The 285,965-nt window shown below is 41.2% G+C and overlaps 2 protein-coding genes, 2 long non-coding RNA genes and 1 pseudogene across 6 annotated transcripts; 2 read left to right on the top strand and 3 right to left on the bottom strand.

The window, feature by feature from the left end:
- Window positions 1–52,530: 52,530 nt before the first annotated feature.
- Window positions 52,531–101,582, bottom strand: LOC122202327. 2 transcript variants are annotated; one of them, XR_006194595.1, is made up of 5 exons: window positions 101,109–101,582; window positions 99,551–99,690; window positions 91,797–92,293; window positions 57,441–57,554; window positions 52,531–52,560 (listed from the first exon to the last, which is right to left on the bottom strand). It is a non-coding gene; the product is annotated as an uncharacterized LOC122202327 (long non-coding RNA). The 2 variants fall into 2 exon arrangements; XR_006194596.1 differs by lacking the exons at window positions 52,531–52,560; window positions 57,441–57,554; window positions 91,797–92,293 and adding an exon at window positions 85,601–86,140.
- PIK3AP1 (phosphoinositide-3-kinase adaptor protein 1) lies at window positions 91,449–209,318 on the top strand. Its single transcript, XM_042908657.1, has 17 exons — window positions 91,449–91,551; window positions 99,942–100,358; window positions 150,008–150,144; window positions 152,828–152,972; window positions 154,941–155,083; window positions 155,461–155,593; window positions 157,525–157,721; window positions 160,349–160,538; window positions 177,083–177,178; window positions 179,839–180,036; window positions 182,344–182,409; window positions 184,339–184,544; window positions 188,791–188,863; window positions 196,143–196,298; window positions 198,297–198,367; window positions 200,274–200,392; window positions 207,408–209,318. Exons 1-17 carry the CDS (start codon window positions 91,539–91,541, stop codon window positions 207,463–207,465), a joined length of 2,418 nt encoding a protein of 805 aa, XP_042764591.1. The 5' UTR covers window positions 91,449–91,538; the 3' UTR covers window positions 207,466–209,318.
- LOC122202326 lies at window positions 136,181–149,999 on the bottom strand. Of its 2 annotated transcripts, none has more exons than XR_006194593.1 (3): window positions 144,539–144,806; window positions 137,310–137,441; window positions 136,181–136,833 (listed from the first exon to the last, which is right to left on the bottom strand). It is a non-coding gene; the product is annotated as an uncharacterized LOC122202326 (long non-coding RNA). The 2 variants fall into 2 exon arrangements; XR_006194594.1 differs by lacking the exon at window positions 136,181–136,833 and adding an exon at window positions 149,412–149,999 and having other exon boundaries at window positions 137,249–137,441; window positions 144,539–144,687.
- A 4,937-nt stretch (window positions 209,319–214,255) lies between the features above and the next one.
- On the top strand, window positions 214,256–283,203 carry TM9SF3 (transmembrane 9 superfamily member 3). The gene is made up of 15 exons (XM_042909412.1): window positions 214,256–214,536; window positions 225,173–225,368; window positions 235,330–235,452; window positions 238,650–238,810; window positions 240,035–240,112; window positions 246,080–246,211; window positions 247,768–247,934; window positions 253,205–253,299; window positions 256,619–256,749; window positions 267,517–267,656; window positions 270,228–270,296; window positions 273,259–273,405; window positions 273,917–274,000; window positions 274,331–274,407; window positions 279,094–283,203. Exons 1-15 carry the CDS (start codon window positions 214,438–214,440, stop codon window positions 279,159–279,161), a joined length of 1,767 nt encoding a protein of 588 aa, XP_042765346.1. The 5' UTR covers window positions 214,256–214,437; the 3' UTR covers window positions 279,162–283,203.
- On the bottom strand, window positions 217,077–217,233 carry LOC122202844 (annotated as a pseudogene).
- Window positions 283,204–285,965: the final 2,762 nt, after the last annotated feature.

Below are 285,965 nucleotides of genomic sequence, written 5' to 3'. Positions count from 1 at the left end.
CGAAAAACGAGGAGGTTTCTACTAGCAAGGCTGATTGATCATAGGCGAAATTCTCAAAGTGGCGATATTCGGAACCCCTCGTGTGTGGAGAGAAGTTAAAGAAAATCGTACTAAAGTGAAAATAGTATTTCAAAATAAGGCTAAATTAACAACACGTAAAGCAGAGTGTTGGAAAATAGCATAATTCCATATTTCAAGAAAGGCTCGAGAAATATTTTCAGTAACCAAAGAGATTTTCAGGTGAAAACCTGGGATAATTAAGTCCCAGGACTTAGGACGCTACCTGTTCCGTTTAAACAATTCTGATCGTAATTACTTGGCTGTTATTTGGGAAAGAAAGAGAAAATGGAACGAAAGGAGAAAGCGGGGGCTGACTAGAAAAGCAAAATTTTTAAAAGGAAAATAGATTCCTCTTTACCAATAAGCCCAATACCCTAGGATTCTGGCCTCCTCCTCACCTTTGGGTTTAAGCTTAAAGATGGTGCATTCCTGCTTTTAGATATTTAAATTTAAACGTGAAGACTTAATTTTAATTACTGTAGTAGGTAAAACAAAGTCATTAAATACTTGCAAGAATCCCATTGGTGTATTGATTTGTGTCTTTTCAAAGCTGCGGTCCTGGTTCCTTGAACCAGGCACTTGTGGAATGTTGTGTCTATCCATAAAGAGATGGACTGGGGGCGCCTGGGTGGCTCAGTCGGTTAAGCAACCGACTTCAGCTCAAGTCACGATCTCACAGTCTGTAAGTTCAAACCCAGCGTCGGGTTCTGCGCTGACAGCTCGGGGCCTGGAGCCTGCTTCGGATTCTGTGTCTCCCTCTCTCTCTCCTGCTCATGCTCTCTCTGTCTCAAAAATAAATAAAAACATTTTAAAAAATTAAAAAAAAAAGAAGAGGTGGACTGCTTGGGACTCTTGGGCAGAACTGGTTTGAGATGTATGAGTAGAAAGGCATCACTGCTTCCCAAATCTAACACCAATGATTATTCCACAATTTTCAAAAGTCCACGTTATTTCATTGGCTAAAGAGTGCTGTCAAATGAGCAAACTATTAAGTCAGGAAATATTGAATTTCTGTGTACACAAAACTATCCTGAGTGGTGAGGGGAAAGGACAAATACGAGATCAAAGATTGCTGAGGACAGGCACCCTGCACATGTGATGGATGGCAGGACATCTTTTATCTTCAATCTGAATCTTCTTTTCCTCACCACTAGGTGGTAGGTTTGCGTCTTGCAGCTTTTCACCAAGTTTCTATGGTTTGGGGAGGAAGCATGCTTCATAAAGTTTCAAATAAATGAACAACAACATGTAATTCTAAAATGAGTTAGTGAATATATTTTCCAGTTACCCATATAATCTGTTTAAAATGATTGAGCCAAGGGTAATACTTCCTTAACATAATCTCTTAAGGGGTCTCAGACATGCAGATTAAGAGGATCCTAGAGACTTCAGAGATCAACTCTAATTTGAGGTACGGAATTACAAGCCCAGACAAATAAAGTGACTTGACCAAGGTTGCATAGCTGCTGGGTAGAAGGTGGACAAGAAAAGCCAGAAAGGGGGGGGGGGGGGCAGGAAGCCAGATTTCCCAATTCTTAATTCAATTCTATTTCTACTACTCCACTTTGAATTGCAATTGTTGCTTCACTTATTTAAGTTGGGAACCAACATATAGTTGACCTCTCACAAAGGCCTATTTGGAAAAAAGGATGAGGGGGCACTAATAATAACTATCATTTATTGAGTATGTTTAACATTGCAACTTTATTTCATTCCATCTGAATAACAATACCATGAAGTAGGTATTATTTTTACCTACTTTTCACATTTTCCAGATTATAGATTCAAGACTCAGAGGGGTTAAGTGCCTTTATCCAAGATCACAACGTTACCAAATGGCAGAACCAGAATTCTAGCTAATTTCTCTCTGCCTCCCAAACCCTCTCATCTTCCTGCAAGTAGAAGCAGGACTCTGCATGCAGCAGATTCATTTAATTCCATGTGAGAGGTGATGTTCCACTGCATAGTTGAGCAGTTTGACAAAAATCTGAGCTCCTGTCATGTGTCAGGCAGTGTCCTAGACACTTAGGACACAAATATATCTAACACATAATTTCTGACCTCTAACTCTTTTGGCTACCCTGGAATAGAATCTCAGCTGCAAGCTTTTTCCCATTCTGGGGAGGATCGAGCAATACAACACATTGGTTAAGAGAGTAGAATCTGAAGATACAGAGAGACTGATTAGAATCTTCATTCCAGCCCTTAGAACCTGTGTGGCCTTGACAACTTTTCTGGTCATCAGTTTCCTCATGTGACAGAGGATAATAGTCTACAAGATGGAGATTGCGTGAAGATGAAATGAAACAATCATGTACCATGGCTGACACGTTGTTAGCATGAAATGAGTATCAACTCTCATGATTAGGCTCCCATCTGTTTGTCCAGTCTACAGGACGACAGGAAACCAAGATGCTTGTTACAATATAAGAGCATGAAGGAGTAACAGCTATGACGTTGGCCTCTGAAAACAACATTCCCTGAGGCATATCCTCATTCCCGGAGTGAGTTTTGGCAAGGAGCACAGAGAGTGACTATCAGAGAGTAGGGGGTAGCCTCTGTGAACCCTTGGACTCATTGGTCAGAATTATATCAAGCTTGTGTCTGATTGGTTGTAGGTGGCTTTTAATAGGGAAGTGATGTCAGAGAAATGAGAGGATAAAATGGATTGGAGCCTTTTAAAGAAAGATGTCTCCTGGGGTGCCTGGATGGCACAGTCAGTTAAGCATCTGACTCTTGATTGCAGCTCAGGTCATGATCTCACGGATTGTGAGTTCAAGTCCCGCGACGGGCTCTGATGCTGTGAAAGCCTGGTTGGGATTCTCTCTCACTCTCTCTCTGCCCCTCCTCCACTTATGCTCTCTCTCTTTCTTTCTCTCTCAAAAAGTAAGCTAAAACTTGGGGCGCCTGGGTGGCTCAGTCGGTTGGACGTCTGACTTCGGCTCAGGTCATGATCTCGCGGTCCCTGAGTTCGAGCCCCGCGTCGGGCTCTGTGCTGACAGCTCAGAGCCTGGAGCCTGTTTCGGATTCTGTGTCTCCCTCTCTCTGACCCTCCCCCGTTCATGCTCTGTCTCTCTCTGTTTCAAAAATAAATAAACGTTAAAAAAAAAAATTAAAATAAAAGTAAGCTAAAACAAAAGAACCATAGCTTCTAATGAATTCCAATAAGTAACACTTTTGAAAGCACTCTTAATGGATTAGGTCTTTTATTCCTCACAACAACCCAATCAAGTATCCCCATTTTACAACAGAGCACAGAGAAGTTAAGCGATTTGCCCATGGTCACATAGGTTATAGTAGATTTGGATTCAAACCCAGGCAATCTGACTGCAGAGCTAGATGCCTAATCTTCACATTATTCTGCCTCCTGTACTATAGGGGATATGGGACCTAGTGTGAGGGACAAGGCCTGGTGGACAGAAGGGAAGCTCTGATCTTTGGTGGAACTACTCAGGGAGTGGCTCTTCTTGCTTAGTACAGATTTTCAAAGTTCCTTCCTTTTCAGTCTGCCTGTGTGCCCAGAAAACTTTTTGACTTTATGTTATATGTTTGTCTGTGACATTTTTTTCCTTATAAAGTTGTATTGAGATATGTTTCACATACTGTCAAATTTACCCACCAGTGGTTTTCGGTATATTTACAGAGCTGTGCAACCATCACCACAATCACTACTGTAACATTTTCATCAGCACCAAAGAAACTCCGTATGAGTTAGCAGTTACTCCCCATTCCCTGCTCTCCTCAACCCCTGGCAACAACTAGTCTACTTTTTGTGTCTGTGAATTTTCTTCTTCTGGACATTCAGGTCAATGGAATTGTACAGTTAGTGGTCTTTTGTGACTGGTTGCTTTCACTGCGCACGATGTTTTTCAAAGTTCATCCACGTTGTAGCATGTATCAATACTTCCTTTTTATTGCCAATTAATATTTCATCATATGGATGTACATTTTGTTTATCCATTCCAGTTGATGGATATTTTATTGCTTTCACTTTTTGACTATTATATGTAAAGCTGCTATGAATATTTGTGTACAAGTTTTTGTGTGAACATATGTTTTCACTTTTATTTTAAATATGAATACTCAGGGCGCCTGGGTGGCTCAGTCGGTTAAGCGGCCGACTTCGGCTCAGGTCATGATCTCAGGGTCGGTGAGTTCGAGCCCCGCGTCGGGCTCTGTGCCGACAGCTCAGAGCCTGGAGCCTGCTTCAGATTCTGTGTCTCCACTCTGTCTCACTCTGACCCTCCCCTGTTCGTGCTGTCTCTCCCTGTCCCAAAAATTAAATATGAATACTCATTTGTATCATATCTATTTTGAAATAGTTTCAAATTATAGAAAAGTTGCTAGAACTCCTATATTCCCTTCTCACAGATTCCCCAATTGTTAATATCTTACCACATTTGCTTCTGCTTTCTTTGTATCTATATACAGTATATGGTTTTGTTGTTGTTGAGTCTTTTTATGAACAATCTGATAGAAAACTACAAACTTGATTCCTTATTACCCCTAAATATCCAGTGTGTATGTCCACAGAACAAAAGACCCATCCACGTCAGGAAATCAACATTGATACAATACAGACCCCATGACATTTTCACTCTCTGTAACAACAGCGTCTTTTTTCCTTTTCTAGTCCAGAATCCTGTCCAGGAAGTTACATTGAATTTAACTGCATGTATTTTCTTTTCTTTTCTTTTTTAAATTTTCTTTTTTATTTTTTTAAATTTACATCCAAATTAGTTAGCATATAGTGCAACAATGATTTCAGGAGTAGATTCCTTAGTGCCCCTTACCCATTTAGCCCATCCCCCCTCCCACAACCCCTCCAGTAGCCCTCTGTTTGTTCTCCATATTTATGACTCTCTTCTGTTTTGTCCCCCTTCCTGTTTTTATATTATTTTGGTTTCCCTTCCCTTATGTTCATCTGTTTTGTCTCAAAGTCCTCATATGAGTGAAGTCATGTGATTTTTGTCTTTCTCTGACTAATTTCACTTAGCATAATACCCTCCAGTTCCATCCACGTAGCTACAAATGGCAAGATTTCATTCTTTTTGACTGCCGAGTAATACTCCATTGTATATATACACCACTTCTTTATCCATTCATCGTCGATGGACATTTGGGCTCTTTCCATACTTTGGCTATTGTTAATAGTGCTGCTATAAACATGGGGTGCATGTGTCCCTTCGAAACAGCACACCTGTATCCCTTGGATAAATGCCTAGGAGTGCAATTGCTGGGTCGTAGGGTAGTTCTATTTTTAGTTTTTTGAGGAACCTCCGTACTGTTTTCCAGAGTGGCTGCACCAGCTTGCATTCTCACAACTGCATGTATTTTCAGTGTCTTTGATTCCCGTACAATTCCTCAGTCTTTCCTTGTTTGTTTGTTTGTTTGTTTGTTTGTTTTTATGACCTTGACAGTCCTAAAAAGGACAGGTCTTTCATTCTGTAGGATGATCATGAACAGTGTTCCTCATGACTAGATTCAAATCAGACATACATTTGGACAAGAAAAAGCACAGAAATGAGGCTGGGTTCTCTATGTATCTCATCAAGGGCTGATGATGTCAACTCTTCACACCAATGTGATGAGAATTTTGCTCATCTGGTCAAGTGGTTTCCTCCACCAAAAAATCACCATTGTTTCCTTTGTACTTGATAAATATTTTGTAGGGACATAATCTGAGATTCTGCAAATATCCTGTCCCTTGCCCTACCCATCAGCCTTAAGGTCTATGAATCATTGCCTGAATTGATCATCACAATGATGATGATCAAGAAGTGATTTCTTTATTTCATCATTTCTTTTGTGTTTTCTAGTTTACATTCTAATACAAGAAAAAGTTTTCCCTCTTCCCCTTTCACTTATTTATTCATTACTTACTTTCTCAATATAGACTCATGGTCTCCTATTTCATTCAGTGGGTTGTAATGTATTGCTATAGTTATTTATTTTCATGCCCTACTTGTCCCAGATTTGCCAGTGGGAGTCACTTCAAGCTGACTTCTTTGTCCTGTTGGTATACCCCCATCATACTACAAACAATTTCCTTATTTTCAGGTACAACTCAATGTTCTAGGCTCATTTCAGCTCTGGAATCAGCCATTTCTCCACAGAGCCCTGGTTACTTTTGGTGGAGGATAGTATTTAGAAATCAAGATTTGGGCTCAATGTGTTCACTACTACTGGGATGTCATGGCTACTAGGTCTTATTAATTGTCGGCGCTAGGAAACACATATATATATATGTGTGTATATATATATATATATATATATATACATATGTTATGTGTATATATATATATATATATATATATATATATAATCATCTGTATGTACTCACATATGCAGTTATTTCCACTTCCGTATCTATATTTAAATATATTTAAACACCACGACTTTACACTGATGCATTTAATTCCAATCCAGTACCTCTGAATACTTGCAAGCCTTTCCCCCTTGACAGTGAGAAACCAAGCTCCCCATATTTTTTTTTAAATGTAACTTTTTTAAAAGTTTATTTATTTATTTTGAGAGAGAGAGAGAGACTGCACAAGCAGGTGAGGGGCAGAGAGAAGGAGAGACAGAATCCCAAGCAGGTTCCATGCCATCAGCGCAGAGCCCAATGCAGGGCTTGAACTCACAAACTGTGAGATCAGGACCTGAGCCAAAATCAAGAGTTGGGACGCTCAGTTGGTTGGCTGAGCCAACCAAGCACTTCTAGGCTCCCGTATTTTTTTTATATTGACTTCAGTCTATTTATTTGCTTGATCCCCTCTGTATTTGGCAATCTCCTGATCACGCTGGCTACCTCCTTGGCCTGCTACCTCTACAAACCCTTTCCAAGATTGTCATCTTCTTACTACCCAAATGCTGTCTACGTGGCACACCACTACCCAGTGGATGTCAATTCTCCCCACATTGAGTGGCATACATTCTGTGGCATTCTAACCAAAATTCCAAAAGGAATTAGAAAAACCTTTCCATGGGGTCACCTGGGTGGCTCAGTCGGTTAAGCGGCCGACTTCAGCTCAGGTCATGATCTCGCAGTTTGTGAGTTCGAGCCCCACGTCGGGCTCTGTGCTGACAGCTCGGAGCCTGAAGCCTGTTTCAGATTCTGTGTCTCCCTCTCTCTGACCCTCCCCCGTTCATGCTCTGTCTCTCTCTGTCTCAAAAATAAATAAACTTAAAAAAAAGAAAAGAAAAGAAAAAACTTTCCAAAATTTATAAAGAAAAACAAAGATCCATGAATAATTATGATGTCAGTTTTTTAAAAAAGAGCAAAGGAGAGTATGTTAGACAAGGAGATGAGCAACCTGATCCTCCTTTGAGAAAGAACTCCTGGCCTGCCTTGCAGGAGTGTGATCGCTACATAGTCTCCAGCTTCAGGGTTAGCCTCAGCTGCTGAGACTTATCTTGTCCAAGGTCCCATTTTACTGGGGCTGCCAGGATATGGTGATTAAGGGTTAGCAGGTTATAGCCTGGCCATTTCAGCCTGATGCTGGACACTGACAGTTAGCATATGTCAACTTCACTGGGTTGGCTGAGGCTTTGTCGACCTCCATCTTAGTTTGATTACTTTCTTTACCCAATTCTGCTCCCCCAACCCCACCCCGCCTTCCCTTTCATAGATGCTAATCCCTAATAAAACTTTTGCATCCCAAAGTCCATCTCCAATTCTGCTTCCAGAGAATCTGACATGTGACAAGGAGACATTCACTTTGAGATATTATAATATAAAGCCATAGTAATAAAATTACCATGGCACTAGCATAGGAAGAGGGAAAGCATGGAAAATAGTGTATTTGTGGCCACTAATGTTAAGAAGAGCCTTTTTTCCATAAGCCCGTAGAATCATATTCTATGTTGATCTTTATGCGGATCTATTTACCTGAACACATGGTATTTTGTTCATCTGGTTTTCAGGAAAGAAACAAACAAGCAAACAGTTCACTATTGTCTTTGTTAGGTGAGTGTAATAAAAAAAAAAAAAAAAAAAAAAAAAAAAGAATCACCAGAAAGGAGTTATTTATAACTAGATAGCAAATGAAGGTTGTTTCCATGGAAAATTTTTTTCAATTTTTAAGCCTGTAAAGGTATAAAATGCATCTGAGTTAAGCAAAATGAAAGTGTTTAAAACCAAAGGAAATCCTCAAAGAAAAGTTTAGGTTTAGTAATAAAAGGAAAGTTTGCTAAAATCACAGAAAGTCCTCACTGAGCTTCAGCAAAATGTGCAAAATCCATATCTGACACTTTTGCCATCTGACAAAAATGGCTCCTTCCTACTGAGCAATCATCTAATTTGTTTCATTTCATCTTTGAAAGACTGGTTATACAGAGCCCACTGTGTACCAGCTACCCAAGCAAATGGATGACTTGTTCTGGTCAATGAACTGATTGTAAGAAGAAGTGATCCACACGACTTCCAAGCCAGTTATTTTCATGGGTCTGAAAATGCAGGTGCAGAGTCATTAGAGAGTTAAATTATCTTCAAGTGTGGAACCAGAGCAGTTAGAGCCGGGTATGGAATCACATCTACTCACTCCTTATACAATGGTCTTTCTTCCTTCCTTCCTCCCTCCCTTCCTTTCTTTTGTGTTTATTTATTTTTGAGAAAGAGAGAGAGAGAGAGGGAGAACGAGTGGGGGAGGGGCAGAGAGAAAGGGAGACACAGAATCCAGAGCAGGCTCCAGGCCCTGAGCTGTCAGCACAGAGCCCGATGCAGGGCTCGAACTCATGAACCACGAGATCATAACCTGAGCCAAAGTCAGACACCTAACCAACTGAGCCACCCAGGCACCCCTACAATGGTTTTCCAATGCTGGCTTCCAAGAGTACTGGATGTGATATGATATGATATATCATGATATGATATATCACATCATATCATACTAGGTTATTATAAAAAGTAGTTTCATCATTGTAGGTGAATCTTAATTATCTTTGTCAGATAATACAGTGAATATTACTACAAAAAAAAGCCACAAAACAGGTGTCTTAAGTGCCTATCAGTGTAGGGGGAAAAAATCAGAGTTACTTATATGAATTTGTGAAATAATGGTAGTATTTATTGAGTGAGGTAATCCTGAGCTAAATCCTGAGCTAGGCACTTTACCTGCTTTTTTTTGTTTAATATTTAAAACAATTCTACAAAATAGGTACTATTTTAAAATCTCATTTTAGAAATGGGGAGAATAAAGCACACAGGGTGTAAATGTCTTACACAACAGGTAGATGGTAGATGGAAGAATCTGAACTCAAGAGATTCTAGTAATTTGGTTTTTATCTTTTTCACTGTAGTGTTTCACAGATCAAGGTAAATGCTAGTGTGGCTTCATATGTAACTATAAGATAGCCAAACCTCCTTTTTACTTAGTCTATATCAATTAAACACTGTGCTACTGACATTTAACAAATGCTTACCCACTAAGTCTTTGAAGTTCATTTAATTGGAATGGTTGTATCTTCAGAGAATAAAAGCTCCTGGACTGACTAATAACTAATCACTAATAACTAAATACAGTTATCCTTGAAAGATGATAAAAGCATTCAAATATATTTGATAATTCCACTAACCGATCCACACTCTTTAAAAAAAAATTCCCATTATGGGGCACCTGGGTGGCTCAGTCGGTAAGCATCCGACTTCAGCTCAGGTCATTATCTCATGGTTCGTGAGTTCAAGCCGCATCGGGCTCCGTGTTGACAGCTCAGAGCCTGGAGCCTGCAGCCTGCTTCAGATTCTGTGTCTCCCTCTCTCTCTGCTCCTCCCCCACTCACACTCTGTCTCTCTCTCTCAAAAATAAATAAACATTGAAAAAAAATTCCCATTAATATTTTTGATTTGTGATTTCTCCTTGAAATGCCTTTTCATAAGTTCAAATGCTGTCATTTGTCACCAAAGCCGTGTTAATACAGAATGTCTTATACAATTACATTTGCTTATGACTTACTATTTTGCCTACAGCACGGGTCTGTAATTTCTTCTCAAGCATTGTCTTATTGATCTATAAGAGTTCTTTCCAAATCAGTTGAAATGCAGAATTAACAAATTCCAAAGCATACACCGTGGAAGACTTGAAATACTGTAGATAAACTGATACACCATAAACAGGACAGTTCCTCTGTTCATGGAATCGGTGACATTTCACATTCAGAGAAGGAGAATAAGTACTCAAATGATGAATGACATTTTGATCTTTTTCACACATTCATTAAAAAAAAAAAAATCTCCACTAGTTGTTTGCAATTGACGTAACCTTAGTGTAAAAAATTCCCCCTTATAAGTCATTTTCAGATTTACTCTCTAACATCTCTCTGAAAGTTCTTATTCTTTCCATCAGAGTCTTCCCCAGATGCTCTCCTAGATGCAGCGTTGAGGATGCCAATAAACTCTAGGTGTTCCAAACAGACAGTGACGTTGCTGCACAAATTGCTCTTTCATATTGTGTGACGCTGTGGATTCTGGCAAACTCTATTGGTCAATTCTTTGATCTATCACCCTTCAAGAAACTTGAGACCCATAGTCATCATTATACTTTTGAAATCTGTGGGACTCTGCTTTGATAATGCTTTATGACCTTCAGCGAGTCACTGATTCTTCAGGCCCTCTTTCTCTACTTCTTTACTTTTTTTTATTTTTGAAAGACAGAGAGAGACAGAGCACAAGTAGGGGAGGGGCAGAGAGAAGGCGTTACACAGAATCCAAAGCAGGCTCCAGGCTCTGATCCGTCAGCACAGAGCCCCACGTGGGGCTTGAACTCACACACCGTGAAATCATGACCCGAGCCAAAGTCGGACAGTCAACCGACTGAGCCACCCAAGCACCCTCATTCTTTACTTCTTTAAAAGGAGAAGGTTGTACTAGGTACTCCCAACTTTCCTTCAAGCTTGAGCTGTCTTAGGTTGTTAGGATACATCAAAGTTAAGTGCTTGAAATTTTCAAACAATTTTACATCTGCAGATTTTAATAAAATACCACAGTACATAAAAAAAGATCGCAAGGGGCGCCTGGGTGGCTCGGTCGGTTAAGCGTCTGACTTCGGCTCAGGTCATGATCTCACGGTCCGTGAGTTCGAGCCCCACGTCGGGCTCTGTGCTGACCGCTCAGAGCCTGGAGCCTGTTTCAGATTCTGTGTTTCCCTCTCTTTCTGCCCCTCCCCTGTTCATGCTCTCTCTCTGTTTCAAAAATAAATAAACGTTTAAAAAAAAAAAATGCAAAAAAAAAAAAAAAAAGATCGCAAAATTGTGTAGTATGACATATTATGTAAAATAAGTAGATTCAACTTTGGATGAACCCACACATTTTAATTTGATGTTATTAACATTATAGTAATATAATAATAATTATAGTAATATAATTAATATTATAGTAACTGATATTTGTTCTTCATACATGTGTAACACATTCAGAGTTTAAGACATTAGGAGTTTTCTAGGAAGGAAGTAATATATGTAGGAAATTTATGCATACCTCTTGGTGAAAGTCATCTAACTCAGTAACACCAATAGTAATACCAAAACGGCAATGAACAGCAATAACACCTAGTGAAATAAGTTTCAAAACAATAAAATTATAAAATAAACTTCACATATCCAGATAGCAGGTGTTGTATCACCAAAACAGAGGAGGCTTTTACAGGATCCCCACAAGGTTCTCAAAATGGCAGACATTTGAGACCATATGAAAACTCCTAAGGTAGAGGACACAAAGAACAAAATTTTAATATAGATTATTAATAATAGTGAAAAAATAAAACCAAATTGTTTGGCAAACAGAATTGGTTATGTATATAATGAGGCCCCCTGTAATGGATAACCATATAGCTCTAGAAAGTATGCTCTAGAAGAATATTGTTTGACAGTATGGCGTAATATGTTGTTTACTGCATGTTTCTGGTTCTCTCTACTTCTGGACATGGTAGTGTTGCATTTCCTGGACCTCTTGTGGTTGGTTGGGGCCATGTGACTCATTCTGGTGAATGAACTAATTGTGAGCAGAAGTGATACATAGGACACTTTCAGGCCAGGTCATTTGAATATAGATGCAACACCCCGTTGGGCATTTTCCACCCCCTGGGATGGCAGCCAGAAACATTGGAGGTGGCAGCTACCCCATCAGCTTCGGTCCTTGAGTGAGTCTGATGAGCTGAGCCATTCTGCATTCTGCTAACTTTCAATGAACATATAAGTATGAACAAGTGTTGTTCTTAAAACACTGAAATTCTGGGATTGGTTATTACCTCAGCATAAGTGCATGGTGTGTTAAATTTTCACAAACTGAACACACCTGTTCACAAATTGAACATGTAGGTCAAGCTTGGGCCCAGTAACTGCACACCCTTTTCCACAAAGGGATTATCTTGACCTCTAACAGCATAGATTAGTTTTACTCGTTCTTATACGTTGAAAACTAATTATACAGTATGTCATTTGGTGGGTTTTTTGCTTCTTTTGATGAATATCGCACTTGTGAGATTCATATGTATTGCAACATGGGTTTGTGTCCATTCATTCTCATTGATAAGTACTGTTCATTGTGTGAATGCACTAAATGCTATCCATTTTACTGTTTGTGGGTGTTTGGGTAGTTTCCAACAATTGATTATTTACAAACAACCCTCCAGTGAATATTCTGGGACATTTTTTCAAGTTTATTTATTTTGAGAGAGAGAGAGAGAGAGAGAGAAAGAGAGAGAGAGGCAGGGATGAGCAGAGACACAGGGAGAAAGAGAGAATCCCAGGCAGGCTCTGCACTGTCAGTGCAGAACCCAATGTGCTGAACCATGAGATTGTGACCTGAGCCAAAGTCAGATGCTTAACCAACTGAGCTACCCGGTTGCCCCAGGGATCTATCTTTTGTTGAACATATTTCTGCATTTTTGTTGGGTTTATACTTAGGAGTAGAATTACTGGATCGTAGAGTGTGCTTATGTTCAGCTTTACTAGATAGTGCCAAACAGTTTTCCAAAAATACTTGCACCAATTCACATTTTCACCATCAGTGTAGGAATGTTCTGGGTGCTCCATTTGGCTCCCCCCCCCCCCATTTTAGCCATTCTGTAGATAACAGGCAACGTTGATCACTTTTTCACATACTTCTTGGCCATTTCAGTACTTTTTTGTAAGGTGACTGTTCAGCTTTGGCTTATTTTTCTAGTGGGTTGCCTTTGTGTTTCTTTACATATTTATTCCTTGTGAAATTGTGTTTTACACATAAGTACTTTATGTATTCTGGGTACGAGTCGTGGAGTACGTGTATTGTGAATATTTTCTTTCATTCTGTGCATTGCGTTTTCATTCTCATAATGGTATTATCTTGTTAAACATAAGTTCTCAATTTTAATATAGCCCCAATGTATCCATTTTTGTTCTTTTGGGTTTGTGCTTTTATGTCTTAGTTTTTAAAGTTTTGCCTACTCCAAGATGAAGGAGATGTTCTCTTCTCAGAATTCTATCGTACCTTTCACACTTAGATCTACAAGCCACTTGGAACTGATTTTTGTGTGTAGTATGGGATAGCAATCAAGATATGGTTTTTCCCATGTTGTTACCCAATTGCCTAAATATTACTTAGTGAAAGATTATCTGTTCCTCACTGACTGTAGTATCATGTTTGTCCTAAAACAGCTGGCCATACATATGTGGGTCTGTTTCTGACCTCTCAATTATGTTCCACTGTTCAATTTCTTTGTACACAATACATACTGTGTTGATTACTATACCTTTATAATAGGTCTAGACATCAGGTAGTGTGAGTCCTCTAGAATTATTATGCCTTGGCTATTCTTAGCCCTTTGAATACCATCTGAATTTTATTTTATTTTATTTTTTTAAATGCTTATTTATTTATTTTGGGAGAGAGAGTGTGTGAGCATGTGGGGGGGGAGGGGCAGAGACAGAGGGAGAGAGAGAATCTCAAGCAGACTCCACACTCAGCACAGAGCCTGATGCAGGGCGTGACCTGACGACTGTGAAACCAGACCTGGGTGGATATCAAGAGTCGGCCGCTCCACCAACTGAGCCACCCAGGCGCCCCACCATCTGAATTTTAGAATCAGACTGTTGATTTACACACACACACACACACACACACACACACACACACACACACACACCTGCTGGGGTTTGATTAGGATTGCTTAAATTTTCAAATTAATTTAAGGATATTGACTAAGTCTTAACAATATTGGGTCTTCCAATCCATGAACATAATCTATCCTTCCATTTATTTAGCTATTTAGAAATGGACTCTACAATATTCTGTAGTTTTCAATGTAGAGGTTTCACAGATCATTCATTAAACTTATTCCAAAGTAGTTGTTGATTTTTTAAACAATTTCATTTTGTATTTGTTTAACGCTGGTACGTAAATACAATTTTTTAATATAAGCTTTTTGTTTTGGAATAATTTTATACTTACAGAAAAGTTGCAAAGGTAATATCCTTCATCCAGCTTACCTTGATGTTAACATGACCACGGTGCATTTGTCAAAACTAGAAAATTAACATTATAACAATATGATTAGCTAAACTATAGACTTTATCTAGATTTTAGCAGTTTTCCCACTACTGTCCTTTTTCTATTCCAGAGTCCAATGAAGAATGCTACATTGCAGTGGTGCCCGGCTGGCTCAGTTGGTTAAGCATCCAGCTTCGGCTCAGGTCATGATCTCGTGGTTCGTGAGTTTGAGCCCCGCATCGGGCTCTGTGCTGACAGCTTGGAGCCTGGAGCCTGGAGCCTTCTCTGGAGTCTCTCTCCCTCTCTCTCTGCCCCTCCCCTGCTCACACTCTATCTTTCTCTCAAAAATAAATATTAAAAAAAAAATTTTTTTTTAAAAGAATGCTACCTTGCATTCAGTCATGTCTCTTCTAGGGTATGATGGTCTTTCCTTGTTTATCATGACCTTGAAACTTTTGAAGAGTACTGGTCAAATATTTTGTAGAATGCCCCTCAGTTTGGATTTGTCTGATGTGTTCTAGTGATTAGACTGAGGGTACGGGACTTGAGGAGGGAGACCATACAGATGAGGTACTCTTTTCATTGCATGAAGTCATAATATGACTAATCACAGGATGATGCTAGACTTGATGACTTCATTAAGATGACATCTGCCAAATTTATTTAATAATTTATCTGTTCATGGACACTTAGGTTATTTCCAGTTTGGGGCCGTATTAGTTTGCCTGGACTGCCATAACAAGATACCACAAACTGAGTGGCTCACACAACAGAATTTTTTCTCACAGCTCTGGAGGCATCCTACAAGTTTTCATATTTTGTGTTTTCATTTTGACTATGTTCAAAGCCTTTTCTAATTTACCTTTTGATTTCTCCTTTTTTTCTTAAATATTTATTTATTTTTGAGAGAGAGACAGACAGACGGAGACAGAGCATGAGCAGGGTAGGGGCAGAGATACAGAATCTGAAGCAGGCTCCATCCAGGCTTTGAGCTGTCAGCACAGAGCCAGAAACCGGGCTCAAACCCACGAACTGTAAGATCATGACCTGAGCCAAAGCCGGATGTTTAACTGACTGAGCCACTCAGGCACCCCTGATTCCTCCTTTGACCTGTAGGTTATTTAGAAGTGTGTTATTTTGTTTCCAAAAATTACAGTTTTTCTATAGATCTTTCTGTTACTAATTTCTAATTTAATTTCATAGTAGTCAGAGAATATATTGTATGATTTGAATTTTTGTAATTTATTGAGACTTGCTTTATGATCCAGAATATGGTCAGTCATGGTTAGGTTCAATGCACTCTTGAGAAGAATGCATATTCTGTTGCCATTGAGCAGAGTCAAACGGGTGGATAGTGTTGCTCAGTTCAGCTATTTTCTTGCTTATTTTCTGTCTCCTTAATTATTGAATCTACCTAATTATTGAATTCAGAGTGAGGTACCCTAAAGGATTATTGAAATCTCTGGTTACAGTTGTGGATTTGTCCATTTGTCTCATGGTCTTTACATGCCCAGAAATTGTTAACTATGCCAGCTATTGTATATAAAGGGCCAAATATATGCTCCAGGTGGTGTTATCATGCATCATAGAGAATTCACCCTTTCATTTGTTGGGCTGATAGAGGAGGGGGTTGATCATCTCTCTCTCTTTTTTTTTTTTTTTCCTTTTAGAGAGAGAGTGAGAGCCCGTGAGCCAGGGAGATGGGCAGAGGGACAGAGAGAGAATCTCAAGCAGGCTCCATGCTCAACATGGAGCCCGACTCAGGGCTCAATCCCATGACCTCTGGGACCATGACCTGAGCTGAAATCAAGAGTCAGACACTCAACTGACTAAGCCACCCAGGTGCCCCTAATCGTCTTATTTTGAACTGGGACTGAGTGTGGGGTAGGGGGGGCATGGTGGAAGTGGGTTACAGTTTTGCTTAGAGTTAGCCTATGTCTGATTTGTTATCTTTCCTAGAGGAAGACCTTCCAGGGCTTTTAATTGAGAAACAGAAATTTGTTTTCTGGGAGGTTTTCTGGAGGTTGGATTCTGCCCAAAAGAGGTTTTCGGCCTCCCACGGCCAGCCGCTTCAAAATTTGGCCCATACCGGGGCGCCTGGGTGGCGCAGTCGGTTAAGCGTCCGACTTCAGCCCGGTCACGATCTCGCGGTCCGTGAGTTCGAGCCCCGCGTCGGGCTCTGGGCTGATGGCTCGGAGCCTGGAGCCTGTTTCCGATTCTGTGTCTCCCTCTCTCTCTGCCCCTCCCCCGTTCATGCTCTGTCTCTCTCTGTCCCAAAAATAAAAAAAATTAAAAAAATAAAAAAAAAACGTTGAAAAATTTGGCCCATACCTTAAGGGGATATGGAGACTAGAAGCCTTCATCTGACCCCTGAAATATCCAATGTCTTTCCAGAACTCTACATACCAAAATCTCTGCTGATTTACCTGTTTGCTTCCCTGGGACCTTCAGCTCCAGGGTCAATCCTGGATTCGCAGCCTCCAGCTAGTCAGTAAGTGTCCCCTAGGGCAAATGTATCTATAAGTCCTCAGTGTCATTCGGTACTCCCTCTAAGGTCATCAACTCATCTATTTTGGTTCAGTCCCCTGCTACTGGTAGATACTGTGTTATTCTTTTCTTTTCTTTTTTTTCTTTTCTTCTTTTCTTTTCTTTTCTTTTCTTTTCTTTTCTTTTCTTTTCCTTTCTGTGTGTGTGTGTGTGTGTGTGTGTGTGTGCTGCTTTCTTTTCAGATTTAGATCTGAATCTTTACTCACATGTATATTTTTCCTTGCTTACTGTAATTTCACTGTTTTGGGAATATATATCTGAATCCACTTTCAAATGCATATTTTACCTTATTTACTATTAATAGCCCACACAGCCCACAAATAATTTTTCAAACGAAAGGAAACATCAAGAGTTGCATGCTCTACCAACTGAGGCAGCGTGTACCCATCTTTATCCTTTCGACCTCTCTCTCTCTCTCTCTCTCCCTCTGTCCCTCTCCCCTGCTCACGAGTGCTCTCTCTCTCTCTCTCTCTCTAAAATAAAATTTAGGGCCGCCTGAGTAGTTCAGTTGGTTAAGCTGTGGACTCTTGATTTCAGCTCAGGTCAATGATCTCATGATTTGTGAGGTTTAGCCCCACAAAGGGCTCCGTGCTGACAGCACACAGAGCCTGCTTCTGATTCTCTCTCTCCTCTCTCTGCCCCATCCCTGCTCATGTTTACTCTCTCTCAAAATTAAAAAAAAATTTTTTTATATTCTTTTGGAGAAGTTCTGCTGTGGAAGATTCTCTCAGATATAATCTCAAAACAGATTTATTCTGCTTTCAATCTTGAAAGATAATTTTGTTAGGTACATAATTTAGAGTGGACAAATGTTTTCTGATTCCAGGTTAATAGGTTCTTTTGGCACCTGGAAGAGATTTATTGATCAGTATGCTTTCTAACCTGAATTGTTGCTGTGGAATCTGCACAGTCAGGTGGTCATTCATTCCTAAATCATTTTATTCTCCTAAGTCACTTTCAAAATACATTTACCCCGTGTTTTGGAGTTTTCCTATAAAGGATCTAGGTGCAAAGTTCTTTTTTTTTTTAATAAGGCTTGCTATAAATCCTGTTTGGGTAGTTATGGATTTTTATCTTTTGTTGGAATTGAAAAATTATCATCTATTAACTTAGCAGTGATTTCTTCTCCTCTGTTCTCACTCATTTATCCCCCAGAAATCCATAAATTAGATTCATTATTCTTATGTTTGTCAATCTCACTTTCAAAATGTCCAGACCCCTGTTTTCTTGCATTACACTCTGGGTGATTTATTTAGATCCAACTTCCATTACATCCTTAACATCTTCGCCTAATCTGCTGTTTGACACATGGCTTCATGAAATTTTAAAATATCAATGATTATACATATATATGTTTATTTATTTTATTTTAAGAATTTTTAAAGTTTATTTATTTGATTTTGGGGTTGTGAGTTCGAGCCCCAAATTGGGCATAGAACTCACTTGAAAAAAAAAAAAAGAAGCAGCTTTCAGGACTCTGACTTCTGTCAGTATGGGAGGCTAGACACTATAAAGAATTCCATGACTCCAAAACAAGGAGATTCTGGAAGAGGTTAATTTTTTTAAATACATCATGGGATTGCAAGAAATCAAAAAAATCTTCAACTGGTCCATAATAAAAAGTAAGCTGAAACCAGGATGGGAGTATGAGTAGCAAGAAGTTTGGAGCTTGTGTTGCCCTAAGGGTAAATGTATACAGATCTGTGTATCAACTGATCAGAGACCAAACTTTGGGCTAGTTCCAAATAGACTTCTCGAACCTGAGATTCCTAAATAAGGAAAGACATTTGAAAAAAGCTAAAGTAGTCCCAAGATGACAGTTCTTGTTGGCTCCTCATAGAAGCATCAAAAACAAAAACAAAAACAAAAACAAAACCCTGTTTGGGCCTGTGGGATCCCCAAAGACAAATACATATAATCCTACACTTGGAGATTGACAAACATAAGAGAAAATAAGGCACTATGACTGATAATGAGAACAACAAAAGACAGATTTAGACCTCCATGGTTTTCAGATATTGGAACCATAAAATCAAAATAAAAAATAACTTTGTGTGAAATTTTAAAGTGGAATTCCATAAATGATTGGGACTATTAAAAGTGACTGGGAATTTTTGAAATAGAAATAGAGTGTACTTGAAATATACATAAATATAATTGTCGGGGTGCCTGGGTGGCTTAGTCGGTTGAGAGTCCGACTCCTGATTTTGACTTAGGTCATGATCCCCAGGTTGTGTGATCAAGCCCCCAGTTGGGCTCCACACTGAGCATGGAGGCTGCTTAGGTCACTGTAGGGAGAATCAAGGGCCAAATGTGCCCAGCCCAGCTGGAAGCACCTTGTTTATCTTCTGCTCTCTGTTACTGATTAACAGTAGGCACCCCTCTTGCCACACCCTCTTGCTCAAACACAATTACATTTTAAAATAACATGACTTTAGGAAGAACTGGACAAAGTGCAGGTAGTCAGTGGTCAGTAGGTGGGAATTGGTGGGGTATAAGCAACAATTATCGTTGGGAATCGGAAAACAATCTGAAAAATTGTACTCATTTAGTTTGACAAAGAATCAGATCCAACTTCCTCCTCTAGAGTGGAGGAAGATAAGGTGCCTTCAGAGCTAGATATGGGAATCTGTTTAGAATCCGAAACACAGGATCAAGACCTGATCACATGGAATCTGAACTTTCTGTGTTACAAACTTTCATGGAATCTCCTTTGGCCATGCCCAAGAGATGTCTGAGACTCAGAAGCAGAGGAGGATTGTGAGGAAGGCACTGGAGAGACAGGAAGGGGCTTCAGTTTTAGTTTAGACTTTAACACTAGCTCCCTGTGTACATTTCCTGATGTTCTGGGCCTTTCCCAAAGGATCTCCCCAGGGTGTTAACAACCGTTATGGAAAAAATGGTTCTGGTTAACCAATATTTCCCAGTCTATCATATGTGAACGACTGGTGTTAGATGGGATGACTTTAGGAAGTTCTTGGATGAAATTAACATTTTTTCCATTCTAATTAATTTTGGTAAATGGTCTTAATTTTCCATTTATGGTAGTGATATCAAATGCTCTTTAGAATGTATTTTTTAAGGGGCACCTGGGTGGCTCAGTTGGTTAAGCTTCCAAATTCAGCTCAGGTCATGATCTTGTGGTTTGTGAGTTTGAGCCCCGCGTCTGGCTCTGTGCTGACAGCTGGGAGCCTGGAGCTGCTTTGGATTCTATGTCTCCCCCTCTCTCTCTGCCCCTCCCCTGCTCACACTCTGTCTCTCTCTCTCAAAAATAAATAATAAACATTAAAAAAAAGAATGTATTTTTTAAAAGGTGAGTGGATTTAAAGAAAAAGAATAAGTCAATAATAGTACAGACTGTCTGAAAATATGGCAAAAGATATGAAGGTGATACACACGTGACTGAAATTTGGTAAAAATTCTGTTAAACCAAATCAAACTTGGTTATTGCAAGACTTCTCAGTAATTTTGTCATGTTGAATATTTTGCCTCTTCAAGAAGGGATTTGGCATCAAGCATTTCTTTAACTCATTTGACTATAGAATCTCTCTTTTCTTGAAAAAACAAAAAAAAACAGGGTGTCTTGTTAATCTAATCTGGAGATTTCATTTCAGGAAATCCTGATGAGAAATGTGGAGGTGGCTTTTAGATCAGACCTTTCTAGGATCTTGGCTCCTTCTCCCCTATGTTTGATGTTAAGTCTCAGCAGAAAGTTCAAGGATGGGGCTAGAAATGGGCATTAAGGGAGGTTTACAAAATGGTTAAAAGCACATTAGCCCCTAAATGCAATGTGGTATCCTGGATCCTGGAACTGAAAAAGGGCATTAGCTGGGGAAAAAACAAAAACAAAAAAACTATTGAAATCAAATCTGGCGTTTAGTTAATACTAGTTAAAACTAGTGACATGCAGTCTACAGTTTCGTCAATAAAAATATACTAAGGTTGTTTCTTAGTTTTGACAATGTACTAAGTAATATAAGATGTTAACAATAGGGGAAACTAGGAGTTGTGTCAGTAGGCTGTGAATAGAGTTATGGGGCCTAATAGGCCAAGCCGCTAAGCCCCGTAACATTTCCTACTCCTTTGCCTGGTCTTGTGCTGCTCTGCATGAAAGGACAAGGACTAGGCTGAGCTCAAGAGCAAGAGGAATCACATTCACTCACCAAATTCTAACTTAGGTACTTTCATGTGCTTTTGTTGGTACCAAGTTTGGCCCAGAAAGGAGGCCCTGGAACCGACAAAAGGAAGGGCATTTTCCACCCTTCTCTCCCACATTCTGTTCTGATTACTCAGCCCTCCCAGACACAGCCTATCCCCTACACCAATCTTCAACTTCAAATGAAATTTAGGGCCACAGTCCCGTTGGGGCCAGGGAAGGTAAAGTTTTCTAGACCAAGGACCTGAGCATGCTCACCTATCTTAGTGGACGGCTACAGTCAGATTTGGCCATAAAGTCATCAGTGGGGTTGGTGGACAAGGCAGGTAGATTGGAGGGAGGAATGTTCTCGCTGAGAGAGGGGGTGGTTCTGTAACTCTGCTAACCTTTCCAGAGCCTGTGTCTAGGTGATGAATGGGTGGAGAAGAGAGGGAAGTAACCACTTACTTCCATGTGCAGACAGACACTGACATTTATTACAGGCTTATCACAAAAGTCTACAAGTTGTTATATTCCATAACAAACAGTTATTGCTGGGAGAGAAGGAAAGTGAGACCTCAGGGGAACTGAAAGGGAGATAAGCATCAACAGAAACAACAAATACATTTTATGAAGGCCCTCTCTTAAGTGCTCTTCTTGGAGAATCCTGGTCCACCTAAAATGTTAACACAGAATTTTCAAGATAAAACCTCTTCTCATCAATACTAATTAACATAGATATATGTAATCACGTGATTGTTCTCAGGCTAGCGCCAGTGTGGTGGGAAGGAAGGAGAAGGACAATGGGAAAACCTGGTTTGGACAATGCACTTGACTGGCAAGTAAATATAAGTGTATTCAGAATAACATATAGGCAAGATTTCACTGTCTTCTCCAACTTCTTGGCTTCTTTATATATTAATTTGTTTCTACCTATTTAACCAAACCCTCTCATTAATTTCAATACTTTTAACCAATTATTTTTAGTTTCCTAGTACTATAACTGTATCATCTACAAATAATCATTTTTGTTTCTTCCTTGCTGAATTAGGAAGAATTTTCAAAATAGTAGATGATGACAATAACAGTCATCATCATCATTATGATCGTTATTTTAAAAAGAGTGCCTCTCATCTTTCCCCTTTAATTTTATTTGATTTTGATGAACTGTTCTTTGTCATATCATACCATTTTCCCACACAGTAATTCATTGTTCTCCTCTCTACCAATTTAACTCCTACTCATTCCACAAAGATCAAATGGAATCCTGTTACTCTTATGATGTCTGTATATACATTACTAGGTGTAAATAAACACCCAGCTAATCTTAATGTAGTTTTTTACAGTTCACAAAGAATCATATACAGATTCTTACTTAATGCTCTGGACAGACTATGGAGTAGGTATTGCCAGAACTTTTACATATAAGGAAAGTCAATCTTTGTGTGGCTGAGCAACCACAGTTAAGAACTTACAGTTAAATTGACTACAGTTTTGCATTTTAGGGAAAAGATATCTGTATCTCAAGGAATTGCAAGAGTTGAGACAGTCTAAAGTGTCACATCCAACTTGCAAAAGAAGGTATTGTAAAGCATCTTTTAGGCTCAGCAAAAGTCAATGGACTCAACCTAAAATCCTGTGGACTCATCAAATAAAGAAATTTTGGGTAAAATTAGTAGCAGAAAATACACTTCTTCTCAGGTAACTGCTGCTCACAGTGCCATCCATTCATTCTCGTTCTGAAATATAAAAATCAGAAAAAAGATCTCACCAGTCATTTGCAAGGTTAAACTTTGGTGGTCCTCCCGTCAGTTATTGATCTTGGGTTAGACCTCTTATCTATTGGGTGGGTGAATAATGGGGTAAGTGAGGGGTGGTAATATTCTCACCCTTGCCAACCCCACAGTACTATAGTTAATCCTGAAATAAGAAAGTATCAGAGGCAATACTTCCAAATGGTAATAGGCTGAAAAGTATTATTTTAACCTTCTAGTATACGGTTCACCTTCCGGTTAGATTATGAGCTCTTTGATGTTGCGTATCTGTCTTGTTGCCTTTCCCACCTGTTTAGTCAAGCACCTATCACATTGTGTAGAAGATTGTTTTAGTAAATGTTTATAAAGCATTTTGGTTTTGTTGTGGCAAAATATACATAACATAAAATTTACGATTTGAATTATTTTTAAGTGTACAGTTCAACAGCATTATGTACATTTACATTGTGGTGTATCTTTCACCGTTCTTCATCTCTACAAATTTTTCATCATCCCCAACCTGAAATTCTGCACACATTAAACAATAAATCCCTCTTCTCCCCTCCCCATAGCCCCTAACAACCACCATTCTACTTTGTGTCTCTAGGAATTTGACTATTCTAGGTATCCCGTATAAGCAAAATCATACAATATCTGTCCTTTTGTGTCTGGTTTATTTCACCTAGTGTAATGTCTTCATGGTTCATCCATGTTGTACATATATATTTTTAAAGTTGCACATGTTGTATATTTTTAAAATAACTACTCTTTTTATCCCATACCTCTCAATTTTGACCCAAAATAGACTGAAATGAAAGTCCCAAAGAGAAAGGCAGAAAGCTTCAGAGGTTTTAGAGAAGGAGAATGGAGAGATAAGTGTTCTCCAGATAAGAAAAGAATGGGCCAAAGGTGTGGACAAGAGTGAGCAATACGTGGGTGATGGAGAGAAAGGGAACAATCTAGAGGAAGCTGGGTCATCCCTGCTTCTCACCAAGAAAGCCCCCTATGTCCACTTCCAAAGCTTCAGTTAGATCAGGGGTTCATACTCTGGGGTCTATGAGACCCTAGAAGGTCCATGGATGGACTTTGGGGGTATGCTTTCTAAGGTCATATGTGTTATTTTGAGCATGTTTGTATTCGGGGAAACAAGGTTCATAACTTTAATTGAATACTCTTTTGGAGATCCATAATTCATAACAAACTGTTATTGCCGGGAATATATACATATATATGGGTTTTACTTTGGAATGATGGAAATGTTTTGGAACTAGATAGAGGTGATCATTGCACAGCATTCTGAATGTACCAAATGCCGTAAGATGGGTAATTTTACATTATGTGAATCACACCTCGATAAGCGACTTAAAAGAAGAAGTATGGATCAATGCTGATGACAGCCATCGCAACCTCTTTTCTGAGCATCAGTCTCTCACATAGAACTGCTTAAGGACAACTCCACTGAGATGGCCCACAGGAACACCAGACTCCAGAATTCATTTTTTCCCCTTCCAACACCTGCTCTTTCTCCTGTTTTCTCTGTTTGGGTAAAAAAATGCTACCGTGATGATTAGTGACCTGGGAGGAATCCTTGACATCACTTGTTCCCTCTTCTTGCCTCTCCTTTCACATCCAATCTCTGTATCCTATTGATACTGCCTTCTAAACATGTCTCAAGTCCATGCACTTCCCTCTACACTTACTGCCACAGCCCTAGTTTGGGCAACCGTCAGCCCTCCCTGAGCAGTTCAGTGCCTCCTAACCAATCTCCCAGCATCCATCTGTTCGCTTAGAAATTCTTCCAGCAGCAAGTAACAGAATACCTTACTCAAAATGGATTATAAAGTGAAACTGATTTCCCCCCATATTACAAAAAAATCTAGAGATAGACGCTTGTGGCTTTGCTTCAGTAATCTCTGCCAGGGCTGTCATCTCCATTAATCTTGGCTTTTTTTCTCAGGCTCATTTCGCGATATAAGGCATCACATCAGTGTTCAGAGGGCAGGAAGAAAGCAAACCGGCAGTGCCCTATCTTGTCATTAGTATAGCCAAAGTTTTCCCAGAATTCTTTGGGAGACTTTTCCTTAGGTCTCTTTACCCAAATTGGGGTTCCTGACTCTGATCACCACACCTAGCTACAAGGGTGGCTGAGAAATGGGACATAGGTTGACTCGGAGCAGGGGACTGCCCGTGTTTGTGTGGCCCTTGAACTAAGAACAGGTTTTATGTTTTTAAGGGCTGTTAGAAAACAAAAAACACAAATGAATACTCAACAAAGGCCATATGCCCCATAAAGCATAAAGTATTTATTATCTGAATCTTTACAGGAAAAGGTTGCTGACCCATAGATTAGAGCAAATGTAATTTCCTAAAATGTAAACCTTATTTTATCGTTTCTCAGTTTAAAAATCCGTCACTCTCTCTCTCTCACTCTCTGCCCCTCCCCCTGCTCATGCTTCCCCCCCCCCCCCGCCGAAATAAATAAATAAACTTAAAAAAAAAATCCTTCAGTGTATCCCAAGGATGAAGCAGATTTTAGGCTTACCCTTAATAAGCCCTATGAGGTTCTTCCTGATTCTGCTTACCTTTCCAATATTATTCCCACCTTATACTCTATGGTCTAGTCATACTAGACTATTTTCCTGTAGGTTCTTCTATTAGTTTCCTATTGTTCTTGTAACAAATTACCAAAATTTCATGGTTTAGAGCAACATAAATGTATTATCTTACAATTCTGGAGGTCTGAAGTTCAAAATAGGTTTTTCTAGACTAAAATCAAAGTGTTAGCAGGGCTATCTATGCTCCTTCTGGATGCTCTGTGGAAGAATTTCTAGGCAAGTTCCCTTGCCTTGTCCAGTTTCTAGAGGCTTCCTGCATTCCTTAGTCCATGGCCTCTTTCTCCATTTGCACGACCAGCACTGTAGCATTTTCAAATCTCTCTCTGATTTTGATCTACTACCTCCCTCTTTCAAGTAAAAGGCCAAATGTAATCGGGCCCCCCAGATAATCCAGGATAACCTCTTCATCTCAAGATCCTTAATTTAATTACATCTGCAAAACCCCTTTTGTCATGTAAGGTTACATATTTGAAGATTCCAGGGATTAGGATGTGAACATCTTTGGGGGCCATTATTCACAGTGTTTCACACTGCCCAGGTGGGGTCTTTACATTTGCTGTTCTCTCTCCCTGAGAGAGGTTTTCCTCTGACCGGCTAAGCCCAGATTATCCTTGAGCCCCAGCCTGGGTGACATTTCCTCTGGGAAGTTTTCCTGATCCTTTAGCACTCAGTACTTCTCTTTCTTGGCAATGACCACACTATTTCCAGCAGCTTGGTTATGCATCAGTCTCCCCACCACCACACCACAGAAGGGCAAAACCATGTTAGTCTTCCTTGGTGTTGCATCCTGGTCTTGGTGTCTGGCACATGATAGGTACTCAGCATGCATTTGTTAAGTGAATGAATAAATGAACCGTTGAACTTCTGAGAGAGAAAGAATTCTGGAATGCCAAGGCTCTAGGCATTTCTTTCAGGGCCAACAAGACAACAGATGACTAAAGGAATGACCTGGTCCTCTGGATTTCTCCTTGGCCCCTAGTAACAAAGTCAAGGAGCAAGATTAGAGCCAAAGCTGTAGAATTTCCCAACTAGTGTAGTACAACCAGACCTCAGTCCCCAAATGACCTGAGACGTTTGCGTCATCACCAATTTATAACTCAACCTCATTGACCCATACAGCCTTCCCCACACCTCCTTCTCCCACATACACCACTACTTATAAATGTTGCAGAGCTCATTATCCTCCCCTAGATCACTAGATTCACCCCAGAAGCCAGATTCACCCCAGAAGCCATAATTATTGCCTGTAAGGCCATTCAAGTGCCCCTGATATTTCCCTATTTGCTCTTTCTTGAAGGAGTCAGGGAGGGAGCCATCGAAACTAGCGCTTTGGCTCTGGACACCATTTGCCATGCTTTGTGTTCTTATTATTTCTTTTTTTTTTTTTTTTTTTAACCTTTATTCATTTTTGAGACAGAGAGAGACAGAGCATGAACGGGGGAGGGGCAGAGAGAGAGGGAGACACAGAATCGGAAGCAGGCTCCAGGCTCTGAGCTGTCAGCACAGAGCCCGACGTGGGGCTCGAACCCACGGACCGCGAGATCGTGACCTGAGCTGAAGTCGGACGCTTAACCGACTGAGCCACCCAGGCGCCCCGTGTTCTTATTATTTCAGTCTTGATCAAACGCCTGTTTGTGTAGATATCAACCACAGTAACAGAGATAGGCTTAGATAGACAAATATGATAGACTGATTTGGAGTCTGATAAACTAAAAGATTTCATATAGACTAACGGCTTTCAACCCTAGCTGCTCATTAGAATCAACTGGGATACTTTAAACAATGTCAGTATCTAGATCCCATACAAAACATCCAAATTAGAATCTCTGGAGGAGGGCTTATGCATTTGTTGTTGTTGTTGTTGTTGTTGTTTTTAAGCCTTCCAGGTAGGGTCACCCACTGTCTCAAATTCCTCAGGGTTACAGGGTTTCCCTGGAACTGAGACTTCCAGTGCTAAAAAGAGGACACCTCCAGGTGAGTCAAGCAGGTCACCTTAGCTGGCCAGGTGTGGCTAACGTGCATCTAGGGCTGAGAACCACTGATACTGTTTCCGTTGATCAAGAAAGTATGTTATGGTTGCTCTATGGTTTTCCCCAACTCATATTGTGATGGTAAGAGCAATGAACAAAGATCTTGACTTGCGTCCTGGCTCTGTCCCTTATCAAGTGACTTCTGACAAGTAACGCAATCTCTCTGAACCTTGATTCTTCATCTTCAAAATGGTAATGATAAGACCTACCTCACTGAACTAGCCTAGCCATGGTTCTGGATTGCAAACAATAGACACCACTTCTAGTTAATTTACCCAGAAAGGGAATTTATTAGAAGGAACTGGATAGTTCAGAGACTTACTGGGAAGGCTAGCACATACATACGGAAGGTCTGTTTGGGACACCACCAGGTGCTGCAGTCCTTGACTCTCAATGCCACCACAATTTCATGAATAATTTCTAATTGGCCCAGAGACTTTGCAGTAATTCTCTCAAGAGTCAATGTTCCAGGCTGACCAATTGGCTGTGCTAAGTCATACTTCACACTCTCAACTGTTGGGGTTAGGGAGAGGGCCATTTAACACACTTTTAAGAAAGGCCTGTGCAAGCACTTTAAAACCCTATGCATCGGGGGCTCTTCAGGGTGGCTGTACAGTCAGATTGCCTGAGGAGCTTTTAAAAGATCAGAATCTCAGGGGTTGGGAGAGGGAAATCTTCATTTTGGATATACTCTATCATCCTTAATGTCATCATGTCTGAAAACTATCGTCCCAGAGGAACATCTGGTCCTTCTCTATGTTGAAAAAGATTTGGGGAGGTCAGAGAAACCCTTTTCCTTCTATTGTTCCTGAGACAAGATAGAGAGTGGGGTCTTTTTGTTGTTTTTGTTTTGTTTTGTTTTGTTTTGTTTTTGAGAGAGAAAGAGAGAGGCAGGGAGAGGGAGAGAGAGAGAGAAAATCCCAAGCAAGCTCAGCATGGAGCCTGACTCGTGGCTCAGTCTCACTATCATGAGATCATGACCTGAGCTGAAATCAAGAGTTGGACCCTTAACCAACTGAATCACCCAGGCGCCTCAAGATAAGCGTGTTTTGAATCTTCACTATGTAATGCAAACAATAGCATAATATTGTAAATACAAAGAAAGAAATGATTTTACTGGGACCATTTGTCTGGTGATAGAGCAGTTAAAGTCTAGTCGTAGATGAAAATGATTGTCATGACTTAGGAAATACATGTTTGCCTATGATTCCCTGATTAACCCAATTTGGGTTAATTTGCCCAAGGCGTATTTTTGGGATCTGATAGAGCTTGCTCTGTCTTCAGGGAAGTTTGGCTACCTGATGTGACCCATGAGCCTCCTAAGGAAGGAAGCAATTCTCCCATACAGAATCAACTCTGCGCTCAGGTGCCTCCCAGAATTTCACTGTTGTAGGTGCAGCCAAGATGGACTGAAGGTAGGTCCAGGATGAGTTTTTAAGGTGGACTCTACTGACCAATATACCTGGGGTTCATTGTTCACATGTAATAGGAGATTGTAAGTATTCTAGTGGATATGATTATGTGAGATCAAATCAAAGAGGTAAAGCTTATAATGAGAAAATGAGGAAGTTGTCTAACCTTGACAATGGTTATTACAGTTGGGGGTTTCCAGAAAGCAGGGGTTAGTTAGGGGTGATTATTTTATGTCATTCTTAGGAAGATGACTTAAGTTTCTATTACAGTGTCAGACACACTTATAAGAAATAACCTAGGTTTCACCTGTGTTTATGAACAAGCTAGATTTAGTTTTGTTTACTTGGCTCAAGGAATTCTCAAGATTGGTCTCCAGTTTGTATTCAAGAGAACAAAAGGAGTTGGATGTTCTTTTAGAAGTATTGCTCTTAAACCATAGCATGGTAAACAGATGTATTGTCCTTCTCTACCTTAAAAAAACGTATTTCTACTGAAGTACTTAGGACTAGCCATCTCAAATCAGTATATTCTTTCCTCTGAGAACTATTGAGGAAACACTGGCAAATCATTTATGTTTAGAGTTTTCCCATGCTACTCCAGGCAGACCAAAATCTACCTTTACCAAATCTCACTCCTAGTGTAATTCATGTTAGAATTAATTTTTTTTTTTTCCAACGTTTTTTATTTATTTTTGGGACAGAGAGAGACAGAGCATGAACGGGGGAGGGGCAGAGAGAGAGGGAGACACAGAATCGGAAATAGGCTCCAGGGTCCGAGCCATCAGCCCAGAGCCTGACGCGGGGCTCGAACTCACGGACCGCGAGATCGTGACCTGGCTGAAGTCGGACGCTTAACCGACTGCGCCACCCAGGCGCCCCTAGAATTAATTTAAAAAAAACACTCACTTTTAATTATTTTCCTCTTAGACTTAGATTGTGATTTCCCTAAGGAATTTGAAAGCATGCTTTGTCTCCTCAAAAATATTTATCATCAAATCTGTTCAGAGGAAGATTGCTTTTAGGGAGTATTGCCACAAATAGCTAATCCCAAGTATTTCATATTGACTCCCTTAATTTTTAGATTTTATATAGATTTATTTAGATTTAGATATAAATTTTCATTACTGAATTTTAGGGGTACCATTATTTGGGTATTTTTGCCTTAGGTAAACTATGATTATAGTTTTAAAAACTTTTATTATAAAAGGATTATGTTTTTATTGTAGAAAACTTGGAAAAGAGAAAAGATTAAGGAAACAATTACTAACTCCACCATTAAGAAAAAAACCCATACTTAATATTTAGGCTATATTTCCTCTTTCTTTTTTTTTCTTCCTTAATTGAGACAATGCTATACATTCCATTTTATATTCTGACTACTTCAACTGTCAGGAAAAGCTGTAAAAGACTTTGAAATAGGAGGAAGAAAAAAAAGGAAAAAAACGAGCCCTTAGTGTTTGTTTACTACACATCTTCGCCAGAGGTAGCAATGCAAATTTCTCTGGCCCATAGATATGCAAATGATTTCTGTAGGTGGAGGGATAAGATTTCCAAATCCCTAAGTAGATAAAGTCAGTTTTGTATCTATTTGGAAATTCATTACAGTCTTCCTGGTTGACCTATTCTTGTAGGATTCTCTGAATTCTTTTTTTTTTTTTTTTTTTTTTACCATTTAATTTAATTATTTTTTAAAATTTACATCCAAGTTAGTTAGCATAAAGTGCAACAATGATTTCAGGAGTATATTTCTTAATGCCCCTTACCCATTTAGCCCATCCCCCCTCCCACAACTCTCTGAATTCTTGTTTGATAGGTTTTAATATCTTACTGGTTCCCTCATTAATTAATGATTTAAATTAGATCTTTGTGGGGTTTTTTAAGTTAAATCTTTGATGAATGTTATCTTTATATTTATGTGACAGTCATGATTTTATCTTTAAAAAAATTATCCTTAACACAACTAACATTGTATCATAAACATTTTTCCATTAACAATTTATTTATTTACTTAGAGAGTGTGCACAAGCGGGGGAGGGGCAGAGGGAGAGAGAAAGAGGAACCCAACTAGACTCCACCCCCAGCACGGAGTCCAGTGTGGCTCAAGACCTGAGCCAAAATCAAGAGTTGATGCTTAACCCACCGAACCCCCCTGGGCGCCCCTCCATTAACAATTATTCATGAATAGACATTTTAAGGCTATTGTGTGAATTTAAGACATTTTGTTCATCCGCTTCCTAATGTTCAAATGTTCTTTACTGTTCCCATGTGTTCAATATTTACATTGTTTACAATTTTTCCCTTAAAAAAGAAAAGGCTAGTGAACGTCTTTGTGCTCAATTCCTTGTCCACATTTAAAATTTTCTTCCTTAGGAGAGATTACTAGGAATAGAGCTCCTGAGCTGAGAGGTATCAATCCTTTCAAGTCTCTTGAAAGATTATTGCCAAATTGCTTTCTTAGAAGAGATGCCTTCTACCAGCAGTGGCAAGACCACTCCTTCAACTCTCACCAACATTCAACATTATCATTTAAATCCTTTGGGAATTGAATAGCAAATGGTATCTTGTTTTAGTTTAAAATAATTTTTAGGGACTCCTGGCCGGCTCAGTCAGTGGAATGTAGGACTTTTGATCTCGGGGTTGTAAGTTCAAGTCCCACTTGGAGGTAGAGGTTACTTAAAAATAAAATCTTAAAATAACAATAATTTTCAAATTTTATTTTTAATTGTGGTAACAAATTAAAGTATTAATTTAGGGGCGCCTGGGTGGCTCGGTCGGTTAAGCGTCCGACTTCGGCTCAGGTCATGATCTCGCGGTCCGTGAGTTCGAGCCTCGCGTCGGGCTCTGTGCTGACAGCTCAGAGCCTGGAGCCTGTTTCAGATTCTGTGTCTCTCTCTCTCTGACCCTCCCCCGTTCATGCTCTGTCTCTCTCTGTCTCAAAAATAAATAAATGTTAAAAAAAAATTTAAAAAAAAGTATTAATTTAGTAGTGTTAAGTATATTTACATTGTTTTGCAGCAAATCTCTAGAACCATTTCATCTTGCCAAAATGAAACTCTCTACCTATTGAACAACTCCCTATTTCCCCTCATCTAAGCCCCGGGTAACCACTCTTCTACTTTCTGTTTCTATAAATTTGACTACTGTAAATATCTCATGCAAGTGGAATCATTATTTGTCTTTTTGTGACTGGTTTATTTCACTTAGCATAATGTCCTCAAAGTTCATCCAAGGCTTGACAGGATTGCCTCCTTTTCAAGGCTGAACAATATTCTATCGTATGTGTGTGTCATAGTTTGTTCATCTATCAATGTATATTTGAGCTGCTTTTCCTCTTAGCTATTGTGAATAATGTTACTATCGAACATGGGTGTGCAAATAGATTTTTTGAGACCTACCTGCAATTGTTTTGGATATATATCCATAAATGGGATTGCTGGATGATATGGTAGTTGTGTTTTTAATTTTTTGAGGAACCGCTATACTATTTTCCATGGTGGCTGCATTATTTTTCAATCCCACCAATGTTTCACAATGGGGCCAATTTCTCCACATCCCTGCCAACACTTTTCTTTTTTTGACAGTAGCCATCTTAAAGAGTGTGAGGTGGTACCTTATTGTGCTTTTGATTAGCATTTCTCTAATGATTAGTGATGTTGAGCATCTTTTCACATGCTTGCTGACCGTGTGTATATCATCTTCACAGAAATGTCTGAGTCCTTTGCCTACTTTTAAATTGACTTATTTGTTTTTGTTGTCGAGTTGTAGGAATTCTATTTATATTCCAGATATTAACCCTTTATCAGATATATGATTTGCAAATATTTTCTCATCTGTAGCTTCCTTTTCAACTCTATTGATTATATTCTTTAATACACAGAAGTCTTAAGTTTGATGTAGTTCCACTCAGACAAACAATATCTTATTTTATCCCTATTTACTTCTCCTATGAGGTTGAATTATTTTAGTGTTCACACTGGTGTCACATCTTACCCAAATTTTAGATTCTGCAAGTTAACCGATAAGGGGAAAAGGCATTATTCTGTTCTATTCTGTACCATTCTATTTTTTCTTAAACACTGATTGCCCTGTAAATTGATCTCACAACCTACTAATGGATCATAACCCGTAGTTTGAAAACACTGTCTTAAATCATCCATAAAATATTAATCGTATCTTCTGTAGTTGATATGATCAGTTCCTCTTACTCTTTATTGGTGTTTCTCTGTGCATCATAATTAATTATACAGTTTGTTTCTTGCAAACAAAGCCATCCCGAGTTTGCATTGCCTGTGACACACATTCATGGTGATAATAATAAAGTTGAATCACCTTTCTCTCTTTCTTCTTGCGCATTTGCAATCAGATGTGCATAAACCAAACTTGACTGTGATTTGAATCTACTGAAGTAGCTACTTCTAATTCCACACATAGAAATCATACGTTGCCTCTTTTGACCATTTAATCTACTGGGGACATCTAAGTTTTTCTTATCTCTTTTGTATAAGCTTCACGTATTATACACCTTAACTACTGACAGACTGAGTATAAACACAGACAAGAGTCAGACCACATCTGACCCTAGAATTCTGTCCCACAACCTCTGCAGCAGTCAGTCCGGGCCACCAAACCACAACCTCGTTAGTAACCCGCCCACAGCAAGGACTTGGTCAAGGACAGTCACTTTCCCTATTTTTTTTTTTTGCTCCCTCTCCCCAATTTCTAACTTAGGGTCAACCAGACAAAGCCAAATATGCTCCCCAAACTAATCACATAAGATGCCCCATGTCTAGTTAGCTTACGTTCACATTCTTGTGCCAAAAATCTCCAATCACAGCACATCTGAAATTTTTTATCCGCCCCCCTCCCCCTCCCTCGCTGCCACTGTGCTTTCTCACTCCCCTGCAGGCTTTCAGTCTCTGACCAAAGCATGTGATGGTGGTGACTCCCTTGCTCAGGAAGCTCTGAGTTCTTATTTGAGTAGGTCTTTATTTCCACACTACATTTGTTGCAAATTCTTTTCACACTTAGTTCTCTTTGCATTTTTTATGATGTTATGATTTTGCTTAAGGTGCTTTTTAAAATATATGATTTATGTAATCAGATCTCTTCAGCTCTTTAGTAGTAAGACTTTCCACTGCTCTTTTGCTTGACAAATCCTTCCCGAAAGCTGATGGGATGAATCCACACAACAACTTCTGCTCCTCCCCCCAATCCCACCAAAAGACAATGAGGGGAAGATAAGGGCATAACCCACCCTGCCCCCAGGAGAAGGGCAAAGAGAATGCATGGTCCCTCTTCTCCAATCACCTAATTCTCTTTCACGCTCCCTCCTAAAATAGTGACAGCCAGGATTGTTTTCAAGGCAGAAGATTGGAAATGTCTTGCCTGAATAAGAATGACAACATTACCAGCTAATGTTTATTTAGTGTTTACTAAGTGCCAGATATTGTTTTATATACATTAACTCATCTAATCCTTACATTTACTCCTAGGTAGGCACTATTATCATGCCGATTTTACAGATAAAGAAAAAGAGGCCCAGAGAAGTTAGGAAGTAGCAAATGAGTGGTAGTTCCTGTATTTGAATTGAAGTAGTCTGGCCTCAATTCCCTTACCGTCTCTTTTTAGGAAAGACCTAAAAACACTGACATCAAGTTTTTCTGACAAAACAGCCCACCTGGATCACCCTACAGTGAAACCCCCCAGTTGAAAAGCCTCCTCATGTACAGGACTTCCAATCGATTTCTTTTTTTTTTAATTAAAAAAGTTTTGTTTAATGTTTATTTTATTTTTGAGAGAGAGACAGCGCAAGTGGAGGGACGAGCAAAGAGAGAGGGAGACATAGAATCCCATGCAGGCGTCAGGCTCCGAGCTGTCAGCACTGAGTCGCCGAGGGATTTGAACTCACAAGCTGTGGGATCGTGACTTGAGCTGAAGTTGGACACTTAACCTACTGAGCCACCCAGGTGACTCCCAATCAGTCTCTTAATGTTCCTCTCTTAGATATGAGCAGACAGGGAAGACACCAGACTTTTCTTTTTTCTTTTGCTTTTGCTTTTTTTGTTTTGATCAACTGTGATATATAATTTGAATACAATAAGATGAACTCATATTACGTACATAGTATGATGAATTTAGGCAAATGTATATACCAGTGTAACTACCACTACAATCAATATGTAAAACGTTTCCATTAGAAAGTTTCATTGTACCCCCTTTCAATTCCCACATGATTTCTCATCTTTACAGGGCCACTTTATTTTTAGAATTTCTAATTCCAGTGTAGTTAACATACAGTGTTGTATTCAACTCAGGTGTACAATATAGTGATTCAGCAATTGCGTATAGAGAACCACTTAAAAAAATTTTTTTTTCACTATAAGTTAGTTTTGCCTTTTGTAGAACTTCATATAGATGGAATTACCCAGTGTGCACTCTTCTGTGTTTGCTTTCGGCACACATCGTGTTTGGTTTCCATTTGCTGCATGTATCAGTTCGTCCCTTTTTGTTATGAAGAGTGGATGGGTATTTGGCATGTTTCCAGTTGTTTTCCAGACAAGAATAATAGTTAATATAAATAACCTTCAAATACCAGTGTAAAAGTTACTGTCCAGAATGGATGATTTGATTCATGACATTACGGAGTTTTTTTCCATAAAGCACCTAGCTCATTATGGCCCATTATTTTATTTGAGATGTTAGAGTAATTTAGATTCTTCTAATGCTAAATCCAGTATTACTCTTTTATAAATTGTCATAAAATATACATAACGGTAGAGCTGGCAGTGAGGACAGCAGCCTGCTTCCTCAGAGTGATGGCTCTGTTCTCTTGCAAGGGACTGGGCAAAGGAAGTATCCTGTGGTCCCTTAGGTTCTTGTAGAACTAGCGACTGGGGTGAGGGTGATCAGGGTCCTAGTATCCTTAGCTTGCCACCCTGAGGTAGCACCTCCATAATGTGAGAGGGGGCTCAGTATAAAAAGGGAGCTCTAAGTTCTGGTCCACACCTGCCTGCCTGGAGTTTCTCCTCTGCAGCCCAGGGCTGGGAAGGATAAGAAAGGCTGAGGGACCTGCCCTTCCTGGGGAAATACCGTAGCCTTTGTCTGGGAGCTGGGGGGGCGGGGAGAAGAGAGGAGCCTTACCCACCTGGAGTAGAGCTTCCCTGCACTGAGCTAGTGGGGTGGCTCAAGTGTGACAGACTCTAGCTGATCTTATCAAGATTGAGTAGGTGTACTTGGATAATTATTTATTTGCTGTCTGCCTTTAGGACAATTTTCAGAGAGTTTAAATACTTTTTTTCTTTTTAATTTTATTTATTTTAAGAAATCTCTACACCCAAGTGGGACTCGAACTCACAACCCCAAGGTCAAGAGTCACATGCTCTTCTGACTGACCCAGTCAGGAGCCCCACATGATACTTTATTTTTTTATTATTTTATTTTTTTATTTTTTGAAAGTAGGCTCCATGCCCGGTGTGGGGCTTGAACTCATGTCGTGAGTTGCACGCTCTACCGACTGAGCCAACCAGATGCCCCTCTTTTTTTTTTTTTCTTTTTAACTTTCACCAGTTATGATTGTTTTGCTGGAGGGTGGGTCCTCAGAGTTCCTCATTCCACCATTCTGTGTCTCTCCATTAAAGCTCTTTTGCACTTTTTTTTTTCATTTAACGATATCTCTCGGAAATCACTTCATATCAGTTCATCAGGATCTTCCTCATTCTTTTTTCTTTTTAAGTAATGTCTACACTGAACATGGGGCTCGAATTCACAAGCCTGATATCAAGAGTTGCATGCTCTTCCGACTAAGCCAGCCAGGCACCCCCCCCCCACCCCCCGCATTCTTTTTACAGTGGTGAATTATTTCAATTTGTGGATGCCTCCTAGTTAATTCAAACATTCTCTTGTGAATGGGGAGTTTAGGCTGTTCCAAAACCTTGCAGGTACAAACAATACTGCAATGAACCACTTTGTCCACATGTGGTTTCGTACCGGTGGAGGTGTATTTTCAGGGTAGACTCCTGGAGTGGCATTGCTGGGCCAAAAGGTTAACTGCATATGTACTTTTTCAGATGTTGCCAAATTCCCTTCTGAAAGGACTGTGCCAATTTTTATTTCTATTGGCAATGCATGACAGTAGCTGGTTCCCCACGGCCTTACCAACATAATGTACTGTCAGGTTTTTGTTTTGCTTTGCTTTGCTTTTTTTCAATTTTTGCCAATCTTGATAGGTGAGAAGTGGTTTACCCGTTTCAATTTACATTTCTCTAATTGTGAGTGAGATTGAACATCTTTCCGTACTTTAAAGACCATTTTTATACTTTTGTGTGAATTGTCTGTTCATATGTTTTCCCTCCATTTTTTTCTGTTGAGTTTATTCTTCAATTTCAGAGTTTAAAAATAAATTGGTGACTGGGGCGCCTGGGTGGCTCAGTCGGTTAAGATGTGACTCTTGATCTCCTGGCTCAGGTCTCGGTCAAATGGTTCCTGAGATGGAGCCCTGACTCAGTCTCCTCGCTGACAGTATGGAGCCTGATTGGGATTCTCTCCCTCTCTCTCTGCCCCTCCCCTACTCTAGCTCTCTTTCTCTCTCTCTCTCTCTCTCAAAATAAATAAATAAACATTACAAAAATAAAAATAAATTGGTGATATAGGGTGCCTGGGCGGCTCAGTTGGTTGAGTGTCTGACTTCAGCTCAAGCCAAGATCTCACAGTTTATGAGTTTGAGCCCCGCATTGGGCTCTGTGCTGACAGCTTGGAGCCTGGAGCCTGCTTCTCTGATTCTCTATCTCCCTCGCTCTCTGTCCCCCCGCTGCTCACGCGTGCTTTTCTTTCTCTCTCAAAAATAAGCAAATAAACATGGAGGAAAAAAAAAATAAAATAAATTGGGGATAATAACACTTTATCTGTCATATAGGTTGTAAGTATTTTCTCCTAATTTATCAGTTAACTTTTGACGTTGTGGGTTTTTTTTTTCCCCTTCAAAAATTTATTTTTATGTAGCCAAATTTATCAGTCTTTTCTTTTACTCTTCTTGGATCTTGAGTTTGAAAGCTTTTCCCTATTTTTCAAAAGTTTGTGTTACACCACTTCACTTTTAAAACAGCCCTACGTTAGTACCTGTTTTTGCTAAGCAGAGGAGCTCTGAAGAAGATTTTTGCTTCTATGAAGAAAGCTGAAAAGCAAAAACATCGTTCACTGTTCGTTTTGCAGCAAAGCCATCACAGAGGCAGTTTGCTCTGAGCAGTGAGAGCGCCGGCCAAGCTCCCTCCTTCCTCCCAGGGAACCCCGTCTCAGCTTCTGACATCAAGCCGCCATAGCTTTGTGTCTGTGAACATCTGTGCTTTATCTCCATCTGTTTTGTGCCCCCTTGGCAAGATGTGTCTTAAGGTACCAGAGAAGTCCAGGAGACGTTATTTTTTGGGTCCGGGATTTTTTTTCCGCAAAATGGTAATTTTTCTTTGATTTATGCTATTTTTGGCTTACGAAAGGTTTCATAGGAGCATTCTACTGTAAGAAATGGGGGAAACCTGTACTCAGATTAAAAAAGAATTTACCCGTATCTTTTCTAGTAACTTATGTGGTTTCTTTTCTTTTCTTTTTTTTTTTCCATTTAGATCTCTGATCAGTTTGGAGTTTATTCTTTTTTTTTTTTTTTAATTTTTTTTAACATTTATTTATTTTTGAGAGACAGAGCATGAGCAGGGGAGGGGGAGAGAGAGAGAGGGAGACACAGAATCCGAAGCAGGCTCCAGGCTCTGAGCTGTTTGTTAGCACAGAGCCCGATGCGGGGCTCGAACTCACAAACTGAGAGATCATGACCTGAGCTGAAGTCGGATGCTCAACCAACTGAGCCACCCAGGTGCCCCTGGAGTTTATTCTTGTGTATGAAATAAGGTATGGATATAATTTCATCTTCTTCCAAAAGGCTACTTGTTGGCCTTTTTTATTTATCCCAGTGATTTCAGATGCCACTTTTGTTGTATACAAATTTCCTTCTCTCTAGGGATTTCTATTCAATTCTGCTGTCTATTTATGTTTCAGGACCAAATGCTTTAATTACAGAGTCTTTATTGCATGTTTTAGTGTTTGCTAGAGTTACGTCCTCACTGTACTTCTTTTTCACTGTTTTTTGGCTATTCTTTCATTTTTGTTTTTCTGTATGAATTTTATTACCAACTATTGGTATTTTTATTGGGCTTATGTTAACTTTATAAGTTAAATTAACTTAAGGAGAATTGACACTTTTATAATTTGTTGTCCCATCTAAATAAACAAAATGTCTTGCTATTAGATCGTCTATTTAAAAAGTTTTTTAAAATGTTTATTCTATTTTGTGTGTGAGAGAGAGACAGAGAGAGAGAGAGGCAGAGGGAGAGAGAGAGAGAGAGAGAGAGAGAGAGATCCCAAGCAGGCTCCACGCTCAACCTTGCCGCAGGACTAGATCCCACAAATGTGAGATCATGACCTGAGCTGAAATCAAGAGTCTGACACTTAACCAACTGAGCCACCCAGGCACCCCAAAACTCTATCCTTTCTAAGAAAATGAGATGCCTCTTAAAATTGGCTGAGTTTATAAATTCTGGAGGAGAATTACGATCCAGTAGGCGTGAAAATCATCCTGTCCTAGACGCTGAAACACTATACTGGACAGGGGCTACTTTACCAGAACTAGCCCCGCAGTGCACAGTGCCACCTAGTGGTTACACTGCCATGGAAGGCTCTTCTTGCAAGCCCTGTGACGGCCAGGAAGGGACTGGACCACAAGAGGTTAAGAACCCCTCTGGAATAATCTATACCAAAGTCCAGTGGCAACTGCGACATATTTCCAAACTGTCTGTTTTCTGAGGTCTTGCTTCTCTTAGCTTAGGGTTTCCTTTTCTGTACAATAAGGGCAACCAGGTGAACTTGAGTTTCCGTTTCTGGACAATGGTTCTTTATAGGGATCAAAATCCCCTTCTAAAGTTTCTCCTGATACTTCCTCTTTCTCTGTTTGTAGCAAAGAAGAAAATAAAACAGGGGCACCTGGGTGGCTCAGTCGGTTAAGGGACACACCTCTGCTCAGGTCCTGATCTCATAGCTTGTGAGTTCAGGCCCTGCGTGGGGCTCTGTGCTAACAGCTCAGAGCCTGGAAGCTGCTTTGGATTCTGTGTCTCCCTCTCTTTCCCTGCCCCTTCCCTGCTTGTGCTCTCTCTCAAAAATGAATAAATAAAAACTTAAAAAAAAAAGAGTTGGATGCTTAGCCAACTGAGAAGAAGAAAATAAAACAAAGGCTTTATTATGAAATGAGAATTTTGTTCTTAGTTAATTCATGCTGCTGCAGACTGCTTAGGTGTAAGATGCATTTGGCAGAAGTGTAAGTTGCACACCGACTGCATAATGAGGTTCTAAAACAAGCGGCATGCTTAGGAAAAAGATGAGAATGTTATTTTTTTCCTGCTAATTTCCCCCCCTGAATTCCGAAAACTACATTATAGGATATTTGGAAAGGGGAAGGAGGAGCATTGCTTCTGTCACCCAGCACTGTGAGTGGACTTCCACATGCTACAGCTTCTGATCCTGTTGTTTCTCACCTTGTTCAGGTGTTATCTTCTGCAGCTGGTGATAAAATATCATTTGCTTAGAAATACAGTCAATGAAGCAAAAAAAGTGAGGTGTGAAAGTGCAATTGACTAATTGATTACTTAAAATGATTCCTTTGTCAGAGTGACCTAGAGTGCTCATTGCTCAACAGCATTAGTTATTAGCAATATTTTCCGTTCCTGGCAGTCTCATGGGGAATAACGATGATGTTGGTTAAGTGTGTGTTTTTTGCACTACCTTGAAGAATGAACATTTCATAAGTTAATTGGCTGTTTATAGTTCTCTATCGCTTTTTATTCCTATCTTGTGCCCATTTTTCTACTAGCTTTTTTTAAAAAAAGATTTTATTTTATTATTATTTTTTAAAGATTTTATTTTGGTGGGGGGGCGTCTGGGTGGTTCAGTCGGTTAAGTGTCCGACTTTGGCTCAAGTCATGATCTTGCAGTTCGTGAGTTTGAGCCCCACGTCAGGCTCTGTGCTGATGGCTGAGCCTGGAGCCTGCTTCCGATTCTGTGTCTCCCTCTCACTCTGTTCTCCCCACTCCCCCGCCCCCCGATTTGCTCACTGTCTCTCTCTCTCAAAAATAAACATTAAAAAAAAGTAAAAAAAAAAAAAAAAGATTTTATTTTTTTTTAAGTGATCTCTACATCCAAGGTGGGTCTTGAATTTACAACGCTGAGATCGAAAGTCACATGCTTCACCAACTGAGCCAGCCAGGCACCCCCCATTGTCTTTTTATATATTTCTTTCTTACTAATTTGAAGGAGTTGTTTATGTATTAGTGATATCACTTGGTCATATCTTGCAAGTTTCTCTCTCAGTCTATTCATTTTTTTTCTGGCTTTGTTTATGGTATTTTAAATGTTCGTGTGGTTGAATACATCAATTTTCTCTTCATGGCTTCTCAGGTTATTTTTAATGTTTACTTATTTTGAGAGAGAGAGACAGTGTGTGTATGTGAGCAGGGGAGGGGCAGAGAGAGAAAGGCAGAGGGAACCCGATGCAGGGCTTGATCCCATGAACCATGAGATCATGACCTGAGCCAAAATCAAGAGTCGGATGCCTAACCGACTGAGCCACCCAGGGGCCCCATATGGCTTCTCAGTTTCCTGTCTTTCTTAAAAGGGCCAAACTTATCCTGAGGTTAAACAAATGTTATCTTTTTTTCCCTATTTTAATAGTTCTATTTTTTGTATTTGTGTATTAATTACTGTGAAATTTATTGTTGCTTATAGTGTGAGGCGAGGTTCTAACTTTATTTTATTCTACGTGGAGAGGCACTCCATCTTCCACCTTTTTCAGAGAGTATATTAATTACCACAACCTTTTTGGCCAAGTGATCTGGCTATAGCTACTTAAATTTAAAATGCACATACCCTTTTAGAAAAAAAAATCAATGAAACCAGAGGTTTTTTTAAAAAGTAGGCAAGTTGACACACTCAGACTAATGAAGAGAGAAGATTCAAATAAAACAAGAAATGAAAGAAGAAATATTACAACAGATGTTACAGAAATAAAAAGAATCATAAGAGACTACTCCAAACAATTATAAACCAAATATACAACAAAGTGGGTAGCCTAGAAGCAATAGATAAATTCCTAGATATGTACAAGCCACCAAGACTGAATCATGAAGAAATAGAAAGTCTGAACAGATTGCTTCACTGGTAAATTCCACCAAACATCTAAAGAAGAATTAATGCCAATTCCAAACTCCTCTAAAAAATTGAAGAAGAGGGAACATTTCCAAACTCCTTCTATGAGGCTAGCATTACCCTGATACCCAAGCCAGACAAAAACATCGTAAGAAAATAAAACTATAAACCAATATCACTGATTAATGTAAATGTAAAAATCCCCAACAAAATACTAGCAAACTGGGGCACCTGGGTGGCTCAGTTGGTTAAACGTCCGACTTCAGGTCACGATCTCGCGGTCCGTGAGTTCAAGCCCCGCGTCGGGCTCCGGGCCGATGGCTCAGAGCCTGGAGCCTACTTCCGATTCTGTGTCTCCCTCTCTCTCTGCCCCTCCCCTGTTCATGCTCTGTCTCTCTCTGTCCAAAAATAAATAAAACGTTAAAAAAAAAATTAAAAACAAAAAACCAAAATACTACCAAACTGAATCCAACAGCACATTAAAAGGATCATACGTGGGGTATGTGGGTGAGACTGGTTGGTTAAGTGTCTGACTCTTTTTTTTTTTTTTTTTAATTTTTTTAACGTTTATTTACTTTTGAGACAGAGAGAGACAGAGCATGAATGGGGGAGGGTCAGAGAGAGGGAGACACAGAATCCAAAACAGGCTCCAGGCTCTGAGCTGTCAGCACAGAGCCCGACGCGGGGCTCGAACTCACGGACTGGGAGATCATGACCTGAGCCGAAGTCAGCCGCTTAACCGACTGAGCCACCCAGGCGCCCCTTAAGTGTCTGACTCTTGATTTCATCTCAGGTAATGATCTCATGGTTCAGAGATCGAGCCCCGCATCAGGCTCTGTGCTGACAGTTCGGACCCTGCTTGGGATTCTCTTTCTCCCTCTCTCTTTCCCCTCCCCTGCTTACACTTTCTCTCTCTCTCTCTCTCTCTCTCAAAATAACTAAACAAATAAAAGGATCATACACCATGACCAAGTGAAATTCATCCCTGAGATGTAAGGATGATTTAACACATGAAAATCAATTGATGTGATGCATCACATCAATAAGATAAGGGATAAGAAGCATATGATCCTCTCAATAGTTGCAGAAAAAAGCATTTAACAAAATTCCACATCCTTTCATGATAAGAACTCTCGACAAATTAGGAATGGAAGGAAAGTGCTTTAACATAATGAAGGCCGTATATGAAAACTCCACATACTCCATCATACTCAACTGTGAAAAACTGAAAGCTTTTCTTCTAAGATCAAGGGCAAGGCAAAGATGCCCGTTTTGGCCACCTCTTTTTAACATAATACTGTAAGTTGTAACAGAGCAATTAGGCAAGGAAAGGGAAATAAAGGCACCCAATCACAAAAGACCACAAAGAGTTGACTCAATCTTGAGAAAGAAGAACAAAGCTGGAGGCATCACACTTTCTGATGCAAAATACATTACAAAACTACAGTAATCAAAACATTATACTACTGGCACAAAGACAGTCATACAGACCAATGGACTAGGATAGAAAGCCCAGAAATAAATCAGTGCATATACAGTCAATTGATCTTTGACAGGGATGGCTAGAATACACAATGGGGAAAGGACAGTGTCTTCAGCAAGTGGTTTTGGAAATACTGGATGTCCACATGCAAAAGAATGAAATTAAACCTTTATGCCATATTCAAAATTAAGACCTGGAGCAGCAAAAATCCTGGAAAGAAACATAGGGTAAAAACCTCATGGAACTGGTCCTGGCAATGACTTCATGGATGTGGCACCAAAAGCACAGGCACCAAAAGCAAAACTAGACACATGGGACTACATCATACTAAAAAGCTTCTGCACAGCAAAGGAAATAACAGACAATCTACACAATGGGAGTAGATATTTGCAAGCCATACACCTGATAAGAGAATAAGCTCCAAAAAATAAGGAACTACTACAACTCAATATCAAAAAAACCCCTAATAACTCAATTAAAAAAATGGGCTAAGGATGTACATAGACATTTCTCCAAAGAAGGCATACAGGTGACTAATGGATATGTGAAAAAATGCTCACTGTCACTAATCATCACAAAACAGGGGCGCCTGGGTTGCTCAGTCGGTTAAGCATTCAACATTGGCTCAGGTCACGATCTCACATTTTGTGGGTTTGAGCCCCACATCGGGCTCTGTGCTGACAGCCCGGAGCCTGGAGCCTGCTTTGGATTCTGTGTCTTCTTCTCTCTGCCCCTTTCCCACTCATACTCTGTCTGTCTCTCTGAAAAGTAAACTTAAAAAAGAATTTAAAAAATAAAAACAAAACAGCAAACATACAAAGAAACAAACAAACCCCCAAAGATGACAAGTGTTAGTAAAGATGTGGAGAGATTAGAACCCTTTTATACCATTGTTCAAAATGCAGGAGTGCCTGGGTGGCTCAGTCGGGTAAGTGCCTGACTCTGAGTTTTGGCTCAGGTCATGATGTCACAGTTCATGAGATCCAGCCTCACATCAGGGTCTGGGCTGACAGCATAGAGTCTGCTTGGGATTCTCTCTCTTTCCCTCCTCCTTCCATCTCTCTCTCTCTCAAAATAAATAAACACTAAAAAAATAAAAGAACAAAAAAACAAAATGCAAAATGGTGCAGTTGCTATGGAAATAGTACGGAGATTCCTTAAAGAATTAAACTAGAACTACCATAGGATCCGCTAATCTCACTTCTAGGTATTTATCCAAAAGAATTAAAATCAGGATCTTGAAGAGCTCAGGTTCACTGCAGCATTATTCACAATAGCCAAGACTAGAAACAGTCTAAATGTCCATCAGTGGGCGAATGAAGAAAAATGTGGTGTATGCATACAATGGAATATTATTCATCTCTTCTTAAGATTCCTGCCATATGAGGCAACATTGATGAATCTTTAGGGCAATGAGGCAAATGAAATAAGCCAGTCACAGAAAGACAAATACTACTCGATTTCACTTATATGAGGTATCTAAAATAGTCAAACTCATAGAACCAAAAAACAGAATGGTCGCTCTCAGGGTCTTGGCAGAAGGATAGTAGGTAACAGGCGTAAAGTTTCAGTTAAGCAGTATGAGTAAGTTCCGGAGATCTACTGTACATCATTGTACCTATATTCAACAGCACCATATTACACACTTAAAAATATGTTAAGAGGGTAGATCTCACGTTAAGTGTTCTTACTGCAATAAAATTAAAAATAAATAGATAAAACGCACATACCCTATAAGCCAACAATCTTTTCGAAATGTATTTTATAGAAATAAAAGCACTATATATAACAATCTATATGTAAGGATGTATATTGTATCATTTCTTTTATAGTGGCTAAAAAATATGGAGTCACCATTAATGTATAGGGGAAATGTTAGAATAAATTATGGCAAATCCATGCTATGAAATATTCTGAAGTGGGGCGCATGGGTGACTCAGTCGGTTAAGCGTCTGACTCTTGATTTCAGCTCAGGTTGTGATCTCACGGTTTGTGAGTTTGAGCTCCACATCGGGCTCTGTGCTGTCTCTCTTTCTCCCTCTCAAAATAAAGAAATAAACTTAAAAAATATTCTGAAGTTATTTTACTTTATTTCTTTTTCTTGTTTTCCTGATGTTTATTTATTTTGAGAAAGAGAGTGCAGGTGTGCACAAGAGTGGGAGAGGGGCAGAGAGAGAATCCTAAGCATGTTCCACATTCAGCATGGAGCCCGACGTGGGGCTTAATAGACTGAGCCACACAGGCGCCCCTATTTCTTTTTCATTTTTTTAATGTGGGCCCTATGTCCAATCACAACCCCGAGATCAAGAGTTGCATGCTCTACTGACTGAGCCAGCCAGATGCCCCTGAAGTTATTTTAAAGAATGCTGTAGATCTCTATATGTATTGACTTAGAAACACATAAAGTACATGAAATATTGTTATATGCAAAAGGCAAGTCATATCATTTTTAAAAACACTTTTTATATGTGTAGATAGAAAAAAACCCATAAAAGAATATGCATCATAAGGTTATCATTGGTTTCCTTGAGGAGAGAGAATTGGAAGAGGGTCAGAATGTAGGGGGTGAAGATTATGAATTTTTATTCTATAGACATATTTTTGTTTGAAATATGACAAATCAAGTAAAAAAAATCACATTGCTAACTGGTTAATTATCCACAGAGTAGAGAACTTGTTAAGCCTATGGGGAGTAGGGGGATCAATGTTCATGTTTTTCCATGAAGAAGGCCAAAGGGAGGCAGGATAGATATCTCCATGCACTGAAAGGCTGATAGGTTTGAGTAGGAACAGATGTATACGCGGTCAGAGTAGAACTAGAAAAAGCGGACAGGAATTTCAGGAGGCTGATTTTAGCACAACATAATAAAAATTTCTAATCACTAGAAGTGTCCAAAAATTGAAGCATCTGTCACATGGGGTTTGAGTTTTTCACTGCTAGCGATCTTCAAGCTAAGGCTAGGTGACATTTTGTCATGTGTGCTGTAGAAGAAATTTCTAAATTTGACTGGAGGTTGGGCCAGATGATTTTGAACATCCTTCTAGTGCTAGAATTCTATGATTTTATCACCTGGAAAAGCTTTATTAAGTGACTCAGTTGACTGAGTGTTCTGACTTTGGCTCGGTCATGATCTCACGGTTTGTGAGTTCGAGCCCCACATTGGGCTTGCTGGTGTCAATGAGGAGCCTGATTCAGATCCTGTCCCCCTCTCTCTACCCCTCCCCTTCTCTCTCTCTCTCAAAAATAAATAAAACATTTAAAATAATGATGATAATAATGTTGGAAGTGCCTGATAACTCAGAAACAACTCTCACAGGTATATAAAATGCTAAATACAGAAGGTGATTCATTACATGGTAGATGTAATATTTTGAAAAAGTGAGGAAAAGACTGATTAATTGGTAAATAGTGATAGGACAACAGGAAACTAAGGATAACATAAAATTGGATTCCTTCTTCACTCTTTACCAATATATTCCATACAAGTCAAAGTTTTAATTGTTAAAAGAAAAAGAGTCCAGTCAGAAAATGATGGGTATGCTTTGTTTTGATTATTTAGGAGGTGGAAGCCATTTGAAGCAAAACATAAAATCCAGAAGGTACAAATGAAATAATTGATAAATTTTACCCATTAAAAGAAGTTTCAATTGAACTAGATGTTACTATTGAAGTCAAAAGATACACAGCCAATGAGAAAATATTTGCAGGTAAAGAGTTAATTTCCTTAATATGGAAAGATTTCTTAAACATCAATAATTGAAAGATGAATATCCCAATTGCAGAATGGGCAATACCCATGAACAGGTAAATCACGTACATAAATATTGACTGTGCATGTGTTAGTGCATGTGTTAAAAATTTTGATAAGGTCCAGTATTGTCAAAGATATAAAGAAGTATGCAATTCACACACTGTAGGTAGAGGTGTGTAAATCAGTTCAATATTTGGAGGATTATTTGATATTATTACAACTTTTAAATCCACATACTCTTTCATCCAACATTTTCAATCCAAGGAATCAAACATATAGCTTTATATGTTTGGGAAGGTATCTACATGTGTAAAGATACATGGTAGTAATGTCAGTTTCTATTTATTGAATCCTTTGTACCAGGTACTGTACTAAGTGCCTGACTTTGATTATATTACTTAAATCCCTCAACACCCCTAGAGGTAGGTAGGTACTACCTCCATTTAACATCTCCATTTTATAGAAGAGAAAACCAAGGCACAAATAACTGGCCTAACGTTACACAACTTCAGAGTGATACAGCCAGGATTTGAACCCAAGGAGTCTGTCTTCGGAACTTTTGCTCATAGGGGCGCCTGGGTGGCTCAGTTGGTTAAGCGTCTGACTTCAGTTCAGGTCATGACCTCACAATTCATGGGTTTGAGCCTGGCATTGGGCTCTGTGCTGACAGTGTGGAGCCTGCTTGGGATTTTCTCTCTTTCCCTCCCCTTCTTGTGCTTTCTCTCTCTCTCAAAAATAAATAAATGAACTTAAAAAAGAAAAGCACTTTAGTGGGGGCGCTTGGGTGACTCAGTTGGTTAAGCACCCAACTTCGGCTCAGTTCGTGTATTGGAGGACCACGGTTCGTGGATTTGAGCCCCGCATAGGGCTCTGGGCTGAGAGCCTGGAGCCTGGAGCGTGCTTCGGATTATGTGTTTCCCTCTCTATCTCTGTCCCTTCCCTGCTAATGTTCTCTCTCTCTCTCTCTCTCTCTCAAGAATAAATGAACATTAAAAAAAAAAAGAAGAACTTGGGGAGCCTGAGTGGCTCAGTTGGTTAAGCGTCTGACTTTGGCTCAGGTCATGATCTCACGATTGGTGGGTTCAAGTCCTGCGTTGGGTTCTGTGCTGACAGCTCAGAGCCTGGAGCCTTCTTTGGATTCTGTGTCCTTCTCTCTCTGCCCCTCTCTCACTCGTGCTCTGCCTCTTTCTCTCTCTCTCTCAAAAATACATACACATTATAAAAAAAAAAGAACTCTTGCTCATAATAACTCATTATTCAATTACAAATGATTAAAGTCAAAGCTGAAATGATATATTTGTAAATGTATATTTATGTAGGTAAATATACACATTGCATATATAGCTGCATATATACATGCTGACAAATGAGTATATGTGTGCATATTCATGTACACTAGTGACATATTTACATAAGATGTGTAGTACAGTGTTGTTGGTAATGGAAAATTCCTGAATAAAAATGAGCATTCACAAATAGAAGACTGGTAGAATAAATGACGGTGTCTCCATATAATGGCATTCTATGCAAGTGTTAATTGAGATCACCCGATATGCCATGGTAAAGAAGGTATTCAAGACACTAAGTTTTAAGGAGCAAAGTGCAAAAGTGCGTGTTTTCTATGAAGTCATTTTGGGGTGTGTGTGTGTGGGGGGGTACATTTGTATGATTGTGTAAGTTCCGGGAGGATACAAAAGGCAGTGAAGATCCTTGAGAAACAGGAAGCAAACGAGGTGAGCCCAAGTGTCCCTGTATATAGCTTTGAGTTTCCAGACTGTGACTCAGGGAAGGGAACACAAGTGGAGCCCAGCAAACAGTCTCTGAGTTGAGGAGATAAAATGGAGAGTCTGGGGCGAATAAAGCTACTAGAGGGCACTGAACAGAGTGGTGGGGAGGAAAGAGCTATAAACAGAGGGGACTCTGGGCATATGCAGACTCTGGGCATATATTTGACTATTTGGCTGGGTACTGATCAGGACAGACTGGTGAGGACTCTAATTCCCTACCTGAGGCAGGAAAAGAACCACCTGAAATGATTAGAGGTAAGAGTGCCTGCCACTCACACAGGCCAAGAATACTGTCTGTTCCAGCAGCCAGACTGGAAAACTTCAAGATTCAGAGAGCCTGGGGTAGAGTACATAGAAGAGTCTTGCCTCCTGGTGGAATACTTAGCTCTAGATTGAGCACTGTTCTAGAATACCTAACAAATCTTAGCAAAATCTGGAAGGACTGAAGTATTTCCAAGTAACTCAGGTAAGCCTCAGAACAAATCTAAAGAAGATTTATCGTAATCCCAAAACACTCAGCACCCAACAAGGTAAAGTACACATATGTGGCATCCAAAAATGTTGCCAGGCATGCAGAAAGCCTGAAACATACAACCTATAATGAGGAGACACATCAATCAATTGAAACTAACTCAAACTGACACAGATGTTAGGACATTAAGGCTATCATAACTGTATTCTATATGATCACAAAATTAAGTATATATGTGGAATATATATGTATATATTCCAGACACTGGACTCTTATCAGTTATATGACTTGCAAATATCCCATCCTGTGGGTAGTCTTTTTACTTTCATGATGGTGTCCTTTGAGCCACAAATGTTTTTAACTTTGGTGACGCTCAGTGTAGTTTCTTTGCTTATGCTTTTGGTATCATAGTTAAGAAATCACTGCATAATCCAAAGTCACGAAACTTTACATTCCTATATTCTTCAAAGAGTTCTGTAACTTTATATCTTTGATCTACCTTGAGTTAAGTTTTGTGTATTGCATGAAGTAGGGGTCCAGCTGCATTCTTTCATCGGTGGATGTTCAGTTGTCTTGGTGCCATTTGTTGAAAAGACTATTCTTTCCTCAGTGCATGGTCCTGGCATCTTTGTTGAAAATCAGTTGTCCATAGATGTGAAAGTTCTTTTTCTGACCTCCCAATTTTATTCCCTTGATTTATATGTCTATCCTTATGCCTGTGCCACACTAGCTTGATTATTGTAGCTTTGTAGTAAAATTTGAAATCAGGAGGTACGAGTCCTCCAAAAATTTTTTTTTTTCAAGATTGAAAATAAAGGGTGGGGGGGGCTCTTGAAATTTCATATGGATTTTAGGATCAGCTTTTCAGTTTTTGAAAAGAAGCCAGTTGAGACTTGGATAGAGATTGCATTGGATCTACAAATCAATTTGGAGATTATTGCCATCTTTACAATATTTAATTTCTGACCTATGAGCATGAGATGCCTTTCCGTTTATTCAGGTCTTTAATTTCTTTCAGCAATGTTTTGTGTTTGCAGAGTAAAGTTTTATATTCTTTTGTTCATTTTTTTAAAAAGCTTTATTTATTATTTATTTATTTTGAGAGAGAGAGGGAGAGAGCATGAGCTGGGGAGGGGCAGAGAGAGAGGGAGGGAGAGAATCTTAAGCAGGCTCCACACCCAGCATGGAGCCCAACGTGGGGCTCGTCGTGAGGCTTGATCTCATGACCCTGGGATCGTGACCTGAGCTGGAATCAAGAGTCAGACGCTTAACTGACTGAGTCACCCAGGCACCCCAAAAGTTTTATTTATTTACATAATCTCTATACCCAACATGGGGCTCAAACTCAAACTCATGACCTCATGATCAAGAGTCCCATGTGCTTCCAACTGACTAGCCAGGTGCCTCTCCTCTCTGTTAATTTTTTTTCTCAAGTACCTATTTCTTTTTCTACAGTTTGCTTTCCATTCAACTTTTCAAATTTACATAGCCATGAATATTTTTACGGTTTTTCAATTTTTTGCCTTATTTAAGACAATTTCTACGTGTGCTCCAAAGTTACACAAGTATTTCCTGAATTTTCTTCTACCAGATTAAAAAAAAAACTTTTCATCTTGGTTATATTAGGAATCATTTCTGTACAGAGCATGAAGTAAGGAGTCTAGTTTGTTTTCTTTCAGATGAAGAGTCAATTATTCTAGCCATAGTAATCATACTTTCTCTATTGAATTAAAATACCAACTTTGTCATTAAGTTTGGGATTTACACTTAGATTTGTTTTTTATGTTGCTATGCTGTTCATTCATTGCTTTGGGGGGGACATACTAAGGGGAACTAGATTAAATCATTCAGGAATCTGTATGGAAAAAACAAAGCCTGAGAAATCAGAGAAAGGCCAAGAAATTCATGAAAAAAATTGTGCCTAGAGATACACTGGGTGCTAAAAATTTCTATAAAGCTGTTCTAATCAAAAGGAATAGATTAATAAATAGGTACAAATTGAATTTGAAAACTTTCTTCGATCATGTTCCATCCCTCTAATATAATAGCAATTTGACTTTTTATCTGTATAACACAAAAGTCAGCATCCTGGAAATCCCAAATTTATCAGTTTCCCAGGCACATTTTTTGTTTGTATTCTCTGTCTCTTCCTAGCTGCCTCCTGCACTTCTGCCTTATGGTTGTTCTTACAACCTTGTCATGGGCCATTTTTTCTCTAGACGTCTCCAGCCTCCCCCACTCTTGCCCACCTTTCTCTCTCTGACCTCACTGTTCATCTCCACCCGCTTCTGCCCATTGCTCTCTTTCCTCCTTCACTTGCCCTACAAAAGTAAAACTCTGGCTTTCTTTATTGGAAGAGCAATGCTGCATTATTTACCTCACCCTAACCCGAGCCAGCTCTAAGCTCTCGATTGCTACAACCAAGAGGATCTAGAAAAATGTATGACCACGAGGATTTAGAAAGTGTGTGGCGAAAGCAAAGATAGCTCACTTTCTGAGGATTTCTGCCTCCAGCTTTTAAAGCCACAACTTTCCTTCCTTCCTGTGCGTAGTTCTCAGAGTTATGGTGACAGTTTATGGACAAACCAATCTGTGTTCTACTTCCACCTGATGTTAGTCCATCGAATGTACACACGTATCGGGGCGCTTGGGTGGCTCAGTCGGTTAAGCGTCCGACTTCAGCTCAGGTCACGGTTTCGCGGTCCGTGAGTTGGAGCCCCGCGTCGGGCTCTGGGCTGATGGCTCGGAGCCTGGAGCCTGCTTCCGATTCTGTGTCTCCCTCTCTCTCTGCCCCTCCCTCGTTCAGGCTCTGTCTCTCTCTGTCTCAAAAATAAATAAACGTTAAAAAAATTAAAAAAAAAATGTACACACGTATCAATTTGGTGTTTCTTAAGTCGTTTTCTCTTCATGAAGCTTTTCTTTAAAAACTGTATAATTCCATCCTGGAGGCATGACACAATGGACAATAATTTCTCTAGTGTTCAACAGGGAAGACATTTCCACATTTTTGTTGGCAGAAAATTTCTCATAAAATACTTTTAAATAAATAAATCTCTCTCTCTGTCAAATTACTTTTTGTAAGTAAACCCCTGGGAATATGCAGAATGGGGGAAGACTAGTTTGCATTTTTATTAGCCTTGATATAACCCTGTTTTGTTTTGTTTTTCCTGGCTGGGGAAAAGTTGTTATAAAATGTTTTAAGATAAATAAAGTTCTTTTTCTTTCAAATTATTTTCCTAAAAGTAAACTCCCCAAAATGTGTAGAATATGGGAAAAAGAGGAGTTTACTCTCTTTATTTTTGTTGCCCTTCATATATATTATCATATTTTATAAGATATGATTCTAGTAACATTATCTGATTTTAAGAATCATTATAAAGGTACAGTAACAAAGATGTTGTGACATTGGCTTAAAGACAGACAAATCAATGAATAGAACAGAATAGAGAGTCCAGACTTTCACATATATGGACAATAGATTTTTGGTGCAAAAACAATTCATTGGAGAAAAGATAGTCTTTTTAACAAATGTTGCTAGGACAACTTTGAATATCTTCATGAAAAAAAACAACAACTTCAAATCATATTTCACATCTTACACATAAATTAACTTCAAATGTATCATAGATCAAAATGTAAAACTTACAGCTATTAAACTTTTAGAAGAAAACAGGAGAAATATTTGTGACTTTGAGGTTAGGTAAAGATTTCTTAGATATGAGACTGGAAGTACAGCTATAAAAGAACAACTTGATAAATGTGGACTTCATCAAAGTGTAAAATCTCTGCTCATAGTAAGAGATAGTTAAGAGAACGAAAACATAAAAGATTAGGAGGGAGTCCTTTTTAAATTTAATTTCATTTTTTACTTTTTTTTAAAGTAAGCTCTATGCCCAGCATGGGGCTTGAACTCACAACCCTGACATCAAGAGTTGCATGCTCTACTGACTAAGCCAGTGAGGCGCCCTGAGGAGGAAATACTTTTAAAACCAATATTCAATAAAGGACTTGCACCCAGAATATATAAAGAGCTCTCAAAACATGAGCCCAGCAATAAACCCACAATTATATGGTCAATTAACCTTTGATAAAAGAGGCAAGAATATGCAATGGGAAAAAGACAATCTCATCAACAAAATGGTATTGGAAAATTGGGCAGCTACATGCAAAAGAATGAAACTGGACCACTTTCTTATATCTATCATACATAAAAATAAACTCAAAATGGGTTAAGGACCTAAATGTACAACCTGAAATTATAAAAATCCTAGAAGAGAACACAGGCAGTAATTTTTTTAACATTAGCTATAGCAACATTTTTCTAGATATGTCTCCTGAGACAAGGGAAATAAAAACAAACTATTGGGACTACATCAAAATAGAAAGATTTTGCATAGCAAACAACCAACAAAACTAAAATACAAGCTACTGAATGGGAGAGGATATATGCAAATTGCATATGCAATAAAAGGTCAGTATCCAAAATATCTAAAGAACTTACACAACTCAACACCAAAAAACCCCAAATAATTCAATTAAAAGTGGAATTTGAGAAACAAAACAAATGAACAAAGAAAAAAAGAGGCAAGTCAAAAACAGACTACTAACTATAGAGAACAAATTGATGGCTACCAGCGGGGGGATGGGGAGGGGACGGGTGAAATAGATAAAAGGGATTAAGAGTACGCTTAACCATGATGAGCACTGAGTAATGTACAGAATTGTTGAATCACTATATTGTACTCCTGAAACTAATAGAACACTGCATATTATCCATATGGGAATTAAAATGTAAAAAGGAACCCTCAAAACTTAATAAGAAAACAAACAACTAATTTTTTAAAAAGAGTCAAAGACACTTCACCAAAGAAGACATACAAATGACAAACTCATGGGAAGATGATCAACATCATTAGCCATTAGAGGAATGCAAATTATAATCACAAGGTACTATCATATTCCCACTAGAATGGCCAAAATGTTAAAAAGCTCATCAAGTGTTGATGAGGATGTTGAGCAACAGGAACTCCTTCTCACTATTAATAGTTGCTAGGTATTTACCCAGGCGAATGAGAGCATATGCCTGTACAAAAACTTACACATGATTGTTTTATACAGATTTATTTGAAATAGCCAACATATGGAAACAACCCAAATGTCTGTCAGTAGGTAAACTGATAAAGAAACTGTGGCCCATATATGCAATGGAATACTACTCAGCAATAAAGGTAAATGAACTATTAATACATGCTATAATATGAATAAAGCTTGAAATAATTATGCCGAGTGAAAGAATCCAGGCAAAAAGGAGTACGTCCTGTGCGATTTATATAAAATTATAGGAAATGCAAACTAATGCACAGTGACAGGAAGCAGACTGGTGGCTGCCTTGGACTGGGGTGGGTTTGTGCTTGGAGGGATAGAGTACAAAGGGGCAAAAAGAAACTCTAAGGATGATGAATGTGTTCATTATCTTGATTGTGATGATGGTTTTGCAGGCATAGCTATATGGCAAATCTATTCAAACTGCATCCTTTAAATAAAGTTATTTCTTTGGGGCGCCTGGGTGGCTGAGTCAGTTGAGCGTCTGACTTCGGCTCAGGTCATGATCTCGCTGTTCGTGAGTTGGAGCCCCGCGTCAGGCTCTGTGCTGACAGCTTGGAGCCTGGATCCTGCTTCGATTCTGTGTTTCCCTTTCTCTCTGCCCCTCCTCTGCTCGTGCTCTCTCTCTCTTTCTCTCAGAAATAAATAAACATTAAAAAAATTTTAGAGCCTGAATTTGAGCACTAGCACTGCTCTGTGTTAGCTGTATTGTTGAGCCAGTCATTTATCTTTTGTGTGACTCAGTTCCCTCACTGGTATAAAGAGGTAGTGAGGTCCACGTCCTAGGATTGGTTGAGGATCAAAAATAATGTGTACGAATGTACTTTACACCCTGTTGATGGCAAGTTACTTGTAAAGGTTTTGTAAGTTTCATGACCAAATGACCCAGTTCACACTTTATTTAGGCCTTAAGAGATGTGATCAGAGTGAAGATAATTCCTTTTTCATTTTCTCATGGCGGGGAGGAAGTTGCAGAGAAGTCAGGGTGCCGATGCTAGATTGAGGTGAGATTTCAGCCCCTGGGCTGCCCGTCACACTCCTAAATGTGTGGTTCCAGTAACCTGGTTTCACATAATTAAACATGACATGTACATCCTCTCCACTTCTGTTGGACTCTACCCCCACCCGCAGCACCCTTGACAACTACTAGCCCCAAAGAAAATCTCTGTAGATAACCTTGGTTTGTTTTCCAGGCCAGAGCTAGATATTGGGCCCCCTTTGCCCTTGGATAAAACAGAATTTATCTCTATTTTATAGTTAGTCTAATAGTATCTCCACATCTCTCTAATACAGTCAGCGTGTGGTTCCCCCACAGTCTTAGCATCAACTGGGAACTTGTTAGAAATGCAGACTTTCATATCCAATCCTAGCCCTACAAATTAAAAACTCTGAGGATAGGGCCCCCAAAGTTTGTGGTTTAATGATCTCTCCCAGTGATTCTGATGCAGAATAAAGTTTGAGGACCACTGTCGTCATAGATACGGTTAAATCTCACCCATTGACTGTCAGTTTACTAGTTAATGGTAAATTAAATAGCTTTTAACTGCTGGCCTTTTCTGGAAACATTTTCTGAAATATTTCCCAACTGGCAACAAGATCGAATTGCATTTAAATTCTACCTGTAGAGTGGGTTATGAGTTATTGGACACACGTGGCACCAAATTCACCATTGCGATTTGGGAAGTCACTTGGACTTGGACTTCAGTATCGTGGAATGTCATTTGAATGATCAATTTTTTTTTATTTTATTTACTTTTTTTTTTTTTTTTTTTGAGAGAAACAGAGAGAGAGACAGGGTGAGCAGGGGAGGGACAGAGAGACAGGGGAAGACACAGAATCCCAAGCAGCCTCCAGTCTCCAAGCTGTCAGTACAGAGCCCAATGTGGGGCTCAAACTCACAAACCCTGAGATCATGACCTGAGCTGAAGTTGGACGCTTAACCGACTGAGCCACCCAGGCGCCCCAAATTTTTTTTTTAATCTATGAGAGAGAGAGAGAGAGAGAGAGAGAGACCATGAGCGGGGGAGGGACAGAAGGAGAGGCAGAGAGAGAATCTTAAGCAGGCTCCATGCACAGCATAGAGCCAGATGCAGGGCTCCATCCCACGACCCTGGGGTCATGACCTGAGCTGAAATCAAGAGTTGGACGCTCAACTGACTGAGCCACCCAGGCGCCCTGAACAATCAATTTTTAAAAATAGTCTCCTTTTCTTAAGAACCTGAAGAATTAAAAAAAAGCCTTTAGAGTTGCCTTTTTTAAACTGAGAAAGGAATTACATATTAGGGGACTGGTTTGTTCTAATTTTGTACAATAAACTTGGAGTACAGAGTGATCATTGTATCCAGGCAAATAAAACCACCTCCGTGTGAATTAAAGCTAAGTACAAATTTTCAAGTTCAATGTTGTCCTTTTAACTTGTTTTATATTATTTAGGGCACCATTTGTTCATTTGCCAAACTGCATAAACCAGACTCCTTTGGGCAAGGGAGCGGGAGGGAGAGGAAGGCTGATAAAGAGCCTACAGGACTTCGATGCCACTGTGAGAGGCTGCATGTCTTGCAAGGTCCTGCACGGTATTGTGTTGGGCCCACCTCACCTGTTCCTGGGTGGTCAGGGTGGAGGCTGCAGCAATGCTAACACTGGTCACCACTCGAAGTGGGCTGACGGTTCCCAAGGGTTCCGGATGTCAGTCTGATTCCACTCAGGGTTTCTGTGAGAGACAAGCTGCTTTTAGGGAGGTTGCAAAACTTGAGGCCAATTTACCTTGTGTGTGTCAAGTGCATTTTTCTTTTTTTTTTATTTTTTTATTTTTTAAATTTTTTTTTCAACGTTTTTTATTTATTTTTGGGACAGAGAGAGACAGAGCATGAACGGGGGAGGGGCAGAGAGAGAGGGAGACACAGAATCAGAAACAGGCTCCGAGCCATCAGCCCAGAGCCCGACGCGGGGCTCGAACTCACGGACCGCGAGATCGTGACCTGGCTGAAGTTGGACGCTTAACCGACTGCGCCACCCAGGCGCCCCGTTTTTCTGATCCAAACAAGCCGCATTGCTTTCAGCCAACTGTAACCCCCTCAGAGGGTAACCACCAGGGTGGATATTTTCACTTTGAAACTACAGTTCCCACCATGCACAACATGGTACCCCCTAGCATGAATGTTTGACCAGCATCGCCAAGGCAGGTGAAATATGTCTAAGTTTACCAAGAGAACAGTACTGGCTGGACTCCCACTGGAACATACAAGGATGTTGTTTGGGGATTAAACAAACTATTTGCTGACCTTTTGAATTGTGATGATTCATTGAATATTAAAGCTACAGAATGCATTTGCAGAACAAAGAGAACTCCCAGAATAATGGTGAGACTTCATTAAGCCTTATGGCAGATGACAGAAAGAAGATTGTAGAACCATGGATTGTGTGTTATGAATTTCTCTCTAAGGTGAAATAAATTATGACAGCTTTACAATTTAAATATTTTATTTTTTTAATGTTTATTTATTTTGAGAGAGAGAGAGAGAGAGTGCGAGTGAGGGAGGGGCAGAGAGAGAGGGAGACACAGAATCCTAAGCAGGCTCCAGGCTCTGAGCTGTCAGCACAGACCCCGACGTGGGGCTCGAACTCAGGAACCATGAGATCATGACCTCAGCCGAAGTCAGACCCTCAAGCGACTAAGCCACCTAGGCACCCCTGACAGCTTTACAATTTAAAAAACATGTCTTGTATTTACTATTCTGTGAAATCCCAAAGTCTAAGAGTTAATAACCTAGATTTTAGGATACAAAGAATGCAGAGAACAAGAAGACAAAACCAGGCTCACGTGTACACACGCACATGGACATGTACGCACACACCCAGTGTCAGAGTGTAAGAAGGGAGCGCCCCAGTGGAAAGTACGGGTCTTAGGAATGGTCTCCCTCCCTTCTGAGCTCATCTTGAATGTGACAAGGAGGGAAGGGCTGGGATCCATAAACCCACTTTTGGCTGCAGTTTTTCTGAATCCTGGGGTACAGCTGAGAACTGGAGCTGTCAGAGTCTGTCCCTGTTCAGGATTCAGACCAGGCCTCCATACATATGTGCTGCTTCTTTTTCTTTTTTTCTAAGTTTATTTATTTATTTTGAGAGAGAGAGAGAGAGAGAGAGAGAACACACATGCGAGGTAGGGGCAGAGAGAGAGAATCCCAAACAGTTCCATGCTGTCAGAGCAGAGCCTAACACAAGGCTTGAACTCACCAGCTATTAGATGGTGACCTGAGCCGAGATCAAGAGTCGGATGCTTAATCGACCGAGCCACCCAGGTGCCCATGGAAGAGATACTTCTGTTCAACCTAGACACTGGGGCATATGCTGAAGACTTGGCTCCTTCTATCCAAATTACACAGAAGATTCTGGTTTTTTGGGTTTTTTTTTTAAGTTTATTAATCTTGAGAGAGACAGAGAGGAGAGTGGGGAGGGGCAAAGAGAGAGGGAGAGAGAGAGAATCCCAAACAGGGCTCGAACTCATGAAACTGCAAGATCATGAACTGACCCAAAACCAAGAGCCAGAAACTTAATCGACCGAGCCACCCAGGCACCACCTCCCTTTTAAAAAAAATGTTTATTTATTTTTGAGTAGGGGGGACGGGCAGAGACAGAGGGAGACAGAGGATCTGATGCGGGGCTTGAACTCACAAACTGTGAGGTCATGACCTGAGCCAAAATCGGATGCTTAACCAACTGAGCCACCCAGGTACCCCTCCAAACAGAAGATTCTAGATGAAGGCTTTAGAGCTTCAGGTAGCCATCATAAGGAGGTCCAGAGGATCCTGGGGAAGAGATGATGAAGGCCTTTGGAAGGATTGGGCAATGACTGTTGACCAACAGTAAGTAAAGGTGTTTTGACTCTAATGCAGCCCATGCTATCTTAGTTCTCCCAGAAAGAAAAGCCTAAGACTAGGACATGTGTGTAGGGCTTAACTGTGGAGGTGATCCCAGAAAGCAAGAATGAGGGCCTAGGCAGCCTGGCCAGGAAAGGAGAAAGCCGAGCCAGTTGCATTGGTCTGTGCTGTGGAAAACTGGGCTTTGATGCCAACAGGAACTTGTGAGGAACCGTACAGAATGTGCCTCAAAGTGACCATCTGAGGGATGAAAGGGAGAAGCATTTATAGGTCTTCATTCACTGGCTCCCATCCAGCAGTGACACAGCGTTGCCCAAGGGGTTGTAACACCCTGGCGCCTCTGTGTTGCACGGTGAGCCAGTGTCGAGCACGCTCTTGCAGGCAGTCCACACCACCACATCAGAGAAACCCTGCAGGGGTCAGGGGTGAGGCACGGCCACAGAAGGCAGGCTGAAGCCTGTGTGCAGTTGTGTCCCCAAACAATGCCCGGATCAAAGGTATGAACAAGAGGGGCGCCTGGGTGGCTCAGTCGGTTAAGCATCCGACTTCAGCTCAGGTCACGATCTCGCGGTCCTGGAGCTCGAGCCCCGCGTCGGGCTCTGGGCTGATGGCCCAGAGCCTGGAGCCTGCTTCCGATTCTGTGTCTCCCTCTCTCTCTGCCCCTCCCCCGTTCATGCTCTGTCTCTCTCTGTCTCAAAAATAAGTAAACGTTAAAAAAACAAAACAAAACAAAACAACAAAGGTATGAACAAGAGGGTGTGAGGCTGTACATACTAGGGCCCAACACCTACACATTCCTGAAAAACCTTATGTTTTGCAAAATCAAGCAGTACAAATAATAGGCCTGTGGGGAAAATAGTGTTAGAAGCAGGTCACTCCCGATCTATGCAAATCTGTAACCGTAGCACTAATGCAAATAGTAGTTTGTACGTAAGGAGCTAACTGGGACTGCCCGGACATCTCAGTGTGGCTGGAGGCTGTCACAGTGGTATTTCAAAGGTACAGTATGATAGAGTGGGAAAATGCTGGCAGGGTTTTACTTAGAGCTGGCTGGGCAGGTGCAGAAACAGTGCAGAGGGCAGTGGGCTTTGAGTGCTGTTCAGTGGTCCAGGAGGCAGTGCAGCCTGGCCAGGAGCTGGGGAGAAAGGCTCTGGGTGTGAGAGCTCATTTTTAATTTTCCTAAAATATAACTGAAAGGGCTCATGCAGCCAGTGTAACAGCTGAACTGAGGGCTTCTTGCTTTCCTGATGATGGCTATAATTTTCTTCCTGCAACGAGTGATTCCCTTATAGAAATGCGCGTTCTAGATGAACGAATGTGTTTCAGTGTCTCGCTATAGGGCCATTATGGGGCATCCTGGCTAAATATTGGTCCATGTGACTGTACCTGTGGGGTTCGGTGCATTCTATGCATTATGTCATTTAATCCTCATCAGACCCTGTGTGCTCCGTGCCACTGTCAGTGATGTTAGGCCCTCAGAGGTGGGAAGAGGGCTTAGGAGGCCGTGAGATCTGTTCAGTCACCCAGAGCTGCAGAGCAAGATTAAGAATGGTGGAATTTCAATTCTTACAATCCTAACTATCTTCTACTACCTTCTAACATACATCAGTAAACAGGAATAAGGAAGCAATTGGACTGCTGGAACACAGTAAAACTTACAAATATCTACATACAAAATCTATAAAGAAAGAAGAGATTGGAGGAAGTAGTTATAGCAGATGTCATCAAGGATCAACATCTACCCTCTCTGAAGTGTGTGAGTAGAAGCATCAGGAAGTCAATCATCTCTCGGGGCACCTGGGTGGTTCAGTCAGTTGAGCGACCGACTCTTGATTTCCACTCAGGTCATGATCCCAGGGTACTGGGGACATTGAGATGACCTCAGAGGATAGAAGCACCTCACCAGTTTTGGACCACCCACCTTGGGACCGTTACGCAAAATAGAAGTAAACTTCAGCTTGTCTAAGCCATACACATGTCTATAACAGAATCTGAATGCTAACTCAGATCAATTTAATTTTTTTAACAGAAATAGTAAAATGTTTGCATATATGTATATAAGGAGCTTTAGGGAAAGATGTGGACAGATACATACCAAACCATTACCTTGGTTACATGGCGGGGGGGTGGGGGCTGGAATGGAATCAAGATAATGCACTTTGTCTCCATTGAAGGACATAATATTCATTCAACTTTGTTCTAGGTAGGATTGATTGATTGATGATTGATTGATTTAAAATGCACCTGCGTGCACCTACACGTGCGAACAAGCTGGGGAGGGGCAGGGGGGAGAAGGAGAGCAAGAATTTTAAGCAGGCTCCATGCCCAGCCTGGAGCCCAGTGCATGACCATGAGATCAGGACATGAGCTGAAATCAAGAGTCAGTTGCTTAACCAACTGAGCCACCCAGGGTTCCCTAGGCAGGCTTTTTATAGTGCAAAGAGCCTCACTCAAGTTAAGTTAAACGAAGGGGAGTTTAGTGTAAACATACAAAGAGGTCATGGGGTGCCTGGGTGGCTCAGTCCTCAGTCGGTTGAGCATCTGAGTTCAGCTCAGGTCATGACCTCTCAGTTGGTGGGTTGGAGCCCCGCGTCAGGCTCTGCGCTGACAGCTCAGAGCCTAGAGCCTGCTTCAGATTCTGTGTCTCTCTCTCTGCCCCTCCCCAGCTTGTGCTCTGTCTGACTCTCCCTCTTTCTCAAAAATAAATAAAAACATTTTAAAAAATTAAAAAAACAAGAAACAAAGAGGTCACATAGAACCTCAAATCAGGAAACCAAGTATAGCTGGGCTCACAGAAAACAGAAAGTAGTCGGGAACCACAGTTGGTCTTTAGTTCTTTCTGTGACCTCTGTCCTTCCCCCATTTGCACATCTGCTGTGTGCCCATGGTCCAGAAATAACGGCACCTTGGTAATGCCAAGATCAGTGGTTCTCCCAGTGTGGTCCTTGGGCCAGCAGCAACAGAATCAACCGGGAGCTTGTCAGAAATGCAAATTCTTGGGCCTTACCCCAGACTACTGAATCAGAAACTCTGTTGGGCCCAGCAACTTGTATTTTACCAAGCTCTTGAGGTGATCTTCATGAAGATTAAAGGCGGAGAACCACTGCTCTAGATGACGTTCCAGCTCTGACACCTACTCAGTTGGCAATAGGTATTGCTTAATTTAAGAGAGCAAGAGAGCAAGGCTCCGTTCATCTTTTTTGTTTGCCAGGCCAGTCACTGGTCAGCTAGTGGATAGGGTCAGTGGTCTATCCTTATTCCAATTAGTTTTTGCAAGGGGGCAGGCTCACAATTTAACTGTTCCCCTGTTGCTGTGCATTTAGAAGACACAATATATATATTTTTGCCATTATCAATGTTACTGTAATGCATATCTTCATGTACCCCCACAGGCACACATTCACAGAATCAAGAAAAATGCACAATTTAATGACCTTATATCATTTTCCACTTCTTTTTTTTTTTTAACGTTTATTTATTTTTGAGACAGAGAGAGACAGAGCATGAACGGGGGAGGGTCAGAGAGAGGTAGACACAGAATCTGAAACAGGCTCCAGGCTGAGTGGTCAGCACAGAGCCCGACTCGGGGCTCGAACTCACTGACCGTGAGATCATGACCTGAGCCGAAGTCGGCCGCTTAACCGACTGAGCCACCCAGGCGCCCCTCATTTTCCACTTCTGTTAGTGGTATAAGACTGTACCAGTGAACTAGCATTAAATATTGTAATTAAATTATTTTTGCTTTTGGGCTAACTTAACAGCATCACTTTAAAAGCACAACAATGTAGCTCAGTTGGTGAAGCCTGTGACTCTTGATCTTGGGGTTGTAGGTTCAAGCTCTACGTTGGGTATAGAGATCACTTAAAAATAAAATCTTAAAAATAAAATAAAATAAAAACAATGAGTACCTTGTTTTATAAACGGAGGGGGAATTTGTGGCAAGAGTCAAACAAGAGGCTTAAGGGTATGTTTCAGAGAGGTCCTGCCCCTGTTGTTAAGTGGCAAATTTGTGGGGAGCACAAAGTTGAAAGAAGGAGAAAGAATTCCTGGATCAATCCTGTGTAGCTGCAGTGGCAGGGGTCTTAGGAAGAACACAAGGCAGAAGGGTGAGGAGTCAGGGAAAGCTCTAAGTGGTGGGAGATATGACCCCCATCAGAGCCACCGAATAAGCCTGCTAAACCATGTCTGAAGGAATCATGAGACATCTGGTAGCTTATAGGTTAAAAAGTTCATACGAATTATTATTATTATTATTATTGTTATAATTAATATTATTACTATTGGATTGGAAGCAGTGTGTTTTTACCCATGTTCGGTAACCTTCTTTTTCCGGAGAACATATGGGGCATGAGGTGGGGAAAAAGGAGAAAAAAATGGGAGGTAATTTTTTTTAAGTTTATTTATTTATTTTGAGAGAAAGAGAGGGAGAGAGAACATGCGCGTGAGTGGGGAAGGGTTGGGAGGAGGGGAAGAGAGAGAATCCCAAACAGGCTCCATGCTAAGCGTGGAGCCCAATGCGGGGCTTGATCTCACAACCGTGAGATCATGACCTGAGCCAATATCAAGAGTATCAAGTCAGATGCTTAACTGACTGAGCCACCCAGTTATCCCATAGGAGTTAATTTTAACTTTGGGTAGATCATGAGGTTATTATATCATATCATTATATTATATTGATTATTATGTTATATTATATTATATTATATTATATTATATTATATTATATTATATTATAGAGCACTAATTTACCTCTATGTAAATGAGAGAAGGGGAAACTAGGTCTATTTGCTGAAGGGTCCAGAATCCAAGGCAACCATGCAGGTTGATAATATTAATGCCAGCATTCAGAATGCTGTTGCTTTAATTTGCATTTCTTTCATTACTAGCAATTATGAATCTTGTTACATGTTTGTTTACTATTAGTTCCCTCAGTGCAATTGTCTTCATTTCCTTTGCCTTTACCAACCAGGTTCTTTTTTCTTTTCTAGAATGAGGCCTTTCTTTCTCTTTCTTTCTTTTCTTTCTTTCTTTCTTTCATGTTTATTTATTTATTTTGAGCGAGAGTAAGAGACTGCATGAGTGGGGGAAGGGCAGAGAGAGAGAGGGAGAGAATTCCAAGCAGGCTTCATACTAAACGCAGAGTCTGAAGCAGTGCTTGATCTCACAACTGTAAGATCATGACCTGAGCCAAAATCAAGAGTCGGATGCTTAACCGAGTAAGCCACTCAGGAAGCCTTCTAGAAAGAGACCTTTTTATTAATCCTGTCATATTTATTATAAATATTTTTAATCTGACAATTTTTTATCACTTAGCATAGTGTTTTCAAAGATCATTTATGTTGGGGCACATATCAGTGTTTTATTTTTAAAATTATTATTATTTTCATTTTAGAGAGAGAGAGCATGAACAGGAGAGGGGGCAGAGGGAGAGATATATAATAATTTCTATAATCTTAAGATCAGAATTTCCATGCTGAGCATGGAGTCTGATGCCGAGCTCGATCCCATGACGCTGGGATCATGACCGAAGTCAAGAATCAGACACTCAACCAACTGAGCCAACCAAGGCACCCCCATTATTATCATTATGTTAGGTCAGCTTCACTCCCTGTGTAGAGCCCAGCGCTGAGCTTGAACTCACTACCTTAAGATCAAGACTCGAGCTGAGATCAAGAATTGGACGCTTAACCAACTGAGCCACCCAGGCACCCCAGTATTTCATTTTTTTATTGCCAAATAATCCACCATATGTATATGGATATAAGCACATTTTATTTATTCGTTCATCAGTTGATGGACATTTGAGTTGTTTCCACCTTTTGGCTATTATGAATAATGCTGCTATGAACATTTGTGTATGGTTTTTATGTGGATGTATGTTTTCATTTACCTTGGGTATATATTTATGAGTAGAGTAGCTGGATCATATGGTGAAAATTTTTTTAATGTTTATTTATTTTTGAGAGAGAGAGAGAGGCAGAGAGAGAGGGAGACACAGAATCTGAAGCAGGTTCCATGTTCTGAGCTGTCAGCACACAGCCCGACTCGGGACTCAAATGCATGAACTGTGAGATCATGACCTGAGCTGGAATCGGACGCTTAACCAACTGAGCCATGCAGGCGCCCCCATCTTGTGAAATTTTTAAAGTACAGAATCGTATAAAGTAAAAGTCATTTATTATTTTAAATATTTTTTAAATGTTTATTTTTTGAGAGACAAAGAGACAGAGTATGAGTGGGAGAGGGGCAGAGAGAGAGAGGGAAACACAGAATCTGAAGCAGGCTCCAGGCTCCGAGCTGTCAGCACAGAGCCTGACGCAGGGCTCGAACTCACCAACCTTGAGATCATGACCTGAGCCGAAGTTGGACATTTAACCGACCGAGCCACCAGGCGCCCCTAAAGTAAAAGTCGTTTATAATGCTCTCCAACATCACCCATCCCCAAGTGAGCCAGTACCTTAATATTTTGGAGCATATTTTTCTTTTTCCTAAGCATGTCCATTCATACCCCTTTTTCTTCTTTTCCGCTTTCTGTCACTGTAGATTAAATTGACTTTCTTAGAGTTTTATATAAATGGAATCATACAGTATGTGTTTTGTGTCTGACTTTTTTTCATTCAGCATGTTTTTTTGAGTTTCATTCATATTTCATGTATATCCATAGTGTATATCAATTCCTTTTTATTGCAGATAAGTATTCTATTGCAAGAATATGTCACGTGCTGCCTGGGTGGCTTAGTTGGTTTAGTGTCAGACTCTTGGTTTCGGCTCAGATTGTGATCTCGCCATTCATGGGTTTGAGTCCTACAAGTGCACAGCCTACTTAGGGTTCCCTATCTCCCTCTCTCTTTCAGATAAAATAAACTTAAAAAATTTTTTTAAAAAGAATATATCACAATTTTTTATCTGATGGGCATTTGGGTTGTCTCCAGCTTTAGCTATTATGAATAAAGCTGCTATGAACATTCCTGTACAAGTCGTTGTGTGAATATGGGTTTTCATTTATTTAGGAGTGGAATGGTTAGCTCTTGGGGTGTTTGTTTAACTTTATAAGAAAGTGCTGAACTGTTTTTCAAAATGATTGTACCATTTTACATTCCCACTGGTAATATATATATAAATTTTTTCTTTCTTTCTTTCTTGCCCTTTCTTTCTTTCTCTTTCTTTCTTTCTCTTTCTTTCTTTTTATTTCTTTCTTTCTTTCTTTCTCTCTCTCTCTCTCTTTCTTTCTTTAAGTTTATTTATTTTTGAGAGGTGGGGGTAGTGGCAGAAGAGAGAGAGAAAGAGAGAGAGAGAGAGAGAGAGAGAGAGAGAGTATCCCAAGCAGGCTCTGTGCTATCAGCACAGAGCCTGATGCAGGGCTCTGTCTCACCACCGTGAGACCATGACCTGAGCTGAAATCAAGAGTCAGACACTTAATTGACTTGAGTCATCTAGGTGCCCCTAGACATATATTTTTCAAGTAAGCTCTAGGCCAAATGTGGGGTTTGAACTCACGACCCTCAGATTAAGAGATGCATGCTCTATGACTGAGCCAGCCAGGTGCAAACCCGGTAATATTGATTAAAGCCAAACTCTTGCAAAACAAACAAACAAGAAAACCAAACCAAAACCAAAACCAAACTCTTGCTTTCAGGCAAGTGTCCATCCCCAGGATGGAGCCTGGTCTACCCCTTCCCAGTCTTTGCTTCCCTATGGATGAGTGATTGCCTAAGTTTCAGGGAGGCAGTGGGAGGGAAGGGCAGGGAAATTGTGGGGCCACCACAGAGTATGCCCAGCTACACAGCAGCCCCCCTTGGGGGCATTGCCTGGGCGAGACAATGGCACCTGTCTTCTCAGACTAGGGGGCAGTGGCTCCAAATTCTTACCCTGGGGGTTGATTCAGCACATGCTAAACAAAGGAAAACACTGAAAGGTCACTGAAAAAGGAAGTAGGTGGGAAGGGCTGTTGTCACTGTGTGAATGACCCTCTGTGCTTGTCTTTTACAGGGTGGGTATCCTCGGCCACTTTCCGTTTTCATTATTTGTCAGAGAAATGTGCGCTGAAACTTAATTGCTTCCCCCCCGCCCACTCCCCCCCACTCTTCGCCATACATCCCAGCCAAAGAGGAACCAGAAGCTCTGCTGTCAGAAGGGGAAGAAAAAGTGATGGTGACTGTCCTTGGACAGTAAAAACTTCCATAAAGTGAGTTTAAAGTGGACACAGCCCCATGCGTCCAGACTCACGGGGTCTACAGGGTTTGGGTCTTCCAGCTGTTAGGCAAGAGGGCCGGGAGGTCAGGTACCATGTTTCGTCAGGGTTCTCAAGTCATCCTGACGTTACTGAGGTGGACGCCGGGTGCTGCTGGCACCCCCTTCAGAAGGACTTGTTGTCCAGCTGCAAGGAGCACTCTTGGTAGACGGCCCTGTGCTGTCATCTTTTTCAGAGATGGCCGTCTTGCCTGAGAGCGTGCCCTGCCCAGGCTGGTTCTCCCACAGTGGTGGGAGTGTCACTCTGGAGCTCTGTGGGGTTGGCAGAGGCTGTCCAAGACCTTGACTTCTCCCTCTGTCCACTCCTGCTCCTTCTCTCCCTTACACAGATGTTAGTCCCACCAGCACCACCTCGTAAGCATTCTGTACACTAAAGTCCATCTCAGAGTTGGCTTCCTGGAGAACTCACCTGGGACGATTTAGTAACAAGGAAGCTGTGAACTAGTATGAGCTTACTGTGTAACAAATGGATATAGACTTCCAAATGCATGGAATATTTGTGGAACCTTACAGAAGAGACTGTTGGGGCGCCTGGGTGGCTCAGTCAGTTAAGCCTCTGACTCTTGATTTCGGCTCAAGTCATGATCTCACAGTTCGTGGGTTTGAGACCCACGTAGGGCTCTGTGCTAGCAGCACAGAGTCTGTTTGGGATTCTCTCTCTCTCCCTCTCTCTATGCCCCTCCCTGGCTCATGTTCTCTCTCTCTCTCAAAATAAATAAAGTTTAAAAAAGTTATTTAAAAAATCTTAAACAAAAAAGAAGAGACTGTTAACAGTAGCTAGGGACTAGGACTGGGTTCTTTCAGGAGTAGGGAAGTGTTACTTTCTACTCTTTTCCTTTTATAATAAAAAAGCTCTTATTTTAAAGAAACATGGGATTGCATTACACATACTTGTGATAGCTACCATTCGGGGAACACCTTGTACTGTGTCCTTTAGCACGTAGTCTCTATGGCTCACAAAAATGCAGAGGTGGATGTCGTTATCATCCCATTTTACGGGTAAGGGAGCTGAGCTTTAGAGGTGACAGATGATTGGTCCAGAAGCAACTGTCACCAAGCAGTGAAGCCGGCATAGACTCCGACTCCAACTCCAACGTTCAGGCTATCTCTGAGCTCAGAGCATGTGTCTTTCTGTCACTTCAAATGATGCCCTCTGTTCTGAATGGGGAGTATGGTGGGAAGGAAAGAGTAATGAACTGGCAGTAAAGGACCAAGCTTCTAGGTTTTTTTGCTATTATTAGTGAACTCTGAGTTATTTTCTGTTTATATGTTGCACTTATCTATAAAAATCCAAAACTCATTTTGGTATAGAGGCAAAATCCAAAGGCTGTTGGTTTTGACAGAGCTGGGTCCTGCTAGTTACTGTGTGATTTTTAACAAGTTACTTAACCTCTCTGAGCCTCAATTTTCTATTCTTTAAAGTAGGGAAAATGGACTATAAGACTCAGGGTTGTCATGAAAAAGACATACTATAATAGTACTTACTATATTCTAGGTCCTCAAGAAATCATTCCTTCCTCCTTGCAGTTTAACCTTTGGTCCTTGGGATAAAGTAAACTGTTCCTAGTTTTAGCCTAAGTTAAAACACTCAGTTTGCTAAAGAAGATATATTTAATGTATGTGAAAGGACTGACTTGGGATTCTTTTGTGGATCAGCAGAAGAAAGGAACCAAATTTTTCATGATCATTGTTTTACCTCTGCAAACTCCACATGACTGAAAGATCTCCAACGGGTATGGACTCTCCTGCGTGGGGATTGGGAAAGTAAGAGATCCCCCTTGGAAAGTATGAAGGGAAAAAAAAAAAATCAATCCCTAGGCTTGGGAAGACCTGTGCTGTGTCCAATGGCGACTTCCCATTGAGTCCAATGGCGACTTCCCAAAAGTTATGTCTGCATGTTGATCCCTAGAGTCTGTGAATGTGACCTAATTTGGAAAAAGGGTCTTTGCAGATGTCATGTCAAGATAAGATCACCCTGGATCATCTGGGTGGACCCTAAACTCAATGACGAGTGTCCTCATAAGAGACACAGAAGAGAGACACAAGGAGAAGAGAAGTCCAAGATGAAGACTGCAATTTTGGCCACACAGCCAACAAGTAACACCGGCAGCTGCCAGATGCCGGAAGAGGCAGGGAAGATTCTCCCCTAGGTCTTCAGAGGGAGCATGGCTCTGTCCACACCTTGGTTTTGGACTCTCGGCTCCCTGAACTGTGGAAGAATACATTTCTGTTGTTTTAAGCCCCCAAGTTTATGATGATTTGTCACAGCAGCCACAGGAAATTAATATAAGCACCACAAGACAATTTTAGGGGCAACCATGGGAATAGCATCAAAATTAAATGATATTAAAAAAGGACCCATTTGACCAAATATTTAGCATCAGGCTAGGAATATGGACCTAAGAGATGTCACCACGGAGATGACATGTAGTCTTCTGAAACAATGTCACACAGAGAGGGAAGTAGGTCAGTTAAGGGCAGGAAGCAAAAGAGGCCACGTTGATGAAGTGAGAGATATCTGCCATTTCAGATCCTGCCCCAATAATGGCAAAGTGGATTTTTCAAATACTGGGGAATTGGACAGAGACATACAGAGGCTGAGAACCTTTATGCTAGAATAACGAAAAATAAAAAATGTAAAAAGGAGATGGTCAAGAGGCAGGAAGGGCTTCCTTTTAAGGAGCCAGTAAGTAAGTACTGGGATATGCTGGCTTCTCAGAGTCAAAGGTTTGAGGGGGACACTGGACAGTCCTCTACTGAACGATCTCATGGAGAAATGCATCAAAAGGAAGGGTGTGAACACAACAGGGGACCGGCTAAAACCAGTCACACGATAGGACATAACGTAATCACTAGAGATAAGGCTGTAGATTAATATTCACTGAAATGAAAGATGTTCGAGACCTATCATTAAGTGCAGAAAGCAAGTGATAAAACAGTAAGTATAACAAAGTCCCTTTCCTCATGTGTAAAGGGAGCTGAGGATAACAGTAGCCTCAGTAGTCTGAGGATAACAGAACACCCTCAATGTGTCTGAACTCACAATCAAACCCACTAAAATTTCTTCAGTGACACATGAATATTCACACTAAGTGGGATAAAGGCTGTAAATAGCATCGTATCACTTTGGGTCAGGTTGTGCAGCCCAATAAATTTGCTGGAAACTTGAAAACAAAAACTAAAGCAAAACAGCCTTGTGTTTCCGGAGATTTTCACCTCCTGAAATTCTCAATGAGGGCCTGAGGGCCCGTGTTCTGTACAGGCATCAGCAAAGAAGCCTGCAGGGGCCCCTGGGTGGCTCGGTCGGTTGAGCGTCTGACTTCAGCACAGGTCATGGTCTCATTGTTTGTGAGTTCGAGCCCCTCATGGACTCGCTGCTGTCAGCCTGTCAGCCCAGAGCCTGTTTTGGACCCTCCGTCTCCCTCTGTCTGCCCTCTCCCGCCTACAGTCTCTCTCTCAAAAATAAATAAAATATAATTTAAAAAAAAAAAACAAAACAAACGAAGACTGCAAGCATTATTGCATTGCTACAATGTTGTTGCGGATGGATGAGGTTGCAGCCTGTTTTTTATCTTTGCCTTTTGACTTGTTATATTTTAATTTTTCTGCAGTGAATATTCATTACTTTTTTTTTTTTTTTGACCTGTAGCTTCTTGAATTTTAATCTATCTGGATAAATTTAACACGGGGACTACTGCATCGCTCCATGGACCTCTAAAGGTTCTTAGCACCAAGTTCATAATTTTCATCTCTGCCCTTAAGAAAATATTTCTCTGGGAAGAGAGGAACCATTAAAGAGATGGAGTGGGGGTTTTCATGTCTTTTTCTTGTGTCTTTAAGCCAGTCCCAACAGTCAATATCCAGGAAGATGGAGCCCCTAGAACCTTACCTGGGATTTACCTACCTTTCCTCATCTGTATGTATTAGTTTTATGTTAAAAGGTAAGGAACAACAGCAACAAACCAGAAAACAAATAGTGGGAATGTGGGGAAAAGCGAGGGAGGTCTATGTGGATAGCGCCAATGGAAGGAAGGAAAAAGAACAGGTGTGAAGCAGACTTTTCTGACCTCGGGGACTGCCTGGTGAGGAAGGGAGTGGGGTGGGGGGTGGGGGTGGGAAGGTCACGGGAAGAAAGAAGCAGCTAGAGGGACAGCCGGTAAGAAACAGAGAAAAGCGAACTGTTTCAAGAACCAGGAAGAAGTTGTTGAGCAAAGCTGTGGTCAAGTGAAGCCAGAGAGTCGGCTACTGGAGGCTGACTTTGCAGCCGAGTGAGGTGCAGGCCCTAAAGGAGAAGTGTGCCAGAAGGGTCTGCGGACATTCCGCTGAGTCCCACAGGCAGCAAAACCAGGGGCCCTTTTCTGCTCAGCTCCCTGGGTGCTTGAAAAATTTGAGGAGGGAAATTACAATTTGAGGAGGAATTTTCAATGTATGTACAAATAGTTTTTTAGTGGCTAAGAATTTCTGAGAATGTTGAAAAACCAGGTATTAAAAAGATATATGTACAAATTATTTTTAAAAATCTATGTTATTTCTAGATATTATATAACACTGTAGTATTGGATTGGCTGATAGTTGAGGGACTTCCGCCATTTGGCCAGACTTGGAAAGGGAAGTGGCCGTAAGCCAATGGAAATTAGAGAAGGGAGGTGGGAGGAACTTGCTGAAACACTAAATAGAATGGAGCTTTTGATTGGGCAAGTCATAGTACGACTTCAGAGACACTGAAAGGTAGAACATGTCAGATGAGGAGGATCTCATGTACCCACAAAACTAACAGCTCCAAGCTGTGTGGCCTGAGCCCTGCTCTCAGGACCCAAGCCTAACTGCTAGTGGAGGGAAGCAGACAGCGAGAGTCCCAGAGGAGGAAGGCCCTCCCTCCAGGGCAACATTCCCCTCACAACTCATAAAGGGCTCCCCCACATGCACCCATGCAAAGTCAGCAGACTACCTAGGAGAGGAAGTTTGATTTCTTACCCAGTTACCATGGTTAGTATGGCCTCCATGGGAATGTGGGCCCACCCACATGGCCAGCCCCTTTGAAGCCTCGGACTGCCTGAGAGGCAAGACTGAGTAAAGAAGGTCAGAGCAGCCCCTCAAAAAGGGGTGCTTAAGCATGTGTGTGACATGTGACAGGGCAGTGGTTCTTAAACTGGGCCGTGTGGAACCCTGGGCCAAGGTGGTCTATAGCTAAAGCAGAAGTCTTTTCTGCATTTGCAGATAGAATGAGCTCCCTTTTAAAAAATATTGTTTCTTATAATAACATTAATACTTTTTTCTTTAATCAGAAGAATTAAAAGAAGAGAAGTCATCTATAATCTTACTTCCACATATTTAGGTATATTTCCTTTCAGGCTCTTTTTTTGTGAATATATTGATCAATCATATATTTACATATGTATATTTTTGGTGAGCTCTGTGCCCAATGTGGAGCTTAAACTCATGACCCCGAGATCAAGAGTCTCATCTTTTGCTGACCAAGCTAGCCAAGTGCCCCTGCTACAAATATATTTTAGATATATTTACAAATAATAATAGTTAACTATCATTATTGTTTAATATTTCTTGAATGCTTACCAAGGCAAAGCATTGCTCTTAACCCTTTGTGGATATTGAAGCATGCAATTTTCATAATAACCCTATAAGGTAGAAGCATTATTATCTTTATTTAACCATAAAAGAACCTGAGGAAGAGAGAAGTAAAGAAATTTGTTCAAAGTCACACATTAGTAGGTAGGGAACTGGAATTCAAACCTAGATCTGACTGCGGAGTCTACATTTTTAGACAATATATACACTGCATTATATATATATATATGGTTTTGTGTTAAGGTCTTTCATTAAATATTATGTTGTATTTCCCACAACATTAAAAATAATTTACTTGACATGAAGTTTTTGTTTAGAATCAAGTAGAAGAAATTATCTGATTTAGTTTAAACTTAACAGTTTATTTGGTATATCTGTATATTAATTATATATTACATAATATATCAATATTTCAAAGTGTTCAAAAAAGAAACCTTATTGCCCAAGAGCTCCACCCCATGAGTTAAAGCAAACAAACATATCTTAACAAATATAAAAGAACAGAAGTCATATAAAGTATGATGTCAGATTACAGTGGGATTAAACTAGAACCAATAATTTGGAATTTTGGAAAATCCCAAAATATCTGGAGATTAAACACACACTTTTAAATAATACATGGGTCAAAAAGAAGTCTCTAGAGAAATTTTAAAATATATTTTAAATAAAAATATAACATCAATGAAACAGTGCTTAGAGAGAAATATATATAGCATTATACGCATATTAGAAAAGAAAGATCTAGAGGGTGGCTCAGTGGTTAAGTGTCCAACTCTTGGTTCTGGCTCAAGTCATGATCTCATGGTTTGTGGGTTTGAGCCCCGCATGGGATTCTCTGTCTCCCTCTCTCTCTGCCCCTCCCCTGCTTTCTCTCTCTCTCTCTCTCTCTCTCTCAAAATAAATAAATAAACATTAAAAAAAAAAGAAAGATGTAGAATCAGTAATATAAGCTTTCCACTTTAGGAAACTAGACAAAGAAGAGGGATATAAGCCTAAATCAAGCAGAAGGAAATAAATAATAATTGGAGCAGAAATAAATGAAACTGAAAATAGGAAAACAATAAATAAAAGTCAATGAGAACAAAAACTGTTTTTTTGAAAAAAAGAAATAAATAAAAAATAACAAACCTCTTGTCAGGCTAACAGAGAAAAAAAAAGAAAGAAGATACCAATAACTAATATCAGAAATGAAATAAGAGTCATCTCTACTGAACATGAAAAGGATAATAAAACAGTATTATGAACAAACTCTATGCCCACAAAATTGATAGCCTAGATGAAATGAACTAATTTCTTGAAAGATGCAAACTACTAAAACTCACAAAAGGAGAAACAGATAACCTGAATAGGCCTCTATCTTTTAAAGAAATTGAATCAATAATCAGTAACATTCCAAAACAGAAAGCACCAGGATCAGATGGGCTTACTGGTGATTTCTAACAAACATTTCTAGAAGAAATGATACCAATTCTCTAGAATCTCTTCCAGAAAATAGAAACGGAGGAAACACTTCTTGACTCATTCTGTGAGGCCAGCATTACTCTAATACCAGGACCAGATAAATACATTACAAGAAGGGAAAACCCAGGACCGATTTCACTCATGAATATCTATGCAAAAATCCTCAACAAATGTTAGCAAATAATATGCCACAATATATAAAAAGAATTATACACCACAACCAAACGGGATTTATTCCAGATATTACAAGGCTATTTCAATATTCAAAAATCAATTAATGTAATCCATCTCATCAACAGGCTAAAGAAGAAAAACCATATGATCGTATCAATTGGTGCAGAAAAAGCATCTGACAAAATCCAATACCAATTCATTCTAAAAATTTTCAGCAAACCAAGACTAGAACGGAACTTCCTCAGCTTGATAAAGAACACCCACAAAAACTTACAGCTAGAATTCTTTTTTGAGAGAGAGAGAGAGAGGATGCAAATGAGCAAGGAGCAGAGAGAGAGTGGGAGAGGGAGAGAGAGAGGGAGAGAGAGAGAGAGACATGCGGGGCTTACCTGAGGTGGGGCTCATGTTTTTACCTGAAGCAGGGCTCAAGGTCACCCAAAGCGGGGCTTGAGCTCACCTGATGTGGGACTCAAACTCGGGAACTGTGAGATCATGACCTGAGCCAAAGTCTGATGGTTAACTAACTGAGCCACCCAGGTGCCCTAGAATCATTCTTAATGGTGGGAAAACAGATGCTTTCCCTCTATGATTGGGAACAAGGCAAGGATGTCTACTCTCACCACTGCTATTCAAAATTGTACTGGAGGGGTGCCTGGCTGGCTCAGTAGAGCACGAGTCAGCAGAGCATGAGACTCTTAAACTCGAGGGTTGTGAGTTTGAGCCCCATGGTCGGTGTAGAGATTACTTAAAATAAAATCTTAAAACAAAAACAAAATTGTACTGGAAGTCCTAGCTAATACAAAAAGACAAGAAAATGAAATAAAAGGATTACAGTTTGGCAAGGAAGAGATAAAACTGTTTTTGCTCACAGATGACAAGATTGTCTATATAGAAAACCACAAGGAACTGACCAAACAAACAAACAAACCTTCCCAGGACTAGCAAGCTATGATGGCATGATTGCAAAATAACAAGTTTAATATCCAAAAGTCTATGGCTTTCCCAAACAGCAGCAATGAACAAATGAATTTGAAATAAAAAAAAAAAAATACCATTTACATTAGGACTAGAAAAAAAAGGGAAATACTTACATATTTCTAGCAAAATATAAACAGAATCTATATGAAGAAAACTACAAAACTCTAATGAAATCAAAGATCTAAATAATTGGAGAAATATTACATGTTCATGGATAGAAAGACTCAATATTGTTAAATATCAATTCTTGCCAACTTGATCTAAAGATTTGATTTAATCTCAATCTAAATCCCAGGAGGTTATTTTGTATATTGTCAACAAAGTGATCCTAAAGTTTATATAGAAAGGCAAGAGACCCTAAACAGTCATCTTGATGCTGAAGAAGAACAAAGTTGGAGGTCTGACATGACAACTTTAAGACTTACTATAAAACTACAGTAATCAAGACAGTATAGTATTGACAAAATATAAAATAAAAAAAAAATAAAGAGATCAGTGAAACAGAATAGAGCCCAGACATAAACCCACACAAATATAGTTACTGATCTTTTTGACAAAAGAGAAAAGGCAAGTCAATGGAGAAAGGATAGTCTTTTCAACAAATGGTGCTGGAAAACTGGACATCTATATACCAATAAATAAATAAATAAATAAATAAATAAATAAATAAAAAGAAAGACAGGAAAAAAAAGAATTTAGACAGAGATCTTATACCTTTTACAGAAATTAATTCAAAAGGAATCATAGACCTAACTGTAAAACATAAAAATATAAAATTTATAGACAATAATATAGAAGAAAATCTAGGTCACCATGGGTTTGGCTCTTACTTTTAGATACAACACCAAAAACACAATCCATGAAAGAAAAAATTGATCAGTGGGCTTTATTAAAATAAGAAATTTAATTTCCGTGAAAGACAACGTTCAGAGAATAAAAAGACAAGCCATAGAATGGGAGAAAATATTTGCAAAACACATTTCTGATAAAGACCTTGAATACAAAATAAACAAAGAACTCTTAAAGCCCAACAATAAGAGAACAAACAACCCAGTTAAAAAGTGGGCAAAATGTCTTAACAGACACCTCACCAAAGAACATATACAGATGGCAAATAAATATATGAAAATATATTCAACATCATGTATCATTAGGGAACTGCAAATTAAAACAACAATGAAATACTGCTTCAAAACTATGAGAATGTCTAAAATCTAAAACACTGATAACACCAAATGCTGGGGAGGATACAGAACAATAGGCACTCTCATTCACTGCTGATAGGAATGCAAAATGGTACAGCCACTTGGAGGCAGTTTCTTACAAAACTTTCCTAGTCTGAAAAGGCTGCATACTACATGACATTTGGGAAAAACCAAACGATTGAGATTGTAAAAAGAATAGCGGCTGCCAGGAGTTCGGGGTGTTGGGGGCAGTATGAATAAGTGAAGCATAGTGGATTTTCAGTGTGGTGAAATGATTCTATATGATGTTGTGATGGTGGACACATGATAGTATGTATTTGTCAAAACCCATAGAAATGTGCAATACAGAGAACCTTAATGTAAACTATGGACTTTAGTCAATAGTAATATATCACCATTGGTCAACTAATTATAACAAATGCACCATGCTAATGCAAGATGTTAATGATAGAGGAAACTGTATATAGGAAGGGGGTATATGCAAACTCTCTGTACTGTTCGATTTTTCTAGAAATCTAAAACTGTTCTAAAAATAAAGTCTATTAATTAAAAAACATAAATGCCTGAGAGTAACAAAAACAAATTAAAAAAATGGGGAGGAGGAAGGGCTTATCTTACTAGATGTAGCTGAGACAAACCAGGTTCACACACAATATCCAGCAACTAAAAGACTTCATTTCTCTGCTTCCCTTACAATTTTAGTATATGTGCTACCGAAGCAAGCACTGTCTCTTCCCCTTACAGATAAAGATGTAAATAAACTTTTTAGTTGTGACTTCCAGAAAAGCCCCTAAAAGTGTCAGACAGCTGGCATGTGCCCTTCTGACCCCTCCCCACTCTGTTTGCTTCCTGCCTGGATAAAGGGATATATGGCTGGAACTTCAGCAACCATCTTGGAGCACAAGGAGGTTCTGACTGAGGTTGAAAGCCACTGCGAAGAATGGCTAGGCAGAATAATGAAGGTGCTTGGGTTTTTAGTGATTTTTTTAAAAAGTGGATTTATTGGGGCGCCTGGGTGGCGCAGTCGGTTAAGCGTCCGACTTCAGCCAGGTCACGATCTCGCGGTCCGTGAGTTCGAGCCCCGCGTCAGGCTCTGGGCTGATGGCTCGGAGCCTGGAGCCTGTTTCCGATTCTGTGTCTCCCTCTCTCTCTGCCCCTCCCCCGTTCATGCTCTGTCTCTCTCTGTCCCAAAAATAAATAAAAAATGTTGAAAAAAAAATTTTTTTTAAAAAAAAAAAGTGGATTTATTTATTTTGAAAGAGAGAGGCAGAGAGAGAATCCCCAGCAGGGCCCGAACCCACGAACCATGAGACCACGGCCTGAGGTGAAACCAAGACTCTGAAGCTTAACTGACTGAGCCACTCAGGTGCCCTAAAGAAGCCCGGGTTCATGGTGCTACTATGCTAACCCTGGCTGCTTTATACCAGACTTCTTCTACAGGATAGAAATAAATCTATTTCTTATTTAAGTTTCTGTTGTTTGTTTTCCATGTTTAGCTGTCCAATAGCTAAACACAATTTCTACCTTGTATACCAGATAATAAAACTTACTGTAATTCTATTATGATAAAACCATATGTATAGCATAGGTATAAACAATACAAATAGAATAATAATAATAATAAAGAGTCCAGAAACAAATTCAAACAAGGACTTAATATAAATAAAGATGACATTTAATTTAGAGGGAGAAAGATGGTTTACTTAATATATGGTGTTGGCAGAACTGACTATCCATCTGGAAGAAAATATGATGATACTTCTACTCCACATCATATGCAAAAATAAACTCCAGATGGACTCTAAGTCTAAATGTGAAAAATAAAAAAATATTAGATACAAATGTAAGGAATTATTTATAAAATCATAAAGTAAAGAAGACTTTCTGATGTGAAAGATAAAACTTAGAAACCCTAAGGATCAGCACCTAAAATAATAGTCACATCATCTCTTAAAAATGAACACATTTTTTTTGTATAGCAAAAGAAACTATAAACAAAGTCAAAAGACTAAATACTTAAAATATACATGATAAAGGATGAATGTTGCTAATGTACCTTAGCTCCTACAAACCAAAAAAAAAAAAAAAAAAAAAAAAGACAAGCCAATTAAAATTTGACAAAGCATATCAATAGGTACTTCCAGAAAAAAAGATATAAATCATGAATGATATGAAAGATTCTTAACCTCACTGGTATTCAAGAAAATGCAAATTAGCACAATAAAAGTATAGCATTTTGATCCATCAGATTAGCAAAAATAAAAAATATTGGTAAGACTAGCCATATGAGCATGGAATGTGAATTTCTACAGCATCTCTGTAAAGTATTATAATAATATGTATTAAAAATGCACCTATTCCTCAATCCAGAAATACTACTTTTTGTAATGTATTCTACAGAAAGAATAATACCAGTATATAAAGAAATATATTCAAGAAAATTTACTATAGCATGACTATAGATGCCCCTAATCTGAAGAAAAAGAGCTTAATGTGACCGTCCATCATCAGAGGACAGTTGACATATTAGGTGCTATAGAGTATTATGCAACTTAAAACACATGAGTTAGATACATACATGCATTGACCGAGACACATGTCTGGACCAATGGGCTTTTTTAGTTCTTAAATGTCCACTTGAGGACTCTAGTGTTTTATCTGTTATATAAGAAGTAACCCATGGAAAATTGAGCTCAATGGCACCATATTTCTGATTTATTCCTGTGCGGTTTTAGCATTCCTTACAGAGTGGTACCTCAGGCAACTGTCCAACTGATCTTTTTATTGGGCTTGAGACGCTACAATGGAGGACTAGCTTCTGTGGGACCAACCTTCCTACAGGTAGCAGATAAACTCTGGCCAAAACAAACAGAAACAACAAGCAGCTAAAGGCATGAGAGAGCAACAAAAAACAGATAGACATTGGATGGAGAGTCAACGTGTAGAAGGGAACAGCTCTGGGTTTCTCAGTTTTAGACCTTTTTGCTAGAGGGCAGGCCCCAGTTTTGCCCTGTGAGGCAGCTAAATTCAGGTAGATCATGTACAGTCCAGCTGTCTTGAAGAATCAAAGGATACAGCAGCTGGAAAGTGAGGAGGGTTATCTCAAAAAGGAGAGAGCAAGAGTCCAAACTCTGCCCAAACCTCTGCTAATTCCTGAACTGTACTTGTGCAGGGCAGACTCCCAGCAGCCCAGCTAAGGCAAACAGAACTGGACAGAGAATTTTGCCACTGCCCATCACAAGGGCGTTTGAGTCCAACCAAAATAATTGCCTGCTTTAGAAAAACATTTTTCAGGTTCAGTTGGTAAAGCGACCCACTCTTGATTTCTGCTCAGGTTGTGATCCCAAGGTCGTGAGATCAAGTCCCGCATTGGGCTCCACACTGAATGTGGAGACTGCTTGGGATTCTTTCTCTCTCCCTCGCTCTCTGCCCCTCCCCCACTCATTCATGCTCTCTTTCTCTCTCTCTCAAAATAAGTAAATAAACTTTAAAAAAAAAAAGAAAAACATTTTTCAGAGACAAAGTAGAATCCATAGTCTCTATAAGTATTATTTACAGTGACTAGGGTACAATCCAATATTATGAGGCATATGAAAGAATGGGAAAATGGGATCCATATCAAGAGAAAAGGCATTCGGTCAAAACTTACCCCAAAGATATACTACATGTTGGGATTAGCAGATAAGACTTTTAAAACAGCTATTATAACTATACTCAAGGATGTAAAGTATATACTCAAAGTGAACAACAAAATAAGAACTATCAGCAAAGAAATAGAAATGTTGATAAAGAACCAAATGGAAATTCTAGAACTGAAAAATTCCCTGATAGGGCTTGAAAGCATTTTGGAGATGACAGCAGAAAGGTCAGCGAACTTGACTATAGATCAATAGGAATGATCTGATTTGAAGAATAGAAACAAAAAGACCAAAAAAAAAAAAAAAAAAAAACCAAACAAAAACAAAACAAAACAAAAAAACGAACAGAGATTCAAGGATCTGAGGGATAATACCAAAAGGTCTAACACATGTGTTAAGAGCATCCTGAAGAGAGGTGAAAGACCATGGTGCAGAAAAATATTTAAAGAAATAATGGCCAGAATTTCCTCAAATCTGGTGAAATACATAAGATTACAGACTTGGGAAGCTTAGTTGACTTCAAGCAGAATAAATACAAAGAAGACTACATCTGAACTTATACTGTTGAAACTAAAGATAAAGAGAAAATATTGCAAGTAGTCAGGAAAAAAAATGATATATACAAGAGTAATAATTTGAATGCCCACTGACCATCAGAAAAAAATGGAGGCCAGAGTCAATAGAAAAATATCATTAAAGTTCTGTAAGAAAAAAAAGTCAACTTAGGTTTCTATATCCAGTAAAAACATTCTTTAAGAATGAAAGTTAAGTAAGGACGCCTGGGTGGCTCGGTTGGTTAAGCCTCGGACTTTGTCTCAGATCATGATCACTCAGTTCACGAGTTTGAGCCCTGCAATAGGCTCTGTGCTGACAGCTCAGAGCCTGGAGCCTGCTTTGGATTCTGTGTCTCCCTCTTTCTCTACCCCTCTCCTGCCTGCTTGTGCTCTGTGTCTCTTTCTGTCTCAAAATAAATACATAAACATTGAAAAAATATTTAAAAAAATAAAAAAAGAATGAAAGTTAAATAAATATATATTTTTTTATTTAAAAAAAAATTTTTTTTAACATTTATTTATTTTTGAGACAGAGAGAGACAGAGCATGAACGGGGGAGGGGCAGAGAGAGAGGGAGACACAGAATCGGAAGCAGGCTCCAGGCTCTGAGCCATCAGCCCAGAGCCTGACATGGGGCTCGAACTCACAGACCGCGAGATTGTGACCTGAGCCGAAGTCGGCCGCTCGACTGACTGAGCCACCCAGGCGCCCCTAAATAAATATATTTTAATTAAACAACAACTTAGAACATTTATCGCCAGCCAACATGCACTACAAGAGATACAAGAAGAAGTTCATCAAGATGGAAGGAATTGACATTAGATTAGAATTCAATCTTCAGGACAGACAAAAGAGCATCAGAAATGGAGAATATATGTAAATATAAAAGACTATTTTCCCTCTTAATTTCTTTAAAGCAATATTTATTAAGATAATGTTTGATGCAAAAATTATTAACATTGTCTTGTGAATGTTCGTATCAAGAATTTGTAGACGTTATACATACAACAACTATAGCATAAAGTAAGGGGTTGAGGGGACAGTAAATGGTTCCAAATGATGGCAAATTTCTCACATTTTAGGAGAAGCAGTAAAATATTAACTCGAAGTAAACTGTAAAAAATTAAGAATGTATATTTTAATCCCTAGAATGATAACAAAAAGTTAACTCAAAAAGGTTGAGCTAAATAGCAAATAAACAAATATGGAATTCTTAAATATATCCAATTAATGAAGGTAGTCAGGAAAGGAGGTATAGAAAACTAAAATACAGAAGGGACAAATAACAAATAAATAGTAAAATTTTAGACCTAAATCTATCCATATTAATTATTACATTGAGTGTAAATAGATTAAATACTCCAATTGAAAGTCATAGATTGCCAGAATCGATAAAAGCAAAAAACAAAAAAAGAACAACAACAACAACAAAAAACAAAAACAAAAAACTTAACTATGTGCTGTTTACTTTGGAGATAAAAGTGAAGTATTAAGATGCAGGTAGGTTGAAAGTAAATGGATGGAAAATTATGCTATGTAAACAGTAAGCATACGAATGGTAAGATGGGTATATTAGCATTAGATAAAGTAAATGTTAAGCAAGGAGAATTACCATAAATAGATACAAGTATTTACAGAGTATTTACTAGAGATAAAAAAGCTTAATTCATCAGAAAGATATAATAGTCTAAGTGTGTATGTGCCTAATAGTGCCTAATAATGGAAGTTCAGAAACATGAAAGAAAAATGGACAGAATTAAAGGAAGAATTAGAAAATTTCCCAACCACACTCAGATATTTGAACACGCATCTCTCAGCAATTGATAAAACTAGACAAAAATTAGTAAAGAGGTAGAAGATCAGAAAAACACTATCTGTCATCGTGAGCTAATTGACAATCTATCCAACAACTGCAGAATACATATTCTTTTCAAATCATATTGTATGTTCACCAAGATAGACTATAGATTCATAAAATGAATCTCAATAAATTAGAAAAGTTGAAGTCAGATAGAGTCTGTTTTCTGACCATAATGGAATTAAATTAGAAATCGGTAACAGTAAGGCATGTATTTGTTAAAAACCCAAATACTTGGAGATTGACTCACTTTTAAATAACCCATGGCTCAAACAAGAAATCGCAGGGGACATTAGAAAATATTTTGAACTAAATTATAATGAAAATACAAGATATCAAAACTGGGAAGATGCAATTAAAGCATTGAATTAGGGGAAACTCATAGCTTTAAATTTTTATATTAGAAAAGATAGAAGGATATTGAAACACTAGGAATGTCACATACTTAAAAAACATCTTTCCCAAAATGTACTGGCATAATTTTATGGAATAGGAATTCCAAAAAATTGTACTAAATATAATTTCCTCCTGTAAAAATAAATAAATTAATTAAATAAATTAAAAAAAAAAAAAAAAGAAAAGATGAGAGAATAAAGTCAATCACCAAACTTTCAACCTTAGGGAGCTAGATAAGAGCAAAGCGAACCTAAAGTAAGTAGAAAGAAGAAAATAATGTTGAGCAGAAAGCAACAAAGTCAAAAACAAACCATAGAAAAATTAACCAAAAGCTGGTTCTTTGGAAAAACCAATGAAATTTAACAAACATCTATCTAGAGTCAGAGAGAGTAAGAGAAAGAGAAGACACAAATTTCAAGTATCAGGAATAAAAGAGAGGCTATCATTACAAATCCTCCAGGCTTTAAAAGGATTATAGGGAATATAGTAAATTACTTCATATCAGTAAAATTTTAAAACTTAGATTAAGTGGACGAATCACCTGAAAAGAATCACCTGAAAAGCACAACTTACCTATACTGGTAGAGATAAAGTATAAAATCTAAATAACCCTATACTATTGAGGAAATTGATATTGGATAGTTTTAATGGTTAATTCCATCAGACACTTATCAGAAAGAAATAATACCAATCTTTCTTTATTAGAAAATAAAAAAGTGAATACTCCCAAACATGTTTTATGAGGCCATATTAACCCTGACACCAAAAACTAACAAAACATACTACAAAAAAAGAAAAAAAACTACAGACTAATATCCATCTTTAACGCAGATGCAAAATTCCTTAACAAAATGTTAGTAAGTTGGCAACATATAAAAAGGATGATACATCATGATCAAATGGGGCTTATCCTAGGCATCCAAGATTGGTTTAACCTTTTAGGAGTTTATGATAGATTTATGGGAAAGAACTACCAAGTTAAAGCATCAGATCAAGGAAAGACTCTACATTTGCTTTTTTTTTTTTTTTTTTACTGGTAGTGGAAAATGTAAGTGGTCAGATATAGCTTAAAAAAATAATAACAAAACAAAATAAAACAAAACAAAAAACCCAAAATCCCTCCAGACTAGGAATTAAGACTGGAATTCTAGTCCTGGTATTGCCTCCAATTCAATGTATAATGTTAGAAAGGTCACTTTGCCTCTCTTGGCCTTAGTTGACACACGTGTCCAATAATGACCTCTCAGGGTCTTTCCCAACTGTTACACTCTAAGAGTCTATGAGGCCAAGTCCTAAAATTTTTGTCACAGCTGCCTAGACTTTTCTGCTTCAGCACCTCAGAAGGCAGAAGTAGAAAATGTGCAAGACATGCTTTCATGCACAGATGAAGGCACCATCTGCACGTGGCTTGAAGTACTGAGGGTTCAAGGGTGACTCCTCCCCACCTTGAAAGCACCATGTGTCCTCAAGAGGTACTTCAGAAAATATTTTTTTAATGTTTATTTGTTTTTGAGAGAGAGAGAGACAGAGACAGAGAGACGGGGGGGGGGGGGGGAGAGAGAGAGAGAGAGAGAGAGAGAGAGAGAGAGAGAGAGAGAGAGAGAATGAGTGGGGGAGGGTCAGAGACAGAGGGAGACACAGAATCTGAAATAGGCTCCAGGCTCTGAGCTGTCAGCACAGAGCCTGACTTGGGGCTTGAACTCATGAACCGTGAGACCACGACCCGAGCCTAAGTCAGACACTTAACTGACCAAGCCACCCAGGCGTCCCAGAAGGTATTTTTAATGAACTCTCTGAAAGCATCCACTGTGTCATGGTGCTATAGACCTTGGAATTTGAACTCTGACTGAACTGGGTTTGAACTCCAGTTCTGCTACCTGCTGAATGATTCTGGAAAAATTACCCAACATCTCTGAATCTCAGCTTCTTCATCTGCAAAGTGGGGATAACACCTGTTACGTAGAGTTATTGTGAGGATTAATTGCGAGAGCATTAGGAAGTTGGTGGATTATGGTCAGTGCTCAACAAATACTAACTTCCGTGCACGTATCAGTAAAGAATTCGGTTTGGTTACATACGGCAGGACATGTAAATAATCATGTCTCAAATAAGACAGAGATGTATGTGTTTCTCTTTCATGTAAAAGAGTTCAGGGGGGTGAAACCTGGGGCTTGTTTGGGTGTTCCACGGTCAGTAGAGAACCAGATTGCTCATCTTTCTGCCCCACTGTCCTTAGCACGTGGCTTCTGTTCACACAGTCACCTCGGAATCTAAGAGGACCGTTGGGTCTCGTCATCCCGTTCACTTTCTTGGCAGGAACTAAAAGAGGAGAAAGGCAAAAGGGAAAACTAAAAAGAGAGGGTGAAAGACTTAAACATTCTATAAAGAACCTCTTTGGACAATGACTTCCGTTTACAACTTACTGGATTCCTCCTGGTTACAAAAGAGGCTGGGGAATGGAACCTTGCTGCCCCAAATGAAATTAGGATACTGTTACTAAGAAACAAGGGGAGAATGGGTGGACAACCAGCGATCTTTATGACACTGCTTTTTCTTGTCACTAAGATTAATTTTGGGTTGGGGTCATGGAACCAGCACAGAATAGCTGGCATAGCTTTTGGATCGTAACCTATGGCAAAAGAGGTAGCTTTTTTGTAACAAGTGGATTTGAATTAAAAATCTAGTTTTGGGGGACCTGGGTGGCTCAGTCGGTTAAGCGTCCGACTTCAGCTCAGGTCATGATCTCGCGGTCCGTGAGTTCAAGCACCGCGTCGGGCTCTGTGCTGACAGCTCAGAGCCTGGAGCCTGTTTCAGATTCTGTGTCTCCCTCTCTCTCTGACCCTCCCCCATTCATGCTCTGTCTCTCTCTGTCTCAACAATAAATAAACATTAAAAAAAAAATTGAAAAAAAAAAAGACGGGAAAAAAAATCTCGTTTTGATGCTTATTAACCAAGTGACCACGGGTCAGGTGAATTACCTTATTGGAACCTCAGTTTCTTCCCCTGTAAAGTGGGATGATACTAATATGGTTACCTCACTGGCTTGAGGTAAAGATTCATGAAAGCTGAGTAAGTGACAGCACTTGGAGTAGAGTTAGCCACCCAGCAGATTCCCAAGAATATTTTGTTTCTAAGAACTTGAGATTCAAGGGCCTTTGCTCAAAGTGGCCCGGTGAGGGGCCCCTGGGCTATGGCATAGGGAGTGGCCATTTTGGTGACTAGGGAAGGAGACCTCTCTCTTGAAGAGGGTAGGCTTCTAGGTTTTGTCTGCAAAGCTACCTATTCCTAAAAAGCTACCAATGTCCTCAGGCAGTCTTTACTGGGTCCACTGGGCTGGGCTGAAACTGTCTTGAGCAGGTAGAAATGACAGCAGTCTTTATAAATCCAGGGTGTTGGCAAGGCTAAACCAGGCACCTGGTACCCTGGAACTCTTTCTCCCTGTCCCCACCTGTGATGGCCTACCAGCCCGTCCCATGTAATTCAGTCTTCACATACTCCACCCTACATGTACGAATGTGCACAGTCTCTCTGAACTCTTGAACAAAGCAAGGAATGAGCCCCTCAGATGAGGGTTGTGGGACCTTGGGCAGGTCGCTTTAGCTGTGTGATCAGTGTCTTTATCTGTAAAATGGGCAGGTTGGCCTTGATGATTTAAACATAAGCAATGCTTGTTGAACACCTGCTGTGTGCTGGAGCCTGTGTTAGGAGCTGGAAATGCAGTGGAGTCAGAGACACGGCCTGCTCCCAAAGGGCTGAAGGTCTGATGAGACACAGACAGGGAAGGGGACAGGGAAGTAGGGGATGCCAGGGGAACTCCAACGAGGGGCCTTTCCTGATGCTTGCGGTTCATGAGCACAAGGTACTCCTGGCAGAGCAGGGGGAACTGGCAGGTAACAGAGCTCTTGCCCTGCCCACCTGCAACTGGAGGTGATGCCAACACAGGCCAGTGACTTGTGTGGCTCTTAGATCACAGCAGGGCCTGCTTCAAGCGTTTACCACATAATCTAGTAGATAGAAGCATGGACTCTGGAGCCAGGCTGTTTGGGTTCAGAACTCAGCTCTGTAATGTACTAGCTGTGTGTCGTGGGCAAAGATATTTAACCTTCTATTCTATAAAATGGGTATACTATTAGCATCTTCCTCATAGGATAGTTAAGAGAATTAAGGGGAATTAAAAGTATCTGCTGCAGGGGCGCCTGGGTGACTCAGTTGGTTAACTGTCCGACTTCGGCTCAGGTCATGATCTCACGGTTCGTGGGTTCGAGCCCCGCGTTGGGCTCTGTGCTGACAGCTCAGAGCCTGCCTCGGATTCTGTGTCTCCCTCTCTCTGCCCCTCCCCTGCTTGTGCTCTCTCTCTCTCTCTCAAAGAATAAATAAACATTAAAAAAAAAGCACCTGCTGCAGTATACTCCTCCATCTCTACCTTCTGTCCTAGTAAGTGGGTCTTGACGACCAAAGCAAAAGGCTCTGGTCCTTAGGCCTGAGAGATTATGAAATAACATCTTGAAGATGTAAGAATCAGGGATTTCTTCCCCACTCCTCATCCTTCTGTTCTTTAGATAACATATATTCATCTCTCTGGCCTCTCCTATTTACCAAGCCAACAAGAGGGTGGGGTGGCAGTCATGTGCGGGTTCTCCATTCTGGCTAGAAGCTATCTGTGAGCCATCCCGTGCTGGAGACGCTGACTGCACAGGTTGCCCCGAGAGCCAACACACAGGGACAGAGCAAGGCCTTCCAGAGGGGCAACTGCCCTCCCCTCCACATTCTATAAAAACTGTCAAATGGAGATGTAAAAACAGATACCACTTCCTCCAACTCAACCCCACCTTCTCTACAGAGAAACCGGGTAGAATTGCCAGTATCAGGGACTAGCGCCTTGAGGGAATGTTGGCCTCTAAGTCCCCTTCCCAGCCAAATTCCAGAGGCCTGTGTTGGGTAGCAGTGGGAGTGTTCAGAGTTTGGACTACTGACCCAGCACTGGAGACCTTACCCACAACTGATGGATGCCCTCTAAGAGTCATAAGAACCAAAGAAGTATTCCTTCAGTTCAAAGGTCAGCAGAAAAGGGCTTTCACTCCCTAACATCTGGGCCTGGAAGGAGGACCATACCTTTGGATAGTAGGGCTGTCAGAGGAAATGACCTCAGATGGACAAATATACCCTCAGTAGGAATGAGTCCAAAGAGAAATATAGACTAGCTGGGTCCCCAGGCTCTTGAAGAGTGAAGGAATGTTCAGAACAGGTACACAGGGTTCAGGTGAGGTTCTCCAGAGAGAACCATAGAGCCCTACCTAGCATTTTCTGAGCTGGAATGCGCTCACTGTGCACATGAGGAACCAGGGGACTTTGGAGATCTTTACATTAGACCTCATTCTCCCAGACTCCTCACAGCGATCCACATTGTTGACAACCTTCTCCTTAAATCCTCTTCCTTGGCCTCTTGCTTATTCTGGCCTGCCTTTTATCCCACCTCTAGTTACTCTGGTCTCCTGTGGTCCCAGAGCATGGCTCTCACCCCAAGTTCTGCCCTTGAGGCCAGGCTCTTGGTCTTTATCCTCTCTCCCCCATCCACTCATGCACCTTCAGCTCCATGGGTATTTGACATCCTGGCTAGTCCCAGGCACTCATCTCTCCTGCAATGACAGAGCCCCTAGGACATCCCATGGGCACATCAATCTCAACATTTCCAAACTTCAGCTCACCGTTTTCCTTACTCTGATGGCTTTTATTATTATATACAGCCTATTTTTGACATCTTATATTTCCCCTCCCCCAAGTTCAGTGATTTTCAGTGCCTGAAAATTCCCTTCTATCCTTGGGCCTCAAATTTAAGGCTTTCCTGGCCATATTCAGTAATTCGCTCATCAAATACTTTCTGAGCATATTAATATTCTCTGTGCCAGAGTTGGCTCCAAGTGCTAGAGGTTCCATGGTGAAAAAGACAGACTTGGATTCTGCCTCTGAGGGGCTTATAGTTCAATGGTGGAGACACAAACTAACATAAGTAGTTGCAGAAAAATAGCTATATAATTTCTACAAAAGAACAGTACAGGGCTGTGACAGTGCATGATGGGAGGTGGGGGAAAGGGGAGGAGGTGCAGCTAACCTGATCTGGAGGCCAGAAAGTCCTGAACATGGGGAACAGGTGTGAGGCTTAGCAGGTTTGGAGCTCATTTCCTCTTTCAGAATTTCAGGCCTGTGGTAGGCTGAGTAATTAGTATTAAGAATTTCTTAATTAATATTAAGAAAATATTAAGGTATTTTAAGTGTCTCTTAAAAAAGCGAGATTTTCCTGGATTATCTGGGTGGGATCAATGTCCTTAAAGTGGAAAAGGGAGGAGGTCAGAGAGTCAGAGAGAGATGTGATCTTCTAAGCTGGGTCAAAGAGAGGTTATGTTTCTGGTTCTGAGGATAGAGGAAGGGAGCCATGAGCCAAGGAATGTGGGTAGACTCTGGAAGTCGAAAAAGGCAAAGAAATGGATCTCTTCTAGAGCCTCTAGAAAGGAACCCAGCCCTGCTGATAACCTTGATTTTAGCCCAGTGGGACTTCTGTTGGACTTCTGAAATCCAGAGCAGGAAGATAATAAATTTGTGTTATTTTAAGCCACTAAGTTTGTGGTAATTTGTTATGGCAGCAGTAAAAAATTATAATTATAGGCCTCAGCCCTATTTCCACTCCTAAATCCATTTCATTTATTTCCATCTATACTTGAGTCCTATCTTTCCTTCATCTCCGCTCTCTGGATCTGTCTTCTAGACTCTGCATTTTTGAGGACTCCAAGGGCACAGAACTCCAAGTGTTCAGATCAATTATAGAAGCAGGCAAAGGGAGGAGAGCAAAGAGCAGCAAGTGAGTGCAGGGGTGAATGGAGAGCTCTAGCTCGGGATTCAGGCCTGCTGGAACCTTGGGGAGCACTGACTCCCTGTGGGCATCCACTCAAGGCCTTTGGCTTGTTTCTTCAGCTCAAACATTAAGACAGCCATAGGTGCCATCTCAAAGCCATGAAAGGCAGTAACTGTATCATGCATTTACCATAGGAGATAATCATGAATGCTTATGTGCCATCAGGAGACCAGGTCCAAGGAATTACAAAAAAGTCACTGAAGGGTAATCAAGGGCAACGCCAAGCACCCAGGGCCAGGTGCCAGGGAAGGTGCTTCTTCCCCTTCCTGCGCCCTCCCCTTTCCTGCCCTGGTAGCAGCTCAGGGAGAAAGCCCCAGGGGATGGGGAGATGGCTTGGCCAGCTGTGCTGATACACCCCCGCTCAGGGTCACTGAGGCAGGTCAACCTTCCCCTCTTCCCCCCCCCCGCTTCCCCCAACACTCTCTTCAGCTTAGGCAGCCCTTTGGTGGCCGGCGGGCTGGTTTCGCCGCGAGTGGGGCGCACGTGGCGCGACGCCCCCTACCTCCTGGGGACACAGCAGCGAGGGCCGCGCGGGTAGCCGGCCCGCGGCCCGGCCAGTGTGGGGTGGGGGTTCTCACTTCCCCTCCCCAACGGCCGCGGGTGCAGGTGCCGCGCGGGCAGTGCCCCGCAGGCGGGGCGTGCCCTGTGGACACGCCCCCGCGACCGGCCCTCCCAGCCCGTGCGGAGGAAGCTCCAGAGCGGCGGCTGGTGCTGCGCCGAGCCGGCGCCCCTGCCGCCCCGCGCCCCGGGACGCCGCCCGGCCCGGCCCCGCGCACGCAGCGAGCGGGGCAGGTGAGCTGCGCCCGCGCCATGGCAGCCTCAGGTGCGTAGGCAGGCCCGGGCCCTTCTCCCGAGCCTCCCCGCTGGCTGGCCGTCTCGCCCCCCGACAGCTGTCCGAGCGCCACCCGGCTCCCGGCTCTGCTACGTCGGTGCGGGACTGTGTGCTTCCTGCTCTTTCCCGCGTGCTTTCTGCTCTTTCCCGCTTCCCCGGCGCAAACCTCGCGTCCTGGCTTTCCCACATCCCCCTTCCCGGCCTGTCGCGCGATTCTCTTCAGTCCCCATCTGCACCTCTCCTGTCTCCCGTCTTCTAGGTCTCCGTTTCTCCCGCCGTCACTGGCTCTAGTTGCTTCTGAGGGTCGTTTCCCCGGCTCTTGCAGTTGTGTGAGCCGGCGTCCAGTAGAAACCAGCCGCGTTGTCTGCGCCTGGGAAATACTTCTCTGAGGGCCGCACCGGACCAATAGGGGGCGCTCAGGCTGTCCCTGGTGGGCGCTGTGTGATTGAAGGTGGCTTGGGCCACTTGCCCTTCCTAGGCTTTTGTTTTTCATCTGGAATTTTGATAGGAATCTAGAAACAACATTCTTTTGGCTTTACTTTTCTTGTGTCTTTGCAGAACTTTGGGGAATGGGGAAGAGTGGAGGCCACTGGGTAATCTACCCATCGAAAGGTGGCAGGAGTCATTTTCCATTAGTTTTGGGTTCTTCTGTCATTCATGGGTGTATACACTTGTCAATGCTAGCCTCTGATATCCAGGACCAACCACATAGTGGTGATAAGAATAAAGATGACTAAAAAAAAAAAAAAAAAGAAAAAAAAGAAAAAAAGAATAAAGATGACTAAGGAGCACTTACTATGCACTGTAATGGTTATTGTGCCCCTAAGTGTGTTCTCAGTGGTGACCAGGACAGCCGAGTCTCTGCTCTCAGGGAGTGTACAGTCTTGCACAGGAAATCAGTAAGTTAACAGGGAATTACTAAATGAGAAGACTAGAGTTACCGTGTTGGCAAATAGGTTTACTTGTATTTTCTTAGACGACTTTGTCATGTTTTAGTAGAGATAACATGCATAAACAGGATGTAAACGCCCCTTGAAAACTAAAATCTAGTCAGCAGGAGAAGACACTGTTCTTGAAGGATGTGGGCAGATGCTTGAATGAAGAGCCAGCTCTCCCCATATCCCCTGAGGTTCAGCCTTCTAATTAATGGTGTTTTGGAAGCAGGAGAGAAGGCCAATGGTAGCAGTTTTATTAGATTGGGAATATAAGCTCATTCTTTAAAGGGAATGGGAAAGCAGTTAGCTTTTAGCCTTCTGGCTCTCAACTGGGGCTCTGGAGGTTAGAAGAAGCTGTATTGTGGTAATAGTGAGGTCATAGTCCACAGTTACATAGGAAAGCTGAAGCAGTTATCTAGAGGAAATTCATTCATTCAGCTCATATTTGTTGCATGCCTATGGTTTCTAGGCACTTTCTAGGTGTCAGGTGTATATTCAGTAATCAAAATTGGCATAAGTCATTTTCCCATGGAGCTTATGGAATGCTGGGGAAAGGCTTGCAATGTGCTTAATAAGGAAAGCACATGATATGATTAAGAGCAGTGGGAAAACAGTAGAGGGGGTACTCTACCCTCTACTGTTGGGTTTATAATTTTAAACGAGGTAGCCAGGTTAGGCCTTATGGAGAAAGGGACATTTGAGCAAAGATCTGAAAGGAGGGGTCATGTGGGGGAAGAGTGCTCCATTCAGAGGAACAATAGATGGGGGTATATGGTGTATTTAAGGAACAGAGAGCAAGTGGTGGAATAGGTGGGTGATTGGGGAGAAGTAGGAGATGAGGTCGCTGAAACTCCCACCTCCTGCCGTGGCTGAGAACAGGCCCTAGGCTGTTAAGTCCAAGAAGCAGCAAAGTGAGAGAACCTTTGGACAGAGGAGACAGAGCAAATCTTCTTCCAGTGTCCTGTGTGTATGATTCCAGTTGGGCATGGCCAAAGGGGCTAGAAGATGGGGACTGTAACCCAGTGGCCAAACCTGGGGCTATTTATGGGCTCTGTAATGGCTTCTGCAGACATCTGTGATGGTTAGGGCTTCAGACTCTCTTGCTGTCAGCACACTCTGTGGTGAGACCCACTTTAGGTTCTGTAAGTAGGAGTTGGGCCTCTGGGGTGGGTCCCTGGGGCTCTCTGAGGTCTGGAGGTACAAGGGTCCATGGTGGTAGTGAGACCGACTACCTCTTGCCAAACTACTGTAGGGTCTGGAGTCATCTAGGGCACTCTTCCATATGGTCTTCTGCTTCTTGTCCTCTTCCTCCCTCTCCCACTCCTCTTCCCCTCCTCCTCCTCCTTTTTATTTTAAACAGTTTTATTCAGATATAATTCACATACCATACAATTTTCCCATTTAAAGTATACAGTTAAAAACAAAACAAACAGGGGCGCCTGGGTGGCGCAGTCGGTTAAGCGACTTCAGCCAGGTCACGATCTCGCGGTCCGTGAGTTCGAGCCCCGCGTCAGGCTCTGGGCTGATGGCTCGGAGCCTGGAGCCTGTTTCCGAGTCTGTGTCTCCCTCTCTCTCTGACCCTCCCCCGTTCATGCTCTGTCTCTCTCTGTCCCAAAAATAAATAAAAAATGTTGAAAAAAAAATTAAAAAAAAAAAAATAAAAACAAAACAAACAAAAAGTATACAGTTCAGTGGTTTTTTTAGTATCTATACAGATCTGTGCAAGCATCACCATGGTCAATTTTAGAACATTTTCATCACCTCAAAAAGAAACTCATTTTGAGAAATGAGTGAAGGAGGTACAAATTATGAAATAGAAATTTTAAAAAAGGGAGAAAGAAACTCTGTATGCTTTAGCTATCACCCTCCCACTCCCTCCTCCTGCCCAGCCCTATGTTTTATCTTCTGTCTCTATAGATTTCCATGCTCAGGACTTCTGTATGAATGGGATCATATAGTATGTCGTCTTTTGTGTTTTCTTTCATATAACGTAATGTTTTCAAGGTTCATCCAAGTTGTAGCATGTCTCAGCATGACATTCCTTTTGAAGGCTGAATTGTGTGGTCTTTTAAAATTTCCTTCCACTTGGTTGATGGGGGGGTGGGAGGGAAGGGAGGGTGGGTGATGGGTATTGAGGAGGGCACCTTTTGGGATGAGCACTGGGTGTTGTATGGAAACCAATTTGACAATAAATTTCATATATTGAAAAAAAAATAAAATTTCCTTCTACTAAAGGGTAAGCATTAGTATTTTATTTTATTTTATAATTTTTTTAATAAATTTTTTTTAATGTTTATTTTTGAGAGAGAGAGAGGGAGCAGGGGAAGGACAGAGAGAAAGGGAGACACAGAATCTGAAGTAGGCTCCAGGTTCTGAGTTGTCAGTACAGAGCTCAACGAGGGGCTGGAAATCTCGAACCGTGAGACCATGACCTGAGCCTAAGTCAGACGCTTAACCGACTGAGCCACCCAGGTGCCCCAGGATTTTGTTTTTTGAAAGACATCTTTGCTTGCTGAAATCAAGGAGAATCTTGGCTCCCTGTTTTTGAAAGAGCTTGAGAAGCAAGATAAAATAAAATGGAATGAACCTACCCTGGAATATCTCTATGCTCCTGATGGCATCTCTTGCATTTACACATGAGAGAGAGGAGACAGAGAGGCCATAAGTGACTTTCCAAAGTGACTCAAGTCTGTGGCTGAGTGAAGACCAGATTCCTTTCCTCCATGTGCCAGCCTCCAGATATTTGAAGAAAGCTTGCATACCTTTTCCTGTTCTTTTTCTCTGAGGTTTCTCTCATCTCCAGACTTTTCTACTACTTCTAGACTTAGAAGATAAGAGGGTTTGAAGGTACCTTTAATTTTTTGTGATCTTAATTCTCACCTGATTCTTGAGGTCCCTTAATATTCCTGTCAAGTCTCTGAACTTGAAACCTTTAGAGTCTGGAAGCTCCTCACATGAATCATTATCTAGATCCCTCCTTATCCTAGTCACCTTCCTAGTTCACATCCCTCTTCAGTATGGTGCTTATTAAGACAGATGAACAGGGAGCCAGAATCACCTATAGACTAAAATGGTCTGGACTGGTCATTTGAAAAGCTCCCTGGCACTTCCTCCCTGTTCTTTTCTCAGGTGGATTCTGAATCTTTCTAAGGAACCTCTCTTTCAGTCACTGTATTTCTTTTGCTTTTTAAAAAAATATCTTCTTAAAGTTTATTTATTTTGAGAGAGACAGCAACAGTGCAAGTGGGGGGAGGGGCAGAGAGACAGAGAGAGAGAGAGAGAGAGAGAGAGAGAGAGAGAGAGAATCCCAAGCAGGCTTTGCGCTGTCAGTGCAGAGCCCAACGTGACGTGCAAACCCACAAAACCACAAGATCATGACCTGAGCCAAAACCAGGAGTCGGACGCTTAACCGACTGAGCCACCCAGGCACCCCTGTTTAGGATTTATGGACTCCTGTTGGACCATGTATTTAATTTCTCATAATAAACAAACAAAACTGAAAGAATTGATTTGGCACATGTGAGGAAGTGATCTACTGTTACAGGAAGGGAATTATCCTTGAAGAAAAGGCTGTTCCCCATACAAGAGAGAGTTGCTGATGAAGCGTTTGGTCCTGTGTTGTTATCTAGCACATTGTGGAGGAACTTTAACTTCCACTTTGGAACTTTTTTAGAATTTCCCCAGCTTCAGTTTCTGTAGCAGAGCAAAATTTAAGAAGGCAATCCATTTCTTTGTCCTCATTTACGTTGAGGCAAAATTTGCTTAGACTTCGTATACCCGTCTCAAGTCACACCATAAGTGGGTGACCAAGTAGGCTGTGATATTAATGAGTCTGAAACACTAACCACTTCCTTTTCAAGTACTTTTGCTCAGAGGAGTGTGTGTGTGTGTGTGTGTGTGTGTGTGTGTGTGTGTGTGTGTGCGTGCGCGTGCGTGCGGGGTGGGGGTGGGGGGGTTGCCAAATGTAACACCAGAATCCCAGGGATGAGACATTTTCTGTATGTTTTCCTTATAGAAGAGCTTAACCCCTTAAGTACCTTTTAAATTTAATTTGTATTTAAAAATCTTTATTTTAGAAGTTTTGGATTTATTGAAAAACTGTGAAGATAGTAGAGTTCTCATGTACTCCACACCCAGTTTCCCTGATTATTAATATTTACACTTTCCTTAATGACTAGAGGTCTATTAATGCCCAGTAGATACTGCATTGTGCTGTTAACAGAGGAGCAGGTGACGGTGAGGCAGGATCCAGGGTGTAAAGTATACTCGCTCCCTCAGTGACCCCAGAACTTGTCATTGAAATTGTTGGTTTGCTTTGGATCGCTGTCTCCTCATAGAAGTGGCATACATTGCTCATGGGCACGGGGTCAAGGGATTATAAGAAGGGCTGCTTTCCTGCTAAGTCAGTCAGTGCTCCAAGAGCTGAGTTGCCATCGAAAGAGTACTTATTATGTTCTCAGAAGTTCTCTTCTCTCTTCCTTATTGCCTTACCATCTATTGGAAACATCACCAGTGGCTTCATCGCTAATGTATGAGACCACAGCCAGCCCTGTCTGAGATTTTATTCTCCTTCTAGTCCATTTGTAAAAATTGTTGACATGATATTTGCTAGTATATTTGTCTGCATGGGTGGGGGGTATTAGTGGCTACTGCTTTTTACTTTTGCACTTTTTTTTTAAATGTATTTTTTAATGTTTATTTTTGAGCAAGAAAGACAGACAGAGCATGAGCAGGGGAGGGGCAGAGAGAGAGAGGGAGACACAGAATCTGAAGCAGGCTCCAGGCTCTGAGCTGTCAGCACAGAGCCCAACGCAGGGCTCAAACTCACGAACTGTGAGATCCTTACCTGAGCTGAAGTCAGATGCTCAACCAACTGAGCCACCCAGGCACCCCTACATTTAGAAGAACATTTACCTCAGAGGAGAAATCAATCATGTAGAAAAGAGGGGCGGAAAGAAGGTAAAAGTATTATGATGCCTTAAATCTACTTTTCTCAGGGTGAGCTCCATAGTTCTGGCGCTTTGCCAATATTATCCCTTCCATAGTCCTGAAATTATTTCTCCATTGAGGTACAAAGAACTATGTTACCCAGGGAAAAAAAAAAGATCAATCAGCAAAGATTTCATTTTATGGAAGGCTGTCACCCTGCCTTCTATACATTAAAATTTTGTGTTTAATCTTCTTGAGCTGTGGGACCAGTGTAAGCATGCCCAAGATGGACGGTTTTATTCACAGTTGAGGAAATAGACGATGCTCAGAACCAAGTCTTCTGTAGAGCCATAAAGGTCCATGGTGTCGTCAGAATTGCTGACTGCACCCCCCCTTTTTTTTCCATGTTGCCTTCTGAACGGACTTCTTTTAAAATTTGCACACCTCCCCTTCAAAAGTACTCCTTGACTGATCAATGTGCTCCTATTGCGAGTCTGTTGGGTTTTATATTAGCAATGGATTAGGGCTCCAGAAAAGCAGAAGCTCCAAAAAGAAACTACAAACTTTTTTTGATTTGCTACTTTAAAAATTTTGGTAGCATCATCCTGGGGGAAATGAGAACAGTGTTGGGTTAGTATTAGATGTCATTGTTTTTACTCTGAATGTGGTGTTCATGGGACAGGAAAGGGGAGTCGTCCGGTGATATTTTCAGCGTTTACAGCCTCAGGTCTTGCCCCAGTCCCTCCTCTGGCCTTTCTGCCGGGAACCACTCAGTGAAATATGGCCCAGGGGTAGTTTAATTGTGACAATCCCCAACTTAGATGATTCCCAAGCTTCTTCAGACTTGAGCCTTCTCTGAGTGGGAGGAAGGATCCCTGTTGTATTGTTTTATATCATATTGTATTGAGGATGCTTAGAGATTCCTCTGTGCTCACCCCTTCCAACTCAGAGACCAGTTTGTTGAGTTAGTGGGCAATGAGGCTTCTCAACATTAGTAACAGCTATGTGAAGAGACAAGCTTCTTTGAACTTTGGGTAGTTGGAAGATATGCTTTAAGACTCATAAAATTCTTGACAGAATCCCTGATGGGAGGTAGCAGGTGGACAGATGAGAGGACTGGACAGGGGACCAGGGGACAACCTGAGGTTCAGTCCTGGCTTTGTGACTAATAGGCTTAGTTTGAATTGAAGCAAGTTCCTTCATCTTCTCAGATGAAATGTTTCTTTTATCTGTAAATGAGGAGTTGGGACCAAGCGATTCCCAGAAGCTTTTTTAATTTTTTTTATTTTTATTTATTTATTTATTTATTTATTTTTAATTTTTTTTTTTAACATTTATTTATTTTTGAGACAGAGAGAGACAGAGCATGAATGGGGGAGGGTCAGAGAGAGAGGGAGACACAGAATCTGAAACAGGCTCCAGGCTCTGAGCGGTCAGCACAGAGCCCGATGCGGGGCTTGAACTCACGGACCGGACCGTGAGATCATGACCTGAACTGAAGTCAGACGCTTAACGGACTGAGCCACCCAGGCGCCCCACCAGAAGCTTTTTTTAACTCCCTGCTTCTCTGAGGCTTTGGGCTCTGTTTCTGGCATTTATGCTTTATGAGAAGAAGAAGGAAGCCTATGTCACAGACAGTATGGTGAGGGACACTTTACGAATGGTTTTATGTTGATCACAGCATTCATTCATCCACGGTTGCTGTTTACATTAACGGTTTCTATTAATGTGAGGATGGTGGCACCAGGGACCCATTATTGGGGGTTTACCACATGCTAAGCACTATGCTTCACACTTTATATGAAATATCTAATTTAATTCTGACAAAACACTGACAAGTATTGCCATTGTATTTCCGTTTACTGATGAATAAACTGAGGTTTAGAATATTTAAGCAACCTGCCCAAGGCTGCACAGCTAATAATTCACAGGGCCAGGATACTAACTGTGGCCACCTGATTGTACACCTGTGCTTATAACCACTGCATTTAGGAAAGAGCCAGGTTCTTCTGCCAAACTGTCTGAATTCAAGTTCTGACTCTGCTGCTGTGGACCTTGGGTAAATTAGGTAACCTGCCACACCTCAGTTTTCTTATCTGTAAAATGGGGCTAATGATATTACCTACCTTACAAGGTTGCTGTGATGATTAAATGAGTTTGCTGGGCAGTGTGCTAGAAGAGCATCTGGAACCTAGTAAGCTCTGTACAAAGAGCTTGCTGTTGCTGTCGTCCTCCCCCTCCTCGTCACCATCTTATACTGCATCGGCTGTGGATGGAAGGGCACACATCAGAAGTGACGGCTTATGTAAAGATCTGAAAAGGCATGGTATATTTGGGCAGAGACGGGGCCGGAACGCAGGCTCTAAGTAGGGAAAGAGGCTTGACAGGTATGCCAGGGGCAGACTATGAAAGATTGTGGGTGCCAGGACCCCGGTCTGGGTGGTTTATGTCGCGAGTGATGGGAGCCCTAGAAGGAGCAGGTATGTCAACATGCTTCTGTGCCTCGTTCTTGCTCAGGGGCGGTTGGAAGTTGTGACATCCTCATCGTCTACAGCCCAGATGCCGAGGAATGGTGCCAGTACCTCCAGGACCTCTTTCTGTCCAGTCGGCAGGTCCGTAGCCAGAAGTCGCTGACTTACAGGCTGAGCCCCGAGGCCTCCTTCTCGGCCAAGGACCTGAACTTCTTCCTCAGCTCGCGCTGCATCGTGGTGCTGCTGTCCGCGGAGCTGGTGCAGTGCTTCTGCCGGCCGGCCCTGCTGCCCCTGCTGCAGAGAGCCCTCCATCCCCCACACCGTGTGGTGCGCCTGCTCTGTGGAGTGCAGGACAGCGAGGAGTTCCTGGACTACTTTCCAGACTGGGCGCACTGGCAGGAGCTCACCTGCGAGGACGAGCCCGAGACCTACGTGGCGGCCGTGAAGAAGGCCATTTCGGAAGGTAAGGGTGTCTTCTCAAGTAAAGATAAGCAAGCCCTAAAACAATGACCAGTCCAGGCCCCCCCACCACCAGACATTTCAGATGACACAGACTTCCTGCTTGTAAGCCACTTCCATTTTATTGTCACCGACCTTACGATTTTTGTTGAAAATGTGGTATTTCGGATAACATGTTTATAGAGAAATATCCTTCTCAGTTTCCCGCTAGCCTAGCTTCTGTCTTTTGCCCTGTTTCTCCTTTTAAGGTGGGACAATTCCGATCCTCTCTGCCGGGGCTAATGATTTCAGTGGCTCCAGGAAGTGTGACATACACTCCGATTAACAGTAACGGAAGACGTGCTCTGGGATGGAGGCCTGTCACAGCTCTTCTTCCTCTTTTGTTTTCTATTTTTGCCCCACTGTGGGCTATGAGTGGGCTTTGTGTTTATCTCTGTTCTCTTGCCACTTGAGATCTCTTATACCTGAGGCCAGCCAAGAAGCCTGGAAAATTATGGGCTGATTTAACTATGCTCAATTATCCCTGCTATGACTTGGGCATTAATTTGGCTCATCCACCCCATCTCATTCGATGAACTGAATCAAGAATTCACTAATACTCAGTGACCTTAAAAAGCTAATATAGTTTCCTAGATACTTTTTATCTAGGACTAAGCTGCTAGCTCTAAACCAATAAATAGGACTAGATCTTTCAGCATTGTGGGATCCTGGCTAATTTGTAATACGACTAGTGTTAATATGAAAGATGTCTCACCTGAAATGCCTGGGGCCTGGATAACTAATCCTTCTAGGGTTTGCTTTTCTTGACTTCAGAAGGACACAATGATAGAAAAAGCACATAATTCAATCTTGCATGATTGCAGGTCGTCCCTTTGAGGGATTTTTGATCTGCCTACACTTACCAAAGAACTGAAACACAAATGGTTGTTTCTGTGGATGTGCTTAGGTCAGTGCAGTGCTCCATTATGATCTCGTGGGAAGGCCAGTCATTCAGAGCTCCATGGATGTATTGGACTGCACTGGCATCTCATGCTGCGTGATCTAACAGATGGTTCTTTAAAATATTCCAGTGGTGGGGGCGCCCGGATGGCTCAGTCGGTTGGGCGTCTGGCTCTCGGTTTCAGCTCATGATCTCATGGGCTTCGTGGGCTTGGGTCCTGCATCTGCTAGTGTGGAGCCTGCTTGGGATTCTCTTTCTCCCTCTCTCTCTGCCCCTCCCCTACTTTCATTCCCTCTCTCTCTCTCTCTCTCTCCCCCTCAATAAAGAAACAACTTAAAAATAAATAAATAAATAAAAATTCCAGTGGTGTTATTTTAAAAACTACATGATAAAAAGGATTCTTTTAACATTGTTTGAATGCATCCAATGTGTAGTGCCTGAAATTGATTGCCTATAATCATTTACTTTTTACTAATGACTCTGGTTCAGTATGCTATGAACCTTTAGCTTTAAGTGTTTCAGGACAAATGACGTGTTTCACAGTGGTGTTTCTGTTCTGAGAACAACTAACCTGTCATCAGAAAGAGATTATTTTAATGGGAGATTAAAATAAGCTTCTTAGTGGCAACTCTGTGGTTCAGAATCAATGGATATGGAGGGACAAGTGGAATTCTGGGAAAGAGAAAGAAGTAGGATGGCTTATGGCTCCAGTATAACTTTCTGATCTGGTGTTAGACTTTGTGAACTTTGGGATTTGAGGTATCCTGTGTGTGCAGGATGGCTTGGGTTTGCTTTTCAGGTACGCTTAGCCTTTTGCTTGGCCCAGTAATGTGGTGCTCTGATTTTTATGCTGGGAAAACTTCTGTAACAGACTCAAGACTCAGAGTCTGGCAGTATGCCAAACAGGACAATGAAGAGGGGTAGGGACACCCTATTGCCTGGCTCTGCTGCTAACTGGATGCCCAGTGTTGGGCAAATCACTTACCCTCTTTGGGTTTCAGTTTTCTTCTCCATAAGCGGCAGAGAAGTGGCAGAATTAGACTTGATCTACTATACTTTCCAGGGTTAATAATCTAGGACTCCCCAAGGCCAGAGAGTCTCAAACATTTTTTTTTTAATGTTTATTTTTAAGAGAGAGAGAGGGAGATATACAGGCAGAGGTGAGTGGGAGAAGGGCAGAGGGAGAGAGAGGGAGACACAGTATCTGAAGCAGGCTCCTGCGCTGACAGCTCAGAGCCTGACATGGGGCTTGGACTCGCAAACTGGGAGATCACAACCTGAGCTGAAGTTGGATGCTTAACTGACTGAGTCACCCAGGCAAAAGTCTCAAACATTTTGAAGCATTCACTTTCTTATCCCATTTCATACCTGCTTTGACTCTCAGGAAGCTTTCAGTTAAAACAGTGTTGAAGAACAGTACTACCCCAAGCTAGGTTTCTTATATAATTATGTCCTTAGTTATATTCTCTATAACTTGTGATCATTTATGTTATTTTAAATGTTTCTTTATTTTTGAGACAGAGAACGCATGCATGTGCGAGTGGGTGAGGGGCAGAGAGAGAGGGAGAGAGAGAATCCCAGGCAGACTCTGTGCTGTCAGCATCAATACCAACATAGGGCTTGATCTCACAAACCGTGAGACCATGATCTGAGCTGAAATTGAGAGTTGGACACTTAACTGAATGAGCCACCCAGACACCCCAAAATAATTTATTTTAATACTTCTCTTGTACACGTGAGGTTTTCCTAAGGTGCCTCAAAATAAAAGCAAAAAATAAAATTTTCATACACCCCTCTACTACACATACTCTACTCTCATAGAAATAAATATATGAAATGTGTAAGAAAGAAAAATCCCGGTGGGAACTGTAATGGAAAATTGATAATGGGATTAAATTGATGGTAGGGACCATAATTATGGGGTTACTGATTATAGGGCTGTTGAAAGCTATAGGGAGAGAAATTTCAGGAAACCTTTCTAACAATTAGATTGTGCAAAGATGGAATGGATTGACTTTGGAGGTGGTGAGTTCCACATCACTGGAAGTATGTGAGTGGAGACTGCAGATGTGGCCTAAAGGGATTCAGCTTTGGAACCGTGGTTGGACCATGTGACCTTCACAGCCTCTTGGCCATAAAATTCCCTTACATGAAATTCCTCTTTTTCACCAGGAACACATTTCTGTTCTGAATCCAGTCTTCCTCCTCACCAGGTCTCCCCAAGGTTTCTAACTTCCTCCTGAAGAAATACTGGTCATGTTCCTACTATGAGCTCAGCAGAAAACAGCAGGAAGAAAAGACCTTAATTTATAATCCTTAAAATGTAATCCTTAAAAATGGTAAAGCTCCCAGCATGTGTGCCTTTTGAAAAAAACATGACTACTTGCTAAGATATCCGCTGAGACCATTTGAAATTTAGGCTAAAATTTAGACCATTTAGAATTTAAAGTAAGGCTTGAAGATCAAAAGCTTTAGAGAGTAGAATTGGTAATAAGGTAATTATTCTAGAAACTTAGATTAAATGGGGTTATAGGTAGTCACACTTCTTTTGCCAACACGTTATCTAAATAAGCAATTCTCAAACTTTAACATGTGTGGGAGGACCTGGGGATCTCATCAGTATGCACATCCTGACTCCGGAGGTCTGGGTGGGGCCCACCATTCTGCATTTCTAACAAGTGCCCAAGTGATGCTGTGCTGGTCTAGGGTCCACTGAGTATGTGAGCAAGGGTCCAAGCCCCGCTTCCTTTGCCAGGTCAGTGGTCATGTCCCTCCGTTGTGCACAGGCCATTTTCTCAAATCTTCACTTTTCTGTAAATAGAAGCACCATCACATGAGGACGACTCCTGGATACCTGTCAGTTTAAGTATAAAATTAGGTCAGTGTTCGGTGCTTAGGCCAATAGACTTCAGGGCAGAGCTCTGGAGTTCTCTTCCTCTGCCCGTACTCACAGATGTGATGTGTGAGCTCTGGCAACTTTTAATTTCAGTTTTCCAGATGTAAGTGGTCCTGACATTGGAGTGGGGGTACACTTCCATCACAATCCTTACCGCTTCTTCATTTAATAGGCCTGCTGATCATCATTACTATTCCACTAAAAAAGTGTTTTGGAGGTTTTATTTTATTTCCCACCCCTCTCTTCAAATTTGTCAGCCACCTTAAAATTGAGCAGATGTTTTAATTAGAGCCTTTGGTGTGTTGGAGCAGCCAGTTTGTTTCCCAAGATCTACATCTGTAAAATGATGGGGTTGGACCACATGATTTGGAAGGTTTGTTCCAGCCCCCAGTGCTGTAATATATCATTACAAGTTTTCCAGGAAGATGGCAAATGACTCAGAACACTTGAGCTGATTTTGTGTAGTTCCAAAATGTCTGCAGTGATACATACCCAGTGCATAGAACACTGGACTGTTGTTCTGGATTTTGTTTTTTGATTTATTGGGCGATTATTTTAAAATAAGGAAGTGAGAAAATGTAGGTACAGTACAGAAATTATTTCCTCTTTTAACTGGAGCTTTATTCTTTGCTGCAGACCTCACTGGAATATAAAAATAGATTGTTAGTCTGCGTGGGAAAGGGCTTGATAGGTGATACTGAGTTTTATTTCCACAATCCTCATCGTTGCATGCATGTGTGTATGTGTGTGCATGTAGAGGGAAGGGAAGCACTAAACCTAATTCTTCTAATATTATCCAGTGTTCCACCAGAGACCTTATCTGCTTCTTTATATGCATTGTTTTCTTTTCGCCTCTCCCCATCCGTCCTCATGTTGTTCGTACTTTAGAAGTTTTGATGGTACCCAAAATTATAATGTATTTTGCCTTTTGTTTCCACGGGGAAAATTTAGATGCCCACCTCTGGCCTTCCTTTGTTGATATGAATGTTCTAATCTGAATATTATACTGGAGTTTAAAAGAAAAACAATTGGGTATTTAACATTTTTTTTTTTTTAACGTTTATTTATTGTTAAGACAGAGAGAGACAGAGCATGAATGGGGAAGGGTCAGAGAGAGGGAGACACAGAATCCGAAACAGGCTCCAGGCTCTGAGCTGTCAGCACAGAGCCCGACGCGGGGCTCGAACTCACGGACCGCGAGATCATGACCCGAGCCGAAGTCGGCCGCTCAACCGACTGAGCCACCCAGGTGCCCCAACAATTGGGTATTTAAAAATGCTTTCAGCTCTTCAAGCAGATTCCAAAATCTCCTAAAATGAAAAAGGAACTTTTTTTTTCTGAAATGAAGTAACATATGTTCATCATAATGTTTAAAAAAATTTTTTTAATGCCTGTAGGTTATTGCCAATTTTCCCTTTTTATAAATAATGTTGCAGTATATCTTCCTGCAGCCTTGTGCCCAAATCTTCATGAGTCTCTATCGATGTCCCCAGTCTCCTCTCTGTCGAGTTCCCAGAGATGGGACGACATGCCTGCTCCGTGCGTCTCCCTGTGACCTGAATCCATGGCTCCTCTTATTACAGTTTTTTGTTGTTGTAGTTTAATTTTTTTCTTTCCCTTTATGCCTCATTAAGTCAGTTATTTTCATGTGCAGTTTCTCTTGCAGAGATACTCATGGAGAGCTGCCATGCACTGTTCCTTCCCCTTACTGAAAGAGCTAATAATAACACGAATGCTTCTGTGACTGTTATTAAGTGTAATACAGCGGGCACTTTATGTGCACCAACCCCCTGACCCAGAGTGGGTAGATGGTTTTATTGCCATTCCTCAGATAAGAAAACTGAGGTTCGGAGAGGTTAACTGACTTGCGTAAAGACCAAGAACAGCTCTCTTTGGAACTGAGGGCCTTCAGACTCTAGAACCTTCAGGCTCTCCACTTTGCCTTGCCTTCCCCCAAGTCTGCTCTCACCACCCTTCTTTTCCACGTGGAGACAAGAGGGATGAAGAAAGCTTGTGGAAGAATCAGGGACAGTGAAGCTTCCCCGAGTTCGCTAGACCACACGTTCACAAGTGAGGCTGGGTATTGGCATTGCCCCTCCGCTGTGTTTAAAGTGCACGTGTGTGGGCCCCCACCCCAGAGCTGCCCAACCAGAATCTCAGGGGGGTTAGAATGTGAATTTCAACAAGCCTTGCCGTTGGTTCTGCTGCACAGCCATGTTCTGGAGGCTCTGCTCCATGCCTGGTGCCCTGTTAGTGCTCTGGTTAGAGGAGAAGTCAGCGGCTCCGGCCCTGTGGGTTGTTTCGAGGCAAGTCACGGGGCACACGTCTCAGGAGCTCAGAGCTTGGCCAAGGCGAGACTCGCTTCCGCGTCACAGGGAGCAGCCCTTAGAGAAGGGAGGAGAGTCAGACCCTTGTAGCTAAGGGGAAGTCACCGCACCCTCCTTGCTTTCCTCAGTGCGGTGGCCTTACTGATGGTAAGTCATTTACTTCTGGGGCTTCTGTGGTTCCTTGCAGAGGCCGAGGGGAGAACTGACCTTTGGCCTCTTGAAATGGACTATTTTTGTTCTGCTGTTCTTCTGCCTCAAGGCTGTGGGTGGTTGGACTGCTCTTTCTCTGCTGTGGGTTAACCACTCTGCAGTTGGCTCCTGAACGCTCCTTAAATGCCTCCTGCAGAAGGATGCTTTCTTCAATACAGTCTTCCCTTTTTACAATAATCTTTGATTTGGGGAAGAAGATCCCCGGCTGGGATAGCTGAAGTCCATCCTGGTGTTCACTAACAAGCCACAGCCTGTCCCAGGGCCCTTTGGATTTCCCTTGCCAGGTACCCTGACTGCCTTGTAGAAAAAGGTAAGTTCATGCCCCTAGCTACGCCTGAAGCAATTAGTGAGGACTAATAGATTTTTGGGCCCATGGAACTTTCCCCCTGAGGCCTGTGAGGCACCCCCCCCCCCCGCCCCAGGGTTATGAATTTTCCCACAGAGCTGTGAGCCCCATGTGGCATAGGGCAATTGGCCACCCCGCTGCTTCGTCAGCCACCCAGAGATGGCTGTCTCCTCCCAGTTCATGAGCCTTTCTGTGGCCTCTTGAGGAATGTATCTGCAAGTCCCTTTGTCAGCCGTGGTTGGTTGGTGAGATGCAGTGAAGAGGGAGTGATATATGTTCAAGTTTCCATTCCTGGGAGAATCTTGTTTGCACTTGTCTTTGTCTCGATTTTCTGTCATGTGCCAGAATGGAAATGCTAGATACAGGAATTTCATCCATTAGTTTCTTAACCTGTTCTTTCCGTGTTTTTTGCATCTTGCTTCTCCTGGGACTGTTGGTAGTAGAGAATACTAGAACTTAGGAGGGACCTGACATCTTTTTTACCCATTTTGGTAGACACTATTTCATTTGGTCCATGCAATTTTCCTATAAGGAAGACGTTGTTATCATGTCCTTTTTAAAGATGAGCAAAACAAGGCCTCGGCAGGTTCAATGACTTGCCCAAGGTCACACAGCTGCTTGTCCATAAAACTAGGATGAGAGCAAGGGTTTCCTGCCATGTAGTCCAAGGCCTACTCATGTCCTTATCTACATACCATAAACAGCTTTTCACCTGGTACGTATTTATTGGGCATCTACTATTTCCAAAGTCCTGTGCTGGGATAAAGCAGGGAAGGATGGACCTAGTCACTGTTGTAATGGTGCCTATGTTTTAGAGCAGTGCTATCCAAGAAATGTGTCATGTGAGCCACACGTAACATTTAAGGTTTACTTGTAGCAGCAGAAAAGAAATAAATAAAAGGAAACAGGTGACTTAATTTAATAATATGGTTTACCTAAGCCAATGTATCTAACATATTGTCATTTCAACATATAATCAATATAAATATTATCAATGAGATATTTTATAGTTTTTTAAAGTACTAAGTCTTTGAAATCTGGTGCATATTTTACACTTAGAGAACACATTGCAAATGTTCAATAGCCACCTGTAGCTAGTGGCTACGATATTGGATGGTATAGATCAAGAAGGGTGCTTATGTTTTGGAGATTTAGGGCCCTATCAGTTAACATTTTAATATGTTGAATGTCGTATGTATCAACAACATGCCTATCCTGGTTTCAACATTCGTTCATATATTTGGTCAGTCATTCAGAAAGTACTGAATGGGCATTTATCTGCCAGGTGCTGGTCGGTATACAACACCTCTTTATCTTTTTATTTCCTTTCTTCCATTTCTACATTGTGTTAGCTATTTAGCTGTATTCCCAGGTTCCAGAAGTTCAGTGTCATTTAAGACAACATTAGGTTTGATTAACAACAGGATTTCTGTCCTTGAAATGACCAGTTTATCATCTGGACTAGTGAGAATGAGCTTGTGGCAGCCTCTGTGAAGACAATCAAATCAGGGTGCTTGTAGATATATCTATCTATCTATCTCTATATATGTATGTATATATATACATATATGTATATGTATGTATGTATGTATATATGTATATATATATGTATGTATATGTATATATATATGTATATATATATATGTATGTATATATATATATATATCTACAAGCAAAAGTTATATTTATACCCATATATGCATAGAGAGCTTTTTTTCCTAGAAGGATACATGAGAAATTTTTTTTTTAGTGTTTATTTATTTTTGAGAGAGACAGAGACAGAGTGTGAGCAGGGGAGGGGCAGAAAGAAAGGGAGACAGAATCTGAAGCAGGCTCAAGCTGTCAGCACAGAACCCGATTCCGGGGCTTGAACTCACAAACTGCAAAATCATGACCTGAGCCGAAGTTGGACGCTTAACCAACTGAGCCACCCAGGTGCCCCAAGAAAATTTTTTTTTAAATATATGAAATTTATTGTCAGATTGGTTTCCATACAACACCCAGTGCTCATCCCAAAAGATGCCCTCTTCAATACCCATCACCCACCCTCCCCTCCCTCCCACCCCCCATCAGCCCTCAGTTTGTTCTCATTTTTTAAGAGTCTCTTATGCTTTGGCTCTCTCCCACTCTAACCTCTCTCTCTCTCTCTTTTTTTTTCCTTCCTCTCCCCCATGGGTTCCTGTTAAGTTTCTCAGGATCCACATAAGAGTGAAAACATATGGTATCTGTCTAAGAAATTTTTGATAGTAGTTGCTTTTGGGTGGATGGAGGGTTTTTTGTCTCAGACATTTCTCCCATGTTTCCATTTTTCTACCATGTTCATGTTTTACTTTCAGTTAGGCATTTTAAAAGAGAAAAATGATGGAGTCATGGGGATTTTATGGATCTAGAGGAAGGAGTTGGACTTGTACCCAGCTAATCCAAACAGGTTGGACTTCAGGTTAAATTCCTTTATATAAACTCCTTGCCCGTTTTCTCAGCTTCATTGGGTTGATCTTCTGGATTAGGGGGAGTGTTATGGTATTGGTCTGTGTTATTTCTGTGATGTCTGCACCTTCACTCACCCTGTATGGGCTAATGCCTGCTACTTTCATTGAGTCATATTTTAACTTTTGTCAAATCAAATTTGGATTGATGTCTTAGGGTACTACAATTTTGATGACAAGAAGTGAGAGAATATGAGTGTATATTTCACAGACTCTGATACTGACTTCTTTTGCCACCTTGGGCAGGTCATTCTGCATCTGTTCTTGTCCTTTTTAAAAAGCTAGGAGGAGTACACGTTGGCATCTGAGACTTTTACGGCTGTGAAATTGTATGTGGTTTTACTGTGTGTGGTTTTACATGGCTTACATTGCGTTGCTGATAGTTTTCAAAACCCCATTACAAGATAGTGTTTTATTTCAGCTAACAAGTTCTCCTTCACAACAGAATTTTAAACAGAACCTTAAATGACATAATAATAGCTTTCTGTTCGTGGACAGTACCCCAAGTTCAGTCTTAGGAGAATATAACATGATGCCATTATATGCGTGGGAATGAAAGAATGTGTGTATCTAACATTTTACATGTACTGTTTATTATGGTCTATGTGCAAATTTATGAATGTGAGTCTATAGGAAGATAATGGGACAGGGGAAATGAGGGCAAATATGCATGACAAAATGGGTTTGTTAATTTCCCTATTATTACAGGGTGTTTTGACAGCTTTTCAATTTAGTTTCCACTGCCATTCACATGACTGAGAGTGTGTCTGAGACGGCCAATGAAATAGGATGATTTTTGCTGTAAATGACTCTTTACACTTTGGAGAAATTACTGAAACCACAGTAGGCTTGTCATATGGACTTTTGAGCAGAAGACTTCCTAATTTAGCAATTTTAGTAAAATTTAGACAAACAGTGGTTGAAGGTTTTCCAAGACACTGAACAGTAAAGCAAAATCAAAAACTGATAAAATTGCCTTTTCTGTGGGGAAAAAACCCTTGGAGGCTATTTCATTTTCACTGTGTTTATGTTTTTAAAGAAAATACTGGTCTCCACTAACGCTGTTTTATGTGTGGCAGGTGCCTAATAGATGGTGGGTGGATGGATGACTGGCTGTGTAGGTGCGTCCGCGGATTGTTGTCCATTTTCCTTACTCTTGGGCCCATTTCGAATGCCCCAGTTAGAGAGAAAGATACCCCTCTCGAGAGTATCCTTCCTAGCGGTCTGTGCTGCTGGGGTCATTTGGATTGTCAGCCATTTCCGTGGAGCAGATTTGTCTTGTGTCATGTAGTCAGGATGCATCTAAAGAGAAACTTTGAGTTGATTCAAAGCAAGACAGGATGATGGAGTATGTCTTTTTCACTGTGTCCATACTTAAAAACGTACCAGGTATGACATCCTGTCCCACGAAAGAATCAGTATGCTATTATAGAAACTAACAATGAGAATTGTTTGTTCCATGAGTGGGGGGTGTGGGGGGTCTTTTTGCAGCAGAGACTAAATTGGGTGTGTCCTGTTTAAAGGAGATCATTAAAGTGAAGACATCTGGAGAGTTCAAAAGCGACCTCTAGAATTGACTTAGTCATTTTGGAAATTCTTTGGTACTTTTTCTTCTGGGTTTATGCCTTCTGCATGTATGTATCTTCCCTATCACTCTTACAAGGCTAGACTCATATCAGGTTCTTATTGAGAAGAATGCTGGTTGAACATGCATATTTTGTCTGCCAAATTGCCAGGTTCACAAACAGACTGCTGGCTCGCTCTCTAACATCTGATAACACAGGAAACGGATGGGGGGCTGATGATGAAATGAAAGTGCTCTAATTTTAAATTTGGACTAAATAAGTTTCCTTTTACATGTACAGCTAATGTTTGAGGCTATAGTTGTAGCTAAGGCTTGCATTAAGACACCCATCAATGCTAGCATATAGAAGAATATTAACGTTAGCTATTGACTCATTTATTTCGAGCATGTAAAATGTAGGAAGACATTTCTGTTGCAGGATATGGCATTTAGCATTCCAGACAGAGTCCACCTGTTGTTATTTGTTCTGAAACAAATTCCCCCTTTCATTTTCTAGAACTTTCTGACTATCATTTCTCAAAGCCTTGGTTTGTAGCCAGCGGTCTCTGACTGTGATTGTGAAGTGTTGTTGTGTTAGAAGTTTTTCAGAAAAAATGTAATACCGAAATGATTGTATGCTACTTTGGCAGCCTAAATGTTTATTTTTGTTTTGTGTTCACCTTGAAATCAGAGTCCCAGAGGCTGTAGAAACCCTTCAACATTGTTCCTCCCTTGTCCCTTCCACGGTCCAGGTTGTTCATGTGGTTACAACTTGCCCATCCTCTGGAAACAATCTAGAATCTCTGATGGGACAACAGGGATTAGGAGCCATGGAGTCCACAGGATGGAGAGATAGAATATTAACATCAGAAAAGGGAACTTTGGGATTATCTGGCCCAACCCATTTAGTTTAAAATGAACAAAGGACCCAGAGGAATTAGAGGGCTTACCCAGTGTTACACAGTTAGTGAAGGAGATGAGAGCCAATTTATGTTTATATTCAATGAACATGTATTGAGTTTATGGAGTGCCTGTCCTGGGGGTGGCACTCTGCAAGGTCCTGAGGAGACTTGATGAAAAAGTAAACTTACTTCCTGCCCTTGCAAAATGTATGTGTCCTAGAAGGAGACAGCCATTAAGCAGCCAGTTGTCCTGTTAATTACTTAATGCCAGGCATGTCCAGTGTTATGAGGCCAAAGTCAGGGAGCTCCCTTTGAATAATAAAGGGGACTTGAGATATCCTGAGGGCCCCTTTGATAGTTCCTCACAGCATCTATTAGGAAAGAATGATGTATCTTGGAAAAGAGGAGAAAATGTGTGTCTTACACTGATGGCAAATGTTGTGCAAATGATTACCTAATGCTAACACAGAGCCCAAGTTAACCATGGCTTTTAGGCAAGTTAGTCATTTTCTCAGAGTAGTGATTAGAACTGTCTAAAATTTGAGAGTAGCTTTATTTAAGCACTCAATTTTAAAATGAGCATTTTGCTTCTTCCTTAAACTTGAGGACAAGCAGTGATGTTGGGTGTATATATTAATATGTTCCCACAATTTGAAAGTTTCACATTTTAGTTCATCTAAATGTGTGGTTAGAAGGATGGGCTAAAGATAAGTTGGAAATTAATAAGGATCAATATAAAATTCAGCACAGGGTCCAAGAAAATAATCAAACAGTTGTATGAAACAGTGAAGGAATAAATATTTTAAGAGTAGGGTTTGTGAGATCTAGTGGTTTTAGCTGGAGGTAAGCTAAACGTGGTCAACAGAGCAATGTCACCTTCAAAAAAGTTAATGCCACATGAAGGTTTATGAACAGAAATATTGGTGTCAGAGGAGAGGCTCCTCTTCTACCCTGCATCTAGTCGGCTTATCTGGAAAAGTGTTTACTGTTCTAATGGGAGGCATATAAGGATATCTGTCTATCCATCCATCCATCCCTCCATCCATCCATTCAATCATTTTGTTTACTGTTCCTTCAATAGAACATGAGCCCCAGCAGAGTGGGGATTTTGTTCACTGCTGTATACACAGTTCCTACAGCAATGCTTCACAGACAGTAGGCCCTCAGGAAACTGGAATGACTGAATGGAGTAAATGAGAGAACCGCAAATTCTGTCAGATGATAAATGTTTAAAGGAAATAAGCTTGTGGAGAAAAGAAGTTTCACTGGAACCGTGGAAACTGTCTTCCAAGTTTGGAAGGCCTGTCATGTGGATAAAGCAGAGGGGTGGGACTTCTCCCTGTTTCTGTGGTGGACAGAGCAGGGAACCATGACTGAAAGTTGCAGTGACGGCAATAACATGAGTTTAGTTCATAATTTAAAGACAGGTTGTCCTGGGGAAAGGTCAGGGAAAGTGGATATTCTTTTTTTTTTTTTTTTTTGGGAAAGTGGATATTCTTAAGCAGGGGTCAAAATTTCATAGTAAATACTAAAAAAATAAAATAAAATAAAAGTTAAAAAAATTGGGCTTTATTTGAAAAGCAAAACTAAACATTAAGAAGATAAGTTAATTGTGGTGTGCCTGGATGGCTCAGTCGGTTGAGCGTCTGACTTTGGCTCAGGTCATGATCTCACAGTTCGTGGTTTGAGCCCTGCATCTTGCTCTGTGCTGACAGCTTGGAGCCTGGAGCCTGCTTCAGACTCACTCTCTCTCTCTCTCTCTCTCTCTCTCTCTCTCTCTGTCTCTCTCTCTCTCTCTCTCCCTTTCCCCCACTGTGCTCTCCCTCTCTCTCAAAAATAATAAATAAACATTAAAAAAAAGAAAAAGAAAATAAGTTAATTTGGTTGCATAATACAGTTTTGATTATAATTTCAGCTGTATGCTAATTCTTAATCCATACAAAGACTGAATCAGCTGTTGCTGGGTTTTATGCAAGAGGGGTTGAGTACATTTTTGTGACAGTTTTATGCTAACAAAAGAAAACATTCCTTATTTCACATTTGACTTTTTTAAAACAGTTGTATTGAAATATAATTGACTTTTACAGTTTTCAAAGCCTCTTCTCAATCATTTGTATTCCTATAATTCAGTTTTGATTATCAGGCTGCATTCCTATGGACTTTTTCCTGTTCGGTTGGTAACCTTTCCAATGGATAGTGGCTTTACTTGTGATTCAGTTTTCCAACATTACTTTTATCAGCCTCATAAATTTCTGTATCTTTTCCAAAATCTAGAATAACCCTATATATCCAAATCACACTGCATGTATAGTTTGTTGTAGAGAAATCCTAAATCTGGAAGAGAACAAGCAATAAAGACATGACTTACTGGATAAAAATATATACTGTGATTAAGCAAGCAGAGATGTTTACATGGAGACCAATTTCGTAAATGATCATTTTGTTAGTAAATTCTTTTGTTTTCTTGAGAGAGAGAGAGAGAGAGAGAGAGAGAGAGCAAGCAGTGGAGAGGGGCAGAGGGAGAGAGAAAGAGAGAGAGAATCTTAAGCAGGCTCCATACTCAGCGCAGAGCCTTAGGTGAGGCTCAATCCCACAACCCTGGGATCATGACCTGAGCCAAAATGAAGAGTCAGATGCTTAACTGACTGAGCCACCCAGCCCCAGGAAATACTTTTATTTTATGAAAAATTTAATTTCCTATGTTACCAGAACTATGGAGACTTGAAATAGGAATACTCAGAAGATGATAAAGCTGTCAGAGTTGAAAGCCACTGACATGGATTCAGAGCTCTAAGCTTTGTTCCACCAAGCAGAGAACTGAGGGAATGAATATTCTGGCACATCTGTAACCCATTCCATTTGGTAGACTAGTTGGGAAGCTTTGCTATTGATGATGGAATCTTGAGTCACCACAGTCACAGACAGGCTGGGACAATGGCCCCAAGCTAACACGTAATATTTGACAAGACTAAGTGTTTATCTGCAATTAGGTCTCAAACTTCATCCCTTCCCCATTCCCTCCCCTCCACACACACACACACACACACACACACACACACCAAAACAAATGGAATTATTCAATTGTGGCATGGCAGAGAGAAAATCCTGGCTTCCTTGGTTTACATGAAAAAAGCTGGGGGTTTGAGGTGGCCACGTGCTCTGTGTGAATCAGCAAGTTGTCACGACTGCTTTAAGATGCAGTCTTGAACTACCCTTCTGAACAGTGGCCAGATGGGAAGAAGTGACAGCCATTCTTATACACAGACTCTAGTTACCCATCTGGAGTAGCTGTTGGCAGAAGGTTGGGGAAGTGGACAGTTAGGTTTGGGGGGGGGGGCACGGTATAGGGAGAACAGATAAGCCAGAACTATCTTCATTGAAGGCCTACTTAGAAAGCTGAGTATTGTTCTGGACCTGTTTGTTTATACAGAGAGGACCCCAACTTGGGCAAAAGAGGAGTTAACAAAGAGGAAGGGCAAGAGTGCAGTTGGTCCTCAAAGATAGCCTAGAACCAAGGACTCGAACTCCATATTACCTCTTCACCTCACCTTTCTGTCTCTCTGCATCTGGGTGTCATTTTCTGATGAGTCCTCTCCAGGAAGAAGTGCAGCCCCTAGGAGCTGTCCCCCCTCACTCCTTCCAACCCCAACTCCAGAGAGGAACTGATACTTGTTCTCAATGGTCCAAAATTTAAAAATCCCACATTAGGGACTAAGTAGTTGAATTTGGATCAGGTGCCTAACTCGAGGCCAATGATCTGTGGCCAGGGGATTGGAGGACTCTAAATGGCCCATGTTGATAGCCTGGGGTGTGGGGTTTCTAGGAGCTGGGCAGCTTCCATTCAAACCACTTGGTGAGAGGGAATGGATCAGGAATTCTCCCCAGGGGGGATTTCTGTCCTGTCCTTGTCCAGCAGTATGAAAGAGAACTGGCACACCAAGGCATCTGGAAACATACCTATGCCTGATGAGTAGGAGTAAACTGGGGATGCTTAGTCATAGAATTACAGAATTTGGGGCTGGAGTGAGACTGAGGCTCAGCACTGTCAGATGACTTGCACAGGGCCATCCAGCCAGTTAGAGACAAGAGCCCAGGCCTCCAGCACTGAACTCAGAGTTCCATCCACCATGCTTTATTATCTTCCCAAAGGAGAAAACACCAAGACATGAGGACTACCTTCAAACATCTGAAAGACTGTTATGTGGAAATAAGAAAGGTATTTGATGATTCTCCAGAGGCAGATTAGGATTCGTGGACAGCATTCACTGATAAGCAGAATTCTACTACATTTAAGGAAGAACATTAACTCCGGGACAGGCTTAACAAAGGAGGAGGCTGTCCCAGGAGGTGGTGGCCAGAGGCCCTGTCACTGGAACCCTTCAGGCTCAAGTTGCATAAACATCTGCTGAAGAAGGATGCTGAAGAAGGAATCCCTAAAGTCCCTTCCAACCCAGAGACACTTTAATAACAAACTTGGATCTGGACTACACTGCTTTTTACTGTTTTCCTTCAGTGTCCACCAGCTGTAGAATGTTTGCAATGCTAAATACTGTGCTAACCATTTTACAGTGGTTATCTCATTTAATCTAAACCTAGAAGAGAGATGCTATTACTGTCTCATTGTGCAAATGAGACACAGAAGCATCGTTTCCCAGAGGCATGTGGGAACTTCAGGTTTGCACCCAAACTTCTAGTCTTAACCCCTGTATTCAATGGCTTCTTAAAAACTATTTGTTTCCAGTTCCATTTTTACAATGCCTCTTTCAGGTAGTCTTTTTTTTTTTTAAGTTTATTTACTTATTTAGAGAGAGAGAGAGAGAGAGAGCGAGCGAGCATGAGTGGGGGAGGAGCAGAGAGAGAAGGAGAGAGAGAATCCCAAGCAGATAGTACACTGTCAGCTATCAGCACAGAGCCCTCTGTGGGGCTTGAACTCACACACCACAAGATCATGATCTGAGCTGAAATCAAGAGTCGAATGCTTAACCAACTGAGCCACCCAGACACCCCTCTTTCAGGTATTCTTAAAATGTGATGCTCAGAATATCTGCATCAGAACCATTATTTTTTGTTTGTTTATTTATTTCTTTTGAGAGAGAGAGCGCACACACCCAAGTGGGGAAAGAGCAGAGAGAGAGGGAGAGAGAATCCCAAGCAGACTCTACACTCATCATGGAGCTCATTGCAGAGCTTGATCACACAACCATGAGATCATGACCTGAGCCGAAATCAAGAGTTAGATACTTCACTGACTGAGCCACCCAGGTGCCCAGAGCCATATACTTTTGGTTTTGATGAAGAACCAAATATTTTGAACCTCATATCATTATAAATAGTCACGTTCCCCATATATTTGAACCTCATATTATTTGTAAATATTCATGTATATCAGCCCTCCCTGCTACCCAATGAACCAGAATGTCTGTGTGGGATAGACTGGGAATATGTATTTTTTTTTTATTTTATTTTTTAATTTTTTTTAACGTTTATTTATTTTTGAGACAGAGAGAGACAGAGCATGAACGGGGGAGGGGCAGAGAGAGAGGGACACACAGAATCGGAAGCAGGCTCCAAGCTCTGGGCCATCAGCCCAGAGCCTGACGCAGGGCTCGAACTCACGGACCGCGAGATCATGACCTGAGCTGAAGTCGGACGCCCAACCGACTGAACCACCCAGGCACCCCATGGGAATATGTATTTTTTAATACTGGTGGGTACTAAAGTTTGAGAACCACTGGTCTAGAGCTTTCAGGGGAAGGCTGGAGGGGAGATCAGATGCTGAAAATTCTCATATTTATCTAAACAGCTGAGATTTGCTTTGAAGGCTACGGGGAAACATTGAAGGGCGGAATGTTGGGGTTTGACATGACAGGAATTCATCTTCCATAAATTCAGTCCAGTGGCTGTGTGGGCAGGGCTGGAGGCTAGAGACTGGGCTGGAGGTGACTGCATCTTCCAGGGGAGAGGTGATTTGGGCCTGAGCAGAGCAGAGGCAGTGGGAATGAAGAGGAAGGGACATCCTGGAGGGGCAGAAAGCAGGCAGAAGCAGCAGGACTTGGTGCTTGATTGTGGAGCAGAGGGAGAGGAAGTAGCCTAGTGCATGAGTTCAGTACACAGGACTGAAAGATGTCTGCATATAGACTTTCGAAAGTAAGAAAGCACTTTCAGTAGGTGGTCAGTTGAAAACTTGATGGAGGAGATAGCACTGAAATAGATGGCTGGAGGGGTGCCTGGGTGGCTCAGTCTGTTGAGCTTCCAACTTGGAATGAATAAATAAATAAATAAATAAATAAATAAATAAATAAATAAATAGACAGACAGACAGACAGACAGACAGACAGTTGGATTTTAGGAGGAACTGGTGAGAACGGGAGGGAGCGACATCCCAGAGAGGGAGCTCTGCGGGCAAGGCAGAGGGGTAGGAAAGCACAGGATGTGTTTGAATTTGGGCTAAGAAGTGGTTGGGGAGGGACAGTGGGGGCAAATATTACAAAGATCAACTTGAGTCAGTGGGATAAGGACCTTCGACATCAGTATGAAGAGCCTTGCCCCTTTTGTCTTGAGGGCTTGTTCTTGGGGCGGCAATATGACCAAAATGACATTTGGAGAGATCGCTCAGCCCAGCTAAAGGACTGACCCTACTGTTTTGTTTGTTCTTACACTGGAGTACAGTTGACTCACAATGTTGCATTAGTTTCAGGTGTACGACACGGTGATTGGAGGAGTCTATATGTGATACCATGCTCACCGCAAGTGTAGCTACCATCTGTCACCATACGGCGCTGTTCCAGTGCCATTGATGTTATTCCCTATGCTCCACCTTTTATCCCCATGGCTTATTCTTTCCATAAGTGGAAGGCACTCCCCTTCACCCATTTTGTCCATTCCCCTATTCCCCTTCTCTCTGGCCACAATCAGTTTGCCGTCTTTATTTATAGGTCTGTATTTATTTATTTATTTATTTATTTATTTATATCCAAGTTAGTTAGCATATAGTGCAACAATGATTTCAGGAGTAGATTCCTTAATGCCCCTTACCTGTTTAGCCCATCCCCCCTCCCACAACCCCTCCAGCAACCCTCTGTCCTCTATATTTAAGAGTCTCTTATGTTTTGTCCCCCTCCCTGTTTTTATATTATTTTTGCTTCCCTTCCATTTTGTTCATCTGTTTTGTATCTTAAATTCCTCACATGAGTGAAGTCCTATGATATTTGTCTTTCTCTCACTGAGTAATTTTGCTTGGCATAATACCCTTCAATTTCATCCATGTAGTTGCAAATAGCAAGATTTCATTGTTTTTGATTGTCGAGTAATACTCCATTGTATATGTATACCACATCTTCTTTATCCATTCATCCATCGATGGACATTTGGGCTCTTTCCATACTTTGGCTATTGTTGATAGTGCTGCTATAAACATTGGGGTACGTGTGTTCCTTCAAAACAGCATACCTATATCCCTTGGATAAATATATAGGTCTGTTTTTGCTTTTTGTTTGCTTATTCCTTCATTAAGGGCCGACCCTAGTTTCTGAGGCAGTCTTTTCCCCAGTGTCTGTTGGATGTAGAGCTAAATGTTCATAGATCCTACTTAAAAAGGAAATGGAACCCCTATTACAACCTGATTTTCTGATGAAATATTAGTAAATTTCCATAGGCTCGCAAAAGTATTTTATTGAGATGGTGTCAAGCATTAATTTCCTCTGAAATTTAAAAAAATATTTATTTTTATTTTTGAGAGAGAGACAGAGACAGAGCATGAGGGGGAGAGGGGCAGAGAGGGAGGGAGACACAGAATCCGAAGCATGCTCCAGGCTCCGAGCTGTGAGCACAGAGCCTGATGTGGGGCCTGAACTCACACACTGTGAGATCATGACCTGAGCTGAAGTCAGACACCTAACCAACTGAGCCACCCAGGCGCCCCTAATTTCCTCTGACATCTTATCTTCACTTTTTGATTCTTACCACCAACCCCCCCTTTACTATTAGTAGTTATGTCCCCTAGACATGTCAGGTGGTGTGTTTATAACAGGCCTCATCTCTGGTGTGGGTGGGGAATGATGGCTGGCTAGAATGAGCAAAGACCCTGATGTGCAGTGTTGCCTATTGAATAAATAATGGAAATGCTAAGGGGTATTGGGGTGGAGTGGGGCCGTCCCTAGATTTGCAATAGCTCCCTGGAACACAGACATGGAAAGAGGTGGTCAGGGCATGAAACAGTCTTGGCCGGCAACCACTTGTGCTGGGGAGCGAATAGCTTGAAAGGTACGGGTGCTTTTATGGATACTGTGGAATCATTATATTTCTAGGAGGCTGGGAGAAGCCTTGTCTTTTTTGTCTCTATCCTTCACCCCACAGGCCAAGTCCCTCTTCCTTAGATTCTAGTATTCATGGCTTCTCCTTTCTCTGGACTCCTGTGGAACTCATTTGCAGGACATCCATAGATTACACTCATTTATCTAATTGCTTCCTGAATTTCCATTTGGTTCTCCAGCTAGTGTGTAAATTCTTTAGGAGAAGGGCCCATGACTATCATTCCATGGGATTCTGCATTGTGCCTATAACAGTGTGGGCACATGGAGATCTTAGTAAGTGCTATTTGCTTCTTCAGCTGTTTGGTTGAAGTCTTGGAGCACAGATAGTATAGTTACTTTTTAGCTGAAGGAGCTTTATGACAGTGACTAAATTGCTCTCTCTCAGTAGGGTCACAATTATTATTTGTCACAAATGTGCGTTGACTGCCTACATCCTGAATTGTTGAGGGAAAAAATGCTTTCAGAACACTCATGATCTAAATGAGGGCTTAAATGCAGTTTCACATTGACTTCGGGTGATCCTGCTGTCTTCCCATTAATACATATGCGCATTAAACTCTCAGTGAATTTGGTGAGGACTTGTGCTATATTAGGCACTGCAGAGGCATTACAGATTCTGTAGAAAACATAGGTCCTGGAGCACCTGACTGGCTCAGTTGGTTGAGCATCCAGCTCTTGATCTCGGCTCAGGTCTTGATCTCAGGGTCGTGAGTCCAAGCATCAGGCTCCATGCTGGGCGTGAAGCCTACTTTCACAAAAAACAAAATGAAACAAGAATATAGGTCCTGTCTGGAGAATCCTCCTGAGCTAAATTGGCCAGTGGGCACTCGTCTGTTAAGGGTCACTTTTGGCATCTGGGACTTACTACTCAACAGAGATGGGCACAGGGTTCAGCCTTGCCAGTCTCCCCATGACCCACCCTATGTTGTCAGAGCTAGCTCCCTAGTTCCTTACGGCTGCATCAGACCAGGACTTGAGTGCAGAAAAGGCAGTGAAGAGGGCTGTGGACATGTAGGAAATCTGTTTCAGCGTCAGGTGAGAGGGAGTTCTAGTCTCTCTGAGCTCTCGGGGGCTCCACGTTGTTGTCTTTAAGATGTGGTGGAAATGCCCACCTCCCAGGACTCTCAGGAAATGTAACTGAGAGGGTGAACAGAAACATATGGCCCCATCTGCCTCCCTCACTCCTGACCCGCGTCACTCAGGCTCCCATCTGCGGTGCTGTCAACATCTGTCTGCTGGGTCTGTTCCCTGCTTTCTGTTCTCATGGCTATGGCTTTGGTTTGAAGTCCTGATCATTTCTTGTCACAGAAACTACATCTTTTATTTTGTGGTAATCTTTTACTTTTTTAAGTTTTAGAAATCTCTTGAATGTATCAATCTCGGTCCACTTCCCCAAATCTTCATTCACTCCTGTGGAGGTAACTGCCATAAGCATTTTGGTGTGTATATTTTTATAAGTTTATAAAACACACAGAGACATTTTTCCACTCTAGATAGAATCATTGTGTACATATTTTTCTGCACCTTGATTTTTCAATCAATCCTTTTCTGTGAATTTACAACATATACACACGTGAGAATTTTTTCATAAAGTAGGTTACTGTGTACATTTTATTTTGCAGCTAGCCTTTTATCTTAGCTCATACACAACTGTCTCCTAATTGGGCTTCTTGTTTCCATCTCATACCTCTCCACCAAAATGCCAGAATGGTTTTCCTTAAACCCAGATGGGGGAATCTTTGACTATAAGGTGAAGTCCTAACTCCTTCACGTGACAATTCAAAGCTCTCTACTATCTAGCCCCAGTGGATTTGCAAATTGATTGGAGTATTTCTTAGATTTTTGTTGTCGTTAGTGGCAGAAGCTTTTTGTCCTCTGAACAAAACCTATGTATACCCCCTATATATTAAGTAGATAAACGTTGGGCTCCTGGGGTTGATGTGTACCTATGTGGGGGCCTCTAGATCCCAGCCTGCTCAGGCACCCTTCCCTGTCTCACAAGCCCTGTTCTCTATCCTACTTCATATTCTATCTCAAGGCATGTTGGTCTTTCTTGAGATCAGCCTGAAAAAGTTAGAGATGTATGCACACTTCTCAGTTTCTCTTTATTCATTATGAGCCTGCAATGCAATACTTAAAACAAAACTATTGGGAGCCTTTTGTTAACCTTCTTTCCTAGAAGAAATGAATTTCATAAGCTTATTAACTCTTTGTTGACATGTCTTGAATGAGCCCACTCAGATTCTAAGTTGCCCTTTTTCAGACATGGACATTTGGAGAGCCAGTTTTGAAGAGCTCAGTTTCGTTGCTTTTCTGTCCTTTTCGATGGTGAACATATTGGGCATTCTCCTATTGCTGACCTTTTTTCTTTGCTCTGGAGTTATTATTATGTTTAGATCTCCAGGACCCAAAGACTGTGAGGTTCTTGAGGATTGAAGCAAGCAGACCGAGTAGGTGATAGTTGTGTTCATGAGCTAAGATAGAAAACAAGCTGCAGAACAGAATGTATCCAGGTGGGTCGTCTCATGTATCTAGCTCAGTGCCTGGCCCACCAGGAATGCTCAATAGACTTTTCATCCTTAGAAAGTATATCAGGTAGGACAATTCCGTCTGCAATTGGGGCAAAGAAGAGATGCAGGTATTTCCATCGCCCATGATATGGGGTCCATCATTTGCCATCAGTCTAGCTTTGGAAGTGTTACCAGGGGACGTGTGCAGGTAAGGACAGTCAGCATCCTTTCTTGACGAACCAATACCTGGCAGCCTCTGCTTCTCCCAGTTGCAAGGACCTGAACGGAATGGGGGCGACTGGGGATATTCTCTCTCTGCTTAATTCACATCAGTTATAGGTTTGTGCATCTTGAGTTTGATGACCACTGGAATGACCCCTCAATGACCACACTGGGATCATTTTAGATTCGATGCTGGTCATCTAAGAAACTCTGAAAAAAATCAAGACATAAATAGCTCACAAGCTGAATTTGTGGCTTTTGTGGATATATTTATTTATACTTTTCAAAAGCAGTGAGTCTAAGATACTCAAAATGACATTCTTTGCTTCCTTTGACCACAGAAGCCACATGTCTACGTCATTACCAGGAGGTTGTGTTAGGGAGATTGTGATCTTCCTACTGATCTTTTAAAAAAGCAGAAACAAATGACAAGCCAAGAACTCTGTGTTGGTTGCCGTGCATATATTGATTAGATTCCTTAACTTTCACCAAAGGATTTTTACTTTGTTCTCAGCTTGTCTTGTTACTTGGCAACACGGCATATCTATCCCAGGGTGTCACCTCAAATGCTCTGATCTCTGATTTCTGTAATCATGTTTAGGTTTTTCTTTTTTCGTGTTCCTTGGCACATTTTTTTCTAATATGGACTGCACTTGACTGGCTCTTTGTCAGCCATTTGGAAGGTACCCATTCTTCTGTCTTAAATTATGCCAATTGTGCCTCAAAGTTTTTTTTAAAAAAGATTTCTGACACAGGTTCATTGGTCTTTGAATGCATTGGGATTTTAAAATTATTATTGTTTCTATGTATTTTCCCAGGTAACTCAATGGCATATATCTCCCCACTTGCCCTCCAGCACAGCCTAGGATCCCTGCTTCCCATAGTCTCATAGAGTGGGACATACTGTACCATGCAGACTACCTGATCCCAGATCAGACTTTGTTAAAGGATCAAGGTATTTTTTCTCACTGAGCTGGGATTGGACTCAGCATTGTCCTTACCCAGGGTTCTAGGCATCCACCCTCATTCCACTGGAGTTGACACTTGAGATGAAACCAGTATCCTGTTCCTGCTCTAGTACCTTTCCCACACCTTCTCTTCCTTAATATGTAGTATTTGTTGCTTCTAGGCATATAAAATATTTCAGCAACTATTTGAAAATTAACTCCCATTTTCCCTCTTGCTCAAGTTTCCTAACTAGCTATGTCATTGGTCTTTCATGAAAAAAGAATGACCGAGAACCTTCAAGAGTTGCCTTTCTTTCCCTTTCACATCTGATTTTTAATAGCATCTGGGGGAGCTTTCTTATCATTTGGGGTAGAATTCAGCCATATTTCCTGAATGACGAAGTTGTGTTATTTTTATTTTATTTTAGTTTAGTTTAGTTTAGTTTAGTTTAGTTTATTTATTTTGAGAGAGAGAGAGAGAGAGAGAGAGCAAGCAGGGGAAGGGCAGAGAGAGAGGGGGAGAGAGAGAATCTTAAGCAGGCTCCGCACTCAGCACAGAGCCCAATGTAGGGCTCGATCTCACGAACTGTGAGATCATAACCTGAGCTGAAATCAAGAGCCAGATGCTTAACCAACTGAGCCACCCTGTGCCCCAAGTTGCATCATTTTAGATTCAATAAAAGTCACAGAATTTTCAGAAATGTTAAAATTAATGTCCTCTGGTGAGTTCTACTAGATCTTAGTCATAAAATCAACTATTAACTGTTAGCCTTGTTTCTTGTGTCCAGACACTGGGGTCATTAAAATGAGTGGCACAGCCATGGATGGCATCACCTCCTATATACAGATACAAGCTTGAATGTTCCTTTTGAGAAAATGTGTTAAGATTTCCTTGACATTTTGGCTTAAACCATCTGCCATACTATGGAATTAGAAAAGTAAAGATCTTGAGGTCTTGGACAAAGTCTTACTCATCTTTATGAGCTGCAGCTCTCATATGGTGGCATCTAGTGCTCGATAAATATTTGATGAATGAGTCAATGAATGATTGGAGTGTCATACTTTGTGGTTTGGCTTTAAATAAACAAGATCACATTATTTGGTTTTTGGAAAATGACTTAATTTCATTGTCTCAATTGTCAGTACATCCGAGTTGCTCATTTTCTGGGACGGTAAGTAGAAAAGAATAAGATATATAGGAGTGGTGAGGTGAAGGCTCACTAATTTGTTAGTGGGGCTAGTGTCATAAGTCAGCTTTTTTTTTTTTTTTTTGTCTTAGTAAAATTTCAGAAAAGTCTCTTTTCTTATCTTTTTCTAAATCTGAAATATTATTTCTGACATCTGCAAATCTTCAGGGCCTCTTGTGGCATTGTCCTCTAGAATAAGAAAAATTAGGCCTCTTGGGTGGGGACATATCCTGTAATCTCTAGCTTAGTCTCTAGTACCTTTGCATTCTCCCACATGGCCTTGAACCCCATTTCTAATTGAGTGATTGTTCTTTAGTCAACATGTGAATCCTAAAAATTTCAGATTTGCCAATTGCACATTGTATAGTCAAACCAAACCTTGTTTTATTTAAACACAATACACATATCCCTGTGGAAATTAGCAGAATTTTCTGCCCAAGCTCATGGTTGTTATCTTGGGGCATCTCTCAAGGAATGTTTGCCACACGAGTGAAGCCTTGTTTCTATTTTAACAATTCTCAGCTTAGGGCCGAATCCTTGGGACTTCAATGTACAGCCATCAGCTGAGGTAGAAAGCATATGGTGCTTAGTGTCTAGAAACCATTTATGTCTGTTCTCGGAGCCTTGTTGCAGTCTGTTTAAAGGTAGTTTTTCAAAATAGATTTTTAATGTTTATTTTTCCGAATAGCTTGGATTTGCAACTGAAGAGAAAAGCTCTTAAAAAAAAGATTATATCAGAGGGGAAAAAGTTGCATCCAATGCTGTGTGATGGTTGCCATGGTGATGATTGAATGTAAATTTCAGTTTATGTAAAACCCTGCTAAGGTTTTGATTGGAGACCTGAGGTGAGGCTTGGTGTCAGTTGGTGAAGTGGCTAAAAAGCATCCATTAATGAGGGGGAGGAGGGAAAGACAGGATCACACAGCTCGTTCCCCACCCAGGTATCCAGTCACTGACTAATCTGTGAACTGTGAGCAAGGCGGTACAAATTGGAGCGTGGAACAAAAAATCGTGCCTCTCTTCTCCCTTGATGATTTCTCCGAGGGAGTCCTTAGAGAGGAGGCAGCTCTTGCAAAGTTGAGCTCCCCTGTGCTTGCTTCATTGATTTTAAGTAGGTATTTGTGGGAAAGGAGATTCAAGCACCAGATATAGGAGCTGGGCGGAATGACTTTTGCAGGCCTTCCAGCCTCAATTTCCAATGTTTGAGTACTTGTACGCAGCAATAAGAAGGGGAAAAAAGGCAACAACAACAATGAAAACCAAAGCAAAACAAAAAAACAGAAGAAAGGTTAATCACATCGTGTTACCCTAAAGCTTTCAGGCATTAGAATTGTAAATCCACCTGGAAGGCAGGCGTTTTTCCACTTAAGTGATTTAATCTAAGAAGGAACAGTTATGGATTGGTGAGTAACCAAGCTGATTACAAACTAGTTTGTTTCTCTCAATCTTATTCTTTAGTGCTACCTACTTAACTCTTTAGTATTTATGTGTAGTTGCTCTAATAGTAACCCCTTCCATATATTCATTTATGATTTATATTGTGTGTGTATAATTTTTAGAGAGGGTAAGATTGAGAAAGCATACCAGTTGCTTTCCATTCATCACATCAAGTCCCTGGGCAAAATGCCAAGTTATTGCTGCCCACCTGGCTAATTGCAGACCAAAATAATGAAGACAGACATATCAATCTATGCTGTGGGCATTCAGGGTCATTTTCAGTGTACTGATTGGAGTTAGTGCTGTGCGTGTCCTAAGTGAAACTGGGAGATAACTGAATTTGCCTTTTGATAACCTTCTGGCTCTTTTTCCTTCAACCTTCTCCATGATGACTCTGATCAGCAGTCCCTTGATACAGCGCCTTCATATCCAAAGTCACCCATTGTGACTGTGTAAACACCCTTGTAGAGTCTTCTTTTTGCTCAACTAGAAATGCTCCAGTTTCTAGAACAATCTTTCTCTTTGACATTCCTTTTCAAAATCCTTTCTCCTGAGCCTAAATGTCCATCAACTGATGAATGGATAAAGAAATTGTGGTTTATATACACAATGGAATACTACGTGGCAATGAGAAAGAATGAAATATGGCCTTTTGTAGCAACGTGGATGGAACTGGAGAGTGTGATGCTAAGTGAAATAAGCCATACAGAGAAAGACAGATACCATATGGTTTCACTCTTATGTGGATCCTGAGAAACTTAACAGAAACCCATGGGGGAGGGGAAGGAAAAAAAAAAAAAGAGGTTAGAGTGGGAGAGAGCCTAAGCATAAGAGACTGTTAAAAACTGAGAACAAACTGAGGGTTGATGGGGGGGTGGGAGGGAGGGGAGGGCGGGTGATGGGTATTGAGGAGGGCACCTTTTGGGATGAGCACTGGGTGTTGTATGGAAACCAATTTGACAATAAATTTCATATATTAATAGTGACATCAAAAAAAAAAAAAAAACAATCAAAATCCTTTCTCCAAAATGAGAAAGTAACTGAATTAATGGTTCTTTTTTTTTTTTTTTAATTTATTTTTCAGAGAGAGAGAGAGAGAGCAAGCTGGGGAGGAGCAGAGAGAGGGGGACAGAGGGTCTGAAGTGGGCTCTGTGCTGACAGCTGATGTGGGGCTTGAACTCACGAACTGTGAGTTCATGACCTGAGCTGAAGCCAGATGCTCAACTGCTCAACCAACTGAGCCACCCAGGCACTCTAATGGTTATTCTTTAATGGTCCTCTTTGGAGGAGGGGCTAGTAGATTGCCAGAGCCTCTGGTTTTAGATTTCCTGTCTAATTTTTCTCTGACCTGGAGGCATATACAGACATCAAATTTGTTAGGGGCTGAATTATTTCTCCCCTCAAATTCATTTATTGAAATCCTAACCCCTAGTAGTTCATAATACAATTGTATTTGGACATAGGGTCTTTTAGGAATAATTAAAGTAAGTGATGAGGTTTTTGGGGTGGCAGTAGGGTTTGTGGGGTCTGGAGCTGAAGGCCAAGAAAGAATTCTTGAAGACGTCTTTGGTTCAAAAAGGTAATTTTACTGAAGCATGGGGACAGGGCCCTTGGGCAGGAAGAACTGCCCTGGGACCAAGAGGAGAGACTAGCTTTATACTATGGAGTTGGGAGAAGGTAAAGTCCAGGGGAAGTTTCCAGTGAGATTTTCATATGCTAAAGAAGACTTCTAGGATAGTGGAGGCCTAGCTATTGTCAAGCGAAGGTTGTTTTCCCTTCAGCAAATCACTAGCCTTAAGACCCTAGGGAGTTCCTGGAGGAACTCTGCCAGCCTCAAGTATTTGTCAATGGGTTGCAGTTTATAAGGAAATTTAGTTCTGTCTACCATTTCCTTCTGCCTTTGTTCCACACCACATCACTATTGAGGGGTGATGGAGACTTCGGTCCAAGACTAAGATCTCTATCAGTTAACCATTTGTTTTTCCCCTTTCCTTTGTTCTTGGGCAGCCAGAACTGCGGGAGGAATATCACACATATCACACCTGGGGGTGAGGGAGGTGTTTGCAGCCTGCTTTATGCTCCCTCATCAGTAAAGGCATTAGGATGGGCTCTAATCCAATATGACTGGAAGAAGAGATTAGGACGGAGATAAGTACATGCATGTAGTAAAGACCGTGTGAGGACATGGGAGAAGGCAGCCATCTGCAAGCCAAGGAGAAAGGCCTCTGAAGAAACCAAACCTGCAGACATCTTGATCTTAAACTTCTAGCCTTGATCTTAAACTGTGAGAAAATATATTTCTGTTGTTTAAGCCCCTTCGTCTGTGGTGTTTGTTATGTCAGTCCTAGCAAACTGTAATGTAAGCTCTGACAGTTTTTCAAGTGCTTGCTTTAAGCTTTGATTGCAGAGGCATCCATTTCAAAGATGGCATCCATTTCAAAGATAGCTGTCTGGAATAAACACATTAATAAACACAGGACTAGATGAAGAGCCAGGCCACCTCCCCACATGGAGTCTCCTTTGTTTTAAAGATCTTGGTTGATTTCAATAACTGACCATTGTCTTTTCTCTTCCTGCTTTAAATTTCCATTCTTAGGTTTTAAATTCACCATTAAAGAGTAAGCCTGCAAAACCCCAAGGCCCCACCCTCAGCCCCAGTAAAAGCAGAACCCCAGGTCTGTGCTGTCTCTTTCTCTCTCTCCCCTTTCCCATGACCTCACTGTGTGGCCACAGGTGTGCTAAGTAATTTTCAGGTCTTGTAAGTAATAAAACTTCATTTTTTCAAAGTTTCCTGATGCTTATTGCTGAAGGGCATCTTGCAATCATAATAGAATCCGTAAGAGTCCATCTAATTGTAACATTGGTTTGGAAAGGGAGAGGTCGGTGGGACCCTCCCGGGGCCCAGGTGAGTGCCCCCAGGCATTTCTGGCTGACAGCATGGCTGTAGATAGTCTGAGACCAGCACAGAACACAAACTAATATAGATTTATAGACAGATAACATGTATAGATGTCTGGGTAGTCATTATACTGAGTGGCAGAAGCATTATTCAAAATTATCTTGGTCTAGTTCAGTAGGGATGATCTTAAGTTCTACACTTCGCTCCATAAAAAAAATTCAACTAGTGCAGCTTGGCAGAAATCCAGCGTGGCAATAACGTGTGAAAATTAACTGCTGGTTACAGTTGACCACTTGACTGATTAGGAAGCAACAGTATGATGTTGCCATTAAAAGCTACTACGATATTAAGCCACAGTCCTACAGCTCCCCAGTCTTGGTATATTGTAATTTCGCTATATTCCACCAAGAATGGTGTTTCACTCTGGGTGCCACCCTTTTAGGAGGAAACTGGCCAACTAGAATATGTCCAGCAAAGGACAAGCCTGGGGTTTAGAAACGTGGATTAGCCATTTTGTGGAAGGGGTTGTGACTGTGTTCTGAGTTGCCCCGTAAGGGAGAACTCTATTTGAGGTAGAAATTCTTGGCAGGAGGGATGAATATTACGGTGGAATTTCCAACATTCTTTCCACCCTGGATGATTAGTGAAGCCCATGAGTGGATGGCATTCTCTTGGTGATGGTTATTATGCATATGATATCAGTTGGAACAGTCAGAGTGAAGGGAAGAGTTTATATCCCATGCTTGGGGGAATATTTCTCTTTTCCTCTGGACCTTTTTGTGGCTGAAATGAACCTGCAGACACCACAGCCGTCATGCTACCAGCCTGAGAATGAAGCTCATGCTGAAGGATGATAGGATAGAGAAATAGGAAGAACCTGGGGCTTTGATGATGTGACATAACTCTTATGGCAGCCAACCTTCAAATCTGCCCAAACTGCTGGGCTTTCTACTGAGAGATAAATGTCCTTACCTGTTTAAGGCCTTTTGAGTTGGGATTTCCTTTACATGCAGCAGAACCTTCTTAACAGATTCTGCAGGGTTGTGCTGAAGATAAGGATGATCATTCATAGATGATCATAGATCATTTCATAGATCATTTGAAATGCCCACTGATGGAGTAGACAAGAAGTATTTGTCACTGTGAGTATTTAAATAGAGGATGACTATAATTAAAATAAAAATCCTTTAAACAGTAGGGTTTTGCCCTAAATGATTCTTTAGTGTCTTTCAAATGTGGATGATCTAAGATTCAAAAATAATTCTTGTAAGATGTGAGTGACCATGAAGCTGAACCTTTTCTCAGGACATTTGCATTATCCCCAGTGTGATAACTCAGATGAAGTTTTTATTAGTAGAATGTGGAGGTGGGGGAGGTTTTTGTGCATGAGAACCTTCCAGGTGCTCCTTGCCCACTTCATATGAGTGAGCATTCTTCTCTTCCCCTACAGGGGTCTGTGTCTGCCACCCCCACTTTTGGAAAATTGCTGAACCCTGACCAAAGGGGAAATAAACCATATTGTGACTGCTGGATTTGCAAAACACAACATACAAAGGGCCTCCAGTATGGAGAGGAAAAGTAAAAAACAGCAGGGTCTGGTGGCTTGCGAGCTGCCGGTGGGAAGGGCACAGAGGCTGAGGGGCATAGCCAAGTGGTGGACACAAGGGTGTTTGGATTACAGGGAAGCAGTTTCAATCTGTTGTAACCCCTTTTGACACCCACCTTCTGTAGTCCATATTATAAAAATAATAGTTTTATTATTTTGACATAAAAGTTGTAATAGAAGATTGACTGTGCCTTAAAAGCAACACACTTTCTCCATTTGAATTTATCCCCGTGGCAGGCCATTTGCAAACACTCCTGTCTCCCCTCTGAGGAGATGTGAATCATTTGGGTAGATTTTTCTTGATTCGTATCTCAGTGTTGATTAGGTTTCTAGTGGTTCCTATAATTAAATGTAAAATAAGAGTGAAAACTGTACTTTTGCACTCATGCCTGTGATTCTGAACCAGGAAGTGTGTTCTAATCCTACATACCTCGTACTGCACTTATCCAGACTGGGTTTGTGGGGGAGAAATATTCCCAGGGGGTCAGAGGGCCACAAGGCCGGTGGGATGTCACTCAGAGTGTCAGTTCTGGACAGGGCCCCTGAAATCAGATTGTGTTGTCCTCCTCTGTCTTAACATAGAGGACAACTGGGACTGTGAATGTGACTCATTGGGGCCAGATGGTTAATGGATCGTTGATCTGAGGCTGGAAGTGTGAGAATGCCCAGGTTTTACTTCAGGGTATCATTTTTTAAGCATTTCGATTTGCAAGGACACCAAACCTGATTGATTTTTCAGTTGATGAGAGTGATCGATGCAAAGGCAATCAAGGCAATGCAAGAGCCAAAGATGATGTGGAGAAGCTAATTACTAAGCTTGTAAGTATTTTTATGTGTAATGGGAGCAGAAGATGGTTCAGCCAGCATTTTTTTCCTGATGATGGGAATTCTCTGTCCTGGACATTGGGTATGCCTGGTGCCAGGTTGGCCCAGCACTTTCTTAGCTCTGGCTGAGGAACCAGAAGGGAGAAAGAAGCCACATTCAGAGCTGGGCTCAGTGTTCATGTTGGAGGCCATATGAGCAAGTGGCCAGCCTGTTTACTGCTGTGAGGCTTTCTTTACTTCCACTTCAGAGAGTGACCTTCCCTCCCCTCAGATGGGAAGGCCTAGTTCGTCTTGGTGGGGAAGGTTCAATGAGTTCCTTTATGTTGCACCCTTGACTTTCCAACCTCTGGCGGAAACAAGACAGCTGTGTTGGATTCTAGCTCCAACACAGAAACTTAACATTTCCTGAAAAAGTCTCTTTAAAACGGAAACTTATCATTCTGGAACATAACAGTTTGATCAGCTGTATCACACTGTTAATTATTAAACAAAAATCAATATCTTTTTAGCTTAACTTTGACTCTTTTCAGTTAGAAAAACTGAAGGTCATGCGGTCAAAGACAAACCCCCCCAGAAATCCTAATGTGTGGTTTTGGTGACCTTCTGGGAAATAGGAGTTGGTGAAAGACGTCTGAGGTGGTGGTGGCAGAAGTAAGAGGGTGGTTTCCTATTTGTCTGGGGGCTCCTTTCCTTGTTGGTTCTTAGTTGTTACTGCCACCAAGGCACAAGGGTCAGCAAGGTTGGGAGAGACCAAAGGACTGGGGCCACAACAGCTATATGTGCTTAGGTCATAGACAGCCCAACACGTGGACACTCTGTGACCCCAATCAGATGTAGGGGCCAGAAACCAGCAGTAGCCAGGCAATGACCACTACCAGAAAGCTGGCCAAGGTTTTAAGATAACAATTAAGATCACAGAGTCAAAGGCAAGCAAGGAGTCCCCCAAACAGGTGCTCAGAATGTATGTAGCAGTGCAGAGTCATGTTTCTCAGAGCCCGGGGTGATCCTGTTCTTGGGGAGAAGGTATGCTAGCCGTACTTTCCTTTAGGGGCAGACAGCTGGCAGGGGACAGGGGATGACACTGCAGACAAACCACAGCAAGTGGAAGAGAAGAGAGGGGTGTGTGGCTATAGATGGATTCTGGCACGCTACAACCCATCTTGGCTTCCCCTCCAGGAAATAGCCAAATGGGGAAGTCCCTGTGACCTTTCATTTGTAGACAAACTGGTTTGGTTGTTTAAATTGTGATTCCGCCTACCCATGGTTCTAGACTTATGTGCCTCGTCCTTTATAGTAGGCTCACAAGATTCAAATACAAGTATGCAACAGTGGGGGCTGTTTTCATGTCCTAATTGTAAATAGAAGTACTTCATTGTTAATAGTAATAATAGGGAAATGGCAGCTGCCTCTTCTTAAGCACTTGCTATGTGTCAGGCACCGTGTACGACAGTAACAATCCTGAGAGATAGGAATTCTAATTTCCATTTTGCAAATAAGGAAAATGAGGTCTTGAGAGGTCAAATGACTTGCCTAAGGTAACCAGCAGGTGAGAACTGGGATTCAGCCTGGATTGTCTGGACCCTGAATCCAATGCTCTTAAGAACTACCATATATGTGGCAGCCATGAGAACGCACCTGGCAGACCTCCAGCTGAGTGCAACTGAGCAAGCGCCCCAGGGCTACATCGTGAACCCATCACGACATTTGACCAAGGCTCTGCTCCCCCACTGGCTGCTCCCAGCCAATGACTGAGCATGGCAGTCTGGCTCTTGGGAGACATGGAACTCTTCCAGTGGCCACCTTCAGCTCAAGAACTCCTTGAGAGGCTTGCAGAACTTTCCTTAGACTGCTCAGTGGTCTAGGATGCTTCCACCCGTCCCTCCTCCATCTTTATTTGGGCTCAGACCATGTGACGGTTTTCCCAGCACCCCCCCCCCCCCCCGCCACGACTTTTCTGCCATGGGTGCTTTCCCTGCATGTTTAATTCCATTTTAGTGTTTGTTTCTCAGAAGACCTGGACTAACACAGTGTACCATGTCGAATTTTCAGGGCAGCTTGGTTCAGCCTGCTAGCATAAACTGGGGTGGGGGTGGGGGCAGACAATTTCCTGTTTTTCCAGATTCCACACTAAAAGCCCCATGGCACAAAGCCCTGTATTGGTCCTCCCTGCTGTATTTTCCCCCTGATAGTTACTTAGGTGATCAATCTTATGTTATTCATTGATTCATCCATTCATGTAAGAAGCATTTATTGATTTTCACTATATTCTAGGCTCTGGGGATCCAAAGATGAATGTCAGGGAATCTGCCCTCAAAGGAATCACAGTCTAGTAGAAGAACAATTTGGTCAACAGATAAACAACATTAACTGCTAATGACTCTCCAGTGCTTATTCTCTGTCACGCACTCTCTAGGCGTTTTATATGAATCAAATCATATACTTATAATTACTATGTGAAGTAGGTGGTATGATTTTGTCCATTTGCACATGCGACAGCTGAGGCACAGAGAGGTAAGTGGCAGATGGGAAGTGGCAGAGTTGGGGTCTGAACGCAAGCAGAGCCCTTGCACTCACTCCTCTGCTACACCTGCCCCTGACCTTACCACCTGTTCTGAGAGTGTGACCATGCCTGGGGAGCGCAGGCTTCCCCCCGTAATAAAAAATCTCCATCGGTCACCACAGTGAGAACAATCTCATGAGCAAGCTGGTGGGTGCAGGATGCCTGTTCTGTTGTGGAGATTCATGGCTTGCTGCCCGTGCCTGGGAGTAGCTGAGTCTCTGTTGTTTCCTGTCTCCTTGGCTACCTGGAGTATCCCTGGGCCACCTAACACTCACTTCCTGGGTCACATCTGATTGTCTGGCTCTGGACAGATGCAGAGGTAACACTCCTACTCATTTCTACATGGAGACTTGTTTTGTAGGAACTTTCATTCGGTAAATGAGTAGTAACAAAAGTAACAAATACTTACCTTTGTCTAGGACTTTCAGTTTTCTAAGGGCTTCTGTGTTTGTCAATCCCAATAAGCCTGTGCCCAGGCCAGGCAGGTATAAATATTTTCATTTTAAAGGAGAGGGAATTGAAGCTTAGAAAAGTCATGATTACCCAGTCAATGATAGCAATGAGCAGTGGGACTTGAATGTAGGCCCCTGCAGTTTTGCTGACTACACTCTTCCAGAACCCCACCAGCAGCTGCATTTATGTTACTAGAAAATAGTATATAATATCTATAGAGCCATGCCTTTTGTAGCACAGGTTTTAATTACTAAGGTGCGGGGCAAACAGCAGCCCCTGGGCTGAGTTTCTATTTTGGCCCATTTGTTGTTTTGTATTTTTTTTTTTTTAATTTTTTAAATTTTGTTTAGAGAGAGAGAGGGAGGGAGGGAGGGGCGGAAAAAGAGGGAGAGAGAGAGAAATCCCAAGCAGGCTGTGCACCTCTACTGCAGAGCCCGATGCAGGGCTTGAACTCATGAACCACGAGATCAACACCTGAGCCAAAACCAAGAGTCGGATGCTTAGCCGACTGAGCCACCCAGGCTCCCCGTGTAGTTTTTGTAAAGCTGATCGCTGAGAAGCATGCGTCCCCCTCAGCTTGACCCTACTGTGAGTTCAGATGCAGCGTTTCGGGGTGAGGAGGGAGAGAAAGTTACCCTTCCTAAAAACGGAAAGTGAAAATGACCAGTCCAGTTTCCCAGTTTTAGCTGGTTAGGACACTGTCAGCCACAGTGGGGGCAAGTAAACCTCACCTCAGCCTTTCCTGCAAGTGTGACAGTGGAATGGTAGAAAAAAGAAAAGGAGTTTTCTTCACAATTTCCTAAACTCATTTCTATTAGCAAAAGTTGCCTGGGGTTCCTGGCTGGCTCAGTTGGTTAAATGTCTGACTTCGGCTCAGGTCATGATCTCATGGTTCTTGAGTTCTAGCCCTGTGTCGGGCTCTGTGCTCACAGCTCAGGGCCTGGATTCTGTTTTGGATTCTGTGTTTCCCTCTCTCTCTCTGCCCCTTCCCCAGCTCACACTCTGTCTCAAAAAGAAATAAACATTAAAAAAAATTTTTTTTCCTTTGGTCTCCCAGTTCTTGGCCGGGTGAAAATAAACTGTATTTTTGTGGCCTGCGCCAGACAAAGCCCATTTGTCTGTCCTCACACCAGTAAATCTAGACATCAATGTCTGTTTAGATTAGAATTGATTTCTGAACCAGGAAACTCAGAAGAGGCTGTTTAAAGAGTAGTTATTAATGGCCTCATTACAAGCGTATGTCCTGCCATTTGAACGAAATTTACATAGAGAGAGGAAGCACATTTATAAGTATCGGAAAGAGGTGAAGAAAGAGGAAGCCTTCATGGGGGCTGTGGTACCTCCTGCTTTGTTAGCAACACTGGGGTTTCCTGAAGGATGAAACAGGGGCTTACAGGCCTCCAGCCCTGAGAGCCCTCCTGGTGGAGAGCCTTCTCCCCAGGGGTGGATTTTGGAATGCAGGTATGGTTGACGCTTCTTAAGGATTTTGATAAACTTGGCCCATGAAAGCTGTGCTTGGAGCATCCCCAGAGATGCTGGATCCAGGGTAGAGGTGGGTTTCTGCAACCCTTCCCAGATTTATCTCAGAGACTGGTTGAGGGACTTCTGTCTGTGGCCAGGGAGAAGCTCACCCCGGAGGAATTATTCCTCTCCTGGGGTCATCTTTCGTGAGATCAATTGTTCCTTCAGACTGAGAACTGGTTAGGAAACGGGAACCTTGAGTTCTAAATCTGGTTCTACCATTAAACCCACTGCTGATGACCTAGGGCGAGTCATTTCATGTCCTTGTGCCCTCCGTTTTCCATCTGCAAGGTGGAGACAGTCGTGTCTGGCACAGGTAGCTGAGGACACTGAAAGGAACAAATGAGAACAAATTGAAAACTTCTGAGGCACTGGGTGGTGCGAGAACTCCAAATAACCCTTGGCTTCTTGGATGAGGGCGGAGCAGTTTGGGTCTGGTACTCAGGGGGGTTTCCTGCAGGTTGAACTTGGGAGAGGGCTGGAGAGGCCCAGCAAGGCTGGGGGGCAGGAGAGGCTGTCAAGCTCACTTTGGTTGTCATGGCAGCCTCATCTGTGGGGCTATTTTTATTCAAGCTGAAGAGCAGGTAGGGTGTGTTGGGGAGGGGAAGGAAAGAGCCGTCATCTTTCGCTTTAAAGCAAAACAAAACTAACACTTTGACCAGTTCATTTAGAGTCACTGGGTGGGGGCTGGATAGAGATCTGAGAGTCCTGAGGTCTCCTCTTCTCCCGTCCAGCACCCTTATCCTGAACTTGAAGGGGGGCCAGGGGAATTAACCTGGTGAAGGAAGGAACAAGGACTCCTTACCTATGTGAGCTGGAGAAGACTGGCATTGATGTACAGTAGAGTCCTGATCAGAACCCTCTACCTTGCGCTGCATATCCACCGGCGTGTAATGAACCTGGGCCACCTCAGGAATCTGCGGCTGGCACAGAACATCTGGATGGCAAAGCGGGTTGAATGCGACAGGTGAGCTGGCCTGTGTTGGGAAAGTCAGCAACACCGACCACCTCAGGAAGTCAGCCTGGGTTTATGGGAGGAGTGGACTCATTCTTGCTCCTCCTTTCTATTGCTTTCTCCTTGTTTCCAGGGAGGCAGAGTGGCCACCATGAGTTTATTGAAAGTCTGAGTTGGGGATATGCCCGCGGGACTCCCTGCCTTCCCTTTTTAACATCACGAGGATGAGATGATGAAGGCGACATGGCCAACGATTGATATCACTTTAATGAACTCATTCTAACTCTAAATAATCTCTAAACAATCGTCACCTCCCCCCACCCGACTTTAATGCCAGTAAGATATGTGGTGGGTAAGGCATTCCTCCGACTCCTCCTACCGCCATTCAGACTGATGACTGTATGTGACTCTGTCGGGGGGTTGGTGACCTGTAGCTTGGGTATACTTGTTACTGGGTTGGGAGCTTTTTAAGAGAAAGGGGTTCATCGGAGAGGAAATTCAGTACCCACTAACCAAGGTGGGTGAACAAGTGGGGAGAAAGACCCATGGGTGATGACTAAAATGAATAAGCCCTCTTGATGTTTGCCAGGAAGCGGGGGGTTACAGAAACCCAGAACCTGAGTCCCGCCATTACAAGCCTCTCACCTCGCCCCAGAATCCACATGCTCTTGCAGGGAGCAAAGCCTCCTTTATTTGGATGCACACATTTGGAACCTGGGGACGAGGCTAGGCCTCAGGTCTCCCTCTGCGTTTTCTAAGGACATAATAACCATAACCCTAATTTTCTAAGCTCATAGCGTAGAAACAAAATACATGGTAGGAGAAATGTTTAGTCTACTTGAGAATCATTTTTGTAAGCATTTTGTGAACCATGCTTGTGGTATATTCTCAGACATCAGGTTAATTATAGCATCTCATTCGTTCGAGAAAGCGATAGAGCAGGATGTTGGCTTGGCAACAGTTTGTTAGCCTCCAGTTTGTGTTTTCTTATTTATTTGGAGGCACTGTTTGCTCCACACTGTTTGTGTGTTGGGTGGTCAGCCACTCCCCTTCTTGATTCCGACCAAGATTTACAAAAGAGCTGACATACTCTGCTTGTGTGTCTGGAATTATTTTGAAAAACAAGCAAAGTTCGTCCACTTTTAGAAAAATGAAACTATATTTTCAATCTATATTTTACAGAATGGCCTTTTCTCCTGAGTAGTGTTGCTGACAGGTCTTTGATACACAACCAAAGTCCCTGAAATGGCATTCAGGGCCCTCTCATTCCCTTTCCCCTCTTACCCCATATAGAAGGTACCCCCACAGTGCTTCCTGTAGCTCAAACGCATCATTTGCTGTGAAGCCTTTGTGTCCTTAATCGTGCCTTTACCTCTGCCAGGAAAGTCGCCCTGACCCCCCTACCCCCATGTCCGCATTCTCTGTGTCTTTCAACTCCATACCTGTCATTTCTTTGGGGATGTCCTTTCTGCTTTGATCCTCTAGTGGCCATAAACTGTGTCTTATTGATAAATTCCTGCTTTTCCCTCATGAGGTTTATGTATTTATGTATTTATGTATTTATGTATTTATGTATTTATTTATTTATTTATTTATTTATTTATTTATTTATTTATTTATTTTTAAGTTATTCCTGTTCTCATTTGTCTCTGGAGGTTGAGAGCAGCTGTCCTGTGTTTTTTGCCTGTGTGATCCCCCCACTGCCAGGGAAGACAGAAATGTTCTCACCCCTGCATTTCTTGGGGGTCCTAAGATATGCTTTGAATATTTATTATTCATTGATAGGCAATGACTATATGTGGAAGGAATAAAGGAAAGAATTATGAATTATTTTATTAATTTAAATGGAAAATGTACCTTCTTCACCAAAGGGTCATCTCAGCATCCAGCTACTATTTGAATCAATTAAAGAAAGTTAACCTGCCTTCTTCATCCCTCGGGAAGGTTTTCTCAACTTCTGAAACTTCTGTTCTATTTTTCCTGCACCAGCACATTTTAAACACTTAAAATGTAACTTACTTCATGTTGTTGTGGTTATGGTCTCACCACACAGGCTGCTGCTTGCTGGTAAGGGATTCCATAGTTCTGTCATGTTTTTCCCATGGAGCTTCCTCTTCCCAGTTCAGCTGTAAGCTGAAGGCCAAGACTGTGGAGGACACATTGTATAGTCCCCAATGGGACCCATGTCTGACATGTTCAGTAGGTGCTTGCTAGGTCATCTGGAAGCTCAGGCTTCGGAAAGCTTTATGTCAGGCTTTCAGGCATAGTCGTTTTATGGTTTCAACATTGTAGCTTAGGTAGGACGGGTGAAAATCATAATAGTTGAGAAATGTCATCCTGACATTAGAAAAGCCACTGGAAGTTTCTCCAGACTTCAGGCAACTCTCTATATTCCTACCTCACCTGTGTGATGGTTAAATTTGCATCCCTGACCCAGGATGCAAATGCAGAGAGAATATGGCCGCTTTCATTCCCGGACCCCGCTACCTGGGTTTCGTGGCTATTCATGTCTGCATCCTTCCAAGAAATCTTTGAGTTTCTTCACTCTTTTCTTTTAACAGCTGCACTGGAAATCTTGGACATAACTGACGATCCTCTCCTATTTCATTCTAGCCCAGGGACACACATTCCCCGGTGACCACAATTGGAGTCGCCCTAATGATCATTTCTGTTTCATGCCATTTGGGGCTATATTGGTAGAAAGCTTTTCATTCTCTGCTGAAATGTATCACCTTCATTTCTTTCTTTGTTCACTTTCTTTTTCCTTCTCATCCAAAACTTGGATTCAGTATGTTCATACTTCAGGTCTTCTTCCTCTCTTCCTCATTTTAAAAATTACTGATGAATTTAGCTTAACAAAACGGGAGCAGTACAGCATAATTCACCTTTCTTCAAACTTCAGTCACGTGAGAATTATCAACATGGCTTTTGATTTATCTTTTTCAACAGTTTTCTTGAGATATAATTCATATGCCATGCAGTTCACCCATTTAAAGGGTAAAATTCAGTGGGTTTTTTGGTTTGGGTATATTACATTATCAATTTTTTAAATGTGGCAAAATATGATATATATTTGCCATTTTAACCAATTTTAAATATACAATTCAGCGACGTTAATGACATTCACAATGTTCAACCGCTATCTATTTCCATTGTACTATTAACACTATTTTGTGGGTGTCTGGCCAATTCAATTGGTAGGGCATGTGACTCGATCTCAGGGTCATGAGTTCAAGCCACATACTGGGCATGGAGCCTACTTAAAAACAAAAAAAAAAATCCCAATATTGTCTTTGAGTCATTTCATGTTTTTTAAGTAAACTTATCTTATTTAAAAAGGGTGTTCTTAGTTTAGTTTTTATTTAGAGAGAGAAAGAAAGAAAGAGAACATGAGGAGGGGAGGGGCAGAGAGAGAGGGAGAGAATTTCAAGCAGGCTCTGCACTGTCAGCACAGAGCCTGTTGCAGAGCTCAAACCCATGAACCTCGAGACCATGACCCCAGCCAAAACCAAGAGCCAGACCCCTAACCGACTGAGCCTCCCAGGTGCCGCTATGTAAATTTATTTTAAAAGGAAATTTTGGGGCGCCTTGGTGGCTTAGTCAGTTAAGCACCTGACTTCAGCTCAGGTCATTATGTCATTATGTGAGTTCTAGTCCCACATTGGGTGAGCCAAGCTTCTTTCTCTTTCTCTCTTCCTCTCTCTCTGTGCCCTTTGTGGGATCCTCTCTCTCTCTCCCTCTCTTTCTCTGCCCTCGCTCACTTGTTCCCTCTCTCTATCGATTAAAAAAAAAAAAAATGAAACTTTGCCACTATAATTGAAAAACCAGAATCTTTTAATGTTGAAAAAGGTAACTTTAAAAATAAAGACAATAAAAATCAAACAATGGTATTAAGTTTTACTGGATACTTGAGCCTACAGAAGTCTGTGGGGTTAAGGCCTTGTTCTCACCATTGTACCAAGGGAGAAAAAGAAAAGCATGTGAAAGAGCTATTAAAGGCATCCTCTTATCATACCAGGTCTTCTTGATATAGTGGGATTGAAAGAATTGAAAGGGGATTGCTTTCTACCATGTGGTTCAGTGTCACTGAATATTTGCTGTTCACTTTGGAATCATCTCCTGTACACCAGGTTCTGTGGGTCACAGTGTGGAAAACACTGTAAAAGTGCACAAGAGCATGGATTTGGGGGTTAAATTTTCACACAGCAAGCACTTGAATGATTTGGACAACTTGCTTAAATTTCCGTGCCCTAGTTTTCACATCTGTGAAATGGGCAGAGTCATATCAATCTCTTAGTTGTGATAAAATGGAATCTTATATGTTAAGGGTCTTGCCTGGTTCCTGGCGTATAGTAAATGCTCAACAAATGTGTATTTTTTTTTAAGTTTATTCATTTTAAGAGGGAGATAGAGAAAGCACAAGTGGGGGAGGGACAGAGAGAAGGTGAGACAGAATCCCAAGCAGGCTTTGTTCACGCCATCCGCGCAGAGGCTGATGTGGGGCTCAAACTCATGAACAGTGAGATCATGACCTGAGCTGAGATCAAGAGTTGGACACTTAACTGGCTGAGCCACCCAGGTGCCCCCAAATGCGATTATTTTTAAGAATGATCCTTGTTTATAGTTTTCCCAAAGTTTAGCATTACCTTACAAAGAAAAGTTAGCTTGTGTATTCTGAAGAAACTCTCCAAGATCAGCAAACATCATTCTCTGGCCCTCCTGCAGACTATCAAAATGCCGTAGTCCTGACTGAGTGCCAGACAATGTGCAGGAAAAAGACAGCAAACTTAATGGTCTGAAAACTGAATTGGGAAGTAAGAGAGTGCAGCCTTGCATCAGAGGCCCCTTGAACTTGCAGGATCCTGGCTGGTTCCATTGATGTTCAGTGTCTCTTGACTTCAACCCCATTCTCAGGATGTGCCTATTGGTCCCGGTTGCAGGTCACAGCACACCTAACCCAAGGCAGCATGGCTCAGAACAAGACAGCATCACCAGGCATTGGTGAGCAAAAGCCCACATTGTGTCTCGTGAGTTGCAGCCACAACCCCACACCAGGAATAGCAGGTGACAGCTGCTTCCTGCCTTGGACCCATCCAAACACGAGGCCAGACACAGACCCCTGGGGGTGAATTCCCACTTGCTTGCTTACTTGAGTCCTTCAGGCACATGTTTCCATCTATAAAATGAGAATAGGGTCTTGATTCCTATCTCCTAGTGTTGTTGTAAGTATTAAATGAGATTAAGACTGTTAAGCAGTCACCACAGTATTCAATGAATGGTAACTTTTATTGTTATTATTAGTAGGAAGGAGTCTGTCACCAATCAATCCTCTGACCTAGTATGAGTGGCTCCACGTGGTGCAGTGGGGGTACAGGTGAATACATATATGCATTTCATTTAAAATTCATAGCTTGAAAAAATGTTTATTTATTTGGAGAGAAAGAGAATGTGTGAGCATGTGTGAGTGGGGGAGGGGCTGAGAGCAAGGGAGAGAGAGAGAATCCTAAGCAGGCTCCAGGCCCAATGAGGAGCCCAAGGCAGGGCTTGATCTCATGACTGTGAAATCATGACCTGAGCTGAAATCAAAAATGTGATGCTTAACCGACCGAGCCACCCAGGTGCCCCTAAAACTCATGGTGTTTATAGACCCAAATAATGTATAGACTCCTTCACAGAGGGAAAAAAACCCATTATTCTGATGTTGTTTAACTATGTATTAACATATTCTTTACGCTTAGGCTCAGTATTCTTACGCTTAGTATTCTTTCCCAACTCTGAAAGCAGAACATGGGCAAGATACAAATATAGGTATGAAACAAATAAAAGGCATACTGACTATATTTATTTCATCAGACGATGCTGGTTTATTGAGGAAGCATCATGAACATGGCACGAGGCTGTGGTGCTCACTGATTCCATTGAGGGGGTTGCTGCAGCTCCCCTGTGTTATTTTGGGACTTGGATCTCCCACTGCATTTCTCTATATGAAGTAGTGTACAGGGAAACCCTCTGGTGTTCATGTGGCACAAATGCCTCCTCTGCACATTGCCCTGCCCCCTCTCCTCTTTGCTCATTAGCCTCTGACATTCAGAATAGCACAATCTAGCTGCAAAATGATTGCAACCCACCGCCTCCACACACACATAGACACCACAATCCTATGGCAAGACCCAGTTATAACATGGTCATCTAGATAACTTGGAACGTGTTTGCCTTTTACTTTAAAGGCATTATCATCTAAATTTAAAGCCCAAGCACAGATTCTCGTAAGGACTATAGGGGAGGACTTCTGGCAGATACCAGTTTGAGAAACATTGATTCACATCCTCCCTAGATCCCCAAAGAATTTGGAGCAGCCTCCAAAATTAAACACAATATTAAAGACAAATAGGCATGACCAAGGACCTGGGTGAGAGTGTTAACAGCAGTTAAGAACTAAAATGATGACCGAACTGTCTGGAAGTAAGGGCAAAAAGTGAAATGCACCATGTTAGCCTGTTCTTGTGGTCTAGTAAGAGAAAACAGGCAAGTTCTCTGAAGAGACAGACTTTTCCTGCCACTGAATCCTAGGAGTATTTGCCACATGGATCCTTTATAGATAAGACTTTGTGTGTGTGTGGGAGGGGGGGGGGCAGATGTACAAAGGAAGTCTTTTTTTCTATGATTTCTCCAGAGTTCCTGTGGACCTCATAAAAGCTGAGAAAATATTGTTCAATTTTAAAGCAGTGAGGATACTATTGGTGTCTTAATAGTACTTTACATTGTGGGGGGTCCTTGGGGTTTTCGGAATGCCTTCACTCAAACATTTATTATTTGAGTCTCAGGACAGCAAAGGTGGTATTATGAGGGCACCTGGGTGGCGCAGTTGGTTTAAGCATCCGGCTTCGGCTCAGGTGATAATCTCACAGCTCATGGGTTCGAGCTCCTCATCAGGCTCTCAGATCCTGTGTCTCCCTCTCTCTGCCCCTCCCCTACTCATGCTCTGTCTCTCTCTGTCTCTCCAAAATGAATAAACGTTAGAAAAAAAGGTGGTATTATCTTCAAGGTGGGGAGGGGTCACAAGGGATCTGCATACTTACGTGGCAAAGCTTGGTGCCATGTCACTCTGTCAGGTGGGTTTCAGGGGTGCTTATGTCTGGGTTGGCATTTCCTTCAAAGGAAACTTTGGATTTGCTGAAGTGGTTGGTCTGGCCCAGTCTGTAGTACGCTGTGGAAGAGGCAGATGTGGCTGAAGAAATGCAAGCGATAGTGTTGTCAATCAGCGGCTCCAGAATCAGCCGGCAGAATGAATGGCATCCTGCCTGACTTCCTGAAGTGAATTAGCTGCTGGGAGTGAATTCATTTCAGGTGACTAAATGAATAGACCTACTGGAAGGAATTGTTTATATGCCCCATCTGAATGCTGGGGAATATCTGCCAAGTGCCGCACTGTTAGGGTCAATCTCATTTATGCCAAGCTAGTGACACGATTAGCCAACGGAGTCAGTTACTGCTTTTCTCTGTACCCCAACCCCCATTATCCAAGTGCTTTCTCATTGTATAAAATAGGAAAACACATGGAAGGTTGGGAGGTAGGAAGGAAGGAGGAAAAGAGGGAGGGAGGGAAGAGGGGCCATGCACAATCCAAGGACAGATTTTTTTCTGACCTTTTAAATGCGTTTTTCTTTATATAGTTGATACCCAACACTATAAGATATATGATTCTATATCCTGCTTTTTTGCTTAACATAATATCATAAGCTTCTACTTAAAACTTTTTTTTTTAACGTTTATTTATTTATTTATTTATTTATTTTTTTGAGACAGAGACAGAGCATGAACGGGGGAGGGGCAGAGAGAGAGGGAGACACAGAATCGGAAGCAGGCTCCAGGCTCTGAGCCGTCAGCCCAGAGCCCGACGCGGGGCTCGAACTCACGGACCGCGAGATCGTGACCTGAGCTGAAGTTGGACGCCCAACCGACTGAGCCACCCAGGCGCCCCATACTTAAAACTCTTTTAAAATGATATTTTTAAATGTTCTTTCATCAGTTAGGTTGTTTTCCACTTTTCATGGATACGAAGAGTGATTTAGCAGACATCTTTGTTCATTGTCTTTCTCTACATTTTGAACATTTATTTTCCCCCTTAAGAGAGACTTACAGTAGAATTATGCGGCCAAAGGTATGAACACTTTAAAGACTTTCTCTTTCAGGGGCGCCTGGGTGGCTCAGTCAATTGAGAGTCTGTCTGATTCTTGATTTTGGCTCAGGTCATGATCTGGTTGTGAGATCGAGCTCTGTGTTGGACTCTGCGCTGAGTCTGGAACCTGCTTGGGATTCTCTTTCTGTATCCCTCTCCTGCTCATGCTCTCTCTCTCTCTGTCTCTCTCTCTCTCTCTCTCTCTCGCAAAACAAAACAAAACACCAAACCAAACCAAACCAAAACCAAAACCTTTCTCTTTCTCGGCATATGAACACATGCCTTGCCAGAAAGGTCTTACCAGTTTATACTTCCCTCAGCATCAAATGAGAGTGAGTATATTACCTCACCTTCAAAAGTTTCCTAACTCGAAAAGGTAAAATAGCAGTAAATGTAAAATGTTATTTTTATTTTATTTTCATGATCATTAGTGATAATGAATGATGGTTTATTTCTTTTTAGATGGGGAGTTAATTTGTATTTTTTTCCTTGGTGAATTATCTACTTATTGGGTATTTTAAAAGACATTTCTGTGATCTCTTCATATCTTAAGGAAATTATCCCCTTTGCTTGTTTATTTCTAATTTTAAACCAGTTTGTGATTTGCCGCTGGATTTTTTGGTAACACTCTATTGAGACGTAATTCATATAATATACAAGTTACCCATTTAAAGTGTAAAATTCAGCGAGGCTTTTTTTGGTATATTCACAGACTTTTGCAGCTATCACCACAATTCATTCTAGAATATGTTCATTACCTCAAAAAAGAAACTACATACCCCTTAGCTATGCTCCCCCAACTCCCTAGCCCCCACCAAGCCCCAGCCCTAGGCAACCACTAATCTACTTTTTGTTTCTATAGATTTGCCTATTGTAGACATATCATATATTTGGAATAAAAAAATATGTGGTCTTTTGTGACTGGCTTCTTTCACTCAGTATGTTTTCAATGTCAATATTTTATTCCTTTTTATGACTGAATAATATACCATGTTTTGTCTATCCATTCATCAGCTGAGGGACAATTGGGTTGTTTCCAATTTCACTATTATGACTAATGCCACCAAAACAATATGATTTAGATTTTAGGTTTTTAAAATGTTTTTTACTGAAGTTTTAAATTCATACCAACCCTATTGCTTGTTTGGATTGTATTTCTTTTGTTGTTTAAGATTAATAAGTCTTTTCTCGAGCCAATGTTAAATTTTCACCCATATTTTCATCTTTTTAATTCTAAAAATCTGTTTTATTGTTCACTTCAGTCTATAATCCATATAAACTTTATTTGGAGGTATGTGAGAATTAGAAAGCATCGCAATAGTCCCTCTGTTTTCCCATCCCTGCCCCAAAATAGCTAAATTTTCCCAGCACCATTTCCTGAGTCATTCTTCTCACCAACCATTTTCTTTATACTGATTTTTAATGCTTTCTTTATCACATATTAAGTTTTTATGAGAATGAAGCTTGATTTTTGGGTTATCCATTGAATTTAATTGCTTTTTAATTTTTTTTATAAATGTAATCTAAAATAGGAATACACTTTATTGTTTCTTAAACTTTAGTAAGAGACATAAAACATATATAATCTATGATTATTGATTTAGTCAGATTTTCTTCTTATTTTAAGACCATTTTGGCAATTAATATTTTTCTATAAAAATTGTACTGAAATCTAAAAAATTCTTAGCATGGAATTCACATCAGTGTGTTTCTAAAATTCTCCATATCTTTTATTATCCTGTCTTTCTCATTGGCATATTTGTATTTTCTCTGCTCTTTCCTTAATATTATTTACTAGAGCTCTGACTCTTTGGCTAGCTGACTAATAATAGATCAGTAATTTGGGAGAAATGACATGTTCTTCTTTCTTGAAGCACTGGTAGACTGTACAATGGTTCTGTCCCAAGGAGCTTGTACCTGTATTGTAATTGGCAAAAGTTGGTGCTTGGGACTCGGCCGCTCAGGGTAGCATCTAAACAATTCTGGAGCAATTCTGGGGAGCTTCTTGCAGTTTAAAGTAACTGATTGGAGGGGTGCCTGGGTAGCTCAGTCCATTAAGTCTTCGACTTCGGCTCAGGTCACGATCTCCAGGTTTTTGGGTTTGAGTCCCGCATCCAGCTCTGTGCTGACAGCTCAAAGCCTGGAGCCTGCTTTCTATCCTGTGTCTCCCTCTCTCTCTGCCCCTCCCCTGCTTGCACTCTCCTTCTCTCTCAAAAATAAATATATATTAAAATAATAATAATAATAATAAAAATAAAGTAGCTGATTGAGTGTTTTAACTCAATGAGGTTATTTTCTTTTCCAAGAAGAACCTCAGAAATGAAAAAAAAAATGGGATAGTTCAGGCATCTAATAATAAAATATTGAAGCTTGAGGTGATATTATATAATTACTCAGAAGAAGAATATTAATCATCACTGATCTTTTCGGCTCTTTCCTTCACAAGGTCCCTTGGTGGCTGAGAGTTGCTTGGGTGGCATGTACAACTCCGTTCATGGGAATGGGTCCTGGCTGTTCTAGAAGTAGCCGATCAAGGACAGAAGGCTATCAGGAAGGGCAGATCCAGTGGAGAAAATGGCAGCCTCAGTTAATGGGTCTTGGAGAGCAGGGAGGCAGGGACATTACTTCAGTTAGCCTTGGAGGAGGATAATTAGCACTGAGAAGGGAGTCAGTAGGATTGGCAAGGACAGAAGAGATACAGAAGATCGTTAGCTCTGATGGCTAGTGAAAAATAGTATCACCCCCCCACCCCGCTTAAAACACCCAGAGTCCTTTGCCTCGTCTGTCAGCACTAAATTCTGCTTCGATTCCTGTTGTGCAAGCAAGGTCAGAGATCTGGCCGCCTCCGGCAGACCTTGTGGAATAGTGAGTTTTGAGAGAAATCACAGAGAGGGGAAGAGCAGCAGGAATCTGCCTCACTGTCACAGTCTGGGGCCATGCATAGACATCTGTCAGCACAGATGTCAGGCTCTAGGATGAGACCACTGGCCAAGGCTGTGGGGTTTTTAAGCTGCCTATCTGGGAAACCTCAGCCCTTTGCCCAGCCTGAGCGGGTCCTGGAGGTCGTTGCCCCACAGTTAGCAGCAGTAGGACGTGATGGTGCCTAGTCCCCTAACCCAGCTCCCCCATCTCAGCCTTCGCGGTCGTGGGAGCACAGCCTCTTCCCCTGTATGACCTGAGGTCTAGCATGCAAGCCCGTGGGTAGAGCTTTCTGTGGGACGTATTAGTGGCCTGATGTACCAGCCCAGCATTCTACTAGGACTGATTGCCGTGAGCTCTGCGGGAGGCCACCTCCTTCCCTGGGAGGTCAGCCTGCAGGAATCAGCCAAGATAACCCTTACCTCTCACTGTACCTGCCCTTTTAGACTGTGGGTTCTCCACAGGCAGGATCGATATCTTATTCATCTTCATGTCCTCTCAGTGCCTGACATGTTCGGCTGCTCTGTAAGTGATTTAGGAGTGAAGAAGAGATGGCCCAAGAAAGGGGCTGGATGAGCCTTCCTTCTCCTCTTAACCATTCTTAACCATTTTGTCCTTCTTTGGGATCTTACAGAAGCTTTGGACTATCTCCAGAGAGTATAGGCCTGTGCGCACGCATGTGCGTGCACGCCGCCCCCCCCCCCCCCCCCGAATAAAAATCTTGCACACAGCCTATCAATTGATGGATTCTGGTTAAGAGCCCCTGCCTTAGAGCTCTGGTAGGTTCCACTTACACCATCTCAGCATCATCTCACTCTGTGCCATGCCCCACACACCAGGACACCCCTCCTCACCTGCCTGAGCCTGTGCACAGTAGAGGTGTTGGCTGTGGCACCTATCTGGAACCCGGTTACACTGACCGGAGATTTGTTGAAAATGAATGCTTGTCACTGTTACTCCAGAGTGGGCACATCGGCTCGTCGTAACCCTGAGGAATAGTGGCTTCCTGGACAGCACAGTTTTTACTTGATGTTCAAAAGATGGCCTTTAAATGGACAGCTGATGCTTGACCCCACCTGAGGAGAAGGGTTCTCCTTTCCTCACAGCCACTAAAGCCAGCAGTGCAGGAAGTCTGGAGGCAAAGCTTCCAGAAGCCCACCGGTTGAGACTAGACTTGCCAGCCTTGGGCAGCAGCCTGTCTCAGACTTTTTGGCCTTCTTCTCAGCAGTCTTCCTCTTGCTGTCACCCTACCCTTGTGGCCTACCAGGTCATTGGCTTTTCCTCATTAGGTCCTCTTTCATGATTTCCTGAGTCACTCCCTTCAGCTTGTATTTATTTGACGTTCAGAGCCATTTCCTATTTGGTAACGTTCGGGGCTTTCGGGGGGTGGAACGTGCCCAATAGTTCTCCTTCCTTGTGTTCCCATTCAGCGGTGTCCTTTGTTCCATAGATTCTGGCTGTGACTCAGTCACTGACACAGAGGCTGAAGACGAGAAGGGGCCTTCCTACTTGAAGCAGCAGAGCCTACCGCCGCAGACTTCACCTGGGAACCTGATGGTGGTGCAGCCGGACCGCATTCGCTGTGGGGTAGGCGCTCCTGGGGCTGGTGGATCAGTGTCAGAACATGGCCTTTTCAGTGGATGCAGTTGTCATAGTGAAAGGAGTGGGGTTGTCCTGGTGCACCTCAGTGTAATCCCAGCGTTCCCTTGGGATTCCTCTGTAGATGAGCTGCCCTGAGAACCCCAGGACCTGGGCCTTGAGCACAACTCACTCCTTTAAGTCCAACAGAGGTGAGCTCAGGAATGTATGTGCCATCGATCTAAGACTGTGAGTTCCTAGATCAAAAAGATAGAGCATGTGGCACACATGAGCATTACCGGACACTTATGCCAGCCCTGGAGGTAGAGGCCTGGGTCTATTCCTGCCAGGGTAGTGCTGGGAGGAGGGAGATGAGGGGCATTTCGCAAGCTTGCTTCTCCATCAACCGACCACTGCTGTGCCCCACATGAGTCCCTTGAAGCTTGCTGGCTGAAACTTGCCAAGGCTGATTGCTAAAGGGATAAGATAAATGCCAAAGCATAATGTGACTCACGTTTTCAGGGTGGGACATGTGTTAACAGGTGACTTGATTGTGATGGCACAATTGATAGTCCATTGTCCTTTGAATCCTACCATCCTGTTGGTAGTTTTTTATTTCCTTATGGAAAATATGTGATAATTAGTTCAGGGCAGTAAAATACTTCCCTGTGGATACAAGCCCTAAGTTTGCTAAGTTTGCCAGCATGGTCTCCTAGAGACAAGAGGGTGTGTGAGCCTTGGCAGTGGGAAGTACTAGCTTCCTTGCACCAGTGAGTGGTTTTCCGTGCAGCCTGAGGCCACGAGGTGTTGAGCAAGGACTCCCTCCGTGGAGATTGCAAACCCCTGCTTTGGGTGAGCTTGAGCTCATAGACATGTTTGGTTTAGATTGCACAGTGTTTTAGCAATTAGGCATGAGAATCTGTTCCCAGCTTCCTTTGAATCAGAATCTGGTAATACCAGGCCTGAGGTGAGTGGCTGGGCCTAGCAGCCCGTTAGATGGGGCATGTATCCCCCAGTCCACTGTTCCCACCACTCACTTTTCTTTATTCTCAGCCCACTTCATGCTTCCTCCTTGTTGGCTAGCTCTTGGTGGGCATTCCAGCGTCTAGGCTGTCCATATGCCCGCCTGTCTTCCCCGCACTCTTCTCGTCCTGAGACCTGTGGTCTTTTCCCGAGACCAGGCTAGTGGGCACTTGTGGGTGAAGGCATTTGGAACTGAAGAATGGTGCCCTTGACATGCCTCCCTGATTCTCCAGACTTTTGTTCCTTCTCCCATCCTGGCCTCCAGGATTCTCCTTGTGGCCTGTCCTTGGTCTCTGGATTCTGGGGTGGCTGGACTGGGGTTGGGTCCTGACTGTCAACAGAGAAGAACACACTCATTCTCTCTGACTCCCCATGTTGCCTGGGAGAAGGAGCAGGTGGGACAGGGCCTTGGCTGCAGCCAGAGCCAGGTCAACCACAAACACATCCACATTCAGCCTCAACAGCCTCCAGAAACCAGAACCATGCTTCTCCTTCACCTGTTGTGAAATAGTGGCCTTCATCATGAAGGGCTACTATGAGGACTTTTATTTTATTTTATTTTATTTTATTTTATTGTCCATTTCGAGAGAGAGAGACAGAGTGTGAGAGGGGGAGGGACAGAGAGAGAGGGAGACAGAATCAGAAGCAGGCTCCAGGCTCTGAGCTGTCAGCTCAGAGCTCAACCAATGGTTGAGGGCTCAAACCCACAAACCGTGAGATCATGACCTGAGCCAAAGTTGGACACTTAACCTACTAAGCCACCCAGGTGCCCCAAAGGACTTTATAATAGAATCTTAGGATGAACACTTGGGGATTAGCAATGACTGGAAATCTCTTCTTTCTCCGCTTCTCTTTGGAGGGCCTATCCTTACCAGTTCAAGTTTTGAGAGGCCCATTACCCACTTAACTAGCACAGTAAAACAAGACAATCGTATGTGGCTGGCCCAGCAAGAGATCTTAAAGCAAGGTAAAATAGCTATTCATAGGTTGCTCCATGCCTTAGGAAAATCAGTCCTCCAATAAGGCATTTTTCCCATTCAAGAACAGCATAAAGAGCAGAAGCCAAGAGGGCTTCTTCTGGCTGTTGCCTCTCACATTGTGAGGTGCATGTGAGTCAGCTCGGGTGTCTTGGTAAAATTCGGACTTTGATGGTTCAGTAGATCCAGGAAGGGCCTGAGATTCTGCATTTCTAATGATTTCCAGTGCTGTTAGTCTGCTGGCCTCACTTTGAGTAGCCAGCCTACTCTCAGAATAGTGCTTCTTAAACTATCTGTGAAGATCCTTTTTATTTTGCTTTTTAAATTTTCTAATTCTGCCACTGGCTAATGCTTTTATAAAACACAATAAAAAAGAAATGCTGTAAAAATGAAATAAAAGTATGTATGAAATACAAGCCCCAGGTTTTTAAATTATTACATTAAGTTCAACAGACATAAAATTACTCCATCAAATTGCCGTAAAGGCTTATAAATGTTCACTCTCGGTCTTTGTAACTTGTCTTTTTGAGACCCACAGCAGTTGTGCCCAGTGCTAGACTCCAGACCCCACCCTGCTCTGGGACAGCCTCTCTAGATAGAGCTGGGGATCAGGGAGCCAGGAGACCCTCTGCCCAGCACCCTAATAGGGTACCCAGGAGGAAGAGGGGACACTGACTGGTCTCCCGTTCCAGGCGGAAACCACTGTCTACGTCATCGTGAGATGTAAGCTGGATGAGAGGGTGACCACAGAAGCGGAATTTTCTCCTGAGGATTCTCCCTCATTAAGGGTGGAAGCCAAGCTGGAGAATGAGTACACCATTTCCGTGAAGGCCCCCAGTAAGTAGCCCCATCTACCTCCGGAAATTAGGCATCCTGTTCAGGAAGAGGCCCACTCTTACTTTCTTTTACTTGTCCTGTCTTTATTCAGCAATTGAGAAAAGTGACAGCCAACATTTGGATTTGGTTGTCATGTTCTATTTGAAGGAAAAGGAAGTTGCAGAAATGTACATGTGTGATGGGGAAAAAATAGATCTATTAAAATTTTTATCCTTATGAAGTAAACATATTAAAAATTTTTTAAACTAGAGGAAAGTAGAAAAAGTCATCAGACTACTATACTGTCTTTTGGCCTTTGTTCACAAGTTTTAACAACAGTTGTTTTCAATATTCTGTTTTTCTTTATATAATCTTATATTTATTCTCTTAGCATTCTTTTACCCTGTGCTGTTACATGGACTTTGTAACTTACCATTTTATAACATACTTTTTCTGTTACAAAAGTAATGTGAGCTCAGTACCAAAAAGTTGAGGAATACAACCACCATAAAGGAAAGTAAATAGAAAATTGCCTATATGCCCACCTCAAAGGAAATCAGTGATTTCTGTATTTTTCTGAATCTGTGTACATAGCTCTGTTTTTTTATTTATTTTATTTATTTATTTTTAATGTTTTTATTTATTATTTTTGAGACAGAGAGAGACAGAGCATGAGCAGGAGAGGAGCAGAGAGAGAGGGAGATACAGAATCCAAAGCAGGCTCCAGGCTCTGAGCTGTCAGCACAGAGCCTGACGCGGGGCTCGAACTCACAGGCTGTGAGATCGTGACCCAAGCTGAAGTCGGATGTTTAACTGACTGAGCCACCCAGGCACCCCTGTGTACATAGCTTTGTATAGTCTCATCGGCCACTTTCATTACCTGGAAAATACCTTTGAGTATTTCCCCATGTTAATAAATATTCTTTTGCAACATGATGCTTAATGGTTACGAGGTAATCCATTGTACAGATGTATCATAGTTTTTAAAGCCAGTTCCTTGTGTTGGACCTATATTTTATAATCCATATTGTTTAAAGCTGCATAATACTCCATTGAAAAGAAGTGTCATCTTTCAATTTTCCATTTCCTCATTGTGTTCTATATTTGCATAATTTCTGATTTCTTATTGTCTTCTTATTCTTTTAAGTTATGATATATTGAGCATCTTCATGCATGTATTTAGGATTTTTTTCCTCAAGATGGAATCCCTTGAAATGATGGGCATTTTTAAGGATCCTGGAAATAGGGTTTAATTGCTTTCTGAAATATTACTTCTATCAAGTTTGCTATATCATCACCAACACTAGACATTATCATTTAAAATATCCTTGCTAATTTGATGTCTTTTTAAAGAGTAGCCCATTGTTTTAATTTGCATTTCTTTGATTATTAAAGAGGCTGAATATTTTTCCATGTTCTGTACTTGTTGCATTTCCTCTTTTGTGAATCGAATCTTTGTGGTTGGTGTATTTTTAATTTTTTCTTTCCTCCTCAAAACCCCTTCCTGTGGTGCCGAAGAGAGAGGGGACGTAGTAATGACAGCAACAGAGCAAGTGAATCAATTCTCCTGGCCCAGTGTCGTGGAGGCAGAGTTCCACCTTCCAGGATCTATCCCACCTTGTGCCAACCACTGACCTTTGTATAAAGTGCTTTAAACTCAGCTCCTCTTCCTGTTTATCATGGTACTGGGCCTAGTGTAGTGAATAAAACAGATGAAAATCTTCCAAAAACTCAATTGCAGACCCAGTGAGGACAATTCCTTTGACTCAGAGGCCTCCCAAGTACTGGTCTGCTCACTTCCTACTTCTCCCCTTCCCCTCACTTCTCTGTCCTCCACCTTACCTCCAAAATCTTTCTTCCAGCCCCCAGTTAATTTCTTTACCATTAAGGCGAATCCATGAACACTTTTCCCTGGAAACCTTGTTCTTCCTGGGTGCATTCATGGTGGTGTTTTGTTTTTGTTTTTTTTTTTCTTCTTCTTCTGTTTAGACCTTTCATCTGGGAATGTTTCTCTAAAGATCTATTCCGGGGAGTTAGTGGTGTGTGAAACTGTTATCAGCTACTATACTGACATGGAAGAAATTGGGAATTTATTGTCCAATGCTGCAAATCCTGTGGAGTTCATGTGTCAGGTAAGGATGTTGAAAGGAAACCTGAGTTTTCTGGGCATGTAGTTCCTTTTCATTTTTTAATTAAAATTTTTTAAAAAATGTTTTTAGTTATTTTTGAGAGAGTGAGAGCACGCATGAGCAGGGGAGGGGCAGAGAGAGACACACACACAAAATTCAAAGCAGACTCCCAAGTTCTCAGCTGTCAGCACAGAGCCCGACGTGGGGCTCGAACTCACAAATCGCGAGATCATGACCTGAGCTGAAGTCAGATGCTTAACTGACTGAGCCACCCAGGCACCCCTGGGTGTGTAGTTTCTGCTCATGGTTCTTCAGCTTCTAACCTGCTGGATGGGAGATAGCTGGGGTTAAAGTCTGACCTTCTTCCCTTTTGTGTTCAGGCCTTTAAAATTGTGCCCTACAACACAGAGACCCTTGATAAACTGCTAACTGAGTCCCTGAAGAACAATATCCCTGCGAGTGGATTGCACCTCTTTGGAATTAACCAACTGGAAGAAGAAGATATGATGACAAGTAAGTCAAAAGGTCAAACCTCAGGAAACCAGCCGTGGGTTGACTCCACTCTGTTGATTTCAGCATCCAGTCAGCCTGTGCTCAAACCTCGCTGGTTCCCTCCCTGCAGCTCATCCTTGGGGAATGATTCCTTCACTGGCTAGCTGGTCTTCCAAATTGTCAATCTGCGTACCTCCACCCCTTGCTAAAAACCCTTTGTGGTCCCATTGGCCTTCAGATCAAGTTCAAACTCCTTAACATGTTTGCAAGCACTTCCCAATGGGTTCCTGCTGCATTTCTGCCCTTATCTCTCTCCACTCTATCCCTTGGCTCTGCTCTATGGAAAGTATGAGCTTCTTTCACCTAATGAAAATTCTGCCCTGCCTCTTGCCAACTCAACTTATGGGAATACAGTTTCTTCCTCTCCTCATTGGTTACCGTTCACCTGGTGGCCCTCTGTTCACCCCCCCTGCAGCGGCTTAGGTAGCACTTCCTCAGGAAGACCTTCCCGAACCTTTGGCAGGGTGTTCCATCTAGGTGCCAGGGGCTCCCCTGGCATGTCAGCTGTCCTCTGTGCTAGTTCTCCTCAGCTGTGTCTGTCTTCTCTGCTAGGCTGTCAGCTCAGTGAGGGCAGAGGCAGTGCCTGGGTGGCTAATTAAAGGCTCAAAACATTTGTTCAGTGAGGGAGGAACAGTCTTGTGTGCACGTGTGACATGAACTGCTTGTGTGGCGATGGTCACTGGCCAGTTGGACAGGGTGCCTGTTAGGGTGCTTCTGTGGACACCACTCTTCCATCATGTGGCCCAGTAGAACCCAGTTACCCTCTACCTGTGTCTGACCCTTCTTTCTATCTATCTGTCTGTCTGTCTATCTATCTATCTATCTATCTATCTATCACTATTGGGTTTAGAAATCAATTTTTATGGGGTGCCTGGGTGGCTCAGTTGGTTGAGTGTCTGACTTTGGCTCAGGTCTTGATCTCACGGTTTGTGAGTTCAAGCCCTGCATTGGGCTCTGTGCTGATACCACGGGGCCTGGAGTCCACTTCAGATTCTGTGTATCCCTCTCTCTCTGCCCCTCCCCTGCCCCTGCTCACACTCTGTGTCTCTCCGTCTTTAAAAAAGAAATAAACATTGAGAAAAAAAAGAAATCAATTTTTATGAAAACAAACAAAAGGAAGATTGGTCCCCAGCTCCACAACACAAACTGTCTATTTTCTTGGTAGAGTTTAACTTGCTGCATCCAGATATTAGTAGGTGGAGGGGGTCATAGGGATCCAGTGACCTACAGGAATACTTTGTTTCCCATGAATCAGAGGGTTAATGGACATCCTGCAGTTCAGGTGTATTAATACCAACATTCAAAACCTGTCCTAAACAAAGAACTCACTGAATACCCTCTTATTAATCCTCTCAGCCCTTTTGAGATAGTTTGGGAATATCTCCTCATTCAAAACTAAGGGCCATGGAAAGGCTAATTAACATACCTAGGATTACTTGGCATACTTTATGAAATTTGGAGTAAGAGCTAAGAAGATGGACTTCTCTTTTTTAATCAGCACGAAGAAATTGTGTTAAAGTGCTATGAAATTTGCAGAGAAGGTCAAAACCAGATTCCCGTTGTACTTTGTAGCTGCTGCTTAAGCCTTTAGAAGATCAGCATATTTTGAATTAGTATTATTTTTCAGGATTCTTTGATCCTTTTAGAGAAAAAAGGTAGGATATTAACTGTTAGATTTGCAAATTAATTAACATGTTTCTTCTGTCATCTGAGGGCATATAATCTTCAGTGGTACCTCAAAGGAAGCTGCCAGATGTTAGGTCAGTCAGCCAAGAACTATTGATTGAGTGCCTGCTGGATGCCATGGTAGGCTTCCCAGCTTTGTGTCTATGAATAAGGGTGCCTCTGCCTTCATTTTCATTTGTCCATTGTTTTCCTTAACAATTATTCAGATCAGAGGGACGAGGAGCTGCCCACCTTGTTGCATTTTGCTGCGAAGTATGGACTGAAGAACCTCACTGCCTTGTTGCTCACCTGCCCAGGAGCCCTACAGGCATACAGTGTGGCAAACAAGCATGGCCACTACCCCAACACCATTGCTGAGAAACATGGCTTCAGAGACCTGCGGCAGTTCATCGATGAGTATGTGGTAAGGTCAAGGCAGGGGAGGCCCCAGGAATGGAAATGGACTGTGTGGTCCAAGGGCTGCCTTTGCACTCGAGACATGGTTGGATTTCATCTCTAGCAGGGGCTCATGTGCCTCTTCTCTGGCGGGGCCAGTGTGTGTGGAACTGAGCCCTGGAGTCATATGGACCTGAGTCCACATTCCTGTGCCAACACTTGTCAGCCACAGTGGATGACATGGACAGATCATGTATACTCTCTCTTTTAGTGTCCTAAGATGCAGAAGGAAGGTAACACCAGTCCTACTCATAGGGTTGTTTTCAGGATAAAAGGAAATAATGTATGTAAAGCACTGAGGTCTACCCTCAAAGAATTTACAGAGACATTCAGAGAGTGAATCTGCTAGAGGTTGATGCTGATCCCTCTTCTTCCACCTCCAAGGCACTTTGATGGGATGCTCCCAGCTGCCTCTCCCACTGTCAGGTCCCACTGTGAACTGTTAGGATTGGTTTCTTCCTTAGCAGAGACCACAACAAAGCTCTGCACTTGATGCTTTGGGGAGGCCACCTGTGAGGACCCACCTTATGCCAATGGCCTGTCTCTCTTTCTGAGCCTCTGTCTGTCTAAGAGACATAGGCCCTGTTTATTTGCTCATCTGGTTTTAGACCCCCAGGTCCTCCTTGATCACTGACTTCTGGGTCCTTCTTTGAGTGTAATCTCATCCATGCCTGGGCCTTATTCCATGCCCCAATATTGCTTCTCTTGTCTTGGAGGCCCCTACCTTTCCTGACTGGACCCTTTTCTGATTTTCCTTCATTTTCATGAGTCACAGCTGGGACTCTCAGGCTCTCTCGTGGGGCTGTGACCTCAAAAGGAACAACAAAGACAATCTAGTCTTACTCTCTGTCTCCATACAGAGGTGAGCCTACACCTCCCCAGAAACTTAATTCTGTGCTCAGTATTTGACAGTTTTCAGGTCAGTGACTCACTGAGGCATGTATGGGGGCTCTCCACAGTTTGGGAGTGATTAAGTACGTTGAATGAGTGGAATAGCATGAGTGCCCATTTGGGGCACCGTCTACATAAATAAGGCTAAAAGGTGTTTGCAGTCCAGGACTGTTTACTTGGCTTTCCTTTGAAGTCACAAATGTATCAAATGCAGGGTTTCATTTCCATGCCAACAGTTTTTATTGGGGACATACTGTGTTCATAGTCATAACTACTGTTTATTGAATTTATTTGATTGGCAAAAGGCAGTGTTTCATTTAATCATCACCACAATCCTTTGAAGTTGGCAGTATTGTTATCTCTCTTTAATAAATGAGGAGAAGGGCTTAGCAAGGCAGAGTAATTGTGCCAGGGTCACACTCTAGTAAGGGTGGAGATGGGATGCAAACCCAGTTTGATGCTAATTCCGGGGCTTGTTATTCTAGTCTGTGTAACAGGGAAGTTTTGAGATGCCTTTTCAGTTCGCACTGAAATTCATCTGATTCACATTTCTCCAATCTTAGCTCTCCGACCAAAAATCACCTTCAGCCGATGCATCTTCAGCATTGCTACCAAGAGGTTGCCTCCGCGTGTTGTTTATGACCTCTAAGAACTGTCCTGTTTCCTCTTTCCACCACATCAAAACCAAATGCCAGACCTTGAGTCTCTACCACTTCCCAGCTGTCACCTGGGCTACTCCTTAGGTCTCATCAGGAAACGAACACATTGTGTCAATAGCAGATTAGCTCTCTTGGGGTAGTGATGATGAAAACGAGGATTTTTGCGGGTTGGTGCTGAAATAGGATTGTGAAACATCAAAGTTTCTTACCAGGAAAGTTGTGTGGAGGTTTCAGGGAAGCCAGTTTTCCGGCTTCACCACCACCTACAGGCAGAATGACGAGGGCCGCCTGTCCGACTGCAGGGCACTTCATCCAAGACCACCTCTTGTGTCGGGCACACAGGGTAGAAAACCAAGGGAGGTACCTCAGAGCAGCCTGCTAGAAGGGACAGGGACGAGGCCCCGAGCATCTGAGGGACGTCTGACTGCATGCTAGCTCAAGGACATCTTAGCTGCAGCCCTGCTTAGCCCATCTGGATTTCCATCTGGCTGGTCAGCAAGAGTGACACCCTTGGGTGTCACTTGCTTCCCTAAGTAGAAACCAGGGTGTAGTAGAAAGGTCAGAAGGTAGGATTGCACAGCCCTGAGTAAGGCACTGGGTTTTTCTGAGCTGTGTTTTTCTCATCTTTGAACTAGGGAATATTACAAGTTTCTCAAGCCGTTGTGGAAGGGATGGCATGAGGGAATGTATAGGCAAACACCCAGCATCGTACCTGACCCGTAATAGGTGCTCACGAGAAAGTCTTTAATTTGTTTCCTGTGGATACATGCATCTCATCGGATGCTTAATGACAGTCTCTTGTGTGCATGACTCTGCTTCGTGTTGGGAGAAGGTAGAAAGATTAAAACAAAAAATATAAAACAAACAGAAGAAGGCTTGGAGCCTGGCCTCCACGAGCTTTCAGGCTGGTGGGAAATACAGACACACAGCTGAGCCCTGACCCATGTGCACCTTTACTCTGCCTGTCACGAGCCCCTGAGGGCCTAACTGTCCCCAGAGGGCCAGGCCGTCTCAGGGTTCCCGTGACTCCCGTCTTCTCTTTCAGGAAACTGTGGACATGCTGAAGAGTCACATTAAAGAGGAACTGATGCAAGGGGAGGAGGCTGACGCCGTGTATGAGTCCATGGCCCACCTTTCCACAGACCTGCTCATGAAGTGCTCCCTCAACCCCGGCTGTGACGAGGAGCTATATGAGTCCATGGCTGCCTTTGTCCCAGCTGCCACCGAAGACCTCTGTAAGTAGCACAGCCCAGTTCTGCTTCCATCCTTCTGCTGACACACAGCTTTCTTCACTCTGGTGTGTGGTGGTGGGGGTGGGGGGAAGTCCCTCGCCTACCCCCACTCTGCCCCAAAGAGATGAAGATCCTGTTTTACACAAGTTAGATCTTGTCATCATGTGCTGTGACAAGCACAGTCCTTCTCCAGACTTCCTCCGCTGTGACTGCTGAGCGACTGAAAAGTGTAGGCAAGTGCCTGGAGGTCAGAATTGATGGAGGCATCGTCTTGTGATCTGAGAGGCTCAATCAGTGGCTCTCAACCCTATCAGTCCCAACGAGCCCTTCTTATAACATTTCATAATGCTTCCCTTTAGTACCTTGACATGCCACTTATATACAATATAATCTGCCTACATATGAAAATTAAAAGAAATTTTTTTAGTTTATTTATTTATTTATTTATTTAGGGAGCAAGCACATGTGCCCGCATGAGTGAGGGGCAGAGAGAGAGGGAGAGAGAAAATCCCAAACAGGCTCTGCAGAGTCCGTGCAGAGCCCGACATGGGGCTCGATTCCACAAACCATGAGATCGTGACCTGAGCTGAAACCAACAGTCGGATGTTTAACTGACTGAGCCCCTCAGGTGCCCCATTACATATGAAAATTTAGAAATCAAATATATGCCCTAAATGAAATATAAACGAGAAGTAAAAGGAAAGGAACAGCTCAGTATGCCTGCACATGAGGACATAATGAAATAGTCAGATGCAGGCATCTACACTCAGAATCACTACCAATGTCATGGCCTCACATGCTGACCGACCGATACGTGTCTGTTGTATGGGAGACTCGGATACCGGCAGCAATGGATTTTCCTAAGTGGTAAATGATTTTTCACACTCTCCTTTCCATTTTCATAGTAATTGAATTCCTGGAAAATTCAGTACATATCAAAACCATGCAGAAATACAAGTTGTATTTATTTATTTTTTACTTTTTTTTAACATTTTATTTTATTTTTTGAGAGAGAGAGAGAGACAGAGCACGAGCAGGGGAGGGTCAGAGAGAGAGAGAGAGACACACACACAAACACAGAATCCAGAGCAGGCTCCAGGCTCTGAGCTGTCAGCACAGAGCCCGATATGGGGTTAGTTTCCAGGCTCAGAAAATTATAAGCAGATTTTTTTGTTAACCCAACTTTAATGGATTAATATATAATAAACTTATTTCTAAAATATCTTTAGGACAGGATTTTTCCTGTAAGTTGCTTAACAAATTTTGCCTAGTTTTTGGTTACCTTAATTTTTTTTCCCAGTAACAACGGTAATACATTCTTATAAAATTTGAAACAAAATAAAGATGTATAACTGAGTTATTAAAAGTCCATATGACTCTACCCCAAGCACTCCTAATAGTTTGGGATACTTGTCTATATTTTTCTTTGTACCTGCCGATATTAAATTGAGAAATATACACACATAAATATATAGATATGTACAAATGCACATATATGTGTAAATACATGTCATAAGCAGGTTTTTTTTTAACCTATATGTGTGTCTAGTGAAATATTTAGAAGTCATGAGGGGCACAAATCACTCCATTGCCCATGACAGCCCTGTACACTGCAGGGTGTCTACGTCTTTCTCCCTTCTGCTAAATTCCAGTACAGTAGTCCCCCCTTATCTGATATTTCACTTATTTCACTTTCCCCAGTTTCCCATGAGCAGCTGTGGCCCAGAAGCAGATGATCCTCCTTCTGACATAGGCTCAGAAGGTAGATGGTAGCCTAATGCTACGTCAGTGCGTACGTCATTTATCTTATCAAGTAGTGTTTTATCATCTCCTGTCATCGCCAGAAGGGTTCGTTCCATAAAATATTTTGAGGGAGAGAGAAACCATGTTCACCTAACTCTTATTATGCTATATTGTCACAATTGTTCTCTTTTATTACTAGTTATAGTTGTTAATCTCTTACTATAATTGATAAGTTGAACTTTATTATAGGTATGTGTGTATGTAGGGAAAGTATACTGTGTATACACACACACACACACACACACACACACACACACACACACACACAGGGTTTGGTACTATCTGTGGTTTCAGGTATCTGCTTCTTGGAAGGTATCTCTGAGGATAAGGGGCACTAATATAGTGTCCCTGCATCATGATGACAACCTAAAACCCCCTCTTAGATTTTCCAAACCTCCCCTAGAGGGCAGTGTTACTGCCCTTGAGACTCACTGGTCTAAATAATGTTGGACTTCAAAGCAGTATTTTTTTTTTCACATTTATTCATTTTTGAGGATGAGAGAGACAGAGTATGAGCGGGAGAGGGGCAGAGAGAGAGAGAAAGGGAGACACAGAATTCGAAGCAGGCTCCAGGCTCCGAGCCATCAGCACAGGGCCTGACATGGGACTTGAATTCATGGACCGATGAGCTAAAGTCGGACACTCAACCAACCGAGCCACCCAGGCGCCCCAGCCCTGGACTTCAAAGCAGTATTGAAGCAGGACAACATGCAAGGGGCCCTCAACGAGCTTTCTTAATATGTTACTACCATTTGCTATCAAAGGCTAAGCAGTCTGAAACACTGCCTAAAGCTTACCTTCCTTCCTTCTGGTCTATGTAATAGATTCAAGAATGGCAAGGAGCACCTGGGTGGCTCAGTTGGTTAAGTGACCGCCTCTTGATTTTGGCTCAGGTCATGATCTCATGGTGTGTGGGTCAAGTTCCATGTTGGGTTCTGCAGAACCTGCTTAGGATTCTCTCTCTCCCCCTCTCTCTCTGCCCCTCCCCTGCTTCCGTGCACACACACGTTTTGTTTTGTTTTTTTTTTTTTTAATCTCTCTCAAAATAAATAAACTTAAAAAAAGAAAGAAAGAAAGGCAGAACAAATTCCTATCAGTGTATCAGCTTTATTGATGGAGGGCTTCTGGAATGGGCTAGATCGAGTATTGCCAACCTTTAGTCTGAGAAGAAGACAGGGGAAGTGACCCTGAGTTTCCCACTCATGAACAGAAAAGCGGGTGCCAAGAAGGTGCCTTAGAGTAGGGGATGTGGACAGGTCAGTGGCCAGAGGCAGACCCTGATGCCAGCAGGGCCTTTGACAAGGCACCCCCAGCACCTGGAAGCTGTGGTCCAGTCGTTACTAGGTGCTTGGTAGTTAGAATGGCTGCCCCTTGTGGGGTGCAGCAAGAATGAGGGAAAGCTCAGTAGAAGCTCCCTTCCTACGCCTAACTGAGAGGCCTGGAAGTGCTGATAGAAGCTCTTGCCGAATGAGCCATGACCCAGCAGAGGGGCGAGGAGAGAAGGCATCACCCCCACATCCACATCCTCTATCTCACTGAATCCTTAAAGCCGCATAAGGATGTTTTGATTAACTTGCACTTTACAAATGAGAAAACTGAGCTCAGAGAGGTTAAGCAACTTTCCCAAAGTCTCACACCTAATAAGTGATAGAACTCACATTTGAGCTCAAATCTGTCTCTAGGATCGTAGTCTTTATTTTCTGTCTGAATTTTCCATCTAATGCCATAAATTTTAGTCCTAGTTTCTTCTAAAGAAGCCATCTAGCAGCTACAGCCATTGCCCCAATGTCAGCTCACCAAACAAATGTCAGCTCACCTCTGGTACCCTCTGCACATGTACATCCATCTGTCTCTCCATGGCCACAACAAGCATTTCTGGAACATCTACTGGAACACGTTTTAGCTACTTGCCTCTTCTTCTGGGTGTTGGGGAGACAAGAGGGGCCAACACACAGTCCTTTCCAGTATGGAACAGAGACCCATTCACACAGAACATTTGGAGGAAAACCAATGCCTACTTGGGAAGCCAGAGATTGTGTATATCATGTCTGCCTGTGTCCTTGTTATGGGGCAATTGAACAGTTAACGAGTCCCCCACTTAACTAGCAGTTTAGTGTTGACAGAGAGCCTTAACACCTGTTATCCCCCTGGATGCTCCAACACAAGAAATCTCACACCAGCAGAAAGCTGCAGGGGATGCTAAAGGCAGCCACAGCAGGAACAGTGAACCTCTCCAGCACTGCCCAAGGCAGCGGAGTGCTCTGGGACTAGTCTGCTTTGTGGCCCTTGGCCACTTGTAAAGTTACATGGGTCAGGGGGATTCTGGTTGCCCTGGAGCTAGAAGGAGGCCACTAATACAATAGGCTGGCTGTAGAATTTGGCTGCTTTGTGGGTGGGGAAAGGAAACCCACTGTATTTTTCATTTGCCAGATCACATAAGCTCTGAATTTTCTGATTCTAGACATGATTTGGTTTGTGTTTCTGTCTTTGTGGTTTAATTTTGAGAAGGACCACTTACCTGCTGGCCCACAAGGAGCCGCACTGGGAAGAAACCATTCATTTATTACCAGTGACTTGCTAGGAGAGAAAGCGGTTTAGTTCATAAACAAGCAGGACAAACATAAATCTAACATGCGTATTTGCAATAGCACCCAGCACAGTGATAAGGTGTACCATCCGACAGCCCTTTCAGACAAACAGACTGCTTTTATCTCATCTGTTATTTCGTCCCATCGTCCTTGGGCTTGGTGGGTAGAATTACCTCCATTTCACAGGGGAGAAAACTGAGGCTCCAAGATTTAGTAGCCTACTTAAATCCCGTGGAGGGAGAACTGGGTCAGGACTCTGGGTCAGTACATTCCCGGGGACAAGTCTGTCTGCCCCCCAACTGGGATAGAGGACTCTCCTGGCCTGCCCTTCTTCTAGGATCTGCATTTGCCAGCCCCAGAAGGGACACTGAGACAGAAGGGACATGGAGCTATTTCTAAATGTCTAAGTAGCCGAGTTTATCAGTGCCCCACCTTTGTTACCATTCAACCCTAGAAGCTGAAAGTGAATGTATTAAGGACTGTGGGCTGTGTTCATTCAGTCACAGGACAAGCAGTATGGAGTGAAGGCTTTCTTTGGAGGTCATCAACGGTGTTGGGACAAATCTGCCTCTTTCTGACTTGAGTTTTGGAAAAGGGATAGTATCATTACTAACTCCTTCTCCAAAAGGAACCCAAACAACCACTAAGTAGGAAGTTTGTGAGGGAGACTCGCCGTGTTGAATGAAGTGGGGCAGGGGAGTGATGTTGGCTTCTGACCCTGAGATTTTATGATTCCACTCCTGACTCTCCTTCCCTGGAATTGCCTGGGTGTACACGCGTGCTCACACACACACTCACACCCCTCACACTCATGGTCTTTAGTTTAGCTATGCTGCCACCAGGTGGTAACTGCATGCCTTTGATATCAGATATTCAACTTTGCTCCCAATACTCCTGAGAATTTTTTGCTCGAGACAGAATTAAACCATCAGTTTCCTAACTACCATATAAGAAATAAATATTTCTATTAAGGGTAAGCTTATGCAAACACTAAATAGAAATGAAGGCACATCTCTCTTGGGTGTTTTCTCTATCACCCAATCTTTTTCTCAGTTCTTTTGCCGCTGTCCTTGCCTTCAGAGAATGACACTGTAGTCCTAGTGTTGCTCTGACTTAGGTAATACATTTCATATGGAAAGCCTCTCCCAGGGACTGGTCACCTCCCTGAGACTCTGGGTTCTAAAGCTTTGGGAGCCATTCCTGAGAGGCCCTTGTCCATTTGTTTCCAACACGATCTGCTTGTGGATTTAACTCTGCTTAAAAGTCTCAGAGGCTCAGACGCCTTGGTGGCTCAGTCAGTGGTTAAGCATCCAACTTCAGCTCGGGTCATGATCTCACGGTTTGTGAATTCAAGCCCCGCATTGGGCTTTCTGCTGTCAGCGCAGAGCCTGCTTTGGATCCTCTGTCTTCCTCTGTCTCTGCCCCTCCCCTGCTCGCCCTCTCTCTCTCTCAAAAATAAACATTTAAAAAAATGTTTTTAATTTAAAAATTAGAAAAAAATACATGTTAAAAAGAAAAATCTCAGAGACTCGTCTTCTATTAGGAGAAAAGAGCCAAAAGAGAAAGGCAAATATCTTGAGAGTGGAAACCATAAACTCATATGAGTCTGTAATCCCTTCTAGAAGGCTGTTCTGCTTCAGGTGACTCCTGTGTTACACTCTTCTCTCGTGCCTCTGCTCCCTCTGCCTGGTTCTGTGGCTCAAATTTGTGTATGGTGCAGAGCGGACTCAACAGCTAACTTGCTGCCTTCCCTTAGCAACCTCCTTGCTAGCTGGCATGTTTGTACAGGTCACCTCCATCTGTGACCCTGTCTGTGATCTGGGTCCCCTCTGAGCCGGGGCCTTGCAGCCCAGCCAGGGAAGCTCTGAGCCCAGCTGAAGGACCATTTGTAAGCAAAGCTGTTAAGTTACCGATTTGCTTCTGGAACATGCTGCCTCTCCTCCCTGCACCTTTTTCTCTCAGGAGTCTTCCTTCCTGACTTTACTGAGACTGCCATCCTCCTGTTAATCCATCTAGGAAAGACTGGCTGGGAGCCAAGAAATGCCTTGTGGGCAGTGGGGCTAGGGTAAGTCATGGGGCCTTACCAGCAAGAAGCTCATTCTGGGCAGGGCTGGTGCTGTGCTGTTGAGGGCTGAAAGTGACCCAGTGGGGCAAAGGGAGGCTCAAGGCACTTCCTGACTTCTGTGGCTTTTGGTTCCTCCAGATGTACAGGAACTGTGTCAGGGATGTAGGCACTTAGTGAAAGCATGTGGATTGAGACTTTTAAAAGCAAAGAAGATAAAAATCCCCACCACCAGCAGTGACCTTGCTCCCCTCTGGACCTGTATAGCCGTGCTTCACACTCTCCTGGGGCCACTGCAACCACATCGTTCTGCACCCTGGTTTGTGTATATGCTTCTCTGATGACCTGCTCCTACCTCAGTTTAGGAAGCATGTGTCATCCATAATGATGTGCACAATAGGTGCTCAACTATTTCTTGAATTTGAGAGTACCAGAAAATAGAAAGTCATCCCGGATTTGGTGGGGTGGAGTGGTTGACATTCCAGTGCAAAGACCTTTCCTGATAGGTGCTAGCGACACATCTATTAGACGTCCCTGAGCGCGGACATCTCCGGCAGTAGTGACTCCTCCGGCACTCGGGGCTGCCTTTCTTTTCATGTCTCCTCTACATTAGCTCATGCGGTTCCTGCTGCCTGGATCGCCCTTCTCTTTTCTCAGCGTGGAAAATGCCCAGATTCCTTCACTAAGCCCAGATACCTTCGTGTTCATATTCATGTGTTTATGCCTCATTAATTTGTCCATTCACACATTCCTTCATTCAACAATATTAATCAAACCTCTCATGTGATTAAGTCACCGTGTCAGGTGGCAGAGAGTCAATAAACAAGACCGCATGATCTCTGCCTCCTAGAGCCCTCCTTCTAGCAAGAGAGCTGAATATTAAATAAAAATGCCACATAACTAAATATATAACTACAAAACCGTGACAGTGCCATGGAGGAAAAGGACACGGTGCCCCAAGAGGGCAGCTATGGATGTGGAGAATGAGGGGAGGAGGGCGTGTGGTACCCACCGCATCCCACTGTGAACTCATCTCGTAGACTGATTCCTGCCCTGCAGAGGGTCTGTGTGCTTGCCAGGAGTGCTGCAAGGAGGCACTTGTCTGCATAAGAAATCCGTGAGACTTGTTGCTGCCTAACCCTTGCATCCTTAGCCCCTTCATTTTCTTTTCTTTAATGTTTATTTATCTATTTTGAGAGAGAAAGAACGAGCGGGGGAGGGATAGAGAGAGAGAAGGAGAGAGAGAATCCCAAGCAAACTCCATGCCACCAGCGCAGAGCCCGGTGCAGGGCTCGGACTCCTGAGCCGTGAGATCATGACCTGAGCTGAAATCAAGAGTCGGATGCTCAACCGACCAAGCCACCCGGGTGCCCCAGCCCCTTCGTTTCATTGCCCACCTCTCCTTAGCTGCTGTAATTTCGGATTGCCACTTTCCTTTTCTCTGTCTCTCTCTCAGTCTGTGTGTGTGTGTGTGTGTGTGTGTGTGTGTGTGTGTGTGTGTGTGTGTCTCCCTCCTTTCCATCACTTCTCCATTAAGGTATGGGGAGATTGGACCGCCCTACAGACATGGCCAATGAAAGCACTTGATCCCACCTGAGTGCATACGGAGCACACCGGGCTTCAGGTCATCAGATGCTTTACCACGCTGCTCCTTGCTCTAAGGGTCTGTTTTGGCTATAAGAACACTTGCTGGAGAAAAAAAAAATTACTTTTGGACCGCTTTCAGGGTTTGAGAGCCTTTCCAGAAGAATAGCCTCTTAGTATCTGACATTTTACTGTATTAGATTCTCAGATTAGGTTTTATATTAAATTAGCAACACATAATCCAGATAGAGTTTCCACTGCAGCTAAGCGATCTAGATTTATGTCCCCTGAGGAGTATCGTATGGGCTTCTTTGAAAATTCATTATTTTTCTTGACTCATTCCTTAATTAAGTGGCTGCCTAGGCTTTCTCTCATCTGTTCAAGCTTCTTTCTTCCCAGGAATGGGTTCTTTCTGATTGATTCCCTAAATGAAGTACAGTGTAACTCTACAGCTGGCTCTTCCCTGAGGACCGTGGCCCCTGAGTCTTCTTGTTTTATGTTTTTTTCTTTTTTGTCTCTGCTGAAATGAAAGCACTTTGCACTTTCTCCTTAGACCCGCAGGTCTCAGGGCTTTTTAGTTTATTTTTAACTGACACGTGGTGAAGGTTAAGTGCTTAGAATCTGAAGTACAAACACTGAGCATCCAGGAATGCAGGGATTTGTTGTTCTGCTTTTCTTTACAAAATGTCCTTTGTCTGCAAGCACACTGCCTTCACCTCCAGAATTTTCTATGTGTTTCAGCCACTCATGTGGTGCTCACTGTATACCTGAGTTGTATGCACACATAGGGTTGGGAAATTTAGAGTCTGAGAGGGTCTTTTTACTTATGAGCTCCAAACAATTGGACACTTTCTTTTTTTATCATTAGGAAGGTAGTAATCGTTACTGCTAAGACTTACTGCCTCATACAGATAGGGCAAATAGTGTTTGAAAAATCATTTCATATGCCGGTGTCAGTTACTTGGTACTGAGTGCCTGAGGGGGCTATGTTGAGAATTGTGAGACCACAAAGAATGCTATGACTAACTAGTGATGTTTGCCTTGAGTACAGAATAGGGACACGGGGGCCGATGTATATATTTGCTGTTCTTGGTCTAACTGAAAACCATATATGTTCAATTACATATAAAAAGAATCATTTTGCTTCAAATATAAATGGAAAGAAAGTCATTTTTGGGTAACTTCACTTACGGTAGTGTGCAATGCCTCCATCACGCCAGGGCTGCTGGGTCCAGTGTGGACACGATGGACTTGCTTGCATGGGCCCTAATCCCTGACCCTTAATGCCCCTGTCAGCCCAGTGTGGGGAGGAAGTTTGTGACAGGCTGACTGTGCTGATGCTTGCTTCCATCTGTAGGAGGCAGAATAGAGCCCCTAAATCTGTGAATGGGCTAGACGATCTGGCAAAGGAGAATGAAAGTTGTAGATGGAATTAAGGTTGCTAATGTCCTGGATTATTGGGGTGGATCCTTAAAAGTAGAAGAAAGAGGAGCGCCTGGGTTGGCTCAGTTGGTTAAGCATCGGACTTCAGCTCAGGTCATGATCTCATGGCTCGTGAGTTCAAGCCCCGCGTTGGGCTAAGAGCTCAGAGGCTGAAGCCTGCTTCGGATTCTGTGTCTCCCTGTCTCTCTCTGCCCCTCCCCTGCTCACACTCTGTGTGTGTGTCTCTCTCTCTCAGAAATAAATAAACATTAAACATTTTTTTTTTTTAAAGTAGAAGAAAGAATCAGAAAACAGACCAGAGATGGCTCCATGAGAAGGACTCAATTCAGCTAAGTTCACTGCCTGACATTGCTGGCCTCAAATATAGAGGAAGAGAGCTTAGTGCCAAGGAATGCACGTAGCATCTAGAATTTGGAAAGGGCAAAGAGACAGATCTTCCCCTAGAGCTCCTGGAAAAGAAGGCGGTCCTCTCAAAATTTTTAGCCCAGTGAGACTCTTTTCAGATTTTCAAACTACAGAACTATAAGGCAATAAATTTATGTTGTTTTTAGCCACTAAGTTTGGGATAATTTTTTACAGCACAATAAAATATGAATACACTATCTAGGTTGCTTCAATATAATAATAGTATCCATTAATATTAGTGCTGGGCACTATTGCTAAACATTTTATAAGCATTGTCTCCATTGGCCCCTACAGTTTTCTTATTTATCTCCACTTTATAAATGGAGATATACAAGCTTAGTGATATCAGGTGTCTTTCCCAAGGACATAGAGCCAGTCAGAGCCAGGGCTTGAACCCAGTTCTCCAGGATACCAAAGTCCACGCAGGTAACTGCCACCTTCGACCATGATGTCCACCTGCACTGGTCGCTCAGTGACTGGTGTCCTCGCCTCTGTTGCTTGCCTGGCTTCAGTGGCAGCCTTTCTCTGACTTACGATTGTCCCCTGAATGTCCCCTCAATTAAATTGAGTTCTTTTTAATTTTTTTTGATGTTTATTTATTTTTGAAGGAAAGAGAGACAGAGCGTGAGGGGGAAGGGGCAGAGAGAGAGGGAGACACAGAATCTGAAGCAGGCTCCAGGCTCTGAGCTGTCAGCTCAGAGCCCGACGCGGGGCTCGAACTCATAAACCATGAGATCATGACCTGAGCCAAAGTCGGATGCTTAACCGACTGAGCCACCCAGGCGCCCCTAAATTGAGTTCTTTTTAAAAAACTGGTCTCTGCTTAGGACATTAGCCTGGATATAGAATTTAATAATAAAGACCACAGTAATGATAGTCCTAGTAACAGTAATACTAATAGTAATAGCAATTAGCATTATTTAGCACTTTCTCTGAGCTAGGCGCTCTGCTAAGCAGTTGGCCAGCTTCTTATTTAATACTCATGGCAAACCTATGAGATACATACTGCTACCATCACCATGTTACAGACAAGTAAAGAGAAGCTGAGAGGATTCAAACAACTTGACCCAAGATAATTGTGAGTGAAGTTAATGTAACAGCTATCGTTTCCCCTTCTGCTAGAGAATTTGACCTTCGGTTGACTTCCCAGCTGTTACCCTGGTAACCTGATAAGAGTCAAATGTCAACTGTGTTTCTAGGCAACATATGCCTATGATAAAAATGACCCCTAATTGGTTGGTAAATTGCATCTGGAACTGGGAGGAGCTATATATGGACTATAAGTACCTGAAAGGGGCAGCACACTCTGGGCTTCCCTGAGAGCATTGACTCTGACATGCTCATGGGGACCCCTGGAAGGATGCCTTAGGGGTTGCCACGAGACATACCGCTCCTGTGGGCCATGAGGCTTTTCACTCCGTGGGGGGGCCCTCCACCTGCCTGACCTGGGTCTTGTCTCCTTGCACATGAGCTACTGGACTGGACTCAAGACTGCTCTTGAGGAAGGATGCCACCTGGCAGTGTCCTCCTGGCCTGTGTCCTACATTCTCCTGAACAGACCATCCATCCTGCATAGATGACCATGGTCATCTTGTGAGCCTGAATAATCAGGTGGATCTAAGAAGTCTGTCTGGTGTCAGACCCGTGGGTGTTGTAGTCCTCCAGCCAGGAATAGAAGAATCAAAATTGGGACTTACGCATTTTGATGCTAGGACAGCTCAAGGAGGAGAAATAACTCTACTAAGAAACCACAGGACTGATAGTTAGCAGATCTGGTCAAGACGTGATTACAAAGTAAAAAGATATGTTTGTCATTGGTGGCTCATTTAACCCCACGTTGGTCACAATTCCCAATGTGTATGGCTCACAGGTGTCACTGGAAGGTGATTTGGTGGCATTGGGGGACAGGGAAGGGTCAGTGTAGGTCATTCCTGGGGGTTGTGCTTCTGTAATTTTCCCATTGCATTTCCTCCTCTGCTTTTCAAATCTTTTCCCCTCTTCCATCTCCTTCTCCTTTTTTTTAAAAAAAACTTTTCATTTTGAACTACCTGAGAAAAGTTGCAAAAATGCTAGTTCTCCTGTATACCTTTCATCTAGATTTCCTTGATATCAGTGTCTTGTACAACTGAAGCATAGTTAGTAAAGCCAGATTAACATTGGTGCAATACCACCAAGTGACCTCTAGGCCTTGTTCAGCTTTTCCCCTGTAGGTAGGATGCTAGATGCTGATGGGGTCTTAGATGCTGAGCCTACAGAGGATTCCACAATGCATGTAGTTATTTCTCCTTAGTCTCTCCCAATTTTTTTTTGAAGATTTTATTTTTAAGTAATCTCTGCACCCAACACGGGGCTCAAATTCACAATCCCAACATCAAAAGTTGCATGCTCCACTGACTGAACCAGCTAGGTGCCCCATAGTTTCTTCCAATTTGTAAAAGTCCCTCAGTCATTCCTTGACTTAAGCACTGATCAGTTATTTTATAGATTGCTCCTCGGTTTGGTTTGTCATGTTTTCTGTGATTGGACTGAGGTGGTAACTTTTTGGCAAGAATACCATAGAAATGGTGTTGTGTCCTCCTCAGTGCACTGTATCAAGGGATCCTGATATTGATATGTCTTATTTCTAGTGCTCATTCTTTTTTTTTTTTTTTTTAAATTCTTTAACCCACAAAACCCCAGCATATTAAGACAGCATATTAAGACCCCCTTGGTTACCAGGGGCAGCTGCCTGCATTCTTAGTATGTTAGCACTCCAGGGCCAGCCAGGGCCGCTCTTGCCGCTCCCTGTTTCTTCCACATTTTATTTTTCTAATACTCTTTGTAGCTTCTTTAACTGTGCATCTACCTCTTGGACCTGAAAATCAGTTCTCTCAAATTGACCTTTGTTAGTGAAAATAGCTAGGCTGTTTTATGACCCATTTACCATTGTCAGCAGGGGTGACTGACTGAAACTTGCACCCTGGCATTGCCTGCCTGGGAGATTTGGTTACTGGTGATTGAAATCCTCCTGGCGCTGCTCTGCCCAGCTTCTTGGAGATGCTGGAACCTGAGGGGGATGTGATTTCCTGGAGGGTATAGCACCGGACCTGTGAAATTTCTCCCTCCCCTCATCTCTAGGAGTGTTTGATTCAAGCAAGTCTTTACTTTGGGGTGTATTCCTCTGTGCTTTACTGTTGTTTAAATGAGGGGTTTCAAAAGTTGGCTGGGTCAGGGTCAGGTGGCTTGCGGGGGGTGAGGTATGTGGTGTGGGTGTTTAGAGGGAGATTAATACAGGGTATTCATCAGATAGGGGAGGGTCCTGCTCCTGGCAAGGCACACATCTGTAGAAAACACCTTTCTTTCCAATTTTCTACCTCTATGGGGAAAGTGTTCCATAAAACCACAGCTAAGTGAGGGGCACCTGGGTGGCTCAGTTGGTTGAGTGTCTGCCTCATGAATTTTGCTTAGGTCATGATCTTGCAGTTCTGTGGGTTTGAGCCCTATGTTGGGCGCCGCACTGTGCAGAGCCTGCTTGGGATTCTCTCTCTCCCTCTCTCTCTCTCTCTCTCTCTCTGCTCCTTCCCTGCTCATGCACACGCTCTCTCAAAATATATAAACTTAAAAAAGAAAACAATAAACAACACTGCTAAGTGAATTGAACAGGAAATCTCAAATAAGTGGAATTTTTCTGGTCTTGAATTTAAAAAAAATATGTGAAATTTTTGGATTTGGATACATGAAATTGGACAGAGACAGAGTGTGAGCACGGGAGGGGCAGAGAGAAAGGGAGACACAGAATCCAAAGCAGGCACCAGGCTCTGAGCTGTCGGCAAAGAGCCCTGTGCAGGACTCGAACTCACAAGCTATCAGATCACGACCTGAGTCGAAGTCGGATGCTTAACTGACTGAGCCACCCAGGCACCTCAGAAATTTAATTTTTAAAATTAAAACACCTCTAGGTATGTTTCAGGATCAGTTCAGTCTCCCTAATCTCTGCAGTTTATAGAATTCAGCGGTGACAGGAGAGATTCCTCATTTGGAACCGTAGGGCTTTGGACTAGAGTATCAAGGCATATTATGGTCAGTGTAATGTCTCCACTGTGTAAGGAAACAATAAACTGACAAGGCAGAAAAAAGTAGTTGGTTTTTCTTCTTTTTTGGATAATATTTAAGGTAACACAAACATAATCCAAGCCCCGTATTTCTTTATATTATTTTTTTCAATAGCCTTAAAAACTAAACTATAAAAGGGTGAACAGTGTAATATCTTTCTCCATTCCTGTCCCTCATCTTTTTTGTCCAAGTGATTTTAATTTCTTACATCTATGTCCAATGCTTCTTTTTGCATATATAAGCAAATATAAAAATAGAACCTTATTCTCCCCTTTTTTGGGGCAATTGATACTATATTGATTTTTTTTAATGTTGTATTTGTTAAAGATTCTGATTCATCAATACACTTCTATGTATTTCTTTTTTCTTTCTTTTTTAATTGTCTCAGGGTTTTTTTTAATTACATATTATAGCACCCTATGAATCCCTTCTGGAATCCAATTTTCCTCCCTCCTTCTCCAGAAGTAACCATTACCATGAATTCAACATTTATACTTCCCAGCATGTGATGTTGTTTTATAGGCCTTAAAACGTTATATACACAATATGCCACCGAAAATACTGAAAAGTCTGCAATTTTTTCATTCAATGTAATTTTTTTTGTTTATGGTCACAAAACTTATATTTTGATTGTCAAAGGATTATTGAAGTTTGAAACAAGGTCCAGTAAGAGCTATGCTATGTAATAATGTAATATCTGGTCCCTGGAAAGTTTGAAATCAGTCATTTTTTGTATTTAAAAAAATCAAGTAATCTGGGAATTGCAGGTGAGCCACAATTTATTTTTTAATAACCTGAAGTTATTTTTGCTTTGAAAATCTAATTGTACATAGTTGATCATATCTACCTAGATCTTTTGAAAAAAAAAGTGTTAATAAGATTTTTCTCCTTCATGAAAGCCATACAAGTCACCGTGGGATAATTTGGAAGACAAAAGTATAAGATAGAAAATAAAATGTTCATAATCTGTACTACTTTAGAAATAGCCACTATATGCATTTTCATGTATTTCTTTCCAGTCTTTTTTTCTATGTATATACAAATATTTTGTTTCAAAACTAGGGTAATGTCATATGAAGTTTATCATCTTTATCATTACTTCATGACCATAACCTTTTTTCAGTGAATATTCTAGTTGCATAGAAGTCTTCATACAAACTCACCAGGATGTATTCAGCTGATCCCCAAAGATTACAGTAGTAAGGAAATGGCATATGTGTGTATATTGATTAAATTCAAACCACTTTTTCTCAAAGTATACTATTCAACTTCAAACTATGTATTTTGCCTAAGCAAATAAGTACTCAATAATTGTATGATAAGAATTACTAAGTGAAATCTCTTGATAATATCAAAGCTCTATTTTTAATACAAGGCTGAAATTTTGCTCCCAAAAGCATACTTCAGAGTTGTAAAGTAATATGTTGCTTACTTGGGTTAGACTAGAAGCTGCTGTGGTAACTGAATGGTTTTCACACAGAGTTTTGGTCTTTATGGGTCTTTATGTTTAAAAGTGAAAAACAAAGGTCAATATGCTTCTTCCTTATAAATAATTCCATTAGTAACCTAGAACTAGGGTTCTTCTTGTTAAGTTGTTGAATTGGTCCTATTATGTTGTTGAGGTGGCACTATATTGATAAAACTGGCTCCAATATGTTCTTTGTAACTGTTACATACTGTTCCATTGTTTGAGTAAACCACAGTTTTATCTATTCTTTATTGTTTTTGCTTCTAGTTGTTTTTTGGCTGTCATAAACAATGCTATGGTTATACATTTAAAAATTAAGCCTGGAGTGCCTGGATGGCTCAGTCGGTTAAGCGTCCAACTTCTGCTCAGGTCATGATCTCATGGTTTGTGGGTTTGAGCCCCACAAAGGGCTCTGTGCTGACAGCTCAGAGCCTAGAGCCTGCTTTGGATTTTATGTCTTCCTCTCTCTCTCTGCCCCTCTGTCGCTTGACCTCTGTCTCTCTCTCTCTCTTTCTCTCTCTCAAAAGTAAATATACATTTAAAAAAAATAAAAATTAAACCCATTATTTCAAATGCAAATAAGCATAATATCTATACCTTTTGAGTCCTGTGGTCCAGGAAAGGGCCTGAGAGTTGTGAGTGTTGCCCTCTATCATACCTCACACTTACAAGGGGGGTGGGGGGGTCCTTATTTTTTTTATGTTTATTTATTTATATTTGAGAGAGAGAGAGTATATGAGTGAGCATGTGTGTGAGCAGGGGAGGGGCAAAGAGAGGGAGAGAGAGAATCCCAAGTAGGCTCTGTGCTGCCTGCTGAGCTGAAATCAAGAGCTGGACCCTTAACCTGCTTAAGCTTAACTGACTGAGCCACCCAGGTACCCCACAGGGGTCCTTATTAAGTAGATAGATAGTTGGATGAGTGGATGGATGCCTGAATCCATGGAAGCATGGATGCATGGGTGGGAAGGTAGATGGATTAATGAATTCTTGAATCTCTTGGTTCAAGATCTCTTGATTCCTCAAACCTTATACATCCATCTGTAAAGTCTTCTTGCCTGTGTGGAAGAACAACAAATAAACTCTTAGTCTCCTTTTCTTCTAGATGTTGAAATGCTTCAGGCCAGTACATCTAATCCAATCCCTGGAGATGGTTTCCCTCGGGCTACTAAGGACTCTATGATCCGCAAGTTTTTGGAAGGTAATTTGTAGCTGTGAGCAGGGAAGCAAAAAGAGGGAAAGAAAAATAAATGTAAGATGTTCCCTGGTTCCATATGATGGTTGATCCATTAAAGGAATGGGCTGCCATATACTTGGTGTATGGCATGATTAAAGGCACTCCGTCGCCGTGAGCTCCCCCATCAGCTTGTTACAGGTAGGCCAGAAGTTCCCACCACTGGAGTCACTCATTCAGGTTAAACAAGCTGCCTTCAACAAGACCTGTTTTTAAATGCATATGTTTATTTTTATTTAACCAAAGTTTATTGACTACTGACTATGAGCAAAGTGCTACTCTGGATGTTGGGCTGGGGGACAAGGAGAAAAATAAGATGTGACCAGTGCTCTCAAGAGATGACTTTCTGGTGAAGGAGGAGAACATGGAGGAATATACACAAACATTGTTTTGCTTTGTTTTTTAATGTTTATTTATTTTTGAGAGAGAGAGAAAGAGTGTAAGCAGGGGTGGGGGAGGGGCAGAGAGAGAGGGAGACACAGAACTCAAAGCAGGCTCCAGGCTTCCCGCTGTCAGCACAGAGCCTGATGTGGGGCTCGAACTCACGAACTGTGAGATCATGACCAGAGCCAAAAGTTGGACATTTAACCGACTGAGCCACATAGGTGCCCCACACAAACATCGTTAAGTTGAGCCTGTGTTGCATCATGGTTAAGAACATAAACTATGATCTGTATTTTGTTCCTCCTTCACTTAGCTGGACAAGCTCTCAACTCCTCTGTCTCCGCTTCCTCAGGTGAATGTTGGGAGAATTGAATGAGTTATTGTGCAGTGGGCGTCAGAGCAGGGCTGGGCACAGAGCAAGTGATAAAAGTTTATGATGATTGTTGTTGTTGTTGTCATTATTATTATTATTGAAGGTCAGAGATGGAGGGTGTTAAATTATGTGGTTAATTCCTTCACTCTGTCCAATCATTTATAATTAATGGGTGGGGAGGTCTGCTGATGAAGTAGGCATAGGAAGCAGAATGCTAAGAGGATGGGATTCAGGGTGGGAGAAGTAGTTTTGACAGTGAAGAAGAAAGGAGAGTTCTGTGTAGTGGTAGATAAACCATAGCCTGTCCAGCTGCCTGTTTTTGTAAATAAAGTTTTATCCGAACACTTTGCACCCATTCATTTAGTATTGTCTCTAGCTGCTTTCACACTATAAAAGCAGGATTGCGTGCTTGTGTGTGTACTCACACGGGGGCAGGCACTGTGGGGATCACTGTCACTGGTAGGGTAGCCAGCAGCTCTCTCAGGACACCTCATTTTGTTAACATCATACGAGCCTCTCCAGAATTTCGTCATGCCCTTGTGTTTAAAGATGAACAGATGGGAGCTTCTCCACTAACTGGGAAGTTTCTCAAGGGCAGAGCCTTGGAACTCTGAGCCCCTGGATGAGCTGGGACTCTCTGGTCAGTTAGTCCTCTGGATCCAGGACACAGGGAAGCCAAGAGTAGTCTCCCTGCAGCTCAGAAAAGATGCAACTAAAAATTTTCCATTAAGTCACTGGACTGGAAATTCTGCAGGAAGAAGGCCTAAGCTTTAGTCATTCCTGTATCTCAGACGGGACTTTAATAAAGATTTGTTGACTGAATGGTGCTAGGGAAAAGAAGGAAGTGAAAGAACACCTACTATGTGTAGGCACTGAGCTGGGTGCTTTTCCTCACAGTACTCCTGTGAGCAGGTCTCAGAAGGAAATCAAGCTCAGAGAGGTTGTATAACATGGCTGAGGTCACCACAGCTCACGTATATGATTGGCGGATCGCATACAAAAGTCTGCTGAGATTCTTGAAGCCAAGGGGACGCTGTACTTGGGTTCCAGCAGAGAACATTGCACCCTGTCACCAGGATGGGGGCAGTGAAAACATGGTGGCTCTGGGTCTCCAGGGACAGAGGGGGAGAGGCAGGCTTCTGTCCTCTATCTTTCTGGTCAATGGAGAGCAGAGTGGGGGCAAAGGTTGTAAAAAAGCAGTAGAGCATGGAGGTTAAGAGCAAAAGTTCTGGAGCCAGCTTTCCTGGATGCCAGTCTGGCTCTAAGTAACTTTGGGCAAGTTATTTAAATGCCCAAGGACCCAGTTTCTTCATTTGCAAAATGAGAATAATGATTGTAGTTATTGCACAATGTCGTTACATAATCAAAGGAGATAATGTGGGTAATATTCTTGGAATAGTCCTTGGCACAGAGGAAGTCCACAGGAAGGATTTGCTGTAGTCACTTGGATGCTGGGGATGAGGATGCTGGGGCCATTGGTGGTGAGGACTCCTGGCCACTCTCACACTGCTTCCCCAGCACCAGGGGGTGGTTCTAAGGGTCCTTTGGCTTTGGGGGCTATGTTCCTTTTTCCCTAGTTCTAATGGGATGAATAACTGAATCCTAGCAATAAAATTAAGCTGATAGAGCCTAGTGCTCACTCCCTTTTGCTACCATGATGGGTGGCAAATGAAGGTGACATCAGTGTTTCTCAGTTGCTTTGCCTGCAGTGATCCCTTAGCAGATCATAAAAGAGATACTGTAGAGGAAAGATCTTTGCCAAAGGGCAGTACTGTACAAATAAGCTATGGTCCCGCTCTCTGCTCTTACGACCGTCGGTCATCCAGTTCATTTGGCCACTTCTTTCAGACACCTTTGTCTGTGTTTCTAGGTAACAGCATGGGGATGGGCAGTCCGGAGAGGGACCTGCACCCTGGTGGTCAGGCAGAAGATGTTTATCACACAGTGGATAATGATGAGGCCTTTTCCGTGGACCTGGCCAACAGGCCCCCCATCCCAGTGCCCAGGCCGGAGGCCAGTGCTCCTGGCACTCACTACCTGCCTGACAATGAACCGTACATTTCTAAAGGCAAGTATGGCAGGGAATGGTGCTCAGCAGGGTCTTCAGGGCTTCTCAGCAGGAATTCCCTGGTTCCTCCTAACTTCTAAACCATTGCTCAGAGACTGTCTGCTTTTGAATGGTATCTAACCAGTGCCAGGAGATGGGGTTAGAGCTCAGGGCATATTTTGGAGCTGGACCGTGGACAAAGATCAGATTCAGTTCTGGCATTCCTGGAAGCATTCATATGCAGTACGAAGACGGAGGTAAACAAGATTTCCCTCTCCTCCAAATGGCCAGAACCCTGGTACATTTTTATCTCCTGAAACTATTATTATTATTATTATTATTATTATTATTATTATTATTATTTAAGAGCTAACATTTATTGAAATCTACCAACAGTACTCCATCTGGAACGTGTCATTTAATCTTTACAGTAATCTGTTAGGTAAGGGCTGTTATCATCCCCATTGTACAGATGAGGAAAAGGAGACTTACAGAGGTCACTCTATTACCACATAGCAGAGCCAGGATTTGAACTCAAGGAATCCAACTCCACAATTCTGGCTTTCAGCCCCTAGGCCAGGCTATCTACCTGCCTACACTAATACAAACTGGTGACCACTATCTTCATAGTGATCCCTAGGACATCAGTTAGATGCTGATGCATTATCAGTTTCACCCTCTTTCAGGACCCCATTGTATTGATATGATTACAAATACTGTAAGAGCTAAGAATTGCCAGATCTGTGTGCCTGACATCCATTCCATTTTTTATAGTATAAGAAAGTTGTAAAACGTGTGGCAAAAGGAGATCACAAATTGGAGAAGGTAGCCCTCAACCAGAGCCCAGGTATAGGATGCCCAGTTAAGCATGATCTTCAGACAGAAAGCAAACAATTTCTTAGTGTAAGTCCCAAAATTGCACTCTCTTTTTGGTTTTGATTTGTTAAGCCTGGCAACCCTAAGCCAGGTAGAAATGCAGTTGAGGGACATCATGTTTGGCCAAGTGCTCTACGTGCTTTGCCATTCCCCTGGGTAACATGTCCTTCGGCCTGTGTCACAGACACTATTGGTACCCTGGCCACATCCCCCTACCTCTTTACATTTCTGTGCCCACTGGCTGGACCCTGCCTGTCAGGACCCGTGTCTCTTAGTCTCACCACTTTCTCTGGCAGCCAGAGTCTCCCCTGCCATTTTGCAAGTCAGATTGGAAGAGCTGGGGGATGAACACTCCTGAGCCCTCATCCAGTGACAGATGGGTTGATGGCTGAGTGAGTACCCCAGCGTACTTGCCCTTCTGCTGGGAGAACTCTGAGGTGCGTGTTCTACATTGCTTTCCAGAGCTCTCCAGCTTGCCCACCCTGGTAACTTACTGGACATCCACCATGTTCTGCTTTATCCACTTCCTTATCTCACCTCCTTCACCCCCCACATTGACTCCTTGCATCTGGATCCTTGTCTCCAGGACTGCTTCTAAGGGAACCCAAATGAAGAAGCATGCAAATATTGATAATTCCTAAATGGCAGGAGGGGAGGAGAGAGTGTCAGTGGCATGGCTCATTTTGGGGAGCTAGGACGGGGCACAGGTGATTCCTAAAGATCACTGAAGGACTTGCTAGGAAACTGGGGAAGCAAAGGAAAGGGAGAGGCAGGAGATGACAAAAAGGACCGTGGTTTGGAGGCCAGAATCCCTGGGTTCATGTCCCAGCTCTTGCATTTTCCAACCGTACAGCCTAGGACATTAGGTCAGTCATTTCACTCTCTTTAGCTTTAGTTTCCTCATCTGTAAAATGGGTATCATAATAATACATGTATACATGGATGCACTATTGGTGGGGGTCTGTTGCTTATGAGTGACTTCATCTAAGTCCCTTTGGAGCTGTGCACACATTGTATCTGTTCCACTCTGAGTTCTGTCTTATGGCACTTGTTGGCATGCTAAGTGGCACTTCTTTTTAGTCTCAAGTTTCAAGGTGTTCCACGGCTAGCTTCAGGTATTCTGGGATCCAGCTCACATCCTTGTTCACATTACCCTTTTCTTTAATGATCTTGTAAGTGCTGACCGTGTCCTCTGATTGGCTTTGTCTTTCTGCTTTTGAGACCTTGTCTGTTTGGGCTGTCTTCATTTCATAATCCCTCTAGCTTTAGCTCCTTATTTGCCTCCTGGAGTTTTGATTTACAGAACTGCAGACAGTGGTCCAAGGTGCGATCCATCCCTTATATTTTTGTACAAGATTTTGGTAATTTTCCTGGTAAATAAATAAAATATTGTAAAGCCCCTTAGAAAGAGATCTGATTTGACTTTTACCTAGAATATTCTTTATCTCATAGTTTTTGCAGAAAAAAGTCAAGAGCGGCCTGGGAATTTCTACATTTCCTCAGAGAGCATCAGGAAAGGTAAGCCACACGTCCACAGCTTCCTTTTGTATGACCCGGACTTCCGGGAGGTAGATGTGTTCATGCATGTTTCATTGAATTTCAGGTGTAACAGCTCCTTAGCACTGAGACAGAGAGAAGTCTAGGGGATACCTTAGGTGGTGCTGTACCAATGGGAGTGGGAGAGGAGAAGAGAGAAATTGGGGTACCCGAGAAGAGTGTACAAATTGATCATACTGAGGACATGAACACACGGGGAAGTGTCTGCGACAGCACACAAAAGTACAGCGTAAATACCGAGTTTGATGCCAACAGGACGAAAGTGGGTGGCCTGGCACCCAGGCTTTACCTAATGACACAGCCTGATCATGTTATTTACTTACCCTATCTGTATTAGAAAACTATACTTTCATTCAACTTTTATTTAAGAGATGTTTTGCTTGCCATTGGGTAACACTTTTCTTCCTTTTGAGGAAGTTTGAGGAGATCAGTACTCCTTTTTTCTTAACTTCCTTCTGCTAAAGAGAGGCATTCAGTATTATCCCACTGATGATTCTTTTGAAAAGGAGATGTGGGGGGCACCTGGCTGGCTCAGTCAGTTAAGCTTCTGACTCTTGATCTCAGCTCACGTCATGATCTCAGGGTTCGTGGGTTTGAGCCCTGTATCAGGCTCTGCTCTAACAGTGTGGAGCCTGCTTGGGATTCTCACTCTCTCACTGCCCCTCCCCTGATTTCTCTCTCTGTCTCTCTCTCTCTCTCAAAATAAATAAATAAATTTTTTAAAAAAATTGAAAAGAAAAGGAGACATGACACCATCTAAGCATTTGAAGGCATTCCAAGGATTTAGGTAGTAGGAGAGAGGCTTTGATGGCTTATGCGTTTTGCTTTCCCCCCAAAATTCCTCTTCCAACACAATTAAAGAGAGCCTTGAAGAAGGCAAATCTGGAAGAAAGCATTTTGGGTGTGTGTAGACAGACATGAGACATGTAGACAGAAATGAGCAGTAAAATTTCAAGTCCTCACAAGCCCCCAGTGACCGCATCACCTCTGCAAGTAGCTTGTTCTCCACAGAACTTAGTGGAGTCACAGCCTGGAGAAAGAGAGGGGTTGCCTTCTTATTTCCTTAGAATCTCCAGAGCAGAGAACCACAAATTTGTAATGTGGAGGAGAAGTTGGCACAGGAACAACCCAATGAGAGCTAGTTGGGACCCAGTCCTTAATGTATACCTGGTGACATTGGAGCTAGATCGTGGTTCCATTGGCATTCCAGTATTCTTGGGCATTTCATGACCTGGGTCCACAGCCATTGTGCCCATGCTGCTCAGAGGCAGGGAGAATAGGGAGGGATGGAGTGTGTTGGGAGAAGCAGCCTGCCTAGATTTTTCTGTATATTCTTTTCTGGGAGTGGATTTTAGTCTAATATAGTGGTTCTTGACTGGAGGCGATTTCTCCAGTCCTCCCAGAGGATACTTGGCAATATCTGGGATGTTTTTGGTTGTCACAGCTGAGGTAGGGGATGCTATTGGCATCTAGTGGATAGTGGTCAGGGGTGAGGCTAAATATCCTACAGTGTATGAGGCAACCCCCCACCCCCAACGAAGATGAACTATCCAGTCTAAGACATCAATGGTGTTTTAAGTTGAGAAATGCTGGTCAATGGCTTCTCAGTAATTCAGGCTTGAGGGATTCTGTTGATTCCAGTGGATGCTATTCATAAAATGCTTTCCTAAGATGTTGTGGCCTTGTCTATTTTAGTGTAATAGGCTTTGGAATTATTAGCTGCTTCCCTCTCTTTGATTCCATGTCATATGTCTCCCTTCTTAGTTCCACATGTAATTTTTCTTTTGAGACACGTCCTCTTGAGCCCATGACCAGCCACATTAACCCCCCTCCTCTGCCTGCCCTCCCCAGTTGGGGAGCTATCACACTGAGTTTTGCCATCCTTTCCAGAGCCTCTCGTCAGACCGTGGAGGGACAGGCCCCAGTCAAGTATATATGACCCTTTTGCTGGGATGAAAACACCAGGCCAGCGGCAGCTGATTACCCTCCAGGAGCAGGTGAAGCTGGGCATCGTCAATGTGGATGAGGCTGTGCTCCACTTCAAAGAGTGGCAGCTCAACCAGAAGAAGCGGTCCGAGTCCTTCCGCTTCCAGCAGGTAATCGGCTCTGTATGGTCTGTTTCATGTCTGTTTCTCCATTGAACAAAGTGGAGGGCAGGGTCCTATAACTGAGCACCTGGAGCCAGGCCTGATACTGGGTTTTTGAGTGTCATTGTGGATTGATGTGTATGTATATCTGTCACCTGTAGTCTGTAACCACACGGCTCCTTGGCCAAGAGCTGGATGGCTTTGCTGGTTGTCATGAGGCTAGAGATCAGGAACAAAGACATGACTGTAAACCCTGATTCTTCAGCTGCCACTTCCCTCTGCATATGGCCCTATACTTTTGCTTTCCAGCTTTTTTCTTTTCTGAGTCCCTCTTTCTACTCCTAGTGCCAAAACTCCCACAGAACAATCACACTTTTGAACTCAGAGAACTTGGACAGTTTCCAAGAAATATGATTAAGAGAACAAAACAAGTCTCAGACATGAAACCATGCAAGTTAAAGCACACTCACATACAAACTGTATTTCTATACGCATGTGTACCAATGCAGAGGCAAAGGTGAGGAAAGGCCACCCCATGGCCATCCGAAGGGTGGCCACTCAGAGACGGTGATCGGAGGACTGGGCTGTCAGAGGAGACTCTTGCTATTTATATATAAGAATCTATAACTCCATACATGTACTTCATATGTAATTTAAAGCGATGAGGAGAACTCAAACTTGACCTTAGGAAGCATATCCCTGGTCCAACTCCTTCATATTAAAAAGATGATGTTGATGGGGTGCCTTGGTGGCCCAGTCAGTTAAATGTTTGCCTTCGAGTCCAGTCATGATCTCACAGCCCCACATCAGGCTCTCTGCTGTAAGCATGGAGCCTGCTTCGGATCCTCTGTCCCCTTCTCTCTGCCCCTGCCCCACTCACACTCTCTCTCTCAAAAAAAAAAAAAAAAATAAATAAATAAATTAAAAAATAAATAAATAAATAAATAAATAAAGTTTTAAAAAATAAATTAAAAAAAAAAAAAGAGGATGTTGAGCCTAGGGTGTTAGACATGTCCAGATCACTCACCTAGTAAGTGGAGGGAAAGGTAGGAACAGAGTCGTTGCTTTTTCTCTTCACCTCCCCACAGTACTTCCCAGAAGGTGTGTGTTCTAACGTCTGTCCTCAGAGGACCTGACACACCTGCTGTTGGGGGCGAGGGGGTGGGGTGGGGAGCAGCACCACCTAACACTGAGATGGGAGTCGTGTCTTCTTTGAGGGGGAGTCGGTGGCGACAAGTGGGGAAATGAGCCATCAGGCAGTAATTGTCCAGCTGTGCAGCAGTGTGTTGGATGGACCTGACCGCTTCTGCACTCACAGCATGCATGCGAGAGAAGTATCACCATTCCCATTTTACAGAACGCTGAGGCTCAGAGGGGCGGAGAGGCAGAGTCAGATTCAAATGAGCCCTTTCTCACACCAGAGCCTGTGCTCCCTTCACTATACTTTCTGCCTTGTTAGTGCTCCCTAAAACAGGGTCATCCACTCTGGTGGACTGCCTCCCTCCTCCTGGGGATCTGATGGCTGGGAAGGCACTCTTTAGTGCTGAGTATGGGAACCCAGGGTCCTCCGCATTCAGGAGCCCCAGAGGGCTGCAGTCCTGCTGGGACAGCCTGGCCCTGGGCAAACAATGGTTTTCTTTCTCCCAGCCAGGTCACGTGTCCACATAGCACAGTATTAAGAGCAGCCAGGACCCTAGGGCCAGGCAGTCTGAGTCACATCCTCATTCTGTCGCTTGGGGCTGGATGACCTTGGCCTCTCTGTGTGTCCGTTTCCCATCTCACATGTGAAGGGAGAACACTGGACAATGTAAACCATGTAAAGGACTTGGCATGCCTGGCACCCAATAAATGTATAACAAATGTTAGCTGTGTGTCTCTGTCTGTATCCAAGAGGCTTCTCCTGGTTGCATAAGCTTACCCGGAACTCTTGGGTGTGGCAGACAACTGGGGTTCATATTTGACATGGCAGAGAATCCATGGGATCCATGGGAGCTGACACTACTCTGTGCTCTGAGAGCCTCTTGGTACTTCCAGAGCATCCCCCGTCCAGCGACCGGTGGGCATGAAGACCATTCCTGGGGCTGCCCCATCTTCCTTTTCCTCCATGCCACAGTCCACCCCTGTGTCTCCTTCCCTTCTCCTCCCATGAGTGGGCACTACCCAGGCTCCCGTTATGTTTTTCTCTGTGCAGGTGACTCTTGAGTCCATGTCTCCTTTCTCTCTTTTTTTTTTTTTAATATATACTTTTATTTGTATTTCTCTATACTTCTCTTCCTCTTCCCTGACCCTGGAAGGGCACTGGATGAAGAGGGAAAGAAAAGACCATGATACCTTATCCAATGCAGATCACCAAGCCACATCTCAGACCACTTGGAGATTGAAAATTTTTTTAATTTTTTAAAATTCAAAGTTTATTATTTATTTTGATAGAAAGAGAGCACAAGTAGGAAAGGGGCAGAGAGAGAGGGGGAGAGAGAGAGAATCCCAAGCAGGCTTCTCACTCTCAGCACAGAGACTGATGCGGGTCTTGAACTCACAAACCATGAGATCATGACCTGAGCTGAAATCAAGAGTCAGACACTTAACCAACTGAGCCACCCAGGCACCCCCCAAATTTTTAAAGTTTATTTATATATTTTTGAGAGACAGAGCATGAGCAGGGGAAGGGCAGAGAGAGAGAGAGGGAGAGAGAGAATCCCAAGCAGGCTTCATGGCTCCACACTGTCATTGCAGAGCCCAACGGAGGGCTCGCCGTGTCTCTTTTCTCATTCCACCTTTCCAGCCACCAGCTGGGTGTGTCCCTCTGAGGTGCCCAAGACTCGCCTCATGTCCGGCAACAAACTGTACCTTGAGGCTGCTTCCTTTCCCCGGCTCCCTGCTTCTGTTCACTGCACTGTTATCTTCCAGACAGTGAGGCTAGACAGACATCTCTTAGGCTCTTCTTCCTCACTCCCTGTACCCAGTGAGCTTCATGTCATGCCTGGCCTTGCTCTGTGACATTCTTCCTCTTGCATCTGCTCCTTTCTTTCCATTCCCCCCATGCCAGCTTCTGTCACCTTCATCTAACCTAGCATTAGTTTCCAGGTGGGTCTCTTTTCTGCCAACTCCTTCTGCCTGCACTCTGTCAGACCTTAAAGCTGTAGCCAGCCCATACCTTCCAGTGTTCCCCTGGTGCTTCCTGGACCCAGCTCAGTCTCACCTATGGTCACAACCCAAACACCCCTCCCAGTCTGGCCTCCTGTAGCTCCTTCATGCGACCCTTCCAGATGTCTGGATGTTAGTCCCTGGAGCACTTTCTCTAGAATGTTCACACACTTTTGAGGTAGTTGTTATTGACTAAAATAGCAACAGGAGCGCCTGGGTGGCTCAGTTGGTTAAGCATCTGACTCTTGGTTTTGGCTCAGGTCATGGTCTCACAGTTCATGATCTCAGGTCATGATCTCACGGCTGACAGCACAGAGTCTGCTTGGGATTCTGTCTCCCTCTCCCTCTGCCCCTCCCCTACTTGCTGTCTATCTCTCTTTCAAGAATAAATAAAAATAAACTTTAAACAATTTTAAAAATAAATTAAATAGCAACAAAATTTGTCTCTCATGTGTCTATTCAACATTTGTTGAACGACTGCAATAGACCAGACTTCACAGTTTCAGAAAGGTGTAAACCTGGTGTCTTTCCCTTTGAGAGGGCACAGTACCTCTGAAGAGACAACATACACACATATTCAAACCCACACGCACACACAAATGCGCTGGGCAAGGCAGCATAGCTCAGTGCCAGATGGCACCTGTGGTCACTAAGGACTGGAGCACTGGGGGGAGATTTAACAGAGAAGGTGAACCTTGACCCAGACCTAGAACAGATCCATGGAGAGGAATCCTTGTCCCTCATGGTCAGAGGAATGGTATGAAAACAATGTCAGAGGCAGTGTGCACGGAGTGTTTGTTAGCATGTAAGAGACTGGCTTGGCTAAAGGAACGCACAAGGAGGAGGTCAGTGAGTTCTAAGGCTGGGAAGGAGCTAGGAACAGAGGGGAGGGGAGACGCTTTGTTGTTGTGGGAAAGATGTCTTCTTCTCAGGCACAACTTCTAAGAGTACTTGAACTTCTCTGGGGGCTGATTGCAAATGGATTCAACCTCATTTGCATGTTTTTGCAACGTGATACATCGTGCAAACAGCATAAAATCAGAAAGAAACTCTAATGTCCAGAGGGTATATTTCTGGTATCTACTTTTAAAATGAACTAAATCTTTTCCAGGAAAATCTTAAACGGCTAAGAGATAGCATCACCCGAAGACAGAGAGAGAAGCAAAAATCAGGAAAGCAGGCAGGTATGTAGCTCCTTGGGGGTGCCGCACTGTGGGATACTGCTGTGATCTGTTGTTCCTGACCCTCCTTTCTGCTGCGGCCTGAGTGGGCAGAGAGCTTGCCCAGTGCCTGTCACCCTGTTTACAGATCTGGGTCTCCCAGATCTGTGAGGTTCTTGGGGACAATGACTTTGTCTTGTTTATTCTGCATACCTAGGACCTGGCACAGAAGACTTGTTAGCAAATGAATAAATGGACTGACCTCTGCATCCCTTCATCCTCTCACTCAAAGAGGATGATCAAACTTTCTCCCCAAGCATCTGACTCTCCCCTTAGCATTTAGGAAGACATGTTTTTTATTTTGTTTTTGTTTTTGCTTTTGTTTGTTAGTTTTCAAGGTAGAGAGGGAGAAAGGGGGGGAAGAGAGGCAGAGAGAGAGAGAGAGACAGAGACAGAGAGAATCCTAGGTAGGCTCCACATTCCATGCTGAGCCTGACACAGGGCTTGATCCCATGACCCTGGGATCATGACCTGAGCAGAAATCAAGAGTTGGATGCTCAAACGACTGAGCCACCCAGGTGCCCCAGGAAGACATGTTTTTTGAGCAGAGAAAGGAGAAAATCTCATTCACATAGTATCTGTTTTTCACTGAAGCAGGGAACTGTGTCATTGGTGTCTATACCATACAATGATTCAGAAGCCAGGACTCCAGGTATAGCAGGGCTCCTGCCATGTGTAGTGGCAGTCCAATAGCAAGGCCATGCATTCTAGTGTTTACACTGAGGACCAGGCTTCTCGGCACCACTACCCTTGAGCGTTGATAGGCATTTGCCTATGTTGCATATTCCCACCGAAAGCCTCTGGCATGGTGGGTCTCTGTGATTTATTTTGGCCAGGGTTTATTAAGTGGAGCTGACAATAAAAGGCTTTCAGAGGCTCTGCAATCTTGAGTAGAGCCCCATTAAATAAAGGACTAAGCTTGTGCATGACGTCCATAGTCTGTCTCCAGCTGCCGCCAAGAGCCTGACTTCTCATGACCTTGGTCAAGCTGGTAACACCCCAGTCTTTAAAAAGGACATCTTCCTGCCGTAGGCCCCTTGCTCATGCCTGTTCTTTCTCACCTGCATGGAAACTACAGGACTGCAAGACCCAGCCCATCAGCCCCTGCTCAGTGAGGCCTTCCTGGACCACTCAAGGCCATTGTACCCCTTCCTCATTTGAGCATTTGTAGAACCACTATCCCTCCCATTCATCTGGCACTTCTCTTTTGCTGCCTCTGATTGCTATGACTTCATTCCTTTATTCAAACCATCAGCAATTCCCCGAGGTTCTGTCTCCAAAATGCATCTTAGATCTGATCATTTCTGACCATCTCCCATGCCACAGCTGCAGGCAAGCGAACATCATCTCTTCCTGGATGAATGCAAGAGCCTCTTCCATTGTCTCCCTGTGTCCAGTCTTACTTCTCTACAGTTAATCCTCCAAAGTGCAGCCAATCACCTTTTAAAAATAAGAAATCAGATGGTGCCAGTCACTTGCTCAAAACCCTCAGGGGCTCTTGTCCTACCCAGAGTAAAATCACACTCCTCACTGTGGTCTGAGAGTCCCTACATGGTCTCACCTCTGACCTCTGAGCTCACCTTTACTTTCCCCCTCAACCCCGAGTTCTAGTACCAAAGGACTCCCTTTTTTTGCTCTAACAAATCAAGAGCAGCCCTCCCCAGGGCCTTGGCACTTGTCCTCCCTCCACTTTTCACACATCTTTACTGACTTGTCCTTTCATCCTTCAGAGTTTGGCTGTAAATTCTCCTCCTCAGAGAGGCCTTCTCTGCGTTCTCTCCAGAGTAGCTTTGCTTACCTTCTTTTCACATCACACACACTGGAATTATCTTATGTTTCTGTTCCGTATTTTCTGGCCCATCCTCCCACTGCCTCCTATTGCAAGCTCCATGGGGGCAAAAGTTTGTATGTTTTGTGCTCTGCTGAATCCCCCGCATGTAAGACAGTACATTGATTGGGCTCAAGAAATCTCCGTTGGAATGGTCGATTTCAGGAAAATTTTTGGTAACATCATTCATTCACTCTACAAATACTTAATTGAGCACCAGGCTCTTTGCCAGATACAGAGACCCATAAGGCCTGATCTTCACCATCTAGTAGCTTACGAATTAGTCTTTTATTTGTGTAGGTCTGATTTTCCCAGCTAGAGCCTGCCCTACAATCTCTAGCACAGTGTTTTGCATATGGTACTAGCTTAGTGAATATTAATGATTTTGACTGTTTGGGAAAAGAGGCATAAAGAGGTTATAACCATGGCAGAAGGGCAGGTATCTGCTTGGGTGACTAGATTTTAAATGTATGCTTTCACTACCCAAGCTCACACTTGTCTGCCCTCCTGGCTGAAGGGAAGGGAAAGGAGAGTAGGCAAAAAATCTGGTTCAAGATCTGCATGGTCATCTTAGGGTCAGACAATAGGTTCTAGGTGGTAAAAGGGATGAGGTGCTTTTTAAAACTAGAGCACATGAACCCAAAGATAGAAGCCTCTTGATTAAATGAAACATTTCACGCTTTTACACATAGGCAGCCTCAAGAAAGTTGTGATTTGGTGGTACATGAGGTGTTTGAAGGCCAGGGTGTCGCTGTGTTGAAGTCATGAGTGCTGGGCAGCTGGGCTCCAGAATTGAACCCACTGGGTGTCATGACAACTCTACCATCCAATCAATGGAGATATTGAAGCAAGACATACACATGTTGAGGAGTAAAGGGGTACAGGCATCGGCCCTGAGGCCGTCAGGGTTGGGGTCAAGTTCCTAGCCACTGCTCACCCCTAACTAGCTGGGAACCACGGACAAGATAAGTCACCCAACTGAGCCTCAGTCCTCAGCTGCAAAGTGACACAAATAAAAGTGCCTACCCTATTAGGGTTGCTGTGAGGATTGAACCAGTTAAGTTCTGGCTGGGACCTCGCACAGTGCCTGGCACATGGAAGCACTTTAAAAACCACCCATACAGCAGCTGGTGACCTCTCGGGCAGGACCACCCAGGGTGCATGTGCTGGGCTGGGACTTGCCATCCAGGATCCAGAGCTGAAATCCTGGGTTTAGAAATGTTTTCCAAAGTTCACCCAAAGCTAATCAGACTCTGGACAAGTGATACCCACCAGTGTTTATGCTCTGCACTGGAGTGGTCAATGTCTACATTTTTTCAAAGGAGCATGGTTAAATGCCCTCCCTACCCTTACCCTCTACTCTTCAAGAAGCAGGCCCTCTGACTAGGAATTTTATGGGGGGGAATGTTAAGTACTTTTCCTTTTTTTTTTTTTATTTTGAGAGAGAGAGACAGAGAGAGAGAGAGACAGAGAGAGAGAGACAGAGAGAGAGAGAAAGAGAGAGAATGAGTGGGGAGGAGCAGAGAGAGGCAGAGAGAGAGAATCCCAAGCAGGCTCTGCACCCCAGGGCTCAAACTCATGAACCACAAGATCATATCGTGAGCTGAAATGAAGAGTCAGCCACTTAACTGACTGAGCCACCCAGGCACCCCAGTGTTTTTACTTTTTACATTAGGAGCTTTAATGTCGTAACTATCAAAAGATTAAATTATATATAATCTGACATGAAACAAGAATGCCTGGGGACCACCATAGAGAGAAAGTTCTACTCATCAGCCCCAGGACATTTTTCCTAATGTTTATTTATTTATTTTTTGAGAGAGAGAAAGAGCGAGCACGAGTTGGGGAGGGGCAGAGAGAGAGGGAGCCAGAGAATCCCAAGCAGGTTCTGCCCTGTCAGCACAGAGCCTGATGCGGGGCTTGAACTTATGAGCTGTAAGATCATGACCTGAGCCAAAATCAAGAGTCAGATGCTTAACTGACTGAGCCACCCAGACACCCCCATTTTTGTTTTTTATTGTGGTAAAATACACATAACATAAAATTTATCATTGGACCTGAATGTACAACTGAGTGGCGTTAAATACATCCACAATATCATGCAACCATTACCACAATCCATTTCTAGAATTTTTTCTTCCCCAACAAAGATTTGAGAGCAAATAGCTGATGTGGGACATGATCCCAGGGACACAGTGGGAGTGGGGAAGTGAGAGAGGGAAGGAAAAGTGGCCAGCAAAGTACAGTCACCACTGTAGAGATGGAACTTTATGTCCCCGGAGACTCTGGCGGTCAGTGGAGAACACTATGGAAGAGTGATCCCTCCCGAGGGGCCAGAGAGCTGACCATTTCTTCCCCAGCTCCCATGTCTGGGTGAGGCCTGTTGGGGGAAGGGTGCTTGTAAACCAGTTAGCAGAGAAAGCCTCAGGTAGTCTGGGAGTGGGGCCCTGTACTACATAGTGAGGCCCAAGGGCATCAGAGCATCTTCCGAAGAGTGGGCATCTTTATGGTTGACTAAATATAGCATATTATTTAACTCCATAAAACTCGATTGTATATTTAATGACGTACTAACCTGTAATTACCCATTTCACACTGAGTAGCCTCAGTGCTGCTGTATGTGTGCTTGTGGGAGTAGAGGTTTGGCACTTGGGGAGGTAGATTCAGATTGGGACAGTGTTTAGGGCAACCTACTCTTTGACCATCGCAACTCCTTTAAAAAAAAAAAATCTGTTTTCCACATTGAGCTTCTGTTTTCAACAGAGGAAAGAACTCTGCTTCCAAAAAAAGGAAAAGAAAAGAAAAAGAAAAAGCATTTGGAACCCATTGATACAGAGTAACATCAATCTGTAGGAAAATTAGGGTTGACAAATGACATCTCTGTTTAAAGGACCTTTTCTAGGAATGAAGCCCATTCTAAACATAAGGGCTGACTATTTATTTAGAAATCTCACTTGCCTTAGAAAAGAGAAACGATGATTATTTTGCTTTAATTTGGGTTATAACACCAAGGGTAATTAAAAAGTAAGATTCTGTTCATAATAACTCACTGGTCTTTCTTCAGCTTCGGGGAGTTGTTTTGTTCTTGCTGAGATGGTTCAGAACATTGATAGTGTAGGAAATCAGAGGAGCTGGTGTAGCCCGTGACTTGTAAAACACCCTAACAGAAGGCAGTCAATATTTGTGTTCTGGGTGTGTCTGGGGCTAGTCTGGGGCAGGACAGAGAGGAGCAGGCAGGGTGCCAGGAAACCTGAGTCCCAATCCCCACTTCGTCACTGAATCACTTTGTGATCCAAGACTTTAACCACTCTATGCCTCAGTTTCCTCATCCATGGTTTTACCTGACTAATCAACTTCATGGAGAAGGAAGGAAGTTCAAAGGAGGTATAATGACCCACGTGGACACGCTTTGGGGAAAGTACTGTGCGATCTAATGATGATTACTATTCCCAGCATTGTTCCTTTCTTCCAAGAATATCAGGATTTTGTAGACTCACTCTACTTGATTTTTTGAACTTTTGACTCCCAATTTTTTTTCATGTGTTTTTTATTTTCCTTCCTCATAGAACCAGTTGAGGGTAGAAAATTGACTCACTGAAGTGAGTTAAGCAGACAGGAACCTCCCTTTAAAAGAGTGTTGTTTAAAAAAAAAAAAAAAAACTAGGTCAAAGCTGAGGGGGAAAACAAAAGCATTACACCTGTTTGGGCTCTGAGACCAACTGTGGGCCCACGCCCACATGCAGGTACGGCTGGTCTCTGCCCAAGTAGTTGCGGGCTCGGGTAGCTGCTTGCACTGCTCAGTTGTCACTAGGAGAGCCTGAGGGTGTGAGAAAGGTCTGTGCTACACAGGGACCCAGAAAGGTGGTTTAATACTAGGACCAAACAGTGCCCTTGGAGCCAGTCTCTAGTGTGAGGCACTTGTGGCATCTAGTAAACCACAGTCCAACCTTTTTTTTTTTTTTTTTTTTTTTTTAAAGCTTATTTATTTTGAGAGAGAGAGAAAGTGAGCAAGCCAGCGAGGGGCAGAGGGAGAGGGAGAGAAAATCCCAAGCAGGCTCCATGCTGTCAGAACAGAGCCTGATGCAGGGCTCGAATCCATGAACCGTGAGATCATGACCTGAGCTGAAACCAAGAGTCAGATGCTTAGCCAACTGAGCCACCCAGTCCAACTTTAACATCTTCTGTGTGCTTACCATACACTCAGTCTACCCTGCCCTTGAACTTCTTTCCTCCTGTTGTGGTTTACCCATTCGCCCTTCTCAGCGGACTCTGGCTTTGGCAAGCGGAGCCACCTCTGGTCCTGGACTCCCTGAACTTCTCGCCACACCCACCCCATAGAAGAGGAGAGTCAGAGGAGGAAGTGGTGCTGTTAAGATGGGAGCACGTGGCCCAACAGTACACGGAACTTTCACCTCTTCCAGAGGCCCTGCCCCTGGGCTTGGGAATGTTCCAGGCATCAAGGGAGCCCTGTGTCAGGAGCTCACCTGGTGTTTGCACTTCCCTGGGGAGAAAGTGGGTATGGACACCCACAGATATTTTGTTCTGCTTGTCAGCAGGGGTTGTTTTCTGCTCAGGAACCCCGGGGATGGAAATCTAGGGAGGACTAAAGACCCAACTACTGGGCAGGGCTAAGTCAGGAAAGAGACCAGTTTAATGCTGCACAGGGCAAAGGCATCATTTCTTAAGTCTGTGGTGTCCAAAACCACTGATCAGCCTTGCAAGTCACAAAATCTTTCATGGGGCTGATGGACCTCCTTTCATTACCAGTCTGGGTCACTTCTGTCAGTTACAGACCATGCACCCAGCATCCATCATTTATTGAGGGATTCAGGGGCAGTATGAGTAGTGGTTAAGCACCTGGACTCCGGAGCCTGGGTTCAAATCCCAGCTGTCTCACTTGTCAGCTGTGTGCCGGGGGAATGCTACTTCACTTCTCTGTAATAGTTTCTGTTGGGAATGAAGATAATAGTATTTATTCCATGGGTGTTGGGAAGCTTGTGGAACCCCACTTGGTGCACAGGATAACCAGTTATTAGAATCAACAGCACTCGCGAGTCTGCCGTGTGAGAGGGAAGTAATGCAGAGAGGTTGACTGGCTGACTTAAGTCCCAGAGCAGGGGAGTGGCAGAGCCCCAGACCTTTCCCTGATCTCAGGCTGTCTGCCTGACGTGGAGCATTTGTGCCTCCGTCCCTCTCGTCTGTCACCCACCGATGGCTACACAGGAGTCTGTGGAGTTTCAGTGCTGAGTTGAGCAGAGCCCCCTCCCCACTCCTACCCATCTCTCTTCCCCTCCCCTTCCCTCCTCTCCCTGCCAGGTTCAGGCCAGGGATGCAGGTGGAGCGGGAGCAGCCTGAGCAGTTTGGTGGGCTGTAGTCTGGTGCCTTGAAGATTTTCCCTCTTTCTTCTGATTCTAGACTTGGAGATCACGGTCCCAATTCGGCACTCACAGCACCTGCCAGGGAAAGTGGAGTTTGGAGTCTATGAGAGTGGCCCTAGGAAAAGCGTCTTCCCCCCAAGGACAGAGCTACGGCGAGGAGACTGGAAAACAGACAGTACCTCCAGCACCGCAAGTGAGCAAGGGGTAGGGGGTGTGTGTGGGGGGCGGTGTCTTCACATCTGCACTCCAGCTGGGGCCTTGGAACTTTGAGAACAGTCTCTGTTGTGAGCCCAGCAGATCCCAGCTGGAGCCTGATTTGGGTCTGGAGGTGTAAGACATGGGGAACATTTAGCCTGTGAAGTTTGCCTTTTCTTAGAGGGCCAAAGATCCTTTACTCTAATATCCCCTGAAGCCAGATTGCATACTACCTTATTACACTGTTCCTTTTACAAATAGAAAAACCTAGTAATAACACTAGTTAACATTTATTGATCGTTTACTGTATGCTAAGCCTCTTCTATAGATTCTCAGATTTAATTCTCACAGTAACTCTATGGGATAGGCACTACGACCTGTATTTACTGAGAAGGAAACTGGAGTCTTAGTGCCTTGCCCTAGGTAAGATAGCTAATAAGTGGTGGTGTCAGGATTTGAGCTCAGGCAGTCTGGATCCAGGGCCCAGACTATTTTTTCTGCTTCCTCAACCGTGGTAAGGGGAAGGAAAGAGCATGAAGTCAGAAACATTAGAAAACGATGGACTCAAATTTGAGAATTCCAACTTTATAGATGAGTTGAGGATCTAGTTAGGAAATGTGGAAGACATTTTGGCTTGAGAGCTTGATAGAGTCTGATTGCAACAGACAGTACCCGCTGAGGTACACGCAGGAGGTGGGGGGCTTTGTTTCCGTATCCAGGGCGGTGTTAGCTGACTTCGGATACACCGGCTTCACAAGCAGAATAGATGGAGTTTCTTTTCTTTCACACATTTTAGTGTTATCAAAACAGCTAGGAGAGCCATGAAAGAGTGGGAGACTTGGCTGAATTTTAGGACTCGTGTCTCCTTAAATGTCAGGCAGAGAGCCCTCAGGAAGGTCATCTAAACCCAGGGGTTAATCTTTTCTGCATCACAAACCCGTTTGAGAATCTGATGTGTGCTCTGGATGTGGTTCCCAGAAAAATGCACGTGTATGTGTACATACATAGACATACAATTTTTCCCGTCCATGGACTTAGGTCAACAACCCTGCACTAGTCTCGCTTCTGACTTTATAGATGGGGTATTTATGATCCAGAGAAGGAAAGGGTTTTATGCAAGGTCACCTGGCCAGTGAAGGAAAGGTGGGAGTAGGCCCTGCTCTTCTCTCGGTTCAACATTCCTGCCACCACTACCTGTTGAAACAGACCCAAAGCCTGTCTCACGACCGACCTGTCTCACGGAAAGTCTAGACAGGGCAGAGAAAACTTCTCTTAAATAATGGGGGTGGTAATGTGTATTCAAAACCCTCTTGAGGCATTTTAGAGAATTCTGACAAGTTCAAAAATGGGAGAGATTTTCCCAGTGATCACAGGTGGCTGAGGAAACATGAGGCAGGTGGCAGTCTCTCGGATGTGTCGTGGAGGAGAGAAGTGGTATAGATCGTTTCAGGGTGAGGGCAGTGCGTTCCGGTGTGGAGAGGAGGGGAAATGTAACAAGACAAATGCAAAGCATTTATTTCGGGTTCAGATTAATTTCAGTGATTTTACGTGTGTGTTTTACCTTGAGGTGAAAACGGAAAACAATGGAAAGCATAAGCCCGATACGGGGCTTGAACACACGGATGCGAGATCATGACCCGAGTCAAAGTTGGACACTTAGCTGACTGAGCCACCCAGGCGCCCCTTTGTAATTGTGTTTTTAAAGCATGTAACGTGTGATAAGCTCTCAGTAAATGGTAGCTATACAGAAAAATAAATAAATAATAAATAAATAAATAAATAAATAGGTAATAAAAAGGTGAACCATTTCATTTTATGCTGAAAGAAAAAAACTAAACTCTAATAAAATGGTGTAAGATGGTAGCATTTTGAAGATCCCATATTCACAGCTTATGTATTGCTTCTACCATTAAAATTAAGGTATGTGCCAGAGTTCTGCATTTTATTTTAGCCCGAGAGAATCCACAGCCCAGCTAATTTTGTTCGTACCCTTCAGGCAGCGCGAGTAACCGATCCAGCACTCGGAGCCTCCTCAGTGTGAGCAGCGGGATGGAGGGGGACAATGAGGTGAGAGCTGGGGACTCCACTCCCATATGGCTTGTCCTACGGGGTCATTTCATTGCAGGAAATAGAAATCCAAGTGAAAGAAGCCGGACACACAGGTCACATATTACAGGATTCCATTTATGGGAAATATCCGGAATAGGTAGAATCAGAGAGACAGAACACAGATTGGTGGATACCAGGGGCTGGGACGAGAGGCAAATGGGGAGTACGGTGTTTCCTTTTGGGGTGATGGAAATGTTTTGGGACTAGCTGGAGGCGGTAGTTGTGCAACAGTGTGCATGAACTAAATGCCACTGAATTGTTCACTTAAAAAAATTTTTTTTAAGTTTATTTACTTCTTCGGAGAGAGACAGAGACAGCGTGAGCATGGGAGGAACAGAGAGAGAGGAAGAAGAGAGAGAATCCCAAGCAGGCTCCACACCCTCAGCACAGAGCCTGACACGGGACTCGAACCCACGAAACCGTGAGATCGTGACCTGAGCCGAAACCAAGTCAGACGCTTAACTGACTGAATCACCCAGGCGCCCCAAATCGTTCACTTTAAAATGGCTAACTTTATTTTATATGAATTTCTCCTCAATAAAAAGAGGAAGGAAGGAAGGAAAGAAGGAAGGGAGGGAAGGAGGGAGAAAGGGAGGGAGAGAGAAATAGAAATTCGCTCTGACTAGTTAAGCCATAAAGGGCATGTGTGAGAAGGAGCTGGATGAATGCCAGGGAATCCAGGGGTAGAAATCCCATCTTGGGGCCAGGATCAGAAGCAGTGAGAAATGCCGGAGCCAAGGCCAGTGCTCCATGTTTCCCCAGGGCCATATGCTCTCGTCTCTTTTCCCCTGGGTGGACCTGCTTTCTTGTCTCACTGTACCCTGACCTGTTCTCCTCCTATGCATGTATAGTGGCGAATAGTCCCTATAGTGGCGAAGAGTCCCAAAAGGCCTCTCAGGAGGGGATGAGCTGCTGCCTTAGACTGAAGCCCAATTTTGGTCAGGGTGTCTACCCCAATCCAGTGGCTGGGATGAGCAGGAGGTGTCACATGGGTCACTGCCAACCCGGGAGACCCTGAGATAGGGCCCTTGAGGTGGGCCAGCCCTCCAGTGCACAGCTTATATTCATTACCCCCTGACTGAGGGCCACTCAAGGCTCTGCTCTCCCGAAAAGGGACTTTGGTTTAAAAACAAAATTTCTCCGGCTCTACCTGGTTAAATAGAGCATGCTTCTCAAACTTTAAGATGCATAAGAACCTTAAGATCCCAGGCACCTGGGTGGCTCAGTCAGTTAAGTGTCTGACTCTTGGTTTCAGCTCAGATCTTGATCTCATGGTCCTAAGCTCAAGCCCCGTGTTGGGCTCCATGCTGCGCGTAAAGCCTACTTAAAAAAAATATTAATAATTACCTAGGATCTTGTTAACATGCAGGTTCTGACCAAGTGGGTCTGAGGAGGAGCTTGAGATCCAGCAGGTCTCACAAGCTCTCAGGTGATGCTAATTTGATGGTCCACAGAGGACGCTCTGAGTAACAAGGACCATTAATGAGAATTTGGGCCCCGTTGTCTCCTCAGTGACTCTAGGAATCGATAGAAAGCTGCCCTGGTGTTGTTGGTTTCACTCTTGTTCTTTTTTTTTTAAGTTTATTTATTTTGGTGTGGGGAGGGGCAGAGAGAGAAGAGCGAGAATCCCAAGCAGGCTCCACATGGTGAGCAGAGCCCGACATGGGGCTCAGTCTCACAGTCGCGAGGCCATGACTGAGCTGGAATCAGGAGTCCTACCCTGAGCCATGCAGGCGCCCCACTGGCCTCATTCCGTTTGTGAATAACCTTCAGCAAAGCCTGGGAGACTTTGGGCTCACCGGGCCCAACTATGGTGGTTGCTTAAAGAAACGTTCACCTTTCTTTATCATCTTTTTTCCTGTAGGATAATGAAGTCCCCGAGGTTACCAGAAGCCGCAGCCCATGCCCCCCACAAGTGGACGGAACACCTACTGTGCCCCTTGAGAGGCCCCCCAGGGTACCTCCAAGAGCTGCCTCACAGAGGTAAGGTTGATGCTGACAAGAAATGTGTCTCTCATTCTCTGAGTTCCCGTGGGAGGACAGTAGGATTTGGGGGCACCTAAGATGACCTAAGAATGCGTGCAGAGCTAACTGAAATGCCTAGTTTTGATGTGTTTTAATGTGGACTCTTTGCTAACTGATGCTCTATTCGAGGGCAAATACTTTAAGTAGCAATTGCAGTATTTCATCAATGAAGTACATTGGTAAACATCAACTTTTTTAGTAATTGTCATGTTTGGTTAAAATTCAGCTCCCTAATAGTAATTCCCTTGGCTGTTTTGTGGGGACAGTGCCTTTTGGGGGCCAGGAGATAAGAAAGACTGGGGGATGAAAATAAAGGTGGGAGACATGGCTCTAGCGCCACACTCTCTGGGAGCAGTGAACTTGGATGAATTATTTCACTTTCATGTAACTCAATTTCTTCATCTGTAAAATGGGGATAAGAGTAGAATGTCCTCACAGAGTCGTAAGAGTGGAGTTTTGGTCCATAGTAAGAGCTCAACAGAATGAGTGATTTTTCTTATTCGGGACAAGACTGAGCAGATGGAGATTTGGAGATGGGCATCAGGCAAAGGAGTCTGATGACTGTCTTTGTTTATAATGGTACTCAGGCCTCTGGTAGGAACTTTTTCAAGGTCTCATGGACAGAAAAAGTAGTCAAAGCTCACTTGTCTGCTCATGCAGAAAGGGGCCTGGGGAATGAAAGCCTAGGCTTGTTTTAGGCGTTTAATTCTTTGATGTCTAAAGTATAATGTGGGGGGAAAATGATTAAAAGGTGGAAGCTTTTTTTTCAACCAGGGTTGGTTTTTTTGTTGTTTCATATTGAAACTTTTAACTCAAATGAATCTCATCAGTGCGATTCGTTGAGAAAGTGCAACAAGGAGGCCTTTCTTCTGATTTTCTGGAAAGAAAAGCTGTCTCTGAGCTAGGCGTCTTTCCATTTCTCTCTTTGCTGCTTACCACTCTTACGTGTGCTCCCAGTAACATTCACATACTGACACTTGTTACACAGACCTCCTGTGATCGCAAACGGTGTCACATTCACTGGCATGTTTCCTTGGTATAGACCAGAGGTCACATAGTAGGATACTAATCCTGGGGGGACCTGTAGCGATAATCGAGTCCAGTTGCCTGAATTGGCATAATGTTCTGTTGCTTCAAAATCATGTAGTTGGTGACTGGGGAGGGGTGTTTACGGAGAATGATTATGGTAATAAATGCTAAACTGTACTGAGCGCTTACTATATACTGGATAGTATGTTAAACACAGTGAATGCAGGATCTCACTTAACTCCATCCACAACTCTAAGAGCTAGATATTTAGGATTATCCCATTATTCCAAGCACTGGGGCTTGGACTGGATTGAGACTTACCCTGTGTGGCAACCCTGGTTGTGCCTGACTCGAGGCCTCCAGTGTCTTAGTCATTTTGTGACACCTGTGCAAGAAAGTCGAGGTATCAGTAGGAGGAGATCCAAGACCTAAGGCCTGCTAATCCTGAAGATTGAGGAGTTTGGGGGCAGTTAACTAATTGCATCAAGATGAAAGGGTTGTCAAGCTTGAAAACTATAGCTGCAAGACTCTGTGGGATTTTGTTAATGGGAGAGAAAAAGAGAACAGCCAGGGAAACGGGTTCCAGAAATTAAAGGATAGAAATTGGGCTGCATTTAAATGTGTCAACAGAGATGGCAAATGAATTCTGGGGGGAGTCTGGAAGCATGTTGTGATAAAAATGGGAGCAAACAGGAGGAAAACACTTTTTACTAAAGAAATGGTATTTGCAAGGAAATCTGTAATTGATAGAGCCTGGCATTTGGGTGCCTTTTTGGTGTGAAGAAAGATTTGCAAATATGTGATTGTTTTGTAAGTATGTATGCAATTTGCATAATAAAACGAGGAGATGTTTGAGCAAATAATAAAGCAGGCCTGTCTGTCTCCTGAATGGCTTCCGTGCTCCACCCACTGACGGACAGGAGGGGAGGCCAACCTTGAGGGTCTCCTCTCCACTTCCAGATCTGGGAATCAGCAACTGTTCTTTGCCCATGTCTCCTGAGCCCCCCTCCCAAACAGCACTAGGGCTACAATGCCTGTCACCCCCTCCCAGTCCTGGTCCCTTCCTCTACTCACTCCACATGCCGTCCTCAGAGCTTGAGCTGGCAGTGAGGACTCCCGAGTCTCCACTTCCACCTGGGCCTTCTGTTTCCTACTCTCTGCTGGGGGCCCTCGACCCAGATGCCCCACGGATGTCTCAAACAGCCTGTGCAGAACTGAATTCATCCCATCTGCCATTCTCTGTCCCAAACTGCCTTCCTCTGGTGAGTTCCCAGCCTGAGATAAGGGCACCGTTCTCTCACTTCCCAGAGCACCAAACCTAGGCGTCATCCTCCAACCCTCCCTCCCTGACAGCTCCCACAGAGTGTGTCTCCAGACTCTGTCCATTCTGCTGCCCTTTCAGCTCTCGGATCCACCCCCTCTCCGTCTGCCAGGGCCTACATTCATCCTTGTAGACCCACACTCACCTCCCTCCTCCACGCTGCCGCCACATTGCACTTTAGATCACAAATTGCTGATGATGTCACTTCCTGGTGTAAAAGCCTTCCCACTGAATGCTGTGTTTTTTAGCACGCTGTGGCCCTGTCTAGCCTCAAGTCCCACCCTCTCCTGTATTCACGGATGCACCACCCCTTAAGGATTCCCAGTGGGCTGTGCCATTTGGAACTGTGTCTTTGCTCAATCTGCTCCTGTTGCCTGGGATGCCTGTCTCCCTCCTCCCTTCCAATCTCTTCTTAGAAAATTCCTACACATCCTTTAGGATTCGGTCTAGTTATCATCACCTCTTCTATGAAGCCTTCCCTGATGTTCCTATGTTCCTATGATGAAACTTCTTGTGGCTCCCCAAATATCTCTATTATAATTCATTCCATGTTATGGCCCCTCTTTACATATCTGTTTCCTTAAGTGGAATTTAAGCCCCAAAAGAATAGAGACCATTTTTGCTTAAAAAGTTTTTTTCTACTGTCTCCAGTGCTTAGTATAATAGCCGTAACAGAGTAAGAACTTAATAAATATTTATCACGTAAGTGAGTTAATGGATGGATGGAGAGATTGGTACTGCTTGTGTTAGACTACCCATCTCTTAAACAGTTAGCCATCAGTCATCTTCCACAGTGCAGGTAGCTCATAGATTAGTGGAAAGAAGTTTCACTCTCCCACCTTTAAGTTCCCAATGTATTTCAAAGTCAGGGAAAGGAAATGATGACAAGAACAGGAGAAGATGCATTATATCTTTGTATGGCATTTTCCTTGCAGGGCATTAGTCCTTATAGAGTGGGCAGCTGACAATGTCACGTTCCTCACAAGTAAGGTCCTGCCAATTGATAACAACAAAACAAAACAAAACAAAACAAAAACAAAACAAAAAACACACCCCAAATCTTACTGAGCCTTTGCTGCTTTGTTTTTAAACATATTTTGCCATTTACAAATGATTTGTCAATCACTAGCAATCTGTACACTCCCCTTTAAGGCATAGCCAAGGTCCTGTGTAATCAGAACATACTTCTAGAGGCCTCTTGCGGTGCCAGAAGTTGATCCTGTACATGCAGACTTGTAAAGAGGTCTGTGAAGTCCCTGGGAGGGGCTGGAGTGGTCAGGGAGTAAGGGTACTTGGGACAGAGGCTATTTATTAATAGGGAAGTTTGAAAATATTTTCAACAATGTTGTGATCATACAAAAGCATAATAACAAATCTACTTATTTTAATATTTATTTTTTATTTTTGAAAGAGAGAGAGAGAGAGAGAGAGAGCATGTGCTAGTGAGGGAGGGGCAGAGAGAGAGAGGGAGAGAGAGAATCCCAAGCAGGCTCCACATTGTCAGCAGAGCCAACACAGGGCTCAATCTCATAACCGTGAGATCATGACCTGAGTTGAAATCAAGAGTTATAAAAAAAAAAAAAAAAAAAAAAAAAAAGAAATCAAGAGTTATATGTTTAAACAACTGAGCCACGCAGGGGCTCCATAGTCCTACCTTATGTATTTATTTATTTTTTTAAATTTTTTTTTAAATGTTTTTATTTATTTTTGAGACAGAGAGAGACAGAGCATGAGCAGGGGAGGGGCAGAGAGAGAGGGAGACACAGAATCTGAAGCAGGCTCCAGGCTCTGAGCTGTCAGCACAGAGCCCAACGCGGGGCTCGAACTCACGGAGTATAAGATCATGACCTGAGCTGAAGTCGGCCACTTAACCAACTAAGCCACCCAGGCGCCCTCCATAGTCCTACTTTAAAAGAACATTAATCAACATCAAGGTTGCTGGTTTCTTTTTTTTTTTTAATGTTTTTATTTATTTTTGACAGAGAGAGAGAGAGAGTCAGAGCACGAGTTGGGGAGGGGCAGAGAGAGAGGGAGACAGATTCTGAAGCAGGCTCCAGGCTCTGAGCTGTCAGCACAGAGCTCAATGTGGGGCTAGAACTCATGAACCATGAGATCATGACCTGAGCTGAAGTCTGATGCTTTACCGACTGAGTCACCCAGGCGCCCCAAAGTTGCTGGTTTCTTAAACAAAACTCATCAGCAGCAAGACCTTACCTTCAGCAGGGAGGAGAAAGCAGCCAGTTCTTAGGTATCTCTGGGCACTCATGTCTCCCAACTCCAGCTTCTCAGATTCCTGGAGAGGCTGTCTCCCCACAGACCACACCTTGAGTCTGATTTAATACTCTTTACTTTCATGATTCTGATATGTCTATAATCACAAATCCATTTCCCTGAGATGGGACTTCCAATCCTTGGTTGGGATTATTCATCAGAATGAACTACAGAAATTGTTTGCTTGCAGACCCACCCCAAATGCAGAATGGGGCAGCAGAGAGAGGAAGAGGGTCCAAGAGGGAATCATGACTATCTTTGTGGTGGATGGTAAATTGTAAGGCTCATGGGGCATACATGGGAAAAATCTTTATTCATAATAAAGCTAAAATTATTAGCTGTACTTCTTGAGTACTTCTTTACTTCTAGAGTAAAGGCCAGAAACAGTGCTACCCACTTACCAATTGTCATTTCCAAGCAACACACAACACTCCAATGTAGGTGTTTGTAGGTACTTCTGTTTGGTAGGTGAGAAACACATTCAGAGAAGTTGAACTTGTCCTTCAGATGTGTGCATAATTGCCTTTGCTATGTGTTCCCATAGGTTCTGAACTTCCCCTGTCCAAACAGTGCAGTTTACTGATTTTTCCTGTTGTCTGTCTTATCCATTACATTCTCAGCACTGTGAGGGCTGAATCCATTCCCATTTTACTTGTTATATGTCATACCCAGGAGTAGACACATAGTAGATAAATGTTTTTTGAGATGGAGGGAGATGGATAGGAAGGAAGGGAGGGAGGCAGCGAGGCAGCCGGGAAGCCTAAATGTACTCAGCTAATAAGTAAGGCTGACTGGCCTTCAGCCTTCTCCTATAAGCCCATGGTTCATAGGTCAGGTTGGGGAGGTGGAAGGAGACTGTCCATTTGTTTTTTTCTGGATAAAGAGACAACCACACAAAACCATCTATTCCCAGGGGCCATAGCAGGACCTTCTGAGGATGTCTGTGGTTGTTCTTTTCTACTCCTGCTTCTCTATCTTGTTCCTGAGATGGCCCCTCTTTTTCTCAATTCTTTTGTTATTTCCTTGACCTATGCAAAACTTGCGTTCAAGAGACATTTAGTAAATATTTAATCATTGATTCATTCAATCTTTGTGCAACTCCAGGATAGCACAGTTCAATTATGGCACCTGACAAAGCCCTCTTTCTTGACTTATTGACTTGCTTCCAAGAGAATTAAATATTGGTTTTACAGCACACATGTGGAAATACCATCCACCGTTGTTGAACCTCTCTGTAAATAGACTCACCCAGGTCTATCTGGAATGGCATTTAGGACTGTTTAAAAACCATCCAGAATAACATGGAGGGGGGCTTCTAGGAAAGCAAACGTGGAGTTGGGATAACACACTTAGCGATCCCATGAGGGCATAGTTGTGAGAAGCAGACTTCAGAAATTCTTCACTCCTTTCTCAAGGGACCACCTACTACAATATGTCTCCTGCCTGGCTGCATATTTGAATCACTGGTGTCTTAAAATATAGGCTTTATTATTTAGATACGGCAAGGTCAACAGATCAGGAGACAACTGCTCTTGAGAAGATAGTTTGGTGTACTCCTAGATCCCAAGAGGAGGGGGCACATTATGCCCTGGTGGCTCTGGGGGCTCACTGGGAAGCACCAGGTTTAGTCAGGAGAAAGGCAGTGAAGTGGGGGGAACAGTGGAGTGGGCAGTGAAGTGGGCAAGAACTTTTACTGTGACTTCTGCAGGAGGGTACAACTAGGGTAGGCAGATTTAGGATTGGCTAGTTTGAATAATTTCAGTGGGCTCTGGGGCAAAAGTCCCTAGCTGTCCTTAGTTGTCTGGTACCTGGTCCTGAAGTGATTAGGGCAGATGGGTAGTGGCCCAAATGTGAGAAACCGTGAAGAAAGTAGTATAAGGGTATAGGGTGGGATTGGTTAGTTTGCATAGGAAAGGTCCGCTCTTTAGTAAGTTGCTATCTCTAGGAACTAGTTTACCTTGGGAGGGGCATTCCCTCCAGGATCAGCAAGTCTCTGGGGGTCAAAGCATCAGAAAATGAAAGACATGGTTAATATAACTCATTGGGGGAGGGACACTATTAAAAAGTTGTGATGCTTGAGCCTTATCTTCTAGAGATTATGATGGAATGGGTCTAGGAGAGAGCCTGGGAATTGGTATTTTTTAAAGGTCCACTGGTGATTCTAATGTGCAGCTAAGGTTGTGATCCACAGCCAGCACTGTGGATGCTGAGGTCCTCCTGAGGTCCATATGGCTTCATTAACTAAGGAACGTGTTCTTTGCATAGTTTACCAAGTTTGCCACAGACCATGGATGCCTGAGAACTAGTTAATCAAACTCATTTTAAAATAGTGACCTTTATCTTTCATTTCAGGCCTGCAACCAGGGAGACCTTCCATTCTCCTCCACCTATTCCACCCAGAGGTCGCTGATTCCACCTCCTAAAACCTGCCTACTTCGGGACTTTGAGACCTGCAGTTTCAGCCTGTTAATGATGTCTTCGTGTTGAGTATGATGGCATGAGTATTGACCTTAAGACCTACTCTCATGGCTGATATTGTTGTGGCCCTGCTGGTTTGGGCTTTCCTTGAAGAAGATATTATTAAGGCATGAAGAAGTGAAAAACTGAGGACTTTATTCACCATCACCAAGTATATTGATCCACATCCTTCTTTGCCAAAAGGATAAAGACTTAATGGGAATACTTACCTCTAATTTGGCACGTCAGAAGCCTGAAAAGATTGATCAGAAATGTACTTTATGAGTGATTTTACTGAAATGCACTTATATTAGGCCTTACTTATTTGCTAGTCCAGCATAACTTCTAGAAGTGGTTATGATTTAAGACTTACAGTTTTCAAGTAAGAAGATATGTCCTGACTTTTAAATAGTTCTTCAACTTTTCTGTAGATTCAGGAGGGTGTCTAAATGTTGGAGCTGGTCACACAAGACAAACCGAAAATGACTTTAGAGAGGGATTAGTCCTAATTCCTTGTATGTGGAATACAAATCTGAGGTTCCACAGAAGTCCGGAACCATCTCTAGATAGCCAGTCACTCTCCCTCAAGAAATGCCCGCATGTAGAAATTCAGTCACTGACTGTTGACCTTCCAGAAATATCCTTCCTCCATATCTCCCGGGCATGGGACTATCAAGTTGTTTTTTTGTTTTTTTTTCAATTTGGGCACTTATACTTCACTATGCTTTCAAAACAGTGATGTTACCAAGGAACATCTATAAATGGTTGGGAACCGGAAGCTTGGGATGCCAGCGACCCCATTTATTGTTCTGCAGTCTTTATAGATCTTATAAGTTCAGGTCATAAGGAGAGAGAAGGATCCTTGACTTTTTCTCTGCCAAGAGGTTAGAAGAGAAAGGAAGAATGTAAAATCGAAACAGTTATATATTTTCTTATAAATGTAATATTACCACTAGGCTTAGGAAATCTGTGCAGAGAATAGAGAGCCATTAGTATATCATGATTGTCATATGTCATTAATATGTGATTAATTTTGAGTCACTGGCACAGAAATCTACCTTCAAAGCACAGATCCTTAATTTGATACTTAAACACACAGTAAAATTAGTATCAGACACATTTCTTTAAAAAATATCAGAAATCTGGTGATTTTTCATGAAATATATTCTTTGTCCCACACAGACATATATAAGCCACACTATTAATGATCTATTTAATTACAGTTTTGTTGTATCCTTTTCTAATGATTCAAGGTTCTTTTTCAATTTCATTCATCAGTCCAGCAAACGAGGACTCTTGTTGGAGTTCATAGCTTCTGGGTCGTGGGTCTTTTTTCTGACATAAAATACACTATTGGCCGTGGCCATTAAGACAGTCTTTGTGCAAATCACTTATCACAATGCCTGGCACATAGTAGCCATTCTGCAGTGGTCCCTTTACTCTCCTTGTCACTTATTTGGGAGAAAGAGGGTAATGTGGGATAAAAGGAGAACAAGAAATTGTAATTTTGGTATTGTTGTCTTTTCTCTTATTTATAGGTGGTCTCTTAAGCACACTTGGCTTTGATAAAAGCTACACTTTTTTATATTCAATATCTCTAAGCTCCCTCTTGGATTGCCAAATTTAGATTTTTATAATTCTCTAATAAGCATTTTGATCAATAACATGACAGAACTTACTGCCAGCTAATGGTGTTAGCATCTTTGTGTGCACATCACTGTTTGTGCAATATTGGAATATTTTATTACATTTTATTCTTCTGTGAAAGTAAATGGAAAACATAAAATTGAAAGTGCTGATTAGAAACTTGGGTCTGATAAATATGACACACTTGAGACACGGGTGGAAATGGTCCAGAGTTCATTGCACATCTGAACTGCTCCATGTTATCAAAGAATGTCTCTAATGTTGATGTGAAATTCTGCATTTTTTAGAAACAGTACTACCCATTATGACGTGAATTTATTCACCTTCCATACTCAACATTTATACACATTTTTAGGAATATGTTATGTAACAAAATCATGGGTTCCAATACAGTGAGGATCAGAAACTAGACTGTAACTAGGTATCCAAAGAGACTGTTAAAAAGCTCTCTGTGTGATGCTTTGGGAGACAACTCAGCTGCCACCATCCTTCCCCAAGATTTTATGAGCTGGTTCAATAGACAGGGAAGCTATTAGTCATATTCACTGCCATTGCTTCTCCTTCTAACTGTGCAAAGTATGCTGTCATCCAGTTCCTAGGCTAGTATTCTTCCTTCATCTTGTATTAAAACCTGAGAGCAGGTAACCCAACAATATAAGCAACAAAGCATGAAGAATGAAAGATTATGAACAAGAGGTTGGTGTTGCAATCAAATCATTTAACTTGACGTATTTAATGATGTGAATAATCCCTAATGCTTGGCCATAATTAGGCAAAGTGATAGGATGTAAATTACTTCAATGAGTAGTTTTACAAGTCGAACTAAGTACCTACTCTTCATCTCTATTTTTCTGGCTTTGTTGCTAAAAAAGAGAGGTTTTAGCCTATCCTATATCACCTCAGTAGTTGGGATTTTTAGATCCCTCTCCCATACGCACCAGAAAAGAAGATGGTTTTCTGTGCTCCTCTGTCAAAGAATAGTGTATGGTTTTGCAGCTGGTTGGCTGAGGAAGCATTAATACCGACTCATTTGAGTCTGAGAACCAAATGTTTTAAGTGATTGCTTCCTGAAGAAAGAACTTCGAACAATTATAAAGTTTTCCGGTGATTAAAACGTTTCAAGCAAAAACAGAAAAGATAGAGGTGCAAAGTGATAAATAGCAATGGAAGGACTGGCCCACCCCAGAAGTCAATACTAGAAAGACAACATAACAAAGTAGAAAGAAGGAATACACTTTCAAAGAAAAGGTGATCTGAAACCGGCCACTGTACACAGAAGGCAGGGAGAGTGAAGAAAGAGGCAGACCACTCCAGGTTGATAGAGTAGCAGTTTTTTTTGTTTTTTTTTTTTAATTTTTTTTTCAACATTTATTTATTTTTGGGACAGAGAGAGACAGAGCATGAACGGGGGAGGGGCAGAGAGAGAGGGAGACACAGAATCGGAAACAGGCTCCAGGCTCTGAGCCATCAGCCCAGAGCCTGACGCGGGGCTCGAACTCACGGACTGCGAGATCGTGACCTGGCTGAAGTCGGACGCCCAACCGACTGCGCCACCCAGGCGCCCCGATAGGGTAGCAGTTTTAATAAGCAAGGAAATTTACATACAAGGCTTGTCCTGGGTGGTCATAAGGCAAGTAGATCTTCCTCACCTGCCTGCGAGAATCTTAAAAGTTCATATAGAGACGCCTTAACTGGGTACAGTCACATATACTGTCCAGATGATCTCAACAACACCTTACTCACTCAAGGCTATGTCCTTGGAATGGCTCCCACTTTGGGAATGGTGGGCGGAGTACATATTCCAAAAACAGGGAAGGGGGTGAGGATCCTCAAATAGCCAGGGTTCAGGCTGGCTCGAGGGCCAATTAGCAGTCAGATCCTCTCAGTTACCTTCTCCAACAGTAGCTGAGGTTGGAAGTCAGAAGATATGTTATTTATAGAGCACGATTTTTGAAGATCATGTTTATCAAGAATGAGAATAAAGATGGAAATTGTGGGTTTCTGGGTCATTTACTAGTCATAAGCCCTTTCACCAACTGAGTCTTATTAGGACTACCACAAAAAAGACTGTATAGCCATGGCGGGGGGGGGGGGTAGGTATTTCCTTTCACTAGCATGTTTTCTCCCATGCCTTTTGGTGTCAGGGAATGAGGTCACTAATCAGGATGCAGAAACTGGTGCAATAAGATACATCAGTGTTTTTCACTCTCCAGTCTACCAGAACAGCCCTGATTTGGGTGATGCCCCTGAGTTCTATTTTTTAGCTTTGAGGTCATCAGTTTCCAAAGATATTTGAAGCTACAGTCCCCCCCCCCCCCAGCCTATTATTTAACTCTTATTCCTTCTTTCTATACCTATCATCAGACTTCTATCACCTAAAGCCATTTATCATCATATCCTAGTGCCTCCTGGAATTCCTGGCACATAGTAGATGCTTGATAAATAGTTGTTGAGTTAATGACCCTACATGCTCTTCCCTCCATTAAAGTTTTCCAAATTCTCCACCAAAATAGGGTTTCCTCTTTTCTATTTGCCCATTGCTTTTACTGCCTCTTGAACATTTGCACAGTTGGTCACATTTTGTGCAGTTCTGTTTTTTACACTGTCATGCCTATTCTCTGTTGTGTGTGTAATTTCCTGGTTTTAAGTCTACACTCCCTAAATGATTGCTTTTACTTTTTCTTGTGTCCTCCCCACCCCTAAGTAATTGCCATCCCAGTGCTCCCCACAACACCTAGCAAATGCTCACTGCCTCAGATCTGTGGAGGCTGGTGATGGATGTTTAAGCAAGGAACTACTCATCCTTCTTAATTCAACACTTACACTGCTTGTTCTTCAATTGCACATCATCACTTGATTCAAAAGCAGTGATTATTCATTCACAGAGCATTTACTGAGCTTTCACTATGAGTAAGTCACTGTGCTAGGTGCTCTAGGGGATATACAAAGATGTATAAGACGCCCCCTCCGATTTCTATAGCAATCACTGGTGTAGGATTCATTCAGCAATTAATCATGTACTGCCTTGTGATGTCTTTTAGACTGGCTAGAAAATATTGTGTAAATCCTCTATGCTATTTGGCTTTTCACTTATTAATGTCTTCATTTGTTCATTCAGCAAATAGTTTGAATGTATATGATGTGACAATGACTATTCCAGCAGCTGGGACAGATACAAAGATGAAAAAATGATAGTCCTTGCCATCAAAAAAGCTCAGAATGTATTACAGAAGAGGAGATGAAAGATGGTAACTATGACATAACATGCCTAATGCTTTTGGAATCCTGAAGAAGGGGTGCTCAGCTTTCCCAGGGTGTCATGCAAGGTTTCACTGAAGAGGTGATCATTCAATTAGCCCTGGAAGGAGAGTATCTAATCGTCCACTTATTTGCATTCTAGACAAAGGTACAAGTATAAAAAAAAAAAAAAAGGTATATTTGGGAAATATAGGAATGAAGCCAGGGCATAGAGATTGGTAGAAGGTAAAGTTGGTATCTGATAATCTGGGGTCTGTGCAGCTGCATGTTGACAGGGCTCTCCTTTAGCAAGAAACTTTTCCCAATGACATGGGAATAGCACATGGCCATTGTAAAAACCATCCAAATATTTACAGGCATGTACAAAGAAGAAACTGAACCTGGTGTCAATGGTTTGAATTACGATCTTTCAGATCGTTTGCTATGGGTAGACTAATATAGTACCATTTAAAATGGGATTATATTCTGTCAACTTTTTCTATTTAAAAGTATCTGTTAATATCATTGCATGCCAGTACAAACAGGCCTATTTCAGTTTTAGAAATGGTTGTACAGATAGAAGTCCATTAGTAGTAAGATTCTGGAACAAAACTGGTTGGAACTGCTCTTTCAGCAAGCCACTTAACTTCTCTGTGCTTCAGTTATCATACTTGTAAGATGAACACACCAAGAGTGCCTTTTCATAGGGTTTTGGTGAAGATTAAGAGTCAACACGTGTAAAGTGCTCGGAACAGTGCCTGGGAGTTGAAAATTTTAGCTCTGATTCCATGATTTATTTAAACAATATTTAAGGAGTGTTCTAAACAAGAGCGTGATATAATCAGGTTTCTTTTTAGAAAGATCACTCTGGCACCTGTTGGGGAGGATAAATAGGGAAGATTGGTGGCAGGGATCCTGTTAGGCTGTTGCAATATGTAGTCAGATGGAGATTAGCTGTTACTGGCATAAGAAAGGAAAAATAAGTTTTTGAGACATTTCTAAGATACCAAATGCTAACACTCGTTGACTGCTGATGGCTGAAAGATAGAGACATCCGACTAAACTTCCAGCTTTTTGGCTCAGAGGACTGTGTAGATGGTGGATCCATATTCCTAGGACGAGCAATTTTTTAGTTCCTACTACAGGTCTGGCACTGGTCTAGGCACAGAAACTAGGGCGGCGGCGCACAGGTTCCCTGCTTACAAAAGGACTCAGATTCCAGGAGGTGTTTATGTCTGTGGACGGGACACCAACAATATAAGTGGGCAGATAAATGAACAAGAATTTCAACAAGATTGAAATAGTAGGGGCCCGACAAATATGAAGTGACTCTAAAACACTTATCTACCCCTGTCCAACAATCCCCCAAGATGATGATGAGGGGAGCGCGTGAGTCATTCAATTCACGGCGGGGCACGGGAGCCTTGCAAGGGGTATCTTAACGGATTCCAAGCTCCAGAGGCTGCGGGTCGCACCCCATTTCACAGCCGAAGAAAACGAGGCCAGGAAAACTTAAAACGTTTTGGCCAAGGTCACACGGCTTCCAGCGCCGGGACGCGGCCGGGAGCGGCCCGAGGAGCGCGTCCAGCACCCGCGAGGGGCGCCAGGCCGAGGCCGTGAGTGCGCGCCACCGCTGCCGAGGCCCAACGGAGGCCGGCCCGGAGGTCCGAGCGGGCCGGGCGACCCGGTGGCGCGCGAGGTGACCGAAGATGTGGCCCTCGGAGGCCGCAACTCGCGCCTCCCGGGTGGGGCGCCCGGCAGCGGTTGCGGCCCCGCGTCGCGAGGCACTTCCGGCGTGTGCCGGGGTGGCCGGATGACGTGGCTGAGTCAGAGGAAGAGGCTGAGAGGCGCCGGGGGGCGGGGGAGGCTCGGGAGCGGGCGGTGACGGCGGCGGCGCGGAGGAGCCAGCGGCTGGGCCCGGGCCCCGTGCGTCTGTCCGCGCCCCGTGGATGCTAATCGGCCGCGGCGAAGGCGGAGGCGGAGGCGGCGGCGGCGGAGGAGGAGTCGGTGGGCCGGCGCCGGGCCGGTGGGAGCGCGGAGGATGAGGCCGCTGCCGGGCGCTCCCGGCGTGGCGGCGGCCGCCGCGCTGTTGCTGCTGCTGTTGCTGCCCCGGGCCCGGGCGGACGAGCACGAGCACACGGTGAGAGGGGCCCCCGGCCGGCGCGGCCGCTCTCGGCCTGCCGACCCGACCCGCCGCCCCGTCCGGCTCGGCGCGGCCTGGAGGGCTGGGCGGCCCGGTAGAGCCCCGCGGCCGCCGAGGGCGCCTTCCGGTTGGGCCTGGTGGAGCAGGAACCCCGGGAGCTGGGAGGAGGCGTTTGTGTGCGCTTCCCGGGCAAGACTCCGTTCCCGAGTGCCTCTGCCTCCTTCCCCTACCCGCACCTAAATGGCGCCAAGCTCTGAGGTCTGGGGGTCTGGGAGGGAGCGTGGTGAGGGTCGGCGCTCACTTTCCCGGGGAGGGGCGCGGGCTGCGGGGCTCGGGGCTGGTGCCCCCAGGGAGGGGAGCTGTGCTCTGGCTACTGGGGTCTGCGACACAGCGGAAGATGGATGCGTTACGATTACCCGTCATACACCGACCAGGAAATATCCACCACTTTTATGGTCCTCACCAGCCTTTATTTTCTCTCTTGCCCAAACCGGATGAAAACCCTGGCGTGGGGACAGCATTGATAAACTTGGGGTGAAGAGCAGGTTACACGTGTACACGCGGGCACTCAGTCTACACGCACTCAGTTCTGGGCCTTTCTTGTAACTTTCTGCTCACCCTTCTAGCCCCTGGATGAGGCTCCCATCCCGGTGGTCTCCAGGCAGCTTCTGGCTGTAAGGGTCTTGAGTTTCCCGTGCTTCCTGTAGGCCGGGGATAGTCCCTTTTGCATTTGGCTTAAAATTGGTTGGCTGTTTATTTAACTGGCTTTTTCACATCAAAGCGTGGATGTTAACGACTCTAAAACTGACTTTCACTTAGGGCTGTAACTCGATGGTTTTCAGAGTGGTAGCTGTGAGCCACGCAGGAAGTCTTGTAAATAGAGATGTTGCTTAGGGAGTAATTTTTTTTTTTTTTTTTTAATTCTGTAACTCAGTAATGACATGATTTTGCGTGAGAGGTTGTGTATGTCCTAAATCTGAAAGATTTGGGGGGAATCTTCTGTCATTTCTGATAAGTGAGGAAGTGAAGCAATCATTCTTAAAATATTCAGTGGACCGTCCTTTAGATTTTATTTGTAATTAACCACACTTCTTTTCTCTGGTTGCTGGATTGGCTGAGCTTTTAATTTAGCTAATGAAAGCGCTAAGCTTTTGGCTATTTTACCTTCAGTCACAGCCAGAAACTTCCTGTATTTTTTTTTTTTTTTTTAGAGACCCACATCTGAAATCATTGACATGTTTTTGTGTTTTATTTGTGACTTCACCTTAAGATAATTTGTTCACAGTTTAAACAGTTAAATTGAAAAACTGTTTCCTGTCATTTTCTCTGTCAGGTAACATATTGAAGTGTAAGAACTGTTCATTTGCAGTGGGCATCCTTTTAGTCAATTGTACTGTCACTAATATTTTTCCAATTTTTTGAACACTTAAGGAAAGTTACCAAATAAAAACTCAAAACTCTCTCTTAACTATAGTTCCACGGTACCGGCATACAAATTTAAGATGAGTATCCTCCTCTTTGATCTTGTGTTTTATATAAACTGCTATAAATAGGGAAAACTTAATTAAAATTTCACAAATTGGAGGTATATAAAAAGGCCTGAGTTTAATTTGCAGATTTAAAATGCAAATACAAATTTCATTGAAATTTCATTGCGGAGAATTCAATTTTTTATGCCAGTAATTGAATATAAAATATATGAGAAAAGGTTTTTGAGAGGACATAGTATGTGTGAGATAATTGCTGGACAAAAAATTTAGAATCTACTTCATTTTATTCATATCTACATTGAATTGGTCTCACTTGGTTACCTGTTATTAATATACATTATTTAAAAAGCAAAAAGGGTATAGGAAGACTAGCACTAAGCTATAAGTATAGAATTTAGATAAGTGTCTTTTTTTTTTGGCTATTAGCCAAAATTTTTATTTTTCTTAAGTGTCTTGAAAATATTTCTTGAAACTGGTCATTCACCTTAACCAGATAAAAATACGGGAAAAGTTATAGTCAAGTGAATTTTTTTTCCCACCAAGAAGGCAGAAGTAGGTAGTAAGAGAGAATGATACTGAAGGAAGAGAAAAATTGCCAAGGGAAGGTTGCTGAGTAGCTGTGTAATAAAAATTTGTGGGACTGAATTATTAATTAAAGAGCAATTTTCAGAAGTTAAAGTTTGCCCTTTAGGTTAGCTTTCTGTGAAGACAATTTCCAGGTAGGAATAATAATTAATAGGACTTTTGTGGCAACAATGTGTGAGGCACTATTTTAAGTACTTTACGTATATTAACTCTTACTTTAAATATAAATAATCATGTGAGGAAGATCCTATTATACCCTTTTTATAGATGAGTATACCAGCATCAGAGAGTTTAAGTTACTTGTCTGAGACCACACAGCCAGTGGGGATGGAGGTAGGATTTTAGCTCAGGCAGTGTAAATTAATCATCCTCTACACTATTAGGGGATATACTCTGCAGCCCTTTATCCTAAAAATAGGACAGACACTTGGTATTAAATTGAGTAGTTGTCTGTATTGATAGTAGTTTTAGCTGCTTAAAGAAATTTTTGTGTAAGTCTAACTCCATAATGGGTTGTTACTGAGGAGATGTTTGCTTAGCATTAGGAAAAGTTTTCAATTAGCAATAATCGCGCCTCGGATAAACCTCATTGGCTACGATACTGCCACTGCGCAAAGCTATGTTTGCTTAGCATTAAAGGGAGATAAGGTCCCCTTAACGGGCATTTGACCTGTGCAGTCAGTAACTTGTGCAAGCATGTGGATACTGTGCTTGCTTTGATGCTCTGCCGTTACTATCCAGAAATTTTTAAAAAATATTTATTTGGGGTGCCTGGGTGCCTCATTTGGTTGAGCATCCGATTCTTGATTTTGGCTCAGGTCATGATTTCACATTCGTGGGATTGAGCCCCACGTTGGGCTCTGCGCTGACAGCTTGGAGCCTGTTTGGGATTCTCTCTTTCCCTCTCTCTGCTCCTCCCCTGCTCAGGCATGCGCTTGCTCTCAAAAGAAATGAATAAATATTTTTAAAAAATGAAAAAAAAAAACCCTAAGTGTTTTATTTATTTTTATTAAAGTTTATTTTTAACTTTTGAGAGAGAGAGAGACAGAGAGTGAGTGGGGGAGGAGTAGACAGAGAGGGAGACACAGAATTTGAAGCAGGCTCCGGGCTCTGAGCTGTCAGCACAGAGTCGGATGGGGGGGGGGCTCGAACTCACGACCTGTGAGATCCTGACCCAAGCCGGTTAGACAACCGACTGAGCCACCCAGGTGCCCCTATTTATTTTTGACAGAAAGTGCGAAAACTTTCTGCACGGGTGGGGCAGAGAGAAGGAGAATCACAAGCAGGCTCCTCACTGTCAGCGCAGAGCCTGATGCGAAGCTTAAACTCAAAAACGATGAGATCATGATCTGAGTTGAAATCAAGAGTTGGATGCTTACCCAACCGAGCTACCCAGATGCCCCACCATCTAGAAATTTTTGATAATTTTTTTAAAGCAATCTCTACATCTAACATGGGGCTCAAACTCACGACCCCAAGATTAAGAGTCACATGTTCCACCAACTGAGCCAGCCAGGCACCCCTTAATAAGTTTTGAACAAGGAGACCTGCGTTTTTATTTTGTCCTGGGCCCCACTAGTTATATAGCTGGTCTTAGGAAGGGGTAACTAGTTTATATAGTTTCACAAAGCCTCTTATTTCTCGTTTTACCTACTAAATTAGGATTCAGCTGACTATTTGTCATGTTATTTTTTAAGTGCTTATTTATGCAGAGTCCTTTTAATATTCTCATAAGAATAATGAGAAGGAAATGTGCTGTTGACTTGTAAAGTATGTACACATCTAGAATATATAAAGATGTGTCCTTTCAGTTTTCTAAAGTTGAATCATATATGCAGCGCATACTGTTTGGAATGAAAAATTAAAGAAAACTTCCCTGAAAGGCACTTAATATGTGATTCAAGGATTATAAAAAGGACTTTTCAGAGTGAGTGAAGGATGTATAAGGTGTGGTTTGTGCTTATTTTGTTTTCTGAAACCAAGAGGACTTGGAAAGGTCTATAGTTAGAGTACCATGTCTCCCCAGATTCCAAAGGACTCTGTTAAAAATATTTCAGATTGCGAACTAGAATTTTAGAACTGGAAAGATTTGAGATCATTTAATCCAACACACTCATTTTCCTAAGGCCTGAAGAGGCCTAGTGACTCTCTAGTTCTTCCTTTTTCTACCTATCTTGTAAGTAAAATTTCCACAGGAATAATATGTAAAGATGTCAGCACCAAAAACCAATAATGAAGGGCACAAGAATCTCAATGCATTTTATGGTTTATACTGTAGCCTTGAAATTTTATGGGTTCTGTTTCCTCAGGATCACAAAGTCAGGTTTTTTGTTTTTGTTTGTTGTCTGTTACATACCCAGGCTCTGTGCTTGGCACAGTGGCATTTAATCAGTGCTTGTTGAGTGACTTGAATGATGAGGGAGCTGCTAGAGACAAGAAATATGCAGTGTTGGAAGCATGAAACCCATTGCTTAAAGCACAGTGAACAAATCCAGACCATTGTTCATGTAGGATGCATGGTCTTTGGGATGCTGTTATGACTTAGTGGCCCTAACTAATCTAAAATCGCATTTCTTTGTGGCCCATTGTACCTCTGGTAGGTGATGTTAGAGGGGCCCAATCTGTACCTAGGGTAGCATACACTCAGCCTCTGCTGTAAACACTTAGCACACCACCGAGTGATTTCAGAAATTCTTTGTTTGCTTTACTTTGTCAAATGGCAGCTTGTCTTCGTCTCTGTTGGGAGTTTGGGAACTCTTAAAACTTCTTTGAAGATTTATAAAGAGAATAAACTTTACTGCAGGTGAATTTGTGAGTGCTTTAATATAGATCTAGTTTTAGGAATGCCATAATTCGTTGTCCTATTTTCGGCTGTACTCTGTGGTAGACTAAAAGTTTATTTAGGTACAAAGCTATTTTGAGAGAGAGGGAGATAGAGAGCACAGTTATCTCAAGAGATTATCTAAAAATCTATTTCTATATTTTATTATTATATTTATTTATATTAAGAATCTGATGTGTGTTTTAAATAAATAAAAGGCATCAAAAATTACGATTTCTGAAACACTTTGAGAACTAAATTTTGCTTTCTCAGATATGTATTTTAAATTTTTTTTAAGTTTTTTTTGTTTTGTTTTTTTTTTCAATTTAAGTAATCTCTATATCCAGCGTGGGGCTCGAACTCACGATCCCGAGATCAAGGGTCTCATGCTCTTCTGACTGAACCAGCCAGGCACCCCACTCTGATACGTATTTTAAAGCAAACATGTGTAATATGCATATATTATACATATATATGTATAATAAAGAGTGTGCATAGTATATATACAAACTCAATGAAATACATTACTAGAATACTCCATCTCAGAAATTTGGCTACTTAGTTGGCTCAACCACAATTTCTTCTCAGATCACTTAAGGCACTTAAGTGAATTTACCTGAAGAATGGTGCAAAGTTTATGCTTTTATTAATTTTATCTGGGTGTGGGTCATACTCAGATTCCTGTTCTTGAATATGCAACGCTTTAAAATAATATATTTATATAAAGAGTGGAAAAAATCTTCCCCAAATCTCTACTTCAGTCTAAAAAAAAAAGAAAGCAAACATTGTATATTTTACCTCATTCTGTGGAAGTGGTGGCATTTGGGTGCTTATTCTGAGCCCTTAGTCCTTCTCCTGTATGTATAAATTCTCTCTCTTTTTTTTTTAATGTTTATTTTATTTTTGAGACAGAGAGAGACAGAGCATGAGCAGGGGAGGGGCAGAGAGAGAGGGAGACACAGAATCCAAAGCAGGCTCCAGGCTCCAAGCTGTCAGCACAGAGCCCGACATGGGGCTCGAACCCACAAACCATGAGATCGTGACCTGAGCTGAAGTTGGATGCTTAACCGACTGAGCCACCCAGACTCCCCCAAAGTATCACTTCTTTATTCAGATTTTACATGAGTACATCAGTAACACTATCTCCTAAAGTGTTCTTCCTAAGAAAAATTAATTCATGATTTCTATCAAGGAGAGAAACTTCTGTGTCTCTCTTTTCCCAGCACATAAACAGTATTTAAGAGAGGCCTAACATTGGTGACATCTTGAGAATAAAGGTCAGGCCTTTTGAAATTAGAACACAAGTCACTTCTTAGGAAGGTTTTCTTCTTTAAGGCAGATTAAAGGTTCAAATGAAAAAATTGTTCAGTATTCAGTAACTGTCTTTAGTTGCTTTGTACAGCTGTATTTTATCATATTTTCTTCATTTAGTTTTTGCTCTTTAGTTAATGAAACTGACTTGGGATTAGCAAAAGTGTAGTCCTAACCTTGTAAATGTGATACTAATTAGTTACATGATGTTGGACAAATTATTTAACATCTTTGTTCTTTATTTTAATGTGTAAAATGGGGAAAATAGGGGCATCTTTCTGGGTCAGTCAGTTGGGTATCCGACATCGGCTCAAGTCATGATCTCACGGTTTGTGGGTTCGAGCCCCGCATTGTGCTCTGTGCTGACATCTCAGAGCCTGAAGGAGCCTGCTTCGGATTCTGTGTCTCCCCCTCTCTCTGCCCCCCCTCCCACCCCCACTCACGCTCTGTCTCTCAAAAATAAACAGTAAAAAAAATTTTTTTAATGGGGAAAATAATAGCATCTGTTTTAATAAAATTTTGAGAGGATTAAATATTCATGTAAAGACCTTAGTTTGCCTAGCACAGAGTATGTGCTTAATAAGTGTTAGCTAATACAATCAGAAAAGATGGCGAGATCATGTCAGGGATTGATCTGTTAAGGCTTTAGCTGAGGATTAGAGGGTTTGAGAAAGGATTTGAGTAGTTTTGAAGGATAAGTAGAAATTGACAAAGTGGAGAGAAGGAGGGCATCATAGATTTGGGGGAATGGCATGAGAAACAAGGTGGAGAAGGAAAGTAAGGGAAGACAATATTATAAACCATTTGGGCTGGAGGGGGTGGCTCAAAAATTTAGTATAACTGAAACTCTTCCGAGAACTGGAAAATGAACAGAACGGTGAGGTGAAGAATGCAGGTGGTCTGGATTGGCCTCCTCTCACTTGGCTACTTCCCAGGTAGGCCTCACGGAAGGGACTACTACTGCCATGCTCAAGGGTCCCCTGGTCCCCTGCTATGCTTCCTTGCTTTTTCTCCCCTTCTCCTGGTTACACTCAGCAGGTAAGTTGCAAATCTCTGTCTTTCTCAGTGTCATTGGCCTACTCATAGTTTTTCCAAGAAAGGATTTAAAATGAGCTTGCTAGGACTTCATGGAATGTTTTGAAAGTGAATTAGGTTAGCCTTTTGGCCAGAGTAGAGAGAAGAGCCTTCCCTCTATTGCTTTCTGCTCATGGATTGGTGGAGCTCAGGGACTTTCTCAGCAGCTTTAGGGAAAGGAAAAGTGTTTTTTCTCTTAAAAAACATTGTGTAAAGTCTTCCTTTTGATATTTTCTAATTTCAGGATATTTTTAAGGCACATTTTCTCTCTTGAAAAAGAACTCTTGTCTTGACCTTGTCTTGGGAGCACTTACTCTCAGGGGTAATCAAGAACTGCAAAGAAAAGTTAACATTTTAATTAAGTTCATTATATTGATCATGGTCTGCATAAGGAGTGATGTAAAGGAAAAGAAGCATTTTTGCATTAATCTTTAGCCTAACCACACCCCCCGTATGTGTGTGTGAAGGTGTGTATATATTACACATCTATATGTATTTCTAATTATTATTTCAGTCCTCTTCCCAGAAGGGTTACAGAGCGGTGTACGTTTTGTTACAGTGCAATTTCCATCATGTGGCCACAACTGTACTGCCCCATTCAGGTTTCATGAATGATTAAAATAAGTGACTTCGGAATGTGTCGTTTAACACACGCTGTGACCCTTTAGTTATTTTATGTTTCAGTTTGTATAAAAAAAAGAATGCCCTTTTTAAATAAGTATTTAAGTTCAAATTTTTGTCTATTTTTAAAGGAATTATGAGTATTGGAATTGATAGAAAAAATATTTTTGTGCTTATTTTCCCAAGTAACATTTAAACATTTCTGCGGACTCGGCAGGATTAATGACAAGGTCCTCATTGATAGGTCCTCTTGTTCAGCATTCTAATCTTAAATAGATGTATTTTGTTACCTTCCCTTTTTCTCTAAAAGGGAACTATTGCAATCAGTGCACATATCAGTCAGTACGCATACTTCAAACTTTTTTTTAGTAAGTTGTTAATGAACTTTACATTTCAGCATTTTTTGTGTGTTTTTTTTCATTGTTTTCCCGTTGTATTTATTAAATACTTTTTGTGTAGATTATACTATGCAGAGAGGTTTCTGCCAAGTGAGCAGGTTTCAATTCTAATACCAGCTATGGTCAGTTGATCATTGATTGGTTTAGCGCACTGTTTTGAGAATTCTTATGCTATAACTGGCTCTGTAAAGGAGTGCCTTGATTGATTAGTGCTGTGTGACCATGAGCATCAGATGAAGAGTGGTGGCCTAATAGCTTTGTCAGCTGAATGGGGATGTATGGATATATTCAGACCTTTGATTCCTTCCTTCATACGTGAAGATTATCTATAGTTGTTTTTCTGAGTTCACTTGAAATGGTTTATGATTTTCTATATTGTTAGAGAATTTTCTTCTCTGCCAAAGCAGAATTAATAATTCCTTTGTCGCTGCTATGATAGCCCTTTATTACCTTAGTTTTAACGCTATTTCTTCATCATTAATCATTTACTTGTCTTCCACTATAGATTGTGAACTTAAAGGAAAGGACAGTGTTTTATTTATCTGTACATTGACCCTTGAACAACACAGGTTTGAACTGCATAGTTCTGCTTACATGCAGATTTTTTTCCGTAAATACAGTGCAGTATGACAAATGTACTTTGTCTTCCTTACAATTTTCTTAACATTTTCTCTTCTCTAACTTACTTTATTGTAAGAATACAGTATATAATACATATAACATACAAAAATGTGTTAATCGATTGTTTATGTTGTTGGTAAGGCTTCTGATCAACAAGGCTATTAGTAGTTAAGTTTTGGGGTGGTCAAAAGTTACGTATGGATTTTTGACTGCATGGTGGGTTGGTGACCCTAACCCTGCATTGTTCAAGGGTCAACTGTGTGTCCTTAACACCTAACACTATGCTTGGTACGTGTCTCATGTATTCAAAAAATAAGATAGTTTATTATTTTCTTAATGACCTAAACGATGTTTTATATGACATTGAGACATTTATTATATTTGAAGATGAGGTGATTATATCTAACTCCTAGGATGCTGGTGGTGTGAATCAAAAGGAAGATGTAGATGCTTTGGGTAAGAGTAGACAAGTCAGTGTGGTTTTGGAATGCAGAGAGACTTGGGGTTTGAGTTTCCATGTGCGAGTGAATGGTGATACCATTAGAAAAAACAAAGATGAAAGGGTAGATTTGGGTGGCATGAAGTTTGTTTTTGGAGAGGTTGGATTTTGATTTAAAAAATGTTTTTATATTAGTTTTGGAGGTAAGAATTTGGTAGTTGGTTAGTTGGTTAGCTTTCTCTAGTACATGCTCCTTAGCACTCTACTTTATTATAATTACTTGTTCAATGTCCATCTTTCCCTTTAGGCTCTGAGCTCCAGTAGGGCAGGGAACCTGTCTTGTTAACAGCTGTATCCTCAGCTATAAACACAATTATTGGATGTAGCAGGCACTCGGTAAATAATTGATCAGTGATTTAATGTCTGCACTGTTAGTTGACTTAAATTGTATCCTATCTTGTCTTCAGTTTATGTTGCTATGGGTAATTGCTTTTCATAGAATCATTGGAATTTTAAACTTAAGATTTTAGAAATCTTTGGCACATTCCCCAATTGGACCCTGGAAAGGTGGAGTCACCTACCCACAGTCATTGGACCACACTCCAGATTTAGCTACAGATGGTATTTACTGATGGCGAGAACCATTGTTACTTATCCAAAGAAGTATGCATACAGTACATGTCTTTCAGGCTAGTAAAGGGGGAAGATAGAATGATGGCTTGAGTGGACTGTGGAGATTTCCATAGCATGGGATTCTCTTCCTCTTGTTTAGTCATTTCTAGTACCTTGACCAATGGCCACGGAAAAGATCAGAAAGGAGATGAAATTTTATTTGCGTTTGCTGGCAACATTAGATTTTTTAGTTTCTAATGATTAGCATGAGTTTCTGGGTAAGCTATTGATTTTCTTTCCTCCTTCCTTGTCCATGTTAGCATGGTGAATAATACTGGTTCTGGGTTCACCATTATTTGATGTGCTGTTGAACTCTTATGTGCTATTGGACTTTGTTTAAACAATACCTTCTGTAAAACAAAGTTTAGAAAAGATGGATCTGCCTGAGATCACAATCAGAAGATATAATTTTAATATTCAACAAGTGTCTTTGTAAGGTATGGACATTGATCATCAGATTAAAATAAAATAAACTTCCAGTATTTTATAGCTTCCCAAACACAGTACACTTTTGTTTAGATCATATAACAAATATTCCCTTAATTTAAATTAGATTAAAAAATTTATAATTTGTTTTTGTTTGTTTGTTTGTTTGTTTCAGTATCATGATAAAGAGGAAGTTGTCTTATGGATGAATACTGTTGGGCCCTACCATAATCGCCAAGAGACATATAAGTACTTTTCACTTCCATTTTGTGTGGGGTCAAAAAAAAGTATCAGTCATTACCATGAAACTCTGGGAGAAGCACTTCAAGGAGTTGAATTGGAATTTAGTGGTCTGGATATTAAATTCAAAGGTAAGTAAACCTTAATAGTCCTTATAGTACAAGTCAGATTATAGACTAGGGTTTCTCAGTTTTGACACTATTGACATTGGGGCCAGATATTCTTTTTTGTGGGGGGCTGTCCTGTACTTTGTAGGATGTTTAGCAAAGTTCTTGGCTTCTACCCAGTAAGTGCCAGTAGCACCTTCCAGTTGTGACAATCCAACCTGTCATCAGACATTGCTGATTGACCTTAGAGAACCACTGCTTTAAACTCTAAAAAATGTTTTAATCTGTAAGTTAAGTTGCATTGAGAAAAGTATGTTAGTAAGTAACAAAGGTTTATTTTGAATATTTGTAAAATAATAAAGTAAATATTTGTTAAAATTTTATTTCCCTAACCTATTTCTTCCTGAAAAGTGATTTCTAGTAAACCTTCTAGTTATTGGACGTATGTGGTTAGGGAAGGCTGTCAGGAGATTTCATAATTTCTGGAGGTGCAGGAATGTCATGGGGTATATGGATATTTAAAATTCTGTGTAAAGCCTCAAATTCAGACCTGTACCATTGGCTCAGAATGTATTTATCAGTGGGTGTTAGTTTACTCTTTCAATTCTTGTAAGATAGTGTGGTTTTAAATTTTAGGTCAAAGACTTGTTAAAATTGGAAAAAAATCCTCATCTATTTATTATGCAGGTATCTATTTTATCAGGCCCTTTGAGTTTAAAGTGTTTAAACTTCCAATTTTTCTCTGTGAAATTAGCCAGAGAGTATATTTCCTCCTGCATAGACATTTTTAACCCAGTGAACAGAAGCTTGAGCAATTGAGTTTTTACAGGATCTTTGATTAGGTGTCCTGATTTTTGAATAGAGCTTGGATCTTGTAATCAGGAACTCTGAATTTTAATCCTGTTTTTTACTGCATTGATTTTACTGAAGCTCTTTACTCTAATTGTGATTTCATTGTCTACAAGTGTAAAATGAACCGTAATTGCTGCTATTTTTGCACTTTTGAGAAACGGATGTGAATTGAGATTTTTAAAGATAATGTTTAATTTTGACTGGTTAAATTTCATTCTTGTTTTCAGAATATTTTTTGTTATTGTTGAAAATAGGTGTACATATTTGTATTCTTCTCCCCACCCTTTCCCCACACTGTGTTCTTTGGGGCTTAATTATAAAATTAAGTTGTAAATTTAAACCACAGTGACCTGCCTGTAACTTTATAAATTATTGTAAACATGCCCTAAGGCTTGAGTTTTAATTTAATCAGGCAACTTAACTACTTAATTGCAAGTAAGGAGAAAACTTGGACTGGCATGTGGGATCTTTGAGAACATCAATCCTACATTTATTCACATAACTTTCTCCTTTTACATATTTGGTGCACATTTCTAGTGTACCAAGGAGGAACCAGAGAGAGAGAATAGGCAAAAACTCTGAGTCCTGCTTTGTTGCCGTGGACATATTTGATCACTTTTTGAAGTCCTCACCCTGTTTACTAAAGAAGAGTAATCTTTCAGCTATTTTCACTTGTCCTCTTTTATTCGTTCCTTGAGGCTGAAATGGGTAGATTGTTTAGATAGAGGGGAACGTTTTCGTTGGCTGTAAAAGTGGGCTTTATTTTCCTTTCCGACTAAGCACCTTTTGATGAAAAGCACAAGGATTGGCCAGGTGTTATTCCCGGAGAGTTGGCGGTTCCTTGGAGTCTTCTCAGCTCTGCACCTCCAACGCAGGCGGATGTGCTGCTAAGGGAGCTGCTAAATTAAGTGGTCCCAATGAAAAAGTAAATGCTGATTAGATTTCTCTTTTGCTTGCCCTGTTCAAAGACATAGTTGATCATGCTTTGAGAAATGTTTTACTAGGTTTCCTGGTTGTTATTTATAGTGTCATAGAATTTTAAAGGTTGGATGCGCCTTAGAGATTGTCATCTGATTTCCCCTTAGTGAAGCCCAGAGATGAAATGATTTGCCCAAGGCGTATCGTGGCATACTAATAATGCCACGGAAACTCGAGCCTTCTGTCCCTATGTGAATTATAGAAACATTTGTATTGTTAATCTTTTCATCTCTCAAGTATTCGGTTTTTAAAGGTTCTTCTTAAAGGCGTATTCAAATAAGAACATAAAGTTTTGGAAATATTTCAAAACTAGAAAAGACTGTACATATATATATATACACACACATACATGCACACACAGATAAATATACGTGCCTTTTTAAAAATTTAGTAGATTCTGCCAGGTTAAATGAATTGGTATTATCTCATAAAGGTCACTAAATTGACCTTTAGGGAACGAGTGACAGTCTTAAGTCTAATGTAGGATGCCTCTCACTTGAGATTTTATGTACAGCTTTTTTTTTCCTCCTAATAATGTTATATACTACCATTAGACAAAATACTGAACCAAGAACATTTAAATAAGATTAAAAATAGAAGGGCAGAATTAAGTTGGGTATCTTTGAACCAGGCCTGAATGCATTACCCTATGATTTTAGAGGGTACCACTTGGAACCCTGCCATTGCAGAATAGAGAAAACCTGTGCTTTAGAGTCAGAGAGACTTGATGCATCCCAGTGCCACCTCTGCCTACCTGTTTAGTCATGGACAAGTTATTCTTACACTTTGAATCTCATTTTCCTCATCTGTGAAATGAAGGAAATGATATCTACTTGACAGAATTGTTTGATTTAAATAAGGTAGTTTGTGTAGAGCATTTATCAAAGTTCCTGATACATAGTTTACATTTTAAAAATGGCCATTGATAGGAATACTAATCACACATAGTGTGGGTCTGTAGTTCCAACTTAATTTTGTATTAGCAATTATGAAATGTTAAATTAGTTTATTGATTATAGGGTTTGATTTATCCTCAAACTATTGTACTAGCTTGCTAAGTAGTTTTAGTTAGTTCTGCTAGGGCAGGGACAGTGGCATTCTTGTTCACTCTTGCATCCTTAGCTATTAAGACGTAAGCTCTTTTTTTTTTTTTTAAGTTTATTTATTTATTTTGAGAGAGAGAGAGAGAGAGAGAGAGAGAGCGCACTTGTGAGTGGGGGAGGGGCAGATAGGAGAGAGAGAGAATCCCAAGCAGGCTCTGTGCTGTTAGTGCAGAGCCTGATGTTGGGTTTGATCTCACGAATTATGAGACCATGACTTGAGCCAAAATCAAGAGTCAGATGCTTAACTGAGCCACCCAGACGCTCCCTATCTGTTCTTTTAAAATAAATTGTTTTAAATGTTTATTTTTGAGAGAGAGAGAGAGAGAGAGACAGAGTGAGAGTGGGGGAGGTATAGAGAGAAAGGGAGACATAGAATCTGAAGCAGGCTCTAGTCTCTGAGCTGTCAGCACAGAGTCGGACGTGGGGCTCAAACCCACAAGCTGTGAGATCATGACCTGAGCCAAAGTCGGACGCTTAACGGACTGAGCCACCCAGGCACCCCTGTGCCTATCTGTTCTTTATGATAATTGGTTCTACTATGATCTTTAGATGATCTGGAATAGTAATTCCTAACCAGGGGAGGTCACTGTCCACTCCCCCTCTCCCTCATTTGAGAATTCTTACAGCATAATGAAGGATATTGTTGAAAAATTGATGGCTTCTAGAGGATTCTTTCCTCCCATTTGTTTTATTGATCTTCTTTTGAATTTTCTTTTTCTTGAATATCCCAACTTAACAGAGAGATGAAATTATAAAAGAAATAGAAGTATTTCTTTTGCTTCTCTAGAGTGAAATGATAAGAGAACTACAGATAAAGGGAAATGCCAAAGGCTACTCTGAGTCTTGTGTATTTCTAATTCAGTGATTCTCAGTCTTGACAGTTTTCATCCTCAATGTTATAAGGTGTATATCCTTGTTTTTCAGGTGAGGAGGTTGGGGCCCAGAGGTTGGGTAACTTGTCCAAGGGTTCACAGATGCAAAGTGGCAGGGTAAGGATTTGAACCTAGGGAGCGAAGGGCTAGAGTTTGAGCTTTTAACCACAGTGCAGTATGTCCTTCCAGATACCTGTCTGGGTGGTAAGGGCCTGATTGCCAAAGACTGGGGAAAAGTCTGGAAAAGTGGCAGGTCCTTTCATTCTGCCTAAAGATTTTTACTTAAGTTAATCCCCCCACCCTGTTTTCAGTCCCTGGATTCTACTCTCCCTAATTGTGCAGCCTTTTTGTTGGAGTTCTCTAGGGGAAGGTGCCTCTGGTCTACTGGAGAGGGGGGATTGAGGTTATTCATCTAGCTTTGTGGTGAGTGGAAAAGGGAACTTGGGCATCTAAGCCTTCCATAAACATATTTTTATACAGTTCCTCTATGTGTTCAGCCCTAGATCCTGTCCCCTAATTTTTGACGTGTGTGGTGCCTTTCAAGTCCTGAGAATCTCAAGTGTCTCTTGTGTTCTGTGACACCAACCCCCTTTCTTCTGTTATGGTTTCTTCTGCTTTGTTAGTCATTTACCATCTTCTGTTAATTTTCAGTGTTCCAAAAATGCTTTGAAATCTTACTGTCCTCTTTTTGTCCTTGTGTACCTACATCCTTTTTATTCCTTTATTGACATTTTAATGGAGTTTCAGGAGGGAAAGGACACATACTTGTGGTTAATCTGCCTTGTTTAATTGGAAGTCTGGGAACTTAATGTCATATTTTGTCCTGTTGGTTTCAACCAGAGTGTTTTAGCCAGACCAAATAATTTGAATCTCGTACTGAATCTTGTATTTAGGTATTTTGAATTCTTGGTGTTAGCAGTTCCTTAAACCTTGCGCTGACTGCAAATTTGAATAGCCTGGGCTTTTTATAAGTTCCTTTTCAAACCATTGATAACATTGTTCTACTCCAGATTGATATCTTTTTTTTTTTTTCAAAAGAATGTATGTGTATATATTTTTTTCTGATTTTGACAATGATACAGGATCAATGTACAAAATTTAGAAACTACAGAGAAATATAAAGAAGCAAAAAATCACCTGGATATAATTATCATTAACATTTTCTTCCATCCTTCTTTCTTTGCATTCACCCACATTATTTAGAATTTTAAAAAATTGGGTTCCTGTTATATATATGATTTCAAAAAATTGTGTAACATATAGTGTTTATTATGTGTCAGATACATAATATTTTTAACTTACTGTTAATAAGTTATGTATAGTTTTTACTCTTCTTTTTTTTCTTTTTTTTAATATTTATTTTGAGAGAGAGAGAGAAAAAAAAGAGTGAGTGGGGGAGGGGCATAGAGAGAGCATCTCAAGCAGGTTCCACACAGTCAGTGCAGAGCCTGACCTGGGGCTCAGTCTCATGAACTATGAGATCATGACCTGATACGAGATCAAGAGTCAGATGCTTAACTAACTGAGCCATCCAGGTGCCCCTGTTAATTACTTTTTTAAAAATGTGTTTATGTTGTATTCTATAACTTGGATATTATAATTTTCCCCATTTCCCGATGATAAGGTATTCTGATTGTTTTCTTTCTTTTTTTCCTTTACTTCTCTTCCCTTCCTTTCTGTTTTCTTTCTTCCTTGCTTGCTTTTTTTTTTTTTTTTTAATGTTTTGTTTTTTAGAGAGCACAAGTGGGGAAGGGCCAGAGAGAGAGGGAGACAGAAGATCCAAAGTAGGCTCTGTGCTGACAGCAATGAGCCTGATATAGGGCTCAAATTCACGAACTGCTAGATCATGACCTGAGTGAAAGACACTCTAACAACTGAGCCATCCAGGTGCCCCCCCTCCTTGCTTTTTTTGATTTTTTTTTTCTATTAGAAATAATAATGCATTTGGCTACCCTAGCACTTAAGTATTTTAATGCATCTCTGAATCTTTTATTAAGGTAAATTCTTAGAATTACTGAATCAAAGGATATAAACATTTTTAAGGCCTTTCTCTCTCTCTCTCTCTCTCTCTCTCTCTCTCTTTTTGTTTTAGAGAGAGAGAGAGAGAGAGAGAGATAGAGATCATATAAGAAGGGGAGAGGGGCAGAGAGGGGGAAGAGAGAGAATCTGAAGCAGGTTCCATGCTCAGTGCGGAGCCTAACATAAGGGTCTCAATCCCATGACCCAGGATTATGACCTGAGCTGAAATCAAGAGTCGGATGCTCAACTGATTGAGCCACCCAGGAGCCCCAAAGGCAAATCTTGATATATGTTGCCAATTAGTCATCTAGGAAAAAATTGTACAGTTTACATTCCAGATAGTTTGATCAGTTAATCAATACTTTTAATATATATATGCTTTAATATATAATATAATGCTTTCGATATATATACTGATTAACTGTGACTATACCAGTTTTTCCAGATCTTTTTTTTTTTCTTCATTCAGCAGATTTTGAGTGTTTAGTGCTTTCCAGCACTACAGTAGGCTCTGGGTGTACAAAGTTGAACCAGAAACTCTGGCTTCAGGGGTCCATGGGTTTTCTGAAATTGTACATTTAGTTTTGTGTGAATGTGCATTTTGGGGGGACAAGGGAGACACCACTTTCATTGGATTCTCAAATGGATATGTGGCCCAAGGAAACACTGTGAATATATTGACACTTTTAATTCTTAAAACAACTCTGGAAAAGAGATAGCATAGATGTTATCTCTTTCTTACCGGTGAGGGATCTGAGGTTTGCAAAGGTTGAATGACTGGCTTTTATTCACATAGCTAGTAAATAGTAGAACCCAGACTAAAACTCAAGTTTCTGTCTATAAATTTGTCTATGGTGACTTCATGAAAAACTGCCAAGTGCTGCTGAATTTGACTTAGAGCATTTGTGATTTCCAGTTAAGTAATGCTATCAAAAGAGAAAGCTAATAAAGCTAGGCATGATAGGTTCCTAGAGAACTCAAATAGTTTCCATATTCTTTTGGCAATGTTTTCATTGTCCATTCAGTTATTAGTTTGGGGTGTTGTTGTGAATTGATGACAGATATACTGGTATGTAGTTTCCAGAATCTACCCCTGCTGTCTGCTTGAAAAGTCAGTATTAACATTGCCACTTTATAACTTTGCTTTTGTTCCCCCCATCCCCGCCATATAATGTGTGTTTACATTGGTGAAATCTTAATTGGCTCCTCTTCAGAATTCATAGGTGTGTATTTCATCCGAAAAAGGTATGTCCTTTTATAATTTTACAGTAGTGACTTACGGTGATAGATTTTTCAGAATTGTTTTCCAATTAAATGCTGAACAGTGATTTGGCACATTTAGACACTTTACATTAGTTATTTTCAAAGCGGCTCCCTCCTGAGAGAAGTGCTGTTTTAGCTGAGCAACCAGACTTTTCAATTATTTGTGATGTTTGTATTTGCCCACATGTCTGCAAGAGGAATTTCATTAAAATATGACCTCACATGGTCCTTTTTATAGCCCACGATAAAGATAGGTTTTCCCTTTGACCCATTTCTTTACTAGATTTTACATCAGTGAAAGATACTCTTCAAGACCTCTTTGTGAATCATTCTGAGATACTCCACTCAAAAATTTCATTTGTTTATATTGGCATTTTTCTCCTTACACACACGCACACTAATACACAAATGAGTGTATATGTGCGTACTGTCATATACTTCATGTTTTCCTTTGCTGAATAAATGTAAAAGCATGCTCTTAAAATTTGCTAAAATGTTCTGTTTGTTTGTTTAGTGCCTGTTCTGTGTAGAGTACTGAAACAGGCATAGGTGGGGATAAAAAGGGTATATAATCAGTATACACATAGCTCTCAAGGCCTGACGGTCTTTTTGAGGAGGTAAGATACTGGTATGAGGTTGTAAGTGGTATAGGCTTAGGTGTCATAGGGAGGTATGGGGAGAAAGCCATGGAACTCACAGAAAGGGGTGGGCTCTGGTATTTGAGAGGTGTGAGGGGTGGGGAATTCAGGATTACTCTACGGAGGAGAGGGTAGGAGATGGGAAAAATTTTAGGATAGACATTTGTAGTAGACTTTCCAACATAGGCCAGAAAGTCCAGAGGCCAAGAGAGCACAAGATGTGTGCAAACTGCAGGTAGTTGGGTTTGGCTAGAGTATAGGGTGAGAAGATGACAGATAGTTGGGCAAGAGAGAATTGAACTGAAGTTCAGACTGTGAGGAATCCTAAAAGCTTTATGCAGGTAAATGCCATTTTGTATATCTCAGAACTTCGTGCATAAGACCTCCACACTGTTAATGGAAATTATCTGTGAATGTCTGATTTTAACAGCAAGGAATTTGGTGGCTTCGCAGTATTTGCTGTGAGGTCTCTCACAGCTGTTTGCTGCTGCCCAAGCCTGCACCTTCCTGTGGTTCTTTCTCCCCTCATTGCGGTAGTCTCCTGCTGCCCTTTGTGCATTATCACACTCTGGAAATCTGGAGACCTCTTGCTACCAGTTCTTCTAGTTCCTGCTGTAGGAACCCTTTCTAGCAATCTCGGGTCCTAACCCTCCCGCCCTTCTCTGCTCTGTCTCAGTTTTTGCCATTATGAAAATCCTAAATTCCTGGCCGCCTGAAAGGGCCTCGGTGGAAAGGAAGTCTGTGTGGGAGCCATTGTTGGAGGCGACAGCAATTTTCTTCTTCTACTTTGGGAGTGAGAGTATTTCCCTATCTGTCTTTCATGGACTTCAGTGTTTCCTGCCGTCTTGGTGTTATGGTTTTGGGGTACCCACTCTGGACTGAGCTCTAATAAGGGAAAGCTGTTCTTTCTTGTTGAGGATTGGGAAGACATGTTGCTAGTGTCATAACTCAGATTGCTGTTTCTCGTGGAAATAATAAAGCTGGCTATTAATCATGGTTCAGCTGCAATTTATGTTTAAGAAGTTTTAATCAAGATTTAAGAAATTTAACATTGTTTCTTGGGGGGAATTGCATTTCAAGTTCAAAATAACCAATAATATAATACAGGAGACCTTAAACAACTGTGCTTTCTTGTTGTTGTTGTTGTTGTTGTTGTTGTTAGGATTTATCATTTATTCTAATTGCCTAAGTAATCTACAAAAACAATTTAATCATTTAAGTGGACATCTAGAGTGTTTGCAGGTTTTTTGGGTTTGGTCTTATTTTGTTTAGAAACTAATGACCATAAGCACATTTTTTCCAGTTTATTGAGAAATAGTGGCATATATCACTGTAGAAGTTTAAGGCATACAAGCATGATTGTTTGATTCACACATACTGTGAAGTGATTACCACAAATAAGTTGGGCTAACATCCATATTCTCACATAGATAAAAAGAAAAGAAGAAAGAAAAAAATTTTCTTCTTGTGATGAGAACTTTTAGGATTTACTCTCTTAAAGACCTTCCTATGTCATACAGCAGTGTTAGCTATAGTCATCATGTTGTACGTTGTATCCCTAGCACTTATTTATAAGCCCATTTTGAAAGCACATTTTTGGAAGGTTTATAGGTTAGAGACCATCTGAACAGTATTGTGGTAGCAGTATTTTTTAAAGCATTCAAGTGGAAATGACTCATCTCTATGGGACCTTTGGGTAATTAATAAACAGTGACACCTGCTAGATGGAGGTTGTATTTTAATCTTTCTAATTATGAAGAGTCTCTAGAATTCCTCATAGAATCTATGGCCTCCAGTGACTTGCATTTCCAAGAATGTTAAAATGAATATTTATCTCAGAGATCTTACAGCTAGAAGTTGTTCTATTTAGGATCATATTTTTGAGTTTTTATGTACATTAAATGAGAACTTTCCTGTGTATTGTAAGCTTTTTTATTTTTGTTTGTAAAAGCAAATTGTTCATTTTAAAATTATTTTGTAAATGTTCTTGTATAATTTTCTTTATACAAGGGAAAATTTCTTCATGTAATTAGATAGTCTTTGAAAATAAAGATGGTTAAATTCTTTTATTTTGAAAAATCTTAAAACATTCATTAAGAAGGAAAGAATTATCAACTGAATGAATCCTCCTATAATTATCATCCAAATTCAACTGTTATGAATACAAATTTTAACTTAAGGAAATGTTGGCTTTTCCTTGTGTAATTTTTCCTCTATTTTGCAAACCAGTGTGCTAATTCACAATTTTTATTTTATGCAGATGATGTGATGCCAGCCACTTACTGTGAAATTGACTTAGATAAAGAAAAGAGAGATGCATTTGTGTATGCTATTAAAAATCACTACTGGTACCAGATGTACATAGATGACTTACCAATATGGGGTAGGTATTATATGTTCCATTTAAAGTTTGGGCATACTTGCATAATAAGCACGACTTATGTAATGACTCTTAAGGTGATTGATTGTACACTGAATCAGTAAATGAGTTTTCATTATTTTCCACGAAATTATTTTAACATCAATTTTATGATCCCTTGTTGATCATACAGTTTATGACTCTTTATGATCCCTGTTGCTTGAAGGGGTTTTAACGTTGCCAAACCTTATATGATACTCCCTCAAAATACAACTTGTATATAGTATAACTTTTCAGATTTAAGGAATTAAAAGGCATTTTGAACAATCTGAAATATCTTCCCTTCCCCCATTTTTGTATATCTTATTTTAACTTATTCTGTCATATATAATCAAAGGAACTAAATAGGATTTTGAAGTTTTATTTGGGCTTTCTCTCATGTGGAACTGTGGTAGTATGGTTTTAGATAAGACAGTCTCCTGAGTGACTTGTTTTGCAGATTCTTAACACTGTATGTTTAAAATTTTTTTCATGGTTTTTTTTTTTTTAAGATTTTTATTTTTAAGTAATCTCTACACCCTGTTCGAACTTACAGCCCTGAGATCGTGAGTCATGTCTCTACTGCCTGAACCAACCAGGCACCCCTAAAAACATTTTAGTGTTTTAGCTCTTATTTTTCTGTATTGATGGATAGTTAATATAAACCTATACAAAATCCAAACTCTGCTTGTGCTGGGCTTGATTAGATTATTTTAGTTGGTTTTTTTCTTTGAAGGATATATTGACATGCAGCTTTGCAGGAGAACATCAGTATTAGGTAAAGGAATTCACATCTATGTACTGTTGAAATGAGTTAGTATTGCAAGTCAGTATAAAGTAAGTGAGTATTCTAAAGAGGGTGGGAAGTGACTATTCGAAAGAGTAGTTGAGTACTTACTGCAATTGGCAGGGCATTTGGGGACCACAGCTGCTCTGTGTCCCTTTGTGTCTCATATGAATGACAGCATGCAAGGCACAGAGCTCTGCCAGATATGTATGCTACTGACGAGGTGGGGAGAGTCCCATAGCTGGTTGAGCTACGTGAAGGTGGTGAACTTCTTAAGAATATGATGAAATTAAATCATTATGCTATGATAACCAGCATGTTTGATCATATTATTCTCTTGGTGGGTTTTTTTTCCCCCTTTGGACACCTGTTCTTATATATAATAAACATTCTGATTCTTTAATTTGTTGGCAGACCACTATATTCTTGAGCAGCAAACTGAAATACTGAACATATCAGACCAGAGTCTAACGTGGTTCTAAGATGAAATTTGTAAGAAAGTCAATCTCAAGATGTAATTGTATGCATCATTGCTACTCTGTTGCATGTTAATTAGGTATAAATAGTAAGCATTTCATATTAATGACTATAATTAGCGTTACATTAACACAGACATTTCTGTGATCAGCTCTGAGGGTAGCAGGAAGATGTGCTGAATAGTCGCTCAAGATTTGTGAGCCTGTAGTTCAGAAAAACCCATTAGTCAGGGTTTTCTCTGTTTTTGGTGGGAGAGCACGTTCCTCTCCTGTTCTTTTTCCATTGCTTTTGGGTTTCTTTTATGGAACCATAGTTTTTTTTGGTCATTTCTGTGGATTTCCTTAGCAACATGGCAATTGTGCTTTCCTGTTAAAATAAATCTTTTTTAGCCCTGGGATTCCAGGGTCTGTCGTGTTTAGGAAAGATACGTTTGGGTGTCCTAGAATGTCTGAACTACAAAAATTCTTGTCAGAAAAAAATTCTTATTTAGCTTTTTCTTGGGGTAAGTATTTCACAATCTTTTTTTAAAGCCCCTGAGAGAGAGGTGCCTGAGTGGTTCAACCCAGGTCGGTTGAGTGCCTGACTCTTGATTTCGGCTCAGGTCATGATCCCAGGGTTGTGGGATTGAGTCCCATGTTGGGCTCTGCACTGAGCGTGGAGCCTGCTTGAGATATTCTCTCTCTCTCTCTCTCTCTCTCTCTCTCTCTCTCTCTCTCTCCCCCCCTCTCTCCCCCTCTCTCCCCCTCTTTCCCCCTCTCTCCCCCTCTCTCCCCCTCTCTCCCCCTCTCTCTCCCTCTGCCCCTGTCCCCGACTCACATTCTCTCTCTCTCTCTCTCTCTCTCAAAAAAACAAAAAACAAAAAAAACCAACCCTCAGAGAATAGCTTATTTGGTGTAATTGTCTCTACCCCAGAGTTTTCAGAGTACCTAGGTAAATAAACCTTGATGAAATTAATTATTAGAAGGATTTCATTATCCCTCTGCAACCCCAAATACAATGAAACTATATTCCTTGAATTTGTATCAATTTGAGAGAACAACTTTGGTTAATAAGCAAATACTCCTTAATAAGAAAGGATCTTTTTTTCCCCTACTACTTTAATGAGATGCATTAACCATAGAGGAAAGGAGTCACTTTTAGAGTATAAGGCTCTTGGGAAGTATATAGGTTTTGGTAGGGAACGTTAGATAAATAGCTGACAGTATGAGGGCACACGAGAGAGATCCCTAGCTACCACCTGAGGGCACACGAGAGAGATCCCTAGCTACCACCTATTGCCCTGACAGTGTTCGGGTCTTCCTCCAGTATCTGAAATTGTGATCAGAATGATCATTTTAAACTGTGCCTCATTAACATTTATCTTCAACACTCTTCATTTTGATGTTTTCCCAGAGATGGGGCCAGTGCTTGAAGCATAAAGAAGAGACATTTTAAGTTTTGGTACCCATAAACACCTATGTGAAGCTTATTGAGGAATGTGTAGGTTATTAGAGAAAGTACTGGATTGGGCCTCTGGGGAACTGAAACTTAATTTTAGTTTGGCCACTACTAACTGGATGACTGTGCCAGATGATGACATAGTACTTCCTGAAATGTTCAGGTGTTGGGAAGTATATACATGTAAGGTGATAATTATTACAATGAAGGTGATACTCATAACAAAGCATGAACTTTGAGTATCAGTAGTGACAGGTTATGCTGAACTGTTCATGGTGTGGCTATGGTTTATGTTTGCCAAGTAGTTAACAAAGAGTAGAATTCCAGCCTATACTTTTGCCTTTTTCTAAACATGAGGAATAATGGTAATATTCCTCAAATATTGTTTGTTTATAAGAACTTTTTTTATGAGCTTTTAGCCTCTAATATATTTTAAATATTAAGTGATATTACCTTGTATAAAGTATTATTTCTTTTGTAGGTATTGTTGGTGAAGCAGATGAAAATGGAGAAGATTACTATCTTTGGACCTACAAAAAACTTGAAATAGGTTTTAATGGAAATCGAATTGTTGATGTTAATCTAACTAGTGAAGGAAAGGTGAAACTTGTTCCCAATACTAAAATCCAGATGTCATATTCAGTAAGTATTAAAATAATTATACATTAATGAGTGTTTGTGACCTGATAGCAACAGTAAAGTGTGTTTTACTACTTTAGTAAATGAAAGTAGGGTGCAACAGAATATTATTAAGACTATTTCCTTAATGCATGTAAGTAAGCCTCCTACAAGCAGGGAGAAGATTTGCCTCAGGTCTGTATGAGATAGAGGTATGCATATGCAGGACTTCCCATTGGCTATGGCAAAGTTTACCATTATAACTGAGCAGTTATAGCTAACCCAGCCATGTATTCTCATGGTTACATTTTTAGATTGTAGTATGCCTTGTTGTTTCTCTTTCCTTTTTACTGTTGCAGATAGAGATGATGCTGTATTGAAAATTGCTGGATGGGTATAGTTTACCATGTTTTGCTTTATCAGTTGGAATAAGATACTCCTGCAGAGTAAGAGCTTGTCAGAGCCCTTTGCAACTGTCAAGTTAATTCTGTTCCATTAGGATTAAAAATAGTGGAAAGAAGAAAAATCTGATGTAGGTAGCCTCTCTCTTTGCCAGTTTTTTTCCCTGATAACTGGAATGAGTCCATTGGTAGTAGCCAGTTTTTAAGTTTTTTAAGCTTATGCATATGTACTTAGTGCAAATGATATTTCCGGAACTGAACTTATAAAGAAGTTTGATAATTGTAATAAAACTAATGCAGTCTAATGTCAAAGATGGGTGGATTCTTATTTTAATTGGTCTAATTAGTTCAGTTCTTCTTTTTAACATTTATCTTAGAGTGCGCGAGCAAGTGGGAGAGGGAGAGAGAGAGAGGGAGACACAGAATCTGAAGCAGGTTCCAGGCTCCGAGCTATCAGCACAGAGCCTGACGCGGGGCTTGAACTCACGAACTGTGAGATCATGACCCGAGCTGAAGTCGGATGCTCAACTGACTAAGCCACCCAGGGACCCCTTGATTCAGTTCTTATCAGTTTATCAGGTCAGAGTATATAAGTAGCAAATACTTATATTAATGTCCTTGAGAACTGAAATGATCCCTCTAGGTAAAGTTGGAAGTTTTAATACACAGAGAGGAAAGTTGGTTTTTTATCATACGTGTTTCAGCTTCTCAAATTGGCAGTAACTTTCCACCATTTCTCTAGTTTCCTATTCCAATTGTGTAAATCTTCCCTAATTGTGCTCAGAATTTTGTTAGCTTATTAATTTGTTTACTGGCCTTTATTTTCGTGTGAAAAAATTTTTTTCAGGTCAAGTGGAAAAAGTCAGATGTAAAATTTGAGGATCGATTTGACAAATATCTTGATCCATCCTTTTTTCAACACAGGGTAGGTAAACTGTATCTTTTAAGACATTCATTATGTGTTTCAGTCAGTTTAACAAACATTAGTGAGCATCTGCCATATGCAAGGCACTGTGCTAAGGCCATGGAGTTCAAACATTGGGCTAGTGGTGATTTCACAGGTGAGCTTAGAGTCCTAGGGTGACAGAGAGTTGAAGGGAAGCAGTCAAAAGCCCTCTTCATCATGCCTGTGCTTTAAACTGATTTTGAGTAACCCCAGGGAAGGATACAACATACCAAAAGCCAGGATATCACTTTTATTATTAATGAGGCTAATATTGGAAAATGTGACTTCTGTCTTTGGACAGGTGGGCTTCTTAATGTTGAAATTCAGAATTAGACCCTCTTCTCGCACTTAGTGCTGGACTATTGCAAGTTTCTGTATATGGGCACCTGCCCTTAGGAAACTTAAATGTGGAGAAACAGAGCAGAATGTGTGTATCCTTTAGGAAAGGAAGGAAGGGATGAGAGTGGAGTAAGACCAAAAGCTTTTGCTGATGGAAATCTTTCCACACAAAAAGAAACATCAAGAATGGGAAGAAATGCCCCTCATCCCCCACCAGTACATACAAGATGGAGCTCAGATTGTAAGTCTAGTCCAGTGGCATTGTTGGCTGGTTTTGTACAGGTGGTAGCTTTGGTTTTTTACAGGAAAAAAGTTTTTATCTTAGTGGTTCCCTCCTTCAAGGATGGAGATGAAAGGACAACATGATATAAGGAGATGTATCCATTCTCCTGACTTTTTTCCTGAGTTGCAGCTTACACCTTGTGACCTGATCTTTTAGATTTGGAATTCTGAAGTTTCTTAGTAATCTGTGTTTGAGATGGCTCCGAAGCTTTTGTGGTTTGAAATTTGTATCATTGCTGCCAGACTTCACCAGAACCTGTCACTACTTCTAATCTTCGTCTGGGTCCTAGGAGAAAAAATTAAGCTATTTGGGATTTAGTCATTGCTGAATGATTTAGCATGCTACTCCTGGACCTAAAATTTCCGCCCCAATCTCCACTTCCCTACTCCTGGTGTGTTCTTTTCAGATACAGTGTTTAGGTAGTTCTGAACATGTTTGAAGGTAGAGGCACAAATAACTTCAACGTTTAGATAATATCTGAAAATATGAGGGCTCTCAACTAACATTCCCTACTGGAACGCCTGAGCCTGCCTTGTTTCTCGTGCCATCGGGTACTGGTAACTTGGGGGAAAGGTCGCCATTTGGCATTTTCACTAGTAGAGCGGTGTAGCATATTTCTCCTTTCAGCAGTTATTAATTGAGCACCTGTTATGTGTCAAGCACAGCAGTGAGTAAGAGGAATACATTAGAGAATGAAAGCCAAAGATCTGCACCCTCTTGGAGTTTACCCTTCTAGTAGGGGGAGACATGTAATAAACATGGTAAGTTAAGGCTATAGTGTGTTCAAAGATATGTCCATCAAAAAAGAGCAATGAGCAAGAATGCCACAGGCAAGGCTAGTTGTGGTTTGAATATGGTGCTCGGGCTAAGCCTCTGATGTGGACATTTGAGTACAACCTTGAAGGAGCCGTGAGATTGGATGCAATCACCAAGGAAGAGTATGTATAAATAGAAGAGGGCCAAGGACTGAGTCCTGGGGGCAGTAAGAAAAGCTTAGGGGAAGAGTAGGAGTAGCCCCTCAGGGCTCTGAGGAGATACCAATAGAGGAGGGAGGAAAAAAAAGCTTGTGTGGTGTTCTGGAAGCCACATGAAGAAAGTGTATCATGGAGGATAGAGAGATTGGTTCTGGATTGTTGCTGCTGGGTCAGGTAAGGTGAAAGTGACTGTTGAATTCATTTGGAGTCATCAGTGAACTTGACAAAGAGCGGTTTTGGTATAGGGGTGGGACAAAATCTGAACAGAGCTGGTATAAGAGAGCATGGAGGAGAGGTTTTGGAGACTGTAAGTTTGGCAGCTAAAGGGAGCAAAGAAATGGTGTAGTAGTAGGAAGGATAGAGTCTGGAGATTTTCTTTTGAGACAAAGAGAAACATGCGTGGAAGTGTTCAGTGGTGAGTGCAAAGCTAACAGCGCAGCAAAGAGGGAGGAGAATTACTGCAGTATGTTCCTTCAGTAGGCGGGAGGGGTAGGATCTACTGTGTAAGAGCAGGGATTGTTTCCAGGACAGTGACTACAAGCACAGGCTTAGGAGCTCGAGCTGGATACACATTCTGTCTCTGCCACCCACTATAACTGTGGTCACATTACTCAGTTCCTCAGCTCTGTCTCCTTAATAATGAAGCAAGGATCGTCATAGTGTGCAGAGTTGTGATAGTCCATTTGATAGTGCATATAAAGCACCTAGTTCAGTGTTTGACACATAGCAGGTGCTTAATAAGTGGTAGTACTGGGGTACAGTTAATTCTTTCTCTCCAGTGTTATAAAATTTATGGCAAACCTGGGGTGCTGCTTTAGGGTTAGCAACACTAGGAGGTGCTGGAGTCAGCCGTTCACAGTAACCCCTTTGTGACATCTGGTTTCCTTATTAGTTTTTTTTTTTTTTTTTTTAATTTATTAATGCTTACTTATTTTGAGAGAAAGTGAGAGCACAAGTTAGGGAGGGGCAGAGAGAAAGAGGGAGAGAGAATCCCGAGCAGGCTCCACGCTGTCAGCACAGAGCCCAATGCAGGGCCCAAACCCATGAAACCGTGAGATCATGATCTGAGCCAATCAGATCATGACCTGATCTGATCATGAGTCAGATGCTTAACCGACTGGGCCACCCAGGTGGCCCTAGTTTCTTTATTATTTTTAAGAAATATTTCTCTTGCTACAATAATTTCAAAATCGTAATAGTATTTTGTAGTTTTTGGAATCAGAATATTATAAAATGTCAGGCTGATAGTACATTTTAATAGGTATTGGTTTAAAATTTGTATCTTAGATAAGAAAATAGCAGGGAGCTTTGTTGAAAGTTTTGCATTTTAGGTGTATTTTTCTTACTACTAAATAGTAACTACATAAAACTTCTCTTCTTTTCAAAAATTTGGTAAATTGACTGAAAGAAGATATGAAACATCTGTATCATTTTTCTCTCTTGTCCTTTTCTGGGTCATTAATTTCTCAGGGTGGAACAAAATCAAATCTTTGGAGAAACCTATAATTGCAGACTCCTTTTAAAAATCTTGAATGATACTTTTATGTTAAATCTTATATAATCCTTTATTGCACATATTTCAAAACAATACATTCATTATTTCCTTTATAATTTTAGTAGGTATTCAATAAATAAATTATTAAATGGAGGAAAAAATGATTTTATGAAGAGGCAGAGGCAATTGACCGTTTCCTGTTCTTCAGGGAGAGCCACAGAGTGTGTCACTTGCCTGAAGTGTCAGGGTGGGTAACAGAGCCAAGGCTGCCCTTCACCCTAGTGCGCATACTCAGCATACTGGCCCAAGTTAAAATCTGTCCTAAGTACAAGACAGTACATCCTTCATGTTAAATATTCTGTGTATGTACCTGTAGGAGTTTAGAGCAGGAGTACATCTATGACTAATGGGATATGTAGATGAGAAGTTTTATAGAAGGGAGGGTTTTTGAGTTGGGCTTTAAACAGTAGATAGAATTTACAGAAGTGGATAGAAGTAGATCCTATGTGAGAAGAAATTATGAGAAGGATACAGGTGGACACGAGTGTGCTGTACTTGTGGATCGCTGAAGAAGGATAGGCCTGATTGGAATGTAGGATGCAGTGGAGTGGAAGGTTGGCTAGAGAAGGTGAGGGAGCCATATTACAAGGGGTACAGAATATTAGGGAAAATAGTTTAGATTTGATATGTGAGAAAATAGGGAATGTCACCATCAGTTTTAAAATAGAGAAGTGGTAAATGAAAATGATGTTTCAGAAAGATCGGGTAACTTTTTTCGGATAGATTGGAAGGAAGGGCAGAGACCATGATTAAAGAAGACTAATTAGGAAACCATTAGGGCTACTTCCAGGTGTGAGGTAATGGGATGGGAATGGAGAGGAAGGGATAGATATACAAGAGACATATCAAAGGAAAACAAAAGCTTACTAATTATTACTTAGGAAGGATTAAGGAGAAGGAAGAGGCAGAGATGATTCTAAGCTTTCAAAGCCAAGTGTTAGTACCATTAGCAGCAGTTAGAAATCAGAAGCAAGTTATATGTGAGGCAGAAGATTATGAGTGTACTTTAGGGCAGTCTAAGTCTGAAATTCCAGAAAGACATTGAACTAAAAGCGATGATGTTCAGTACAAGTGCGAAACATGAATGAGGAAGAAGGCTAGAGATTTGGGTCCCGGTGGGGGTTGAGGGTGAGGGTGTTACCATCATCATTGGAACACTAGTTACAGGTTCTGAGAGTCTGAAGAAGTCACAGCAGAGTACCAAGACTGGAGCTTCTGGAAACGTTCATAAGGTGGGAGGAGCACACACCGAAGATGAAAGAGGAGAAGGGGCAGTCAGTCAGGGAGGATGGTGCACTGGCAGTAGAGGTCCGATGTGGCAGGGAGAGTGGACAGCTCATTGACTGCTGAATCGGTTTAAAAGTTCATTGCAGGCCTGTAAGAGACATTTTGTGGGACATGGTGAGATTCTATCATTTGGGGGAGGCCGGGTGGGAGGGGAGAAGTAGTATGTGTCGTCTCATTTGAAAAGTATTGGCATTGAAAGGAGGGAGGTAAGAAGAAGATGGGAAGAATGAGGGGACAGAAGATCAAACAAGCACTTTAAAAGATATTAATAGAAATAGCAGCTTGTCAATTTTTTCAGTGTTTTACTATGAGCTAGGCACTAAGCTATATGCTTTACATTTATTACCTTGTTTGAGCCATATAACCACACCAGGGAGTAGATAGCATTATAGATAGGGACTTTTGGAGATTGCTGATGGTGGAGAAAGGTGCAAATTTAGGGGTGCAAGATGAGAGCACAAAGCACCTCAAAAACACCTCAAGGAATGAAAGAGGTATAAAGCTTAGGGGAAGGCTTGACTTAAGAGGAGGCAACATCTAGGAAATTGATGGAAGGAGTGAAAGGCTAGGAAGATAAATGCAGAAAAATAAAGGAAATGGGGGCCTTGGTGAGAGAGGTGAAATTTTGAAGCCATCCTTAAGGAACTTACGGGAATTAAAATATAAAGGAATTTGAAGTCAGATGCTTCGAGTTCTGAGATGCACTCAGAGATACAGTGGTGCCTTGTGATTAAAAAGCAGAGTGTGGACATAAATCTGTGACAGATGTGTGGGTGAAATAAAAGTCAAGAGTCTTGGGAACATCGGGACACAACGGGGTATCTCGTTCTCTCTCCCGCGGGTAGCAGCGTTACAAGGGAGTGGATAAGGTGATGGGGTGGAGAAGATGAACTGGGAGCAAGTGAAGCGTACATTCAGGAAGGCGGACTAAATCCAGGGCAGCCAACTGTGATGGTTCAGTCTTGGTGTCCTAAGGAGGTTTTCACGTTGTTGCTCAGTTAGAGGGAAGGGAACTAACATTTTTTGAATATTTGCTGCTCTGTGCCAGACATGGTATCATACTTCTTATACATGTTGTTAAACCATACAAATCAGGATAGTATTATTGGCTTCCTTTTTGATATAGAGAACTGGGGTCACATAGCTAGAAAATCGGCAGAATCTGGGTTAAAACCGAGGCCTGTTTGACTCCAAAGTCTGTGTTCTTTCTGTGTAATGCTAACTAGCATATGCTGTGTGGTCAGATTGTACTTTGTACAGTAAAATTGATTGTGAAAATCTGTATACAATATCATGTTTTTAATGCATCTGAAGTTTACTGTAAAGAAACCCAATCTCTTTGCATAGTGAATACTCATCCCCAGTGAGTCTCAAGTTTGGATTTTTATGTAAAAGTTTTAAAAGATTATTTTTTTTTTTTTGCACTAACATGCTGTTGTCATCATGCAGCCTATGAATTTTGTGACTAATGATTCATGTCAGTAATGTGTTATTTTCTGTTATTTTAGATTCATTGGTTCTCAATTTTCAACTCTTTCATGATGGTTATCTTCTTGGTGGGCTTAGTTTCAATGATTTTAATGAGAACTCTAAGAAAAGATTATGCCAGGTACAGTAAAGAAGAAGAAATGGATGATATGGTGAGCAAACGTTTTACATTTATTTATAAAAACGATTTAACTCTTATTTTGAATGTTGGCATGTAATTCACATGAGTGTCAGAATTCAGAATTTTCAGGTTTTAGAAAGGTGTAAAAGTTGCTGAGGGATCTCTAATCAAATATATTGTTTTTACATATTCTGATTACATGCCCCATAATCAAATATATTAATTTTTTTTCCAGCAAAACGTTGAATGTTCACCTTAAGTGAGATAAGTATACAGTACAAATAACCTCTTCACTGTTTTTGCCACCAAATAAGAAGGGTGGCACCTGGTGGCACCAGGTTTTGCCACCAAATTTCTTAATTTGGTGTCCAACTCTGAAGCAGACTTCCAGTTTTCAGAGCTTTTGATTTCAGGATTGTAGCTATGAAGTTGTAGACCTGTATTGACATCTCTCTAATACTGTTAAATACTGCATTAAATTCAGGGAGTGGGTGAAAGGATTAATTTACATTTGGTTTAGTAGGTTCAGAGGGCAGGTTCACTTTCTAAATTCTTTTACTATATTACATACAATGTTGTAAATGAGCAAAAGTGTGTTCTGTAAAATATTAATGGCTGTGCTATGTAGATACATTCCATCATTAAATAAGTTTGGAAAAGAGTTAAACAGGTTAAAACTGAATTAATATGTTAATGTGTATTATGTATTTGGTGCTTTTTAGACATGTCTGACCAGGATCACCCCCAGGCAAAAAGCCAGATTATCTTAAGGGACTGATATTTAAGAAATAATGTTTTAGATACTTCTTTACTCAGGTTGAAAAGGAAGAATTGAATCCTTTTTCAAAAGTGCTGTAGGCAGTTAACTAATATCTAACAGATAATATTTAACTGATATTTCCTCATATATTTTCTTAGATTCCAGGCTATAAAAGACATTTCTGCATTGTTGGGGCATCTAAGTACTGGTTTCAATCTTTGTTTTCTGTTTGATTCTCCACCTGGCCCCTCATTATGTATGAGCCACAGGCATGATATAAATGACAAGAATAAGAATGTTCAGAGAGCTGGTGTGCTCTTCTCCCATTTTGACCATTTGTGTTTGCTCCTAGACCTTTTCTTTTCCATTTTTTGATATTCTCTGAACACAACTGGGAGCCACCTTCCTGAACCTCAGTAAATGTCATAATATTTTAACATTATAAGTTATTAAGGCAGTGATTATTTTATTTTTTTAAGTTTATTTATTTTGAAAGAGAGAGAGAGGGAGAGCTCAAGTAGGGGAGGGGCAGAGGGAGAGGGAGAGACAGAATCCCAAGCAGGCTCTGTGCTAGATCTCTTGAACCATGAGATCATGACCTGAGCTGAAATCAAGAGTCAGATGCTTAACTGACTGAGTCACCAGGAGCCCTTGCAGTGATTATGTTAAATTTGAAATGTCTTTTCTCGATATTTTGAATCCCTTTAAATAGCTGTAAGTTTGGAAGGAGGGAACTTAAAACTGGAATTGTAATTTTTCACCTACTTTATGTATTTTAATTTTATTCCAAATGCTTTTCTTTTCTCTCTCCATATGTGTGTATATAGGATAGAGACCTAGGAGATGAGTATGGATGGAAGCAGGTGCATGGAGACGTATTTAGGCCATCAAGTCACCCACTGATCTTTTCTTCTCTCATTGGTTCTGGATGTCAGATATTTGCCGTGTCTCTTATTGTTATTATTGTTGCAATGATAGAAGATTTATATACAGAGTAAGTACATGTATTTAATTTTATTTTTTTGTTCTTGAATAGTGTTAATCATTGGACCATTTTAAGTCAATTATAATTAAATATTTGCTTATTTCCATTATCTTAGAATTTAATATAGCATAAATGTTCTTACTGCAGATAAATAATGAATAATAATATTCAGCTATAAGTATGTTTTTCTGTGACATGCTAAAACATGCTAACCTTACTGAACATTTTCATTGGTTATAAACGTTGTGTTCCATTTAGAGGTATGAACAGAGTTACTTATGAGCCAGTGGTGTTTGGCAAAATGAATAGGCATTTTTTTTGAAAGCCGAAGATCCAATTAGATCTTTGTAAAAAGCACAAGAATTTTACAGTTTCTGAATTAGTACTTCGTATTTACCTTCCAAATTGGGACACTGTCTACAGAACAGAAGAAAAATAATAAATAATCTTTAATAAATACTTAATGTTTATTCAATTTATTAATTTTAATATATAACTGTTAAATAATAAATAATAGTAAAAAGAGCAGTGGAAAAGGCACATGAGGTTAGAAAAATAATTGGGTATCTGTCTTACCTGTACATGGTTTTTGGTACATTTTTTCTTTGAGGACAAAATTGGTTGCAGGAAATTCTTGATTTGATGCTTGGAAATTCTTTATTTGATGCTTTAGATTCTGTGTCCCCCTCTCTCTCTGCCCCTCCCCTGCTCACACTCTGTCTCTGTGTCTCTCAAAAATAAATAAATATTGAAAAAAAAATTAAAAAAAGAAATTCTTGATTTGAGGTCTTTGGATTATTAGAAAATTAACACAGATCTCACATCCCTGTTGAGTGGTCCTATAACCTATGCTCAGAAAGCCACGAGTGAAGCAGACACACTTTGAGCCTGGGTCGTAGGGATTATAAATTTAGGCATTTCAGACGTTGTTCCATGAAGTTCTCTATCAGAATGACACTTGTTTCCAGTTAGATCTTTTATCTCTATTTCAGTTCATAATGCATTCTTTCTTTTTTTTTTTTTTTTAATTTTTTTCATGTTTATTTCTGAGACACAGACAGACAGAGCATGAGTGGGGGAGGGGCAGAGAGAGAGGGACACACAGAATCAGAAGCAGGCTCCAGGCTCTCAGCTGTCAGCACAGAGCCTGGTGCGGGGCTCAAACTCACAAACCGTGAGATCGTGACCTGAGCAGAAGTCGGTCACTCAACCGACTGAGCCACCCAGGCGCCCCACATAATGCATTCTTTCTTATATATGCCTGGCATTTGGTGGACAAGCAATAAATTGTTGCTGAAAGAATGGCTCTTTAGTTTTATGTTAAATATTTAATAATACTAAATTACTGTTTCTTCCTCTAGACCTTAAGCTCCTTGAGAGCAAGGACTGGATCTTCATTCATTTATCTTTGAATTCTCAAAGTACCTACTTAAATGTGTGGAAGGTACTCAGTGCTTGTTAAACTCAAGTGAATATATTGATCAACAAGGTGGTTTCTCCGTAGTTTCTGTTATATTTCTTTAATATAGAACCTTTGCAATTTGTTTACCATATAAGCTTTAAAATAATTGTTCAAAACCTAAACTTAAGTGTTCTGACTTGTAGTTCATATTTTAGGATATAATGTATTTCAGATGAACTAAATCCCAAATACAAGAAAAGCATTTCAAATTTGCCAAGAAGGCATGCTTTACATCAAATACTGGGTTAAATTCATCCCCACTCACTGACTGAATTGACACTGCACAGTCAGTCTCGAGTGGGTAACCTCTCCTAGAATTCAAGTTTTTGCGTTGTTCCTTCTCAGATGTCAGGGTTACCATTTTGACAATTCATTTTACTGCAGAAACTCTTTGTTTATAGACCTTCAACTTTAGAAATAAGAAACTTTCTTAGCAGGCACGTCATGCATTGTTCTTCATTATTAATGTTTTTCCTGTATTGTGCTAATTTGAAGTGAACACACTTAATTATATGATTCATATTTTTTTTATAGAATTCGTATTAAAGTGGTATTATTTTGATAACGAAGTGACTAACATTATTGGTGTTCCATTAGGTGCTTGATGCTTTAGGTGCTTTTTTACTTTTCACATCCATCCTTTGAAGGGGTTTTCTCTATTCAACAGATTAGAAAAGTAAAGTTCAGAGAGGTTAAGTAACATGGCTGAGATCATAATGATTGTTAGGGATGTTCGTAAGCTGGGATTTGAACCTACATATGGATAAGGATATGTCTTTTGCCACAACTTGTCTCTTAATTTGCTGTGCTGTGGAAATGAAAATAGAGATTATAATAAGCATAAAGTGAGAAAATGAAAAACCTTGCACATGAAATTTGTAAGAATCACTTCAGAATAGGAATGATTCTAAAAGATGAAAGGCAGATAATGTAACATGTGAAAATTATTTTGTGTTGGTGATGACCACAGCAATCAGAGAAGAAAAACTATTTAGGTAGATAGAGGATCAGTATCAATGTGGATGCCTATGAGTGTGATATAACTCCTGAGAAGGCATAGTGTTTGAGAACTTGTGGAAAAGTCTGGAAAAATACAGCTGCTCTATAACTTTGGGTGGAGAGTGGTGAGTTGACAAGTGTAAGGCAGCTCCTTAGATGTTTCCCCCCTCCAGTCTTGGCGAGATGAACAAAGAGGACAATTCCCTACCTCAGCATATTTTGCAGTGTAGATGAAAACGGTGTATTTTGGGTGGAGAATGCCCATAGAATATTTATGAACGAAGAGATGAAGGGTCTGTCTGATTTTTAAAACCATGACTGATACTTACACTTCACTTAGTGCAGTGTCTCTGGGGATTGCAAGCTTAAATCCCTGGTAGGCATTTTGGACCCTCAGTCACATGAGCAATCCTTTTGAACCCTCTCTGCTAACATTAAGAACTTCTGACTGGTAATAGACTGGTCTTAGACCAAAGCAGCCTTTTGGTTTTCAGTATTGCTAGGCCTTTGTCAACCTTCACATACCTAGTTACAAACAGAGAATGGGTCAGATTTTTTAATGATAATCTGAAAGGAAAAAGTTAGTATTTAGAGTGTTTGAGTTGTTGAAAAAAACAAATTTTGATTTTAAACACTTTGAGACCCACGATTGTTTACTTTTTTTTTTTTAAAGTAAGCTCTACTTTTTTTGAAGTAAGACCTTATGAGGTCTTGAACTCATAACCTTGAGATACAGAGTTGTGAGCCAGCCAAGTGCCTGGAGACCCATGATCTTTTTTTAAGAAAACAATATTTTTAATATTTTTAAAAATTTATTTACTTTTGAGAGACAGCACAAGCAGGGGAGGAACAGAGAGAGGGAGACACAGAATCGGAAGCAGGCTTCAGGCTCTGAGCTGTCAGCGCAAAGCCCGACGTGGGGCTCAAACCCACAGACCGAGAGATCATGACCTGAGCCGAAGTCAGATGCTTAACTGACTGAGCCACCCAGGCACCCTGACCCACAGTCTTTTAAACATGGGAATGACATATTCTTATATTACTACCACATTTGTATCTAGCTATGTATTGATGGAAATTGAATACTGTAATGTTTTAACTACTATGCATCCACTTTGAGAAATTCAGCATTGGTGTTCGGGCAGAGGAGCACTACATACTTCAAGACTTTATGATCTTTTTGTATTCTATATAGGTGGACAGTGAAACATAATAATTACTACCGAGAAGGTGGTTAGTTTATGAAAATTGTATATCATCCCAGTACACACATTCGTGTGGTATTCTTGTAAATTCTCTTTAAAAGAATATTCTTTAGCTCAAATTGACAAGGTTATATGATCTATCTACAGACTTTATTTATCTTCCTAGTTATGCTAAGTTTCAAAAACAGTCTTTATTGTTAGTAGTTTAAGTACATTCTTTTTGAAGTTAATTTATCTTGAGAGAGAGGAAGTGAGTGTGTGCACATGCACATGTGTGAGTAGGGGAGAAGCGGAGAGATCCCAAGCAAGCCCTGTGCTATAACTGCAGCCCAGGGCGGGCTCGATCTTATGAACCCGCGAGATCATGACCCGAGGTGAAGTCAAGAGTCAGACCCTTAACCTCCTGAGCCACCCAGGAGGTGCCCTAAGCACATTTCTATATTATGACAAATGATACTGTCATTTATCATTTTAATATTTCTCTTTGCAATTAGGCATTTAAAATATTTTGTTCAGCTTTATTCAACAGGAGGGTTGATCTGAATTTCCTAGATACCATTAGTGGAAGGAGAGATTAGAAATTGTTGATCTGAGTTAATGTTGATTGTGGACCTATGGATTTAAAAAAAAATTTTTTTTTAATGTTTATTTATTTTTGAAGGAGAGAGAGAGAGACAGAGTGTGAGCAGGGGAGGGATAGAGAGAGGGGAGATGCAGAGTCCAAAGCAGGCTCCAGGCTCTGAGCTTTCAGTACAGAGCCTGATGTGGGGCTCGATCTCACGAGCTGTGAGATCATGAGCTGAGCCGAAGTCGGACGCTCAACTGACTGAGCCACCAGGCGCCCCTGGACCTATGGATTTTTAAAAAATAATTTTTAGGGGCGCCTGGGTGGCGCAGTCGGTTGAGCGTCCGACTTCAGCCAGGTCACGATCTCGCGGTCCGTGAGTTCGAGCCCCGCGTCAGGCTCTGGGCTGACGGCTCGGAGCCTGGAGCCTGTTTCCGATTCTGTGTCTCCCTCTCTCTCTGCCCCTCCCCCATTCATGCTCTGTCTCTCTCTGTCCCAAAAATAAATTAAAAACGTTGAAAAAAAAAATTAAAAAAAAAATTTTTTTTAATAGTATAAGGAAAACTAAGAAAAGTCTCAGTGTTATACCATTTAAAGTAATAGCACTAATATAGGTTACATTACTTCCATTTTATTTGCCAGTGGGCAAAAATCTTAAGCAATTAAATCAATTTATAAAGAGGAATATTCTAATTATTTTTCTTAACAGATGAATATCCTTATCCATATGATGTGATTGGTTCACAGGGTTGCAAAACAATTTTAGTGCCAGCTTCTAACATTTTTGCCAAGAAATGTGAAATATTTGTTTAGAATATATTATGAAATTTAACTGCAGATTAAAAAAATTAGTATTAGCCTGTGCAGTTTTAACTAGAAATTCATTCACTCAGCAACCTTCTGAGATACTTTATAGTCCAGGATGATATTTTTGTGTTCCTGTTAAATTTATCTTTGAAATTACACTGACCTTAATGTGATAGGCTTTATGATATTTTCTTTAAATTGTTGGTTTTAACTTACCATATATGTTGTTTCGCCTTTTCAGGAGGGGATCAATGCTCAGTACAGCCATATTTGTCTATGCTGCTACGTCTCCAGTGAATGGTTATTTTGGAGGAAGTTTATATGCCAGACAAGGAGGTAACTTATAAGTGATCTCTTCGTATTTTTAATTATAGATGCCAATATTCTACTGTGGGGTATTTGGAATTTAAAATGGATAGTACAGCCATTGTAAAATACTTTGTGTTCCCATTTCACATAATGTCTACCAAACCTGCTATGGGATCTACTTTGCTTTTATGGAATCCTTGCATTTTATTTCTGAAAATTAGGAATAATTAATAGATTATGTCCATTGTTCACTGTGAAGTTAGCTAGCCCTGAGGAACATGTAGGAGAGAGTATATTTAAGTTATTGATATTACTTTGCTTTGAGCTGCCTTACTCCCTAAATGTCCTCCATGGGAGGCCTCCACATAGAGTATATAGTGTTACAGCTGAATATAAAGGCATGTTTTTTGGCTTTTGGATAAAGTATTGGACTGGAAGGAGAATAGGAGAGAGCTGTTTATTTCTATTGACTCTGAAATATTTATCAAAGGACCCTGCATTAAGATTTTTGTTATTCTTTGTCAAAATCTTTTGCTAAGATTAGCACTTCATCTTAAATACTCCCTCGCTTCTCTACTTTTGTGACCTGAAAATGATGGGAGATACAGGGATGATACAAAGGTACTGCTCCATGGTGTTTCTTTCTGTGGTAGCATTCAAGGGTTTTCACATTTTTTTGTTTTCCCTGTAATTGGGGCCAGAAAAGTACTGAAAGTAGATTTGCGTATTTCAGTTTATGACTGAAGGGTTGTTGAAAGACCTTAAAATTATATTCCTAAGGATAGAGACTTTCTCATGTGATTTTCCCAGCTCATCTGAAACAATGTCAGCATTAAGGGATCCTGCTTTTTAGTCGACTCGTCTTATAGATAGATTATTGGCATTCTGAGCATGTATAGGATCGTTTAAAATTCCTCCAGTATATCCTGGTTTACCATTGCTCTTTTTATTGGTCCTACTAGATTTAATGTGACTTGTACCTTCAGTGTAAATAATTCTTTGGATTGCCTGAGGGAGTATCATAGATTGCTAATTATTTTTGTTAACTGTTCAATGTCTTATATACCTTTAGCTACAGGAAACAAGTCTTACCATAACTTGATTACCATCCTAAGGAAATCAGGATGCCTGAGTCAACTTCGGCTTTGAATTTGATGTGAAAACTAGTTAGGCTAAGAAATTTACATTTTATGACCTCCAGAAAAGTCTCCACAGCAGAAACATTATTTAAAACAGGAAATTTATTCACTCTTGGACAGAAATTTGCTTTTAGTTTGATTGCAAGTTAAGAACACCTAGCTACACTTTTCTTTATTACACTTAACTCTTGAAAGCAGAGTTCAGACTCAAACCTAGGAGTATCAGATGTTACCATGTATAATCTAAAGGTTATTTTCTGATTGACAGTGCCTTGAGGAGGTCTGATCGTGTACTGATAATTTTGTCCGAGCGATCCCTAAAAGCCAGGTTAATGTAAGAAGTCAACCCAGAGAGTTGAGAATTTTTCAGACTTACTTCATTGCACTACAGCGAAGGTCTGCATATTGTCCTCAGTGTACTGGATAATCCTCTAGACTCAGTTTGAAACTAGGGGTAGCCTGGAACTTGACCAGAATCTCTAAGGTTGCAGGGGACCAGCAGGAAGCACAGTGTAGATGCCTGGGCTACTGATTGTACCCAGTGGAATGTGTGTGGGATTTTTTGTGACTGTTGGAGGGAAAGGGAGTAAGAGAATTAAATATGGAATTTATTAACACGTTCTGAATCTCAGCAGGTAATGGAAAGTGTAGGAAAAGATAGTGCTGAGAAAGAGAGAGAATTAAATAGGAAAAATAATACTTTAATCAATGGCCACCCTTTTTGTGTTGTTTTTGTGTTAAAATGCTGAATGTTGAGTCTGTGTGTGGAAAGGAGGGGCCCTTGAAACTTACCTGAGAAAGAAATACTATAGAGTATATAGAGGTGATACTTCAAAATCAAGGAGTTTTTCTGGAAGAATGTCAAGATTTGGGATAGTAATTCTATGAGATGGATGTTTGAAAGAGCTTCACATGGAAGAAAACAGAAGTTAGGGTATTGCTTATTTTGCTTATAGCACTTTACTTTTTTTTTTTTTAAGTTTTTATTTATTTATTTTGAGAAAGAGCGCGCGCGCGCGAGAGAGAGAGAGAGAGAGAGAGAGAGAGCACGCGCGCGCGCTTGAGTGGGGGATAGGCAGAGAGACAGGGAGAGAGACAATCCCAAGCAGGCTCTGCACCATCAGCGCAGAGCCCGATGTGGGGCTTAAAACTCACGAACCGTGAGATCATGACCTGAGCCTAAGTCCAGTGCTTAACCGACTGAGCCACCCAGGCGCCCCACTTATAGCACTTTCTGTTTGGGTCCTGATTGCTTTTGGTTGTGGAGTTGAATTGTAATATCGATCCAGTATGAAATCTTTGTGTTTTGTTCCTAAGCAGTATGCAGGTGCTTTCTTGGCAGTGCGTCTGCTTGTATACTCTGCTGTATTAGAAAGATCGCTCCTTGTTCTCCTGATCAGTATGCACACGATTTAAAATTTTTGATTACATAGTTTAAACATTCCTTTCTTTGACTGTTTAAATAACAGTTGTTCACTGTATAGAATTTTGGCAGTACAAAGAGGTACAAAGAAATAGTGAAACTTAAAATCTGTGGTTCTGATTGCTGAGAGAGAGAGCTCACGAAACACACTCTTTTGTTTTTCCCTTTTGAAACAAATTTAAATATATATTTATAATCATAATTACAGCTAAAAGTAAATTTGGGGTAAGTTCAACTTAACTAGGGGTAATTTAATTTGGGTTAACTTTAAGGATTTAAAAAAAATTTTTTTTAAGCAGTGTAATCCTCTTTTCAAATGAAAGCTTACATGAACTCCATTGTGTAAATTTGTTGAAAATGGACTTGTTCTGGTTAAAACAGGGTTTGGGGCTCTTCTTTCACCAGTGACTTCATGGGCACCTCCAAGAAGCTCCCGAATTCCAAGTAATAGTTGGAAAACGCCTACGTAGGCCGACTTGTAGCCCAGAAATATTGAGTGGCTTACCAAAATTCACAGCAGTTCAGTGGCAATATCACGACAGAAAATTAGGACATTTGACTAGTCCATTGCTCTTTTCTGGTGCATCCACTTCAAAAGCTGTTTGCATTAGACATACTTGAATAGCTGTTGTCCTGAAACAATTATTAGAGTGTCAGATTTTAAGATGTTTACATGAGAATTTTAAATAAATGTTTTGGCACTAAAGAAACAATAATTTGGTGCCTTATGAACATTAATATATGCCCCTCACCTCCGATTTTCATTATTTCCTTTCTCTTTCAGGAAGGAGATGGATAAAGCAGATGTTTATTGGGGCATTTCTTATCCCAGCTATGGTGTGTGGCACTGCCTTCTTCATCAATTTTATAGCCATTTATTACCATGCTTCAAGAGCCATTCCTTTTGGAACAATGGTAAGTTGCTTGAATCTTGCTTTTAAACTGGAAAAGTATAAGCATTCTAATATGAGGCCTGCTATCTCTCTGAAGTACCTCTTAGTAAGAAGAATTTTGGCATTTGCAGCCAGTCCCTGACCAGTCACAGAAAGTTAGGTGAAGAAAACTGTTTCTTGATTCTGTGAACCAGTGAAGTGAAAGTCCGACTTCTAAGTGTGACGAGAGAATACTATACTTTTTATCAGAGATGGGAGAAACTAGTGAATATATTATAGAGGAAGAATAATGACATACGAAAAAATGAGGGTGTTTTAAGGTGATAGGTGGGTGCGTTGGTAGTGGTAGGAAGTGAAGCTTCTCCATAATACGTTTTCTTTTTTCAGTATACACCGAAAACATTTATACTGATATGTTGCTACAGACATTAAAACCCTATCTCATATCTTACCTGTAATCACAGACTTTGAAATATTTTGGATCTTTTAACTACATTAAAACTAAAACACAGATATATTCCAGTGCTTTACAAAGGTAACCCACAGCCTCCAAATTGTTCTTGTTGTTACCTTTTTTTTAAATGTTTATTTATTTTTGAGAGAGAGACAGAGTACAAGCAGGGAAGGGACAGAGAAAGAGGGAGACACAGAATCTGAACCAGGCTCCAGTCTCTGAGCTGTCAGCACAGAGCCCGACGCAGGCCTCGAACCCACGAACTGTGAGATCATGACCTGAGCTGAAGTCAGACGCTTAACCGACTGAGCCACCCAAGCGCCCCTTGTTGTTACCTTTTTACTAGAAACAGAATTTTAGGCTTGGAGCAGACTTCAATGTTTTGTTTTATTTTGTTTTTAAAGATATACATATATATATGTATTTAATGTTTATTTATTTTTGAGAGAGACAAAATGAGAGTGGATTAGGGGCAGAGAGAGAGGGAGACACAGAATCCAAAGCAGGCTCCAGGCTCTGAGCTGTCAGCGCAGAGCCCGACGTGGGGCTCGAACTCATGAGCTGTGAGATTATGACCTGAGCTGAAGTCAGGCACTCAACCAACTGAGCCACCCAGGTGCCCCGACTTATTTTTAATGTACGCTTGTGCAGACATGTGCACACTCTTATGCACATGTATGCAAGGTGCACCATGGTTACTGCTTTTCAGAGAGGCTGTGTAACTTGGTCAAGGTCATACAAATATTGGCAGAACTGTAACTGGACCCATATCTCTTTCTGAATTTTGATCTTTGGTTTTCTGTCAAATGGTTTCATAAAAATTCCAGGTGATTTTCGTTGTTTTATAACCTGGGTTTCTCAAAGATCCTGCATTATACATTTTTACTAAATGTTTGATACTTTTTAGTTGGAAATATTTTTGAAAATTGCTTCAAAATTGGCATTCTTGTTTTTGTTTTTTTGCAATCCAAAGTGAGTGATGATAGTTGGGAAAGGGTAACATAATTAATTACATTCAGAACTAGAAAAGAATTTGCTTCATAATAGTTACAGGCCATTAGAAAGTATCTATAGGGCCTCAACTATCTCTTAAAGATCATCTGCTGAATTAATTATTTTCATAGTGCTTTAAAAGTTAAAATTCAGATTCTGCTATAATTTTCCTCAAAGTTTTGAATTGATGTGGTGAAAATTATATTTTAAAGTTGCTTTGCTTCACTAAAATTTTAAATTTTACCGCTTGTAAAGAGGGTTTTAAATTTTCAGTGTAATTTGCCTTTAGATAATTTAATGATTACTAGTTATTAGAATACAGTTTCAGACTCTGTACTGAGCCGAAGCAGGTTGATAAAAGTGGTCTTCGCACTTGCAAGACTGGCTGCTGATGCCTAGCAGGCACCTGAAGTACCTTGTTCTTCATTTGTTTCCAAATTCGGAATGAAGGACATTCATCCCCCTCAAGTTTTAATCAGATGTGTAGTCTAACATTTTTTTTTCTCCTTTAGAAAGTATCAAAATTTGTTTAGAAAATGAAATTTAAGAACTTGAGGTGAATGTTTGACCCAGCTGTCCATTCAGTATTTTAACTAATGAAATTTGTATTTTAGTTATTTGTCGATATTATGAAGGAAGTGGTTATACAGTGTCAAAATCTCCATGGCTCTCAACCCTAGGTACACATTAGAATCCTTGGGAATTTAAGTAATTTCAGTGCTCATGGCTTCGTCTTAAGCCAGTTTAATCTGTTTTGCTTTAAATCCAGTCACTAGGGGCGCCTGGGTGGCGCAGTCGTTTAAGCGTCCGACTTCAGCCAGGTCACGATCTCGCGGTCCGTGAGTTCGAGCCCCGCGTCAGGCTCTGGGCTGATGGCTCGGAGCCTGGAGCCTGTTTCCGATTCTGTGTCTCCCTCTCTCTCTGCCCCTCCCCCGTTCATGCTCTGTCTCTCTCTCTGTCCCAAAAATAAAAAAAAAAAAAAAAAAAATTAAATCCAGTCACTAGCGTTTACCTGATTCTGGTTCCCAGCATCTGGAGATGGACCTCTCGGCTGAAAGGCTCCCAAGCCATATGTTTCTGAGAAGCTGTGTGCTCCTACTTAACTGGACACCCTTGTTTGAAAATCAGTCTTCAGATACTCCTCTGTGCTCTTCCCCTGGCCTTAGCTGTTTCTGTCCCCCATTCCTTCGATCTCGTGGACATTGAGCCCTTTCTCAATGATCTTTCTCTAGTTCTCTGTTTTCTCAAATACTTTGTAGCTAAGGATTTAATCCAACTTTGGTGAAAGTGATTTCAGGCTTTTGCCTGCCTTAATAGAAGCACCCACATAATAGGGTTTTGCCAACTTGGGATCTGGAATTTTGTCAGAATACTGCTGTTGTCACCAGGACTAGCCCAAGATTGAAAGTGAGCAGAACTTGTCTTCAGACCCCAACTTCTCTGCTCAGGTGTACCTAATTACACATAAAAGCCATTAAATCCGTGTCAGATTAAACTTGTTGAACAATTGTTAATCTTCCTGGCTTAATAAAGATAAATGTAAGTAGAGGGTAGTAATAATAATCTGAGCTCATATCATATCTCAAAAATGAAATTCATGATATGTGATCAGAAATTACCGCAGTAAAGAATGGAGACCAAGACGAATGAACAGGTACTATTTTAGATCTCTCAAAGGTTATGAGGAAAGTAGAATATCCCTAAGTGTAAAGGAATAATAAAGATCTATATATATAAAAAAACAAAAACAAAACTCTGTTACCTAACCTGAACTTTTGACAAATGCTAAGGCAAATTGGGATTTTGTAAAGATACTTTCCTAGTGTGACCACAGGCTTATTACATGGGATCAGGTGATGTAACAGAGTAGAAGAAAAAATGGCTCTAACCCATTCTTTTTCTTTTTCTTTTTCATTAAATAAAATAACCTTTAAACAAGAAAAGATAAGAGGAAAATAATCCCTGATAAGGGGGAAATGAAGCCTAAGAAAGGGAAGGGGATTCCTGGTACAGGACTCCACAGCTACCTTAGCTGTAAGTTTGCTGCTTATGTAAGTGACCTTTTAGACATACTGAGAGATCATGCTGATAAGCGATGTCTGAATAACTGTAAGAGAACAGAAGCATTGTAAAACTGGACATTGGCAAATTTACTTTTCCAGAAGGGAAAGGAAGAAAGTGGATTCTGCCTTACAAAATGTGGTGAATTGATGAAACACAAGATACTAGAATGTTACTAAAATTTGTCTTTTAAATCCTGGAAATAATAAACATTGGGAGCTATTATGGATTTATGAAGACAAAAATACTAGAACAACTTCATTTCCTCTTTTTGGTAGGTTTTAGTAGATAAGAACAAAAGATCGGAAAGTATTGATCTTGTTGGACAAGATAGAGAAATATAGGTGGAATAGTACAATCAGGTAGATGTGTAAATAGTTATAGAATTAAAGAAATAGAATGATATTACTAATAAGATGTCACATATGTCTTTCAGTAGAGTAGACTTTGACCAATTCAGATGATTGTTAATGATGTGTATAAAGGCGTAATGAATTGTTAATGATGTGTATAAAGGCGTAATTAAGTTGAAAAAGGACATGAGATCAAGGAGAAAACTAGGAATGTGGAATGATGAAGACAACATCTAAAACCGGTCTCACCTGACTGAAACGATGTGCCAAATTTGACCAGACGAATTATAATAAAGAGAGATACATGTGTGTTGCATTTTGTAGTTTGCCAAAAGCTCTTTCTTACCTTATCTGGTTTCAGAAGGACCCAAAGAGATAGGCAGAGCTAGTGACATGTGTTATCCCTGTCATACAGAGCAGAAGCCCAGGACTCTTGCAGAGTAACTGACTCAAATCACATTTTGTTTGTTGTGCTGTGGTGATGATTTGTTTTTGTCTATTTTCTTTCCTTCTTTTCTGCCAAAAGGAATTTTAGCTTTATGCTGAGACTGGTGAAGGTAGAATATGTTATGCCTTTTGTGTGTGTGTGTGTGTGTGTGTGTGTGTGTTTACAGCTGTGTAGAGATATAATTAATACATGATAAATTGTATGTATTTAAAGTATACAGTTTGTTGAGTTTTGATATGTGTATACATTTAGGAAACGATCACCAGAGTCAAAAAAAGAAGGTATTTATGAAGTCCAGAAGTTTCTCTGTGTACCTTTGTAATTCACCCCTTTTTTCCTCCTTCTTCTTCCCTCCTCAGGTAACCATGGATCTGCTGTCTGTCATCATAGATTAGTTTGCATTACCTAGAATTTTATCTAAATACAGTCACATAATATGTTCTTTTTTTGTCCTTTTTCACTCAGAAAATTATTTTGAGATTCATTGATGTTGCATGTATTAAAGTTTATTGCTTTATATTGCTCAGTAGTATTCCATGGATATACCACAATTGTTTACCCATTTATCCAGTAATGCATTCTTGGGATTATTGATCCCAATTATTAATGCATTATTTCCAGTTTTGGGCTATTATAAATCAAACTGTTATGAGTATTCATATACAAGCCTTTGTGTTGGATATATTTTCAGTAGTCTTGGACAAATAACTACAGTGGAATGACTGAGTCATACAATATAGTTTAATAGAAACTTCTAAACTGTAACAATGTGTGTTGACTATACTAAAAAAAAAAAAAAAGAGAGACCACTAAACTTTTCTACAACAATTTTGTCATTTTACATTCCCACCAGTATTGTATAGGATAAGTTGCAGTCACTCCACATCATCTCTGGCACTTGATGTGTCTTTTTAATTTTAGTCATTCTAGGAGATACATAGTGGTGTCTCATTGTGGTTTTAATTTGCATTTCCTTAATAACTAATCACATTCAAGCTCTTTTGTGTATTTATTTGCCATCCCTTTTTTTTTTTTTTAATGAATCTTTGGCCTGTTTTTTTATAGGTTATTTGTCTTGTTGAGTGGAAGAGTTCTTTGCATATTGTATGTACTTGACCTTTGTCTTAGTTTGGAAATCTAGTCTCCCCCTTTGTGGCTTGTCTTTTTGTTCTTTTAAGAATATCTTTTGATGGGGCTCCTAGGTAGCTCAGTCGGTTGAGCGTCTGGCTCTTGATTTCTGTTCTAGTCACGATCCCAAGATCATGGGATCAAGCCCTGTGTCGGGCTGTGTGCTGAGCGTGGAGCCTGCTTAAGGTTCTCTCTCTCTCCCTCTGCCCCTCTCCCCTGCTGGAGCTCTCTATCCCTCAGGGAAAAAAAACCCAAAAAAGTATCTTTTAAAGAGCAAACGTAATTAAGTGTAATTTATTGATTTTTTTTTCTTTATATGTGCTTTTCTGTCCTTTTGCCAAACCAAAGATCAGTTAGCCTTTCTTGTGTTTTCTTCTAGAAATTTTATAATTTTAGCTCTTAAATATGATCCATTTAAGGTCAGTGATCATTTTTGGTAATTTTGTATCTTGCGTGAGTAAAGAAAGGGTAAAGGGTTTTGTTTTGCTTTGCTTATGACTAGTGTTCGAACATTTCTTAAAAAGAAAATGTGCTTTCTCTACTGAATTGCCTTAGCACTTTTGTTGATCGTCAACTGACCATATAAAGGTGGATCCATTTCTGAACTTTTTGTTTTCTTCCATTGATTAATTTGTCATGTTTTTATGCCAGTGTGACATTCTTTATTACTGCAGTTTTTTATAATTTTTGAAATCACTTCTTTTTCAGTGTTGTTTTGGCGTTTTTAGGTTCTTTGCATTTCCATCTAAAGTTTAGAATGACCTTGTCAGTTTATACAAAAAACCCTGAGATTTTGATTGGGATTGTGTTGAATCTATAGATCATTTTGGGAAGAACTGACATCTTAACAATATTGAATCTTTTAATTATTGAACACAGTATATCTTATATCTCTTAACCTAGTTTAATTTTTCTGTTCAACATTTTGTAAATTTTGTTGTTTAAATTTTGTACATCTTTTATTGAATTTACCCTTAAGTATTTCATATCTTTCATGCTACTTGTAAATGGTATTTTTAAAATATCAGAAAAATAATTAATTTTTGTATACTGGCTTTGCATCCTGCAACTTTGCTAAAGTTACTTATTCTGATTTCTTTTTTTGTAGATTCCTGAAGATTTTTTACATAGATAATCATGTGGTCTGTGAATAAAGACACTTTCACTTCTACTTTTCTAATCTATATACCTTTTATTTCTTTTTCTTGCCATGTTGCACTGGCTACAACCCCCCAGTGCAGTGTTGAACAGAAGCAGTGAGAGCTGACTTTCTTGTCTTGTTCCTCCCCCTAGAGGGAAAGCATCCAGTCTTGTGCCATCAAGTAAAATGTTACCTGTATTTTTGTTGCAGGTGCCCTTCATCAAGTTGATGAAGTTCTCTTCTGCTTAGTTTGCTGAGAGTTTTTTGTTGTAATTATTTTGAATAGTGAATAGAAGTTGGATTTTGCAGTGGCTTTTTCTGTATCTTTTGAGATAATCTATGATTTTTATTTTTTAGTGTGGTAATATGGTGAATTATATTGACTTTTGAATCTTAAACCAATTTTTTATTCCTTCAACAAACCTGTTTGGTATGATGTATTATCTATTGTGTATATTGCTGGATTCCATTTGCTAAGATTTGTCGGGTTTTTTGTTTTTTGGTTTTTTTGCATCTATATTTATGAAAGATATGATCTGTGGTTTTCTTTTTTTCTGGTTTTGCTATCAGGATGATGCTAGATTCATCAAATAAGTTTTTAACTTCAAGTCCAATGTTTCTTCTGTTAGAGTACTGACATAGCTCAAAAAGCAGAATGGGAAGTTATTTATTAGCATGTTGAGAATAATCTCATAAAATAGAAAGGCTTCTTACAGGCTTTTGTGTTTGAGTTAGTGGTACTCTGATTAATTAGTTCCTATTATTGAAATGCTTATAGACATAAAGGCGTAAATGTATGAGTAGAAAAAGAGTGATAAAAATTGTCTAGTCTGAGCGTGTGGTGAAGAAATGCATAAACATAATGACTGGTAAGACAATATATTATTACCTGAGAATCACCTTACCTAAAAGCAATTATTGTCTATCACCGTAAATAAAATTTATATTCTGTAGAATTCCAAAACAACTCCTCTCAGGATGCATTTTCCCTCTCCATTCATTCCATTTACAGCACAGATTTCATAAAAGGCCACTTTGGAAGCAGAGCTGGAATAAGTACTAGCCACATTCTTGGTTTGTGACAGATTAGAGGAGCTGACCAGTTGGTACACTTTGGGGTATTAAGTGCTGATAGGCAGTACTTGTTTCCAACTTGCTCTTAGTGTAGATCACTCCCTCAGCCTTGAGTAAGTCCCCCACACCCCCCAACCCCTGCACTTCCCTACCTGTTTTCGCTGTTAGTCCGTGCACGGTGGCTAGGAGGCCAGGGGAGGGCCCTGTATCTGTTTGAGCCCCAGAGCTTTCATGGGTGTAGTAGACTAATGGGTTTTTTTTTTTTTTTTTTAAGTCTTAACTGCTAAATTTCATTTTAAAATGAAACTATGTGGAAGCCCAACATAGAAAATAGATATCAACATGAATCCTTTAGTATAAATAAATTTTTGCAAATTCAGTATCGTAACATTCTATATTTAATGAGAAGCAGTAAAGTTGTGATGAATACAGATCTAATGTAAAGGAGTATGAGTAAGAGTTCAGTCATATCTTCTTCAGTAACCAGTTTATTTGGCTAAATATCAGTCTTGAGAAAAATCCTGACTTCACGGATGATTTGATTCATGTGACTTTTTTTTAACAGCTTGCCTTACAGTCTCAGAGTAATTCTTCAAGTAAACTCATCCAGAACTTGAACATAAAGGAGTCGGAAATTGGTTTCACAGTTCAGTCACTAACAGTTCTAACAAACCACTAACGTTTTTTGTCATGTATAAGAAAACAGACAAGCAAAGGGGAAAAATTAAACAGATATCAAACAGTTGATAATGTCTTGGTGAGACTGTTTATAGATTCCTTTATTGATTATTGTCGTTTTGCTTTGAATGAGCACACAGACAATATATGCCCTCGTGTTGCTTGCCACTTAATTGCCTGCCACGCATATGTGCTATAGTACATTTGCTTGTACAACTCTAATAATAGCAAATATGTACAGGCCCGAATGGGATCAATGGGAAGGGAGGGAGAACAAAAGACCAGTGTAGCATTACAAACCTTCCTAATCAATAACACATTTACGAGAAATCCAAATGCAGACACATCAGGAGAAACTGTTCTCAGGTTTGCATGAAAATGAGTTAATCTGGTTATGATAGCTTCAGTGTATTAATGTTTGACACAGAACTCCTCTGAATCTATTTTTTTTTAATCATACTTCAAGATATTTTGCTTTTTATTTTTTTTTTTCAAGTTTATTTATTTGTTTTGAGAGAGTGCACGAGCAAGGGAGGAGCAGGGAGAGAGGGAGAGAATCCCAAGCAGGCTCTGTGCTGTGAGTGCAGGAGCCCTACATGGGGCTCAGTCTCATAAACCATGAGCTCATGACCTGAGTCCAAATCAAGAGTTAACTGACTGAGCCACCCAAGCAGCCCTATACTTCAGAATATTTTAAACACTGTTTTCAAAGGATATTCAAATTAAATGCTTGTGGAATTCCTGAAGCTCTTCAGCAAGACCTGAGGGTTCTGTGCAATAGTTTGAAAACCACTGTCCTAGAGCATGTCATTCCTCAAAGGAATTATTTTCTTCAGCTTCTCTTCAATTCTTATTTGAAATTACAGTCCTGGGAAAATAAGAGGAAAGTACATAGGTCTCTACTACAGTGTATTAACATTTATGAGTCCTGTATACTTAATGATAGCAAATGAATAATTAAGAAAGCAGTCAACAGCAACAATTGAGACTGAATTCATACCCCCAGGGGCTCCTGGGTGGCTCAGTTGGTTAAGTGTCCGACTCTGGATTTTGGCTCAGGTCACGATCTGGTTCGTTTGCGCTGACAGTACAGAACCTACTGGGGATCTCCACCTCCTCTCTCTCTGCCTCTCCCCCGCTCATGCTCTCTTTCTCTCCCAAAAATAAACAAAATTTCATCCTCCCAGATATGTATGAGACAACGTATAATTTGCAATGTTTTCTAATATAACCTTATTTTTCATGTTTCACATATTCTTGTTATATGAGCATAAATTCATATTACTAATAGGTCCAAATTGAGATACCAATAATTTGAGTTCCTAAGCCTGATCTTTAAAATCGAATTCCAGGGCTTTTGTAACTTTCATACGTTTATACAAGTTTTACCTGGAAGGGATGTGATTCTGCCCTTTGGTTTATTTAAAACACACAAACACACACACACACACACACACGCACGCACGCACGCGGGTAGAATGATGTGGTTTGCACTCATGTTGCTTAAAGATAGACCCCTCGTGTGGTAACTGTGGATTTTCTATCCTCCACCTCTTCATTGTTCGTTTCTTCACAATTTTTATTCATCTTTTCTCTCACTTTTACTTTTTATTAGAAACCTAAAATGTATAATTGGAAGAGATCTTAGATGCAGTTCAGTCTTCCATTTTGTAGGAATTCATAATGAAGTGGTTTTAACCAGATGCTGGCTGGAAAAGAGCTTGAGTGAGTCCTTGAGTACCCAGATTTATATAAAGAAGAAAAGCACAGAAATAATTATTTTCCTGACTGCTTTGGTTCTGGAATCTCATATGGTCTTCCCTGCAACTTTGGACTTTGAACCACTGATGGGCAGAAAAATGTTCATGCCATTTTAGTAATGACCCATAGATACGTAAATAGAGATCCGCTTCTGTTAAGATCAATCCTAAGGCGGTGTGAAATGGAGAAACGGTCATGGATGGTGTCTGAGACTGAACCGAAATGGTGGTCTGGCCACCTCCCAGCTGTGTGGGCGTGGGAAGTTACTTAGCCTCTCTAAGTCTCATTTTCTTCATCTGTGACATAGGGAAATAACATGTAAAGCTCGTTGTGTATATTAGGAGCTCAATAAAATAAGTTGGTTATAGTGACAGTAGGTAAAGGATATGTTAGAAGCATGACAGCTAAAGGTGAAATCAAGAGAGGAAAAAGGGCTGCAGCAGACACCAGATGGGAGGGTGGGGAATGTGAGCAGCTGCAGTAGGCGGGAAACCGTTCAGCTTGTATTTAGTTCAGTTCTACTGTTTCAATGCACATTCTTCACCTCTTTTCGTTTGTATATATCTTAAGCAATTTTAACCTGTATTGAACTTGAACGTTTTATTTTGTGGTCAAATTGTGTTTAAATTTTTAGGTGTCCCCTTTATTTTTATAAATGCTCTTCTGAGTAATCACACACGTTTTAATTTAATTTACAGGTGGCTGTTTGTTGCATCTGTTTTTTCGTTATTCTTCCTCTAAATCTTGTTGGTACAATACTTGGCCGAAATCTGTCAGGTCAGCCCAACTTTCCTTGTCGTGTCAATGCTGTGCCTCGTCCCATACCGGAGAAAAAATGGTAAAGAGAATGCTAAGTCTTATAACATTGTCTCTCACAATATAGAAATTCTTAAGGCTATTCTATATATATAACTTTTTGAATTGGCATGCATTTCTAAGAATGACTGTCTTAAGAATTTGTCTTTTTAACTTTTTCCTTCAACCTATATTGTTCGCAGTAGTAATCAATTATACCCTTATTTCACTTTCTGAATATTGGTGCCATTTACAGATAAATTTAAATGCTTTGATAAGTACACTGGTGCTTAGAGGTGGGTAGGAACTAGAGCTGCAGCAGTTTTATTTACTGTAGTATACAGGCCGGAATTGACCTGCTGCCTATTTTTATAAGTAAAGTTTTGTTGGAACATACCTATGCCTGTTCATTCGCAGATCTAGGACTGCTTTTACACTGCAGCATCAGAGAGTGAGACCCTGTCACCTGCAAAACCTGAAATATTTACTGTCTGAAACTTCACAGAAGTTTGCCAACGCTTGGCTTACAATTTGATTTTCCTTTCCAGATATTTTGTTATTCTAAATAATACACACATTTGTAGCCACATACATTGTACCAGTTGAAAGATGAATTAGGATTAAGACCAGTTATAATTTACCGACTTAATGTTCTTTATCTTCACTTCTGGGATAGTATAGAATCTCTCAAATACATTCTGTTTTATGGCTAAAATGGGTTCTTAAGAACCCCCAGAATTCAAGATTAATCTTGACAAAGGATGATGAGTATTTGTTAAACAACTGAAGGGATTCTTTAACTGCAGTAATGTAAACATAGTTTACAGTTTATTTGACCAGTCAACTTTGAAATTATGATTCTTAATGGATTTTTAACTTGAGATAATTTGTATTTTTTTTTTCAAATTTTGGACATGAAATGGGATGTCATTAGTATGTTATATTTCTAATTTTTGTGATTCACATTGGAAAAAAACTAAATACTTTGCCTTTTGAAATTAGCAAATTGGATGTTTCAGTGCTGATTTATGCTATTCTGCATTCTTCATTTCCTGATTGTTACTAGCAGACAAAAGTAGAGCAGTCTTGCTGTATGGACACCTGTCACATTCTCCATCACATAAGAAAGAACTGCACAGTAGACTCTGTCTATTCATACATTGAAAAGCCTCTGTTCCTAGGTAGTTTACCTCATTATAGACATAATTTATATTCAGAGACTTACATATACAATCTTTTGTAGACTTGGAGGTATATAGACATTGAAATGGAGGCCGAATAAAACAGCACCTATAAGGGAGGGTGACCTGTTAGAGTGTTAGGATTGTCCGTGTTCTTTTTTTTCCTTAGATCGTGATTATGAGAACTTTCGTGCTTTGTTTTTTAAAGTCCGTTTTCTTTTTCAAATCAAGGTTAGACTCTAGGTCACTAGGACTGGTGAAGGAGAGGAAGGAACAACACGTGACCTTGCACACCCTGGGTCACAGGTGGAGGAAGGCTCGTGTGTATCTTTATTTTCTTTATAAAGTTACATGGGCACTAAATCTGAATACTAGATCTGGCTCTCAGTGACTTGTTATCTTAGGAAGATCGTTTTTTAACCTCTGTGGGTCTTGGATTCCTATAAAAGGAGGAAAGAAGACTAGATTAAATGTTTTTTAAGGTTTTCTGTTTTTATCCAGCTTTCACATACTGATTTCCTCTCATCTTTTTAGTTTGTTTATCCCAGAGATAGTAGTTTAGTATTTTTTATATGCCAGATACTGTGCCGGATGCTGGGAATACCTAGATGAATAGCTTCTGCCTGCCAGAGTTAGCATAGCACTAATCTAGTGAGGTATGATATGTATATGATTGCAGTTCCACATAGTGTGAGGTAAGTGCTGCCAGAGTTATGTTCATGAGGCAGTACAAGTACGGGGAAAAAACCCACCTCTTTCTGGGAGACTGGGGAAGGGCTTTATGGGGAGAACACTCGAGCTAGTGCATGCGGGAGAAGAAGTGTGACGAGGGAAGGCATTCCAGGTGAAGAATTACCAGTTGCATCAGTATGTGTTGAGTGAATGAATGAGGTTTGGATTTAATTTTTTATCCATTCTTGGCTCCATTATAACTCAAGACTCACAATACCATAATTGTATAATTCACAAGGAAGGGAATCGCCAACCCAAGGAATGCATGAGCAAAGAGATGGCAAGGCTACAATTTGGGAAACATTATTTCACAGAAGGGTCTCAAGACTTTTCTTTCCCTATGGCTTTCTATAAATAAATGCCTGTGAAATTTTTAGAAGTTATTGAGAGATGCAGACAGAATAGGAGCAAACACTTAAGAGAGTTTTTCCTGAGTTCCGTTGGTAGCAAGAATTTGTATTCCCCGAATTCGTATCTTGACCTTTATTACCGGAAAGAATTTTGACTATAACCTATGGCTAATTTGAAGTCCTACCTCTATGTTGTGCCTCTTTGAATTTTTGTTTTTTCTTTTTACTGGTTTATTTCTATTCCTTAGATTATTTTTTAAGTGCCAAGTTTCTGCTTTCTGTTATCTGGATTTATATAATGTAATGTGAAAATCACACTAGAAGTTTATTGCTAATGTTAATATTTTCCAGGTTCATGGAGCCTGCAGTTATTGTTTGCCTGGGAGGAATTTTACCTTTTGGCTCAATCTTTATTGAAATGTAAGTTGTGGCAATGCATTTATGTTTTGAGGCATGTAATTTTAATAAGAGAATGTAGGAGTTAGGGTAGGTGTAGAATCATCAGGAAGGCATCTAATAGAGTTAGTCTGTTAATTTCATGGCTCCCAGAAAGGGATCTGACATTATGTATCTGAAAGTATTTCCTCCTGTGATTTCAAATATTCAGGTGAAGTTTATACGTTTTTGTATTGTGTTCTAGACCCTTCTTACCTAACAAGAGATCTTAGAAATCACAGGATGCATACCAAAGAGTACTAGACTAGCCTTTGATCACATGCGTGATATAAGGAATTGCTGGGTTTTATTATATTTTTGAAGTATTTTTGAGGGTCCAGGGAACTAGTAAAACATTACCTGCCAGTCAGTCTGGTAGATCTTGATGTCTTCAGTACGTAGTTATTTCCAGTCTTCTTCCACAGAGGCCTGCAGGAGTGCTGGAAAATGTGTAAGTGTTTAGGGGTCGAAGGTTTGCCACCTTGTGCACAGTTACTGTGCTTCGTACCTGCATCCTTGGTCACCACTGCAAAATAGAAGTCTTTTCTCAGCTTGTGTTCTGGTGTTGCTTGATGGGAATGCTCTGGCATTTTTATTTAGGCAGGATAGTTCTTTGTGTGGGACTTTCTCAGGGACTGCAGTCATACACCTCGGGCTCTTGCCCACAAAATGCCAGTCACTGTGACTGCACAGAATTCCCTTATACTTTTCCAAATGTGCCACTACTGATTGTCTCCTGTACAGTGGACACCTCCTTAACAGACAGGATTGGATCGGATAATTGGTTAATTGAAAGTTGGCTCATGTAAGGCTTATTAAAAAAAGATCCATACATAACATTTTATTTTAACTTAAAACAACTGAAGGTACATCTTTCACTCGTTTTTTAAAAATATAGAACCAGAGTCTTTGATTTATATCTAGTCGATGTTTCTGTCATTTTCCCTTTGACAGTCATAATGCATCTTCTGTGTTTCCAGCCTTTTAAAAGTGGGGACAAGAACATAAAGACCTGTCTCAACCATTCTAAGTGCAAAATCTCTCTAGATTTGTACATTTCTCTCCCAGAATTTAGTAGCTATCTCGCCCACACCTAATTTCATGTTGTTGTTTTTTAAGTGACTCACCTTATTGAATTTCTCCAAAACATTCACATAATGTTCATTGAAATCATGCATCCTTTTTGCTGTCATATTTATTGGTGTATGTAACATTCAATTAAGTTATCTAATTATACTAACAAGTACAGTTGACATAGATTTGGGTCACCTGTGCTGGTCACCTGCCAGCTGTGAATGTGCTGTGGGCATTAGTACCTTAGAGGAACTGGAGTGCACGTCACTCTAGCTTGTGGTTTAATAAAGCCAGTTCAGGAACCTCTTCTATACTTCTAGCTGATACACTGCTTTGTGTCCTCACCCCGACTTGACCTCTATTTTTGCCTCCTACCCCTGTTCCCAGTACCTTCTGGATCACCTCTCTTCCTGCTTTGTTCCATTAGACAGCCTCTCTGCTGTATCCTTAAGTTCTCTGTTTTGACGACCCTCATGCGTTCTCCTCTTGGCAGCCACAGTGATCTTCTTAAGGTGTCAGTCTGATCACGTCACTTCTTTGCTAAAGACTTTTCATTTTCACTGAGGTAAGGTCCCCCAAATGCTATAACATAGCCAGTAAGGACCTTTGTAATACAGCCTCATTCGCTTCTCCAGCCTCATCTCTTAGCTCTCACCCCTTCATTTGCAGTTCTAGCCATACTCCGTTACTTTGAGCTTTTCTAAATACAGTGAATTCCCTCGTTTGTAAGCTTTGCCTTTGCTCTTCCTATTTCTGCAACATTCTTCTGGCTCCCCTTACCCCTATATGCCTTATTTATTATTCTCATTACTCCTCCCCAGAGTCCCACCTAACGGAACTGGCAAGATGCCCCTTAGGTTGCATTGGTAAAGCACGTGGTGCATCAGGACTGCCTCCTTACTGGTGTTCCCCACTTTACAGTAGTGTCCTTGAGAGTAGAGACTGTCATCTTCATAGTTCTGTTCTCGCTGCTTCTTGTGGTAGGGCCTTCAAATATCTATTGGAAGCATGAGTGACAAATAAGTGAGCTAAACAGAGAGAATAAGAAAAAGAAAAGAGGCTAAAGGCTCCTTTTCTAACGATGACTTGGGGAATGGAATTAGAGTGAAGGGTCTTTTTCTTCATTTAAAATGTTAATGCCCTTTGTCTTGCTGTCCTCCAAAAATAGCAGGAAGCTTCATTGAGCTTTCTTTTTTCTGATTATTTTTATTTTCCTAATTTTATACATTTTTACTCTATCAAACCTACTTTAAAAATTTTAGTAGGGTGTTTATAAAATATAAAATACACTGTTAGAACAGTGTTGTATCTAGAAAAAAGAAAGAATGAGAGAATTGCCTTTATTCGACAGATAGGAATTTTTAGCTGTATTCATTTTTCTTTGCCATATTTTACTCCTTTAAGCTTCTAATGTATTCAGTTTGCTTAGAGATGGATGCCCTACTAAAAAATCTGTTCTTGGAAGATTATCCAAAAAAATATTTTTGAGAGATATTTGGAGGATTGAACAGATGAAAAAGGGTAAGACAAACTGTTGGAAGTTACTTGAAATAATGGAGGGGCACCTGCGTGGCTCAGTCGGTTAAGCGTCCAACTCTTGATTCCAGCTCAGGTCATGATCTCACAGTTTGTGAGATCAAGTCCACGTTGGGCTCTGCACTGACAGTGCAGAGACTGGGATTCTCTCTCTTCCTCTCTCTCGGCCCCTCCCCCACTTGTGTTTTCTCTCTCTCTCTCTCAAAATAAATAAACATTTAAAAAAAAATAATTGAGATGTAAGTTAGACGACAGTGAGAACTGAGATGTGAGGCTTAGCAAAGGGGTGAGCTTCAAAAATGAAGACAAAACTATGTCTTTATTGCATTTTATGTAGGTATTTCATCTTCACATCTTTCTGGGCATATAAGATCTATTATGTCTATGGCTTCATGATGCTGGTGCTGGTCATCCTGTGCATTGTGACCGTCTGTGTGACCATCGTGTGCACATACTTTCTACTAAATGCAGAGGATTACAGGTGGTAAGTACTTCTATCTGGGAAGAACCTCAGGGGCCGATAATATTTTTAAATAAGATGCCGTCTGACGTGTATCAGGTAGGGTAAGAGATCTGTATAGAAATTTTGCTACCTAAGATAGTATAAGAAATTTTCATGTAAAAATGATGAAGATTTTAGAGGAAAAGTAGTATTAGCCAAAAAAAGTTTTTGTGCTCATAATGGTCACTCTTTTACTTATTTTCACAAAGTACTTGATGTGGAAAGAACATTATGAGGAAGCATTGCTCTATTTTAAACAAAAGAAGACAGTTCTGAAAGGAAGTGGTTTATTTAAGGTCATTTATAATAGGGAATCTGACAGAATTCAGAGTCTCTCCCATTTCTTAGGCTTTCTCCTTGATGATATATTTAAATGCCATCTATATGCATTTGTTTTTAAACATACAGAATTTTAGAGAATGTTCTTATAAAATTCTTTGCTTTAAAATCTGTTTCAGTGCCATTCATTCAAAAGAGTCACCTTTTTTTTCAGGCAATGGACAAGTTTTCTCTCTGCTGCATCAACTGCAATCTATGTTTACATGTATTCCTTTTACTACTATTTTTTCAAAACAAAGTAAGTGGAGACATTTTCTCATTTTGTGTTTAGGAAACTAAAGCTGTCGTTTAAATACTAGAATGTAAGAACAAAAGGTCGGGTATAGGGAGTATAGTCAATGGTATTGTAATAGCGTCGTGTGGTAACAGATGGTAGCCATACTTGTGAACACAGGATAACGCGTGAACTTGTTGAATCACTGTGTGTACGCCTGCAACTAATGTAACATTGTGTGTCAACTAACTATACTTCAACTTAAAAACAATTAAATAAGTAGTAGAATTTAAGGTCCTGTGTTGAAAGTAAAGGTGGATATACTATATATATATGTTTTTTGTTTCATTTTAGGATGTATGGCTTATTTCAGACATCGTTTTACTTTGGATATATGGCGGTATTTAGCACAGCCTTGGGGATAATGTGTGGTAAGTTCTGAAGTTTTTGCAATATCATGAGTAAATTTTTGAGATTTTTAGAATCAGAAAAATGCAGTAATTGGATATTAAGAAATTACATTCTTCTGCTTGATCAGGAACAACAAAGTAGACTCAAGAATCTGATTTCAGCCCTTTTGACTATTCCTAAAAAACTTGTCACCGATTCCCTTTTGACTATTCCTCAAAAATTCATCATTGATTATTTTTTGATATTTTATTCCTAATAATTCTGTATAGCACTGTTTTCTGTACCACAGTTTCTCGTTCACATTGAAGTTTGGTATTTTTTTAACTTAGGCTCATTGGAAAAGATTATGACGTAAACACATTAAGGTGTTGACTGAATGTTTGGAAGTTTCTAGGACTATTCATGGAGATACAGGGTCCAGGAGGTAGTATCTGGGTTATAAGTACACAGCTTGGGAGCCTGCAGACTAGGCTTAAGTTCTGGCTGTGCCAGGTATGTTCTGTACCTTGATCCAATTCTGCAAGCTCTCCAAACTGTGTAAAATGAGGGTAATACCACTGTTTTTTGGGTCTGTCACAATCTTCCATTAAATAGAAGAAGTAATAGTTATTACCATATGATAGAGTCTCTAGCATGTGTGAAATAGCTGTAGAAAATAAAGAACTTTTGGAAGTAGCATGATAAATAGAAAAGTAATGGACTTGAGAGCCTGAGAGACCCAGATGAGTTCTCCATGCTGCTTTTTTTGTGGCCAGGGGAAGTCATATGGAGGTCTGTAAATCTCATGTTCTCATTGGTGAAAGGGGCATATCTTTCAGAGTAGTTATCTGTAATAGTATCATGTGTAAAGCACAAGTGTAATGCAGGTCTGCTATCAAGTATTAAGAGATAACCTGTTATGTTCGAGACACGGCAGGGAGTGGGAAGAGCTGGGGCTTTCAGGGGTCAGTCCTAGGTGCAAATCCTGGTGCCCCTTCTTAATACCCATGTTACTCTGAACAAATTATTTAACCTTTCTTCCTCAGTGTTTTCATTTGCAAAACAAAAGCAACACCTACCTCAAAGGGTTGTGATGAGGATTCAGTGATTAGATGTGGGTAAACAGGTCGATGAGACTGATGCTCAGTGAGTGGTGGCTGCTGTGGTTACTATATTGACAAGAGCTAAAAATCCTTGGGCTTCCTTCTGTTCTGGGATTGTGTCTCTGCTTCTCTAGTTTGTTCAAGCTTCTACATGTTGTGTTTTGACCTCCAAACAATTTCATGAATAGTGGTACCTTAAGGAAAACGCATACAAGTAACTTACTTTTTTTCTGGTTCAGGTTTTCACTTGATAAATGAGGCTAATTCCCTACTTACCTCATAAGGAATGATGCCAGGCTTAAGGACTAATCACTGTGGAAACATTTCCAGATAGTTTATAATTCATACCCTTCTCCTTTCTCTTTTATTTGCCATTGACTTTTGGTAATTCCACCCTTAGCTATAGAGTAAGCAATAGAATAAGGAAGATATGATAATCTTGTTAAAAGCTAGGTTCTGGTATGACATTTGTGGACCTCTGGTGTGCCAAGATTGCTTTCTTCCTCCGTCAAAAGAATCCATTCCAAAGATGGGTGGTTAACAGAGGCAGGGGGATTAGGGGCATGGGCAAAATGGGTGGGGGTGGTCAAAAGGTACAGACTTTCAGTTATAAGATGAGTAAGTTCTGGGCATGTAGGGTGACTAAAGTTAACAATCCTGTCGTGTATTTTTGAAAGGTGCCAAGAGATTAGATCTTAAAAACTCTCATCACAAGAAAAAAATCATAATTATGTGAGGTGATGGATGTTAATCAAATTTATTGTGGAGGTGGGGCGCCTGGGTGGCTCAGTCGGTTAAGCATCCGACTTTGGCTCAGGTCACGATCTCATGATTTGTGGGTTCCAAGTCCTGCAGTGGGCTCTGTGCTAACAGCTCAGAGCCTGGAGCCTGCTTTGGATTCTCTGTCTCCCTCTCTCTCTGCCCCTCCTCTGCTCACACTTTGTCTCTCTCTCTCAAATAATAAATAAACATTAAAAACATTTAAAAAAATTATTGTGGAGGTTATTTTTTACAACATAGACACATATCAAACCACTACATTATACATCTTGAACGAAAACAAATGTTTTATGTCAACTAAAATCTGTCCCATTTTTATATAATCATGTACGTGATCATGGACACACGCACACACACACACACAAACACATATGACATTGACTGTAAAGCAGTAAAACTAACTCCACAAGCCAGAAGGAGAGACAGTTCTTTATATTATGGTCACATACTAAAGCTGCTGTGATAACCTTTCCTTGTGATACTTAACTAGTTAACCAACTTTGAGGGAAAGATGACTGAACTGAAAGGAACTGAAGGTTAAAACTAGGTATGTATCACATGGGAACATCCTCGTGTATCTCTAGGCAATCAATCAGAAGTTTCCTTTAGTGTTATTAGCCTGCCTTCTTTCAGAATGTTGTTCCTCAAATCCCTCTTTATTTAATCTGAGATCTTTCTTGATTATCACCAGCATGCACAATTCAGCATTGTGCTCTCCCTCTCTCTCAAAAATAAATAAACATTAAAAAAATTAATTAAAAAAAAGAATACATTTAGTATGTAGTTATGGGAAATTTTCAAATATATACAAAAAAGGGACAATTATTTATATATATATAGGGAATCCCCACATACCACCCAACATCAGTAATTATCAACTCATGGCTAGTCTTATCTTACTCATCTTCCCACTTTATCCCCCAAATTCTACAAAATAAATTATCACTATTTTCATTCAGTGATGTGTAGAATCATGGGATTATACAGAGGGTTAAGATTTTTTTTTCTTTCCTCTATATGTGATCTTAGGAAGACCTAGAGAGATAATATCTTGACATTTACAAAGAAAATGAATTTAGCTAGTTTTTTTAGTGCTTTTCCTGTTGAAATTTCATCTTGTTGCTGAAAATCTGGGCACATTTATAGTTCCCTGCTGTTCTGGCAGTGTCCCAGCATTTATTCTTTAATGGGTTTGTGTGCCTTCAGTGCTAATCTGTTTTTTGAGGGGCAGGGGAAGCTGTTCAGATCAGCTGGTTAAAATGTCATCATAATACAAAAATTATATATGTTTATCAAGTTATATTGCTAAAATGCTTTTTTGCAGTCAGTAATCGAAAGAAAAATATTTGTTTTTTTTTAACAGGAGAAAAATGACTTAAAGTAGAAATAATTAGATTGTTACAGTTTTCACATTTTGAGCATAGCATTTTTAGTTTTAAGGAAATTAAGTTTAAAAGTGTATCTCTTCTCAAGACATTTTCTTTTCTAGAGTGCATATTTAGTATCTTCCTTTTTATAAAGTCATATTTTTATAAGTTTATTCTTGAGATACTTGTAAGATTAGGAAAAATGATTCTCTAGGTTGATACTAGTTTGCTTTTAAGCACATCTCTGCTCAGAGGGGAACATTGTTTTATAAGTCTGGAGTATTAGATTTGGTTATTGGACTAGTGTTCTATTATGCCAGTTAAATTTGTGATTTCTAGTTAAACCTTTACAGATTTTTAACGTTTTAAGAATTCAGGTTTATATTTGCAAAAGATATTTTCCCTTACTTTGTAAGGACTTTTCTTTTATAACTATTTCAAAATGAATTATCACTATTTTCAAGTGTACTGTAATTCATATTATAAAATAAATGTCTATTAATTGCAAAATTAGTTGGAAATAGGTTTGCTTTGTTACTTGGTGGGTTTTAAGAATGCTTTTAATATAATGGGATGCCTGGGTGGCTCAGTTGGTTAAGCATCTGACTTCGGCTCAGGTCACGATCTCATAGTTTGTGAGTTCGAGCTCCACATCAGGCTCTCTGCTGTCAGTGCAGAGCTCACTTTGGATCCTCTGTCTCCCTCTCTTTCTGCCCTTCCCTGCTTGTGTTCTCCCTCTGTCTCAAAAATAAACATTAAAAAGAATTAATTTCAAAAATAATACATTTAGTATTCAGTTATGGGAAATTTTCAAATATATACAAAAAGAAGGACAATTATATATGTATATACACATATACACATATATATATACACATACACACACACATATATATATACACATATATATAAATGAATTCACTATATATAGTGAATCTCCATGTACCACCTCTCTTGTCTTACTCATATTCCCACTTTGTCCCCCTTTTATTCTGATATGAATCTTGGACCATTGAACCATGGTTCTTGGTCCTTTCCTCAGAAAATCCCATCACTTCTTAACTTCCATCAGGTGTCATATGATTTGGGGAACATGTTAAAATGGTTTAAATGACCTAGGATAATATATGCTCAAATTTTAAAAAGACATGCTTTTTTTAAACCATTTAACAAATTTTTGTCCTTATCAAATTATTCTTGCTTTATAAGTGATGCGTTTTAACTCATAGCTATTAATTAGACATGTAATAACTGATAATTCTAAAAATATCACATGAGGTCTAACTTGGTGTATAACAGTATCAGGTGATTTGCAAAACAAATGATACAACTTTAATAAATTCAGAGTGAATACTAACATAAAGATGTAATCTTGAAAAAAGACTAACTTTCCAGAGCAGAGAGCATTTAGTATTTATAAGTGGTGGATACTGCTCTGTATGTATTTACTTCAAAACATCTTCTTTTATCTTTGCAGGAGCAATTGGTTACATGGGAACAAGTGCCTTTGTCCGAAAAATCTATACTAATGTGAAAATTGACTAGAGACCCAAGAAAACTTGGAACTTCGGATCAATTTCTCTTTCATGGGGTGGGACTTGCACAGCAAAAAAAGCGCAAGAAGAGATTTGGGCTTTCACACTGGGTACTTTGTGGGTCTCTCTTTCGTGGATGGCTTAACGTAACATCTGTTTCCATTGATCCTAGGTTCTTACTGACTGCTTTCTCCAACTGTTCACAGCAAATGCTTGGATTTTATGCAGTAGGCATTACTACAGTACATGGCTAATCTTCCCAAAAACTAGCTTATTAAAGATGAAATAGACCAGCTCTCTTCAGTGAAGAGGACAAATAGTTTATTTAAAGCATTTGTTCCAATAAAATAAATAGAGGGAAACTTGGATGCTAAAATTACATGAATAGAATCTTCCTGGCACTTAGTGTTTCTACATTATTGAAAAATGATGTTCCAGAAAGATTACTCTTTTCTCTTATTTTTACTGTCATCGTCAACCTGTTGTGGGACATTTTTATATATTGAATCTGGGTTCTTTTTTGACCTGTTTTTTTTTTTCCCCTCAATTCAACTGCATCATTTTTTTTAAAAGAGAAAATTAAGAAATATTAAATCCTGCATGTAATATATCTGCTGTCATCTTAGTTGGACCAACTTCCCATTTATTTATCTTAAAACTTCAGTTCATTCTTAATTCCATCCAAAGAAGATACAGTCTGAAGATAGAGGTGTACTCTCTACAATGCAATTTACTGTACAGTTAGAAAGCAAAGTGTTAAATGGAGAAGATATTTGTTTTTATTAAACATTTTGAGATTTAGATAAACTACATTTTAACTGAATGTCTAAAGTGATTATCTTTTTCCTTCCCCCAGGTTAGTCTTACATCTTTTTTGGGTTTGAATGAAGGTTTTACATAAGAAATTATTAAAAACAAGGGGGGTGGGTAATAAATGTATATAACATTAAATAATGTATCGTAGGTGTAGATTCTCAAATGCATTTGGATGTACAGATTGACTACGGAGTACTTTTTTCTGATGATGATTGGTGTAGAAATGTGTGAATTTGGGTGGCTTTTTACATCTTGCCTACCACTGCATGAAACATTGGGGTTCCTTCAAAATGTGTGTGTCATACTTCCTTTGGGAGGGGGGATTGTTTTCTTCTGTTTCTTTTCTGAGACTCCTACAGGAGCTAAATTTGTAATTTAGAAACATTTAATTTTGTTAATCCTGTCTGGGGCACTTAAGTAACATCTAAAGCATTACTGCTTTAGAATGTTAAAATAAACTTTCCTGACCAAATTGTTTTGTGAAAATAGATGTGTTTGCAATTTGAAGATATCTTTTCAAAAGGCAATATTACTGAATGCAATTTTTTAATACACTGTAAACTATGCTTTTCTAATACAGGAGACCCACAGTTTAAAATCCCCAAACTTGCTTACATCTAGATCATCCAGTATAGTCATAAAGTAAATCATAAGCCCTTTGAATTAAATTGTGGCACAAAAATCTGTTCAGGTTGATGTACTGTGTAAAGTGAGTATGGGGTAAAAGTGGTTAGCTTACTATTGGATGAGCAAATAAAGGTTACAGTTTTCTAAGAGAATTGATTTTAATTTTGAATACATCTTTCTGGAACTATCCATAATGTGAAGTTTTCCTAGAACCATTGAGTTTCTAGTTTAATAGTTTGCTATGCAAATGACCACCTAAAACAATACTGTATATTGGTATTTTTAGAAAGACTCAAAACCGCTGTATTTAAACTTTAATGTGAAACTCATGCCATTTATAGTTACATAAGATGTTTTCATTACAAAATATTTCTATAAATTGACTCTGCATCCTATAATGTGGTATGTAAGGACTACAAAGAGTGAAAAGTTTGATTTCTTACGTTTACATATGGCTGACCTGAACAAACAGGAATTTGATCAGAGGCTGTAGGTAAATCCTTCTTCAAGCCAAAATGTTATATTAAATACACTCTACCGGTTCTTCCATTTTCTCTTCCTTCTCACCTGCCTTGAAGATCTTATAAGAAAAGAAACTGAAAGTCAGTATTTAATGGCTTATGTAAGTTTTTACTACATGTACAGTACTTACAACAATGTATAGTCTTATCTGATGGAATATAAATTGGACAGCAAGCTTTTGTCTTAATAAAATGAAATTTGTTTCTCATGAATCTTGCAGGTAAGATGTAGGGATTTAAGAAAATGAGTGCTTTAGCTGCTTTCAGGTATACCAATTCTTTTTACTAAATTGAGCCCTATTTCAAGTTCTTTGGAATCTTCAGTGAAAAATAATTTTCTAATTTCTAAATATATTAAGAATGTCATTAAAAGGAATATGAATTGCCTTGAAAGTCCTTTAGAAAATTTGTTTTGGTTTATGCCTTCATGGAGGGGCTGGCTATATGTTTGTCTTGAAGAAGATGTAATCCATAAACAGTTTAGCTCCCTAGCTCTTGGTTATAGAGTAGTGAAATAGAATATTATTTAAGTTAATTAAAGGGTGAGGTTCTTACACTCCATTAATGCTGTGTATCTGTCTTTCATTTGTTTGCTCAACACTTTGAACACTATCAAAATCTAAGGGTGAACTTTTCTCCTTGTATCTATAAGCATGCTTCTGAAATTTAGCTACAGTGGTAATTAACATCATTATTCATCTATCCTTATATAAGGCCAGGATAAGGTGGAAATAGAACAGTTGGAGGTATGGTAAAGTATTCTTTGGTATATCCTGTTAGGCTCCTAAATTGTACTGTGTTTGACAAATCAAGCCCCATCCTCTTAGAATTTATTATACTGTGATTGATATCTCAACTTAGTGAATGGTACCATTGGGTGTTTTCCATTGGCAGTGGTTACAAAAGGTGGTTGCTGCAAATTCCAGTTCTTCCAAACTCCCATTTTATTTAGGGTTTAGCCACAGATTGTATTCAGTTTGTTAAAGGTTTTGTTTCCTAAATGTTTACTAGCCACCTTATGCCAAATGTCTTGCAAATAATATTCCTTTAAGATTTCTTGGATTTTTACAAATGTTAAAAAGAAAATAAATGTATTAATGTAATTTGTTCAGAAAAAGCTACATACTGAAGGGCTTCTGTATATGAATTCTAGGAAAGAAAAACCTATTTGTAATTTATACCCTGCAGTTCCATCTGGGTTTTAAGTTTAGATTTCAGCATGTCTTAGTGCTTCAGTCTATTGATTTATGGGAACATGTAATAAATAGGAGCAGTGACGTATGAAAATGCAAGTATTCATTAATGTTTTATATCTTCCTAAAAATTCCATGGTTATGAAGCTGTATTTTCGCAATCAAGATGTTAAATAGATGGGAGAAGTGAAAATTTATAAAGATTGTTTGGAAGTGTGTCCAGAAATAGATGAGATTTAGAGGTAAGGTAGATCAGAAAACGAACATAGAGCTGTAGAAATTTTGTAAGATTTAAATGCAGCGTGAGGACTTACTCTAGTTCTCTCTTACGAGCGTCTTCTGAGAGCCGTCTGATTTGACAGTCTTATGGGAGCTGTAGATGGAATTGTGCAAGGACAAAAGTAAAACTTAAGTTCTTATTTTACTGTATCAGGAAATGGGAATAGAGGAACTGTCATGGAAGCGGCTTATGTATGAGTATAGGTGAGCTAGGCATGCAGGTAATTGACAAGGCAGAGTTTTGTGTATTTACCCCAGTTCCTCAGTTTAGGTCATTTGAAAGTAAGATCTTAAGGCAAGGAACAAAGAACATGGAATTCTGTTTTGAAGGATAACAGTATATGCGGAAAAGCAGTCCCACTTGGGCTTTTCATCTGTGTTAAATTTGAAGCTATAAATCCCCACAGAACACGGATAGTACCAGTTGGAAGGAAACAGTTATTGCTTGATGATTACTTCCATTTTGTACACACCTTTGGTTTGTGTAGGTTATATTCCAACTGGCTTTTTAGTACTAGATACCCAGTATATACTGTATCAAATACATTTGAGGTTCTAATCTAGTCTGTTAATCTAACTGAAGTTGAATTTTTAAAATAATAAAAAGTTAAATGTATTTTCCTTGGATGCTTTATTTCTTTCCTTCTTGAAACAAGTGAACCAAACATAGAGGATAACTCATTATTATCAGTATGGATATAAAGGGTTACTGATAGCCTTCCACAAACAGGAGTCAGCAAACTTTTGCTGTAAAGGGCAGATAGGAAATATGGAGGCTTTGAGAGCCAGACGCAACTACTCTACCTTTGTAGCACAACAGCCATAGTAGGCAGTCCATAAACCAATGAGCACGGCTGTTTTCCGGTATGACAATAAAAACAGCCAGTGGGCTACAGTTTGCTCACCCCTGAAATGAAGGATTTAAGATTTGATTTTTCTCCCAACTTCTTATTTTGAAAAAGAAACTAAATGTACAGAAAGTCGAAAGAATGGTACAATAAATAAGGTCTTTTAAAAATTATTTTTCTTTTATTATCATTCTTTTGACTTCTGGATACAAGCTGTGACTCCTACACTCAAACCCCACTACTCCCATGCCTGTCATTCTCCTGATGGATAATAAATGGTCTAGTCAAAGCATTGTCACATATGTTCCCTCACAACCATTCTGTGAAGCTGATAGGGTAGACCACTACGTATTATAGAAAAAAAGCTAGAACAGCTAAAGAGTGTGTTGTTTTAGGCCTGAAGTAATCAAGATCATGGTCCTGTTGTCTTGGCCGCTGTCACTGTAAAATGGGGACATTACCTTTCCAGTCTGTGGAGCAGATAATTTAGGAAGACATCATGTTGAAAATGAGTGTTCTCTACCAAGGAAGAGGTTATTTTTGTTGTGCTACATCAAAATCAGGTTAATTTCTCCAGGTCAATTTTACTTCTGTTTTTCATCTCCAGCTTTAGTTATTTAAATCCTTGTCAACATTCTTGGTTCTCTCCTCCCCCTGATTTTATTAGCTACCTCAGTCAATATGTGTACTTGACAAATTCCTGTTAGCCAAATAGTTGAAGTTGGTACAAATTTGGATTCCTTTTGATCACTAATGAGCACTTTGTGGTTGGAAAATTAGGAGGATAAAGGAATCTTATACAGCCAGCTTCTGCATTTCAAAGTGAGAACTTTTATTAAAGTTAATTTACAGTTTAACAGTGGAAAAAGGGGGAGTGTGCCTACAGTGGGACATGTGGAGTCAGTGGTGATACAGTCTAAACATTTTAAATTGTTTTCAAAGCTTTGCATGTTTAAGGTGATAACAGGTTCAGATTTACAAAATGGAGGAGACAGTTGTAGGGAGAAGTTGATGTAAGTCATTTTAACTGGCCAGTGTCATGGTTATTCTTAGTGGCTCAGTCTAAGCCACTAAGATTATGGGACTTAACCTTGAAGGTCATTGACGGGAAGGGAGGGTCTAGAGAGTGAAACATGGAAGGTGATTCCAAGTTGGAGTTGGTTATAGACCAGTAGGGGAGGACAGACAGAAATAGGTAAGTGTCATAAGTGTGGTAGCTATTATATAATAGGTGTTGGCACGAGGATGCCGGCTGTGTGGTTATCAAGTTGTCCCCGCAGAGACCTGGAGGTGTGAAGCAGCAAGGCCCTGTTAGGGTGACTGCAAGGTGCTCACTGCAACAAGAGTGGAGGGTGGGCAGCCAGAGGTGGCAGGAGCCAAAGGAAGGCCTGAAGGTGGATGGTAAGGTGTGGTGTGCCTGAGTTCGGGTAAAGATTTTGGAGAAGGGCCACAAGGGATTTTAAACAGCTGCTAAAAATCGTAACATTTTTAATAACCTCCAAAGAACTCAAAGGTGCCTTCTGGGTGGTCAGTGATGTAGGTGAAGGAGTGAGCCACCAGATAAGAGTGCTGCTTTATTCTGGAGGTTCTCTCCCTGCCCTGGAGGAGATGGTGTTGATGTGTAGTGGCCTACAATGGCAAAATGAGCAAGTGGCCTGTGTGGAGTAGCTGAGGCTAAAACTTGGGGGTTGGGGCGGGGGGGGGTTGAGAGCTGCTGCAAGAGAACTGGATTGCTCTGGGTGTACAGAAGTAGAGGGAACGAGCTGGGTGGAGGACAGACATCTGACTCAAGGGGGGCGGGGGGGGGGGGGGTGCGCAGGAACTTGTATCCACTTGGAGGTTTTCCACAGGACCAGAGCTATGGGGGAGGAAACCCACAAATAATTAGGAATGTGACCATGCAACTAAGCTGGGCAGCTTTAGCTTATTGTAAAACCTTTTATTTTCAATCTACCACTAGTTTTCCCATGGGATTTAAGTTTAAAAGTATGTATATTTTAAAAATTGTGTGAACCCAGATTAGAGTTGAATCTATAAAAGTAGTGAGTGAGGTCAGGAACTATAGAACTGAGAAAAATTAACCATCCCTTTTCAGTTCCTATCTAACCTTTCAATACTGTGATTCAAATGTTCTGTTGCTAGTTGTTGGTTGACAGCCATAGGCGCATCATGACAAGCCTTCTGACCTAAAACTGTGCGGCAGGCCCATCCAGGAGGACCAGTGTCTTCAAACTATTTGGACTGGGAGTGTTGGTGAGGAGACCTGTTAGCTACTCACCGGGTGGGGATTAGAAGCAATAAAAGCTCACAGCCTCAGGGCCTGCACAAGAGGTCTCCTGGAATGTCTACTTTCCAGAGGAATTCCTGCTAATGAGGAAGCCAGTTGGCTGTTTGCCTAGTGCCATCTGGAGACCTGGAAGTGTCGCAGAAGTTTGTGAGGCTTCTTAGATGTTGACTTTGTGGACTCATCTATTGACAAGTGCTGACCTTCACTGTGTTGGGAGCATGGAACAATGGCATTGGGTTTGAC

Source organism: Panthera leo, chromosome D2 (assembly GCF_018350215.1).
Source record: "Panthera leo isolate Ple1 chromosome D2, P.leo_Ple1_pat1.1, whole genome shotgun sequence".
NCBI classification, from domain to species: Eukaryota; Metazoa; Chordata; class Mammalia; order Carnivora; family Felidae; genus Panthera; species Panthera leo.
The sequence above is the reverse complement of the archived record's forward strand: the minus strand, read 5'-3'. Positions and strand labels throughout refer to the sequence as shown.

Coding starts and splice junctions, on each gene's coding strand:
- PIK3AP1 (XM_042908657.1), top strand. Junction 152,973..154,940: donor CATTTCCGTGAAGGCCCCCA/GTAAGTAGCCCC, acceptor TCTTCTGTTTAG/ACCTTTCATCTGGGAATGTT. Junction 200,393..207,407: donor CCAAGAGCTGCCTCACAGAG/GTAAGGTTGATG, acceptor CTTTCATTTCAG/GCCTGCAACCAGGGAGACCT.
- TM9SF3 (XM_042909412.1), top strand. CDS start 214,438: ATGAGGCCGCTGCCGGGCGCTCCCGGCGTGGCGGCGGCCGCCGCGCTG. Junction 253,300..256,618: donor TTTATATGCCAGACAAGGAG/GTAACTTATAAG, acceptor TTTCTCTTTCAG/GAAGGAGATGGATAAAGCAG. Junction 267,657..270,227: donor CCCATACCGGAGAAAAAATG/GTAAAGAGAATG, acceptor AATATTTTCCAG/GTTCATGGAGCCTGCAGTTA.